The sequence below is a fragment of the Halichoerus grypus genome, chromosome 15 (genome assembly GCF_964656455.1).
Source record: "Halichoerus grypus chromosome 15, mHalGry1.hap1.1, whole genome shotgun sequence".
Classification (NCBI taxonomy): Eukaryota; Metazoa; Chordata; class Mammalia; order Carnivora; family Phocidae; genus Halichoerus; species Halichoerus grypus.
The window spans coordinates 12,282,016-12,525,828 of NC_135726.1; the positions used below are offsets into that span (position 1 = coordinate 12,282,016).

The 243,813-nt window shown below is 43.7% G+C and overlaps 4 protein-coding genes and 1 long non-coding RNA gene across 17 annotated transcripts; 3 read left to right on the forward strand and 2 right to left on the reverse strand.

Annotated features, from left to right (window-relative positions):
- The first annotated feature begins 11,286 nt into the window (after positions 1–11,286).
- Positions 11,287–164,360, forward strand: GLG1 (golgi glycoprotein 1). The gene is made up of 26 exons (XM_036088014.2): positions 11,287–11,761; positions 106,349–106,381; positions 115,854–115,940; positions 119,582–119,797; positions 125,874–126,077; positions 127,152–127,223; positions 128,146–128,329; positions 131,203–131,417; positions 135,485–135,606; positions 137,093–137,194; positions 138,950–139,103; positions 139,875–140,012; positions 142,249–142,335; positions 143,605–143,667; positions 144,398–144,511; positions 145,560–145,648; positions 146,988–147,105; positions 148,676–148,768; positions 150,610–150,747; positions 152,143–152,266; positions 152,958–153,100; positions 153,504–153,605; positions 154,696–154,803; positions 156,337–156,457; positions 157,056–157,162; positions 159,239–164,360. The coding sequence occupies exons 1-26, from the start codon at positions 11,321–11,323 to the stop codon at positions 159,404–159,406; spliced, it is 3,543 nt and encodes a 1,180-aa protein (XP_035943907.1). The 5' UTR covers positions 11,287–11,320; the 3' UTR covers positions 159,407–164,360.
- Positions 164,361–165,959: 1,599 nt separating this feature from the next.
- LOC118533033 (tyrosine-protein phosphatase non-receptor type substrate 1-like) lies at positions 165,960–175,276 on the reverse strand. Of its 3 annotated transcripts, XM_078062528.1 has the most exons (6): positions 175,189–175,276; positions 168,521–168,570; positions 168,211–168,436; positions 167,374–167,667; positions 166,987–167,055; positions 165,960–166,349 (listed from the first exon to the last, which is right to left on the reverse strand). In XM_078062528.1, exons 1-6 carry the CDS (start codon positions 175,274–175,276, stop codon positions 166,045–166,047), a joined length of 1,032 nt encoding a protein of 343 aa, XP_077918654.1. In that variant the 3' UTR covers positions 165,960–166,044. The 3 variants fall into 3 exon arrangements, with proteins under 3 accessions (XP_077918654.1, XP_035943908.1, XP_077918655.1); XM_036088015.2 differs by having other exon boundaries at positions 168,211–168,570; XM_078062529.1 differs by lacking the exon at positions 165,960–166,349 and adding an exon at positions 166,358–166,491 and having other exon boundaries at positions 168,211–168,570.
- A 118-nt stretch (positions 175,277–175,394) lies between these two features.
- On the forward strand, positions 175,395–180,214 carry LOC118533034 (uncharacterized). Of its 4 annotated transcripts, none has more exons than XR_013444117.1 (3): positions 175,395–178,167; positions 178,462–178,592; positions 179,856–180,214. It is a non-coding gene; the product is annotated as an uncharacterized LOC118533034 (long non-coding RNA). The 4 variants fall into 4 exon arrangements; XR_013444118.1 differs by having other exon boundaries at positions 175,395–176,967; XR_013444116.1 differs by having other exon boundaries at positions 175,395–178,592; positions 178,988–180,214.
- Positions 180,215–188,509: 8,295 nt separating this feature from the next.
- PDPR (pyruvate dehydrogenase phosphatase regulatory subunit) lies at positions 188,510–225,018 on the forward strand. 5 transcript variants are annotated; one of them, XR_013444119.1, is made up of 19 exons: positions 188,511–188,709; positions 195,980–196,268; positions 197,636–197,769; positions 201,978–202,059; positions 202,156–202,319; positions 203,002–203,123; positions 203,869–203,986; positions 204,698–204,847; positions 205,910–206,102; positions 207,209–207,333; positions 209,190–209,345; positions 209,541–209,674; positions 210,046–210,194; positions 210,633–210,745; positions 212,361–212,455; positions 213,796–213,885; positions 219,311–219,493; positions 220,495–221,737; positions 223,306–225,018. XR_013444119.1 is itself a non-coding variant. In XM_036088058.2 (18 exons), exons 2-18 carry the CDS (start codon positions 196,045–196,047, stop codon positions 220,897–220,899), a joined length of 2,637 nt encoding a protein of 878 aa, XP_035943951.1. In that variant the 5' UTR covers positions 188,511–188,709; positions 195,980–196,044; the 3' UTR covers positions 220,900–225,018. The 5 variants fall into 5 exon arrangements, 4 of the variants coding, with proteins under 4 accessions (XP_077918657.1, XP_035943953.1, XP_035943951.1 ...); XM_036088058.2 differs by having other exon boundaries at positions 220,495–225,018; XM_078062530.1 differs by lacking the exon at positions 188,511–188,709 and adding an exon at positions 188,796–189,305 and having other exon boundaries at positions 220,495–225,018.
- LOC118533060 (pyruvate dehydrogenase phosphatase regulatory subunit, mitochondrial-like) lies at positions 215,998–237,330 on the reverse strand. Of its 4 annotated transcripts, none has more exons than XR_013444121.1 (7): positions 237,122–237,330; positions 229,563–229,851; positions 228,062–228,195; positions 225,801–225,993; positions 223,548–223,629; positions 222,704–222,838; positions 215,998–218,862 (listed from the first exon to the last, which is right to left on the reverse strand). XR_013444121.1 is itself a non-coding variant. In XM_078062533.1 (6 exons), exons 2-5 carry the CDS (start codon positions 229,784–229,786, stop codon positions 223,578–223,580), a joined length of 603 nt encoding a protein of 200 aa, XP_077918659.1. In that variant the 5' UTR covers positions 229,787–229,851; positions 237,122–237,330; the 3' UTR covers positions 222,515–222,838; positions 223,548–223,577. The 4 variants fall into 4 exon arrangements, 2 of the variants coding, with proteins under 2 accessions (XP_077918659.1, XP_077918660.1); XR_013444120.1 differs by having other exon boundaries at positions 215,998–218,877; XM_078062533.1 differs by lacking the exon at positions 215,998–218,862 and having other exon boundaries at positions 222,515–222,838.
- Between the last annotated feature and the right edge of the window lie 6,483 nt (positions 237,331–243,813).

Consider the following 243,813-nt stretch of genomic DNA (forward strand, 5'->3'; position numbering starts at 1 on the left):
CAGAATGACTAGGTCAATTCACATTAGCTAGTCTTCAGCCCCTGCAGACTTGATAGGCTGGGCACATGAACAGAGTGGCCATGGTGACAGAGATAGAGGCAACATATGGACCCAAAGTCCATATGGAAGAATGGACTCCCACTTACCAAGGCTGCCTCTGAATGTCCACCCTGTCGGGAATAGAGACACTGGGTCTCTGATCGGCTCTATTCCTAGGGAAGATCAAGCAGCTATGTGCTGTTAAGTCAGCTACAATGTGCTCCCTCCCTCCGAAAAGGCCAGCAATTCATCCTTACAGGGCTAGATACCTATTCTGGGTATGGGTTTGCCTTTCTTGCTCTCAGAGCTTCAGCCAGCAGAATACCTGATTGAGGCACAGATTGCCACATGGCGTAACATCTCACCCAGGGGACCCACTTTACGGTGAAGGGATTGCAGAAGTGAGCCCATGACCATGGGATCTGCTGGTCGTATCATGCACTAGACCATCCAGAAGCAGCCAGCTAATGGAATGCTGGTAATGACCTTCTAAAGGCACAGCTGAAGCACTGGCTGAGAAGAAACACTCAAAGAATGGGATGCCATTCTTCAGGATGCAGTATTAAATAAGGGACCTCTATATGGTGCTGAACCCCAATAGAGGGAATACATGGCTCCAGGAACCAATATGGGGAAACAGGAGTGACCCCACTTACCATCACTCTCGATTCCCTGGGTAATTTTGCGTTTCCCAGCCTAGCAACTCTGGGCTCCACGTGAAGTTCCTGTGTCCCTACAGGGTGTACACCTTGCCAGAGGACACAGAACTACAAGTTATAACTGCTACTTCGGGACCTTGTGCCCAGGGACCATAGGTGAGAAGAGGAATCACCATACTGGCAGTGGAAAATAACCCTGGTCAACAGGAGGAAGTGGGGCTGCTTGTACATAATGGGGGTGGGAGGAAATACCCAGGTAGTCCACTTGGGTGCTTTCTCGTTCCCTGTTGCCTCTCTCTAACTATAAACAGACATGTGCAATAATACCACACCAGGCTGACAAGGGTATAATGACCAAGAGTTCAGACACCACCACCACCACCACCAACCCAGGAATGAAGGCTTGGGTCATGTTACCAGGTAATCCACCAAGACTTCTGAGATGCCAGCTGAGGGTAAAAGAAATTCAGAATGGAGGAAGGAGAGGGCAAATACTATTTGCAACCCTGAGATCATTTGCAATGATAGATGTTAGTTTATGCCACTCATCTCCCTCATCGCAGTTTTTCTCTCGGAGAGAGAGGCCTATTGAAACCATGGAGTAGCTGTTCACCAAACTAACATAGAGAAATAAATCTGTGGGCCCAAAGGGTAGAGTATGGTGGCCCTGAAAATTTGCTCCTCAGGTCTCCAAATGGGGGAGTGCAGTTGACCAGTCTTCCCAGCTGCTGTGCTCTGAAACCACATTCCCGAAGGGTTACTCCCAGCCAGTGACTGAGTGTGGCAGACATGCTAGAGCAGATTCATTCCTGGGAAGCTTTCATCCTAGTAAGTCTCGTCCATGGCTAATTCTGTCCAGAGAATTTTTTTTTTTAAGTTTTATTTATTTAAGCAATCTGTACGCCCAACGTGGGCCTCGAACTCACGATCCCAAGATCAAGAGTCACATGTTCTTCCAACCGAGCCAGCTGGGCATCCCTGGAGATTGCTTCTCCTAGAACCCAGAATAACCCAGCAGTAGGCAAATGGTAGAGTAGATAATGAAACCCAGACCGCCTAGTCCGGCTCTCCTACCTCACAGAGCTATCCCTAAGGCGTGAAATAGGAGGCATTCAGACTTAATTGCTGTATAAACGAATGAATATAAAAATGACATGTTGAGGGGCACCTGGGTGGCTCAGTCGTTAAGCGTCTGCCTTCGGCTCAGGTCATGATCTCAGGTTCCTGGGATCGAGCCCTGCATTGGGCTCCCTGCTTGGTGGGAGGCCTGCTTCTCCCTCTGCCACTCCCCCTGCTTGTGTTCCTTCTCTCACTGTGTCTCTCTCTGTCAAATAAATAAAATCTTAAAAAAAAAAAAAAAATGACATGTTGACAAGGGGTGAATTTTCCCAGGGAGGCCTTAAAAACATTGAGACTTTTGAGTCGAGCATTGAGGGATAAGAAAAAAAAGTTTTAGGATGAAAGTGTTAGAACTTCACGGGTCAATGTTACTTCTATTTGATCTTGAAACCTTGGATACCGGCAAAGGTCGGGAAGTTGCCTGGGGAAAGGGAGACCACCCATGCTGTCCTACACTACAGCAGCTGTTGCCAGAGACCCGCGGGGATCAGTGCTGGTTTAGTTGTTGGGAACAGCATATTCCTGGATACCATAATCAGAAACGTTTGAAAATTGCTCCAGGTGATTCAGCTTCACAGTGAAGTTTGGGAAAGTATTGCTGAACTCTGGAAGCTGCCATAGTACTTAAATCAGAGTAAGAAGGAGCGGGGACTGCTCTGCCCAATCACCTCCTTTCACCTTGCTTGCCCAAACAGCAGGTGAGAGAGCAACTGGAGGGCTTCCTGGAAGGAGGGACCTTTCAGCCGTTCAGCAGTGGGAGAAGCAGCTTGGCCATGTCAGTAAGTCTTCACTGACTGCCTTCTGTGTGCCTAGCATCATGCTGAGCACTGTAGAATCTTTATAACTCAATAATAACACAATCCAATTTTTAAGTGGGTTAAGACTTTTAAGGGGGTTTAGTAGCTCTTACTTGGCGATTAAATCATACCCCTGCTGAAAACCCTCCAAGAGCTTCCCATGGCACTTAAATTTAACTGGACTTAAACTTCACGCAATTGTTTCCTATTTACCCCATGTGTTGTTACTTTATTTCCACCCTTTAGGTCTTCTTTTGGATGAATCATGTGCTTTTTATTCCAGTGGGGTTTTTTTGTTCGTTTGTTTCTTCTATTAGCTTTACACACACATTCTTGTCGTGTTCTTTTAGTGTTTACCCTAGACTCTAGAGCCTAGAGAGTACCATCCGCGTCCTTGATTATATACAATGGGAGTCATAGAGTTCACCGTTACATCTGTTATAAATCCCTCATTACTGTTGCTTAAAGCAAGATTCATTGTCCACATATTTACTCTGTCAGCGCTCTGTATTCCTTCCTGCAGTCCTATGCTTCTGTCCGGTCATTTTCCCTCAGCTTAGAGTAGGGCAGGTCTGCTGGTGATGAGTTATCTATATCAGCTTCAGCTTGTCTGAAAATGTCATTAACCTTTTTTAAAATGGGTCCAGTTGTATTTAAAACATTTTTTATTGAGGTAAAATTCACATAACATAAAATTCACTACTTTAACCATTTTTTTTTTAAGATTTTATTTATTTATTTGAGACAGAGAGAATGAGAGACAGAGAGCATGAGAGGGAGGAGAGTCAGAGGGAGAAGCAGACTCCCCGCTGAGCAGGGAGCCCGATGTGGGACTCGATCCCAGGACTCCAGGATCATGACCTGAGCCGAAGGCAGTCGCTTAACCAACTGAGCCACCCAGGAGCCCCTACTTTAACCATTTTTTAAGTGTACCATTCAATGTTTTTTAGTATATCCACAATGTCGCGCAACCATCACCACTATTTGATTCCAGAATATTTCCATCACCCCCAAAAGAAACTCCGTACTTTTCAATTCTCCCCTTCCCTCATCTCCTGGAAACCATTAATCTACTTTTTGTCTCTATTGATTTGCCTATTCTGGATATTTCATATAAATGCAATCATACAGGTGCACCTGGCTTCCATAGTTTCTACTGAAAAGTCAGATATTAGTGTTATTGCTCCTTTGAAGATAATATGTCTTTGTCTGCTTTTAAGATTTTATCTTTCTTTTTGATTTTCAGCAGTTTCATGATGATGTGCCAAGATGTGGTATTTTTTGTTTATCTGCTTAGGGTTCCTGGAACTTCTTGAATCTATAGGTTGATATCTTTCATCAATTGGGGGAAATTCAAAGCATGTCTCTTCAACATCGAGCTGCACCATTGTCTTTCTCGTCTCCTTTTGGGATTCTAGTTACATATATGTTAGAACTTGTGACTATGGCCAGCATATCTCTTAATGCTCTGTTCTTTTTTAAAATCTTTTTTCCTTAAAATAAAACAAAACAAAACAAAATAAAGTCTTTTTTTCTTTCTGTGCTTCCTTTTGGATCTTTTTTCTAATTTTATTTTATTTTATTTATTTATTTTTAGAGATTTTATTTGGGATGCCTGGGTGGCTCAATTGGTTAAGCATCTGCCTTCGGCTCAGGTCATGATCTCAGGGCCCTGGGATTGAGTCCCACATCGGGCTCCTTGCTCAGCAGGGAGCCTGCTTCTCCTTCTCTCTCTGCCCTCCCCCTGCTGTGCTCTCTCTCTCTCTCTGACAAATAAATAAACAAAATCTTTAAAAAAATAAAGATTTTATTTATCTATTTAGAGAGATTGAGCAAGCAGGAGGAGGGGCAGAGGGACAGGGAGAGAAAAAGAATCCTGCCAAACCCCAAGAAGACTACCTGCCAAACCCCAAGAAGACTCCCTGCCAAACAGCCCCCCAATGCACAACTCCAAGATCACCACCTGAGCCCAAATCAAGAGCTGGGATGCCCAACTGACTGAGTCACCCAGGCGTCCCCCTTTTGGATATTTTCTATTGACCTGTTTCCCTTCAATAATTCTGTCTTCTGCCATATCCAGTGCCATGATTGCATGTTTGTGTCCCCCCCAAATTGATGTTGAAATTGTAACTCCATAGTTTCTATTGAAAAGTCAGATATTAGTGTTATTACTCCTTTGAAAATAGTATGTCTTTGTTTCTAAGATTTTTTTCTTTCTCTTTGATTTTCAGAGGGTGGAGCTCACATGAATGGGAATAGTGTCCTTCTAGAAGAGACCCCAGAGAGCTCCCTAGCGCCTTTATACCCTCTGAGGTTATAGCAAGAAGATGGGGCTGTCTATGAACCAGGAAGTGGGCTCTTACCAGATACGGAATCTGCCAGCATCTGGCAGTCTATTATGGACTTCCCACCCTCCAAAACTGTGAGAAATAAATTTCTCTTGTTTTAAGCCACCCAGTCGATGATATTCTGCTATAGTGGCCCAAACAGACTAAGACATCCAGTCTGCTGTTAAAATCATCTAATGAATTTTAGGGGTGCCTGGGTGGCTCAGTTGGTTAAGCGTTTGCCTTGGGCTCAGGTCATGATCCTTTAGTCCTGGGATCAAGCCCCAAGTTGGGCTCCCTGCTCAGCAGGGGAGTCTGCTTCTCCTTCTTCTTCTGCCCCTCCCCCACTTGTGCGTGCTTGCTCTCTCTCTCTGTCTCTCTCTCTCTCTCTCTCACTCTCTCACTCAAATAATAAAATTTTTTTTATAAAGAAGTTTTTTTTTTTTTTAAGATTTTATTTATTTATTTGACAGAGAGAGACAGCGAGAGAGGGAACACAAATGGGGAGTGGGAGAGGGAGAAGCAGGCTTCCTACAGAGCAGGGAGCCCGATGCAGGGCTCAATCCCAGGACCTCATGACCTGAGCCGAAGGCAGACACTTAACGACTGAGCCACCCAGGTGCCCCAATAAATAAAATCTTTAAAAAATCATCTGATGAATTTTAATTCAGTTCTAGAATGTCCATTTTGTTATTTGTGTAGAATCCAATTTTCTGTTGAAATGCTCTATTTTTCACCTCTTTTTTCTTTTCTTTTTTTTTAAGATTTTTTTTTTTTTTTAAAGATTTTATTTATTTATTTAAGACAGAGAGAATGAGAGAGAGAGAGTACATGAGAGGGGGGAGGGTCAGAGGGAGAAGCAGGCTCCCTGCCGAGCAGGGAGCCCGATGCGGGACTCGATCCAGGGACTCCAGGATCATGACCTGAGCCGAAGGCAGTCACTTAACCAACTGAGCCACCCAGGCGCCCAAGATTTTTTTTTTTTAAGTAATCTCTACACCCAGTGTGGGATTCAAACTTAAAATCCTGAGATCAAGAGTCACACATTCCACCGACTGAGCCCACCGGGTGCCCCTATTTTCTCTTTTATTTTCTATAACATATTAGTCACAGCGATTTTATATATATATTTTTAAGATTTTATTATTTATTTGACAGAGAGAAACACAGCGAGAGAGGGAGCACAAGCAGGGGGAGTGGGAGAGGGAGAAGCAGGCTTCCCGCAGAGCAGGGAGCCCGATGCGGGGCTTGATCCCAGGACCCTGGGATCATGACCCGAGCCGAAGGCAGACACTTAACGACTAAGCCACCCAGGCGCCCCTAGTCATAGCTATTTTAAAGTCCATATCTGATTAAGTCCAATATCTGAATCACAGGGAGTTTGGTTTTGTTCACTTTTTTTTTTTTTTTTTTTACCTTTTCTTTTACACGTAGGCTTCTCGCCCAGTGTGGGGCTTGAACTCACAACCCTGAGATCAAGAGTCGCATGCTCTACCAACTGAGCCAGCCAGGCACCCTGACTTTTTTGTTCTTTTTGGTTTGGGTTATTTAGTTCAGTTTTGTTTTGTTTTTAGCATGCCTCATAATTTTTGATCCAATGATGGGTCATGCAGATTAAAAATTGTAGAGGCTTTCGAAGATGTCATCTGTCTTCAGAAAGATGACGTTTTCTTCTTGTAGACAGAGTACCGGTGGGTCACGTTGACATTGACCCCATTGAGGTATGTTTTAGGCTTTATTAGGGTTGGACGATTGTAGTTTTGCTTTTTCTTCTAGTGCAGTACCCTCAGTCCTCAGGTGGTGTCCTTTCTCCTGGGGTGTGGTTTTTGTTCCCAAGGGGTAACCGTTCTGAGGCCTAAGTTTAAAGCCTAGGGCATTGACCAAGGCTTCTATACTTAAGCAGGGTTTAAGCTCTAACTTCTATTTCCCTAGCACACATGAGGCTGCTTTTGTTTTCTTCTGGGTTTGTGGAGTCTCCTCCGTGCTTGCACAGCTTAGGAGTCAGCCAGAGACTTGTGAGAAATGCATTCACAGATTTTTGGCTCTTTCTCTGTGATTCTCTTCTCTCCAGTCTTTTGACCCTTAAGTCCCAGCCATTTGGGGGGCTCTGAACTCCTACCTGTGTATTTTCGGCCCATTGAGATTGCTGCTTTCTGCATGGGCTCAATTCTTTTGAGCTACAAGTTAGATAGTATAACCCAGAAAAAAATCTGGGCTGTGTAAATCCCTTTTCTCAAAGATTGTCGCCCTTCATTTCCTAAATTGCATTGGTTACTTTCTAATTCCTTTCAAAGATATTTTATATATTTTGTCTAGCTTTTATGTCTTTCTTTCAATGGAAATACAAATTCTTTGTTTGGAGTCAGAATTCTCCCCCAGTTATATGGATATATAGGGCCTAAGGAGCCCTATATGATCTGTCCCCTAACCAGTTCTCTGATTCCTTCTTCCGTTTCCTTCTTTCTTCATTCTAATTCAGCCATATAGGCCTTTATTTTGAATGTTTATTCCCACATCAGGGTCTTGAACTTGTTAATCTCTGCTTTTGGAACATTTTTGCTATGGTCTAACTGTTTGTGTCCACCCCTAAGTTTATACGTTGAAATCCTCCTAGCCAATGTGAGTGTACGAGGAGATAGGGCCTTTTGGAGGTGCTTAGGTCATGAGAGGATGGGATGAGTGTTCCTATGAAGAACCCCACAGAGCTCTCTAGCCCCTTCCACTGTGCAAGAACACAGCAAGAAGTCAGAAGTCTGCAATCCAGAAGAGGCTTCACCAAAAGTCTGATCTTGGACTTCTAACCTCTAGAACTGTGAGGAACACATATCTTTTGTTTATAAGGACCCTAGTCTGTGGTATTTTGTTATAGCAGCCTGAACAGGCTAAGACAACTTCAGATCCAGATGTTTTTTCCATGGCTGGCATCTTTACGCTGATTGGCTCTTCGTTCAATTATCACTCAGAAAGCCTCTCCCCAGCTGCCTTTATATAAAAGCCCCTCCCTACTCGTCACCCCATATATCTTTTATTTTCTTTATAGCACTTATATGGTCTGAAATGATCTTGCTCTTTGTTTACTGTCTTATTGTTTATCACACATAAGCCGGTTTTTGAGCAATGCCTGGCATAAAAAAAAAAACTCAGCAGATACCTATTGAGTGAATCAAGGAAGTCAGGATCAAGAAACAAAAGGTACAATAAAGGGTAAAATGAATTCTTAGTTTGTGATAGAGATAGTCTATTTTTTTTTTTAAGATCTTATTTATTTTACTGGGGCGCCTGGGTGGCTCAGCTGGTTGGGCATCTGCCTTCGGCTCCGGTCATGGTCTCGGGGTCCTGGGATTGAGCCCTACATCAGGCTCTCTGCTCAGCGGGGAGCCTGCTTCTTCCTCTGCCCCTCACCCCACTCATTCTCTCTCTCTCTCTCAAATAAACACATAAATACAATCCTTTTTTTTAAGATTTTATTTATTTGAGAGAGTGTGAGCTGGGGGAGGAGCAGAGGGGGAGGGGGAGGGACACGCAGACCCTGCCGTGAGTGCAGAGCCCATCCAGGGCTCCATCCACCACCCCCCCACCACCACCCTGAGATCATGACCTGAGCCGAAACCAAGATTCAGTTGCTTAACTGACTGAGCCACCCAGGTGCCCCAGAGATAGTCTATTTTATATTGAAAAGTCATTGCGGTCGGGAGACCCAAGTTCGGTCAACCCTCCTCCCACTGGCTTAGGGGTTTGTTCCTTGTATAAAGTCTAGACTTGCCTGACACAGCCTGAGCTGGCGAGGTTCCCAGATTTCTCTGGGTTTCTTGCTTCTTGGTCATTGTGATTTTAAGATAGGCACATACACTCCTTCCTATCTCCAGAGGCAATCTGTGGCTGGGTCTAGTGTTTCCTCAATGCAGGATGAGAGATAGGCAACTGCTGCCTTCTCAACAGATTGTCAATTTCTAGCCTTAAACTAGTTTATTTTAAAATGTTTTTAAAACGTTTTATTTATTTATGTAATCTCTGCACACAATGTGGGGCTCAAACTCACGATCCCGAGATCAAGAGTTGCATGCTCTTCTCACTGAAACAGCCTGGCGCTCTTAGCCTTAAACTTGTTTTTTTTTTTTTTAAAGATTTTATTTATTTATCTTAGAGAGAGAGAGAGAGCTAGAGAGAGCAGGGGAGGAGCAGAGGGAGAGGGATAGGGAGATAATCTCTAGCACACTTCGCACTGAGCACAGAGCCCAATCCGAGGACCCTGAGAGCATGACCTGAGCCGAAACCAAAAGTCAGAGGCTCATCCAACTGTGCCACCCTGGCACCCCCTTAAACTAGTTTAAAATAATCTCCCACTTGTTGTCTGAGCACATGCAGACCCATTATTGAAAATTAATGGTCCCTAGTGACTTTTCAAGAACTTCTGGTGATGTCTCCAGCCTGCTAACTGACAACTTACCTATGCCGTTATCTGTTAATGAATATGTATGTTTATCTGGTCAATCCTGGGCTGCCTTAGTCAATGCTAAAGTTAGCATCAGCCTCAGGACCATTTTCTGGCGGCAGCGGGGTGGAGGGGGAGTGTTTGCGCAGATGCCAACATACCCTCATTCCCAAAGATAGAGACCTGCTGGCAGCCATAGTGGGGGGTTTGTACTCCCAGGATATTCTCGGTCTCCGGGATTCCTTATGGGGTCTCTGAATCCCCACCCAACTTCTTCTTTTTTTTTTTTAAGATTTATTTATTTCAGGGGTGCATGGGTGGCTCAGTCTTTAAGTGGCTGCCTTCTCAGGGTCCTGGGATCCAGCCCTGCCTCCAGCTCCCTCTCTCTCTGCCCCTCTCCCCGACTCGTGCTCTCTCACTCTCTCTCTCTCTTAAATAAATAAATAAAATCTTTAAAAAAAGAGACTGATTTTAGAGAGAGAGCCTGTGAGAGCGTGCAAGTGGGGGGAGGGGCAGGAGAGAATCTTCAAGCATACTCCCTGCTGAGCACGAACTTGAGGTGGGGCTTGATCTCACAACCCATGAGATCATGACCTGAGATGAAATCAAGAGTATGACACTTAACCTACTGAGCCACCCAGCCCCCCCCCCCCAACTTCTTAGACTCTAGTTATGTCTGATTTGATCTTCATTGCCCATTTGTGGGTCAGGACAGAAGAAGTTGCAGTTTTGAACATTTTGAACATCCCAGTTGGGATCCTATGCCCCTAGCTATCCTCATTCCTCAATATGCTGTACTGGTAGAATGGGATAAAAGTGCACCAGGGCAGTGAGAAGCCTCCCCGATCCTCTTCCCAGGCTGGCAGAGTTCATCCTGGGCAGGTGTTTCAACCCTGCTGTGGAGAACTTGTTACCATCTCTGTGCCATTCCTCAGTTGAATTAGAATCCAACCCAGGCCTGATACAAGGCTCAAATGACAATCGATGTGAAGACCTTTGAGAAGGTATCATCTCTCCTCTAAGGAAAGGGAGGGGATACGGTGTGAACTGAAACAACCAATCCCTGCCTAATATGAAGATGCTGCATGCAGGTCAGCAGAAACAGTTCCGCAAGGCACAGACTTAGAAACCTAAGACTTCAAAGACCTGTTTTATTTTCTTTTCCTCCTTTAAACACGAGGTTAAGTTCTGGTCTACCATCGGGACTCTGGCACAAAAGGCTTCCCAGTTTATTAATAATATTGGCTATAACTTTTTAAGTTCTATATTGTGGGCTAGGCACTTTCCTTATCATTTTTTTCTAATCTTCACAATTATATTTCACATTAGAGCTCCTCCTCTTCTTTATGGGACGAGAAGAATGAGGCTCAGAAAGGTAAAGGACTTGCCTAGTCTGCAGGGGAGCAAAGATTATAACCGCATCTCTTCTTACCCCGGAATCTGTGCTCCTAACCATTATTCAAGACTGCCTTCTTCCTGGGTAAGAAAGATTCTGAGGCAGGTAGAAAGCAGCAGGGAGAGATGCAAGAAGAGGCTCTTAGATTTCGGAATACACCTGATCGTGTAAAGTTCACCTCTACACACAAAGTTTTTTGTTTTAGTTTTTCCCCCCAATCACTGAACAGGCGACATACTCTACCGGCCATCTTGGTTGTGGCAATCCCAATTCCTCTTTATTTTTCTGTGACGACAACCAAGGGAATGAGGCAAAGCCGCCCAGCCCAGGCTTTTTAAGGCGCTCCAGCAATTCCCCAGGCAAAAAGCCTCCAGGGCCCAGGGCGTGGGCCGTTTCAAGCGCAGCCTCCTCCAAGGTTCCGCTCCCGGCTCGCCGATCGGCGGCGGCCGGGGCGGGGCTCGGACTGGCCCCACCGGGCCCCGCCCGCGGGCCCGCCCCCTCATTTAAATACGCGGCGCCGGCGGGTGCGTCGAGCTCGCCGCGGACCCAAGATGGCGGCGTGTGGACGTGTACGGAGGATGTTCCGCTTGTCGGCGGCGCTGCAGCTGCTGCTGCTCGCGGCGGCCGGGGCCCAGAAACTCCCGGTCCAGGGCGGCCACAGCCAGGGCCAGGCCCCGGGGGCCAACTTTCCGGCCTTTGTAGGGCAGACTGGAGGCGGCGGGCCGGCAGGTCAGCCGCTGCTCCAGCTGCCTCAGTCATCTCAGCTCCAGCACCAGCCGCAGCAGCCGCAGCAACCGCCTCAGCCGCCGCAGCCGCCTTTCCCGGCGGGTGGGCCTCCGGCCCGGCGGGGCGGAGCGGGGCCCGGCGGGGCTGGTGGGGGCTGGAAGCTGGCGGAGGAAGAGTCCTGCAGGGAGGACGTGACCCGTGTGTGTCCCAAGCACACCTGGAGCAACAACCTGGCGGTTCTCGAGTGCCTGCAGGACGTGAGGGAGGTGAGGAGGCGGGACGGGGCCGGGAGGGCCAGGCCTGGTGCGGGCCCGAGGGTGTTGCCGGCCTTGGACGCCGCTGACGCGGGTCCGCTGCTTCTCTCTCTTCCTCTGTGCTGCGCTCCTTCCCTCCCCGTCTCTAACTAGCTCCCCAGCGCATTCCGAGAAGAGGACCCCCCCCCCCCCCACCTCTCATTCCCTCCCTGGTACGGGGGTCTGGGACTCAGACCTGGCTCCTGGCCGCTGTCTGCGAAGGCCCAGAGCGTGTTTATGTTTGCTCCGGTCTTTTGTGTGATGCTCTAAGCACAGTGGCTCCTCGCGGAAGACCTGCTTAGAATTTGGCTATTTGTTTAGACTTGGACAGTTCGTAGCAGCCCTTTTAAACATGAAAAATGGTTGGCGGGCGTACCTAAGCTGTTAAGAAATGATCTGTTTATTGGCAGTAGATAACGTTTGTTTAGGTAACTCAGGTTCTGTTCTGATGTGTATTGTAGTCAATACCGAATTTACTGTCTTTACCCCATTCTTTTGTAATTTAGCAAATTCGTGTTATCCAATAGGGTGTTGAAACTAATGTATCTTTTTTTTTTTCTTAATTTCTTTTGGTCAATTTGTAGTGAATCTCAAGCTATTACTCCAAGTAAATTAGAGTCCCAAAGCTTGAAAAGTTTTGGTGGGGGGACAGCAGTCGAAGCTGTAATACCTATACAGTATTTGTGATTGGGTTGTGGGATCATGTCTTTCTGACGTCTGAATATGATTTTAGAGTACCTTTTAATGAAATCCAGATTTAATACTCTTTAATGTGAGTCAGTTAACTGACATGTCTTCTCTTGATTTAATGCTGCAGACATATTTGAAAATTCTCAAAAGTTTGGGAGCAACTCTGGTAGGGTTGTGGGGTTTTTGTTTGTTTGTTTGCTTGTTTTTTAAGATTTAGGTGTATAGAATTAGACCTAAAGGTTGACAAATAGAATGAAACTGCTGCTTGATACAGTTTTGTGTGGGAAGTTGTATCATTAGAATTCTGTAAGGTGTTCATGATCATGGGATCGCTGGTTTGTAGAAAATTGCTAGGCTTGGCAGTACTCCCCCCCCTCCCCCCGCCCCGTCCCACTGTGATACCTGCTCTAGTATTCTATACAGAGTAATTCATAAGAGGAAAAGACATACATAATCCGAAGACAGAGAGAAAGGAAATTTCCTGAGCCAACAGAAGTGTGGGGCGGCAAATGACTTCTCACAAATCTACAACTTGAAGACTAGAAGGATAATTCATTGTCATTCTTTATTCTTCAGCTACTTCTCTAGTAGATACAGCTGACATTCTTAACTGTCAGGTTTTTTGGAATTTTCTGTTTGGTCTTTGAGGATATAAAATCGATGTTGTTCCCTCAGAGTAGGACCCTAATATTGGTGACCAAACACTTTGTTTGTGGCTTATGGCAGAAATAGGATGTTAGTAGGCAAAGTGGCAAAAAATGGCCCATGCTTGGAGTACGTCTCTTTGTGTACATTAGGGACATTTGGAAACCTCCACTTACAAGAGCAGGCTTCCTTTGTCATGCAGTAGAAGTGTGTAGCAGCTTATATAATCCATAAATAACAGATTTGACCACTGTTGGAGTCTGCTTAATTTTGTAGGTACTGTCTTGCATTACTTAGTGCAGAGAACCTGGCTTGAAAATGGAGTCCCTGCTCCACATTTGACTGTAAGATTCTCAGCAAGGATACTCTTTCAGTAACTACGTTTTTCCTCCTTCATGGAGATGATGTATAAACTCTTTGAGGGTGGTTACTAGGTCCTTTATTTCCTTTGTAACTTTCCAGATTACTTAATTCGGTGATGCGGCTCAGTAAATATTGCCAACAGATTGAGGATGAATAAACCAATGAAGTCAGTTTTATGCTCCAGAGGAAGAAAAAGTGTCATGTAAATTGGAGTTGGGGGTATTTTGGGGAGCAGAGCTTTCCAAATTTATAATTTAGTTAATTTTCCTCTGATTTTATATACATAAAAGTTGAAAAAAGAGTACCATGAATGACCATGTATATTCTTTGAGAAGTGGAACTATTTTCTTTTTTTATTTTATTTTTAAGTAGGCTCCTTACCCAATGTGGGGTTCGAACTCACAACCCTGAGATCAAGAGTTGCATGCTCTAGGGACTGAGCCTGCCAAGCTTCTGGAGGTGGAGCTATTTTAAACTACTTTTTTTTTTTTCTTTAAAGACAGCAAAAGAACATTTAAATCCACTTAGTCTGAGAATTAGTTAGATCTGATTTATGTGTTTGAAAGCACATACACATACCTGAATTAAAGAAAGAAACTGCCTAGGCACATTTGAAGTGAAATTATGGAACATATTTTGTATTTGCTTTTTGCTAAGTAGTACTATTTGATAGGGAAGTTGATATAATGTGCTTCTTTATCCCTTTGGGTTTTCTTTGTTTTTTTTGTTTGTTTGTTTTGTTTCCTTCTTTATCCCTTTGGATACAAATTTGGAGAAGACTGTTCTCTGTGTACTTGCTATTAGAGTTATGGAAAGGCAAAGCATGTGAATATTTAAATGGTAGTAAACATTTGTATTTTGAAACAACATGGTATATAGTGTTAGGTTCAGTCTTGAGCTCAAATATTTTAAGATTCTCTCTACTGTAGTGTGCAAAGTTATGTAGTAATTTCCTTACAAACTTTATTTGAAGGTATTTATGGCTACCTTTAAATAATTTCAACCGATACTTTCAGTTTGTCTAATGTATGGTATATCAACAAATTAAAAATCTGTGTGTAAACTACAGTAAACCTGCATATGGACTATAGTTCACAGCTTTTCCTCAGTCACTTTGGCTGCTATTGTGAATGTTATGTGTTATGTGAGGGATTTTTTTTTTTTTGAACCCTTTCAGATGAGTCATGCTTTTTAAAAGGTCAAGTATACCCAGTGGGTCCACTATTAAATAGTAGATGTAATAGTACAAATAATGGGATAGTAGTCCTGGTTGTGTGTGTGTGTGTGTGTGTGTGTGTGTGTGTGTGTGTGTGGTGTTGGCATGTGTTAGTGTATATACATGTATACATATATATGTTAGGTTACATACATGTGTATATATATAGAACTAGTAGTAGTGCTAGTCATAAAAAATGTAACAATGTATAAAGGGGAAAAAGGAAAAATATACCCTGGGCTGTTCTACCGGGTGGAAGAATAATAATACCAAAGAAAGAGAAGGTACTGCTATGTAGTTAGTATTTAATGAAGAGATAAGACATGCTTTATGTTGAGAGTAATTTTAAAATACTTTATGTATTTTTGGCTGAAATGACCGGTGTTATCTTGTCTTTAGAAGTTTCAGATGGAGACATTGGTTTCTTGGGAGTTTATTAGTGATGTGCATAGTTTTTCTTAGGGTTTTTTTTTTTTTAATATCTGTTTGTTTTTGTTAGTTTTTTTTTTTTTTTTAAGATTATTTATTTATTTATTTGACAGAGAGATAGAGAACACAAGTAGGCAGAGCAGCAGGCAGAGGGATAGGGATAAGCAGGCTCTCCGCTGAGTAGGGAGCCCGATGCGGGGCTCGATCCCAGGACCCTGGGATCATGACCTGAGCTGAAGGCAGACGCTTAGCTGACTGAGCCACCCAGGCGCCCCTGTTTTTGTTAGGTTTTATTTTTTATTTATTTATTTTTTTTTAAAGGTTTTTATTTATTTGACAGAGAGAAAGACAGCCAGAGAGGGAACACAAGCAGGGGGAGTGGGAGAGGGAGAAGCAGGCTTCCCGCGGAGCAGGGAGCCCGATGCGGGACTCTGGGATCATGACCTGAGCCGAAGGCAGACGCTTAACGACTGAGCCACCCAGGCGCCCCTTTGTTAGGTTTTAAAAAAAAAACCTTTCTAATATGGAAAATTTCAAGTACGCACAGAAGTAGGATAGTATGGTGATTCTCCATGTATGCATCACCCAGCTTCAGCTGTCTCTACATTTTTTGTTCGTTTGGCACAGGAGTTGGGAGACTGGCATATTTTTTTTTTTTTAAAGATTTTATTTATTTGACAGAGTGAGACACAGCGAGAGAGGGAACACAAGCAGGGGGAGTGGGAGAGGGAGAAGCAGCTTCCCGCTGAGCAGGGAGCCTGATGCAGGGCTCGATCCCAGGACCCTGGGATCATGACCTGAGCCGAACGCAGACGCTTAACAACTGAGCCGCCCAGGAGACTGGCATATTTTAAAGCAAGTCCCAGATACATGTCATTTCACTTCCTTTTTTTTTTTTCCATTTCACTTTTTAACTACTTGAATGTGTATCTTTGATAAGGACTTAAAAAAATAAAACTGAATGTAAATATTTACTTAAGATGTACTCTTTTATGTATTGAACAGGAATTAACATTTAAACATTACAAACTGTAAACCCACTTTCAAACTCACAGATGAACATTTTTATTACTCTATTTTTTAAAAAGAATTTTTTATTTTTGAAGATTTTTATTTTTCAGTAATCTCTATACCCAGTGTGGGGCTCAAACTTACAACCCTGAGATCAAGAGTCTCGCACTTTGTCAGCTGAGCCAGCCAGGTGCTTCTACTCTATTCTTAACCTTTCATTTAACGGTATCCTAAGATCATGTTTTGCACTGTCTGTATTATCTCATTTAATATTCTTGATAGTCCTGAGAGGTGAATGTCTTATTATCTTAGTTGAGAAACAGGCTCAGAGAGATGAAGTAATTTGTCTGATGTTATGTCCTAAGTGATAGACCTGGTATTCAGCAAGTTCTCTTTGACTTCAAAGTCATACACTTTGCAATCTACCATGGATGGTTGCAGCTAGGGAAATTGGTATGTGACTTTTGAGAATGCCAGGGTTTCAGAAATGGACACAAAATGAGAGGAGTTGCCTGGAATTAGAATCCTCTTTTCTTTACTACTGAGAACAGTTTGGGTAGCAACAAGTCCCATGCACTTGAATATTGTAGATTTCTCAGAGAGACAGACCAGCATTATTAGACAAAGCTAATTTAATTTCTAATTTGAGCCCATCATGAGCAGCATTTCTGTTTAATGAAAAGATTTTCAAATTCCATCTTACCTGAAGCAGGATTTGTACTAGTATAATGGAAGAATTTAGACGTATTTCCCTACTGTTTGTATTGAATCCGTGGACCAGCACAGAGTGAATTAGGACTAGAGCTGGCACTGCCACTAGCTAACCATACGACTGTCGCAAGTCTTTTTACCACTTTGAGTTCTGGTTTCCTCGTGTATTAAATGAGAGGTTTGGGTAATAGTACAATTTCTAAGATCCCTGTTCCTTTTTTTTAAAGCTTTATTTATTAGAGAGAGAGCGAGTGAGCGTGTGCACGAGTGGGAGGGAGGAGCAAAGGGAGAAAGTCTTAAGCAGACTTTGCTCTGAGCGCAGAGCCCGACATGGGGCTCGATCTCACAACCCTGAGATTATGACCTGAGCCAAAACCAAGAGCTGGATGGGTGCTTAACCGACTGCACCACCCAGGCACCCAGTAAGATCCTTGTTATTTAACCTGTACAAGTTTCCTATATTCTATGTATATGTTGTGTAGTTTTTAGGATTTATAGGTATACCATCTCCTGATTCCTTATTCATTTATGGGAGGAAATAGTGATGTGAATAATGCAAATGGCAATTAATCCAAACAGTGTTTGGCTTTAGGATATGTTATGATTGTTTTGTTTGAGCCAATGTGGAATTTCCTCCAGTGCTAACTCTCAGTGGTTGGAAGCAATCTAACCACAAAATCAAGGCGTTATTGATCTTTTATTATGAAAGAACACTAGTGCTTTAAGATACCACCACTGCTTACAGTTGGTTTGATAAATGAGATTGTGATCAAGAAACAATTATGTAAGAGAGTGTTAATCTGTTGGTGCTGTACAGACAGTAAATTGTTTAGGGCAATGAAAAGAGCCTAAAAATCCTAAAAAATTAGGATTTAGGCTTGAGTGGAATCCAGCTCTTCTACTCTTAGCTTAAAAGTTTTTTCTCCCTAAGGGGCACCTGGGTGGCTCAGTCGTTAAGCGTCTGCCTTTGGCTCACGTCATGATCCCAGGGTCCGGGGATTGAGCCCCGCATCAGGCTCCCTGCTCCGTGGGAAGCCTGCTTCTCCCTCTCCCACTCCCCCTGCTTGTGTTCCCTCTCTCGCTGTCTCTCTCTCTCTCTGTCAAATAAATAAATAAATAAAAATCTTTTAAAAAAAAGTTTTCCTGCAGCCATCAAAAGGAATGAGATCTTGCCATTTGCAACGACGTGGATGGAACTGGAGGGTGTTATGCTGAGCGAAATAAGTCAAACAGAGAAAGACATGTATCATATGACCTCACTGATATGAGGAATTCTTAACCTCAGGAAACAAACTGAGGGTTGCTGGAGTGGGGGGTGGGGTGGGAGGGATGGGGTGACTGGGTGATGGACACTGGGGAGGGTATGTGCTCTGGTAAGCGCTGTTAATTGTGCAAGACTGTTGAATCTCAGATCTGTACCTCTGAAACAAATAATGCAATATATGTTAAGAAAGAAAAAAAGAAGAAGAAGAATGTAGCAGGAGGGGAAGAATGAAGGGGGGGAAATCGGAGGGGTAGATGAACCATGGGAGACGATGGACTCTGAAAAACAAACTGAGGGTTCTAGAGGGGAGGGGGGTGGGGGGATGGGTTAGCCTGGTGATGGATATTGAGGAGGGCACGTTCTGCATGGAGCACTGGGTGTTATGCACAAACAATGAATCATGGAACACTATATCTAAAACTAATAATGTAATGTATGGGGATTAACATAACAATAAAAAATGAATGCAAAAAAAAGTTTTTCCTCCCTTAAGTTGTGACTGTTGAACCATGTCATAAGTGAAGATACACATGAATTCTTAAGTTTGATGTGCTACTTATATTTTTCTAATATACATTAAACAAAATACATGGCTATTAAGTATACAGTACTAACACCTCTGAAATTATCTTTCTTACCTTCTATGGTACCTGCTTTGGAAAATACCAAGACTGGATTATCTCTTAAGATCCTTCTAGCTCTGATACTTTGTGATTCTGTGATCTGTAAGAATACAATTATGTGCGGGACACCTGGGTGGCTCAGACAATTAAGCGTCTGCCTTTGGCTCAGGTCGTGATCCCAGGGTCCTGGGATCGAGTCCTGCATTGGGCTCCTTGCTCAGCTGGGAGTCTGTTTCTCCCTCTGCCTGCAGCTCCCCCTGCTTGTACTCTCACTCTCTTTCTGGCAAATAAATAAAATCTTAAAAAAAAAAAAAAAAGATAACAATTATGTGCAAGAGAATGAAAAATTAAAAGCACAGGTGAAAGGGGGAGATACTTTAAGAAATTTAGGGGGTTGTACTGATGAAAATAGAGTTTGAGAATTTTTTCAGTCCAGATTATAAAGGGTCTTCGTTGTACCACTGGCTCGTTCTCCAAGTAAAGCCCAGAAATGGGATGTGTTTTTATTCCAACCTGAGATAAAAATATTCTTGCAGATAATTGAGAGTTACCTGTAAAATTCCACTGTCATTGATGAGAAATACTTTTCTAAGAAGTCTCTTAATAGAGTGCTTGCTTAATAGTGTATAGTTGCTTAATAATTCATTGTTCTTTGGAAGAAAATAAAAATACTTGAACAGTCCAAAAGATGAAATGGTACATTTCTCTTCTGTACACTTCTCTTAATGTGTTCAAAACCAGTTTAGTCAGCAAAAAACAAAACAAAAAAAAACTTCACCTGTTTATATATTTGAAAAATAAGCATTTAAATTGGCTTATAGGATGTCATGCAAATTAATTTTTCTTCCTTCAGCAAACATTTATTGAATACCTACTATGTGTAAGACACTGTGCTGAGTGTTAGAGAATATAAATACCTGATAATAGTTTGCATTTATTGAAGGCTTTCTGTGTCCCCTGTGCTAAGGGACCAGATGTTTTCTAGGCATTATATCTCATTTAATCCTATCAGAGGTGTATTGTTATTATTTAATGAGGAGACTGCCTTAGGGCCAATAAGTGGTGGAATTGATTTGAAAGCAAGTCTGTCCAACTACAAAATAGCTCATTCCTCTTCCATCCCTGTGGTAGTCCAGTGTGGTAGTCACCAGCTCTATGTAGCTGTTGAGCATTTGAAGCATGAATAGTCTGAATTGGGATGTACTCTAAGTGTAAAAGACACTTGATTTTAAAGGCTTAGTACAAAAAAACAAATGTAAGATAGCTCATTAATTTTTTATATTGATTATACATTTAAATGGCAATATTTTGGATTAAATACATTATTAAAGTCAGTTTTACTCTATTTTTTAATATGACACTAGAAATCATAAATAATAGATGTGGTTTACATTTGATTTCTAATGGACAGCACTGATCTGGAAGAAGAAAAAGATATCTTTACTAAAAATTATTACTAAATAATGGTTCAGTCGGTTAAGCGGCTGCCTTCAGCTTGGGTCGTGGTCCTGGAGTCCTGGGATCGAGCCCTGCATTGGGCTCCCTGCTCTGCGGGGAACCTGCTTCTCCCTCTCCTGCTCCCCTTGCTTGTGTGTGCGCTCTCTCTCTTTGTCAAATAAATAAATAAAATCCTAAAAAAATAATAAAAAATAAAAATTAATGTAAGTTATGAAATAATAAGTACCATAAAAGAAGGGTAAATTAAATGCTAGGGTATATGCTAGAGGAAGTGGTTGGGAGGATCAGAAAAAAGCTTGTCAGTACTTTTCATTCTTCTTAAGTTGATTGTTCATATCATGAAATTCTTTTTTTTTTAAGATTTTATTTTTCAGTAATCTCTGCACCCAACGTGGGGCTTGAACCTACCACACTGAGCATGCTCTACTGACTGAGCCAGCCAGGCTCCCCCATATCATGAAATTCTTAATGTAGCTACTTTAAAATGCCTCCTAATCTGGCATCATTTTCATGCCTAATTTATGAGTTGTAAGGGGTGCTCCTTCGAGTTGAGAAGAGCAATAATCATAAAACTGGAAGTCAGTAAGTGGTTCATCTTTATTTGGTTGAGTTATAGAAATTGGAAACTTACGAAGGAATCTCAGATGATGGCCCTTCAGAACTGTGCCAGTGCTAACTCTTGTATCTGCATTAAAATAGAGTGTGGAGGAACACGAAGTGTGGACTGGAATCTAAAAGCAATGAATTAAGAGAACCAGGCATCTATTTTCATTCAGCTTTAATAATTTTACTGAAATTAGAAAATTATATTAGATTGAATGCATAGTGTTTGTAGTACCTTCTAATGAAGATGTGAATATCATGTATAATTCTTTGTAGGGGGAGAGTCATAGTGAAATGGGGTGCTCACTTGAATTCCTGGATCTGTACATTTGTAAAATAGAACAAACTCTTAAATTGTTTTTGTGTTCCTTAAAAATAACAAATGTGATATATATTTAGAGTAAGTAAGATAAACAGTGAATTGAAATAATGTGGGAGAAAAATTATCCAGGAGAATGTGCATACAAGCTATAAATCAATTCAAATGCAAAGGAACAACAAAGAAGGAAAGAAAAAAAATAATGTTTAAAGAAAGTTACAGAAAGTATCTAGGAAGGTTTCTTTTGTAACTTAAATTTAAACTAGAAAGAGCCTGCATAGTCAACAGAATTCCCAAAGTTCCTGCACTGTCCATCAGCTACGTAATGTGATAAACAGTTGAAGTGGACAGAAACTTCAAGGAGGGAGAAGGGGATGTAACAGAGGGTTTTAATCATGAACAAATCTGCCTTCTGTTAATTAGTACCATCTACTGAGCACACCTATTTAACATAAGAAATAAAAATCAGAATCACAGTCCTGGATTCAAATCCCAGCTCATTTATCACTTACTCTGACCGTGGGCAAATTAATCTTTTCAGCCTTCAATTTTCTTATCTATAAAACTGAGATATGAAACCCACTCCCACAGGGTTATGGTGAGGTTAAAAATTTTTTAAATATGTAGACCGTGCATCAAATTGAATTTGCCCATAAATGGTCTTTCCCTTCCCTTTTTCTTCGTTGTTGCAGATGAAATCATTCAAGATTAGGTTTTGTGGGGGCGCCTGAGTGGCTCAGTCGTTAAGTGTCTGCCTTCGGCTCAGGTCATGATCCCAGGGTCCTGGGATCGAGCCCTATATCGGGCTCCCTGCTCAGCGGGAAGCCTGCTTCTCCCTCTCCCTCTCCCACTCCCCCTGCTTGTGTTACCTCTCTTGCTGTCTCTCTCTCTCTGTCAAATAAATAAATAAAATCTTAAAAAAAAAAGGATAAGGTTTTTTTTGTTTTTTTTTTAAAGATTTTATTTATTTATTTGACAGAGACACAGTGAGAGAGGGAACACAAGCAGGGGGAGAGGGAGAAGCAGGCCTCCTGCCCAGCAGGGAGCCCGATGTGGGGCTCGATCCCAGGACCCTGGGATCACGACCTGAGCCGAAGGCAGACGCTTAACGACTGAGCCACCCGGGTGCCCCAAAAAGGATAAGGTTTTATGTTCAGTGTGTGTTAAGAGAAATGTGAAGTGAATGTAATGTGCCACACCTTTTATATAATACTTCCTAGGCTCCTTAATGAAAACTTTAGTTGAACTTACTTAAAGAGTAAGGTCAGTAACATTTATAGTCTTTTTTTTGTTGTTGTTTTCTTTCAGAATTTTATTTTATTTTATTTTAAGTAATCTTTACACCCAGTGTGGGGCTTGAACTCACGACCCCTGAGATCAGTAGTCGGATTCTCTTCTGATTGACCCAGCCAGGCGCCCCGAGAACATTTATAGTCTTTACTGAGTATTTAAAATGTGTGCACTTTGAGATTATGGAGTGCAAAGGAGTGAATTCTCTGGGAAAAGGAATTCAGTTCTGCCCAATGTTCCTTAGTTCTCTTGGCCTAAATGATGCCTAAATTTGGAGTATACTGCCTGTCAGACAAAGGAAAGTCCCGTTCTTAAATAGAAGAGGAAAAGAATTAGTTCTTGTATTCTGAAGACAGCATTACTTAACGCAGATCCTCCCTCTGCAGAACGGAATGACTAAGAACATAGCTTTTTATTAGCTGAGAAAAAGAAGGCATTGATTCTTTTTGCCCTTTATAAAACCAGATAAATATAAAAATCACTGAAATTTTCCTGAAGATTGGCAACTTTTCAGAGGGAAAGTAATATGTCAGGACTTTGATATTGCTAAGGTTGGAACATTCTCTGGCCTGTGAAACAATCTATATTAAAGTATAAATACATAAATTAATCATGTTAAGGATAGTGCAAAATATTTTCAGTATGCAAGACTTCTTTCTGAGGTAATTAGGTAGCAGAGTTAGTTTTGAATAGTTTTGAAACAGTTTCCACAGTCATATTATTAAAACTGATTTGATTTATTAGGACCTCACTGTTTGCCATGTGTACAGATAAAAGTTTTTGGTGTGTCTGTTGGTTTTTGTTGTTTTATTATTATAAGAAGTTTGGAGAAATTATACTATTGTATATTGACTTCTACCTTGAAAGTGTATCTAAAATAGGAGAAATTAGAATAGTGAAAACAGAAATCAGAAGAGATTGGTGGGGTTTCCTTCTTCTTATGGAGACAAATTTACATTCTTTAGTGCCGTGATCTCTGCCTCCTTCTCCAGCTCTGCCTCCTGCTAGCTCATACAACATCCTGCCATCCTGTGTCCCCAGCCCTCCCCATACGTGGTGTAGTGGTGTAGGCTTCCTACACCGCCTTACAGCTTGTGAGTTTACAGAGTTTTTATGTAAATAATATTTGTTGGTAAAGATTTTATATTCAGTGATTTGGGAATTTTCTGCACCAGCATATTGTTCAGTATCTTTCCCTTTGCATAACCCAGTGGCCCTCTCGCACTCCAGCTCTTCTTTAGGCATGGTTTTCTGGCTACACTGTTTTTATTAGATTGAACTGAAGAGTTACCAATATTTGGTCATATTTGATTTATAAAAGGAGCAATTTCATATGGTTCAACCTAATAGTTCAGATTTTGAGTAAATAATATCTGCGTTTACAGCAATTCCATTGTTTACTTTTTTGTATCATCTTGAAATCTACAGTTAAGAGTGAGGAGATAGGATGAATTTGTCATTTTCGTGGAGAGTTTCACCTTGGGAGTCTTCCTGAAATTTTTTCCCCCTGACCTTTTTACTTGGTTTATCTGCCCCCAGGACCAAAAGAAGAGAATCAGAATCAGTCTAGATTATCTTACACTTTTGCTCATCGTTTGTAAAATATTTACTGAGCACTTACTCTATGGGTTAATTAATAAGGTTATTTGGCATAAAAAAGGTGACTTGAGAGTTTTGTTTCATATAAAATAATGTGTTCCGAAAAACTTTTCTTAACTCTTGCAGTAGTGGAAATGTGGAACCAGGTGCAAATATCAGAAAGGACCTTACCCAAATATACTTGCTTTTTAAAAAATGAGTATTAGCCTAATAGTCTTCTCTCTAAATATTTAATTAATCTGAGTCAAGTAAGTTGCTATCCAGTATGTGATTTATGGAACCCTTTTTTATGTCATTTGTAGCTCTTGATAAAGTATACAGTAGGTGGAATAAAAGCCTATTTTACAAATAAAAAAAAAAGGAATCGGATTGTGATTTGTTCAAGTCACGTAAGTATTAAGAAAAAGAGCTTAGACTCCAACCCATATCTTTTTAAATGTAAAGCCTCTGTCTTTCTGTGTTATCACATTGCTTTTCTGATAAATTTTACATTTACATACATATTTTTATTTTGTCTTTTATAGCCTTTCCCATTTTTATTTAAATCTGTCAACAAATATTTGAACATACACTGTGTGCCTGTTTCTTCAAATAGTTTTTCTGTCCCTACTCTCCTGGGCTCTAATTTTACATATGTTTAATTGCTTGCTATTGTCTCAAGTCTTGAGGAGATATTCTTCACCCCCTCCTCCCCACTGACGTTGTTTTCTTTACCCACTCTGTTTCATTTTGTTTTTATTTTTTATTTTTTTTTAAAAGATTTTATTTATTTATTAGAGAGAGACAGACAGCGAGAGAGGGAACACAAGCAGGGGGAGTGGGAGAGGGAGAAGCAGGCTTCTCGCGGAGCAGGGAGCCTGATGTGGGGCTCGATCCCAGGACCCTGGGATCATGACCTGAGCCAAAGGCAGATGCTTAACGACTGAGCCACCCACGCACCCCAACTCTGTTTCATTTTGGATAATTACTATTGCTGTGTCTTTAGGTTCATTGATCCTTTCTTCTCTGGCTTTCAGTCTGCTCTTAAAGCCATCTCGTATGTTTTTTATTTTCGGTATTTTATTTTTCATCTGTAGAAGTTTGATTTGGGTCTTTTGTGTGTGTATATATATATATATATATACGTTTATATATTCCATTTCTCTATTATGTTCATGTTTTCTTGTACAGTTTTTTTTTTTAAAGACTTTATTTTTAAGTAATTTCTACACTCAACGTGGGGCTTGAACTCACAACCCTGAGATCAAGAGTCATATGCTCCACCAACTGAGCCAGCCAGGTGCGACTTTCTTTCTTTCTTTCTTTCTTTTTTTTTTAAAGATTTATTTATTTATTTATTTGACAGAGAGAGACACAGCGAGAGAAGGAATACAAGCAGGGGGAGTGGGAGAGGGAGAAGCAGGCTTCCCGCTGAGCAGGGAGCCCGATGTGGGGCTTGATCCCATGACCCTGGGATCATGACGTGAGCCGGAGGCAGATGCTTAACGACTGAGCCACCCAGGTGCCCCCCAGGTGCCACTTTCTTTATAGTCTTTTCTTGCCCCCTTCCTTTACAGTCTTGAGTGTATTTATAATGGCTGTTTTAAGGTCCTCATCTGCTAATTTCATCAGTTGTCATTTCTTGGTCTTTTTCTACTGATTAATTTTTCTTCTTGTGGTCACATTCCTGTTTCTTTGCATGTGTGGTAATTTTTTTTTTTTAAAGATTTTATTTATTTATTTGACAGAGAGAGACAGAGTGAGAGAGGGAACACAAGCAGGGGGAGGGGAGAGGGAGAAGCAGGCTTCCCACAGAGCAGGGAGCCCGATGCGGGGCTCGATCCCAGGACACTGGGATCATGACCTGAGCCGAAGGCAGACGCTTAACGACTGAGCCACCCAGGCGCCCCAGCATGTGTGGTAATTTTTTTAAAGATTTATTTATCTTAGAGAAAGAAAGCATGTGCTAAAATGAGCAGAGAGAGGAAGAGACGCAGAGTCCCCACTGAGTGGGCCTCAAGTTCACGACCCCCAAGATCATAACCCCAGCCAAAACCAAGAGTCTGGTGCTCAACCAACTGAGCCACCCAGGCGCCCCTACATGTGTGGCAATTTTTTATTCGATATTGGCCACTGTGCATTTTACACCTTTGAGTGCTGAATTTTGTTGAACTCCTTTAAAGAATGTTGGATTTTGTCTGGCACAGAGGTTATATGCAGATTAGTTTGAGCCTTTTGAGGCTTGCTTTTAAGTTTTGTTATGGTAAGTCCAGAGCAGCCTGTAGTCTGTGCCTAATTTAATTCCGCTACTAAGATGTGACTCTTCTAGGATTCTACCCAATATCCTGAGTTGTATGACAGTAGCAAGCAATTAAACATGAGGTCTCTCAGGCTGGTGGGAATGAACTACTCCCTGCCTTGTGTGAGCATCAGGAATTATTTGGTCTATTTGCTTTTGTATTTTATTTGCCACCACACATGGATAGGATAAAACAACACTCAAGGGGATCCCTCTGCAGATATCCTGGGTTCTTTGTGTAGCTCTTTTTTCCAGTACACTATCTTGTAAGTTCTAGCCACCTTGATTCCATTGAAGTTTGATTTCTCTCCTCTACTCAGTGAGAATACTAGATTCTGTTTGGGCTCCCCTATCCTGTGCTGCAGCCTAGAAACCTCCTCCAGGCAGTAAGTTGGGGTAATCATAGGTTCACCTTGTTTCCCTTCTCTTAGGGATCATAAGCCTATGCTGCCTGTTGTCCAGTTACTGAAAATTATTTCATATATTTTGTCCAGTTGTTAATTACTATGGGGGCAATTCCTGTAATAATTAATCCTTCATAAGTAGTAGTAGAAATCATCATCGCTTGAATTTTAACTTCTGACATGCCAAATGGGATTGAATGGAGAGAATTTGTTAGAAAAGGAGATCATGAATTATTTATTAAAATTGTAAATATATGTATGTATCTTTTGACCCAACAGCCCTACTTCTGAAACTTTATGTATAACACTATGATCAATGTGTAGGAAGTATTTTATTGAGGCTTTTTTTTGGTAATAGCAAATAATTGGAAATAACCCAACACCCTTCAATAAGGGAGTGATTAAATGTATTATGTGTATTCATACAATGAGCTATTGTATTACTGTGGAAAAGAAGGTGTTTACGTCAGGTATGGAAAGAGCTCCAAGATCTATTGTTAAATTATTAAATTATTTGCTTGTATTTGCATTAGAATGCTCTGGAAGGAGAAGAAACTAGGTTAATAATGGAGGATAAAAAGGGGTGGGAAACTTTCCACTATATTCTTTATATTTTTTATTAAAAAAATTTTTGAGCCTGTAATATGTCTATTTGATATTTTTAAAAAGTTAAGATAACAAAAGATCTTTATTGCCCTATGTTGACAAAACTACTTTAGCACAAGAGTGCCACAGGTATAATTTCATTATGTGTCAAGGGGTCAGCTTCTCTGTAACTGGGTTGAGCCAAGCCTTTTTACTAACTTAGAAGATAAAAGATTTCATTTCAGTTAATGTATTATTTGGGGCAAAACTAACTCCCCATAGTAAACCCCAAAATATCAGTGGCTTAACACAAGAGAAGTTGTGGGAGACTATCAGCCATCTGGTGATCCAGAGACCCTGGTTCCTCCCATCTTGTGCTTTTGCTTCTTAGGGCTTCAGAGTCTTCTGCTTTCACGCTGGAAAGTCAGAACCCCTGCCTGCCTGCTGCTTTTATTTATTTATTTATTTATTTTTAATCATTTCCCTCCCTCTCTTTCTTCCTTCCATATAATTCACATACCATATAATTCACCCTTTCAACCACCTTCTGTTGAAAGCCCTTGTCCTGAAGTGATTGACTGTCTCGCTCACATTCCACTGGTGAGAACTCTTCACGTGCAGCACCTAGCTACACGGGGGACTGGGTAAGCACTTGCAGTGACAGTTTGGCATTGTGAAAAGGAAAGCACGCAATTCTAGCAGACAGCTAGCAAGCTCCATTGCAGTTTTCTGGGCAAGTCAGGTCAGGTTCATGTGCCAGCTTTTGATTTGTCACATTAAGAAGTTAATGTTCCTTCCCATTTTCTCTAGGAAGGTGAATGTTGTTGATAAATAATCAGGTTTTTCTTTTTTTTCTACTCTGTGTAGAAAGGGAGATACTTTCTTGTGATCAGTTTTCTCTGTACAGTCTCTTAGGTTTAAAGTATGGAAGCAGTCTCAGCAGTACATATTGATCTCAGTTCTAATTTTATAATACTTGCTGAGGGTCAGTATCTTGTGTCCTGTCCCTCATCATTAAGCCCCAAGCCCTAGGTTAATGAAACAATCTCCCTTCTTCCTCTCTTTCTTGGTGCCATGTGTTTTTTTTTAAGATTTTACTTACTTATTTAGAGAGAGAGCACGTGAGTGCGTGGGGGGTGGGCAGAGGGAGAGGGGAAGAGAAAGAATGCTCAAGCAGATTCCCCACTGAGTGGGGAGCCCAATGTGGGGCTTGATCCCATGACCCCGAGATCATGACCTGAGCCGAAACCAGGAGTTGGCCACTTAACCGACTGAGCCACCCAGGCGCCCCAGTGCCATGGTTTTTAGTCCATCCTTCCTCCCTCCTTTTCCTGGCAGCTAGGGGAGTCCCCTTTTCTTCTGCGTTTGCCTGTGCCTTTAAAAGGACTTTGTTTATACTGTTTATTGATGAAGACTTCAAGTTCTGTTCTTTGCTGAAGAACATAAATATTGCTAGAACCTGAAGTTGTTGACTTTTGAGATAACCTATTCTTTTGATGTTGTTCAAAAGGAACAAGGAGATTAACATTTACTGGGCAACTACTATGTGCTTGTGTACATTATCTTGTTTAAGCACCATTGTTTCTAAGAGATATATTTAGTTTTGGCCCCCATTTTATTATGAAAGTTTCAAGCATACAGAAAAGTCTTAAAAAATCATACATTGAAAAAAAATCATACATTGAACACTTATATACTCAATCACTGAAATTCTACAGTTAACATTTTACTATCTTTGCTTTATCAATAAAGACGTTAGTTTTAAACATGTAAGTTGTATGAAAAGTTGTATTCCATGTCAATTTTAACTCATAATTTTTATTGTGCTTACTAAAACAAAATATCCTCTTGCTGCCAGAACTTTAAAAATCTTGTATCTTAGTAGAAAAAAACTGCATCCCCCACCCCCCTCATCTTAAAGTGCCTTAAAGTGGTTAGGAAAACCAGTATCTTTTCTGAAGTGGGTCTGCTTCATTCTGCTCTGGTGAGCCAGTATTCTTAGACTTTCCTTTTTTCTTCAGGTGTATTTTTTTTTAAGATTTATTTATTTGAGAGAGAGAGGGGAAGGGAGGGGGAAGAGCAGAGGGAGAGAATCTTCAAGCAGACTCCCTGTTGAGTGCAGAGCCGGATGCAGGGCTCAGTCCCATGACCCGTGAGATCAAGACCTGAGCCAAATCCAAGAGCTGGTTGCTCCGCTGACCCAGTCACCCAGACACTCCCTTTTCTTCTCAGTTACTGAAGAATTTTTTTTCACAGTTGCCTGTTTCTGGATGTGTCCTTTCCCTTATTGTAAGTATCAGTTTATGTAAACTAAAAAGAATTCCAGATGCTTTGAGGTATATCAAATTTGGGAATTGAGCTTTCTCCTGAATGGCAGACCCTGCAGTAAGGCATGGCAAGCCAAATTGATACATGTTGGAACTTTTGCTATTATACATGAGAGTTTAACAATGCCATATGATGGTGATTTATAGATTGCATTGAGATAGTGATAGATTTATTCTTTAAGTTTATTAGAACATAGCAAGTAGGGGGGCACCTGTGTGGCTCAGTTGGTTGAGCGTCTGCCTTCAGCTCAGGTCATGATCCCAGGGTCCAGGGATCGAGCCCCACATCGGACTCCCTGCTCTGCTTCTCCCTCTCCCTCTTCCTCTCCCTCTGCCCCTGCTTGTGTACTCTCTTGCCCACTCTCTCAAATAAATAAATAAAATCTTTTTTTTTTTTTTTAAGATTTTATTTATTTATTTGACACAGAGAGAGACAGCAAGAGAGGGAACACAAGCAGGGGGAGTGGGAGAGGGAGAAGCAGGCTTCCCGCGGAGCAGGGAGCCTGATGTGGGGCTCGATCCCAGGACCCTGGGATCATGACCTGAGCCGAAGGCAGACGCTTAACGACTGAGCCACCCAGACACCCCTAAATAAATAAGATCTTTAAAAAAAAAAAAGAACATAGCAAAATATTCATAGTAGAATGTAGCAAAAATGGAGACTAATTGTTATTCTGAGCCAGTATCCTCCATCACCCAAAATAATTGTTTAATAATGTAGTTATAATAATAATAGTTTGTATAGGATGTTGTTAACCTTTTGAAATGTTGTTTCTTCATTGGATGATTGAGAGATCAGTCTTTTGTGATGATAAATTAATTCCATTGACATACTAAAGTCTAGACTAGGTTTATTCTTGCTGTACATTGCCTGTGTTTCTTGGATTCAGAAGTTGGCTGTTAGCTGGAGGTTTCTTTCTTTCTTTTCTTTTTTTTTAAGATTTTATTTATTTATTTGACAGACACAGCGAGAGAGGGAACACAAGCACGGGGAGTGGGAGAGGGAGAAGCAGGCTTCCTGCTGAGCAGGGAGCCTGCTGTGGGGCTCAATCCCAGAACCCTGGGATCATGACCTGAGCCGGAGGCAGATGCTTCAGGACTGAGCCACCCAGGCGCCTATTTAGCTGGAGGTTTCTAAGAGTCAGTTTAGTATGATTGGATATATGTTAAAATGCTGTTGGTATTGGTAATGACTCCTTTTTGCCAGAAGGACATTTAAAATGTAGGGTCCTGGTTTATTTTTTGTTTATTATGTGGTTAGGTTACAAACTAGAATACTTGTGAAATGATGCTACTTGTTGAGGCAAACAAATTCATTTATATAATGTATTTACATAACATTTATATAATATTTCCTCCAAAATAGTTAATTTCTTTCCTTGCAACACTTTAGAATTCATCAAATTTTCAGCAGAGAAAATGAAAGCAGATTCAACCATGGAGAATGTTTGCTATCAGCACAGAAACAAATCATTCAAGAAATAGTTGTGTGTATAGTTTTTGCAACAAAATTTGGTCTCTTTGCACATATTCACAGTGGTGATGCCCATGATTTAGTGTTTATTTGTATTTGTGTTTTAAATTTTTCCACCAGCAAACTGAATAATTGCTGAGCAAACACTTAAAGTTACTCATTGAAATGGACTCTTAATATCCAGTTTGGGATGTCTTGCAACCTAGTTTAGAAAGTGCTGATAATGCCTATTCTGGTGGTGATGCTTTATTTATTGATGAAGTAAAGGAATGTATTTTAACTAAATATGAACATCATATATAATATTTTTTAAAACTTTGAGTCAGAAAACCATAGATGCTAAATTATTTTATGCAGGTCAGTTTGGTGAGCTTCAGTTTCTTTATAAAAATGAGCAGTTCTGGGGCACCTGAGTGGCACAATCGTTAAGCATCTGCCTTTGGCTCAGGTCATGATCCCAGGGTCCTGGGATTGAGCCCTGCATCGGGCTCCCTGCTCAGCGGGAAGCCTGCTTCTCTCTCTCCCACTCCCCCTGCTTGTGTTCCCTCTCGCTGTCTCTCTCTCTTTGTCAAATAAATAAATAAAATCTTTTTAAAAAATTATTTTAAAAAATGAGCAGTTGTAAGGCGTAAACATTAAGTGAGATGTAATAGATCTGAAAGCATTTGGTGAACTGGAAAACTTTCTATGGGATATAAAGAATTCTACTACTGATCAGAATATTCTGTGGGAGTTGGCAGATTATTTTATGTCAATTTAGCATTACATGGAAGAATTATAGCTCTTTCATTCAAGGTTTGGAACAGTTTATGAGCACGTATTTAAAAATTATTTTTAGATTATTTAAAAGAAGTATTCCCATTAATGTGTGATTGATATTTGTGTGTAAACTTGGATTTGATTTAACACCTTGGATTAGACTTTATAGGCTGCTTTTTATGTTAATGATAAGAACTTACTGATAGAGACCTCTTACGGTGATGTGCCTTCACATTTGGTGTAGCTTGAGGTCCTAGACCTCTGTCTGTATTTGGTTGAAGCTTTTATCCAAGGTAATTACATTAAGTACCATTTTTAAAACACATTCTTTGTTTATGCTACTGTATCATTGTTATACCCTCTCTCCTTCATTTCAGTTTTGGGCAAATTATCTAATGTCTCTGGATTTAATTTAACACTGGTGATAAAACACAGAATAGCTGGGTTCCTTGTTTAGTTCTTTTTGAAAAGCCAAATTGGAATTCTTTTTAAAAATTTGTGGTAAAATTCCCACTGTCTTTTTTTTTTTTAATTTTTTTTTGTTTTTAAAGATTTTTTTAATTTATTTATTTGACAGAGAGAGAGATAGCGAGAGAGGGAACACAAGCCGGGGGAGTGGGAGAGGGAGAAGCAGGCTTCCCGCTGAGCAGGGAGCCCGATGCGGGCCTCGATCCCAGGACCCTGGGATCATGACCTGAGCCAAAGGCAGACGCTTAACGACTGAGCCACCCAGGCGCCCTCCCACTGTCTTTTTTTAATTTAGATATGGTGTGAGGACAGGTTTATTTTATGAAGTTCAAGGAGTGTGACTGTTAAGGTGTTTTTTGTTTTGTTTTTTTAGTAGTGTTTAATCATGAATTGAGGTCCATTTTGTTCTCCAAAAGCACTAAATTTAGCAAGCCTATTTGATAGTCTTCTCTTCCCTGCAAAATTTTGGGGTCATATTTGTGGTTTTCTAGTGGTGTGGTACCTTCCTGCCTAATGTCCACTTGCTTGTTGTTTTTCTAATCCAGAGGTATTCTAACTTTAATAATGCAGCTTTTTATTTCAGGAAGTTCTTTGTATTGAAACATGAATAAAATTATGCAGGCATAGAATTAAATCACTTAGAAGAAGTATAAGTGTTTTAACAATAAAGAATCTTTAAAAAATTTAGTAATATTTCTTTCTCTATAGATCTTAACTATATAATCTGAAAAATCCATCTGGGGAAAACATACTTGCCATTAGAGAACACAGTTTATTTATTTTTATTTTTAAAGATTTTATTTATTTGAGAGAGAGAGTGAGAGAGAGCATGAGAGCGGGTTGAGGGACAGAGGGAGAAGCCCAATGTGGGACTCGATCCCTGGACTCCAGGATCCCCGGACTCCAGGATCATGACCTGAGCTGAAGGCAGCCGCCTAACCGACTGAGCCACCGAGGCGCCCAGAAAACACAGTTTAAATTATTGGATTTAAATAACTAAGCCACTTGAATGTGTTACATACTATTATATTTCATAAAGATTTTACTGTCATAGCATAGTGATACATTATGGTCAAATTTTTTTCTTATTTTTAAGTATATGTTTTGTATATTTTATTTTGTTTAGAAACAACTTTTTGAAAAGGAAATGTGCAGTTTCTTAATGGTATATTAATAGATTTTTCTGATATTGAACTAGTCTTCATCTGTTGTTTTAGATAGCAGAATTTAATTTGTCATAATTTTACTTAGAATTTTTGAACCTGTGATCATTAGAATTTAAGGACAAATTTATAAAATGAAACTTTCTGCAACTATGATCAATAAGAATGTTATAAATAATAGTACTAATCATACCTTCTAAGAAATATATCCTTTTTTTTTAAAAGATTTTATTTATTCATTTGAGACACAGAGGTACAGAGAGAGAGAGCATGAGCAGGAAGAGGGGCAGAGGGAGAGGGAGAAGCAGGCTCTGCGCTGAGCCAGGAGCCCGATGTGGGGTTCGATCATAGGACCCTGGGATCATGACCTGAGCCAAAGGCAGACGCTTTAACCATCTGAGCCATCCAGGCACCCCTAAGAAATACATCCTAAGAAATGGTTTGTAAATCTATTGCCAACAAGACTTGCTTCATTAATGTTAGGCATTTGTGATGCAATTAATAGTAACATTTCCAAGGTAATATTACTGGTGGTGGTTTGCAAGGAAGAATAAAGGAGAGTCAAAGAGAAGAATCAGTGGTTTTCAAAGCCGTGACCAGTGGGAAGGGCTGCCCTGAGTAGCTGACATTAGTGTTCATGGCAGATTGAGCTCTTTAGGGAAAGGTCTGCATAAGTTTAGATTTGTTTTTGAGAGAAGTGGGAAGTAGTGAAGATTATTGGGTAGGAGAATGGCATGGTAAAATAGTTAAGGAAATTATTCTTGTGTGCAATGTGGATTGAAGTAAGGAAAATGTGAAGGAGCTCATTGAGCTGCTTTTGTCATTAAACTGTGAAGTAAAGACCTGGATGATGGTGGACTAGTAGGAGATGGAGATGGGATTGATGGGAGACTTATTACCTAGGAAAAATTTAGAGTGCTGTTGTTCATTCATATGACAAATTTTGGGTAAATATTATTTACTCTATGTCCAAAACTTAATGATAGATGCTGGGAATATGGTAGTTATCATACCCCTCACCTCCCACTCTGAAAAGACATGATCCCTGCTCTTACGGAGTTTACCATCTAGTGGAGGAGGTATCCATTAAAGAATCACACACAAATCACAGAATAAATGGAAAATTGTAGCTATGATAAGTGCTATGAAAAAGAGAGATGTGGACATTTTGCTAATCAGAGAGTCAGGGAATGTTTTCCTGAGAAAATGATTGAACTGAAGGAATAGTGGAGTTTAACCAGGTGACAAGAAGTCAAAGTTTAACTGTTAGGCTACCTCCAAAAATATGTAATTCTTAGCTTGTGTTGAATTTGAAATGACAGCCAGGTATTTCAAGCAATTTCCAGTAAAAGGATGTAAATTTGGAACTAAACCTTGAACTGAATCTAAATTTTAGTCATTCAGCTTAAAAGGCTATAGTTGGAGGTATGAAAGTGGTTGAGGCCTCTTAAAGAATGTGTAAGTAGAAGAGTATGATTGCAAGGACTGAGCCTGGGGAATGCTTACAATTGAGGGTTGGAAAAGAAGCTTGTGGAGGGAATTACAGGGAACAGAAGGAGTGGTTGAGAGTTAAAAGAAGATTTAGAAGAGTTTAATTGTAGAAGCCAAGGAGGGAATTTTTAGCTGTGGGAGCCAAGGAAAGGGAAATTTGAAAGGAGGTGGTAGTTATCACTAGGGTAAATAGCATAATAGTTAAGGTTAATGACTGAGAAAAGGGGGCATGGTGTTTGGTATAATTGAGATAGAACAGTTTCTATAGAACCCAAATTTGAATCTATTTCAGGAGTTTGATAGTGGTGACAAGATGAGAATAGCCAGAAGGGAGGATATTCCAGTTAAATAAAGATTTTTCAAGGTTAAAGAAATCTATTTTAGTTTAAAAGAAACCAATAGAAGGTGAAAGATTAGAAATGTTGAGAAGGAAGAAGATGAATATAAATGCTCATAAAGGAAGAAAGGAAGGGAGGAGATTCAAATCATTTGGGTGACAGAAAACATTATGTATAATTTTTTTGAAGAACTTAAAGGCTATAGCTCTTATGAATTTCACAAATCTTACCAGTTCCCAAGAGAGTTGCTATCTTAGGTTGCTATGATCCACAGAGTAAAGATTATTCTGCTTTTCTTCTTTTTTTCCTTCCTCGGAACTGTTTTATTCTGAAGTTAAATTTCAGCAAAAGTAAATAGAGGTGTTTAGCTCTGTTGTCCAAAATAATTGCGTAGCTGCTTTCTAAATTGTCACCATGTTGATTAATATTGCAGAGTAGTTTTGGGGTGAGGCCAAACACTTGGGACTTTGTGCCCCACAAATAATGTTTAGTAAGCCTGGATGACCTCTAGGAAAGTAGATCAGAAATGGCCTAAATGCCATTCTGTAGTAGATCCAGAACATTTGGAAAAAGCACCATAAGTAGCTACTGTAAAGAAGAATTGTAGCTGTAGGAAATGTCAGGATTACTAAGAGTGAACATTCTGAATCTAGCTAGAAGTTTTTCACACTTGATCTTAGCCAAAAGCCCAAGAAGCTGTAGCTAGAAGTTTTTCAATACATTGTATAATACCTGAATTTTATCAGTGTGTCATCTCATTTTTGTGTCTGTGTAGAAGGACCTGGCTTTTTGGGCTCTGAGTATATATGCTTGCTTGCAGCAGCACAATGTTGTATTCCCAGTTCCCAGCCCAGTGCCTCCTAGATGCTCAATAAATCCTTGATGGAAAAAGAAAGTAATTTTTTACTGGCTGTGAGTAACTAGAAAATTATTTTAAATTTTGCTGCCACTAATGCAAACAAGGAGTATCTTGTTTTGTATGGTTTATTTTCAAACTTCGCATCTATCCTACTGTTTTTTTAGAGAGAGTGTGTGTGTATGTGAGCAGGGGAGGGGCAGAGGGAGAGGGAGAGAGGGAGAGAGGGAGAGAGAGAGAGAATGAATTAAGCAGGCTCCACGCTTAGTGCATAGCCTGCCGCAGGGCTGGTCCCCACGACCCTGAGATCATGACCTGAGCCGAAATCAAGAGTCTGACGCTTAATGCACTGAGCCACCTAGGCTCTCCCCTGCGTACACGTTCAAGAACAACCTAAAACTATGCCATCCATTTTTTCCCATTCTTTTTTTTTATTGTGATAAAATATATACCAATAGAATTTAGCATTTTAACTATTTTAAGTGTTCAGAATGAATTAGGTACATTCACATTGTTGTTAAACCATCAATCACCACCATCCATCTTCAGAATTTAATCATCCCTAACTGAAAATCCTTACCCATTAAACACTAACTGTGCATTCTGCTTCCTTCTAGCCCCTGGCAATCACCATTCTTTCTGTTTCTGAATTTGACTTCTCTAGTACCTCAGATAAGTGGAATCATACCATATTTGTCCTTTTGTGTCTGGCCTGTTTCACTTAGTGTTAATGTATTTAAGGTTCATCCATGTTTTGGCATGTATCAGAATTTATTTTTTTAAGGCTGAATAATATTCCATTGTATGTGTAGACCATATTTTGTTCATCCGTTCATCTGTCAGTCATGTTGTCTTGCTTCTGCCTTTTGGCTATTGTGAATTATGTTGCTAGGAACATGTATGTATAAATATCTGTGACCTTGCTTTCAGTTCCTTGGGATATATACTCAGAAGTGGAATTGCTGGATCATATGGTAATTTTATTTTTAATTTTTTGATGAATGGGCATACTGTTTTCCACAGTAGTGGCCACCATTTTACATTACCACCAGTGGTGCACAGAGTTCCAGTTTCTCCACACCCTCTCCAACACTTGTTATTTTCTGTTTTCTTTTTTTCATTTTTAAAAATAGTAACCATTTTAATGGATGTGAAGTGATATCTTACTGTGGTTTTGATTTATATTTCCCTAATGATTAGTTTTGTCGAGCATGTTGATGTGTTTATTGGCCATTTGTATACCTTCTTTGGAGAATTGCCTTTTAAGTACTTTGCCCATTACTAATTGGGTTGTTTTGTTGTTGTTGTTGAGTTGTAGGAGTTTGTTATGTATTCTGGATATTAAGCTCTTATCACATAAATGATTTGCAAATATTTTCTCTCATCCAACAGGGTACCTTTCACCCCAATGATTGTGTACTTCAGTGCACAGAATTTTTTAATTCTGATGTAGTCCAGTTTATTTTTGTTGTTGTTGTCTATGCTTTTGGTGTCATAGCCAAGAAAGCATTGACAAATTCAATTATAAATTTTTTCCCCTGTCCTCTCTTCTAAGATTTTTATAGTTTTAGCTCTTACATTTAGGTCTTGGATCCATTTTGAGTTAAATTTTGTACTTGCTGTAGGGTAAGGGCCCAACTTCATTCTTTTGCATAAGGATATGCAGTTTTTCTAATACCATTTGTTGAAAAGACTGTCCTTTCCCCGTTGAATGGTCTTGGCATCTTTGTTGAAAATCATTTGATCATATATGATAACGTTTCTTTCTGGGCTCTTTATTCTGTTCCATTGGTCTGTGTGTCTTTATGCCAGCACCACAGTTTTAATTACTGTAGCTTTGTAATAATTTTTGAAATCAGTAAGTGTGTGAGAGCTCAAATTTTGTTCAAGATTGTTTTGGCTAGGGGTGCCTGGGTGGCTCAGTCGTTAAGCGTCTGCCTTCGGCTCGGGTCATGATCCCAGGGTCCTGGGATCGAGCCCCGCATCGGGTTCCCTGCTCCGCGGGAAGCTTGCTTCTCCCTCTCCACTCCCCCTGCTTGTGTTCCCTCTCTCACTGTGTCTCTCTCTGTCAAATAAATAAAAAATCTTAAAAAAAAAAAAAAAAGATTGTTTTGGCTATTCAGGGTCCCTTGAGATTCTATATGAATTTTAGGACAGATTTTTCAAAAACCATTATTGGGGGGGCACCTGGGTGGCTCAGTCGTTAAGCGTCTGCCTTCGGCTCAGGTCATGATCCCAGGGTCCTGGGATCGAGCCCCGCATCGGGCTCCCTGCTCTGCGGGAAGCCTGCTTCTCCCTCTCCCACTCCCCCTGCTTGTGTTCCCTCTCTCACTATGTCTCTCTCTGTCAAATAAATAAATAAAATCTTTAAAAAAAAACAAAACACCATTATTGGGACTTTGATAGGGATTGCACTTAATTGTAGATTTTTTTGGTAGTATTAACAATATTAAGTCTTCCAATCCATGGACATGGGATGTCTTTCCATTTATTTGTGTCTTTAATTTCTTTCCAGAATGTTTAGTGGTTTTCAGTGTGCAAGTCTTCTCTTTTAATTTATTCTTATGGGGGCGCCTGTGTGGCTCAGTCGGTTAAGTGGCTGCCTTCGGCTCAGGTCATGATCCCAGGGTCCTGGGATCGAACCCCGCATCGGGCTCCCTGCTCGGCGGAGAGCCTGCTTCTCCCTCTCCCTCTGTCTGCCACTCTGCTTACTTGTGCTCTCTCTCTCTGTTAAATTAAAAAAAAAAAAATTATTCCTCTGTATTTTTTTTTTCTTTTTGATGCTATTGTAAATGAAATCGTTTACTTAGTTCCCTTTTCAAATAATTCATTTCCCTGAGTTTTTGACTCTCAAGCTTGACCACACTGAGCCTGGAGCAATTGTCAGTTAAAATTCCTGTGTTCCCCTGGGTGCTGGCTCCAGCAGTGGTCTTCTGCTTCTGGGCTTCGGCTTCCAGTAAGCTGTGATTCTCTGTATTTGCCTGTCTCTCCAAATTTTGGCCAAGAGTTTGCCCTGTGACATAGTTCTCTTCTGGATCTAAGAAGAGCTGTTAATTTTTAGTTTGTTCATCTTTTTTCTTGTGAGGATAGGAGTGATGAGGGGTGCCTGGGTGGCTCAGTTGGTTAAGGTCTGCCTTTGGCTCAGGTCATGATCCCAGGGTCCTGGGAACGAGCCCTGCATCGGGCTCCCTGCTTAGAGGGGAGCCTGCTTCTCCCTTTCCCTCTGCCTGCCATTCCCCCTGCTTGTGCTCTCTCTGTCTCTCTCTCTCTCAGATAAATAAATAAAAATCTTTTTTTTTTTTAAGATTTTTATTTATTTATCTGAGAGAGAGAGAATGAGAGAGCATGAGAGAGAGGAGGGTCAGAGGGAGAAGCCGACTCCTGGCGGAGCAGGAAGCTGGATGTGGGACTCGATCCCGGGACTCCAGGATCATGACCTGAGCTGAAGGCAATCGCTTAACCAACTGAGCCACCCAGGTGCCCCTAAATAAAAATCTTAAAAAAAAGAAAGAAAGAAAATGAACCTAACTATTTCAAATGAGCATAACCATAAAGAGAGAAGTAAGGAGGAGGGAGAATAACTTGAGTGGCTCATAAACACACTATTTTGAGTATATATCCTCGGTCCAATGACAAAAAGAGCTGTAAACAAATACTGAACTCTAGTAGGTTTGTTTTTTCATAATGGCATAGCTTAGAATTCTAAATTTATTTTTACTCTAGTATAGGATTCAGCAAATAAATAATTTGAGGATGATAGGAACCATGTTTTCACTGTGATAGAAGGAAATTATAAACATGGATACGGAGAAAGCTAGAATGAACCCTGTGGTACTAGAGGCATCGGATATGAATAAAAATTACTTTGTAACATGTGCCTGTACATAGAGATATGAATAGATGTCTGTGTATATATATACACATATGGAGATGCATATGTACTTATGAATGTATTTATGTAAAAACATAGAAACACATACACTTTATACATTTTCTGGCTTTGCCTGCTGAAGCAATAACACTCCAGAAGCAATGAGCACATCTAGCACCTGGACCTTGGCTTCTAAATATCATTCTCCACTAAAAGGAAAGAGAGCTCCTTGGAGAAGTGAGTGACTTCAGGGCTAGGATTAGAAAAGTACAAGAGAGCCTAGGAGACTTCTGCTTTCTGGGCCGATATGTAAAGTGCTTTGAAATCATCACTCCTATCACAACCCTGAGATCACGGCCTAAGCCAAAATCAAGAGTGGGGCACTTAACAAACTGAGCCACCCAGGTGCTCCCATTTTTTTTCTTTTAATTGCATTTTTGCCTCCCCCCAGTCTTACTTTAAAAATGTTGAGTCGGTAAAAATAACACGGTTCTAGGGGCGCCTGGGTGGCTCAGTTGGTTAAGAGTCTGCCTTCGGCTTAGGTCGTGATCCCAGGGTCCTGGTATGGAGCCCCGCTTCAGGCGCCCTGCTCAGCAGGGAGTCTGCTGCTCCCTTTCTCTCTGCCCCTTCTCCTACTCATCCTCTCTATCCCTCTCTCTCAAATTAATAAAATCTTTAAAAAAAATAGCATGGTTCTAGAATTGCCTTCCTGCTACACCTTTTATCCCATTCCCATCCTTCCATTCTTTCCTGCACATTCCTAGGGTAGCCAGTCTCAGTTTTTAATTTATACTTTGTTTCCTTATGTACAAGTGAGCAGATACATGTGTAGTTTCTTATTTTCCCTTCTTTCTTACCCAAAAGGTAGTGTAGTTGATACTCTTTTGCATTTTGCATTTTTTCATTTAACGTTATATCTTGGAAATCACGTTAAATCAATTCATAGAGATCTTCCTTAGTTTATTCAGCCACTCTCCTATGCATGAGTATAAAAGTTATTTCCCATATTTCACACTTATGAACAGTCTTCCCTGAAAAGCCCTGTACTTACTTACTTTAATATTGTTGGAGTTAATGTTCCTAGAAGTGCAGTTTTGATTACTTTTGTTACTGCACCAGCAGAATGTAAGTTCCAAGGTAAATTAAAGATTTTTGAAGTTTTGTACAATTTATTGTTCACAAACAGTTGATTTTTGAAAAACCTGTTAATAGATGACTCCCCAGCTACTGCTACTGGGTGATGTAACCTGGCTGAAAAATTCCACCTATCTGAATTGCTTTAAAAGTTGAACATGAAAAAATTGAAAGAGGAAGCCTCTCCTTATCTCAGTAAGCTATGTTCAAGTTCATAAACTTACTTTTAAGTCACAAAACATTATATACTATTTCATAATTATTTTTCTTAATTAGTTCTTAGTTGTAAGTTTTGGGAAAAGACTGTCCTGTACAGCTCTGCGAGTAATATGAACTACAAGCCTGTCACTTGTTAGGAAAAAAAATCTAGACATATATTAACAACACTTACAGTTTTAAAAATTGGTTATTCATTTATTTATTTATATTAACATATAATGTATTATTTGTTTCAGGGGTACAGGTCTGTGATTCATCAGTCTTACACAAGGCCCTTGATTTAAAAAACAAAACCGTCATAGCATTTGTAGTTAGTGTGGCTTTGATTCTCAAGGAATTCCTGTAATGAACTGTTGCTTTTCTCCTACCCAACCTTTGGATCTCCTATTTTCCAGATAGGCCTAGAAAAGCCTCACTGGGATTTGTTCTTATCCGTACTAAGAGCAACATTTTCAGTTTAGTTCTTTGATTTAGCATCTTTAAAAGCCTTTAGGATTTAGATCTGTGTTTTTAAAAATGGTGCAGCGTGAGATTCAGCTGTTCTGGAAGTGTTATGCTAATACCTTTACATGAAGATCTCTTGAGTTTTTAAAATAGTTTACGCATTTAATTTCTCAAATCCTGGTATATTATTAGTACTCAACATTCCTGAGGCAGCCTTGAACCCTCTGATTCAGGATCCTAACCCATTTATGTGGATTATTAGAAGCTGGCTCTTTTTACAGAACTTTCAGGACCAGGACACATTTACCTATTTTTAACTAGTTAAAGATTACTTAAATACCTTGTAAGACCATGTCATCTTGGCAAAAAACATTGTTTCAAAGGTCTTTTCTTAAAACTTGTTTTAACTGGAGAACTCAAGATAACCTATGTAAAGGGAGAATTTGGGGAGAATTTAAGAAAACCAAACGAAACCATTATCTCCAGACTAGGTAACTTTTTGCGTACTGAACCACAGCAGAGCAGAATAGGAGTACAAGTTCAGAAAATGCTCCCATACTCACATAGACACCGTATGTCCTGGCAGACATATGGATTATTCGAGTAATACGTGCATAGTTTTAATACATGATTGTAGAAGTCAAGAGTGCTACCAGGTATATAATGGAAAACTGTAATCTCCTATTTTAGCTCTCCCCACTTTCAACTCCTTTAGCTCTTTATTCTTGCATTTACCTAATTTTTAAGTAGAATATTTATGCTGTTCTCTTGTTTTTTTTTTAATATTAGAGATTATTGATTTCTTACAAACGATTTACATTTAGTCCTCATAAAGCACACTTGACAGTATTTACTCTGAAATTGAACTTCATAGAGCAAGAAATCCTACAAAGCTACAGGATAAAATAGCCTCTGTTGCACCACAGGCAGTATTCAGACAAGTCTGTAGCTGTAGAATATGGCATTAATTGGCTGAGTTTTGCAGAAAGCTTTTACCTACTTTAATGAGATCAATTTTGGTCCATTTCCTTTTTGTCTCTCTCATTCTTATTCATCAATCATGAGTCATCAGCATACTCCTAGAAGTAAACAGTTTTTTTTTTTTTTAAAGATTTTATTTATTTGAGAGAGAATGAGAGAGACAGCACATGAGAGGGGGGAGGGTCAGAGGGAGAAGCAGACTCCCTGCCGAGCAGGGAGCCCGATGTGGGACTCGATCCAGGGACTCCAGGATCATGACCTGAGCCGAAGGCAGTCGCCCAACCAACTGAGCCACCCAGGCACCCGAAGTAAACAGTTTTTTATTTTTTTTTATTTTTTTATTTTTTTTTTTTTAAAGATTTTATTTATTTATTTGAGAGAGAGAGAATGAGAGACAGAGAGCATGAGAGGGAGGAGGGTCAGAGGGAGAAGCAGACTCCCCGCCGAGCAGGGAGCCCGATGCGGGACTCGATCCCTGGACTCCAGGATCATGACCTGAGCCGAAGGCAGTTGCTTAACCAACTGAGCCACCCAGGCGCCCCGTAAACAGTTTTTTAAAAGAGAGATCAAACTCATTGCCACTTAGGTCTGGTTGGTTAAAAAAACAAAAGCAAACAAAAAACCAACCTAAAGTTGTGTTTTATTCATTCTTTTCGTTTTAATAGAGAACAAATCTAAATTCTTGCTATAAGAATGTTTTAGTGTGAAGTCAGAATACCTAGAACAAGACATGTGATCCCCCTACATTGGTGTTTTATAATTTTCATTGTTATATTTGAGATTCTAGTTACAAATTACAATCCATTATCTATGTTTGTTTTGCATTGCTGGACCCATAGCCATGGCCCATTTTTTTTTTTTAAAGATTTTATTTGTTTATTTGAGAGAGAGAGAGAGAGAGAGAGAGAGAGCACATGAGAGGGGGAGGGCCAGAGGGAGAAGCAGACTCCCCGCTGAGCAGGGAGCCCGATGCGGGACTTGATCCTGGGACTCCAGGATCATGACCTGAGCCGAAGGCAGTCGCTTAACAAACTGAGCCACCCAGGCGCCCGCCATGGCCCATTTTAACATGGCCCAAAAGAGTTCTTTGTTAGAAAATATTTCTAGAGTCTACCTTTGGTGATTTCCTTTGTGATTCAATTTATCAGAATAGATTTACTTAAAATTGTGTGAATGTAGTTTTTAAATTGGGAAATGTTTTCTTCAACATAGGAACAGCTAAGGGTATATATGGTCAGTTTGACAGATTTTTCTGAACTGGCATTCAGTTAAGTTCTTTTTTTTAATTTTTATTTATTTAAAAGATTTTTTATTTATTTATTTGACAGAGAGAGACATAGCGAGAGCAGGAACACAAGCAGGGGGCGTGAGAGAGGGAGAAGCAGGCTTCCCGCAGAGCAGGGAGCCCGATGTGGGACTCGATCCCAGGACCCTGGGATCATGACCTGAGCCAAAGGCAGACGCTTAACGACTGAGCCACCCAGGCGCCCTTAAGTTTTTTTTTAGTGACTACTGAAAACACCATTTATATAAAACTCAGCAATGAATGGATTTTTCCTTTTATAAACAAGTACATATTGGGCAGCACTAATACAAAAGCTGTTGCTTTAGCCTTGGCATTTTACTGATCTTTAGAGATTCATTTCTCTTTCTTGATGTTTATCAGAATCTGTATAGGCTTTGCAGTTAGCAAAGTGAGTAGGATAATCCGCTGAAAGTTATTTTTTGTGTATTTTTGTTGAAGCCCAGGGTTGTGGAGGGTAGGGTCCCATGTATAGAGTATGATAGAAATCATTAGAAAAAATGAGTTGATCTCAATGTCGGTTTTCCTAAATTAGAATTAGTATATGATTTTCTCCAAGAAATAAAAATAAAAAATATTTCTTCAGCCACTCATTTAGGTTCCTATGCGTAAGTAAACAGAACTTTGTCAAAGATTATATTTTTATTTTTTAAAATTTTTTAAAAAGATTTTATTTATTTATTTGACAGAGACAACGAGAGAGGGAACACAAGCAGGGGGAGTGGGAGAGGGAGAAGCAGGCTTCCTGTGGAGCAGGGAGCCCGATGTGATGCGGGGCTCAATCCCAGGACCCTGGGATCATGACCTGAGGCGAAGGCAGAGGCTTAACAACTGAGCCACCCAGGCGCCCTCAAAGATTATATCGTAAATGAAAAGAATAAAAAATAAAGTTTTTCTTCACTAAGCTTCATTAGTTTTTTTGGCTTAGCAGTTCTTGTTAAAGCATTTTCCGGAACCTGTTAAATTAAAATCTGGAATAGATCTGTTCTCTAATTTCTTCAGCAACCTTGTTTTATGAAGCACCCATTTATGCCCATTTATATCTTAGACGAGAAATTAGCAATCTACAGCCCATGGACCAAACCCAGCCTACAGCCTGTTTTTTATGTCTCTGGATGTAAGAATGGTTTTTACAGTTTTAAAAGAAGATAACAAGATTGTAGAGATTGTATGTGGCCTGCAAAAACTAACAGTAATTATGAATGTCCCTTTATAGAATAAATTTAATATATAATATGTAATGTACATACAGCTTTTTAATGGTTTACAATTCATCTGAATTAGAAAAATGTTTTGCTATAATTTCTTTACATAATCCTACATTTATTGTAGGAATTCACTGAATTTGTCAGTTTTTATTTTGGTATGAACTTTTATTAATCAGGGCCAAATGTGTATGCATGACACCGCAGACTTTCATTAAATTAGCTTGGCTTTTTTAGAGACAGAATGTGCATGGTGCACACGTGAACCAGCACTTACGCTTGCTTTCTTATGCGGGTGTGTACATTTTTGTGATACTGCTTGAGGGGTGGTGATGAATTCGAATATTGCCATTTTTCTGTTGGTGTAGCATTTTCTCTTTGATACCTTTACTGCATAGAGGGTTATTTCCTTGAGGCTGTATTTTGATATTAAATTGGGTTGTGTATGGTTGGTTTGGATGAGAGTTTTAATACTGGTAGGTAGCTTCTGGCAAAAATTCCCTGGTTGCCTGGTTATTAATGCTTTGTCATTTATCTTATTTTATTGACTATAAAGCATACTTTTTATTTTTCACCTTAACATTTTTGAAATCAGGATGCTTCTTAAATTTTATGACATAATTATGATTGGCAGAGTTTTTTCCTGTAGTGATACATGAAATAATGGTGCATCTTAAAATCAATAAGGTATGGCTTATCTATTCTACTCATTTATAGTATCTGTTAGGTGCTTCGTTTTCTTATTCCTTATGTTAATTCCACCCTTTCTTATTTTGCTATTGCAGCCAGAATTTGTTATTTTGGAAATTTTTCATCATTTAAGGGTTTGCTTTGAGGGTTATTTAATTGAGATTGGTGTATTGATCATAAGCACCATAAACCATATCTAGTCAACATAACAATTTAGGAAAATGAACAGTTAACATAGAGTGTTTTGAGTAGTACAGTATCCTGATCTGTTACTGTTAGTTTAGTTAACAGATGGTCTGTAGGCTGGTCTTTAATATTAGTTACTATTTTGCTGAATAGACTGTAGAAGAACATTAACTAGAAAAATCTGTTCAGTTTTAGCCTTAGCTGAGATTTTCTTGAATTCTTGCACCTGGGAACACCCTGTGAATTTATAGTAATATCCTGTTGATGGAAAATAATTAGACATTACATAGTAATTGTTTTAAGACCTTTAGTGTCTCCCAAGGTGAGCCATTTTGTATTACAGAGACAGTAAGTTTTTAAAAGCCTATTTCAATGGAAAATCACAAGTCAGTATTTTCAAAAAAGGCAAGCCAAATAAAAGTAGAAAGAAGGTCAGGATTAATGCCAACTTTAAATATACAGGCATAAGTTTTTTATTTAAGTAGTGATTCCAAGCCCTTGTTGCACCTGGGGTGATTTTTAAACTATCAGGACCCAGATGTCTCCGGTAAATTAAATCAGAATGTCTGGGAGTGGTTGCTGGCATTGAATTTTTTTAGCTATTGTATTACAGAAGCAGCTGGCATTGAATTTTTTTCATTCTATTATTATTGTATTACAAAAGGAATATTTTTATAGATTACCTATGTATTTAGCCCTTTCTTTGCTCCTCATGCCTTCTTGCATCTCTGATCTTCCATCTGGGACCACTTTCCTTCTGCCTACGATACATTCTTTAGAATTTCCTTTAGTGAGGGTCTCCTCGTGGCCAGCTGTCAGGTTTTGTTTGTCTGGAAAAGTCTTTATTCTACTCTGTTCTTAAAAGATATTTTTGTTGGGTCTAGGTATCAATTATCTATTTCTGGGTAACAGACCATCCCAAACTCCGTGACTCAAAAACAACAACTGCTTCCCCATGTATCTGTAGGTTAGCAATTTGGGCCCCGCTCAATGGGATGGCTTGTCTCTGGTCTACATGGTATCAGCTCAGCTCATTCATGTATCTGTAGTCACTTGTCAGGTTACCTGGGGGCCAGACAGTCATGTGGTGGTCTGCTATAGAAATGGCAAGTTCCAATGCACAAGTACTTTTCAAGCCTTTGCTCTATTTGCTGATTTCTCATTGACCAGAGCAAGTCCGGTCGCCAAGCCCAGATTCCAAAGAGTGGAGGAATTAGACTCCATCTCTCGATGGGAGGAGTGACGGTGTCACATTTAAAGGGGTGTGGGGTGTGCATAAAGAAATGGGAGAGATTTATGGCCTTAAAAAAAATCTGTCACAGTATAGAATTTTAGGTTGGAATATTTTTTCTTTTAGCACATTTTCTTCTTTCCACTGTCTTTTGACTTTCACTGTTGCTATTGAGCAGTCAGTTCCTATGGCTTCTTTTCAAATATTCTTTGTGTTCTCTCATTCACTGTGATTTGTCTAGGTGTGAATTTCCTTTTATTTGTCTGGCTTTGGCTTTATTGAGTTTCTTTTGATTTAGTATCTTTTATCCATTCTGGAAAATTCTTAGCCATTATCTGCCTCTGCCCCACTCTTTCTCTTCTTCTTCTAGAACTTCAATTAAGTTAGATTTCTTGCTGTTTTCCCATGTTTATTTTTTTTATTTCTGTGAAGGTTTTATTATACACAGAGTGGGGAGAGGGCTCAGTCCCCGGCAGCTGCTTTCCTTTTGGCAACCAGGACTTTGCTCAGCTCCTGTTGCTTCCTCTTGGCATGGATGTGTATCCCCACTCTTTTCTTTCTTTTTTTAAAAAATATTTTAATTATTTATTTGAGAGAGAGAGCGCACACGCACAAGCGGGGAGGAGGGACAGAGGGAGAGGGAGAAGCAGGCTCCCCACTGAGCAGGGAGCCCGATGCTGGGCTCGATCCCAGGACCCTGAGATCATGACCTGAGCCGAAGGCAGAAGCTTAACCAACTGAGCCACCCAGGTGCCCCTTTTTTCTTGATGATCTTGAGGGCATACTTGCCCTTGAAGACTTTGAGCAGCTCCAAGGTGATCTGTTTGTATGAGGTGAAGCCACATAACTCACTGATCATGTCCCTTAGGAATTTGGTGTGCGTGGTGAAGCGTCCACAGTGATGGCTGTGCCTCAGCTTGCTCATGTGGCCCTTGTTGAGGCCCATGACCATGGGGTATCACAGAACCATGGCTGCTGTTGTATAAGGCTCCACATTTATTAACTTTTCTTCATGCTGCATTCTGAGTAATTTCTTTTGACTTACTTTCCAGTTTACTAATTTGCTCTTCCATTATGTCCTGCTGCTTAACTCTTTCTACCTTTTTTAAAAATAGATTTATTTATTTATTTATTTGACGAGAGAGAGAGAGAGAGAGAGAAAGAGAGAGAGAGAGAGCACGTGCGTGCGCACAAGCAGGCAGAGCGGCAGGCAGAGGGAGAAGAGAGAAACAGGCTCTCCACTGAGCAGGGAGCCTGATGCGGGGATCGATCCCAGGACCCTGGGATCATGACCTGAGCCAAGAGGCGGATGCTTAACCAACTGAGCCACCCAGGAGTCCCTACTTTTTTTTTTTTTTTTTATTTGAGAGAGAGAGAGCAGGAGCCATGGGGTGAGGGGCAGAGGGAGAGGGACAGGCAGACTCCCTGCTGAGCAGGGAGACTGTTGTGGGGACCCTGAGATTGTGACCTGAGCCTAAGGCAGACACTTAACTGACTGAGCCACCCAGACACCCCTCTTTCTACTTTTTAAAAAACTAAATTGTTATAGTTAATCATTTTTTCCTTTTTTAAATTAAGATATAATTTACATGCACTAAAATTCACTTTCGTGTGTGTGTGTACATGCAGTGGTTGTGTTTTAACGCACACATAGAGTCTTTTTTTTTTTTAGATTTTATTTATTTATTAGAGTGTGCGAGAGAGCTCAGGCGAGGGGAGTGGCAGAAGGAGAGGAAGAAGCAGGCTCACCACTGAGCAGGGAGCCTGATGCGGGGATCGATCCCAGGACCCTGGGATCATGACCTGAGCTGAAGGCAGAAGCTTAACCAACTGAGCCACACAGGCATCCCAACACATGCATAGATTCATTCCTTTTGTCTGTATATGTGTGCTTGTGCCAATACCATACTTTTTTTTAAAGATTTTATTTATTGAGAAAGAGAGAGAGCAAACAGGGGGAAGGGCAGAGGCAGAGGGAGAGAGAGAGAGAATCTCAAGCAGATTCCACACTGAGTGCAGAGCCTGGCTCGGGGCTCGATATCAAAACCCTGAGATCATGACCTGAGCCACCCAGGTGCCTCTATCACACTCTTAATTACTGTTGCTTTGTAGTAAGTCCTGAAATCTGGTACAGTGTCTTTTTACTTTCTTTTTCACAATTGTTAGGCTCTTCCAGTTCTAGATCTGCTAGATCACCTTTTATATTTTACTGTTCCGTAGAGATTTTGTCAAGTTTGTCTCATTTCTTTAACCCTTGTGCTATATAAGTTTCCACTGGACCCAGTTTTAGTTTTTGAGTTTCTTTTTTGAAAAATAGTATTTGTGAAGATTGATATCATGACCTTTATACTTTCAAAGAACAAAGAAAATTTACTTTCTATCTTGCAGTTACTATAGGATGCATTAGACCTTTTATAATTCTAAGATAACCATGTTTATAGTTTAGGCTTTCATTCAACACAGTTGAAAATTCAGAATTTTTCATTTTCTGCCTATAATGGCAAAGAGAAGAACATTGACAGAAGAAGATACTTCATAATGATATGAATTAGGAGAGAAATGTAAAGAGACAAATAGCAGCACTGTAGATTTATGTGTTTTGATATGGTAGCCACCATATCAAAGGCTATATGAGGCTATTGAGCACTTTAAAAAGTGGACTTGAGGGTGCCTGGGTGGCTCAGTCATTAAGCGTCTGCCTTCGGCTCAGGTCATGATCTCAGGGTCCTGGGATCGAGCCCCGCATCGGGCTCCCTGCTCCACGGGAAGCCTGCTTCTCCCTCTCCCCCCTGCTTGTGTTCCCTCTCTCGCTGTCTCTCTCTCTCGCTCTCAAATACATAAATAAAATCTTTAAAAAAAAAAAAAAAAGTGGACTTGAGATGTGCTGTAAGTGTAAAATGTACGTGGGATTTCAAAGACTGGAAGAGAAAAGAAATGTAAAATTTCTCAATTTTTTATATTGATTACATGTTGAAATAACATTTTGGATATATTAGGTTAAATCAAATGTATTAAAATTAATTTCACCTGTTTCTTTTCACTGTTTTAATGTGCCTACTAAGAAATGTAAAATTACATACGTTGCTCATATTACATTTCTGTTGGGCAGCACTGGCCCATACTCTAATAGTATAGAAGCAGCATTTTGGACTGAGTATTCAGATGACAGTATCCTGGGTAAATTTTCTGAAACTCAAAACCCAGTGGGTGAACAAATTATTTCTAAGGATAAAAATGAAATATATTCTTATCTAATTAGTTATTCAGCAAGGTCTTCATCAAGTAGTATTTTATGACAAGTATCTAGAACATCTTTTGCTGGAAGAATGTGCGGCAGCGTTTATATATCTTTTATGATGTTTTTGCACCAAAATTTACTAAACAAGTGGACAAATGCAGAAGTCAGGTGTGTATACAGAGGTTAATAGAAGGATAAAGGTGATGTAGAAATGAAAATATTCTGGGACGCCTGGGTGGCTCAGTCGTTAAGCGTCTGCCTTCAGCTCAGGTCATGATCCCTGGGTCCTGGGATCGAGCCCTGCATCTGGCTCCCTGCTCTGCGGGAAGCCTGCTTCTCCCTCTTGCACTCCCCCTGCTTGTGTTCCCTCTATCACTGTGTCTCTCTCTGTCAAATTAATAAGTAAAACCTTTAAAAAAAAAAAAAAAAGAAAAAGGAAAATATTCTTTGGGTTTATTATACTCATTGGTTTTTATTAATATATAAATGAAAATGTTTTGTAGTGATAGAGCAAAGAAGAAGCAGTCCTGTATTATGAGGTATCAAAATTTTAAAAACTATTGCATTTTGATGATGAAAGTACAAGAAGCAGCAGAAATAATGATAAGCTGGAATCTGTTAGAGATGTATTTGAAATCTGAGATCAGTATTTATAAGATGGTTGTGTTCTAGGTTTGTCATTGACAGCTGATAAACAGCTGAGTATGTATACCTTCAAACCCAGGAAAATATAGAATAACTATTTGGGTTTACTGTATTAAAAGGTATATTAAGATTTCTAATAAAGTTTTCTACTTTTACTTTATTCTACCCTAAATTATTCATAGAGTATTTAATATAAAAATGGTAAATAATGATTTACCTAGGATTTTTTCTAGTATTCTGATGATTCTGGTGATTACCTACATGATTTTTCTTAGTATTCTGAAGGTTAATTATGATTATTCTATTATCTCTGTCAAATAGTTCTGATAGTTCTGATAACTGAAATCTTTTAAGATCTGTTTCTTTGTCTTTCTCTTCTCATTCTAGGTGTCTTATTTCACAGTATGTTTAGTTATTTTTACTGTATGTCACTTATTGTCTTTTGGGAAATTATTTGTAGGAATGATTTGGGGCCTAAGATAAAAGTGCTCTTTTTCAGAATGGATTTTTATTTGCTTCTGTCAGGCACTTCTGACCACTACCAGTCCAGGACCACCTTTTTTTTTTTTTTAAGATTTATTTATTTGATAGAGAGACAGCGAGAGAGGGAATACAAGCACGGGGAGTGGGAGAGGGAGAAGCAGCTTCCCGCTAAGCAGGGAGCCTGATGCAGGACTCGATTCCAGGACCCTGGGATCACGACCTGAGCTGAACAGGCAGACGCTTAAGGACTGAGCCACCCAGGCATCCGCCAGTCCAGGACCACCTTAAATCAGTTTCATATTCTTGAGATTTTCCACATATTCTTGAGATTTTCTGAGATGGCCAGACAGTGCAAATCTGTGGAGGGGATGGTTTACTTGTAGTTTGCCCTTAAGAGTGTATGTAGCCGTCGCCTGGGTGGCTCAGTTGGTTATGCGACTGCCTTCGCCTCAGGTCATGATCCTGGAGTCCCGGGATCGAGTCCCACATCGGGCTCCCTGCTCAGCGGGGAGTTTGCTTCTCCCTCTGACCTTCCCCCCTCTCATGCTCTCTCTCTCTCTCTCTCTCTCTCTAATAAATAAATAAATAAATCTTAAAAAAAAAAAAAGAGTGGTATGTAGCCTTTTGAGATTCCAACTCAAAGGAGGAGCATCTCTTAGACTTTTTGCCTTGGGCAGTTCTTGGCTTTGTTTCTGCCCACATACCCTTCAAAAAGGAGGACCCATTTTGATAGGTTTAGCAAGTACCTTCAAGGCTAAAATAAGGTTTTGAGTTCTCCTGTGTTTTTGGGTATCCCCCTTTCAGCACTGGCTTGGCAGTATCTACAATATTGTTAGCTATTAGTTGCTTTTAAGATTTTTTAATCTTTGAACATTTTTAGTTGAATATGATTTGAGGATCATTCCAGATAATCTAACCCACAAGTGGATTACCACATCTGTTGTTTTTTTTCTTTAAGCCTCCTATTAGTTTACCTGTACACTAGGTTTAGGATACTCTTGATTAAGCAAATAGAAGATACACATAGAACTATAAGAATTAAATAGGTGGGGAGTCACATTTTAGGAGGGAGAGCCCAGGAGTCATTAAAATCATTGGGTGTAATGTTCATTTCAGTTTAATCAGACAAAAACTTGATTTTCTTCAGTTAATAAAAGGATGAAACAAAATATTTTTGTTATCTTTGGGGCTTTTGAGTTGGTCAAATATGTTTGTGGTTGTGCTTATCAATATGGAAAATTGAGGTTTGGTTTGAAAAGAAATGATTACCAAAACCCTTATTGATGGCTGCTTTAGTGCCTGGATGACAGAAGATCATCCATACTGATGAGTTGTGACATGCCTAGTGAAAATGTAAGGTTCAACTTTTTTTTTTTTTTTTTTTAAGATTTATATGTTTGGGAGAGAAAGAGTGCACATGTGGAGGTGCACACGGAGTGGGGAGGGGCAGAGGGAGAGGGAGAGAGAATCTTAAGCAGACTCCACACTGAGCATGAAGTCCACACAGGGCTCAGTCTCATGACCCTGAGATCATGCCCTGAGCCGAAACCAAGAGTCGGATGCTTAACCAGCTGTGCCACCCAAGCACCTCTAAGGTTCAACTCTTACATCAACCTTATTTTGAAGGAAGCTTAGTCTAGTAATTTATATTTATTTTAGTGTTCAGGTTTGCGTTTTTTGTTTTGTTTTGTTTTGTTTACAATGAGCCATTTTTCTAAGCTACCTTATATGCAGCAAAGCAATTGTAATTTGACATTCTCCAGTCTAAATCTACAGGTGAGATGTAAAAGGATGTCATCTCATTATTTTGTGTCGTACAGATTTTTTCTCTTGCACTAAAAACAAACAAATCTTTCATACCCAATTATTTTCTGTTACATTTACAGCTATGGTATAGCTAGGGAAAGGACTAGTTTTTTCTTAACACTTAACAAGTAGCTTTGCTTACTACTCCTCTTTAAGAATGTGGTTTATTATGTTGCTCTTGACTATACAAGCTAGGAATTAAGGTATTTAAGTAGGAAGATCAGATAGGAAGATCAGATATTTTAGTAACTTACAGTAGGTTGTTGCTATGATTCTTGGCCTTGGTGGTCTCAAATTAGATATGTCTTTTCTTGAGCAACAAAACAAATGGTTTAGAGCAGTGTGTCAGAGACATGGCAGAAGGTAAATCAGATGGGTGTGGTGGTGAATGGGAGCTTGAGAGCTGGTACTTATGTTCCCACTCACATTGAATCTTGCAGTTGACGAAGGCAAAAGAAGAAATTAATTAATTAATTAATTAATGTAATTGTGCCATAAGGAATGAAATTTTTGCCCCTTATGTGATTTGACAACTCTTTGTGCCTTGTAACATGCTTTGGTTTATTATGCATTAAAGTCAACACTGATGTTTACATTTTGCACAGTGAATTATGTCAAGGATCATTGTCAGCTGAGATAGTCACTATAAAGTCAAGCCGGAGTTATTCCAAGCATTGAATAATTCACAATGCTATGAATTGAAAAATTGAATGTGTTAATATTTATTAGGCTATAAACATTTAACCATATTATTACATCAGTGATCCAGTTCCACTGTTAGGAAAATATGAGCAAGTTCTGTTCCTGTACTTGTCTTTTTGTTTATTTTATTTTATTTTTAAAGATTTTATTTATTTATTTGAGAGAGAGAATGAGATAGAGCATGAGAGGGGGGAGGGTCAGAGGGAGAAGGAGACTGACTGCCGAGCAGGGAGAGCCCGATGCGGGACTCGATCCCGGGACTCCAGGATCATGACCTGAGCCGAAGGCAGTCGCTTAACCAACTGAGCCACTCAGGCACCCTTGTCTTTTTGTTTAATACACTTTTTTTTTGTTGTTTGTTTCTCTCTCAACTCTTGCATCCTTAAAGCAGTTGCAGCATCAACTGCTACCACCAGCAGCCACTAAACTGTTTTTCAGTTAGTTTCATTTCACAGACCTATCTCTGAGAAAAACAAACAGGATGACTTCTTTCCAGGATTACTTACATGTAATCAGCTTCTGGGTCTTCCAGAGAGGCAGGCATTTTATTTTTAATAGTTCTATAGAACTCATTTGATTTGTTCTTCTGTGAGACTATCATTGAAATACCTTGCAGGATTTCAGCATATGATAGCTGTAGCCAGAGATCTGTTAATAGAATTTGTGTAATTTTGAGATATAAACTTGTAGTTTGCCATCTGCCCATTAAAAAACAGATGAGACTTCAAATAAGCAGGTGAAAATTTAGTAACTCTTCCAGGCCTTATTGAAAAATATGATTTAGAGGGCTGAGAGATCCCATTGTGATTAGAAAGATAAGTGATATGAAAGTATGTCATGTTACTTTTGGAAGATACTAGACAGAAGTTGTTCTTCGGAACTAAACAGGCCCATTTGCCAGACTATAGAATAATAAGCTTTAATGTCTTAAATGTACTATGTTTCATTTTCCTGTATCCTCTTAAATTTGACGGGTGACTTCATTGCACTTAGTATTTAGTGTCTCTCTTTTCTTTTAAAGAAATCCAAATTTACTGTGTTGTCTTTACAACTTTAGATAAACATGGGCTAGATCAAAGATAATAAAATTATTCTAATGTTTCCTTCACCTTTGTTTTATCTGAGTGAGATTTAAGTAAGAAGTACATGTTCATCGGGGTGCCTGGGTGGCTCAGTCGGTTAAGCGTGTCACTTCGGCTCAGGTCACAATCCCAGGATCCTGGAATCAAGTCCCACGTCGGGCTCCCTGCTCAGCGGGGAGCCTGCTTCTCCTTCTGCCTGCCGCTCCCCCTGCTTGTGCTCAATCTGTCTCTCTGTCAAGTAAATAAATAAAATCTTTAAAAAAAAAAAAAGTACATGTTCATCACTAAATTAGTTAGGGGTTATGACTCTTTTGTGGTAACAGGAAGCCCTATCCAAACTAGGTTAAGCTAAAAAGAGAATTTGCTTCATATAACTGTAGTAAGGAATAACACTGGCTTCAGGCTTAGCTGGATACTGGAGCTCAACCTCTTAGCTGGACTCATTTTTCTCTTCCCTCTGCTTCTGGGTTGGCTTCCTTCATAGCCTCTTAACTGGTGGCAGGGTGGCCAAAGTAGCTCTTATTCCTACTCCATCTATACCAGCATTGTTTGCAAATGTTTTATTGTTTGTCATTGTCTGAGTCCCTGAAACACTTAGGAATGTTGCATGTATAGTCTGATATTGGAATCATTTGATTTCTCTTCCCAGGAATGAAGTCCCACCTGAAGTGCTGGAACAGAGTAGGATTAAAAGTGGGAGAGACAAACAGGAGCTCAGTGTATATAATAGAGTTTGAATATTGGAAGCAGTGACTTTTGTCTTTGGGAGTTTTATTTTCTGAGGTGACCCAAAACAAGATCAGTTCTATGTCTTAGGAAACTCTAAATGTTTTTACTTCACTTCTTTCATTAGAATAAAGAGATACCTGCCATTTTGCTCATTTCACATCCTAAAGAGCTGGCGTCAAACATCTCTGAACCACTGTGAGCTAGGCTAGAGCTGAGGGAGATGTTCGCAACACAGATGACTTAGAATATAGTGTTCTTTTTTTTTTTTTTTAAAGATTTTATTTATTTATTTGACAGAGAGAGAGAGAGACAGCGAGAGAAGGAACACAAGCAGGGGGAGTGGGAAAGGGAAAAGCAGGCTTCCCGCCTAGCGGAGAGCCCGATGCGGGGCTCGATCCCAGGATCCTGGGATCACGACCTGAGCCGAAGGCAGATGCTTAATGACTGAGCCACCCAGGCGCCCCTGTGTTCTTTCCACTGAAAAACAAAACACAGGAGACAAAAAATTCTCTATCTGAAAGGCAAGTCCAGGAGGCCAGTGCTCATGTTTCATACCATGAATTATAAAACTCAGCTGTTAATCAGTCCTCAGTTCTCAATAAATTTGAGAACTTTATAATAACGAAGTTTTAGTGTTTTGCTGATTTAAACAGTTTTTAACGTCTATGCAGTCATATCTCTTTATATTAAAAATAAGAATTTAAAAAGCTTTCTAGTCAGAAATGTTATTAGCATTTTATAAAAGCAAGGAGAAGTAAATGACATTCAGGGAACTCACACTTCATTTCCTCAACAAAAATAAGCTTTGTCCCGCCCTGCCTGCCCCCCCCCCATTTTTGCCACTGTCCTACCATCCTTTATTTCTTGTGTTAAATAGTTGACAAAGCTATACTACATTATCTCCTGCTTATAGACCAAGAGACAGGATTGGATCCCTGTGGTATAGGATATGTCATTTTAGTCAAGATTTTCTCCTATAGAAAGTTCAGAACACTAGGTTTTGGAAGACTATTGAAGAATCTGGATTCGTAGACTACCTACATTATTTTTCCAGGCAAAGACATTTTTCTTTCCTAGCTTCCTAAATATTTTCTTAACTGACATTTACATTCTACCTGTGATTATATATATTTTTCATTTACACTTTAGTAATATGTATTAGGTTTAAAATAATTAACATTTAAATATTTCTGTTACTTAATTTTTTGTAGGCTGTTTTTATTTCCTAGCATGGAGACTAAAACTGGTGAAGAAAATTTTTGTGTATTTTCTGCTTCCCAGCATTTATTTATTATGCACTTTCTATATTCTAGGTACAAATTTAGAGTCAGGAATACTCTTTCTGCCTTTGCAGACATTTCTGTCTCATACAGTGTGACTGTGTGATACAAAAGGCAGCTTGGAGTAGAAAAACACATGGAGGAAAAAAAAATAAGACCTGCTCAGAGCTTATTTAAATCATCTAGAAAATGAGTACGGCCTGGATTAAAGCAATGACAGAAGAAAGAGAGATTGACTTAGTCTGAACAACAGTGAAAAAAGATGACTTGGGAGAGCTTGTTAACAGGACTAAGATATGAGACATGCAGGAGAAAAAGGAATCAAAGGTAAACCCAAGGTCCCATTGCATACGTGGGGGTTGCTCACCAAAAGAATGCTGATGCCATTCGTGGTAGAAAGGAGAATTGACTTGGGGACAGAAATTAATTCTATTAAATAAATAAATGGGAGAGAAGAGACAAATCTGTATGGAATAGCAGGTAATTTACATAGATACATCTATGAGCTTAACTCAGCATTCCCCCTTCAGTATGGGTTGAACTTAGTTAATTGCTTCCAAAGAGTAGGCTATGGGAAAGTAGATGGGAGTCATTTTACAGTGGAGAAATCTGGCAGACCGTCCCTTGACCAGGTGATCAAAGTTGGCATCATCAGTGATGTCATGTTTATGCCATGTATGCCTTTCTTATGATGTGTTGAGAATGGCTCTTCCTGGGCACCTGGGTGGCTCACTTGGTTAAGTGACTGCCTTTGGCTCAGGTCATGATCTCAAGGTCCTGGGATCGAGTCCTGCATCAGGCTTGCTGCTCAGCGGGGAGTCTGCTTATCCCTCTGCCCCTCCCTCCCCAGTTGTGCCCCCCACCTTGCAAAAATAAATAAATAAAATCTTAAAAAAAAAAAAGAATGGCACTTACTCTCCAAAACCTATAACCTATGAGAAAAATATCACATAAACCTAAATTGAGGGATAGTCTACAAAATACTTGACCCCAGGCTTCCTTAAAACTCTGAAAGTCATTAGAGACGCAAAGGCTAATGATATAGAATGACTAAATCCTGGATGGGAATAATGTTTGACCAAATATCTGGGCACCCTTTGTCCCAGTCAAGTTTATACATAATCTTGTGTCACTGTCCAAAACTAAGAGAGGATAGAGGGTTAAAGAGGATAAAGTATTGGGGCACCTGGGTGGCTCAGTCATTAAGCGTCTGCCTTCAGCTCAGGTCATGATCCCAGGGTCCTGGGATTGAGCCCTGCATCGGGCTCCCTGCTCCGCAGGAAGCCTGCTTCTCCCTCTCCCACTCCCCCTGCTTGTGTTCCCTCTCTCGCTGTGTCTCTCTCTGTCAAATAAATAAATAAAATCTTAAAAAAAAAAAAAAGAGGATAAAGTATTAAGGAGGAGAGAGTTGTGTCTTAAACAGCAAAAACAGCAGAAAGCCTCAAGATGGTATAGAGATTATTTTTAATGATAAAAGTCACATAAAGTAGGAAATAAGGAACTGTAGACAGCCTCTTCATTTATTTTTTTATTTTTATTTTTTTAAAGATTTTATTTATTTATTCATGAGAGAGAGAGAGGCAGAGACAGAGGGAGAAGCAGGCTCCCCGTGGAGCAGGGAGCCTGATGTGGGACTCGATCCCAGGACACTGGGATCATGACCTGAGTCGAAGGCAGACGCTTAACTGTCTGAGCCACCCAGGTGCCCCGACAGCCTCTTCATTTAAAAAGTGAAAGGAAGATGCACAGTGACAGAATGGATAATAGAATTAACTTAAAATTTCATTTTATTTTAAGATGAGATTAATTTTTTAAAGATGGATTTAAACATTTTTATCTGCCCCTCTCTTAGGATATCCTTTTCTTCTGACTACTTCAGTCCCCAATACTTGTAGGGCCAACATAACTAATTAATAAATAAAATTTTCCTTTAAACAAGTTTAACAGCCCCTCCTCTCAAAAAAGCAGATGCTTCACATCCTCTAAAAATGTCTTGAGATTCTCACGTTTTCAAATTTATAGAAATTTATAGAAACATGGATGGAAGCCACAGAGGTTAAATCAGATTTACATGTTATAAAGCAGGTGCTCAGTGAGTTAACAAATATTATAAAATCCCAAATTGCTCTTACCCTTTTAGTTATAGTCTTCAGTAATATAGTTCAAATATTTGTGCACATTCTTTCATTTTATTATCCACCCTCCATAATTGAGTAATGGAAGACTGGCTTAAGAAGAGAAAACTGTTAAATTGGAGATGCTTCTTTTTGCTAATATTAGCACTTGCACTGTCTTCCTTCCCCCCCAGTACCAACTAGGGATTCTAATAATTTCACAAAGATGCACCTTAAGTAGTGATAGTGCCAAAGATGAAATATTGGTGGGCAAGTAGTAGTACCTCCACTCAGTAGTTCAAAAGTTTGTCAGTTGGAAAAGTCGCCAAGCACACAGTCTACAAAGGGGACAGACCATACATACACAAGACCATTCCTTCAACTTTAGGAAAAGTAGCTGTTCCACCTAATCCATAGAAACAAATACAGAAAGTCAAGTAAAATGGAGGGACAGAGGAATATGCTTCAAAAGAAAGAATAACAAAGGACCTCAGGAAAAGAACTAAATGAAAGAGAGATAAGCAATATGCCTGATTAAAGAATTTAAGTAATGATCATAAAGATACTCACTGGGCTGGAGAGAAGAGTGGGAGAACTCAATGAGACCTTCACTAAAGAGATAGAAAATATAAAAAAGAACCAGAGTTGAAGACCACAATAACTGTAATTAAAAAACACACTAGAGGGAATCAACAGTAGATGAGTGATGCAGAAGAATGTATACATGATCTGGAACACAGGGTAATGGAAAGCACACAAGCTGAACAGCAAAAAGAGAAAAGAATCTGAAAAATGAGGATAGGTTAAGTGATCTCTTGGACAACATCAAGCAAACAAATGTTTACATTATAGGGGTCCCAGAAGTAGAAAGAAAGGAGTAGAAACTGATTGAAGAAATAGTAGCTGAAAACATCCCTAACCTTGGGAAGGAAATAGACATCTAAGTCCAAAAAGCATAGTGTTACAAACAAGATGAACCCAAGGAGGTTCACCCCAACACATAATAATTAAAATGTCAAAGAGAGAATTTTAAAAGCAGCCAGAGAGAAAAAAAAAATTACCTACAAGGGAAAACCTATAAGGCTATCAGCTGATTTTTCAGCAGAAATTTTTCAGGCCAGAAGAGACTGGCATGATATATTTAAAGCACTGAAAGGAAAAAGCCTACAACCAAGAATACTCTACCTGGTAAGGTTGTCATTCAGATTTGAAGGAGAGATAAAGAGTTTCCTGGACAAAAGATAAAGGAGTTTATCACCACTAAACAAGCCTTATGAGAAATGTTAAAGAGACTTCTTTAGGTGGAAAAGGACTGGCCATAATTATGCCTAAGAAAATTATGAATAAAAAGATGTAAAATATGGCAGTATATACATAAAACATGAGGGAGGGAGAAAAAAAGGGAAGTGAAAAAGAAAAGTTTTTTTTTCTTTTTTTAGAATGTGTTTGAACTTAAATAACCATCAAATTAACATAGACTGCTGTTTACTTAGGATGTTATATATGAACCTCATGGTAACCACAGACCCAAAACCTATAATAGATATACAAAAAATAAAGAGAAAGAAAGCTAACAACACTACAGAAACCAATCAGTCACAAAGAAAAAAAGCAAGAGAAGAAGAAAGGAACAGAGAACTACAAAAAGAACCAGAAAACAAATAAAATGGCAATAAATACATAACTGTCAATGATAAGTTTAAATGTAAATGGCCTAAATCCTCTCTTCAAAAGATATAGGGTGGTGGAATGGTTAAAAAAACAAGACCCATCTATATGTTGCCTACAAGAGGCCCATCTCAGACCTAAAGGCACATACCAACTGAAAGTGAAGGACTGGAAAAACATTTACTGTACAGGTAGAAGCAAGAGAAAAGCCAAGGTAGCAATACTTAGACAAAATAGACTTTAAAACAAAGGCTGTAACAAGAGACAAAGAAGGGGATTACGTAATGATAACGGGATCAGTCCAATAAAAGATATGTAACAGTTATAAATATCTACATACTCAACACTGGAGCATCTAAGTACATAGAGCAAATTAAAGACACAAAGAGAGAAATTGATGGTAATACAATAATAGTAAGGGACTTTAACAGCCCACTTACATCAGTGGATGGATCATCCAGGCAGAAAATCAGCAAGGAGAGACAGTGTCTTTGAATGACACATTGGACCTGATGGACCTAACAGATACATACAGAACATTCCATCCAAAAATAACAGAATACACATTCTTCTCAAGTGCACATGGAGCATTCTCCAGAATAGATCACGTTAGGCCACAAAACAAACCTCAACAAATTTAAGAAGATTGAATCAAACCATGCATCTTTTCTGATCGTAATGGTATGAAACTAGAAATAAATCACAGGAAAAAACTAGGAAAAAGCACAAATACATGAAAACTAAACATATGATACTAAACAACAAATAGGTCAATGAAACAAAGAAGAAAGTAAAAAATACATGGAGACAAATGAAAATGGAAACATGATTGTCCAAATCTTTGGGACACAGCCAAAGTAATTTGAAGAAGGAAATATATAGCAATATAGGCCTACCTCAGGAAACAAGAAAAAGTTCAAATAGTCTAAACTTACACCTAAAGAAGCTAAAGAAAGAAGAACAAAGAAAGCTCAAGGTGCGTAGAAGGAAGGAAATAATAAAGATCAAAGCAGAAATAAATGACATAGAGAAAAAAAAGAAAAAAAATCAATGAAACCAAGAGCTGGTTCTTTGAAAAGGTAAATAAAATTGATAAACCTTTAGGAAGGCTCATCAAGAAAAAGAGAGAAAGGACCCAAATAAAATCAGAAATGAGAAGTAACAGCTGACACCACAGAAATACAAAGGATTATAAGAGAAGAGTATGAAAAATTATATGCCAACAAATTGGACAACCTTGAAGAAATAATTTCATAGAAGCATAAGATCTTCCAAAACTGAACGAGGGAGAAATAGAAAATCCAAACAGACCAATTACAAGTAACGAAATTGAATAAGTAATCAAAAAACAGTAAGATAAAAAGTCCAGGTCCAGATGGATGGATTCACAGGTGAATTCTACCAAACGTTTGAAGAAGAATTAATACTTATTCTTTTCAAACTATTCCAAAAAATAGAAGAGGAGGGAAAGCTTCCAAATACATTCTACAAGGTCAGCAATACCATGATACCAAAACCAAAGATGCCACAAAAAAAAGAAACTACAGGCCAATATCTCTGATGAACATAGATGCAAAAATCCTCAACAAAATATTAGCCAGCTGCACAGAAATGCATTAAATGATCATTCACCATGATCATATGGGATTTATTCCAGAGATGCAAGGATGGTTCATTATTCACAAATCAATCAACATGATATACCACATCAACAAAATGAAGGATAAAAATCATATGATCATCTCAGTAGATGTAGAAAAAGCATTTGACAAAATTCAATATCCATTCATGATAAAAACTCTCAACAGAGTGGGTTTAGAGGGAACATACCTCAACATGATAATGGCTATATATGAAAAACCCACAGCTACCAGCATCCCCAGTGGGGAAAAACAGAGTTTTTCCTCTAAGACCAGGCAGAAGAGAAGGATGTCCACTCTCACCACTTTAATTCAACACAGTATTAGCAGTCCTAGCCACAGCAGTCAGACAAGAAAAGAAACAAGAGGCATTCATATTTGTAAAGAGGAAGTTAAACTCACTATTTGCAGATGACGTGATACTCTACATAGAAAATCCTAAAGACTTCACTAAAAAAACTACTAGAAGTAATAAATGAATTCAGTAAGTTGCAGGATATAAAATTAATACCCAGAAATCGGTAGCATTTGTATATACTAGTAATAAAAGTAGCAAAAAAATTAAGAAAACAGCATCATTTGTAATTGCACCAAAAAGAAGAGGGGGGAGGGTTGGAGAGAGAAGCAGACTCCCTGCTGAGCAGGGAGCCCATTGCAGGACTCGACCCTGGGACTCCAGGATGATGACCTGAGCGGAAGGCAGTCGTTTAACCAACTGAGCCACCCAGGCGCCCCAAGAATTAATATTATTTAAAAGTCCATATTACCCAAAGCAGTCTACAGATTCAGTGCAGTCCCTATCAAAATACCAACAGTATTTTTCACAAAACTAGAACAAATAATATTAAAATTTGTATGGAACCACAAAAGACCCTGAATAGCCAAATAGTCAAAGAAAGAAAAACAAAGCTGGAAGTTTGACAATTCCAGATTTTAATATATACTACAAAGCTGTAGTAATCAAAACATTATGGTACTAGCACAAAAATAGACATGTAGATTAATGGAACAAAATAGAGAGCCCAGAAATACACCTGTGATTTTGTGGTCAATTAATCTATTACAAAGGAGGCAAGAATACACAGTGAGGAAGAGGCGGTAACTTCACTAAATGGTGGTGGAAAACTGGACAGCGACATGTAAAAGAACAAAACTGGATCACTTTTTGACACCGTACACAAAAATAAACTCAAAATGGATTAAAGACCTTAATGTGAGATCTGAAACCATAAAAATCCTAGAAGAGAACGGAAGCAGTAATTTGTCTGACATAGGCTATAGCAGCATTTTTCTAGATAGGTCTCCTAATGCAAGGGGAAAAAACAAAGTAAACTATCGGAACCACATCAAAATAAAAAGCTTTTGTATAGTGAGGGAAGCCCTCAACAAAATTAAAAGGCAAACCTACTGAATGGGACAAGATGTTTACAAATTATATATCTGATAAGGGATTAATATTCAAAACATAAAGAACTTATATAACTCAACACCAAAAAACCCCATTAAAGAAGGAGGAGGTGCACCTTGGTGGCTCAGTCAGTTAAGCGGCCAACTCTTGGTTTTGGCTCAGGTCATGATCTCAGGGTCCTGGGATCAAGGCGCTCATTGGGCTCTGTGCTCAGTGGGGAGTCTGCTTGAGATTCTCTCTCCCTCTGCCCCTCCCCCTGCTCGTTTATCCTCTCTGTCTTTAAAATAAATCTTTTTTTTTTTTTTTTTTCTTAAGGGGCTCCTGGGTGCTCAGTCATTTAAGCCTCCCTCTTGATTTTGGCTCAGGTCATGATCTCAGGGTTGTGAGATCGAGCCCCATGTCAGTCAACTCCTGGTTGAACGTGGAGCCTGCTTAGGATTCTCTTTCTCCCTTTCTCCCGCTCTCACACACTTGCTTTCTTGCTAAAAATAATAATTTAAAAAAATGTAAAAATAAAAAAAAAGCAGAGGACCTGAATAGGTATTTTTCCAAAGAAGAAATACAAATGGCCAACAGTCACATGAAAAGATGCTCAACATCACTAATCGTCAGGGGAATGCAAATCAAAACCAGAACAAGACATCCCTTTACACCTGTTAGAATGGCTAAAATAAAAAATACTTAGGGGCACTCGGGTGGCTCAGTCGTTAAGCGTCTGCCTTTGGCTCAGGTCATGATCCCAGAGTCCTGGGATCGAGCCCCGCATCAGGCTCCCTGCTCAGCGGGAAGCCAGCTTCTCCCTCTCCCACTCCCCCTGCTTGTCTCTCGCTATGTCTCTGTCAAATGAATAAATACAATCTTAAAAAAAAAAAAAAGACAAGAAATAACAAATGTTGGCAAGGATGTGGGGAAAAGGGAACCCTTATGCGTTATTGGTGAGAACGTAAATTGGTGCAGTTACTATGGATAACAGTATGGAGTTTCCTCCAAAAATTAAAAATAGAAATAACATAAGACCTAATAATTCCACTATTGGGTGTTTACCCAAAGAAAATGAAACACTAATTAGAAAAGATATATACACTCTTGTGTTTATTGCAGCATTATTTGCAATAGCTAAGATAGAGAAGCAACCTAAGTGTTCATTGATAGACAAATGGATATGGAAGGTGTTTTATATATACACAATGGAATATTATGCAACCATAGGAAAGGATGAGATCATGCTCTTTAAGACAACATGTGTGGATCTAGAGTATATTATGCTAAGTGAATTAAGTCAGACTGAAAAAGACAAATACCATTTGATTTCACTGTTACAGAATCTTTAAAAAAAAAAAAACCTAAATGAATAAACAAACAAAAGCAGAATCACACCTATAAATACAGAGAACAAACTGATGGTTGCCAGAGAGGAGGAGAGTGAGGGGATGGGCAAAATGGGTAAAGGGGAGAGGGAGATACAGTCTTCCAGTATGGAGTCGTGGGGTTAAAGGGAACAGCACAAGGAATGTAGTTATGATATTGTAATAGTGATGTATGGTGATGGGTGGTAGGTACACTTGTGGTGAGTATAGCACAATGTATAAACTTGTTGAATCACTGTGTTATACACCTGAAAATAACACTGTGTCAACTGTACTGAAAAATAAAAATTTAATTTAAATTCCTTGCATTAAAAAAAAAGTTTGTGAGGTGGTGAACACAAAATAGGAAACATTTAAAAGTCTCTTTGTTGGAGCGCCTGGGTGGCTCAGTTTGTTGATTCAGCTTAGGTCTTGATCTCAGGCTCTGAGTTCAAGCCCCATGTTGGGCTCCATGCTGGGCGTGGAGCCTACTTAATATTCTCTTTGGTATATAAATATATAACATATGAAAATCAGACTGAAAGTTGAAGATCATCTGTAAATCAAAATGCAAGTCTTTTAAATTCTTAACTACCCAGGATTTTATTGTTTTACTGCTTTATTTAAGTTAGTATGTATCCACCATTTTAGAATGTTCTTCATTCAGCATATGTTCTTTCCAAATAACTAGTCTATCTTCTAAAAAGGAGTCATTTTACTTCCCCTTTAGTATAGGGGAAACTGATTAAAAGCCCGGGCTCAAGACAGTACAGTTTCTACCAAAGAACCAAGGTGACTGCTTCTGGATGGCTGCACTAAACTTCTTTTCGGATGCTTCTGGGATACAGTCTACTGACCAGGATCTTCAGCCTTCTTGGCTTCCTGTTATCTGTTAGGTTTTAAAACTCTTCACTCAAGCGTTTGATCTGTTTTCCTATAGTGTTCAAACCAGGAATAGTGTCTTAATTAACTATACCCGGAGTTTTGGCCTATCAGTATCTGCAAATTGTATCCACCAACCAGTCACTCCGTCTTAGATCAGCATATACTCTCATTGCTTTCTAGACCCAAGCAGAACGTCCTGCCTATGTTAGTACGTAAAGAACCTCTATGATTAAAAATTGCCTTAGTTGGGAGTCTTACTGCTTTACTTCAGTTCACTTATTATGTAGTAAAATGGATAACAATCCAGTAAATAAAGATGCATAAAAGTAAAATGAAACTCACAACCTAATAGTATGTATTTACAGATAAGTTTTGTAATCTTTCTGGATCAAAGGCCCTTCTAGTTTTGCTAACTACATGAATTTGGAGCGGGAATGGAATTGCTCGGTGGGAAAAGTAGATTCACCCTTCTCATTAAGTATGAAGGGTAAATCTTCCTCTTATCAATTTAATAAAGTTCTTCACTGTTCCTGAACAGTGAAAATCTGAATACATTTTCTTTATGAGAATCCAATTAAGTTAATTGAAGTCATATTACTAGAATTGTTCTTATGAATTGTTCTTGTCTGTCCATATAATATAAGCAGCCTACATACTGTTAGACTGTTAGTTTCAGCTAGACTTTACTCCTTGGCTCCAGACTTCAGGTTATTTTGTATATAACCTGCATACTAAGATGGTCCATACAAAAGTTGGTAAATTGAAGTGATTGAGTTATCCTCAAACTAAAACAAAAAGTTTGTGGAGAGAATTCTGTGTCTGGTTTTAGTAAAAGAATTAGTATTTAAAGTCAAATTTTATAAAATGATGAAATCAATAAGCTTTTGTTGTTTGTTTCATCTCTTCTCCTTTCGGACTATTTTTGCTTTTTGTAGTAAAAACAAAAGGGATTTTCAGTGATTTAGGAATTTGGAATTGACTCTTTTTTTTTTTTTTTTTTTAAAGATTTTATTTATTTATTTGAGACAGAATGAGAGAGAGAGAGAGCACATGAGAGGGGGGAGGGTCAGAGGGAGAAGCAGGCTCCCCGCCGATCAGGGAGCCCGATGCGGGACTCGATCCAGGGACTCCAGGATCATGACCTGAGCCGAAGGCAGTCGCTTAACCAACTGAGCCACCCAGGCGCCCCTGGAATTGACTCTTAACTGTAATACAAAGTAGATGACTTATCACTAGTTTATAATTGTCCCTGAATGAACTAGTGACTGAATTTTTTCCCCAGAAATCTTCTAAATCCTGGGCTAATTGTTTGTGAGCCGTTGCTCAACCTGTATTCAGGAATGGGGACATATTTTAGTATTTAGCTCAAGGAAAACATAACTAATAAAGTTAATCTATTGCTAAGTGAAACCATATGATGTTCCACAGCAAAATACAAATATGGGTTCATCTATTCCAAACCAATTTCTTTAGTTAGCATTTTTTTTTAAGATTTTATTTATTTGACAGAGACATAGCGAGAGAGGCAACACAAGCAGGGGGAGTGGGAGAGGGAGAAGAAGCAGGCCTCCTGCTGAGCAGGGAGCCCAATGCGGGGCTCGATGTGGGGCTTGATCCCAAGACCTTGGGATCATGACCTGAGCCAAAGGCAGACGCTTAATGACTGAGCCACCCAAGCACCCCTTTAGTTAGCATTAATTAGTGAGAGAAAGCCTAGAAATGATCCTAGTTCTTGCCATAGAAGGAGAAGCTAGCTAGCAAGACTTTGTTTTCTGCCATCCTCGGCAGTATGTGAGAAGTTTGCCACTGCTGCATGATATTACAGAAACTGATTAACACACATTAACAGTTATCTTGATGTTATGCATGATTATTTTATACAGAAGCATAAAAACAGTTGTAAATCATTTGGAGAATGGGATCACATTTTAAATGTACTGATGGAATTGATTTAAAGGAAACTTGTGCTAAGTTTACATTTTTAATGTTCTGTATACTGGATCCTTTCACAACATGAATAACCGACCTATTTTATGATTTGTCAGTCTGGAACAAAGCCACTAAACAAAGAAGATTACAGTTTGGGGGGGGTTTGGTGACCCAATCCAGTTTCAAAGAAGGAAAAGTTGAAATTTGTGAACATGTTTTTAAAGCCACTACAGTGATTATTTGATCAGTATGTGACAATAGTCCATCTAGTTAGTATCACCCAAGCACAGCTATAACTGATTAAACTTTCTTTTTATTGATAGGTTTTTTACATTTCACCACAAAATCCTATAAAATAAATGGAAGGAAATTACATCTTCTTATATTAGCATCTCATCTTTGGCTATCAGTTGGTCCACTGTTGAGCAGAAAGTGAGTAAAAGTGATAGACAATGATATCATTGAATTTACAAGTTAAGGAAATGAATATTAATAAGATACATCCATCAAAAGATGATTTTATTCATGCATTTTACAAAGTTTCTGTCTATAACAGTTCTTTTCCTGACTGTTCATTTTCATCATCGTTTAATGAAGTCCCATCTGACTTTAAGTGACCAACTGATATTTAACAGCAATATATTGAGAAAAGTATAGGAGTCCAGCCCATTTATTGAACAAATCCTGTCTTTTTTTTTTTTTTTTTTAAGATTTTATTTATTTATTTGACAGAGAGAGACACAGCGAGAGAGGGAACACAAGCAGGGGGAGTGGGAGAGGGAGAAGCAGGCTTCTCGCGGAGCAGGAAGCCCGATGCGGGGCTTGATCCCAGCACCCTGGGATCATGACCTGAGCCAAAGGCAGACGCCCAACAACTGAGCCACCCAGGTGCCCCGAAGAAATCCTGTCTTAAATCATTTTGGAACAAAGTAGGGTTTAAATATGTAATGCTGAGGAATTGAACAACAAAAAAATTTTTTTCAAGACTGATTTTGTGCGAACAGTAATTCTCAAGTATCTCCTAGGGATGACTATTCTGTGTCATACCACCTGGTTTCTAAATACTCCTGCTGCTGAGGTTTACCATAGTTGTAATCCACATTGCCATGGTTAAGAATGTTGGATGGATATGCTTTGGCTGAGAATTTTTAATAATGCCATAATAAATCTAGATTGATAATTTGTATCTTTGTATATGTGAGTCCTGCTGTTACCACATGGCTCCTTCTTTAAAAGAGCTGTTTGCCATTATGGAATTTGGATATACAGTGAAAACTCAGGTTTTAGCAGCCACAAGAAGACCAAAATCATGGCAAAGTGTAAGAACTGGAGTTGAAACTGTTGTGGAGTCTATCCCTATTTTAATTAATTAATTAATTAATTTTTATTTATTTTTATTTTATTTTTTTAAGATTTTATTTATTTATTTGACAGAGAGAGATACAGTGAGAGAGGGAACACAAGCAGGGGGAGTGGGAGAGGGAGAAGCAGGCTTCCCACGGAGCAGGGAGCCTGATGCGGGGCTTGATCTCAGGACCCCGGGATCATGACCTGAGCGGAAGGCAGACGCTTAAGGACTGAGCCACCCAGGCGCCCCTTATTTATTTATTTTTAAAAAGATTTTATTTATTTGAGTGAGAGAGGGAGAATGAGGGGAGGGAGAGGGAAAGGGGGGGAGCGGGAGGGGCAGAGGGAGAAGCAGGAGACCAACACGGGGCTCCATCCCAGGACCCTGAGATCATGACCTGAGCTGAATCCAAGAGTTGCCTTCTTAATCGACTGCGCCACCCAGGCACCCCCAGAATAGTCAGATTTTGAAGAAAGATAATACAGGGTTTCAGACTCAACCATGAACTTAAATACAGGTTACCAGAGGGAGTTTCTCTCTCCTAGAAGAGGAAGTAAAAGCAGGATTTAGTGAGCTCTGTGGGAGAATGGAGAATGATCCCTGAATCATAGCCCCCGCTGTACTGAGGGTATGACTGAGGTATGGCTGCGGAGACACTGTAAAGGCAACTCCGTGGAAACCACTGGTGTTCCTCGGGTCCCTGTTGTGCTTGAAATGACCCAAGCTGATTTTGAGTTTTAAAGAAAGGTAGTTGTAGAGCAGACCGAGTGATCCTCATACATACCACTTTCACACTGGTGAATTTGTGGCTTATTTATAAGGAAACAAGCTTCCCTCATTTTTTTTAAGAGTATGGTATGATAAAAAATATATTTGGTCTTCATCCCTGGTTCCAGGCACCAAGCTCCTAAAGCCCTTGGAATTTCCTGAATGATAGGAATTCTTTTGTTATTTCTAACAAGCCTCCTTCCATTACACCTGAGTTTATGTGAATGTGGTGACTTAAGGTAGGGCCCCTAGATGGGGTTGGTCATCTGAAAGACCAAGAGTTTAGAGGGTTGGAACTTTCTGTCCCACCTACCCACCTCTAAGAAGGTGGTGAGGGTGGGTGGCTGGAGGCTGAGCTTCATAAAAGCTCTTGAACTAGACGACCTGGGGAGATTCTGGGTTGTTGAACATATCAGGGTGTTGGGAAGGTGCTTGGAAGCCCTGTGGCTCCTCTTCCCACTCTGCCCTAAGATCTTTTCCATTTGGTTATTTCTCAGTTGTATCCTTTATAATAAACTGGTTAATGTAAATGTTTTCCTGAGTTCTGTGAGTCAGTCTAGAGAGTTATACAACTTGTTGAGGGAGTCTTAGGACCCTCAAATGTGTAGCCAAGTTGGACAGAAGTACAGGTGTCCTTGGGACTTGGGACTCGTGACTGGCATCTGAAGTGAGGGCAGTCTTGTGACTGACCCTTCAACTTGTGGAGTCTGTACTAATTCCAGGTAGTATAGAATTAAATTTTTTGACACCCAGTTAGTGTAGGAGAATCTGATAGTTGGTGTCACAAAAAGTAAGCTCTGCTTTGCTTTTATATATCTTTAGTAGATATTAAAATTTGCATTAAAAAAATTACATGAGAATAAATCTAGTAAAAGAAAAAGATCTAACTAAATAGAGATAATCTTCCTGGGCTTGGAAGACTTGGAGATTCAATTCAATGCAATCCCGGTCCAAATCCCAGCAGGCTTTTTTGGGGGGAGGAGTAAAGGTAGGGAGTAGAAAACTGACAAGCTGAGTCTAAAATTTATATGGAAATGCAGGTGAACTAGAAATAGTTTCAGTAACTGAAAAAGAAGAATAAAAATAGATGTTTTGCCTTACTTGTATTTCAAGATGGTTTATAAAGACTTACTATAAAGCAATTAGGACAGTATGGTGTTATCAGGAAGATAAATTTATAAATCAGAGGTCCATGGAATGGCTTTGTGTTTTGTAAGGAAAGTTATATTGAAATAAGGCAAAACCTGTTAGCTTACATATTCCTTAAGGCTGCTTTTGACCTGCAGTTACCAAGTTGAGTATAACAGAGACCGTATATGGCCCCCAAGCCTAAAATACTGGCTGTCCCTTTAAGGTCAGCAGTTCAGAATAGAAAGTCCATGACTAGGTCTGTATATTATGGTGTCTCTACTAATCGGATGGGAGACCCCAAATGTGGGGTGACCTGATTGGGTAGAAGCTGGAGGCGCAGGCAGGTGGTGAGTTCACTTGAGCTAGAACAAAGGAGATAGAAGTTTATTGAATATACAAGGGAATGGTGGGCAGGACAGCAAAGCAGAGATTGTCTGCAGTGAGGCAGTGGTTGGGGGCTGTATTTAAAGGGGAAGGTGTAGAGGTATGGGAACACAGGGAATTTTCCTTTTTTCGTCTGGTGCCTTGTTGTAAGTAGCCCATTGCTTCATTAGGGCTTCTGGATATTTTGAGATGGGTCACCCTATGGGCCTGTCTGTATTCAGCCAGGGGCTTACAGTGGGCCCTTTTGCCTTGATCAGGCTTCCACTGCTCAAGTCTGTTGCCTAAAAGCAGCCTCTACACATATATATGGCCAAATAATTTTTGGCAAAGATGCCAAAGGGAAAGGTTAGTTGTGCTAGCACAGTTTGTTGAAGAATCTGTTATATTTATTTGAAAAAAAAATTAATTTCAGCCCTCCCTCACAACCTTCACAAAAATTAACTTGAAATTGATCATAGACCTAAACTAAAATTATAAGAATTCTAGAAGAAAATACAGAATATTCTCATCAACTGGGAATAGACAAAGATTTTTTAAGACACAAAAACATCATAAAAAAAAAATGGATGTTTGATTTCATAAAAGTTAAAATTTCTGCTTTTTTTTTTTTTTTTTAAAGATTTTATTTATTTGACACAGAGAGAGAGAGCACAAGCAGGGTGAGTGGCAGGCAGAGGCAGAAGGAGAAGCAGGCTCCCCACAGAGCAGGGGGAGCCTGATGTGGGACTCAATCCCAGGACCCTGGGATCATGACCTGAGCCGAAGGCAGTCGCTTAACCAGCTGAGCCACCCAGGCGCCCCAAATTTCTGCTCTTTAAAAGTCACCATCGGGGGTGCCCGGGTGGCTCAGTCAGTGGAACATGTGACTCTTGATCTTGGGGTTGTAAGTTTGAGCCCCACATTGAGTGTAGAGATTACTTTAAAAATATAAGTACATACATACAAATACATAAATATCACCATCAGGAAAATAAAATGGCAAATCACAGACTAGGAGAAGATATTTGTGTCTAGAATAAATGAAGACGTCTTTAATAATAAAACAATTCTAGGAGCACCTGAGTGGCTCTGTCAGTTAAGCATCCGACTCTTGATTTTGGCTCAGGTCATGATTTCAGGGTCATGAGATGAGTCCCACTTAGGCTCCACGCTGAGTATGAAGCCTACTTAAGATTCTGTCTCTCCCTCTCTGCCCCTGCCCACCTCTCCCCTCCTACCTATGCGTGCTCTCTCTTAAAAAAAAAAAACTCCATTTTCAAAAATAGGAAAAAAGGTTTGAACAGTGCTTTACAAAAAATATTAAAATGGTCACTTATCACATGTATAAATTCTGTATATCATTGGTCATCAAGGAAATTCATATTTAAACCATGAGATACCACTTACCATCCACTAGAATGGCTAAAATTAAAAACACAAGGAAGTGAAGCAGCTAGAGCTCTCATACATTGCTGGTGGTGGTGGTGGTGTCTAAATTGGTATAACCACTTTTGAAAACTGTTGTAATTATCTTATATTTCAATATTTACTTAACATATGACCCAGAAATTATAACCTTCAAATGAAAAACATACTCACATGTAAGCAGGTTTTTTCATAAGAGCCCAAACCAGAAACACCCCAATTGCCTATGGGTGAATGGATAAACAAATTATGGTATGCTTATACCACAGAGTACCACTCAGCAGCAAAAGGGAATAAATTACTGATACACACAATGGCATGGATGACCTTCACAGACATTTTGTAATTGAAAGTGAATAGACATAGAAACTATTCCATTCATATGAAATGTTGAATGGGCAGACATTTATCTACTGTGATAGAAAACAGACCATGAGTTACCTAAGGCAGGGGTGAGGACAGAAGAGACTGTAGAGGGGCACAAGTGAATTTTGGGGGATGGAAATGTTCTGTATCTTGATTGTGGTGGTGATTACGCAAACACATTTGTCAAAAGTTACCAGCCTGTACACTTAAAATGTGTGAATTTTATTATTGTAAAGTATATCTCAGAGTTGTTTTTTTTTAAATAAATTTTTATTTATTTATTTGAGAGAGAGGGAGAGAGAGAGCACAAGCAGGGGGAGCAGCAGGCAGAGGGAGAGGGAGAAGCAAGTCACCACCTGAGCCAAAGGCAGCTGCTTAACCAACTGAGCCATCCAGGCACCCCTCTCAAAGTTTATTTTAAAAAAAATTGTATTGAAATTTGATGGATAAACAGTATCTCTTTTACAAAAGTAATTTCCTCATGTCTATCCCCTAATTGAAGTCCTTTAACACTTTCTCATTGCATTTCTTTCTTTTTTTTTTTTTTTAATATTTTATTTATTTATTTATTTGAGAGAGAGAATGAGAGAGAGAGCACGAGAGGGCGGGGGGTCAGAGGGAGAAGCAGACTCACCGCTGAGCAGGGAGCCCAATGTGGGACTCGATCCCGGGACTCCAGGATCATGACCTGAGCCAAAGGCAGTTGCCTAACCAACTGAGCCACCCAGGCACCCCTGCATTTCTTTTTTTTTTTTTAAAAAGATATTTATTTGAGAGAGAGAGCATGCACGTGGTGGGGAGGGGCAGATGGAGAGGGAAAAAAAGACTCTCCACTGAGCAGGGAGCCTGATGCGGGGCTCCATCCCAGGACCCTCAGATCATGACCTAAGCTGAAGGCAGCTGCCCAGCTGGCTGAGCCACCCAGGCGCCCCTCTCATTGCATTTCTAATAAAATCGAAACTCCTTCCCGACTTTCTTTTTGAATGCATTTTCTGCCACTTTACTTGCCATGGGGCTCTGTCCACAACTGTCTTTAGCTGCTAAAACTTGGCCAGACTCTTTCCAATATGATGTTTCCTCTGCCTAGAATGCTCTTGCTACACCTCCACCTCCCCCACCCACTTTTGCATAGTTGCATCCTCTCCCTTTAGAACTCAGCTTAAATGACAGAGCTTTTCCTGCCCTCCCCATCTAAAATAAACTTCCCACTGTTACTCGTTATTCACTGGTTTGTTTCTTTCACAACAAAATTTGCTGTAGTTTTAGTCATCTGCTTGTATTTTCTTTACCTCCGTACTCTCAAATGTCAGCTCCATGAGGGAGTGCCCATGACTATCTCATCCAGCACGCATCTCCAGCACCTACACCAGAGGAAATGCAGAAGTGAACATTGTTCCCTAAGCCTGAAATCTCTCTTCCTTCTCCTATTGAAATTCCCCCTCATCTTTCAAGGCCTAGCTCAAATTACGGCTATTCTTCAAAGTCTTCTTCCAGTACCCTATTTAATTCCCCTAGGAATTATTTTCCTTCATGTACAGGCTAGTGTTGATCACGTGTTTTCAAAACTGGTGAAGGAACTTAGAACCAAAGCACAGATTGAACACTGGTTTAAGCAGAAGGACCTATAACTTAACAGAGTTCATACCTTCCAAGTCAAGACACTCGAAGGAAAAGATGGTAATTCATCCCATGGAAGACAATACTGAGTCTCAGGCAAATGTTGGATACGCTTTTGATTGCTCAGGGAAATTTTTATATAGCCTATTTTCCACATTCCCAAATTACTCATAGCAGTGGCCTAAACAATGTACTCTTCACACTTCTTTGGATAAAACTTAATTCTTCAGGAGGAAAGGTGAAGGACTGTAGGAAAAGAAAAATTGGGGGGCGCCTGGGTGGCTCAGTTGGTTAAGCGACTGCCTTCGGCTCAGGTCATGATCCTGGAGTCCCTGGATCGAGTCCCGCATCGGGCTCCCTGCTCGGCAGGGAGTCTGCTTCTCCCTCTGACCCTCCCCCCTCTCATGTGCTTGCTCTCTCTCATTCTCTCTCTCTCAAATAAATAAATAAAAAATCTTTAAAAAAAAAAAAAAAAAAAAGAAAAATTGGGAAGGTGTTTTCCATTTTCTTCTAGTTGTAATTACCTTCTTGTTTTAGACTAGCTTCTGTTGTGTCTACTTGGACTAGAGTAAGATCTTTAATAGTTGGCAGATGGAAAAAAGTATTTTATTTATTTTTAAATGTTTTATTTTAAGTAGGCTCCATACCCAATGTGGGGCTTGAACTCACAACTCTGAGATCAAGAGTCACATGCTCTACCGACTGAACCAGCCACGTGCCCTGAAAACAAAAATTTTTTTTTTTTTAAGATTTTATTTATTTATTTGACAGAGAGAGCAGGACCGCGAAAGAGGGAACACAAGCAGGGGGAATGGGAGAGGGAGAAGCAGGCTCCCCGCTGAGCAGGGAGCCCAATGCGGGGCTCTATCCCTGGACCCTGGGATCATGACCTGAGCTGAAGGCAGATGCTTAACGACTGAGCCACCCAGGCGCCCCGAAAACACGTATTTTAAAGGAGATGTCTTCTCTTTCCTCCTCTTCCTCCCCAGTAATTCTGCTGGTACATGATTTACCTCATACATTTGAAATCAGCCACATAACATCATTATAGTCTTTAGCATAACACTTAAAGTAACCATCTGTCCATCAACACACATACTTGCACACAACTTGACCAACTCCACTTTAAAGTTGGTCTTTTCTTTTTATTAAAAAAAGGGGGGGGCACCTGGCTGGTTGAGTAGGTGGAGCAAGTGGTTCTTGATCTCAGGGTTGTGAGTTCGAGCCCCACGTTGGGTGTAGAGATTACTTTAAAAAAAAAAAGATATAGCACTTGAAGGAATTTCTTATTTCTTCCTGTCATCGGCCTCTGATTAATATATAACTTCTAGGCATTAATATTCTTAGGAAATTATAACAGGAAGTTTAACAGAGCAAGTGAAAGTTGTTAAATTGCTTTTCAGCAATAATCTGTATTTGGCATACTTTGTCTTTTTTTTTTTTTTTAAGATTTATTTATTTGAGAGAGAGAGAAAGAGGGAGAGGGAAAGAGAGAATCTCAAGCATACTCCCCAGTGAGTGCAGAGCCTGACATGGGCCTCGATCTCATGACCCTGAGATCACTACTTGAGCTGAAACCAAGAGTCAGACACTTAACTGAGTAAGCCACCGAGATACCCGTGCATACTTTGTCTTTCTTATATCAAAAGTCCTCAGTGGTTCTTAAACTCAAGCGTCCATTGAATCACCTGGAAGCCTTGTTAGAACACAGATTTAGTAGATCTAGGGGTGGAGGCCTAAGAACTTGCAGATGCTGATATTGATGCACTTTGAGAACCTGAATAGCTTGTATGAAAGTTTCTACATATTTGGGTTGGCTGGACCAAAGCTCTCTTTAGGTGAATGTTATTAGCATTTACAATTCATCTTACTCTAGATAATTTGTGTTTATTGTTGTGCAGTGTATTGGGTGGGCAGGAAAATGGAGTTTTCACTTGTAATTTTAGATTCATTCTAGTCCTTATCTTAAAATTTTCTTGCCTATGTAAAGCAGTTCATAAAACCCATTTTACTTCAGGGCAAACTAAACGCTATTTTTATTACCTATAATTAACCTAATTCAGGAAAAAGGAGCAGGCTTGGGGAAAAGGCTAGCATTGACAAAAGTGTGGAAGCTGAAAAATTGCTTTTCTGAAATTAATATTACCAGCCTCAATATAGCATTCGAAGTTGTTTTTAGAATCCTGGACCTAGTTATTCCAATCTAGGGGTGCACTTGTAAGGGTTAAATAGTTTGTTGGATTCAACATGAATATTTCCAGGCCTGCTCTGAGTTCAAACATTGTATCATCTTATTTTAGTAGTTGGAAGTGTGTTACTGTGCTAAAACTTAGAGAAGTGGCAAGAGAGAAATACAGAATCCATCCTCTTGATGAACCGTCTTTAACCTTCTCACATCTACTGCACTCGCTTAATGTTTTCAAAACGTAGTATTTCAAAAACCGTTTCTACACATTGTACCCTTACGTTTATAGTACAACTACAGAGTTTCTGTTTAAATCCTTAAAAAATATTATTTTCAGAGAATAGCTGCCAAGCTTATTCCCCAACTCTTGACTTTTGTTTGTGTCTTTGTCTTATTTCAAAGACTGAGAGCTGTTACCCAGTTGAGCGTTGAATTACAAAAGTCCAATATTTAAAATCTTAAAAAAGATCTTTTTTGGTTTAAAAATTCTTAATGTTTTAAATTTGGGAATTATCACATTTCATGGCCCAAAATAGCACACTGAATTTTTGGCAGCTTCTGTCCTGCCCATGCCAATAAAAGCAGCACCGTATGGTGTGACTACACTAGGAAACCCACACCCTGTGGAGACACTGCCTGGCATGAAGCAGAGCCGCTGCTCCCCGCGTACTTATCTTTTTAAGTCAGCATACTGGCCAAGATACATTAAGATTCCAGGATATCATGGTATCCTATCACTTGAGTCTTGTAGCTCTTTTTCCCACCAGCTTTAACGTTTGGCCACATTATAAAAACCTGTACTCAAAACTTGATGGAATCTCTCACCCATCTTCAGAAAAAAGCTTTTGAATGACTATTTTAAGAAAGGAAATTATATACTTTTTAGGACACAATTAGTACAATCAATTTAGTACTCCTTGCAGTGCTAGTACTCCTCCACAATTGTGTCTTCTCTGAATAATAATCTCTTCCTCTCCTACTAACCCTCCTCCCCTGACCAAATATCCAGAAGGAAAATAATTTGCAAATATTCATCCTAGGTGTGGGTTAAACGTTGGAAGATGGGCTAAAATTTGTAGTTCTGTGTGATGGAAAGTGTTCAGAACTTAACAAATAGAAGGGACCAGTTGCTGTCCTTTCTCTTCTGTGAATTTTGTCCTTTGTTGACTAGGTGTATTATGTTTTCCAAATAAGTGCCCTCTTCCTGTTCTTTGTCTATCCTATATTAGAGCAGTCATTTAATTCATTGTGACCTTCATCCAAATGTTTCTTAATCATATGAAATTACTATTAAGGCTTTTCAATATAAAATTGTCTAGTTCTCCTGAACATAAAGGCACAGAGGTAGGTTTTCTTTATCATATAGTTTATTACTTTTCAGTAACCTTGTTCATTTATTCTTGAAACAAATATAAGCACCTACTATGTGTACTAGCTGTACTAGGCACTGTGTATAAAAAAATGGAGTAGACAAATTTTCACCCTCCAAGAACACAGGAGCACTTTATAATACAGTTTAAAGATTTTTAAAAATTTATTCATTTATTTTAGAGAGAGAGGGCATATGTGCAAGCAAGGTGGGGGGGTGGGGGGGGGCAGAGGTGGAGGGAGAGAGAAAGAGAACCTGCAACAGACTCTGAGCACAGAGCCTGATGCAGGGCTTGATCCCACGACCTTGAGACCACAGCCTGAGCTGAAATCAAGAGTCGGACGCTTAACCGACCGAGCCACCCAGGCACCCTATAATACAGTTTAATGCTTTACTAAAGAGATACACTATGCTTGTATCTTGAGGCAGCTGATGAAATTATACGTTCTAAAGATTCAAAGGAAAATACTACATTTCAGCATTACAGAGAAGTGCTTATAAATGTTATTGCCTGGTTTGTCAAAACAAAAATGCTTAAAGCTCAGAGGGAATTACAACCCTGGTTCAAACTAAGTGACAAATAACTGAAAAATTAAATATCTCTTTAAATATTTTATGTTATTTCTAAAATTTGAATATCTAATGGTCATGTGTGATTTTTCAAAAAAATTTTGGGGAAATTATTTTTAATTTGCATATAGTGGAATATTTTGTTGGTAAGGCAGATGCCTTATATTTAAATATTTTAGGATAAGAATCTCTAGGTACTTAACCTTTTGAGGTGCTAATGTGAACATGGTTTAAGTCAGTGTTTTTCACTAGGAATGCTTTTGGTGGTTAGGAGGGACCATTCTTCATTATGCAGTACTATCCTGTGCATTGAAGGTCATTTAGCATACTTAGCCCCTTTTTATGATTTTTGTATTCATATAAAAAGCTAAATACCTGCTTACAACTGTTTGGCCCAGTAATATCAACGCAGCTTTTATTAAGTGTAAGTGAATACCAGTATGTATTCCTGATTTATTATTATTTTTTAAGGTTTTATTTATTTATTTGAGAGAGAGAAAAAAAACACAAGCAGGGGGAGGGGCAGAGAGATAAGCAGGCTCCCCACTGAGCAGGAAGCCAGACCTGGGGCTCGATCCCAGGACCCCAAGATCATGACCTGAACTGAAGGCAGATGCTTAACTGACCGAGCTACCTAGGCGCCCCAGTAGATTGTAATTTAAACATTGCCCTCCAAATATAAGTGTTACCCCCAAGTCTGTGATGAGCAAAAATGCCCCTTCATATTTTCAGATGTACCTGATTGGGAATTGGTCACTGCCTTTCTGTCTCTCATGAATAAATAAATAAAATCTTAAAGAAGGGGGCACCTGGGTAGCTCAATTGTTAATCGTCTGCCATTGGCTCAGGTCATGATCCCAGGGTCCTGGGATCAAGCCCTGCATCAGGCCCCCTGCTCAACGGGAAGCCTGCTTCTCCCCCTCCCACTCCCCCTGCTTGTGTTCCCTCTCTCGCTGCCTCTCTCTCTGTCAAATAAATAAATAAAATCTTAAAAAAAAAAACGAACAACTCTTTTCTTTAAAAAAAAAATGGGTAAGTCTTTTGCTCAACATCACAGAATCATCTGTTGGCTGAATGGAAGTCTTAAGGCTCCATATGAATGCTATTAAGTACAGAAGAATATTAAAATCTGTGTGAAAACTGAACTGGGAAAACCTAGCATACCTGAGCAGTGTTTTGAGATTTGAAAACACAGCTATAAAACAAAATTAATCCTTCACATATCAAAAACAAAACCAGCACCCAACACAAAAACCCAAACTCAAAAGAAAACTCCACCTTTTCCTTTATCTTCTTATAACTCCCTTCTAAAACCCCAAATCTAAAACCTTCTGTCATGTCACACCTAGGAAACAACACTTAATGACTATTTTCAGGAGCTAGTCTAGCCAGACTGTGACATGAAAAAGATGGTGTGTGTTTAATACCTGTTTCATGTTTATAGGCTTTTTACTTATATAAGTAAATCTTCTGATTCCCTATCAGATCTAACCCTTTATCTACTTGATAATGTCTCCACTTAATATTCTCCTACCTGGCATCTATCTTCTTTTGAATAACAACAAAACTACACATTAAAATTTAGCAATATAGGAGTATTCTGGTCAAGAACTGGTCATTGGGTAGTCCCTAATGACTGGTACTGATGTGTGATAAAAAGTCTGTTGGTTACTACTAGCAAACTGGACAAGTACTTGTTAGCTTGGTAAACTGATGCTGAGTCAAGGGTCCATCCTGGTCCTCTGGTCCCCTTCTTCCTCCAAAAAAATGAAACTGGTAACTTCTCTCCAGAAAGAGAAAATGTGGGCCTCGGTGCTGAATTGTACACTTTAAAATGGTAAATTTTGTAAATTGTATGTTATGTTATGAGTATTTATCATAAAATACCAATGAAAGAAAGAAGTGGACTTCAACTTGAGATCTGAAGCCTTAACTACTCAGTAGGAATTGTGGACGGTTTCCTTCTATCCTCATTCCTCTTCAAACACACTTTATAAGTAGAGCAGAAAGTTGGGGAACTCTTACATGCTATGGTTCACAAATTGAAATAGGAACTAGACAATCAAAGAAATCATGAAATTAAGTAATTTGGCTGATAGTCCCATACATAGATCTATAGGCACTGTGGACTATGGATGAGACTTGTTCTCGTTTTAATTTGGGCACTAGGCTCCTGGCTTAGAAATGAACTGCAAACTCTGATCATGATTTCTCTCCTGTTGGAGCTGCAGTGTACAAATACATAATCTCCCGAATCTTAAATGATGGATCAGATGATCCAACAAACAAATGCTCATCCCACAATAAGAACAAGAAAAGTTGATATATATAGTAGATGAAATGACTACTACCAGAAACTAGATATGCAACCATGATTCTTTAAAACAGTGGTCTACATCCGGATTGATCATGTCCCTAGATGATAATGTTCCACTCTCCAGTCTGGGCTGAAGAAGGACCATAAGAGAGGACTGATAACTAAGAACGACTCTGTCTGTAATGTAAGACCGCAGACCGCCTATGCTAAACATGACATAGTTGTTATTTCAGGGCATCTTTGCCCAAGAAAGACAGACTATAAATCAATAAATAACTTCACCATTTGATTCAGGGAATTCCTAAGAGATCAATTTATCAGAGTCAAGAGTCTTCTCATCTGAGCAAATAACTTCCTTATCTAACATGTTTATGTGTCAAGAAATGCTTTGGGACTCCTGGTGGCTCAGTCAGTTAAGCGTCTGCTTTGGGCTCAGGTCATGTTCTCAGGGTCCTAGGATCGAATTCTGCTTCGGGCTTCTTGCTCAGCAGGGAGTCTGCTTCTCCCTCTGTCTGCTGCTCCCCCTGCTTGTGCTGTGCTCTCTCTCTCTCTGACAAATAAATAAATAAATAAAATCTTAAAAAAAAAATTGCTTTAAGACCTTTACCTCAAAGTGTCCACCAATCCTAAATTATTGTATCACAAATCTGGCCAATCACAATCAATTCCCTTCTTCTTTTTTTTTTTTTTTTTTTTTAAGATTTTATTTATTTATTTGACAGAGGGAACACAAGCAGGGAGAGTGGGAGAGGGAGAAGCAGGCTTCCCGCTGAGCAGGGAGCCTGATGCGGGGCTCAATCCCAGGACCCCGGGACCGTGACCTGAGCCAAAGGCAGACGCTTAACGACTGAGCCACCCAGGCGCCCCTCGATTCCCTTCTTTAAAAGGCCATTTGAAACCACTTGATCTCAGACCCTAAAGCCACTGAAATATCCCAGTTTTGACTTCTTCCTGTAAAGTGGTGTTCTCCTTTCTCTATTAAGTTCTAATAAATTCAGCTTTGCTTTATTAACAGATAGTCTGGTGAAATTTAGGAGAGTATATTGGGGTCCATGCCAATTGATTCTTCAATATATAGCTCAAAGAAGGGAGTCTATAGCTAAACTGGGAAAAACTCAATTGATATATTTTAAGACTGAATCTTCTGGGGGGTACAGATATCATTAATGTGCATAATATAATCTAATAAAATCTTTGAAAGTGTCCCACATTTTTTCTTGCTTGGATAATATCAACTTACAGTTGACAGAACAAGGTACTACTAAGTATATGTCAATAATCACCACTACATCAAACTATAAATGCTGAAATGATATTAATTAAACACTTACTTTGGGAAATATTGACAGATTAAAGTAAACCTTAATAAAGATGCAATATTTTACAAGAATTATCCATAATCTCCACATCATATCTTTGCCTTTTTAAAGTCATAATTTTCTATTATAAAACGGTTTGATTTTGCAACCAAAGTGCAAAGAACAAAAGACCAAGAGGATCCTTTTAATGGTACTCCAACTGAGGTAATGATCACTATGTGACCTGAATAAGTCACAACTCTCAGCGCTTCAGTTGGAATAGGTGGAAAACTAAATAAAAAGCAAGACATTTTGACTCCAGTTGGTTACGTATCTAATATGATTCCATAAAAACAATACTTCCTTTCTGAGGAAGGGGAAATAATGTTTTAGAAAGGGAGTAGTGAAAGTAAATAAAGGGAGTAGTTCACTGGGAGAAGTGAAAGGAGATAAGTGGAACAGTTGCAGATCCTTTTAGAATCACTGTTTTAAAACACTTCATAAAGTACATCAGTGGTTTAAATATGCTTCACTTCTCAGGTAAAGAACGTTCACCTACAGTGATTGAAACAAAGGACACTCCCAGCTATTTCTAAGCACTCATTACTATATAGTCTGTAGGACTGGTTATGCAGCATAGACTTTGGAAAGAAGTGGGATCAGATTTAGGTTCTTCAAGGTACTAGCTGGGCTAATTACTTAACTCTTTAAGCCTTAATTTCCTTATTTATAAATGAGGAGGATGAGTATGTATTATATATGTAGGAATAAGTAAGGCAAAACATACAAAGCATCTATGAGTGCTCACTGTAAGCATATAATAAATATTATCTATAATAATATTAGTATATTCTAGAAGAGTGTTAACTTTGTATTGCCCTAACTCCAAAATAAATCAATCTCAAAAATAAGGAAAATAAATAAATAAAAAGAGGTTTTCTTTTTAAACCTCAACTTTAGGAGTAAGTTTGTAGATACAGAGATTCTTAGCTACTGGAAGGCAACTTCAGTTTAAATAGTTCAATTACATTAGGATAAACTGAAGTAAAGGCATAAATTAATTTAGGAGATTATGGTAGAAAAATCTTATCCCGATGGAAAGAATAGTCTTTAAATGACTTCATCAAGTTTGCTTAGCACAAATAAGTGTGTGTGGAATTTCTGCCTGCCCCTCACCCTTATCTCTCAATCTAATATCCATATACAAATCCAGATGTGGTATCTATTTTGAATTTCATTTAGGTTGTTTCTAAGTAAACACAGGATTAAATACTTTTGGTTTTGTTCACTCATGTTTTAAGGCTCCAAAGAGCCTTTATATTTAAATCCAACTGCTCAGATGCAGTTATTTTTAAATATGCAAACAAACCAAGGCTATTAATCGTCTAAAATCACTTTTCTCAATCACTTGGGAAATGTTTCTAGCCCACCAGTGGCAGTCAAATGAGCACTTTTCTCATCACATCAAACTCAAGTTGATTAATTCTGTGAAAATAAATGTTACTTGTGGCCAACTGGCCAACTTAATAATAAGCAGGATCAATGACTGACAATTCAATTTAGATGTCCTGCATTCATCTGGCTTTATTATTTCAGATCACCTGACAGCCACCTGTAAACAGGTAGTATAATGCAGTGCAAAATGGCGCCTGGAGGGCTCAGTCGGTGAAGCCTCTGCCTTGGGCTCAGGTCATGATCCCAGGGTCCTGGGATTGAGTCCCTCATCAGGCTCCCTGCTCAGTGGGGAGTCTGCTTCTCCCTCTCCCTCTGCCCCTCCCCCCTGCTTATGCTCATGTGCTCTCTCTCTCTCAAATAAATAAAATCTTAAAAATAAATAAATAAAGTGGCGCAGAAGAGGTCCAGGACTACACCTAATTCTTCCAAATACACACAGATCTTACAACACTATCTTTAAAATTTTGATCATCACAATTATTATTCTTCAGAAGAAGATTAGGAAATCTAATGTCTAAAATACAGGGCTTTGACTAAAGGTCTTTGAATCTTTAGTCTACACACCAGAAATAGAGAAGATAAGGACTGGAGGAAAGTTTGCTATTTCAAAGATAATATATTATCTGCGTTGGTGGTATAGTGGTGAGCATAGCTGCCCTCCAAAGATAATATATTAAATTCCAACATGTGATACAAATGAAATACCTCACATGGACCACAGAAAGAGGACAGACCAAATAATGTAAGTGAGCCACAAAAAGCATACAAGCATTTTCCAAGAGAAATCTTAACTAAATAACCCACATCACAGAACTTGACTGGGAAAACACTCTCTGCATTAGGTAGAACATACCCAATTCATACACCTATTCAGAAACAAGAGATGGTATCTAATAACGGAAACATATTTTTGTTTCAATTTCAAAATGAAAAAAGAGACGGGGTGGGGTGGATAGTAGAAAGTCAATTTGGGATTGCTCTCTCTCTCTAAAAATCTTGCTTCTGGTGCCAGGAATTTTTTTCTTTTTAACCATCTACCTAGATTCTCTATGTTCCTTATTTTTACCTCAGTATGCAAGGAAAAAAGTTTCAGGCATTTAAATGAGACTTACCCTTTCTGTAATATGTACTAAATAAAATCCACGAAATGAAACTTTCTATGATTTATTTAAAATACACATATCAGGGGCACCTGGTGGCTCAGTCAGCTAACTGGCTGCCTTTGGCTCAGGTCATGATCCCAGGGTCGTGGGATCGAGCTCCGCATCGGGCTCCCTGCTCCGCGGGAAGCCTGCTTCTCCCTCTCCCACTCCCCCTGCTTGTGTTCCCTCTCTCGCTGTGTCTCTCTCTGTCAAATAAATAAATAAAATCTTTAAAAAAATAAAAATAAAAAAATAAAATACACACTTCAGTTGTAAACAGTACTGTACACTTGTATATGTCTACTCTGAGCCATTTGTCTGGTTAAGAATCTTACAACGCTATGATGTTGATAGCTAATTATGGCATTAACATAGGAATTCAGTGCATGTACACAAACCAATTTAGGTGATCCACGATAGATTTTAAAATAAAAATAAAATTTTAGGACATACTGAGATGTCTTAGATTATTTTATCTAATTAAGTAACTTACTAAAAACCTTTAGCTATAACTTTAATTTTTAAACTTTATCTCAAAATTAACAAATACTCAAGGAGGGGCACCTGGCTGACTCAGCCAGTGAGGTGTATGACTTTTGATCTCGGGGTTGTGAGTCTGAGCCCCAAGTTGAATGTTGAGATTGCTTAAAAATAAAATCTTAAAAAAAACTTAGCAAATACTCATTTTAAAATATAAATATGGAGTAATTTTGGCCTAAGAGCAAGTTAATGAAGTTTCAGAAAAGAAGTGAATGCATTAATACCTCCTTTCCAAAAAGTTTGCCACTGAATAAATGATCTCACTATCCATGACTTATCAAAATAATTTATTCAGTTGGTTACTAAAATTGTCCCTGCTTCCAGACAAAGAAACAGTGTATAAGAATGGGAAGCCGACTTCCTGGTTTAAAACAATCTCTTGGGGCACCTCAGTGGCTCTGTTGGTTTAGCATCCAACTCTTGATTTTGGCTCAGGTCAAGACCTCAGGGTCGTGAGATTGAGCCCCTTACCAGGCTCTGTGCTAAATGTGGAGCCTGCTTAAGATTCCCTCTCCCTCTGTCCCCCCCCAACCCCGGCTCATGCAGGCCCTCTTGAAAAATACATACATACATACATACATACATACATAACAGTCTCTTATTAGTTCACTTTGGGGCCATTAAAAATTCCTAAGTTTTTCTGGTTTTATTTTGTTCCTCTGCCCTTTTGCAGGTAGTGCCTCAGTTAAAAATAAACACAAGAAAATTCCTGTAAATCTAAGTTATCTTTTCAACCTTTTCCCTGTTTCACCAGTACCTTAATTAATAGAATTACACATCCTCTCTAAGTCTCAGAAACACAAAACAGAAAAAATAAACAGATTCTTTTTCCAGAGGTGACTGATCACCCCTGCCTTAGAATTTAAGATTAAGTAGATCTAGTTTACATCATTAATTGCCACCAAAATAGATCAGACAAAAGTATCTTGCATCTGTGTATTGACTTAAGGCTATAGTTTCCACTTATGACAAAATTCATTTTTTTTTTCATATTCAGCTTTCTTTTTGCATAGTGAGGAAACCAGCTGACCTGGTAAGACCATGAAATTGTTAAGTTCAATTCCTATTCTACCAGTTAATTTATACTATGATTTGGGAGAAGCCAATCATTAATCTTATCCTTTGCCATTAGAATTTTTTGAATCTGAACTATGGTAAAAAGAGAAAAACACATTTTTTCAAACCTTTCCCCTGTAAAAAATAGACCCATCCTTTCTGAAGCCCTCTGATGATTTTGATAGTATAACTACCAACTCACAACAGCTTACATCTGTGAAAAATACCCACTTTCAAATAGAGGGATTGTTTAAATCATCTCTGATGCCAAAAGTTGCTTTCTTGTGATATAGATACATATACACACATATCAATGTATGTGGTGTTGATTTAATCTGACGACAGCTTAAACTTGCATTTTCAGAACAGAAGAATAACTAATTTAGGATGAAAGATTTCAACTCTTAAAGTCAATATTCAGGATCAGTCTGAATGAGAACCTGACTCACAGCAAGCCCTGGAGCTGCTCCTCCGTTCTAAAAGTATCTGCCACAAGGCACCTTATTTATTCCAAACTGAGTAAGAATTTCAGATCTATGTTCTAATTCTTACTTGGTGCAACCATGACATCACAGAGCAGGCAAGTGCACAAGAAATTTTGCTATGAGTTTTACCTATCTTGAAATTCTTCCTTTAAAAATTAAAATCCTAATGATGGGCGCCTGGGTGGCTCAGTTGGTTAAGCAACTGCCTTTGGCTCAGGTCATGATCCCAGGGTCCTGGAATCGAGTCCCGCATCGGGCTCCCTGCTCTGCGGGGAGCCTGCTTCTCCCTCTCCCACTCCCCCTGCTTCTGTTCCCTCTCTCGCTATGTCTCTCTCTGTCAAATAAATAAATAAAATCTTTAAAAAATAAATAAATAAATAAAAATTAAAATTAAAATTAAAATCCTAATGAAATAAATTCTTGGCTGATCACAAAACCCCACACTCTCTGGCAGTATTTTTCTTTTCAGATAACTGAGGGCAGTGGAGCGCCTGGGTGGCTCAGTTGGTTGGTCATCCAACTTGGTTTCTGGCTCCAGTCGGGATTTCAGGTTGTGGGATCGAGCCCCCTAATGGGCTCCACGCTCAGCGCAGAATCTGCTTAGGATTCTCTCCCTCTCCCTCTGCCCCCCACCCAAATAAAATAAATAATCTTTAAAAAAAAAAGATACCTGAGGGCAGTTCCAGGAAGGCAGTGATCACAGTTTGGGCCATCACAGCACTAGGCATAGCCTGGCATTCTGTATACGTTTTTATTTGGTTGACAGAAATTCTGTCTGATCTCTAGGCTTCCAAAGGCAAGCTGTCAGTCACTGGGGTCACAATGAAATAAACAGCTTCTCCCTAACTTCTTCCTTTTGGGTCTATTTTTCAGGCTTTTTAATTTTAACATCAATTCACTAATCTAGCCCCAAATTAAAACCAAAACTATGCAATGACTTCACGCTGGACGGGACAAGAAATTACTAAATAAAGAGATCAAAGAGCACTACTCTCAGAAAATTAAGCCCACTATTTTTTTTTTTTTTAAGATTTTATTTATTTATTTGACAGAGAGAGACAGCGAGAGAGGGAACACAAGCAGGGGGGAGTGGGAGAGGGAGAAGCAGGTTTCCCGACGAGCAGGGAGCCCGATGCGGGGCTCGATCCCAGGACCCTGGGATCATGATCTGAGCTGAAGGCAGACGCTTAACGACTGAGCCACCCAGGCGCCCCTATTTTGGTTTCTTGATGAAAAAGCATTAGGACAGAGAAGGAAAAGTATCAAGAATTACATTTCTGGAGTTCCTCTGCACACATCTGAAGGAATTCATCACCATTATTTATTTAAATCCAATTCTCCAGGCAGAAACTACTCATGCTTCAAATGAGGCTTTTAGAAATGACCAAGAAAAAAAATCCCATATGAATAAACACCAATGTATTAGATCCGAAGGGGAAAAAAAGACAACTTCTGATAAGCCGACTTATCTCATGAGGACAACATTATCTCTTTAAACTCCCCCCCCCGTTTTTTATTTATTTATTTATTTATTTATTTATTTATAAAAAGATTTTATTTATTTACTTGACAGACACAGCGAGAGAGGGAACACAAGCGGGGAGTGGGAGAGGGAGAAGCAGGCTTCCCGCAGAGCAGGAAGCCCTATGTGGGGCTCGATCCCAGGACCCTGAGATCATGACGTGAGCCGAAGGCAGATGCTTAACGACTGAGCCACCCAGGCGCCCCTATACCTCCTTTTAAAAACTTCTAAAAATTAGGCAGACATAAACTGGTTACAACTTATGTATAACGTGGCTTTCTGCCTCAGAAATCAACCACTCTCATATGAAATCTCTCAGTAAATTCTGCTTCATTTCCTTCTTGTAAGCACTATTGGGGGCAGTTACAAGACTGACTGACTCTGGGAAGTGGATGTGAGGCACATAGCGATGAGTGTGGATGAGCACCTGTCAGCCTCATGTTAGGGGTAGAAAGGACCTGCATTTTCTTAGGCCTGTGGGGAGGGAAGAAATGTTGACAGGGAGAGGGCCTGAGCAGTAAAAGAAGAAAAGAAAATAGAACTAAAGAGCAAAACGTGATTATGTCCCCAAGATAACAAATGGAAGAATAAAAGAGGAAATCATAAGAAAGCCATCTCCTAGACAGAAAAGCCCCTCTCCTTAGTTTCTCAACAGCTGCTTAAGAAAAGGCATCCTTACTAGCTTCTATGGACTCTAACAAATCTGTTCCTCTGTTCTTCACCAATTCCACTCAGACCATGATCTGAGTGCCCTGGAAGTCTAAGTCAACAAAGATTCTGCATTAAATTTTAAATGCTCTTTATCCCACTAAAATTTGCTGCTAAATGAAAGAATAAAAAGGAACTTTACTCTTTTGTAAAGGGGAAATACAAACAGTAGCATTTACCTGCTAAACCGGAAACTGCTTCCATCTAATTGTCTCAGACCACTGTATACAGGCATTCAGTTTGTTATGTGAGTAGCAATTTTGTTGTGAGAAATGAAACTGTAAATTATACTTCTGTTCTATAGAAAGTAGAAAACTTTTCTTACAATATAGGGAGAAGGGAGGTAAAAGCCAGAAGAATCTATGTTTAGCCTTAATTTTTAAAAAGTATAAGGGGAAATACAGATTGCTATGTCTTAACAAACTTTGTTGAATCCACTGTTGTTTTTTTTTAAAGATTTTATATATTTATTTGACAGAGGGATAGAGATCACAAGTAGGCAGACAGGCAGGCAGAGGGAGACGGGGGAGAAGCAGGCTCCCCACTGAGCAGGGAGCCCGATGTGGGGCTTGATCCCAGGACCCTGGGATCATGACCTGAGCTTCACTGACTGAGCCACCCAGGCGCCCAAACCTAAATTACGTGCAACTTTTATTAAAAAAAAGAAAATTAAAACTAAATTATAATAAAATAAAGCTGATAAAAAGAATTTTGAAACTTGTTAAAGATGTTACTAAAACTGTGCTGAGTTATTCTGATCAATTTCGAAACCCAGAACTACTGGTAAGGATGAGAATTTACTACGCTTCCCGCTAGGGCCTGATCTTGACTTAGAATCTCTACATATTTTTTAAAAAAGAATCTCTACATATTTGACTCAAACTACATGGCATACTTATACCATTTAAATTTAGGTTAATATATTCAGTGTATGTGGTATTTAGGAGGTGATTTCAGAGTTGGAAATTTACTGGACAATGAAGTGAGGGAAAGAAGAATAAAGGATGATGGTGCCCTAGTTTCTGGGTTGGGGGACAAAGTGGATGGTGGCAGATTCACTGAGAAGTGAAATCCAGGCCCAGTAGGCTTGGAGTGGCAGGTACTCAGCTCAGTTCCAGAGCTGTTGAGATTGAAGTGCCCATGGACGTCCCCCACAGACATAGTTGGCAGTATGGGTCTGGAGCTTAGGAAAAAGGTTTAGGCCTATGATAGAGATACAGGAATTATCACATTTACCTGGGAATGAAATCATCTCGGCCAAGTGAGAACAGAACCATAATATTTAAGTACCTGATTAAGGGGGTGACTGAGAAAGAAGAGTCTGATAGAAAAGCCACAGAAAAATGTTTTTAAGTTTTTATTTTAATTGCTTAGTTAACATACAGTCTTATAGTAGTTTCAGGTGTACAATATAGGGATTCAATAATTCCATACATCACCTGGTGCTCATCGTGACTCCTTTATCGCCATCACCTATTTCACGCATTCCCCCACCCATCTCCCCTCAGGTAACCATCAGTTTGTTCTATCTTAATTTGTCTCTTTTTTTTACCCCCTTTGCTCATTTGTTTTGTTTCTTAAATTCCACATATGAGTGAAATCATATGGTATTTTTCTTTCTCTGACTTATTTTGCTTATTAGCATTATACTCTCTAGAGCTTCATCCACGTCATTGCAAATGTAAAATTTCATTCTTTTTATGGCTGAGTAATATTCCATTATATATGTATAATATATATATATATCACCCCTTCTTTATCCATTCATCAATCAGTGGACACTTGGGCTGCTTCCATAATTTGGCTATTGTAAATAATGCTGGTATAGGGGCACCTGGGTGGCTCAGTCAGTTAAGCGGCTGCCTTCGGCTCAGGTCATGATCCCAGGGTCCTGGGATTGAGCCCCACGTCGGGCTCCCTGCTCAGTGGAGAGTCTGCTTCTCCCTCTCTCTCTGCCTACTTGTGCAGAGATATCTCTCTGTCAAATAAATAAATAAAATCTTTAAAAAAAAAATAATGCTGGTATAAACATTGGGGTGCATGTATCCCTTCAAATTAGTGTTTTTGTATTCTTTGGGTAAATATCCAGTAGTGCCACCGCTGGATCATAGGGCATATCTACTTTTAACGTTTTGAGGAACTTCCACACTATTTTACACAGTGGCCTGCACTGGTTTGCATTCCCACCAAACGAACAAGAAGATTCCTTTTTCTCCATATCCTCACCAACACCCATTATTTCTTGTGTTGTTGATTTTAGCCATTCTGACAGTTATGAGGTGATATCTCAGTGAAGTTTTGATTTGCATTTCCCTGATGATGAGTGATGTTGAGCATCTTTTCATGTGTCTGTTGGCCATCTGGATATCTTCTTTGGAGAAATCTCTGTTCATATCTTCTGCCCATTTTTAAATTGGATTATTTGTCTTTTTGGGTGTTGAGTTATATAAGTTCTTTATATATTTTGGAAACCAGCCCTTTATCAGAAATGTTACTTGCAAATATCTTTTCCCATTCTGTAGGCTGACTTTTAGTTTTGTTGACTGTTTCTTTCCCTATGCAGAAGCTTTTTATTTCAATGTAGTCTTGATAGTTTATTTTTTGCTTTTGTTTCACTTGCCTCAGAAGACATATTGAGAAAAAAAGTTGCTACAGCCAATGTCAAAGAGGTTACTGCCTCCTCAGAAAAATGTTTTAAGAAGGTAGTGGTCACATATTCATGATAGCATTTATATAAAATGTCCCAAAACGGAAATTTAGAGACAGAAAGTAGATCAGTAGAGTCTAGGCGTGGGAATTAATGGGGATTAAATATAAATGGGCATGAGAGACCTTTGGGTGGGGGAATAAAAATATTCTAATACTGATTTATGGTGGTAGTTACATTATTCAGTAAAGTTACTAAAAATCACTGTAAACTTGAAATGAGTGACTATGTTAAATATCCTTCAATAAAGCTGTTATTTAAAAAGGATAAGTTTGAGTATTGCATCTTCCACACTGTGATGTGGATACTACTTCTAGTGCGAGAAAATGTTTGGTGAGATTTATAATAACCAAAATTATAGGCTCCCACACCAAGCAAGCTGGAAACCCCTCCCACAGATCTAAGCATGTATTCTAATTTTTTAAAAAGAGAGAGGTGTTTTAGTTGTTAAAGTTTATGGCAGCCCTCAAAGTTCAGAAAGTAAAACTTAGTACATATATACAGAGAGCAAAGGGATTATGTAATAAATAGATGAAAATAGAGTCGCTTGTGCCAACCCAAGACTTAATATCTAACTTAACCACAGTTTCAGTCTCTCTCAGGAATGTAATCTTAAACCACTCAACCTGGAATTTCCTAATAAGCGCTAGTGAGGTAATCTGCCTGGCAGACCCTCTCTGGTCCCCAAAGAAAGAGCCACCTAGGCGCCCTCATCATCACTTTCTTGGGAAGCTTTTGTTTCTGAGCATAAATACTCATTTTCCAAAACCCTAACCAAACTTGACCAAACCCTTACTGCTCCATCCACAATAAAGGTCACAGGAGCATTCTTCCTGGGATTGGCAGAAGAGTGGCAGTCCACACTTTGCATATTTCTTTCTGTATTGTTGTTCAGTGCCTTCAGTCCTCTGAAGATACACAGTCTCCTCATCTTCTGTGTCACAAAATTTGTGGGCATGTTTGGCAGTATCCATCACATGGAACCAATCTCAGGGCCTCATGGATAATTTCTCTGACAGTCCAGCACCAGGATTATCTGGCTGTACAAACAGTGGTAGACATAGAAGGGCTCCTTGCCATCGTCCTGGTCCCAGGTGTTGGTGCAGACTACTGACTGGGACACTACTTTAGGCATAGTCAGAGGAGCAAGCCCAAAAACTCAACATCAAGAATAATATATACTAGTTACTTCTGTAAGAACATGTTGAGTTTTAAAAGGGGTAAAAAATAGATATGACCCCCACAGAAGTGGGTGCCTGGGTGGCTCAGTTGGTTAAACGTCTGACTCTTGATATCGGCTCACGTCATGATCTCAGGGTCATATCAAAGCCCGGTGTTGTCAGGCTCCAAGCTGAGTAGGGAGTCTGCTTGAGATTCTCTCTCTCCCTCTGTCCCAACCCCTACCCCCACCCCCCTGCCGCTCACACACACTCTCTCTCTTAAATAAATTAAATAAATAAATAAAATCTTAAAAAAAAAAAAAAAAGACACCACAGACAAATTAGGGCCTTGGTTCTAGGATAGTCTCACGTAAGTGCAGAGCAGTAAGGGGTCTGTGTTGAGGTTAAGACCGATTTGTACCTTTAAAATGAAAAATACCTTTAGTGCCCTTTAATTCTAATAAAGTAAAAGGACACACACATACACACTACAGTGGGGATTAGCAAATAGTTCTGCTTTGTTTCAGATAGCATACTTGACCGATGCAAATAAATACTGGCAAGACTTTCAGCTCTGTCAGGTACTAATCCACTCATCTTCAGTGAGGTTATACCCCTGTCCTGAAGGTATGAAAACACATAACAGTCTAGCTAATTACTGAACTTAATGGCTGACAAAAAACAAACAACAACAAATTGAGCAACTCTTGACTCAGTGATGGAATAATTCATATCCATGAAGATGCCATGCCCCAGAATTTACTTTGAGATGTCAAATTAACATATAATTATAAGAAAACTTTAGAACTAGTTAAACTGACTGAATGGAAACACTCAAAATTAGTATAATTTATCATCTACTCTGCCCAGAGCAGGAAATGGCAAATACCAAATAAGGATACAGGGATCTAGTTATTGAACAAAAACTGCATAATCACATTATGGTGTAATCACATAGGATTATGGTTTTGCAAATATTAAAATTTATTTTAAAAATGTAAATTACAAAAACATGTACTTTCTCTACCGTAAGAAATACCGTGAACTCTTTCCTCATTTTCCCCCTTTTTTACTATTACGAATTAGAAATAGAGATACCTATAAACTGTAGGAGACAGTCATCCTCAAAAGAATGTTTGGAGATACTTCTTTTCACGTAAGAGCTCAACCTTTTCATCAACTTCCTATTGGGTACTGCCCAATATTCAAGAAATGTAGGGCTTGTTTTATAATGACAAGCATTTAAAATCCAATTATGGCCTTACAAAGATTCTGCCTCATTTCCCCATTGTGAATGAATGAGCTTCTCTGGAACTAAACCTTCTTCATGAGAGCCTAGAATCAGCAGGGAGGGAAAAGTTAACCTCCCATTACTCATTTTTTTCTCCCTAGCAGATGACTTAGAAATCTAGAATCCAGTTTAGTGCTGCTGGGAACATTTTAACCTAATTGTTGGGTGAAGGAAACAGATTCAGGCATTCTATGGAATGCTTAACCAGATTCCCATCTAGCCTCAAGGGAAAGAATCTTCAACAGGTGGGTCTGTCAGCTTGGCTCCTAGCCATGGCAGGCACATAGCTGTAAAGGGACAAAAGGCCTTGTTTTCCATTGCCCAGTTGCCTGGATGAAGTCAGTTTGGAGCCTATGTTACCAGAGTGACACCTGGAACATTATCATTCAGTCTAAAGTGCCTTGCATTGATAAAATATTTTGTAGAAATTCATCACAAAGGCTATACTTCCTCTGAACCATGAAGCTGTAAATACTACTATTGTAGTGCTACTATAAAAATATGGTATCAAAATTCTCCTAAAATAGCTACTCATAGTATTTTTCATACCTTATAAAAGCAGTGTATTAGATCCCCTTACATCATAGTGTTTCAGAGGCAACGTGGTAGTAAGAACTCTGAACTAGGAGCCAAAAGACTCGAGTTATGGTTCTACTTCCATTGCATATTCATTGTGTAATACCCTTCATCAAGTCACATAATTCTTTAGGCTTTAAATTTCATGTCTATAACATAGATAAATCCTGCTTTACCTACCTCACGGGGTTGCTCTAAGTAAAATGAAGTCTTTGAAAATTAGAGGGCCTTGCAAATATAAGATAGTACTGGCCTTTCATTCTCTGTAAATAATCCAATCATTTAAGCATCAAAAGCAACATTACCGCTTTCTGGTAAGCCATAATTCATGCAAAGAATATGAATTCAAAATACATGAAATACATACTTAACTGTTATGTGTATATACTGTCCCTGAAAGAATACATAAAAAATGTATTTTCAGTATATACCCTTTTGCACCTTTTGAATTTTGTGCCAAATGGAAAAAAAAATCAAAGATAATTCCGGTTTATGCTTAAACAGAGACACTTTTGAAAATATTTGGAATACATCTTCATGGTTGAGGCAATAGAAGGAGTTTGATGATACACTCTTCCCAGTCCGTATTTTTCTATTTTCTTTCTCTTCCGCTGTCTATTTCAAAGGGATGGTGAGGGCGGGGTGGGGGGGCGTGTATGGGAAGTCCACTCTCTCTGGGACATGGCGAGTAGCAATCTGGCCCTCTTAAGAGTCCTAGATTGGTAGTTCTGTTCTAAGAAAAGCACATTAACCATTCTATGGTTTAGTTTTCCCAGTATGGTCAACTTTAATGTGGGAGTTTTAGAGTGAGAGGTGAAAACAAAATTCTTTGAAAGACATGGTATGAGTAAGAAACAGAGTATCAATTTTTGTATGGTATCCTTTATATTCTTTATTTATTTGCCATTTCAATTGATATGGAACAGCTAAATACAGGTCCAAATTTGTCAAAGCAGTAGCCACTATAGCCAAATGCAAAGTGAGAACCTAAAATAGAAAATTCCCAGACATCTGACAATACTATTAATATTTATACTAAGTAAATCTGGAATGATTCTGTCAATGTAGCTCAGTACCTCTAATCCGACTATGTTACTTCTTTAGTTTTGAAAAGATAGAACCAAAAAATGCATATAAAATTACCAGATGCAAAAAAAGTCCCAAAATGAAATATAATTTCTAATGCACCATACCCAAGTATCTAAAAATATCACATTTCTTCCATACCGACCAGTTCTTAGTGTGCTGTTTACTTTAATTGGCCTAAAGAGAAGCAAATAGCGCTGAGCTGCCAGAATGTGCAGAACGCTTTCTGTATAACCCAGTGCAGATGACTAGTGCTTCTGAAGAGAAGAGCTGTGATTCGGGGACTGGCCTTTCATCTGAGTAAGAGAGCAACTGCATAATTCTGAAAGATGTGTAAGTTTTGAAGCAGGAGGCGGCAGGAAGACAAAAATGAGGTTAGGTGAGAGAGATAAAGACCATTTGAATACTGGGAAATGCTGTGTTGAAATGGGGGAAAAATAGTACCTCATTCTTTATCAGTGGACTTGAAAAGTATCAGAGAAGCAGCAAATATTTTTACACAGATAGTCTCTTCTTGAAAGAGAGTCACGTCAAGAAACTGAATGGGCAAAAGTAATCACTGTTGAACAATATAGCAGCTATGGAGAAAGATAAATATAAAATAACAGACAAATATAAAAAAGAAAACCTGAATACAGTTAAAGATAATGACAAATGCAGCTATTAGAACCTGTAGAAACTCCTATAAGTAGTCCTGACCAAAAGCTATGAAGGGTATTATGTCCTAAAGTTCACAGAATTGTCAGAAGGTCAAGGAATTAAAAGCATAATTTAGAGATACTTTATCCAAGAGATTTTCAAATTTAGGGGACCTCCTCCCTACTCCTCATGACCGTCTGAGGCACGGCCGAGGTAATCCAAAACCACTTCCCCAACCACGCTGTACCACTCTACCTTTCTACTTAAGTCAAAAATGAGGAATTCGAGGGTGCTTGGGTGGCTCAGTCAGTTAAGAGTCTGCCTTCGGCTCATGTCATGATCCCAGGGTCCTGGGATCGAGCCCCACATCAGGCTCCCTGCTCAGTGGGGAGTCTGCTTCTCCCTGTCCCTCTGCTGCTCCCCCTGCTTGTGTTCTCTATTTCTGTCAAATAAATAAATAAAATCTTAAAAAAAAAAAAAGTGATGATGACCAAATGGACTAAAGACATGGGCAAGTTCAGCTCTGTCACTGTCTACTGTCGTTGTAGAGGAGGAGGAGATTGAGGCTAGGGAAGTTGCTGACTCATATGCACACAATGCCAAAAGGACTGAAAAACAGCTGGAGCACAGAGTCCCGAGTCTTCGAGAGCTGGCTGCACTGGAAGCCAAGAAAGTGAAAATGAGGGGGACTTTGATTGACAACCAGTTCAAATGATCAGGACCTTTCTCCAAACCTGTACTGGAGGCAAACGTTTAGATCAGGAGGAGAAAGAACTTTTTCGGGACTACACCGTCTGCCTCCTACCTTTATGCCTCAGCCCCATTGATTTTCCTACATTCAGCAGGGTCTTTGCGTTCATATGATCTGCTTTCTAGAGATGGATTTTTCTAAATCTTTCTGTATATGGATCTTCTGTACTATTTTTTTGTCTATTTGATGTAAGCTTCTTCAGCTGTGTAGAAACTATGAATAGATCAGTGCTTGAGTGTCTCCAGTTTCTAAAGTAGCTGTTCTTATTCCTTCTTCAAAACAAAAATGTTTAAAGATTAAAAAAAAAAATAAGTAGTAGTAACAATACAGTATTTACCAGCTATTACCCCACCCACCTACTGGGGATGCACACAGGTAAATAACAGTAAATTACATTACCACTCTCTGCACTGTGTTTAGCATAACATAACTAATTTGGATTATGGGAAACCATTATTGGATCAGCACTGAGATTTTATTAAAATTTGTAGTTACCCCACCATGTATTAGGAAACATCAAATATGTAAGCCTAAGAATGGTCACTATAGGGTTCCTCATTTTCTCACTCAGGTCTCTGCCCTCTGCACAGAATGTGCCTTTCCGATTCTTCCCACACCCTAGCATTCTTCTGCCTTGCACAGCCCCATCTCATCTGCCTCAGCATACACAGAGCATCACATCACCAAATCACAACCTCTTTTTAAGGCTCAACTCAAATGTGCCCTCCTCCATTAAGACCCCCTCTGACTTCCTTTCTATCATCCTACTCATGGTGGTGGGTGGGGTTGGGGGGAGACTTTTTTCATTCTTTAAAGTATTAGGCTCTCCCTCCACCCAAACTCCACTCTTTGTATGATGGTTACATAAAGACTCATGTTTTATCTACCACACTAATTTACTTGAGAGCCAACATCTATAATCTGTGTCTCATACCCTTTCTTAAAACTCTCCCACTGGACCTTTACTGTAAATCCTTTTTGAAAAGATGGTTGAATGTTAAAGAATCACACAAAAGCACAACTCTTTAGTAAATCAGACAGAGCATTGTTGGAGGGCACAAAGCTTATGTTGATCACTGTCCTTTTGGAGAAACATTACTTAGCACCAGTCCCTGGATACAAGTAAGAAAAGTTAATTCTGATTGAGCCAGAATAATGCACTAAGAGGTTATGAATCTGACTGAGGGTTAAGATTCAGTTGACACTTGCTCAGGGAAAGTTTACCAAGACTAAAAGACTGACTTTTTCTGTTCATTACCAGCCATATTATGTTCAGTTTCCTTTTGCGGGGCGGGGGGAGGGGGTGGTGCGCAGGAGGGGTGTGATTTGGGTCAAGTTAATAAATGAATTGCTCATATGATTGGCACTTTACTAGGTTCTTAATGAGTAAACTCCCAGAAGAAGAATCTCTTTACTACTACTACTACAGGAGAATGTTTCTAATTACAGGGAGACATCACGTTGTTGCCCAGCCTTCAGATTTTTGCAAGGCCATAAAAGCACTGATACTGTTGACATTTTTTGTTTGTTTTCTCCTAGGTGATTAATAAACAGAATCTGTTGTCACTTAATTTAGTACCAGGTGTGATCGTGTAGGTAGTTCAACTTTAGTTGATCTAACTGTAGAATGTTCGAATTTTTTGCATGAATGTTCGAATTTTAGACGCAATCCAACTCCCAAGCATTTCTGTTTCAGAAACTGGGACAACTTCCAAGTTAGTTTTGTGAATCCTTTAATTTCTCCTGCCAGACTCATTAACTCAGCCTATTCACCTTGGGGAAATCATAGCTCAGACTTGTACTTTCTGTAAAAACCAGCCTCTTAAGTGAATGTGATAGTTGATTTAATTGAGAACATTCAGACTCAGGCTTTTCAATAGTTTATTCTGAAACCTGTTTGTTGTGCTTTGATCAGGAGAGAATGATTAAGATGAAGCACTAGGAAACCATAATCATAATATGCAAATTAACTACATTAAAAGACATGGAAATCAATAAATACCTCTATTTCTGTATTCCACATCTCAGATCTTACAGTCTCCTAAAGCTGCAGAGAATCTCAACCATCTTAGACCACTGTTTCTTAATTTTGGGGTGTCTTACGGATCTTTCTGAGATTATGATGACAGCTGTGAATTCTCAGAAAAATATACTTACACACAAAAGTTTGTATTCACTTTCAAGACAGTTTCACTCCTAAAGTCAGTTCATGATCATAGGTGAAGAAATCCCTGTTCTGTCTTCAGGGGTCTGGAGAACTGACACACCCAAAGTCACATAGCTTCTGTAGCTGAATATTTCTGTGAGTCTGTTGTCCTTTTTTCTACCATTGTATCCTTTAGTTAAAACCCATTTTGTGGGGCGCCTGGGTGGCTCAGTTGGTTAAGTGTCCGCCTTCGGCTCAGTCACGATCCTGGGGTCCTGGGATCAAGCCCCGTGTTGGGCTCCCTGCTCAGCAGGGAGCCGGCTTCTCCCTCTCCCACTCCTCCTGCTTGTGTGCGCTCTCTCTCTCTCTCTCTCTCTCTGTCTGCCAAATAGATAAAATAAAATCTTTTTTAAAAATACTTAGGGGCGCCTGGGTGGCCCAGTCGTTAAGCATCTGCCTTCGGTTCAGGTCATGATCCCTGGGTCCTGGGATCCAGCCCTGCATCAGGCTCCCTGCTCAGCGAGAGGCCTGCTTCTCCCTCTCCCACTCCTCCTGCTTGTGTTCCCTCTCTCGCTGTCTCTCTGTCAAATAAATAAATAAAATCTTTTTAAAAAATACTTTAAAAAACCCCATTTTGAATTACAGAGCTTAGAGGAAGGAATACTGGTTTTAAGCCTTAAAGTCAACTATTTCATCTTTTGCTTACCCAACATGGAGATTAAAGTACAGTCATACCCAAAACATTTATTCTTAATCTTTTAAAAAAATATTTATTTATTTGAGAGAGAGCACAAGTGGGGGAAAGGGAGAGGGTCTGAGGGAGAGGGAGAAGCAGACTCCCCTCTGAGCAGGGAGTCTGATGTGGGGCTGACCCCAGGACCCTGGGATCATGACCTGAGCTGAAGGCAGACACTTAACCAACTGAGCCACCCAGGCATCCCTATCCAAAATATTTAAATGATGGATTTTAAAAGGCCAAGTGAACTAAGCAAAGTTTTTTTATAACTTGCTGTGGTTATCATAGGGCTAATGTGGATTCGTAGTTGATCTAATTACTCCAGCAGTTTCTTCCCTGGGCCACCTGCATCTAAATTCATCATGTAGCTGTCAGATCATTCTAGAGCACTTGTTCTGTTTATTCATCTTGTCTTTTTCTTGCACCTCCTGAAGATAACACCCTCCCCCCATCATTGTGCTCAACTTGAGCTACTGAGCCTTTTTTGGAAGTATCAAGCTGAAATCGTTACAGTGAGCATTAGTCACCATTTATTATCATTATTTAAACTCCAGTTTTGTTGTGTCCTAGAAGTGTACTTTGATTACTTAGTTTCTCCGTATTTCAATATCCTCATCTGTAAAATTGGACATAATACCATTTATCTTTTTTTTTTTTTAAGAGTTTTATTTATTTATTTGACAGAGAGAGACACAGCGAGAGAGGGAACATAAGCAGGGGGAGTGGGAGAGGGAGAAGCCAGCTTCCCGCTGAGCAGGGAGCCCAACGCGGGGCTTGATCCCAGGACCCTGGGATCATGACCTGAGCCGAAGGCAGACGCTTAACGACTGGGCCACCCAGGCGCCCCAATACCATTTATCTTGCAGTCCATCATGTAAGAAATTAAGGTAGCACCTAGCTCAGTTAGTTTAGTAACAACTTTTACCTTTTCCTGCTACCCATGACATTCCTTATAGGAGTCAGGCACGTGTGATCAAGCATTCAGTGCTTATCCCCTCTACAGTGTTATTGCCACATTGCTCATTCAGCATTATCTGAGCTCCTTTTCTAGTTTTAGTCCCTGCTGTGTTGGGTTGGGTTGTATCACATTCTTGTGTTTTTCTTTTTCCTTTATTCATAAGTTTCTTTATTGATACTAATGTATGCAACTTCAGGAGTTTCTTCTACAAAGTTTGGTCATTAAATTAACAGAAAGCTATTTATTTATGAGGCTTTTCATAAATTTTTCTCCTCCCAGTTCCATTGCCAAGAGGACAATTATTTATTTTCCATGAGGAAACACTTGATGTAAGAGACCCTTCTTTTTGAAGTCCAGAGTTCTGTCTCCAAAGTGATGGAGAACAGCTAATAATGTAGCAAAGCTCAGCTTCAAATCTGATGCTCCACAGGCTTGGAGCCAGCTCTTTGCCTCTGATTTGAAGCGGTGGGAGTGAGGGGAGGAGTCCTAAACTGGTTGCAAGGAAGGTTTCAGCTCTTAATCCTCTGTTTTGATCATGTTCTTCTTTATCACTTGAAAAAAAAATTACTACATATACCCCTAGTATTATATAGTTATTTTTAAGTATTAATTATTCTAGGGATGCCTCGGTGGCTCAGTCGGTTAAGCATCTGCCTTTGGCTTAGGTCATGATCCCAGGGTCCTGGGATCGAGTCCTGCATCAGGCTCCTTGCTTGGCGGGAAGCCTGCTTCTCTCTCTGCCTGCTGCTTCCCCTGCTTGTGCGCTCTCTGACAAATAAATAAAATCTTAAATATTAATTATTCTAACATATACATTATAAAAGCATTAAAATATAAATTAAAAGATGAGCTTTTTAAAAAAAGAGATTCTTTTATTTTTTTCTTGAGCCTTAGGGGTCATCTAACCTGCATCTTCTTTGGAAATCATTCATTTGGAGCATCAATCATTTGTCTAATCCTTCAGGCCTATCTCAAGTCCCTATTCTTGCTTAATTGCATGACTTCACCATTTTATCTCTCCAACTGGATTGTAAACTACCTGAGGTTAGAGACTATCTTATCTTTCTTCTGTATCCCACAGCAATGCCTTGCACAGTTTGGGGTACATCATGATTATGCAGGATTTACTTGTTGATTCATTTCTTGGGATCATTTCAGATATTCTTTCATTGATAGTTAACAAAAGTAAAAAAAAAAATCCTCAGTCTTATTCTACCTTAGTAATTGTGGGTTTTATTCCCCATGCTATTCATCTTCTAAGATTAAAGATAAGCAAGCCTATCTGCATTTATTGTTTTGCAGAAGTAGATATACTATGTCTGATGAAGTGATTTGATTGGGACATCACAGGAATGACGCAGTCTGAGAATGAACCTGTGTCAGCACCCACATCTGTTTTTGGTCCTTGAGATTGAGTACTAAACCATAGCATTTTCTCTTTATACTTCTCTGGAGTTACTTGGTGCTGGCATTATTCATGTTCCTACCGTTTGGGCATACTACTTCATCTTTTATATTTTGCAGATAGGTCTCTGTTCAGTTCCTCTGAACATCACCATGTCCTTTGATTCTAAAGACCCTTTTAAATTTCTGAAATTAATTATTTGCAATTACACGTAGACATTCTTCATAGCTATTCAGTTCTATGAGTCTCAATGGCTTAATACCGTAACCTTGTTCTTATGGCATTCCTACCTTGTCTCTTTCTGTTTTTTTTTTTTAGATTTTATTTATTTATTCATGAAAGAGAGAGAGGCAGAGGCAGAGGGAAAAGCAGGCTCCCCGTGGAGCAGGGAGCCTGATGCGGAACTCGATCCCAGGACCCTGGGATCATGACCTGAGTCGAAGGCAGACGCTTAACCAACTGAGCCACCCAGGCACCCCACATTGTCTCTTTCTGGAAAGAGACATTAAATCTAAAAAGAAAAAAATAAGACCAGTTTATTGTCAATTACAAATTAAGTTGACAAAGAGACAAAAACTAAACACTGGTTTCCAAATGTGCAGTTCATTTGTGTCCATGGCTCATGTCATTCCTTCATAAAGGCTGTAATACTCTGTACTTACTAACATAACCCACTAAATTAGATGGTAGCTGTTATCAATTGCAGCTTTAAGGTTTTAGAATTTTTATTATTTCATTTGCTTGATAGGTATATTGCTCATTTTTTTTCTTCATAACAAACTCTTCAACATTTCAAGTGCTTATAATGACAAATATTTGTTTTTCTTGCCCGTGGCTCTGCAGGGCGGTTGGGATGGCTCTGCTCGGGGCTCCAGGTTAGGTTTAGGTCTGCTTCATGTCTTTCCTTCTCCTTGGACTAGCAGCTACCTGAACATGTTCTTCTCTTAGAGAATGACAGGAGTGTGAGAGTAAAAAGCTAAACGGCCCAAGCACATTTAAAAATACTTCCGTTATGTCTGTGTAAAATCACGTTGGCCCAAGCACGTCAGGAGCCCGGCCTCCTGTCAGTGGGGCCGGCTGTATGCTCACTGCACAGCAGGAGGCTGTGCGGGGTGACAGGGCAAAGGGTGTGGGTATCAGATGCTGTTAAAGAGGAGAGAAAAACCGGGGGAAATAACCCGGACTACCACTGTAGGGAAGCAAACCGCTAAAACAGTCATTAATTTAGTAATACAGGGCCTGTGAATATAGGTCCATTGTAAACATGACAACACTTGCATATTATTTAACTACCTTCTTTTGAAAATGCTCTACCAGTGCTCTGAATTTCTTTCCAGAATGCTCTCTCTCTCTTTTTTTTTTTTTTTTTTTTTTTTTTTTACCCTTAAGTAGCCTCCACACCCAAGGTACACAGAATTCACTTCCTTTGAACAGGTTGGAATGCTATGGAAACTCAAAAAAAATGTGTCTGTTCATACAGTTGTATCTTTTTTAAAGGTATGAACAAGAACACTAAAGGAGATGTGTATTGCAGTTATGTAATATTAAACATAACCTAGTCTATTTTTTAAATTATGGAATAGAAATTTCATTTTAGGGCGCCTGGGTGGCTCAGTTGGTTAAGCGACTGCCTTCGGCTCAGGTCATGATCCTGGAGTCCCGGGATCGAGTCCCGCATCGGGCTCCCTGCTCAGCAGGGAGTCTGCTTCTCCCTCTGACCCTCCCCCCTCTCATGTGCTCTCTCTCTCTCATTCTCTCTCTCTCAAATAAATAAATAAAATCTTAAAAAAAAAAAAAAAAGATTTCATTTTATCTCTGGTTCATGGACCTGGCTTTGCAGAGTATATGTAGTCATGGGAATATGTATATAATTTCTGTTTTTAAAAAAACTTTTTTGTTTTTTTAAGATTTTATTTATCATTCGAGACACGGAGATACAGAGAGAGGGCATGAGCAGGAGGAGAGGCAGAGGGAGAGGGAGAGGGAAAAGCAGGCTCCCCGCTGAGCCAGGAGCTGGACGTGGGGCTCCATCCCAGGACCCTGGGATCATGACCTGAGCCGAAGGCAGATGTTTAACCATCTGAGCCACCCAGGCGCCCCTAAAAAAACTTTCTATTTTAAATTATATACTTGAAAGATTATAGACTCCTAAGAAGTTAAATTGAGGTCCTGTGTACCCATCACCTAGCTTTGCCTAGTGGTGACATGAGATTAGTATGTATGTATGTATTATTTGAGAGAGAGAGAGCATAAGCAGGAGGGGCAGAGCGAAAAGGAGAGAGAATCTCAAGCAAAGTCTGTGCTCAGCACTGAGCCCTGTGGGGTTCGATCTCAAAACACTGAGATCAGCACCTGAGCTGAAATTAAGAGTTGGTCACTTGACCGACTGCGCCACCCAGGCGCCCCGAGATTAGTTTTGAAATCGTTGATAAACCTTCTTTGCCCTCTTTAAAAGCCTGGGGTTTTTTGTTTTTTTGGGTGTTTTTGTTTTTGTTTTAGATATCTAACTTTCTTTAAAGAAAGGACACACCTATCATATGCCTGATCCTCTTTAGCTTTCAGAATTATGAAGTGTCCTGTAAGGATTCTGATGTCACTATTGCTTTGTTTCTTTAGTACTTTCTTCTCCATTTTCCTCATTTTCAGATTGTACCATTGATTGGGAAGTGATTATGTCTCATCTGCTTTTCTGGTATATTTCTCCCTGGCAATTTAAAATATATATAAGCCCCATTTTATTTCTTAAATTGAAGAAACATACTCAGTTAAATATTCAGATTTCTTGTTTGGAGTTTATTTTGGTAGTATTTGAAAACTTGAGGGTTTTTAACATCATCTCTTTTTTTTTTCCTTTTAGCCTGAAAATGAGATTTCTTCAGACTGCAATCATGTAAGTATGGATTTTCCATAACTCACCATATGTGCTTTATATATATGGCAGATTCAGGATGCTTTTTCTGTTGTTTTGGGAAACATTATGTCTTCTTAGATTCTCTTAATCTTAACAAGGATGTTAAACCTTATTTAAGGACCATGGTAAATCTGCAAATACCCCTCCATTCTAGAAACAAGCAGATTTTGTCAAATATTTATGTACTTAAGCTTAAGTTTTACTTCAGTTATAGCTACCATATGAAAATAATTTTCTCTGCTTATCATGCTTACAACTTTATTTTTATTTTTTTAAAGATTTTATTTATTTGCAAGAGATAGCAGGCACAAGAGAGAGCATGTGGGTGGGCAGAGGGAGAGGGAAAAGCAGACTCCTGCTGAACGGGGAGCCCCACGCAGGGCTCCATCCCAGGACCCTGGCATCATGACCTGAGCCAAAGGCAGACACTTAGCTGACTGAGCCACCCAGGCGCCCTGTGTTAAAGGTTATACACACACACAGACACACTCTCTCTCTCTCTCTCTCTCTCTCTCTCTCGATAACTATAATGAATACATTAAAAATCATTTATATAGGGGCAACCTGAGATCCTGACCTCAGCTGAATCCAAGAGTCAGATGCTTAACTGACTGAGCCACTCAGGCACCCCAAAGGACTATATTCTTTAATAGAAAGTGCTGTTAATAGACATAGGCAACAGGGGCTCCTGGGTGGCTCAGTTGGTTAAGCATCTGCCTTCGGCTCAGGTCATGATCCTGGAGTCCTGGGATCGAGCCCCACGTCGGGCTCCCTGCTCCATGGGGAGCCTGCTTCTCCCTCTCCCTCTCCATCTGCTTGCCGCTCCCTGCTGCTTGTGCTTGCTTTCTCTCTCTCTGTCAAATAAATAAATAAAATCTTTTAAAAAAATAAAAATTAAAAAATAAACATAGGCAACAGGTATAAATAGACTCTTCACAGGTAAAGAAAAAGATGTCCAATAAACAAGAAAATTTTATTCTCTCATAATTAAAACTGTGAAAATTAAAAGACAAATGAGTGCATTATTTTCATCCATCTGATTAGCAAATATAAAAAATTTGATAAATACACAGTATTGATGGGAATATGGGGATTTAAGCATTCTCTAGCCTGCTAATCAGCAACCTGCTACCCATTAGCCAGATCCAGGCCGCTGCCTGTTTTTATGCATAAAGTTTTATTGGAACACACCCACACCTATTCAGTTACATACTGTCTTTGGTTGCTTTCCATGCTATAATAGAAAGGTTGAGTAGTTTCTTTTTCTTTTTCCTTTTTTTTTTTTAGGTGTTATTTATTTATTTGGCAGAGAGAGAGCACAAGTAGGCAGAGTGGCAGACAAAGGGAGAGGGAGAAGCAGGCTCTCTCCACTGAGTAGGGAGCCCGACGTGGGGCTCGATCCCAGGACCCTGGGATCATGACCTGAGCCGAAGGCAGCCACTTAACTGACTGAGCCACCCAGGTGCCCCGGTTGAGTAGTTTCAACAGTGACTGTAGGTCCTAGAAGTATAAAAGATTTTACTTTCTGGCCTTTTGCAGAAAAAGCTGTTAAACTCTGCTCTAGCCTATAAATAAGAATATAAATATGAAAAACTTCTTTGTAAAGCAGAGAACTTAAAATGTGTATATACTTTGGCCTAGCGTTTTTACTTCTAAGAATTTATGTATAGTTATACTTAATGGATTCAAATATGTCTATAAGAGGATATTTGGCATTATTTATGAAGCAAAAAATTAGGGAAAAAACTCAGAATCCATCAGTAGAGTGACTCTGGCATGGGGGAATCCCAGAAAGCAGCTAATCTGTGCCCTAGAGCTCCTAAAAGGCTAGAGAATAAGAAGGATTTGACACTGCTGAAAATGGGGACAAATAGTATACAGAAAACAGGAGAATTGATGTCCTTATAAAAAGAGATTAGGACACAGAGACAGAGGGGATGGATAACCATGTGAAGATACAAGGAGAGAGGTCTCAGAAGAAATCAGTACTGCCGACACATTAATCTCAGACTTCTAGACTCCAGAATTGTGAGAAAATAAATCGCTTGTTTAAGACACCCAGTCAATAGTATTTTGTTATGGCAGCCCAGCAAACTTAATACACTTTTGGGTTGGGATGGGTTGCATGATAATTTTTCCCATTAAAATTATTGGAATAAATCAAACAGCTTTCCACATAGTAGGGAGTTCTGGAATGAGTTAGTGTTGTTAAGCAAGAGATAAAATTGGTTATGAACAATTGTTAGGCCTGTAAATACATTTGAAAATGTTTACACAATGGACAAATTCCTAGAAAGACAAATTTACCAAAACCAACACAAGAAGTAGAAAATCTGAGTAACCTATATTTATTTTAAAAAATGAATCTGTAAATAAAATCTTTATTGGCTGGCTGGCTCAGTCATTGGAGCATGTGATTCTTGATCTCGGTGTTGTAAGTTCAAGCCCCACGTGGGGTGTAGAAATTACATAAAGAAATAAAACTTTAAAAATATATATATATATTTTTTAAGTTTTATTTATTTATTTGAGAGAGCGAGAGCCAGAGAGCATAAGTGGGGTGAGAGAGCACGAGCAGGGTGAAGGACAGAGGGAGAAGCAGACTCCCCGCTGAGCAGGGAGCCTGATGCGGGGCTTGATCCTAGAACTCCAGAATCATGACCTGGAGCCAAAGGCAGCCGTTCAACCGACTGAACCACCCAGGTGCCCCTTAAAAAATAATTTTAAAAAATGAATCTGTAAATAAAAATGCCATAAAGAAAACTTCAGGACCAGGTGGATTTATTGGTGTAAGGAAAAAACACCACCAGTCTTTTATTTACTTATTTATTAAAGATTTTATTTATTTGAGAGAGAGTGAGAACATGCAAAGGGGGAGGGGCAGAGGGAGAGGGACAAGCAGACTCCCAGCTCAGTGGGGAGCACGATGCCAGATTCCAGAACCCTGAGATCATGACCCCGAGCTGAAGTCAGACGCCCAACCACTGAGCCACCCAGGCATCCCGTCACCAGTCTTTTATTTTATTTATTTATTATTTTTAAGGATTTTATTTATTTATTAGAGACAGCTTGTGCACAAGCGGGGGGGGCAGCAGAGGGAGAAGCAGGCTCCCCACTGAGCAGGGAGCCCAGTGTGGGGCTCGATCCAGGACTCCGGGATCATGACCTGAGCTGAAGATAGACACTTAACCAACTGAGCCACCCAGGAGCCCCTGTATCAGTCTTTAAAGATGTTATTTATTTATTTATTTGAGAGAGAGAGAGAAACAGCATGAGAGGGGAGAGGGTCAGAGGGAGAAGCAGGTTCCCCACTGAGCCGGGAGCCCAATGCGGGACTTGATCCCAGGACTCCAGGATCATGACCTGAGTCAAAGGCAGTTGCTTAACCGGCTGAGCCACCCAGGCGCCCCCAGTCTTTTAAAGAATAAAAAAAAAAAGTGGAAATATTTTTCTGTTCATTATGAGGCTAACATAACCTTACTGTCACCTAAAAAGGATATAACAAGAAAGAAAACATAGGCCAGTGTCACTTAGGAATCATAGATGAGAAAATGTTAACCAAGTTAGTAACAAACTGAATCCACTAAAATACAAGTAGGGAAATACATCAGGACTGCATTGGATTTAGTGCAGAATTGTGAGATTAATTTAACATTTGAAAAGTTAATCACAATAAAGGAGAAAAAGTTATGTCATCATCTCAGTAGGTACATTAAAAATCATTTGACTAAATTCAATACTAGTTTTTTAAGTTTTTATTATGGGAAATTTTCTAACATTAGTAATTAGACTGAAGACTGCAGGATATAAGATTAGTAGATTAAAAAATCAGTTGTAGGGGCGCCTGGGTGGCTCAGTCGTTAAGCGTCTGCCTTCGGCTCAGGTCATGATCCTGGGGTCCTGGGATCGAGCCCAGCATCGGGCTCCCTGCTCCGCAGGAAGCTTGCTTCTCCCTCTCCCACTCCCCCTGCTTGTGTTCCCTCTCTCGCTGTGTCTCTCTCTGTCAAATAAATAAATAAAAAATCTTAAAAAAAAAAAAAATCAGTTGTATTCCTACTGACCAGCAGTGAATGATCTGAAAATGAAATTAAAACAACTTGATTTACAATAGCATCAAGAAGAATCAAATACTTAGGAATAAATTTAACAAAAGAAGTATAAGACTTATAAACCGAACTCTGTGGAAAACATCTTTGAACAAAATTAAAGATGACTTAAATAAAGGAAAAGACATCCTGTTTCATGGATTCATGGATTGGAAAACTTAATTTTGTTAAGATGGTAATACTCTCCAAATTGATCTAGATTCAGTGCAATTCCTATCAAAATTTCTGCTGACAACTTTGCAGAAATTGACATGCTGACCCTAAAATTCATACGGAAATACAGGGGATCCAGAATAGCCAAAACAGTCTTAAAAAAAGAACAGAGTTGGAGCATTCATAATGCCTGATTTCAAAATTTACTATATAGCCACAGTAATCAAGACTGTTGGTACTTGCATAAGGATAGACATATAGATCAGGGGAGTAGATTGAGAGTTCAGAAAGAGACACATTCATTTATGGTGAACTGATTTTCAGCAAGGATGACAAGATAATTCACTGGGGGGAAACAATAGGCTTTTCAACAGATGGTTCTGGGACAACCTGATACCCACATACCTAAAGATTAATTTGGACCCCTATTTCATACCGTATATAAAAATGGATTAAAGACCTAAATATAAGAGCTAGGGCGCCTGGGTGGCTCAGTGGGTTAAGCGACTGCCTTCGGCTCAGGTCATGATCCTGGAGTCCCGGGATTGAGTCCCACATCGGGCTCCCTGCTCAGCAGGGAGTCTGCTTCTCCCTCTCTCCTTGCGCACGTTCATGTGCGCACTCTCTCTTTCTCTTTCTCTCAAATAAATAAAATCCTTAAAAAAAAAAGTGTAGAGTTAATTACCCTAAGAAAAAGCTAAAAGAATTTAAAGTATTTGTCTCTGGGGGAGTTAGTAGGACTTCAGAAAGTGACTTGTCAGGGAACTGCTTTGATTTTTTACCTACCTTTATAGAATTATTTGATTGAACAGCTTTGATTTAAAAATTTTAAGATGGGGGGTGCCTGGGTGGCTCAGTCAGTTAAGCGTCTGCCTTTGGCTCAGGTCATGACCTCAGGGTCCTGCGATCGAGCCCCACTTTGGGCTCCCTGCTCCGCGGGAAGCCTGCTTCTCCCTCTCCCACTCCTCCTGCTTGTGTTTCCGCTCTCGCTGTCTCTCTGTCAAATAAATAAAATCTTTTTTTTTTATTATTATGTTAGGTTAATCACCATACATTACATCATTAGTTTTTGAGGTAGTGTTCCATGATTCATTGTTTGAGTATAACACCCAGTGCTCCATGCAGAACGTGCCCTCCTTTAATACCCACCACCAGGCCAACCCATCCCCCCACCCCCCTCCCCTCTAGAACCCCCAGTTTGTTTTTCAGAGTCCATAGTCTCTTATGGTTTCTCTCCCCCTCTGATTTTCCCCCCTTCATTCTTCCCCTCCTGCTATCTTCTTTTTTTTTTTTTTAAACATATAATGTATTATTTGTTTCAGAGGTACAGGTCTGTGATTCAACAGTCTTACACATCTTAAAAAAATTTTTTTTAAAGATGAATGGAAGAGTAAGTGGATAAAATGAGCTATAGGGACTTTCAAGGAGCTTGACTATGAAGGAAGATTTTTCCTTCACCCTCCACACCCAAAACTTGTCACTATCCTGATTTTTTCAAATACATCCCATCTTCTCCCACTGTGCCTTTAACTGGTCTGCTAACCTCCCTTAGTCTAGCCCTTCTCTGCACTGTGACCAAAGTTGACCTTTTGAGTTCTCTGGTTAAAATTGTTCATTAGCTATAAGATAAAATACACATTCTTTAATGTGAGCTCTGATACTCGATGTGATCTGATCCCTGCCTGCAACCCCTCAGCCCCATCTTTCATACCTCAACCCAGCCATCCTGAGCTATGGGTGTCCCTAGAAGTTATAATTACTCTTTCTGTCCTTTTTAGCTTTGTATTCCTAGACCCCCAATCTCCCTCAGTTCACCTGACAGAAATCCTTCTTATTCCTGGGAATTGAGCCCAGTATAACTTGACCACTACCACCCCCACCTATCCCTCCTCCACATTCACTAAGCTGTGTTCTTCCTTTGTATTCCCATAACATGTATGCATCTGTATCATATTTATGACACTATATTTTCATTGCTTATGTGCTTCCCAGTCTGACTCTTTCCGTCTTTTGCCTCCTGTGGTTGAGCTCCTTGAATGCTGAGACAGTGGCTTTTTTTTTTCTTCACCCTTAATTTTGTCATCTAGCAGGATTGATTCCAGGTTATAGTAGTTACTCAGTATGTGTCTAGGAGAGGGAGATGGGTAGGTGGATGGATTCATAAGTGAACATCTTATGTTTAAGAAAATTGAAGCTGGACTACATCCTGCTAACTGACAGCACTTAGTGTCCAATTGCAGTATTTTTCTTAGTTGATTGTAACCACTCAGGAGGGGACAAGTATCAAATATGATGCAAGTAATCAACTCTCAAAAATCAGGTGTAATGTGTGTTTATGTTTTCTAGAGGAAAAGGTACTGGTGGCAACCTATGCTGAATTCCCTTTTTAATTCTATTCCTGAAAGAATAATAATGCATAACTAGGTCATATTAAAAATAAAAGACCAGGAAGTAGATTAATGGTTGCCAAAGGATGGGTGGAGGAAGGATGAGGAGTGATACAATGGCTATGGGGTTTCTGTTTGGGGCGATGAGCATGTCCTCAAATTAGACAGTGGTGATGGTTTGCACAATCGTGTGAATATACTGAAAACCACTGAATTAGACACTTTAAAATGGTGACTTTTATGGGATATGAATTATATCTCAAAAAAAAAGAAAAAGGAGATGTTCCAAATTAAAAGTTAAAGACATTTCAGAAGCTCTAAGTGATTATCTAAATGCCTTTGACAGAAAATCAATTTCTAGCCCATCACAGGATATCTGAGTTTGTGTTAGATAAATTAAGGAAGCACTCTGTGATTTGTAATTTTTCTGTCATTTGTTGCTGTTTACTCTAAATCCTTGAGCTACCAGACAAAATAAAACACTATCATTCAGGCATACTTTTTTCTTTTTTCACTTAAGGACAATTTTTTTGTCCTTTCTTGTTTCTCTCTTTCTCTCGCTTTCTTTCTTTGAAAGAAATGGCACTGAGTCAGCTACAGTCACCCAGTAAGGAGGAAATATTTTAATCTTGTACACACAGAATTAGAATGTTCTTAATTTTAAAAGAAGAATGTTGCTTTAATTTTAAAATATAAAATTTAGGGGCACCTGGGTGTCTCAGTTGGTTAAACGGCTGCCTTTGGCTCAGGTCATGATCCCAAGATCCTGGGATTGAGCCCACCCTGTGTTGGGCTCCCTGCTCAACAGGGAGTCTGCTTCTCCCTCTTCCTCTGCCTTCCCCCTCCCCGCCATGCTCTCTCTCTCTCAAATAAATAAATAAAATCTTTTAAAAAATAAAATATAAAATGTAATGACCACAAGTAGTACTACTTAATTCATAGATAATTGTAAAATGTGTTTGTCTAAATTCTAACCTTGTCTTTTGAGTCACTGGATTCATCTTTGCTTGTGAGGAACCAGGAGACCCAAGATTCCTTCAGTTAGAACTAAGCTTCTCCTATACCCCCATTCTCAGTTTGGCCTCATATGTCCTGTTGGTTGAACTTGTCACTCATCATGGTATAAGTTTGTTTTTTTGTTCATCTATTTAACAAATATTTGTTGGTGCCTATGTGTTCCATCACTCACTCTTGTAGGCACTGGGCATACACTGTACTGAACAAGGCAGAAGTCCATCCTTGTAGAGCTTTTGTTATAGATGGTGGACAGATTCTACTCCTTTTTTCTAAAAACTCACTTATTAATCATAGTTGAGGGATTAGAGCTTTTTGCTGGCTTTTTTTTTTAAGGGAGGAGGAGAAGAAATACAACTCATCCTTCACAAAATTTTATTTATTCACAAAAGCTTCCTCCTGTACAGAATTAAGTGCTTATTTCTGTGTTGTTCCTAAAACACATTATATAAGCCTCTGTTCTACTTCTAAAAAGCAGATCTGGTCATGTCACTCTCTTATTTTCCCTTCAGTGACTCCCCATTACTCTCAGGTTGAAGTTCAGACATAGCTTACAAGGGTTTTCAGAGTCAGTCTTCCATTGGACTTTCAGTTCCTCTAACATGCCGTTTCCCTTTCAGTGAGCTTCCACACATGCTATTTCATTTACCTAAAATAGTCCTCTCCCTACCCCTTTACTGTGGCTAACTGCTAATCTTTCAGGTTTCATCTTAGATAGCACTTTCTATGTTACACTTTACTTGACCAAACCCCCCAACACAGTCCAGGGGTACCTTGTATTGCCGTTAACCAAATACACTACTTGCCATTGACCAGAGCCACCACTGGATAATATAGTCTTTGTCTTTCTCCTTTTGTTTTATTCCCCAGTTCCTAGTACAGTGCATATTCAAACATGTTTTTCTGTTTCCTCTAATAGCCTATGAAGACCTTGAGTTCAGACTGTGTGTGGTATATCGTAAGTGCTAAGCAGATGTTTCAGTGAATCAGTGAGTGATTGATTGTATTGTTTGTCTTGGAGTATAGCAGAAAGGCTTGTGAACTGCGTCTCCCTCCCCCAGTCTCTTCATGTTCAGCATCGTACAAAGTCCCTGCTCTGTCTCTCCATCTGAGCTGAGTATAAGGGCTCGTTTGTGCTACTTTTCAGAAATTGAATCATACACTGAAAATTGTTAAGTAAAGCTGCAAAAGGTACGGCAATATTCAGCGCTCATCCATAAATAGTAATGGCTTTAGATAGTTTGGAGTTTAAAACATGTTAAAAACAATTGTGTAAAGTAGACCTTATGGTGTATGTGTCAAGGCAAAGAAGGGTTTTAAAGGAATGAAGATAGATATGCCTGCAAACTAGGCCCTCGGCATCTCTCCTTCATAAAACTGATCTGTGGAAGCACTGTGGATTGTGAAATCTGCAACTAAACCCACCAAATCTGACCTACTGGGTTAAACTTTTTGATTTAATAGAATTTAGCTTGGACAACCTTATTAATGTTTTCTCTGAAAACCTTATCAGGGATTTTAATTGTAATTTTTTTCTTGAGTTAAAAAAAAAATTTTCCTTAAGTGTAAAAAGAAAAAAGTATGCCTGAATGGTAGTGTTTTATTTTGTCTGTTCTTTTTTTTTCCTTTTATCTGTAAACACAATGACATTTTTATCTTACTTTTCTTTTCATTACCTGAATATGTTTTATCTGACTCTGTATAATGGACTTTTATCACTTACAGGAACCATCGATGAAAAATTCCGTATTCTAACTGGAGTTTTTGTTTGTATTTTTCTCTTGTATGTAGTTGTTGTGGAATTACAAGCTGAATCTAACTACAGACCCCAAATTTGAATCTGTGGCCAGAGAGGTTTGCAAATCTACCATATCAGAGGTAGGTTGTGAAAGAATTTTGTGGGTATTTAATGGCTTAGAAGAGAAAATTACAGCTGTTCACCAGGCCAGTCATTAAGGGAGGAATGACTGACTCAGTTACTTTACTTTTCTTGGAATTCACATCTGTATTGGCTGAGAGAGAGGCCGAGGCAGCGGGGAGTGTAACCAGCCTCCTTTTTTGTAAACATTCACCTACATTTATCGTAGGATGCTGTTGATTCAGACACATTGGAAATCAGGCTCTGTTGGTCCCCAAACAGAGGACACAACTGCTTCTGTCATCAGTGCTGTGCTCATACTTTTTGCAATCTGCTGATGTCTGAAGCTTATCAGAATGGTCTTCCCAGGAGGCCTATAAATGTTTCTGAGTTACGCAGTTGGTTCAATGGAACCACAGAGGCATATGCTTCAAATAATAGGAGTTAGCATTAAAAAGATTTGTGACAGGATTGTGTATGTTGTTATAGATAGATGTTGAGTATAAAAACAAAAATAATTAATGATAATGTATAGCATCGCGTGGATGTTAATTGGGGAAAATTTTCAATTATCTTGGTTCAATGTGAATAACAAAAAACACTAGTGAAAATTGTGGTTTTGAAATTTTTATTTTATTTTATTTTTGAGAATCAGAGATAGAAATTCCAAAAGGAGGCGCCTGGGTGACTCATTCGGTTAAGCGGCTGCTGTCAGCTCAGATCATGATCCCGGGGTCCTGGGATCGATCCCCACGTCAGGCTCCCTGCTCAGCGGGGAGCCTGCTTCTCCCTCTCCTCCTCGCTCATGCTCTGTCTCGCTACCTCTGTCTCCCTCTCCCAAATAAATAAATAAAATCTTTAAAAAAAAAAAATTCCAAAAGGCCAGAGATTTCTGCATACCAAAGTATAAAAATCACAAAGAACAGTTGCTGTTTTTCTACCTCAAAGTTAATAATTCTACATCTTATAACACATAGATCTGTCCTCAAACTACCCTACTGATGACTTAATTCAGGACAACGTTCTTAGCTCTTAAGGAGGACACTATCCCAACCAGATAAGCCCTCGGCTGTTGTTCCTCACTTACGTCATTATGGGACCTTGTAGAATATGTTTTCTTCCTCAGACCTTCTAGTACTGGATCTGATATGTTTTATTCTTTTAAAGCAGTGACCCTTCTTCGTATTTACTTTGGGGCTCCAGAATAGAATAGCTATCTTTGAAAACATTGGCTTCAGCTTTAATATTCTGCACCTCATACTCCCTTCAGCTATATGGTTAACTGTATATACCAGTTTGATCGCCATATGGAAATTTAGCTCAGGGTCTATGCAGATTCATCAGAATAATTTCCCTCTTTACTGGCTTATAAAAGATATAGATAGATATAGATATATATGTATGTATGTATGTGTGTATAACTAGCTTTCTTATAATGTTCATGTAATGGTGGTCCTCTTGTAACCTTTTGGGGTGTTGTGGTTTTGTAAATGATTTCAAGTAAAAATGGGAATTTACCCCTCCCTAGAGGGAGATTATACTGGAGTCAGGGAAATTAAATATCAGGAAGAACATAGTTGCCAACAAAATGTTTTATTCTACATCTTCTTCCAGTCCTCTCTCTTGCAATCCTACTTGCAGGGAGAAAAACAGCATCACAAGAATACCTGCAAACTGCAAACCAAACTTTTATTTACTCTCTGTTGTTGAGCCAAATACTGGTGGCTTTCCTACTGCTTCATGTCAAAAATAGAGTGACGACAGCACTTTTCCAATGGCATCTTATGAATCTGCTCCCCAGCCACTTCAGACTTTACTCCCATTCATGGACATATTGATGACTTAATGGTGTTTTTTGCTGTTAATCATAGAAATTTTCCTTCTGTTGTATTAAGCTTCTAGCCAATAGAATGGTTGGAGGAAAGCATAAACTTTTAATTCAGACACTATACCCTATCCTAATTGGTGGTAAACTAAAATACAAATAGGTTCTACCTCTCTGTGTTTCAGTAAAATCTCAAGTGATTAAAGCTAAATACACATTTATTTTCTTATTGGGGCTCCAATTCAGAATGTGCTCCTGGTTTTTCTTCAGATTTGTAAACTATTGATTGCCCAGTGTAAGAGCTGTATGAATACTTGCACTTCACTAAGGTTTAAAACCCAGGCGTCTGCCGCTAGTTCTGTGTTCTTATACGGGGTTTTCTCAGTGGTTGAATTACAAAAATTGAGAATTTTCAAGCAGCTATTCCTCCTTTCACTTTTGAAACTTAACTCTGTTTTGCTCAAAAACAAAACAAAAGCCTTTTCCTGGAAATAAATTCATGACCCTCTTTTTGGGCATCTCAAAAAAAAAAACAAAACTCAAGGTTAAGTTGAAAGAGTTGCATTCATCTTGATTGTAGAAGATCTCTGCTGCCTCTTGAAGCCAGAGCGAGACTATTTGCTTAAATTCTCAAGTTTGCTTTCTTGAAAAGTAAACACCATTTTCTGTCTTGAACTGAGTGTTTGACATGTTTGAATTTGATAGAAGAGTTAGACTTGAAGAGACCCAGTGGGCTAGAAGATAATGAGTGTGTAGTATATCTTCACCTAGCACCTTTTGGAAAGGGAGAATATATTTGTTTTGCCCTCTGTACGTATTTAGGATAGGTAGTGTGATAGTAGAAAATGGTCACTCTTGGTTTCAAAAAGCCAATAAAACATTTCTTCTTGTTTATATTAAAAGTAAACATTTACATTTGGGCCCCTTACTCTTGTCAAAACTACCATTTTTGTTTGTTTTTAATTTCTTCAAATGCAGTAGGATTTTTCTAAACAACCTCCCCTGTTTTATAATTCAAGCTTACAACCCAGTAAGTAGATTTTACTTTTTTATGTCTGAATTTCAGCATTTTTTGGCTTACTTGCTTCATTAGCACGTGTGGTTTGGGATGCACTTTGCAGGAACACAAACCATGTGGAATAGCTCTGTGCTTGATCCACTAGAACATGTGTCTAAAGCACCAATTAGATTTGCAGGGGCCTTCCCCTTCTCAGACTTCTTGCCAGACTGCACTGAGCATCGTTTTAAACATGTTTCTGTTCCAGACCACAGTGGTGAAGCTGGGGATTCTACTAAGTTCAAAAACACATGTCCAAATCCACAGTTAATTCAGAACATATTAATGTCATGTCAAGAAGTAATATTATGCCTTCCCGCCTCCCTTCTTTTGGCCATTAGGTTTACCTAACAGTAATAATTTGTTGTGTAGCTTGGCTTGGGACATGCCACTAGACTTCAGTTCTGCACCTGTTTTCCAGAACTATTTCCTAGATTAATCTCCTCACTGTCCATTGCATTCTTTGCGTGGATAAAGGGACTTTTCAGTAGAACCATTCTAAAGCTGTAGATGTTAAAAGCTTTTTAAAATTATATTTCAATAAAGCTGAAATTTTTAAAAATTGTTGCCAAACACATTAATCAGATATATCCTAGACACCACAATCTGAGTAGGCATGACACTATTTTCTTTATAACAAGTGTATTTCTAAGTGTTCCTCTTTTTCTTCTAAATATAGATGGGAAATCAATAAGAAAATACCAGACATTCTCTTTTGTAAAAGTTGTTTGATATGAGAATAAAATACTTGTGTAAAACAGCCACTTTCTTTGGAGCAGATTAAAGAATGTGCTGATGAACCAGTTGGGAAAGGTTACTTGGTTTCCTGCTTGGTGGATCACCGAGGCAACATCACTGAGTACCAGTGTCACCAGTATATCACCAAGATGACGGCCATCATTTTCAGTGATTACCGTCTAATCTGTGGCTTCATGGATGACTGCAAAAATGACATCAACATTCTGAAATGTGGCAGCATTCGGCTTGGAGAAAAGGTATCTATTATATTTATACCGGCTTCACCAAAGGGGTCCTATGAACTTGATGAAAGAAAAGTTTTGTATAACTGGCATGGGAAAAATTTAGGGCTGGAGATGGCCTTAAAGTGGAGGTCCAGACAGCCCCAAGATGTAAGGCTGGTTGACCCGTGAATACATTTCATCTGTTTGTAGTGTTTCAGTACTGTATGGGAAAGCAGAAGAATTAATATCAGCCAAGAGAAGTGTCATCTTCAAAATACTAAACCAGTTGCTTGTTACCTACAGCGTTCCCTGGCAAAGCATTTTGTTGTCTCGTGGGCGAAGTAGTTGGAGTAGGAGAGCCTTAACTTGTCTAACCTTTCTCTGCATATACCTCATTGCTGCTATAAAAAAATTACTTAGTAAACACACTGGTATAAAAGAAGATATTTAAATATTAGAAAAGTTTAAGATATGTGAAGGTACTTCTGGCTTGTGAGAAGAAAGGTACTCTATAAATGTGATCTATTGCTATATCTTTATCTCGGAAGAACTAGTTTTAGTAAAGACAAGAAGGAAAATAACTACTTAGCTGACGACTTCTTTCTTAATTATGTGTGGTCTTATTTTTGTTCTTATGAGTCTGTTGTCCAGAAGCTCACAATGGAGGTTTGGCCAGGTTTATTCTGAATTTGTTGGCTCAGCAAAATGAAATAAACTCCTGAGAAGTAACAGGTGCTGGGGGAGAGGTGGTCTGAGGCGTATGTCTGGCATCAGCTGTTAGTTGCCGCTGCTCATTAATCTGCTCTTTAGGAAATGTGATGGGAAATAAAACCTTTTTGTCCCTTTGTCCTCTATTTGTTCATTGCCCCATGGTTTGCCCGCTTCTGTCACTGACATAGGGTGGGGGGCATGATGTTGGAATGCTGGAACTGCACACACCAGTTCAGATGACGATTTTAGGGCTGGTTATTGTCTGCCTGTCACCAAATACCCTTTCCTTCATACCAGCACAGGGCTCTGGCCCTTTCACAGGGCACCTCTGAGTCAGTCTTGGGAGCACTGTGAACTTGGCATAGAGCTTTTGGCAGCTAAAGAAAGGCCAGTTTTAATAAAGAAGGCAGATTTCTTCCTTCCCTGCAGACTCTAAAAATGGCACAAAAGCTTAAGCTACCCTAATAATTCAGGAAGCTCTTCTGACTTTATTTAGGGTGTTAGAGATCATGTCCAATTCCATATCTCACTCTTCTTAAAAGCTTCACATAAGTGTTCCAGACACATTTTTTTAGGAATCAGTGATGACACTTTTCCATATTTGTGATTAGTGGTCTACACTGTAGAGTAGACCATTACAATTCACCTCTTTTTATAGTAGTTTTTCCCTGTTGACACCAAGATAATTGCTGGTTAGCTTCCCACTAGCAATCTGAATTGTCAGTATAAAACCTGCTTTCAGCTGCATGTTTGAGTCATTAAGTCTTAGTGCCTGAAACAATCACAGAAAACAGTAGCACTAGAGCCCGAGAACCAGACGATGAGGATTGTTTGCCCAGCTTTGTAAAATAACAACAACAAAAAAGTTTCTATGGACCATCAAAATGCACATTTTTGTCATGTTTATCTTTTGCTCTACCTCCTGGTTAGGTGAACTTCTGTTTATACCAGGCACCTATCCTGGGGCTTTCTGTATTTTGGGTACAATAAGATAGATTCATGCTTGCACTCTTCAAAAAGCATGTTCCTTCCTATATAATCCACTCTGGTGCTACAGCCAAGTTTAAAAATGAGGGAGGCATGTCCTCAGCCCTTCTTGGCTTTTCTAACTATAGTTCATTTCTCTGGGGCCAGTTATTTAGATATGCAAATTATCCTAAAAATTAATGAATCAGCTTCTGGCTTGTCGATTTCAAATCTGCCACTGAAGCTTGCAAACTCTCTCTGTGACCGCCTTTGAACTGACTTCCTCCAAAGGTCAGAGGATCAGGGTAATGGTTCATCTGTTTGTACCCTGCCTCTGTATGAATGTAGAAGAGTCATGTGTCAAAACTGATTTTCTTTCAAAATGTTAATATATGTAAATTTGAGAACAAAGACTATATTAATAAAAATTTTTCTTTCTTTTTTTTTAAAGATTTTATTTTTTTGAGAGAGAGAGAGCACATGAGAGGGGGGAGGGTCAGAGGGAGAAGCAAACTCCCCACTGAGCAGGGAGCCCGATGCGGGACTTGGTCCCGGGACTCCAGGATCCCGACCTGAGTCGAAGGCCGCTTAACCGACTGAGCCACCCAGGCGCCCCTAATAAAAATTTTTCTAAATAAGTATAGTTAAAATGAAAGGACAGATCTTCAAACGTAAAAGTGTAAATTATTTACATCATCTGAAGAAAAAGTACAATGTGCGATCCAATACAGGAACTTAATTGTGGATGTGTGCCACATTATTACTACTTTTAGACTTTTCACTTGGTAGTTAATATAATTTTACCATTCCCTGCTTTTAACCACCTACTTTGAATAATTTGGTCAGTCTTTTTCTCTGTGTAGTGAGGAAGATCACAGAAGACACAAAAAACATTGAATTAGAGAGTGGTTTATAGCAGAGATGAAAACTGAGTTCTTCCTTTTTGAGATTAGTGTCATTTTTCTCTGTTCTTAAAAAGAAAAAAGGACAAGGTTTATGGGGAAGAAAAGATACTACCTATCAAATTGCTAAAAACTGATCAGGACTGTTAGTAGTTTTAAGACGACATTTATCTCGCCACGGTAGAAATCCATTTTAAGTTCATTTACAGGATCATTTGTTATTCCTATGTCAAGCCTATGTATTAGTAACTTACCCTTTTTTTTTTTTTAAGATTTTATTTATTTGACAGAGAGAGAGAGGGAGCCCAAGTAGGCAGAGAGGCAGGCAGTGGGAGAGGGAGAAGCAGGCTCTCCACTGAGCAGGGAGCCCGACGTGGGGCTCGATCCCAGGACTCTGGGATCATGACCTGAGCCGAAGGCAGCTGCTTAACCGACTGAGCCACCCAGGCGCCCCTAACTTACCCTTTTTTAACCTAAGTAATTTTATTTTCCTGTAGATGGTGTGCTAGTGTGTAGTTTACCTCCCTTGATTTCATTCTTATTCAGTAATTAGCATACAGTGTTCTTTGTGAAATATTTGCATACATTTCAGTTATATAACTAAAATGGGCTGAACTGAAAATGCTCAGACTCGAGGAAACTGAGAAGATTACCTCAAATACAGTTATTTGAAAAAATTATCTAAAGTTGGGATGAATGAAAACATCTAATGGAGATGATGATATGGCCCAGCACCAATATGTGGTGCTACAATTGCTGTAATTATAATTAAATCTCAGATTCCTGAGGGGATCTCAAGCCACGATGATGCTGCCTTTATTTAAATCCAAGAAGAAGCAAATGGAACCGTTAAGAAATATAATAGCCCTAAGTAGATAATCTTACTGGTGGTACATTTAAAACAGTCAAAGACCCTAAGTATACAGGGAAACACTTAGACTCATTACATGGAAATCATTTCTTTACCCTGTGATGCCAGGACTAAAGGCTAAATCTAAATCAGGAATTGACTATCAGATTATTATTTTCAACCCCTTTTATATTATTGCTAACAGCCATATAAGTAAGTTATCATGGGCTACTAAACTTTGGTATAGGATGTTGTTTTATAAACTAGGATCATGTTTATAATAATCTCTTGTATACTGTAAATAATAAGTGTCTGATATGTTTCTATTGAAATGTTTGTTATCATAGGTTTGTTTTTCCTTTGGGAAATGGAAATGGGTAGGCCTCGCCTAAGTGGGCCATGGTCAGACAAACTTGAGTGTCACTCATTAAATTAGGAAGAAAAAATAAGCCTTATTCTGGAATTCTAAGGTTTATGTCGACTCTTCTCTCTGTCCTTATCTTTTTGTCACTTGTCTCTCAGAGTCTGTGTATCTTTTTTTTTTTTTTTTAAGATTTTATTTATTTGTCAGAGAGAGAGCGCAAGCAGGGGGGAGCGGCAGGCAGAGCAGGCAGAGGGAGAAGCAGGCTCCCTCCTGAGCAAGGATCCCGATGTGGGGCTCCATCCCAGGACCCTGGCATCATGACCTGAGCCAAAGGCAGCCGCTTAACTGAGGGAGCCACCCAGGCGTCCCAGAGTTTGTTTATCTTATTCAGAATTGCCCTCCAAAAAACCTTTATGGTCCTCTCAGGTTTTTATGCATTTAGAATCATACAACTAGTGCTCAAGGTTCAGGTACAGATAGAGAAGAGGAGGTATGAGAATCTGCTAGGGGAGTGTTCTTCCTAACCTTTTTTGGGTCAGCAAAATTTTGAAAATTTAATGAAAGCTGTGAACCCTTCTCAGGAGAATAAATAACACCCACATACAAATTTTAGGAGTGTCCTAGAACCCCAAGATCTAGAAAAATAAATGATGGACTGTTAGCTGGGCACCTTACTCTCTGCAACCCAAGACGAGTTGATAAACTCCTCTAGGCCTGTGTTTACTCTTCTGCACAAGAGATGCCACAGCTTTTATCTCCTCTCCACAGGTATCATAGGAGAGAACATGGACGTTTTCATGGAAATACTTAGAAATGAATGTGCTATTAAACAAATTGCATTACAACAAAGTTTAGAAAAAAAACTATATACAATTTTTGTTATTGTTGAAATTTTGCTTAAGGTAGATGTTTCCCGGGACTCCTGTGTGGCTCAGCCGGTTAAGCGTCTGCCTTCAGCTCGGGTCATGATCCCAGGGTCCCGGGATCGAGTCCCGCATCGGGCTCCTTGCTCAGCGGAGAGCCTGCTTCTCCCTCTGCCTGCCACTCTCCCTGCTTGTGCTCGCTCGCTCTCTCTCTGACAAATAAATAAAATCTTAAAAAAAAAAAAAATCAGATGTTTCCCTTCCTGGTTTCAGGAATCTTTTTATTACATACAGATGATTTCATAGGCACCGTATTTTACTATAACAAGATTGTGTGTGTGTGTGTGTGTGTGTGTGTGTGTGTGTGTGTAAATAAGAGATAGCGTGTACTTCTGCTGCTTTGGTTTGCTGTATTTATAGTTATACCTCTCAAGTTTTTGAAGCATGTCTTCTGGGTATAGCAGATTGGGACTCTTGAATAGAAATATTTAGGGGAAATTTCTCATATTTTGAGTGAATGAATGCTTGTGGTTGCTACGGGGATGATGCAATGTACAATTAAAGATCATTGGATGGGGCGCCTGGGTGGCTCAGTTGGTTAAGCGACTGCCTTCGGCTCAGGTCATGATCCTGGAGTCCCGGGATCGAGTCCCACATCAGGCTCCCTCCCTGCTCGGCAGGGAGTCTGCTTCTCCCTCTGACCCTCCTCCCTCTCATGCTCTCTGTCTCTCATTCTCTCTCTCTCAAATAAATAAATAAATAAATCTTTAAAAAAAAAAATAAAGATAATTGGATGGTTTTAGGAAAGCTCTCAAACTCAGTTTGTATAAAGGGTGGTAATCTCATTAAATCGTATTAAGATAAATCCAAAACATCAAAGTGAGTATTACACTACAAATTGTACATATTGGGGTTTTTGTGGACAGTATGGAGTAGAAAAATGAAGAAAGAGGGTCTCTGTAACGTCTTTTCTCAATGGATTTTGTGGTTTTTTTTTTAACGTGACTAAAAGCGTTATTATTGGGGAAATACCTCTCACCCTTTGAGGTCAATAAACAGATTTCTGCAGTGTTAATTCAGTATTGATATGAACCATGATCAGAGCATTGGGCTGATGTAAATTCTTAAAATTTTTCTGACATTTAAACAAAGAATTCAGGTTTCTATTTCTAGTGCTAACTAAACTATATTTAAATCTCCCAGGATCTCTCTTTCCATTTGTAGCATGCAAGTATTCTGTTCTAACAGAAGATCGTTGAGGACATTTTCTGTAACTTCCACAGTGTGGTTGGTTCCCACCTAATTTCTCAGCAGAATATCAATAAGCCAACTATATATTGAATTGAGGGGGTTTTTTTGTTTTTTTTTTGTTGTTTTTTTTTTAAGCAAATGATGTTTATTTAAAACTCATTGTGGTGAGAGTTTTACAATATTAGTACCCTTGCTATTTTAGGATGCACATTCACAAGGTGAGGTGGTATCATGTTTGGAAAAGGGCCTGGTGAAGGAAGCAGAAGAGAGAGATCCCAAGATTCAAGTCTCTGAACTCTGCAAGAAAGCCATTCTGCGGGTGGCTGAGCTGTCCTCAGATGACTTTCATCTAGACCGGCATTTATATTTTGCTTGCCGAGATGATCGGGAGCGTTTTTGTGAAAACGTAAGTCAGCTCAGAAGCTGTTCTTCTCCTTTAAAGTATTTTCTAATACTCTAGTCCGAAATAAAATAAACCAGCACACTCTCCCATGTAGATAAGGCAGTGAAATGGAAGGCGGAGTTGTTCCCAGGAAAACAGAGAATGATGTTAGATGTTCAGCCTTGATGATTTAACATCTAGTTAACAGTTGGCTTCTGACAGTCTCCACACATTATTTTTTCTACTTTATCTCACTTTTCAATTTTAGTTCTTGGAAGTCTATGTTATTTATATACAGGAATCCTGTCTTACCAGGGAATCCTATTCACACCTATTCCATGTCTAAAACTGCCATATTACATGTTGTATGTTTTTGGCTAAGACGAATAAAACAGCAGGTGGCTAACTTTTAACACTAAATCCTTGGTTACTATCTGCAGACCTTACGGAAGACTTGCTAGCACTTTAAATAGAATTATCTCCATCCTTACAACAAAGAACTGAGAGTAACTTGGGGCGCCTGGGTGGCTCAGATGGTTAAGCGTCTGCCTTCGGCTCAGGTCATGATCCCAGGGTCCTGGGATCGAGTCCCGCATCGGGCTCCCTGCTCAGCGGGGAGCCTGCTTCTCCCTCTGACCCTCCTCCCTCTCATGCTCTCTGTCTCTCATGAATAAATAAATAAAATCAAATCTTAAAAAAAAAAAAGAACTGAGAGTAACTTGTGTATACTCCCACCCTCTGCTGTTTTGAATTTGCAGCTTTAACCATCAGAGCCACTGATTATGAGTTTTGTTGACTCCAACATAAAGTCGTAAGAAAAGACTCACAGACACTTCTCTTGGTTCCCTGAGTAACAGTGTATCTGGGAACAAATGACAATAGCCAAGCATCATGGGAAGATTTTTTTCATCTTTCCTGCAATCACTGTTTTCTTCCAAAGGCTACTAAATGTTATAAATGGCTGAGCCATTTGTTCAAAGGTGCTCACATTTATAATAATTTAAAGAAAGTTCTGTGTAGAATTGTGAATAGTGCCCAGCATAACTACTTAGCTAATTGTCATCATCCTCATCATCATGTGTATGTTCCATCTTACAGACGCAAGCTGGGGAAGGCAGAGTGTATAAATGCCTCTTTAACCATAAGTTTGAAGAATCCATGAGTGAGAAGGTAAGTATTACTTTGAAACAAACCAATATTTTATTCATTTCTTTAAAGTTTTCTTAAATCCTCTCAAACAATATTCTTATAAATTCATATCAGAATATAAATGACTGATAAAGCTTACCCTTTTCAGAGGCAAGACACTTGGCTTTTAGTTAGAGAACCAAAGCATATTTTGCTTAAGCCAAGAAAATGAAGCTTTGTGATATCTAGACATTGGGAAGCCAATTGGGAATCAATTTGGGGAGTAAAATTGGAGAATTGTGTATCATAGTCACACTGAAGCCAGCCCTGCATACTCAGGAAGCTTAGGCCAACCAAACCAGTGTGCTTTGCAGGTAATGACCTATTTAATTTTTCAGCAGCTGTCTCATTAAGCATTCTCAGTACTATTAGTCCTCTGTCCCTGGATGAATGCAAGCATCTTTTATGACTTTTAAAAAGAAAATTACTCTCGGTTGTGCTCTCCTGCCATTTACTTTCCTGTGCAGCTGAAGAAATGTTTCATTTCAGTTGCTTCTATCATTTACTACTGAATAATCCTATAGGCTGTAACACAGCATAACACAGAGTGTTATGTCAGCTGAACCTGGCTTGAGGGACATTGTGGAGGAGGACTTGGTCAGGCCGCTGTACCAGAGCCCACCAAGGACTCGTGCGCGTAGGACGGCAGCTCTGCTATCGCAGCAGCCGTCAGCAGCTCAGGGTAGGACCCCAGGCCTTCGCCAGCCCTTCAGCCCTACCTCTTCCCACACTAGTTTCGCACACCTGTGTTCGAGTCTAAATGAATTTCATGGTAGGCGTTTTGGTGACGGCTGGAGTTGTTGGCATATACTTGGCCACGAGCCTCTGCTGGTCTTAGAGGCCCCTGTGAACAGCAGAACCACCTGAGTGGTCTTACAACTCTGTTGTTGCACTCCTTATTCAGTGTCGAGAAGCACTGACGACCCGCCAAAAGCTGATTGCCCAGGATTATAAAGTCAGTTATTCGTTGGCGAAATCCTGTAAGAGTGACCTGAAGAAATACCGGTGTAATGTGGAAAACCTTCCGCGGTCCCGGGAAGCCAGGCTCTCCTACCTTCTCATGTGTCTGGAGTCAGCTGTGCATAGAGGTAAGAGTTCCTTTCTTTTTACCCTTTTCAGTCCTTTTCGGATTCATATTCTAAAGCCTGTTGTACCTGTAAATGTTCTTCTCCTCCTGCATTTGCTCTTTAGAGCGCACCTGTGCCTTGGACTTGGGAACCTGTCTTTGTAAGCGTAGCTCCAGGAGCTGAAGGCTTGGTGTCCCGGAGCCTTGTTAAAGGCTCTTCTCTTAGCTCAACAATCTCCAGTTTTGTTTTGTTTTTTTATTTCTTTATTTGAGAGAGAGAGAGTGAGCGTGCGAGAGAGAGGAGGAGCAGGGGGAGAAGCAGAGGGAGAAGCAGACTCCCTGCTGAGCAGGAAACCCAAGGTGGTGCTCGATCCTGGGACTCCGGGATCATAACCTGAGCCGGAGGCAGACACTTAACTGACTGAGCCACTCAGGTGCCCCATTTTTTTTTTTTTAAGTAAGGTATATTTCTCAAATCCACTCATTTTAATTTTTTAAAATGCATAGTCAACATTTTTAGCAGAGTCAGGGTAGCATAATGAGTTAACGTATGAGCTTTGGGTCAGAGAGATAGGGCTTTAAATTAATGGCTGTATCATCAAATTAACTGGCTGGGTGGCCATTGTTTACATTTCTTAATCTCTCCCCAAACTCATTTTTCTTATCTATAAAACAAAAATAATACTTATAGTGAGGAGTTCTTATGAGGATTGAATGAGGTTATTTGGAATAGCACTTAGCATTCAATAAGTGATAGGTACTGTTATTCTTAATAACACTGATGATATTAGGAAACTAAATAGAAACTTTTGAGTCCAAAAGTCAACCCCTGACAAAAGAACCAAGATCAGCTGTATAGAAGATCAGGGTTGTCTTTCTTAATATTGGCTATAAGCTGTAAAAATGAAATGCCCAGAGACAATTGGCTAGTGATTAAAAAGTTAACTGGAAAAAAATCAATCATTAAATAAAACTCTGAAATTTTGATGAATTTTTTTTTTCATATCTGGATAGTGGGAAAAACTCCTAAGCTTGAAAGCAATGGAATAGCACCCAGGGACAGTGCATGGTCTTAAATACCAAACAAAGGACATTTTGGAGACAATGGGAGAATGTTGATTATGGTCTGGATATTAGATAAAATTGTCCAAAAATGGAAAGGTAGAGATTATTGACTTGTAAAAGAATATTGTAAAATGGTATGCATAATATCATCTAATTTGGGTATTTAAAAAAAAGAGTTAATGTTCTTAAACTGCAAATTAACAAGAAAAGAAGACTGTAAATACACGGCCAAAGGCTATGTGCAGATAATTTAGAAAAGTTACACAGATTGCTAATGTTAAAAAGACTGACCGTATTAAGTGTTGATAAGGATGTGGAAGAACTGGACCATTGAACACTGCTGATGGCAAGTTAAAATAGTACAACCATTTTGGAAAATAGTTTGCCAGTTTCTTGAAAGTTAAATATACATCTACCATATGACCCAGCCATATTTACCTAAGAGATATGAAAGCATATACGCATATAAACTCTTTTTTTTTTTTTTTTTTTTTTTTTTTTTTAAGATTTTTATTTATTTATTTGAGAGAGAGAATGAGAGAGAGCACATGAGAGGGGTTAGGGTCAGAGGGAGAAGCAGACTCCCTGCCGAGCAGGGAGCCCGATGTGGGACTTGATCCAGGGACTCCAGGATCATGACCTGAGCCGAAGGCAGTCGCTTAACCAACTGAGCCACCCAGGCGCCCGCATATAAACTCTTATACATGAATGTTCATAACAGCTTTATTTGTAATAGCCCAAAACTGGAAATGACCCAAATGTCCATCAACAGTTGAAGGGATAAGCACATTATAGTATATCCACATAATGGAATCATATTACTTGACAATAAAAAGGAATGAATTGTTGATACATGGATGAATTTAAAAATAGTTACACTGGGTGAAAGAAGTTAGACCGAAAAAGTGCATACTGTATGACTGTTTATGTCAACTTCTAAAAAGTGGAAACTGGTAAACTAATCTGTAGTCACAGAAAGCAGATCATAGGTTGATGTGGGAGGGGTCTGGGTGGAAAGGGAGGGAGAGATTCTCAAGGACCATGAGAAACTCTTGGAGTTAATGGAAATCTTCACTATCTTGATTGTGGTGATGGTTTCAACAACGTACACATATGTCAAACTTCCCCAGTTGTATGCTTTAAAAATATAGTCTATTTTATGTTAATTACACCTCGGTAAAGCTGTTTTTTAAAAAAATTTCTTGGGGCACCTGGGTGGCTCATTTGTTGAGCGTCTGCCTTCGGCTCAGGTCATGATACCAGGGTCCTGGGACCGAGCCCCGCATCAGGCTCCCTGCTCCGCGGGAAGCCTTCTTCTCCCTCTCCCATTCCCCCTGGTTGTGTTCCCTCTCTCGCTGTGTCTCTCTCTGTCAAATAAATAAATAAAATCTTTAAAAAAAAAAATTTATTGGGTTTTCCCAGTTGGCGTTTTTAGCTCGAGGAAGGAGGCTAGGGAGGCGATCGTGAATATTTGAAATGTGGTCTTTTTCACAGGCTTTAACTCTGTAGGCCAGTAGGGATTGTTCTTGGCTTTCATTGTTACCCCATAATTATCTTATTGATAAGACTTCCATTGGCACAGCATTTGCATTACTGGTTTAGTAGTATAAAATCTATATAATGCAGAACACTGTCCAGATAAACCCTAGTCTCTGAAGTCTTAAACTCGTTTTATGCCGATAAAGCTCTTTCTGTATTCTAAGCTTTTCAGTCTAGATAATAGCATGACTGGTGTATTATATTCTAGAGGAAAACATGTACTTTTATATGTGGTGATATCTGATTGTAATGCTCACCGTCCATAATGTTGTGACTTAAATCCTAACTTAGGACGCCAAGTAAGCAGTGAGTGCCAGGGGGAGATGTTAGATTACCGGCGCATGTTGATGGAAGACTTTTCTTTGAGCCCTGAGATCATCCTGAGCTGTCGGGGGGAGATTGAACACCACTGTTCTGGATTACATCGAAAAGGGCGAACTCTGCATTGTCTAATGAAAGTAGTTCGTGGGGAAAAAGGGAACCTCGGAATGAACTGCCAGCAGGCGGTAAGGAAAAATTTTCTACTGCCATTTTGAATGTTACATTCTATCAGCTGAGGAGCCTCTTCCTGACACTGTCCCAGCTTCCTTTATCATCTGGATCATTTGTGACATCACATGAACATTGGGTACTAAGAACCAGACACAGAATATTGTTCAAGCATATCTTAATAAGAACGTGGAATTTATTACAGAGCAGAAGTTTGAATTCATAAACAATAAATGGAGCTTTGTACTTAAAGAAATAGATAAAATGCATTGTCTGCCAGAGTTTTTAAAGGAAAGATAACTTGCTAGATGGAATTTCTAAACTCAGAACCAAGGTGAACCAGGTCATGGTAAAACAGAAAACGTCCTCTACCAAAAGAGGATTTGCCTATCTCTATAGATTTGATTGAGTTGAGGCTGAAAGAGAGCTGTAACGAATTGAAATTTTCTAAGAGTGTCTTTTTATTACTGATGTGCAGCATACCATGAATTCCTGGCCTGAAGGATCAAGAGAGCATGTCATTTTCAAAATCACACCATCTTTCTTGTTACAGTAGGGCAACTATGCATGGAAGGGCCTTTCTTTCTCTGTCCCCAAACTCTACCGTCAGTTCTATAAAGATATTTGGAAAAAATTAGTGTACTTCTTGGGAAGATAAAGTTACTTTTTTTCTTTTTTCTTTTTTTTTTAAAGATAAAGTTATTCTTGCTCCAGGGTTCATGAACAGTTTGAATAACTACAGATCAGGGACATAATATACAGTTAACAAAATACTATAGATGCAGTGCATCTGTTTCATTACCATTTATTGCTTTTTACTGAATAAGAGTCCTTGAACAATTCTCAGTACCAAATGCAACATTGGTACCCTGTACAGTGTACTCCATACATCCCTTAGAATGCACAAAAGATATCATTTGGTTTTGTATCCTAAATTAGGAAGTTGAGGCTCTTTTCTCAGTGAAAGTTTAGAAAACCACAATTCAGTTGGTCTTTTATTTTGTTGGCATTTTTGTTAAAAATTGAGTATTTCAGAAAATCACAATTTTACAGTCTGAAACAAAATTCCCATTGAATTTTGATATGGAGTAAAATTTCATCTTAGCTCCTATTACTCACCCTGACCCAGAGTAGACAGTAAATTTTACATCCTGTGGTGGAGGAAGTGGAGAAATAAATAGGCTCTTCTCCAAAATCCCAAACCCAGCTAGAAGGAAGGCTTCTGGAATCTGCTGTGGCTTTAGTTGGCACAGTGTAGTTCCTCAGGAGCAGTCCTTGCTGGTGATTACCCTAGGAAACCTCTCTGACAATATGTATGGGCCTCAGGCCAAGAATGAATCAAGACAGCCATATTTGCATCTCATCCTTTAATGCAGCATGTAAAGGAGAGGGAGGTGGTCATGAATAAAACTGTCTTTTTACTGAGGCTACACTTTTACCAAGGTGTACAGAAAAAAGAGGAGAAATTGGTTTAACTATTTGACGGCATCTACCTCCAGGGCTTTTTAAAATTTAGCTTGTTAAAAAGAACTAGTGAGTCAACTTGAAAGATAAATAAGGACCACCCATCTCATCCTTTGTGCCTAGAAGAAAAGTGGGTTCTAAACCTAGAGATTAGTCTCAAATAATGAAGTACGTGGTTTTGCCCACATTAATTAAGTTTAGCCAACTGGGAAATAAACACTTTATTTTTTTTAGTCTTTACTCACAAATATTGAAGGAGTAAATGATCCAAAGGGAGAATATTTTCCTTAGTCTTCTTCCACTACATTATCCATCCTCAATCAAGTGGAAGAATGTTTTGAAATAATTTATTTTGAGTAGGTTTCTTTCTTTCTTTTTCAAAGTTCGCTTCCCTGATAGAGTAAGCTTCCATGCCTTTCTGTGGTTGGCCTCTGATTTTCCCCATTCTCTGCTTGGTGATGCTTTGACTCCGTGATCTCTCAACAAATAGTAAACTGTGAAACATGTGGATAATTTTTATCTTAATGAGTACATACTTTTCCAGTTGTACCACAATCATGAATTTATTAAATTCTTTTCAGTTATGACTGAGCGCCTCTGGGCCCAGTCTCTCTCTGGCCAAAGATGACTGTGCAGTGTATTCTCTAGACTGATTGTTTGTCAGAAGCATTTCCCCAGGTTTTTCCTGAGCAGTCAGGGGCTGGAATGAATATACAATCATGTGGAAATTCATGTTCTTAGTGTTTATTTCCTACACTGCTGTCCCTGGATTCCAGAGTGGCAATGATCCCTTGAGCTGTTAGCCCACAGGAGTCTGTAGGGCATTCATTGTCTCCTTTTAGGAGCTGCAGTCTGGTGCATTCATTGTGAATTCTCAAAGTTTGCCTGTCACTTGTAGATATTTAACAAATACATTTCTTGCAGAGAGTTCCAGATTCCCATGATACTTACAACTTCCCTCAGAAGAAGGTGTAAATATTTTGGTCTTTGTCAGCAAGCGTCATTACTAAAACTGGTAGTGATCTATCAACTAACCACAGCATTTTGTAGCTTCTCCAAATTGCCATCAAGAATTGGTATAAATAACTTCCATCCCAGAATATTGGAAATCTTTTCTGTTTCTCTCATCTTGATTGTTGATTTTCGGATAGACAGAATTGGGATTTTCTTTCTTCATTTCCTTTTGATGTGTGTTCTCTGATCAATGTGTGATGGGGTCATTGCTTTCATATGAGCCCCTGTGGGATTGTAGGTCACGTGTATGAGGATCAGAGAAGGCTCTCCTCCAGAGGCTAAATCTGTGACACAACAAGGGCTCCAGTTCTTTAACTTGGAAAAAAGGGAACCCAAACCAGAAAGATTATAGTTTCCAAATTTGCTTTCTGTTATTTAAGATTCCGACCCCAAAACACCATCTGCTATCCATCTGTACTAATAATGATCTTTTAATACATAGAATGCTTTGCTATTTATACAACCTTCTCCTGTATATTACTCTTTCTTGTAATCCTATTCAGTTCAAGAAACTGCAGCTAGAGGTTAATCATGCCCATGTTCTCAGAGCTAATATCTGGCAGAGCCAGAACTATTAATAGAACTCAGGTCTTCTGATCCTTAATTTAGAGCTTTTTCTTCTGTGCCCCAGCTGCTTTCTCCTCAAAGACAGGAGAAAAGAGGCACGTCTTCTCATGCTTTGACTTTGTTCCATGGACAGAGGATGGACCAAGCAGAAATAAATGTTAAAGAAAATACCCTCATTTTCAACTGCATGATCACAAGTATTTTTGTGGATATATATAACGAGCAAGCTGTGGTTTACCTCTTGGTTGTATAAAAGATAATTGAGGAAAAATGGGAGTTATAAGTATTGTATTCTTGGTTTTTGTAATTGATATTTCTTTCAAGTTAAATGAAATCTCTCTTCTGTTTTTAATAACTTGGAGCATGCTTGTTTTAATGCCAATGTATTGGCATCAAAATTCAAATTCTAGATTCTTAATGACCCAAATAGGTTTCTTTCTTTTTTTTTTTTTAATATTTTATTTATTTATCTGACAGAGACACAGCGAGAGAGGGAACACAAGCAGGGTGAGTGGGAGAGGGAGAAGCAGGCTTCCCGCTGAGCAGGGAGCCTGATGCGGGGGCTCGATCCCAGGACCCCGGGATCATGACCTGAGCCGAAGGTAGACGCTTAACGACTGAGCCACCCAGGTGCCCCCCAAATAGGTTTCTAACTGGAAATGTCTTCTATTTACCCTTCTCCACTCAATTCTGACTTGGCCGTGTCAGATTTAGCAATCTGATTAACAATCAGGCAGACATGAAGGAAAAGGCAGCCTTTATATTGTAAAGACCTTTTGCTTTGCAAATGTCCAGGGATGGTCCAGACAGGTAGGCAAGCAATCCCCCACCATGGCTAAAACAGAAGAACTTGCACTCAAGACAGAGAAACCATTTGGAAAGTATTTGGCAGGAGCTCTTGGGCTTGGCCAGTGACAATTGTAGTACCTTGTTAGAAGTCCACTGTATGTACCAGACTGAGTAATTATTTGAAGAGATGACATTGCTCTTCCCTGATGTGTAAGTGACTTTCTCCTTTCTTAATTTTTTTTAAATCCAGCTGCAAACACTGATTCAGGAGACTGACCCTGGTGCAGATTACCGCATTGATAGAGCTCTGAATGAAGCTTGTGAATCTGTAATACAGACAGCCTGCAAACACATAAGATCGGGAGACCCAATGTAGGTTATCTTATTTGGGGTATTGATTCATATTGTATTTTATTTGGCAGTGTAGCATCGGGAACATTCCTTGAAATGACTTTTGGATGGTTTTAACATCTTAACTAAAATTGTGATAAACAGAACATAGCAACTTTTGTTAAAACTAATATTGGAATTGAGACCTCGGCTCTGCCTCATCCATGATGTAGATACCTAGACCCAGCTTTGTGATGACTGTGACTAAGCATGTATGGGCCTGTACATTAGGTCACTGATTAATTCCATTTAATGGTCAAATAAAAAACAAGAGAGAGAAACACTCAGGATAAAGTGACACATACTTTGTCTCTATACTTTCATCCTATTTGTGTATTGACTCATTAGCCACATTGGCTACTTGATCATTATTAAAAATTCATTAATTATGTTGAAATAAAAAACAAATGTTGTGGTTGGAGGATGTAATCATGGACAAAATGAACTCTGAAGTTGCACCCAAGATTTAGGAAAGCTATAAAATGCTATAATAAAGTATTTGAATCTCATGCAGTAGTTTTATTCCATATGATGCACAAACAGCTCTTAAAACCAGGTTGCAAGTAAAGAACAGGTTTCCCATTCTGCAGAAATCTTTATAGCCCGCAGCCGGCAGTACCCAACAATAAAATGAATGCAGTTGATGTTTGTCATCATGCTGCTATGCATATACTCCTGCTGTTCATGCTGTGGCAGGGGGTTAAAAAAAGGTATTCTTCTTTAAAGCTTTTTGTGCAGTTGGAGAAGATAGACAAACACAGTGAAGACTAATTAAGAATATTTACCAATATAAAAATAACTGCATCAAGCATGAGGGGTCAGGGGTGAGGGAGGGAAGGGGAGAACTGCTACAGCTGAAAATCATTAGAAGATACTATCAATCAAATGCAGTGTGTGGACCTTTTCTGGGTCCTGGTTTGAACGAACATATAAAAAGGCGTAAGATAATTGCAAAAAAAATTTGAAAACTAATAGGATATCACATGACATTAAGGATTTTTAAAATTAATTTCTTTTGGTGGATTATGGTATTATGTCTTCGTAGAGAAACATGCTCAAGAATTTATGAAGAAAATGATATGGTATCTGGGATTTGCTTCAAAATATCAACAAGGGGGGGTGTAGAATTAAAACAAACTTGGCCATAGGTTGATAAAGCTATGGGAAGGGAAGGTGGCTATTAGGATTCTGTACTTTTGTATGTGTTGGAAAATTTTTCTAATAAACAGTTAAAAATAAAGCAACTGCACACAGATCTTAGGCAAGCCAAGTCCCAAGTGCCGTGTGGCCCTGAAGTTGAAAGAAGGCATAGTCACTACCGGACTGTTAATTTGAATTATTCTCAGAGAATTAAATCCCCGACTGCCCTCAAAAATAGCTCAAGGGCTTTTTCTACAGACCAAGGAAATACTACTGATGTGAGAGTTCCAAACCCGTTGTTAGAATTTCATCCCTGTTTTATGCCCAGGATCCTCTCATGCTTGATGGAACACTTATACACAGAGAAAATGGTGGAAGATTGTGAGCACCGTCTATTAGAACTGCAGTATTTCATCTCTCGAGATTGGAAGTGAGTATTTTGAAGCCAGAGTCAAGTGTAAGCCTCAGCCTGTTCTCCTGTTTAGTCAGGATCTCCTCTATGGTTTGAAATAATCAGTAAGAACATGTTTTTCTTAAGTTCTGGGATGGCTGACATGCTCCAATCCCCTGAAGAACCTTTCTTGCTTTCAGAATTGTATCTAAAAGCCGAGGCAGCCCTTGCAGGTCTGCCCCATGTGTCCCCATTCACTACAGCTTTGGAAGTGAGAGTCACATGTTTCTGATACCACAGACATCCATCCTCAAAGAACTTGGACACCTGTGGGGCAGCAGAAGCATCTTCAGATAGGTCTCTAAGAGATAATAGTGTGTTTTTATTTTTACTGATTTGCACTGGATATGGGAATTTGTTTTTATTTCTTTAACTATTCAAAGTTATTGAATTTTCTATCTTAAGAGGCTCTTATCAATAAATGACAACTTGATTCTCTAATTCTCTTCTCATACTGTTAGCCAAAAACGGGTGGGGGTGGGGATGAAATAGGAGAAGGATCTGTGTTATAGTCAGAATCACTATAACTTATTGGCTTCACTGCCCTCCTCTTTCCATGTTTTAGTTTGCCTTCCACCCGCAGAGCAGCCGGTACCCGGCCACTTGGGAAGCTGGCTGTTCCTCCTGCTCCCATGGAAGCTCAGCTGCTTCCTAACCACTGGAGTTTTCTGGTGATTGAATATATTACTCACATACTTTACTAGAAAGGGATGATTCAGAAGATTCAGTGTATTTTTTTTTAAGATTTTATTTATTTTTATTTTGAGAGAGAGAGAGCACACAAGCAGGGGGAGCGGCAGAGGGAGAGGGAGAAAATCTCAGGCAGATTCCACACTGAGTGCAGAGCCCACTGTGGGGCTCGATCTCATGACACTGAGATCATGACCTGAGCCTAAACCAAGAGTCGGACACTCAACCGACTGAGCCTCCCAGGCACCCCAGATTCAATGTATTTTTATTTCTGTTCCCTCAAATTAGCTCTGGAAAGGACTAAAGAAAACTGTGTGGGAATTTCTCTGTACTTTCTCAGGCCATCTAAACCAAAATAACAGGGTTTATTGAGTTTATTGCTGTAATCAAAATCATCTTATTTCCTCTTCTGTAACTCCTTCACCCATGATCAAAAAATGCTTCACAGGCTTAAAAGCTACTCATTAAGTGTTAGCCTTTCTCCTTCCATTCAGTAGCTCTCCCCCAAAGTTGACATTATGATGTGGATAGAATTAAGCATCCATTGGTCTGATCTGGAGAAGCAGCAGGCTCATTGCTTTAATCCATTGTCTCCAGAGTTCAAAGTTAAATGTCAAGTTTTTTTAAGTTAATAAGCATATTCAAGCAAACTAAAAATATGACTGCCTTACCTGGCATGGGCAAAAGAAGAAGAACAGTTTGACTAGAAGGCAAGTCGAGTGGGAGATTCTGTTTATCTTGCCATTTCCTGATCTTATTGAATCTCGTATAACAGAATTGAATTTCATTCACTCTTAGAGAAACAGTATTGAGTGAAGAGTTGTGAGCTGCCTGGTGATAGCTACAGGCCTCATTGTCTCATTTCAGCCAGGGCATGTTAGTGCTCAGTCTGCTGTCATGTTGTGCATCTTACGTAGCCACCATGGCCTCCCTGAAGTGGAACTTAAAGCTTCTACACCAAGGTCACCAGACTTCTACCGATTGACCACTGTGTGTTCCTGAAGAACAAAGTTCAGGAATATCTTTTAACTCTTAACCTTATAGGCTGGACCCTGTCTTATACCGCAAGTGCCAGGGAGATGCATCTCGTCTTTGCCACACCCATGGTTGGAATGAAACCAGTGAACTTATGCCTCCTGGAGCTGTGTTCTCTTGCTTGTATAGACACGCCTACCGCACTGAGGAACAGGGCAGGAGGGTATGCACTCAATATTGACTTCATTTCTTCTTGTCAACCATTTGTTTTTGAATTAGTTTGCTGTGTATTGTTCTGATTTCTGCCATCGTAGGAAACTTTATCAGTATATCTGGCGGGGAAGGGTTGCTGTACTTCTGGGAACTTCATTCAGTGAGTGTCCATAGAGTTGCTTCACCAGCTTTCCATCTGATTTTACGTTTTCAACAAAGTATTTCAACAGAATGTTAGGGGACATTTCCAGGTTTTCTTTAAATTACTAAAATCTAAATGACAAATAGACAACTAAATATTGCTGCCCTAACTTCATTTAGCTTTAAAGATCCATTAGAAACTCTTAACCAGGATACAGATGGCTTTTGGGCTTGTTCAGAGTTTAGGTAAATTTGAATTCAGTGTTCCTGACACAAGTGCACGTTCTCTCCTGAACAGGAGCTGGTATTCTACTCTACATTCATGGAGTAGTAGCAGATTAGTTATGCTAAACAAAAAATATAAATCCAGTTCACTTTTTATCCACATACTCTGAGAAAAGGATGTTGTTTCATTCAGTATATTAGAAAATGTTGAATGTACGATCTCCTTCCTAGAGGTATGGGTTTGTAGAAGCCTCCTAGAAGATTTAATCCTCACTTTGGACGAGATTGGGGGTATAAAGTTTGTACAAATAACTGTAACATTATTAGTTTCCTGACAACAGATTTCCTTTATGTAGTGTCTTTTTGTCTTGGTTCTGGTACTTTTAAAGTATTTTGCTTATTCTCTCTTATGTAGCTGTCTCGGGAGTGCCGAGCTGAAGTTCAAAGAATCCTACACCAACGTGCCATGGATGTTAAGCTAGATCCCGCCCTCCAGGATAAGTGCCTGATTGATTTGGGAAAGTGGTGCAGTGAAAAAACAGAGACTGGACAGGTAGCTGACATAGCTATACCTGTTCCCCTTATAGTAGTAGTAGTAGTAATAATAATAATAATATTCATGATGAACATTTTACATAGAGTACAAACACCATAAAATGCATCTCTATTTTTGTTACATTATTCAATGTCTTCTTCATAAGAAATCCTAAGGAAAATTTTCTATTTGGTCTCTATGTCAGGAATAATTATACTTTTCCAAAGCATTTGGTTTGTTTATATATTATGGTTACTATATTTTGCAAATGATTATTTTCCCTCTTTGTGTTGCCTCTTAAAAAACTAGATCCAAAGGTATGGCCTTCCTGTAGCAGGTGTGTAAGATCGTGTGGTAGGCATTTGTGCACCAAGCGTACTGCTAGCCCCGTCCCACTTTCTTTACCATATTTTCTTTTCCTATTTTTTAACTTGTTTTAAATTTATTTTATATTGCCTTTTTTTTTCTTTTCTCACCTTAATAAGGTACATTAAAGCCCTTTTGAGAGAAGGCAAGGTATCAACATAAACGTATATAACTACTAGCATGCGTGAATAGTGTGCATGCCCTACAGTAGTCCTACAAGATATGTAGGAATGGGAATTATTTTTTCCGTTTAGTAATTGACGAAATTGAGGCCCATGGGAGTGAAGTGTATTGACTTCCTTACCTAATAATCAGGTCTAATCCTAGCTAGACATCCAGTCCATTGTCTTAGAACCTCTCCATACAGGAAAGTGTAGAGAAGAAGGAGCCCCCAAGACTTACATGCATTCTATGAATGGTTTCTAAAGACTTTGTGCCTGGTTTAAAACATAGAAAAGCTATATTAGTGCATTCTAGCGAATTGAGTTAGGAGGGAGCTTGTCTTCTGTCTTAAGGCAGGGAAACCAAGCATCGAGGAATAACTACTTGTTTAAAGCTCCAGTAATACTAGAACAAGGTGTGAACTCACGTTTCCAAGTTCCGCTCTTACTACTACAAAACACCCTCTGGGATTAAACTACCAACAACTCACCACGAGCAGGATTTGGGCATTTTTAAGAAGCAGCATGGCTTACTACTCAGATCTGTTAGCCCTGCCAATACCATTTTCAGTAGTCTGTTTCCTGGGCCTGCTGCAGTTCTGTCAAGTTTATTGTGAGAAAATGCCTGCAGTTGAGCTTTCTGCTGCCTTTGTCTAATGAAACAAAGGATATGGTCATATGGAATCCCAGAAAACGGTTTCCTTTCACACCCCTTCAAAGTAACATTGAGAAGCCTGCACTGTATTGCAGCCCATCACTGTGAAGCTCCACTTAGGAAAGGATTCTGTGAATGGGATTTTTCCCTTAGCCATTTCTCTTACTCCAAAGGTTTTATGCATTTTCCTTCAGGGGTTCCCCCCCCCCTTCTGGCCATTGTATAACTCCTACAACCCTGCTTGTCTGTTGCTCTTCTAATTCTAAAACAGAGATTCTTGCAGAATACTAAGTTAAACTTGATCCTTTAATAGAGTCCTTTGCCGAGAAATAGCTGTTGATATGCTTTGGGAAAGTGAGCTTCTGTTCTACTTAAAGCCTCTAAGTTTCTAAAAGGAATAGTAATGGATTGCTGCTACAGGGTCACTCCAGGTCAGGTTCCAAAGCCCAGACAAGATAGCTTTTAGATGTCCAAACCCTAGTGTGTTCACTTGCTTTGCAGTTTACCTCAGAATCCTTCTGTGTGGGCCAGGGTTAGAATCCCAGGTTTGACTTGCAGGAGCTCTCAGCTCTATGCTGGGTTTTGGACCTTGGTCCGGACCTACTTTGCTCATGAAGAGTCTTAAAATATTCCATGTCTTTCTACTGTGAATTTGTTGTTCACTGATTATTATCGACATGCAGATTTAAAATGGGAGCAAATATATCAAAACACAGATTTAAAAAAATGGTATGACAGGTTGTTGATGGCATAGAGTAAAGGCCTGATAAAATTTTTAGGTGCTGAGGACATCTGAACATTGATTCTTGTTGGACTTACCGATTTGGCCTTCTGGAGGATTTGTATGGCTGTTGTACCCCCTTGACCCTCTTAACCACCCTGTTACATCAAGTACTTATCTTCTCAACAATCCCGGTTTGGGGACTCAAATAAAGCTTTAGTGTTCTGTTCAGTGAAATAGTTTTAAAAAGAAAAGGAGGACCACTGAAAAGGAGGTAGACACTGTTCTCTTGGCTTCCCTTGTTCATTTATATAATTGAAAAATGCCAAGGGATTGCTTTCTTATTTGCAGGAGCTTGAGTGCCTCCAGGACCACCTTGACGACCTGGCTGTAGAGTGCAGAGATATAGTCGGCAATCTCACCGAGTTAGAATCTGAGGTAAGCGGCTTGCGGCTCACAGACCGCGTGCATCCTGTCAGCGGCCCATCCTCCTTTCTCAGTCCTGCCCTTTCTTGGCCCCCGAGAGTGCCCATTCCCTCTGTTGACTTTACAAAGAAGTATATTATGTTGCTTCCTGAACCCCTTTCCTTATCTCTCCAGAGAAATATTCTATATACTTAGCCCTTTGGTTTTCTTCATAAATTAGAATTATCACAGTGATTAGACCAATCTTTTTCCTCCCCTTTAAGAAAAAATAGCAGCTGTGCTTCAGATCTCTTAATCGCATGCAAGACTAGTCCAAGTATTCCTGTTCCTGTTCTCTTATCTTAGCTCTTTCTATTAGGTTATCTGGTAATGTTTGTGTCATCAATAATAAAATAAAAGCCTGGGACTTCCACTTAAACGTGGAAGACCGAATACGTGTGTTTATCCCTGTTTCATCCAGAAACCCACGGAAATATTAAAAAAGAAATTAGAAAGTCTCATAAGCATAGACATATTATTTAGAAATACAGAGAGCATTACTGGGGAGGGAGCAGCTAAAAATGTTAAAATTGTCCTTTGGGGGCAGAAATTAGGGAAATGGGGGATTGCTCTTTTTTTTTTTATCTTAAGCCTTTTAGGAACCATTTGAATTGTCAAAATTGGCATTATGTAAAATTACATTTCCCAACTAGTCTTTTTTTTTTCTTTCTTTCTATTTTTCAGAAGTTTATTGCTTCTTTCATCTTCTGTCATCTGCCTTCTCCCATTCTCATTGTCCTTGTGAGCTTATGAGGACATTCTGGGCTGTGTCACTTTTTAAAGGAAGATGTTATTTCAGCAGCTAGTGCTGCACAGAGGTTACTGTCTGCTTAAAGACATTTGTGTATATTCCCCAGAGGCAGTGGTTTGTCATCTGTTTTATGAGCTTATAAACTAAAGACAGATGTCATTTACCCATATTTTCATTTTGAACTGCTTAGCCATTTGGAAAAACTCCAAAGGCTGAACTCTAGTATTACTGTTAAATGTTTTTTCTCTGCACTGTTCTTAATTCTGCCTTCTCTTTTTTGCTCAGGCTCAAGGGGTATCTGCCTCTAGATAAACTTGCCTTTCAGAATGTAATGGAGGAGCAATTCTGTCTGTGCCGGGCTATCTAACCTAAAGACTACATCTAGAATTATTTGCCCATCAGTTGCTACTGATTCAGAAACACAAACTGCCACTCTTGCCACAACTAGCTCTTTCTGAAGCAGAATTATTAATATGTTTAATCTTCTACAGGACATTCAAATAGAAGCCTTGCTGATGAGAGCCTGTGAGCCCATAATTCAGAACTTTTGCCATGTAAGTAATGTTTGGAGAAACGGATGAGGAACAGAACCAAATTCACTAGGACTTTGACCCTCAAGTGTATTGCACTTAACCTCTGCAGCATACATGACTCCTAAGCGATAGATTGACAAGTTAAAGTTGAAAATGTAAACAGATTAAGAGGGGGTGCCACCATCCTGGGAAACCTTACCTGATTATGCTTGGTGGATGCCCTGGTATGTACTTAGCAGCAGTTGTAGAGATGCCCTTCATAGGGGTGGGGCAGGCCCTTCTGAGCACGGCTGAGCTGCTTCCAGTACCTCAGCCAGGGTTTGTTAGCAGTGATAATAGCTTCTCCTTGTCAACTGAATGAATTCTGTTACTCTGTTACTTGATTCAGTTATTGAACTAGCTAAATTGTGGGGGTGAAACCATGCAGGAACCATAAGGGTCTGACCATCAGGAGGCAGTGTTGGGTGTGATCCTGAAAGCCAGCTGCTGGCGTCATGGGGGGAAAGGAGCAAAAGCCCTGCACAGTATATGTTCTTGTTGGAGCTTTGTGTGGGGCAACTTGCTCTGCAACTTTTAGTCCACTGAATGTTTATCCCTTATAATTTCTCAGACTGATTTTGATATAATTTATGATGTATCATGTTGGGGAAGGCTCTAGAATCAGTCTACTTTTCATTTTTTATGAACTGGGGTGCAAGATTTGTTCATTAATTATTAGAAATGAAGTGTAAGTGTGCACTGCCTTCCCCAGGATGTGGCAGATAACCAGATCGACTCCGGGGACCTGATGGAGTGTCTCATTCAGAACAAACACCAGAAGGATATGAATGAGAAGTGTGCCATTGGAGTCACCCACTTCCAGCTGGTCAGTAACGCCAGGCAAACCCTGTCTCGGCTGCTTGGGTGGTTCTGAATTCCTTTCTCTTCCAGAGCATCAGAGCACCTGTTCTGTGAGAAATCATTTGTTCCAAATATGCCCTTCTGCAGTTCTCAAAAAATGTGGTCTTTATCCACTATGGCCAGGAACAATGGTAGGCTCTGGGACTGCAGTGCTAAGTAAGATGGAGTCTGTACCCTTAGGGAATGGGCAGCTCAGTGGGAATAGAGATGAGTCACATTGCTTGCTTTTGTAAGGTATGTTAGCTTTTGCTTACACAGCTAGTATCAGTGGGATCTGCTGTTTTGTGTCTCTGTTCAGTGCAGCAGTCCAAATGTCTATCAGTACACTAGACCCTAAGCCTTATTCTCTTTTAAATCATACTACCATACCAGGTCTGACATCCAAATAAGGTTAAACTGTACTCTTCAAAGTTGGCACAGATCTAAAGGAAGTGATTCTGGTAAAGCAAGCACTTCCTTCCCAGGAGGATGAAATCAGTCATCTGTGTAAAATTGACCTCTTCTTGGGGCCTTTGGCCTATCGTTTGCCTTTACCAAATGATATTGAGGGCCTCTGAGGGCACTGGAGACAGTGGGCTCCTTGGGCAGACAAACCCTGCCCTTGTCAATTCTATGTTCTAGTAAGAGAAAGACACAAAAACACGTTTACACATAAATACAGTCTCAGGTGGGCCTATGAAGAAAAATAAAGCCACCTACGGGCTGGAGGGTGAAGGAGAAAGGGGGCTTCAGAAGGAGGTCTTTGAATAGAAGTGCCTAGGAGGTGACGGAGCAGACCATGGGAGATCTGGGAGAAGAGCCCTTTTGGCAGAGGGAGCAGCGTGATTGGAATGGTAGGGAAGCCAGAGGGGCCATAGCAGAGGGAGGATTGGGGAGGTGGGCAGGTCCTGAGGCCTGAGACGGAAGGTGAGTTGCACAGGGCCTGGAAGGTGGGCTTCTGCAGTCTCTGTGCGCACTGCTGATGTGGAACTTGCTAGAGAGCTGCTGATTTTCTTTCTCATCGTCTTTCTCAGGTGCAGATGAAGGATTTTCGTTTCTCTTACAAGTTTAAAATGGCCTGCAAGGAGGATGTGTTGAAACTTTGCCCCAACATAAAAAAGAAGTATGTAACTTTTACTTGATTCGATCTGCTTCCCTAAAGTCTGGACAAATATCCTGTGTTCTGGTAGGATTAGCCTCGGAGGCCGGCACACTCCGCTGGTGGTGTGGCCAAGTACTTGGATTGTGTGGCCAGATCATCTTTATAGTTGCCTGGAGCCACGGGGCACAGGTGCTTCTGACATGGAGAGGCCTGGAAGCTAAAGGGCCGATCTTAATGTTCCCAGGTCCAGGCTGTCTGACTGAGGAAGCAGATTCAGATTGCACACTTAGAGGAGCAAGTTGCAGTGTGAATGAGAGGTTAACTCACTTCCTCCCGACATCATTCCATGATGTCAGCTCTTCCGGAGAGCAGCAGGGGCTTGTACTGAGTTAAGAGGTCTAGTGAACAAACAAAAACTTGATTGATTTAAGAATTAGGTCTCAATGAGGAAAGTGATGAGCTTTCACAGCATGGCTGCCCCAATTCTTCGATCTCACTCTTTTGCAAAGGTACATTTCTTTTTTCTTTTTTTTTTAAAGATTTTATTTATTTAGGGGCGTCTGGGTGGCTCAGTTGGTTAAGCATCTGCCTTTGGCTCAGGTCGTGACCCCAGTGTCCTGGGATCAAGCCCCGCATCGGGCTCCCTGCTGAGCAGGGAGCCTGCTTCTCCCTCTCCCTCTGCCTGCCGCTCCCCCTGCTTGTGCTCTGCCTCTCTCTGTCAAATAAATAAATAAATAAAATCAATTTTATTTATTTATTTGACAGAGAGAGACACAGCGAGAGAGGGAACCAAGCAGAGGGAGTGGGAGAGGGAGAAGCAGGCTTCCTGCTGAGCAGGGGGTCCGATGGCGGGGCTCGATCTCAGGACCCTGGGACCATGACCTGAGCCAAAGGCAGACGCTTAACTACTGAGCCACCAAGGCGCCCCTGCAAAGGCACATTTCTAGAACACATTTCCCTCGTATAAACCAAGTTCCCATTTTGCTTAGGTTTCTGTACCTTTCAGAAATGAATTTTACTTTTCATCAGAAACACAGTCCAGAGTTAAGAGCAGCATTCCCCCCTGGTCACATGTTTGTAACAAAACAAGCATTGAACTGTCCTTGCATACATGTCCCCTCTCTGGCCTCCCTGCCAGTCAGGAATGTAGTCCGCCTTCCGACGTTTGTAATATACACAGTCAGATTACTGCTTTCAGCACTCTGTAAACACAGTGGGACTTCTAGAAAGGGCATTCAGAAGCATGGTAAAGGGGGTCATGCACTCTGGGGTGGTGATCCAGCCCCTGCCCCAGCCTCGCTCTGGGCTCTCTGCCCTCGTGTGGCTCCAGCCAGTCTCAGCCTTCTCCTTTCCTTGGCAGGGTGGACGTGGTGATCTGCCTGAGCACGACCGTGCGCAATGACACTCTCCAGGAGGCCAAGGAGCACAGGGTGTCCCTGAAGTGCCGCAAGCAGCTGCGGGTGGAGGAGCTAGAGATGGTAACGCCTCGTAGCATGGCCTCTGGGGCCCAGAAACACAGGGGCAGGCTCTAGAAAGTTGGGTGAAGGGTGAGGGCAAATTGGAAGATTTTAGCCACTACTGTGATTGTTAAGACTTGGAGCCTTGTGCTAAAATTTGCCATGGACAGCTTCGTGCTTCACTTTTCCTAACCGATAAAATATTTTGACCACGTGTCACTGGAAGTTCAGCTGTAAGAATGTGATACAATCGTTGCATCAGTAATGCCCTCAAGGATCAAGGGTCTTTCCCTATTGTTTCTGCTGTTTGTGGCACCAGCTTCATTGCAAGGCTGGTTTCCCTCACATTGACTGCCTGCAGTAGCGGAGCCACCTGCTCCAACATTCCGTCTCCAGCAGCAAAGTAGAACAGGAGAAACCTCCTCCTTCCCGACAGCCTGTAGCAAGATCCTTCCCTCAGAGAGAGAGAGAGAGAGAGAGTGTGTGTGTGTGTGTGTTTGGTTTCTTTGTTTTTTTTTTTTTTTTAAAGATTTTATTTATTTATTTGAGAGAGAGAGAGAATGAGAGCGAGCGAGTACATGAGAGGGGGGAGGGTCAGAGGGAGAAGCAGACTCCCTGCCGAGCAGGGAGCCCGATGCGGGACTCGATCCAGGGACTCCAGGATCATGACCTGAGCCGAAGGCAGTCGCTTAACCAACTGAGCCACCCAGGCGCCCTGGTTTCTTTGTTTTTGTTTTTGTTTTTTGAGTGAGAGCATGAGCCGGGCCGAGGCGCTGAGCAGGGAGCCTGACATGGGGCTTGATCCCAAGTCAGACGCTTAACTGACTGAGCCACCCAAGCACCCCTCCCTCAATTTTCATCTTTCAGTTTGAGATCTGTGCCCACTCCCTGACCAGCAGCAGTCTCCAGGGGAGTGCCGTGCACTGATGAGCTTACAGATCCTGAGGTGAGACAGCTGTTGGCAAGTCAGCTGCAGTGTGCACTGTAAAAGGAAACTTCTTACTTTACTTTTGAGGTTAAACCATGTTAAGAAAACAGCTAAAAGTATTGTGAATCATATTTCACCTCAGTCTAAGCAAAATCTAGTAATGAATACCGACCACCAATAATACCGCAAAAGGTGCATTACCAGATTTTCCCATAGGGCGGGAGTGATTCAATGCTAATTATGTTTAAGTGGAGCTGGCCTTGATGTCCAGTTACAATTGAGACTTTGGGTCCCTAGCTTTGAACCTTGCCCTTTCGATAAAATAATAAAAGTAGAACCCTACATTTATATGATGGTTTTGACTTTCTGAAGTGGTTTCCACATCATATGATCTAATTTCATTTCACAGCAGTCCTATGAAGGGGCCGGGCAGGTGACAGCATTTTGTTTTGCAAAGAAAGTCCAAGGCCATCTAGTTAGTCAGTGGCAGGATTGAAACTAAATCCAAGCTTTCCTTGTGCTGTGGTGGCCACACTGCTGCTGCTTTGCTGGGTAAGAGTTGTGGTCACTAGACAAGATCCGGTCAACACATGAGTATGTAGAACATTTGACATCCCAGTTTAGAATAAGCTCCTTTTTCCATGCTGGCTCCCTCCCGTGCAGACCGAGGACATCCGTCTGGAACCAGATCTGTATGAAGCTTGCAAGACTGATATCAAGAACTACTGTTCCACTGTGCAGTATGGCAATGCTCAGGTGACTGTCTGTTTTTCTTTTCTTTTTTTTTTTTTTTTTTTAAAGATTTTATTTATTATCTATCTGAGAGAGAGAATGGGAGACAGAGAGCATGAGAGGGGGAGGATCAGAGGGAGAAGCAGACTTCCCGCTGAGCGGGGAGCCCGATGCGGGACTCGATCCCGGGACTCCAGGATCATGACCTGAGCCGAAGGCAGTTGCTTAACCAACTGAGCCACCCAGGCGCCCATGTCTGTTTTTATTTTCTAATTGTGAAAATGGGAAGGTAACATTTTAATAATTAATTCTTTGCTGGTGGGATGAGCCTCCTCACATTCTCTCCAGCCTAATCACCCCCTCCTAAGCTATATCAGCCTTCTCCCAAAGGAAGTTCCTTACCTGCATTCGTCTTGATGTACTGTTCATTGTCTTCCCTCTTTCAGGTTACCTTGTCCTTCCCCACCATGTCTTCCTGAGAAGCTCTTCCTGATCCTTCAAATGCTTCCTCCTCTCCATAGCTTTCCTAACACCGTGCACCTCCAAAATTGATTAGTCCCTTATTCTGTGCCCATTACACAGAAGTTCTTAACTAGTTCTTACTCTGTTAACATAAGAGTCACCTGGGAAACTTTGTTTCCTTAATGCACAGAACAGGGCCCTACCCAGAATTGTCAGGAATGAAGTGCAAACGAGTGATTTTTTTCTTTCAATGTTCTTCCAGTGATTCAGCTACCTTTTCTGTGTAGTTCAGGGCATTGCCATAGTGCTTTAGCCTCAGTTATTGTTTTTTCAAACACTGCCCTTTCCTTCCTTCTGGAACATCTGAATCTGTCCTCCATGTCTCTTTTTCTTTCATACTTTCCATTTCTTTGTTGTTTGTACTGCATTGAGGTAATTCCTCAGTTCCACTTCGCAGAGAAAACATGTATTCTTTAGTTCTGTCCGTTCTGCTCTTTAGAGAGACCACCTGTTGGGTTTTATTTTTTGTTTCCAAGATCCATAATTGGTTCTTTTCACAACCATCTGTTCTTGATTCTGGTTTACCATTTCTTTCTGTATTATTCTAAGGATATTAAATGCATTTTTTAAATTGATCTGTTACTTTTCCCTCTCAGTTATTTGGCGATTTTTGGTTGTGCCTTAGAGATTTCCTAGAAGTCTCCTGACCTATGTACAGCCCTAGTTACTACAGCTTCCCGTCTGTTTCCCTTCTTTATCATTTGTTTATAATATCTAAAAGGTTGGTGTAGGGAACGGCAGATTTCAGGATACACTTAATTCACTATCTTAAAATCCATCGTGTGGCACTTTATGCTTTTATGTTAACCCACTCCTCTTTTTTTTTTTTTTTTTGGTAGTTATCTGTTTATAAAAGTTTGCCCTGTGAGACTATATTTATCAGGGGTAAGGACTGGGTCTCTTTCATGTCTGGCATCTAATGCTCTATTCTCATGTGGTAAATGGTGAGTTAAACTGATCCTCCTAGCTCGTGCCTACTGTCTAGTCAGGGCTTTTGCTCCAGAGAAAGGCAGAGAGCCTAATGTGGGCTCCAGAAGGAATCTGGACAAGGAAGAGCTGGAAGGCAGAAGAAACCAGGAATCTGAGTGGGTTTCCTTCCTTTTAGACTCCAGTGCAGTCTGCTCAACTCATCCATTATTTTTATACAGTTTGGTTCACTCTTAGCCCTGAAGCTGTAAATTGATTAATTCTCCTTGGTGAGCAAATTCTGATTCCTATTGCCTAGGAATTCGGAATGGAACAAAAGATGGGGGATGCACTAAGAACTGAAGGCTGTAGTCAGAACTCTTGGATTATCAAGCCAGGATACACCCCTTAACACGACCATAATTCTTGTGCCCTAGATTATTGAATGTCTGAAAGAAAACAAGAAGCAGCTAAGTACCCGTTGCCACCAGAAAGTTTTTAAGCTACAGGAGACAGAGATGATGGACCCAGAACTAGACTATACACTCATGAGAGTTTGCAAGCAGATGATAAAGGTAAGGGATCCAAAACCAGGGGGTAAGCACAGGGTAAGTAAAAATAACAACATAAGCTTCTTTAAATATAAATTTGTATAATCTTTTCATTCAACCTCTTTTATACAGATGAGACAATGGTTCTCATAGTATGGTCCCTCAGCATCACCTGGGAACTGATCAGTGCTTGGGCCCACCCCATATCTACTGAATCAGAAACTCTGGGAGCAGAGTTGTCCGTTTTAACAAGGCTTCCAGGTGATTCTGATGCAGGCTCAAGTTTAAGAACCACTGAGCTAAGCTAACTGAGCTCACCTTGACCTAAGGCACAAGTGAATAGATACCCAGGAAATACATGATTAGTCTTTGAGAGCGGGTAGTGGTAGGTATACTGAAAAAGCCACCACCAAGTGTCCTGATCATCGTCCTTCCGCAATCGAAAGACTTTTCTGTTCTACAAGTTCTTTTGTTTCATACACTTTTCCAGTGAGCGTTCTCTACAGCAGGGCTGACTTGAGAACCTAGATGCCAGTTCCTCAATCTTTCCACATATGTGAAGAGATTAAACTTAAAGTTCTGATGCCTTATTTAAAATAAAATAAAACAAAATGCTTTATTATAATTTACTTAAATAAAATACTACTTTAAAATAAAATGGTATTTTTCACTCTATCAGATACCAAAGAGAATTGTGAAAGTTAGAAGTGTCTTTAGCTGGGCCTGGTAGATTTGAGTCCTATGTAAAAGTGGAAATGTCAGACTCTGATTTGGGGTAGTTTTGTAAGATTTTGATGACTTTTATAAAAGCCAGTCAGCAACCCACGTCACCAACCTATATTAAGATATCAGTAGACTGTGATTAGCACATAGAGATGGAATTTATTATTAGTCCAAAACGGATCTGTCTGGCTTCAAGGACAGTAACACGTGTACAGGGGCTAGCTGCACAGACTGGTAGGATTATAGCCCCCGTAGTTAAAAGATGAACTAGACTGCTCCTTTCCCCACATTCTTGTTCCCATTGATTGGTGTGTAATTTTTAAGTTCCCTGTTCGGATTGGGTAGATACGGCTTGAGGGCTACCTGGCCACCTGGTATGGCATCACATTCATCCTTAAACAATGTGTAAGCTCAGGAGATGTCGTATAATGTAATATAGCCATGTAGGTACAGAGTCAGTCCTATGCAAAATAGGAAACGGTGAGAGTAGTAGAACTATGAGCGATATAGTAGAGAATAGATGAAGAAAGGGGAAGTTGAGGCTGGGTGTGTATTCAGACTTAGCTGTTTCTCTTGCACCGAGTGGTATCTTCAAGCCGATTTTGTCGTTAGCACTCCAATAGATGAAAGAATGGTATGGATGGTGTTAATTGCCGTATTTGGATAACTACTTTTGTAAAACTTTATTTCTTGCAGAGGTTCTGTCCAGAAGCAGATTCCAAAACCATGTTGCAGTGCTTGAAACAAAATAAAAACAGTGAACTGATGGATCCCAAATGCAAACAGATGATAACCAAGCGCCAGATCACCCAGAACACAGGTAACATCATGGCCTGGCTTTCCCCGTCCCTTTGAGTGGGGCTTCAGTGGAACTGAGTTGGCATATACCTGCCTTATTAAACTACGGGTGTTTTGTTGTCTGTGGGTTTTAAGGGAATGGTCTGGATGCAATAAGCAAAACGACTTATTCTTTCTTCAAAGAGTATCTGGGAGAACAGAATGGAAGTCGTAGGAAAGAGGAGACAGGAGTCAGGGCTGGAGTTCTTTGAAAACTCTAGAGCTTTAACAAAACTTCCTGCATGTGGTAGGAGAATATATGGGTAATGTCTTTTAGAAGAGAGAAATTTCGGCTCTGAGTTGCAAGACCTTGTAACATAGTTGGTAAGATGAGTCAGGTAATCTCAGTGTTTTCCAAAACCTCTGTTATGGGGAACATTGGTGATGGCTGCTTGGTCTTCATGACAACTACTAAGAATACTGGTACCAGCAGAACCCGTGGAGCTGCTGCAAAGTAGAATTCCTGGGGCTCCATCTCCACCTCTACTCTTTCATTAAATTCTGTTGCTGGTTAAAAATAGCATAGTGAGAGCTCGGTAAACATTTAGCGAATAAACAAATCAGTGGTTTGTTTGTGGTCAGTGACATAATATGCCCCCTTTTGAAAGGTAGATCTCTAATGTTTGTGAATCAGGTGGAATATTTTATCATGTTCTTATAACTTTCCACTCCAGATTACCGCCTAAACCCTGTGTTAAGGAAAGCCTGTAAAGCTGACATTCCTAAATTCTGCCATGGTATCCTGACTAAGGCCAAGGATGATTCAGAGCTGGAAGGTCAAGTCATCTCTTGCCTCAAGCTGAGATATGCTGATCAGGTATAAACTGGCTTGGACTCTTCACAGAGGTGTGCTTGTAGAGGCCCCTCGACTCCTGGTCATTTTTTCTTGGGAAGTCCCTAGCTTGCTCCTACTTTCCCAAGACCTTTTTCATACCTTCCCAAATTGGGCCAAATAAAAAGCTGCAATTGTGGGGCACCTGGGTGGCTCAGTCTTTAAGCATCTGCCTTCGGCTCAGGTCATGATCCCAGGGTCCTGGGATAGAGCCCCACATCGAGCTCCCTGCTCTGCGGGAAGTCTGCTTCTCCCTCTCCCACTCCCCCTGCTTGTGTTCCCTCTCTCGCTGTGTCTCTTTCTGTCAAATAAATATAAAATCTTTAAATAAATAAATAAAGCTGAAATTGTCTGATAGGCTGATGAAGTCTCCCTTTGTCACATGTAGCGGCTTTCTTCAGACTGCGAAGACCAGATACGGATTATTATCCAGGAGTCTGCTCTGGATTACCGACTAGATCCTCAGCTCCAGCTACACTGCTCAGATGAGGTAGGATTTGGGTACGAAACTGATTATGAACAGAGCTGGTCAGAGAAATCTTATTGGAGAAGAGTCCTGTTTTCTCTTGCCCTTCAGCCTTGAATCCAGGATAGTTGAAGGCCCATCTTCTGGATTCTCCATTGTTTGAGTTTCTGGTTCCCTGTGACACTGAATTAGACTTGGCACTGGTCCTATCACTATACAGTGTTGGTTCCGTGTTTCTCTGTTGTACTAGAGTATTCTTTTTATTTTATTTTATTTTATTATTTTTTATTTTTGGTATTTTTTTTTATTATGTTATGTTAATCACCATGCATCATTAGTTTTTGATGTAGTGTCCCACAGTTCATTGTTTGCGTGTACTAGAGTATTCTTTTTTTATATATGTCTCCATATAGTTTGTTCTTCCCTTCTCCTTATTCTGATGGTCAACCTAGAATACCCTGAGACTTGCCAGAAAGATAAAGTGCTCCTCTAATAGCACTAAAGAAATGCCTGTCCTTGGAAATTATTTGACTTCCTAGCTAGAAAAGGCCATGTGGAGAACTTTGTTCAACATATGTCAATTTTAGGAGATCATAGCTAAAGATTTTTAAAAGAAGCTTACTCATACAGCTGTCCAAAGAAAGCTAAGTTTTTAATCTTTGGTGTGGACTGTGTTTTAGAACCCCTGTGTGTGTGTGTGTGTGTGTGTGTGTGTGCGTGCGTGCATACCACGTGCGTACACGTGCTGCCAAGTTGTGAGTCTGAGTTGACCCTGAACCTTTTAAAGCATTTGCTTTTAGTATTTCACTTGGTTATATCACCTTCCTCCTGTGTCATCAAGGATAGCCTTCTTTGTGACCAATCCTGGGACAGTCTGACTCAAATCTCAGGGTTGACAGCATAAAGATGGGTACGCTGACTCTGTGTGCCAGTCCTTGTGAAGGAGAATGGGGCCTGGCGGCTCGTACAGGAGGCAGGGGAGTGACGTCCATCGGGAAGCTGTTTGAGAGGACCTGTGGCTCCGTGTGGGAGGACCACCAGATCTACAGGCTGCAGAGACAAGGTTTCTGGTGACAGTAGAGATGGCCTTGTGTTTCATGTGTCTCTTGAACAGATCTCTAATCTGTGTGCTGAAGAGGCAGCAGCCCAAGAGCAGACGGGTCAAGTGGAGGAATGCCTCAAAGTTAACCTGCTCAAAATCAAGACGGACACTTGTAAGAAGGTAACCACCACCATCAGTGGCCCTTTTCCTGCCTGCTTTCACTCCTTTTTCTTTTTCCTTCCAATGCTGTCCTCTGACGTCTCAGTGATAGCATCTAAACCTTCCTCCCCAGAATTCTACACACTGTTCCCTCTTAGAAAACCTTAATTGGGTTCTTAACAATTAATCACCTATACCTTAAGTATTCTTTCACATGTACTAATTATTTGTGAATATGTCTCATCCCCACAACCAGGCCGTTGTTGAGGGGCTGTGAGTACACTGCCGAGAGCAAGATGTCACGTCCAACATATCAGTACATACACTGCATCCATAAAAGTCATTTCAGAAATAGCACATAAAAACAAAGTTAACAAAATGTGACTGCTAAGCATACATTATCTTGTAAAACTGCAACTGAGATGATCTATCTGATCTTTTTTAAAAAACTTTTTCTTTTTTTGAGAAGTGTTTCAGTGATGTCATTGTTGAGTCACTGTGACTACTGTACACAGATCTTTTCATCTGCTGAAATGCTTCCGATTGCACACGGTCTGAGGAATGGAGGGAGTTGGCGGAAAGCTAAATCCAGATATTTTCCTTGGACTGCTTTGTCATCAAATGATCCCATTTAACTTTGAAGAGGACTTTTTGAACAATATTTGAGTTTCGGTTTTGTTTTCTTGTTTTTATTATTGTTGTTTTATTGGGACTATAGTCTTTCCATTGAAAGCAAACTATTTTTATTTAAGAAAGCATTTCTAGGGGCACCTAGGTTGCACGGTTTAGCGTCTGACTCTTGGTTTCAGCTCAGGTCATGATCTCAGGATCGTGGGATTGAGCCCCACGTCAGGCTCAGCATGGATTCTCTTTCTCTCTCTAAAGTAAATAAATAAATTTAATTAAAAGAACAAAAAAGCATTTCTGGCTTGTCTTTACCTCCTATTCTTTCATCGTGTATAAATGGAGAGACTGCAGAGCTGATTTCAGTTCCATCATTTTTATATTCCTCTTGTTCGGAACATCTTTAAACTCAGTAAGAATTGTTCTTGCAGTAAAATTTATGCTCTCTCAGTCTTTTTTTTTTTTTTCTTTTGAGGATAATGGAGGTAAAGTGAAACATTTTGCAAATGTTGACCGTTGTTTGGGAATTTTAAGATAGCATATTACTGATTTTCAGATTTCACATTTTTCAGTCTTCTTAAAGTAAGAAAATAGCTATGTTATACCAGTATAAATACTAACACTTAGTATTTAATAATATGGCATGCCAGACTGCCAAAACCCAAATCTGATTTTATAACCCCACACTTTACTGAGCATACAGCTTTGCTTACACTAGGTCTCCCAAGTGTATTTATGGAATTAAATCATTTGCTGAAAATCTACATTCTTTTCATCATCACCACATTGCCACCTATCTCGACAAGTTCTGTTGCTAACCCTCAGCCTTCCCTCCTTGACTATTTTGTTTGTATATAAAGTATTTGCAGATAACAGATCTGATGCATTTCCTCTATAAAAGCTCTCTCTGCGATGATTTTCCCTTCCTAGGAAGTGTTAAACATGCTGAAGGAAAGCAAAGCAGACATCTTTGTGGACCCAGTCCTTCATACAGCGTGTGCCCTGGACATTAAACACCACTGTGCAGCCATTACACCTGGCCGAGGGCGTCGTAAGTCACTGTTGACTCTGACAGTCTCTGAACTCTCTCTCAGACTCCCTCTGAGAGCACTTGCAGCCACTCTCTTCTGTAGCTGCAGCTCAGACACAGACAGCATCCTCTGGGGGCCTGGTTGGTGCTGGAACTAGGCTTTTGTGGCAGAATGAATTTAAGAATAGTCCTTTGGGTTTGAACTGACCTAGCCATGCCCAGATGTACAGATCTGATGAAAAGGGAAGGTTGAGTACTTATCAGGGAAGCAAAACTTAGTCATCATCATGGCCCTCTTCCCCCTTGTCCAAACTAGACCAGCTTCATCAACTTTCCCAGTAGCCACACTGGGCGGATCCTGGGCAGGTAGAAAGTTGTTTCCGAGCCAGACGTGCCCAGTAAAAATGAGAGCGGTTTTAAAAGTCTCTGGGCAGCTGGCCTTGGAAGTTCAATATCATTCTTCTTCATGTGAAATCTTGGTTCGAGTTTCCTAGAATGGATTTAACTTTGTGTAGCCTATAAATCTGAATTCTCTGGTGGTGAGGTCCCCTTCTCCCAACCTTACAGAAATTTCTGTTCTGGACAGTTTCAGACTCTTCTTATCCCTTTTCTTCCACAGAAATGTCCTGCCTCATGGAGGCCCTGGAGGATAAGCGGGTGAGGTTACAACCCGAGTGCAAAAAACGCCTCAATGACCGGATTGAAATGTGGAGTTACGCTGCAAAGGTAAGGACCGAGAGAATCTCCTGAAACGGCCATCTCTCTGTCATTTCCCCAGCTTCTCCACTGGTCTTGTCCTTGCTGCGAGACCAGCAGGGAGGGTATACGAAAAGCCACCCCAGCTTCCCTGAGCCTGCAGCCCCCAACTGCTTTTGCACGGGGCTGTGTCCGCAGGCTGTGCCAGGGCCAGCGCTTTCTCTTCATTGCCCATAGTCCGCCACGGAAAAGCAAGTCACCCAAAGGATGGGACTGAAGCCAGCCATGCGCAGAGAACCCAGACGTCATGCCCATGGGAAAGCAAGCGGGCTGGCCACTGCTGTCTGAAAGCTTGGTTTTCTGACTTGACCCAGTGTTTGGGAGGAGCATATGTTTATGAGACTAGCCCTGGCCCTCAGCTAGGCTGAAGCAGGGAAATAATTGGGCAGAGAGACATCAGGACACTGGTGAATGTGTGTGGTACCTGGGCAGACTGGGGCCGGGGGAGATTTCTCCTACAAAAATTGAGCCTCAGCGAGAAGAATAACAGTTCTTCTCATGTGTACATTGCGTTGTGGTGTATAAGACACACTGATGGCCATATTACCTCGCTTGAACCTTGAAACCCAGCGGGGTAAGTGGGGTGATTATTTCCTCACTTTACGGTCATGGAAGCTGTGACTTGGCCTCAGTGAGAAAGTCAGGTTTCTAGATCCACACTCTTGGTGTCACCCACATCGGGATGGACATTCCCAGTTGCCTTAGATTAAGAGAGTGATCACAAGAACTGCGCCCACTTTCTTGACCAGTTCCTCCTGTCGCCCACTTGAAAGGTCAAGGTAACAGGCAAACAGGAAGGACCACGAAAAGTCTTCACACCTAGATGTAAGGGAAATGAAGGGACGGGATCACAGCTGTCCAAGTAGCAAGCACGTCCCTCACCCCTTCTTCCAAGGGACCCGAGTTGGCTTGGAAGCCATCAGTTAAGTGAGGCAGTGGAGAGGCGCCAGGTCAGTCTCTCCCTTGCTCAGCCTCTCCGCCAGTCAGTTGCGAAGCGTTGCTGCCATGACCCCACTGCTGGCTTGGTGCCGGCAAATGTCAGCGCGCAGATCACGTTCGTCTGAAACCTCCCCGCTCTGTGGGATGCGCAGAGAAGCAGATAGACATAGCCAGATGTCTCTGGGAAGATGCTCTCGGGCACCCAGGCTAAGGTGAGACCCAGAAGAGCAGGTCCCTGTCCCTGTGCGCCTGGGGAGCCTTTGGGCCCTGATTCTGCTCTCGGGGGCTGCATAGAGGTCCATCCGAGAAAGCAGAGAGAGGAGCACAGTATGGAAACTGGCTAGACTGCAAGTCCATGACTGTGGGAGTGGTGCAGTGTGTTCAGTCGGCCTGAGTCATGTTTGCACAGTGTTTCTGCTGGGGGGCAGTGCTCACGATTTAATGGTGAGTGAAAAGAAGTCAAGATACAGAACCAGCATCCAACACAATCTCAACTGTTCTCTGTGTTTTTAAAAATAAATCCGAATACATAAGAACCTGTGACATTGTGCAAGTAACCGCCTCCCACCCCTTGGGCCTCTGGGTCTTCAGCTGTAATGTGGGAGTAATAAAATCTACTTTCAAGGATTGGTATGAGGACTAAATGATTGAAAACATGTCAGTGGGGCACCTAGGTGGCTCAGTTGGTTGAGCGTCTGACTCTTGATCTCAGCTCGGGTCTTAATCTCAGGGTGGTGAGTTCAAACCCCACCATGGGCTCCACGCCAGGTGTGAGCCCCGTTGGGAAAAAAGCAAAGCCATGTGGAGCACTCTGCCAGGTCTTCAGTGTAAGGGCTGCTGCGAGGTTGGTGGTGACGGTCACCATGATGGATGGTATGAGACCCCATCTCTTTGTATTTGTCTGTATTTTCTGATTTTGTGCAGTAGATATGCCTGTATTATCAGGAAAAGGAATTGTAGCTCTGTGTTTGATTTTCTTGTCCCTTGTCCTCTCTCCCCAAAAGAAATGGCATAAGCTAAACTAAGAATTGAGGGGGGCGACATAGAGCTGGCGCCGCCCTAGCCCACTTCTCTCTCAGAGGCCGATGCTGCGGTGTGTCGTTGCAGGTGGCCCCAGCAGATGGCTTCTCTGACCTCGCCATGCAAGTGATGACATCTCCATCAAAGAACTACATTCTGTCTGTGATCAGTGGGAGCATCTGTATATTGTTCCTGATTGGCCTGATGTGTGGACGTATCACCAAGCGGGTAACACGAGAGCTCAAGGACAGGTAGAGCCACCTTGACCGCCAGAGGAACTACCTGTCCGGTGCCCAGTTTGTACAGCCCTCCTGTATAGTGTGCCCACTCACCTGGTTCTTCTCACAGGTGGCACCAACACCCATGTTAGAGCAGCAGCAGGTGTCCTCTGCATTGTCCCGTCTCCGACTTCGCCCGTGTCCATGGTGCCCTCCTCCTCCTCCTCCTCCTCCTCCTCCTCGACCGTTTGTGCAGCAGCTGCAGCTGGTGGCCGCTCTGGTTATTGCCTGTGTTGGCAAATTTGGGTTTACCTGCCCGTAGACAAGTCTCTCTCATACCAATGGAACTACCAATACTTCCAGAACCAACTTACCTGACCTGCAACTCAAATGATTTTTAAAAAAAAACAAAACAAAACAAAACCAAAAAAAAAAAAGAAAAAGAAAGAAATTTTTAAAGAAAGAAAAAAATGTATATAGTAACACATCTCCTCCAGGCTTGATTGGGCAATGGGGTTATTTCTTCTCTGTGACTGTAAAATGAAGGCAGGACTTTAGGGGGAAAACACACCACCCAATATGCTATTACTGGGATGTCTTGCTCATTTCTCAAAAGCACCTTTGGACTATGTGGGGGCCATGGACTTCACCGAGGAGTGGGAAACCACTAACCAGCCTGCTTTGGGTCTTGTTTTCTTCTGGGCTGAAACAGTGATGCCTTCCAGTTCCCACCTTAACAGAGCGACTGCTGGTCACGACCCCAAGGCCATGAGTATTTCTATGATCTCCTCACTTCAGTGAAGTAAAGCAAGCATGAGCTTCCCTGGGCCAAGGGCAAACGGGTTGGGGAGGAGATCAGAAGAGTGTGAAGCTGGTCAGCCACTTGATCTGCACCGAGAGGCTGGACTCTGAGTCCCAAGGCACAGGATCCCCAGGCATCATCCTCCTCCAGGCTAGCACAGGACTCAGTCACATTTGGATTGACCCTGCTGGGGGATAGCAGTTACTCTAGAAGGCCTGCTGGGAGACAGTGACTACAGCGGGGGAGGGAGCTCAGGGCAGGAAGGAGGGGCAGGGTTTGATTCACTTTGCTTTATGTTTCAGGCAACAATGCAGGTCAGAGACAGTGGCTTATAAAGATTTAGGCGTGGTCTCAGGGTGTGACTGGCCGTCCAATGTGACCCTTCTGCAGGCTCAATGCCACCTTCCCAGACAAGTTCCCTTATGCCTCTTTGTGGAGAGGACTTGGAAATTACCATGTTAAAAGATGGAGCCTATTCTCCGTGTTTTGTTTTGTTTTTTTCCCCTTTCTGTCCATTTGCTGCATAACCCACTGTAGTAGGCATTGGCTAAACGTTGTACTTTGATGATTCATCAGTCTTTCCAGAATCTGAGCTTTATGGAAGCAGTCTTCCTGGCCGTCCTCCCTCGTCCTTCCAGTGTGGGATAACAGGTTTGGAGTGTAAAAGGGAGGGGTGCAAGCATCAGGGTCCAACCTGGCACACCTTGGTTTGAGTTTGGGGCATGGAGTTACAGTGGCTGCACAAGAGGGTGGCGTGTACAGTAGGAGATATATTTATATAATATATATTTTATTAACCTGTTAGACGTCCACAGAGTATTATAAATCACGTGCCTAAAACTGTCCACATAGACCATGGCGCCCTTCCTTGCCCTGCCCCTCCTTTGCCACCGTCCACATGGGCTGCAGGACCTACGCAACATTTGTCTCCCCTGAAATGTGTTCGATACAAAGTGGGTCAGTGTGTGGATCAGTTGATTCAAATTACTCCTTGTCTAATCTGACTGGCATATATTTGAATACTGTGGTTTTCTTCTTTTTCTTGTTGCTACCCTTCCTGGAGGCAGTGGGGTCCAGAAGCCAGCTCTGTCCCCCTGCCTAGGGTACTTCAAGTCACCAAGGGGAGCTGCTAAGCTGCTTGGTCCCCTCAGTCCTGCTCTTAGGGTCTTCCTGATTCTCAGCACCTGTCCTGGGATTCTTTAGCCTCATAAAACTTGAAACTCTTGGAGTCCAGGCAACAGCCCCCTGCTACCACCATGGTGGGACTGAATTGGGCTGGTCCAGATGTTCCACCTCCAGGAGTTCCCACCTGGGCTGCAGGAGCTTGGGAATGAGAACTGGGGATGTCATCTAAACGCAGGCCCCCACCGACGTGTCTGGCGTGGTTTACAGGATAGGACAAACATTCGTCATTTGGTGAGTGTGCGCGTACCACTCTCCGTCTGTGCATTCTCCCTCCCAGTGTACGTAAAACATCTCCGTAGTTTAATGTGTCTTGACGTTTTGGGTTTGTCTTAGTTGTCTGCAACAAATCGGGAAGCTTGAAAAGGAGTTTGATTCTTGAAACATTTGTCATCTTTAGAAATAGTCAGAATAAAAGGGATAATTCTGCCAGTATCTTCAGTTGCTTGTTGCTAGAAAGCATTTCATCATCCTGCGTGGAGTAGTTTCAGGTGACCGGTTCTTGAGAGTCCCAGGTAGTGTCCTGAGCAGTTTTCTACCTCCAGGGGGCCCAGCACCATCTGAACCTGCAGCTCAACTGTATCCATTGGTCCCTCATTTGGTGGAACAACACAGGTTCTGGGCCTCATGGATTACTAGCCTTATGGGTCAGTCGTGGATAAATCAGCTAGTCGAGAGTTAATGAAGAAGAGGAAACCATGGCCCTAGTGGAGGAGCCGATGATGGACCTTTTCCTCTTCTCTTCTGGTGTCTAGCCCGTGGACAATAACAAGCAGCCAGTGATGGGGTTGGGGGGCAGGGGGGTGGGTGGTTCCAAGGTCAAGACTTCAGGCACTTGCTGAAAATTACAGTAGCCAGGGAACTCATCTGGCCTTGTCAGCTCCCTCCAGTACCTCAGGGAGTCATACTCAGTGTGCTCCACAACGCTCGAGAGGCACCAGGAGGTTACTCTCCCGGGCTGGAGGCCCTGCGGTACAGGAAATCAGAAATGCAGGCAGGCTGTCAAGAACAGGACTGTTCCCTCTAACTGAGTTTCTCTCACAGAAGGGTAGCTCTGGAAGTGAGACCTTTACCCTGGTGCATGCCTCGCCTCCCTCTGCTCTTGCTTCTGTCCCAAGAAAAGTCTCTTAGCAAGATGTGCTGAGGTGGGAGCAGAGCAGAGGCTCAGGTTCACTCCAGCAGTAAAGCCTTCCTCCTCTGCATTCCCTGGAGAACCCTCAGTTCTGTGGGTCCGGTCGGCTTGTTCGGAGCCAGCCCGTCCCTGGAAGCCAGGGGATTCTGGTGCTCGGCAGGCATTGGCCTGAATTCCCTGCAGGCCTTCCGGGCCTTCCGCTGTCTCGTATCCTGTACTTCCTTTTCTGGGGGACAGAGAGCAGCTCTGCGGGGTGGGGGGGGAGGGGGAGGAGAGTCTGCTTTCCCAGAAGAGGTGACAGAATGATCAGGTTTCACTTCCTCCCATTTCCCGAAGTCATGTAATAAAAGAATCCAATAGTAAAGAGGTCTGTATTATCCGTTTACATATCATCAAAGTGGAAAGGGACTTATGTGCTGACTTCCCTCTATTTTCCCAAGAGAAGATTCACTCTCATGTGTGAGAATGACTTCTGGAAATGTCTCCCATCCTCCCCACCTCCGGGCTTCTATCCCAAAGACCCCCACTATAGTGAGTCATCCAGGGAGAGGTGGATTGCTTCATGTAGCTGGTCTCAAATTCTTTTGAGAAAAGGCTCTCATTTCCTGTTTTTTCTCCTCCCCCACCAAAAACTACCCACACTCCGAGTATAGCTTATGTTAAATGAACAGATACGGAGAGCCACAACGCCAGCCAACCCAGCCTGACACATTCAACCTAAATTTTGCCATAGAACAAAAAGAAGAGGGCTTTTTGAGTTGTGTGCATTTAGGTATATAGTATCTGTATTTCAGATTCTTACAAATTTGAGAAACCTGAAAGATCCCTTTTACTTCTCACGATTTGGGTGGCACCTGCATCGCTTTATCCAAATGCAGCGCTCCAGTTCCTTGAGTTTCTCCCGGGCCTTTAGGGACTCCTCTCTCTTCACCTCTTCTCCTCTGGTCTCCGATTCCCAAGGGCCATGGGGCCAGAGCTGATGTTCTGGCCTGCCTTTGTCTTTCTTACTGTCTCCCTCTCTCCTCTGCTTTCGGTCGGCCATCTCTCTAGTACTCTCCTCTTGGTCCTCCTCTCCATTAGGACCAGGGTCACATGTTAGGTCAGTCTAGTTCGAAGGCGAAGCCCCTTTCCTACCCCGGCCTCAGACGGCAGACAAGTCATACAAACCCAGACTGACTCTTCAGAGTGACCAGCTTCCCCGAACCATCTAGGGAGGTCACTATGGAGACCCAGGGACTGTTTGTCATCCGGAGCACAAGGTGGGACTATCTCCTTGGGCTGGTGGTGACAGGATCCTGACGGTTTCCTCTCCGTGCCTCCTCCTAAGATCTGTCACCACACCCCGGTAGGGATGTTGGGATTCGGGCAGTAGAGAAACCTCCCTATGCAAGGAGAAAGTTCAGATAGTGCCTCTATATTCTGTTTTTGCCTTCCCCCATCATGGAATCGACACCTGGACCCCAGAGCCCAGCAGGCCCGTGCCAGAGCCGGGGAGGCAGGAGCAGGCCCCCGGGGCAGGCTGCAGCACACGGGCTGGAGGGGCCGCGGCAGAGCCGAGCTGGCCGTAGGCTTCCTGACGGCTCCCCCCGGCTCAGCGTGCCCAGGTCAGTCCAAGCAGGAAAACAGACTGAACAGCAGGTGCTGTGTGAGATCTTAGGCCTTGAACTTTTTTTTTTTTAAGAAAGAGAAAAAGTGAAATTAACAAGCCTCTTTTGTAAATGATTTTTCTTTCTATGTATAAAATCCTGGCAGTTCCTTGTTTTTACATGTTCATGCTGTGTAATTTTGAGATGTTACTGAGATCCTGAACATAATGTGCATTTTTTTCTGTACAGATGAAATGGGAGAATTTAATAAAGAGTTTGCAGGTTTTTACTGGTGAAATCTTCTCTGGTGACTGGGAGGACCCCCGCCTGCTCTGCCAGGAGCTGCCGTGGAGCTGTGCGCACTGACTGAACCTGCCGCCGACTTGCCGCACTCGCTGGCGTCCTTTGTCTCCTCGGCTGGGGAGGTCAAGCAGAGTAGGACATAGGACCTTTAGAGGAGAGCCAGAGGTCAGATCCAAGGTTTTCTGACTTTCAGGCTGAGGTGTTGGGAATGATTCACTTGACGGACGTGTTTAAGGCACGGCCTAAGGCTCCTTCCTGGGGAGAGCTCCTAGCCGGGACCTATCCTTACAGATACAACACGTGGATGGCACCAGTGACTAGTGGCCACCTTCCCACTGGGGCCAGAACTAGGCCGTATTTCTTCTCTGTGCCCCACCAGGTCCCTGTTGGTCAGCCCTCGCCTCCCCATCCCAACAGCCCAGTCCCAGGGCCAGTGACCTCTGGGACACCCTGAGCCTTCCGCCTCCTCCACTGTCAGCAAAGCTAATTTGCGCTGGGGTATTACAAAGTCCACACTAAGGAGTTGGCACGATAGCAAGGATTTCTCGCAGTAGACATGTGCGTACCGGGATTCAAGTGCTGGGACGCCCGGTGAGAGAGGACTAAGGGGTCCTAGGACCAGGGTTTCTTCTCAGAACTCCTCAGATCCATTTTCGGCAGGTGCCACATCAGTGTAGCGCAGAGGCTGGGAGAAGGTGAAGTGTAGAAGAAAGGAGGAAGACGGCTTGGGGGCCTTTGAGCCCCAACTACAAACACTATAGGGAGCTCTGGGCAGCCATCACCCTGAATGGGAGGAGTGTGGGGCCAGATGCTCTAGAGAGTCCCCGAGAGGCGGCCCCCTGCACAGGTGTGAGCATGGGAGATGAGGTTCCGGGCTCAGGCTCCTCGTCACTGGTATCCCCACAAAGGAGAGGTGGGTTACCTTGCCCTGCTGCACGTGGCTCCTCACGGAGACACTACAGCAGCCATGGGGACCATGCTGCCTTAGCGGTCTCTGAATGACCCCCTACCGTAAAATTCTGTGTGCTCTCTCTAGTAAGAGATCCTTGACCAACTTCAATCCTCAGAGGTATTTGGCATTTGTTCTCAACAGGGGGTAAGAGGGGCGCCTGGGTGGCTCAGTCTGTTAAGCATCTGCCTTTGGCTCAGGTCATGATCCCGGAGTCCTGGGATCGAGTCCCATATTGGTCTCTCTGCTTAGCAGGGAGCCTGCTTCTCCGTCTCTCTCAAATAAATAAATAAAATCTTTAAAGGGGGGGTGGGGTAAGAAGAAAAGGATTTTAACCAAAAAGGGGAGGACCTTAGATACCCAACTCTCAACTAGATGAAGAAGTGAGAGAGGGTGGGTGTGACCTGGCTTTCTCCGTTCATGAGCAGCAAAACATGATTGTCTGCCTCTGCCATATGTGTTTCCCTCTGACTAGCCAGACTGGCTTCGGGACCTGTTTGACCATCAGGCTCCAGGCTGGGGTGGCTGGCCTGTCTCCAGAGTCTGCCGACCCTGGATAGGCCTCCCCTGGGAGCTGTTGGCCTTGGTCCTGGGATCCCACCTCCCTTGCCCAGAACAACCAACAGCACAGCAGTATCTTCTCAAATTCCCTGTATTTGTGGAGAAATTTGAACAGTCTGGGAGAAAAAGGGGGCCCCACGGGGTAACAAAAGGCAGCAGACTAGGAGGAAGCTGGCTGGAACAAGGAGGGAGGGTCCGGTGCACGGGCAGCCCCTCGGAGGACGTGGAATCCGCTGGGGCTCAGCCCCTTGCGTTCCGGGGCCCTGGCAGGGGGGCACCTTCTGCCCACCTGCACCCTGGAACCGAGGGCTGCTCCTTGACCCTGTCGGGTGAGTGGCTCCATAGGGTGGGCCCGACAGCAGCGATCCCTCTGGAGGGCAGCCACGATGAAGCCATAGGCCAGAGCTGCAGCAAGCAGGCCCAGGTAGCAGCAGGCGGCAGCGGTGAGGGTCTGTTCCAGCTCCGCTTCAAGGGAGACAGGCACAGCATGAGTCGGCCCCGCCGGCCCTCTGACGCTGCCTCCTGAAGAGCTCTCTCTGGCTCACTTGATCCTCCAGGAGGTTCTATTACTCCCCATTTTTACAGATGAAAAAGTTAGACTTAAGATCTGTAAGGGCAAAGACAGTTTGGACTGGGAGTGGTAGATGGGTGGGTGGATCTGAGGCCGAGGGAAGGTAAAAGACTCCCCCAAGGGGCCACAGAGAGTTGAGGGCAGAACCAGGACTAGACCCAGGTGCTCTTGACTGGGCCTACACCCTTTCCAGCCAGAATCTGAGGGCTCAGCTCTGACTCTGCTTCGTCCACGGGAGCTTCCCAGGCCCTCCTGCAGGAGGACCCCCCCCCCCCAGCTCTCTGAGCTCCTGAATATCCCGTGTTCCTGCCCTAAAACCCTTAGGGCAGTTCTCCTTGCATTTTAAACATTGGTTCAGTGTCTGACCTAGCCTTCTAGACTTACTAATGTTCACACTGTTCCAGTCATCTCTCTGCCCTGGGAAATACGTAGTACTCCTAAATGCTTGTCAAATGGGTGGTTGATGGTGAAAAGTCATGGCTGTGCTACCTAGGGGGTCCAGGTCCCAGCTCAGTGTCTGGGGGTCCTTACCTAGACGAGTGTGTCCAATCTTGTCATGAGTCTCATTCCTATTCTCCAGTTCCAGCCTTCTCCCGCACCCTGGAACAGAGCAGATGCCCTTCAGATAGCTTCCCTCTGCTGTATCCCCCAAAGGAAATAAAGAAGCATTCGCCACTAGAGAACGCAGAAGCCAGGAGTGACAGAGTGGATATTAGGGCTTTGGGGAAAGCTGGTCCCACAACGTCATTGCATAGGCTCCAAAGCCAAGTCCAGGCTTCACCCAGAAGCTGGGGCAGAGTCAAGGGTTCTTTGCCACACACAGCAGTGCCTTGAATTTGCCAGGGGGGAACTGATGTCAGTGTTCCAGGTGGTTGCATCAGGAAGCCTGGAGCACACCCCTAGGTCCTCTTTTCTCACCTTGGCCGCAGGGGAGGGGCAGCACGACTTCTGAGACTCCAGTCTGGTGCAAGCCTCGGCAAGTCACAGACATCCCTGCCACCTCCTGAGGCAGCTGCAGCCAGCTGACCACGGGCTCCCCGGCTCCCCCAGTGGAGTCCTCTTCCTCCTGATACTGGCCTTTCAGGACCCAGGAGACCCTCAGAGGGTCAGGGTTGTGTCCTAGGGCCACACAAAGTACATGGGAGGGAGGGCCAGAGTCTGGGACAAACAGGCTCAGCTCAGGTGGCTGGAAAGCCGGGGACTGCATCTTAGCTGCGGGGAATGAAGGGAAGAAGGATGTTACCCAATACCACCAGCCTCTTCCAAACTCATAGTCCTATTGCATCTCCTTCCTTCTGGAGACACTTCTCCCCTTCCTCTATGGCCTTCCCTTGCCTTTCTTGGAATCTATTTCCCCCCACAGCTAGCCTTCTGGCCAGAATATGAGCTCTGAGTTTGTCTCTGCCACGTACTTTTCATCCTCTGGGCCTCCAGTATCCTTCCTACAGAGCAAGGGAAGGGAGTGGATGTAATGTTCTTGATTAGGCTTCCCCTCCCAGGCCTAAAAGTCTGGGCCTAAGGTGTCTGTGTCCATCCTTAGATACTCCCAGTCGAATCCACCATCCAGAAGCTTGAGCCTTTTCTCTGCCGGCCGTCTAGTCTTCTGGGCCTTCCTTCTCTTCCCCTCATCCCTACTGAGCAAGGCTTCCTCCAAGGGGGCTCCACCATCTATACCTTTCTGCTCACTGCCACCCCCGCCATTACAGTCTTAACACACTAGAGCCACCAGATCCCTACACTCTTAGACTCACTCACCCTGATAGAGCAGACGGGTACCTTCTCCAAAGACATACTGGCCTGAAAACCACATGGCACAGTAATAGATGCCCTCGTCAGCAGGGCTGGCATTGCCCACGGTAAGGAGGGCGGCATTCTTGGCTGGGTCCATCTCTACGAGGAAGCGAGGATTCACACCCAAACCATAGGTTGGGGGCATCCCTTCTCGCTGACTCAGCAGGAAGGTGGGGCCACTCCCCCTCAGCTGCTGGTACCAAGACAAGACGTGAGCGCTGGCAGGGCTGCCCTGCACCACACACCAGATCTGTGGATTGCCTTGCCCACTCACCACAGAAGACTGAGGCTGGAACAGAGAGGGCTGGGAGACCTTTGAGGCACCTGAAGAGGCAGAGAAGATAGTGACCCACTTGAAACAACTCAATGGTCATTTATTAGACACTGTCAGCTCAGCTGAGTGCATGGTCTTCCTAGAGGGCTGGTTGACAATACCTGTCAAAATTGCAAATCATCATATTCTGTGATCTGGCCATTTTATTTCCATAAATTTATCTTACGAAAATAACTGAACTCATGTATGTCGGTATACCTATAAGGATGATTATTGCAGTACTCATTATAATAAAGAGAAAATATAATTAGAAGAGAGGTTAAATTTTTAAACGAGACACTCATATGATGTAATACTCCACAGCCCCCAAAAAGGAAAATGTAGAACTCTCACTTCTGGATAGGATGGAGTAGTTGGCAGCCAAATAATGTTCCCAGTGAAAATAAACAGGTGATATTTCAAGTTTAAGAGAGTTACAACAGCTATTGGAAGGGTTAAGGTTGTGGAGAGGGGAGAACCGTGGGGATTTTCAGCCACTTGCATTTGCTGACTCTGGCAGGAGGCTAAGGATCCAGGCTTTCCCCAGGCAGAAGGGTTTTTATAGTGAGACAAGAGAAATTAGCAGAGGTTTTTATAGTCTCTTAGGCTGGAGTGATGAAATTGAAGGTTTGAGAAGCCTCAAATATAAGTTCAGGTTTCATGCCATTTACTGAAGTCTGAAGTTTTACAAGATGGGAACCTTAGAAGCTAAGCCCAGACCTCTGTAAAGCAGAGCAGAATTTTGCAGAGTCACAGTGCTGAGAGGAGATCAGGATTCAGCCTCTCTCAAAAGGAAAGACCCTGCTGTATACACCAGGATTTCAGTTGAAAACCCCAAAGGGGTAGGCCCTTAGGAACAAAGCAAATGAGAAGTAGATGGAACTCTTATTAAAAATGCATTCTGTAGACTTTCAACTAATTGTAGAAGGAATTCTGGAATTAGAAAGCCACCGTTTGACAACCACCATAGTAGTAATTGCTCAGGCAAGAAGCATCAATAGATGATGAAAAGTTTTGGGCTTTTGGTTTGGTTTGTGTGTGTGTGTGTGTGTGTGTGTGTGTGTGTGTGTGTGTTTTGAGATCAGTATCTTCATAGATTCTCAAAATTCCTCCCCCAAATTACTTGTTAACTACAGGGAGAAAAAAATAGTAATTTATAGTGGAGAAACCTGGCAGACACAGCTTAACCACATGATCAAAATTAATATCAGCAGGAATGGGGCAAACAGACTTCATGTGCCCCCTGATATAATGCATTGAGAACACTACCTCCTTTCTGAGGTATTCCTATCAAAAATGCATAGCCTGAATCTAATCATGAGGAAATATCAGACAAACCCAAGCTGAGGGATGTTACAGAATAACTGGCCTGCACTCTATCATGAAAGGTGAAGACTAAGGAACTGTTCCACATTAAAGGAGACTAAATAAAGAGATATGATAACTAAATACAGTGTGAGCCTACATTGGATCCTAGACCATATTTTTTGTTGTTGTTCTAAAGAATACTGGAGAGAGAACTGGTGAAATCTGAGTAAGATTGGTAGGTTAAATCTCATATTAATGTTGACTTCTTGATTTTTTTTTAATTTGATGAGACTTTTTTTTATTAACATATAATGTATTATTTGTTTCAGGGTTACAGGGCTTCTTGATTTTGATTAATGTACTAACTATGTTACACTAAGACTGATGGCTGACTTCTCATCAGATATGATGAAAGCCAGAAAACAATGAAAAGACATATTTAAAGTTCTGGGGTGAAAGAAAACTGCCAACATAGTTTGTTTTTGTTTTTTCCTAATGAAAACAGTCTTTAAAATAAAGGTGTTCTCAGATAAAAGCTGAGAAAATTTGTCACCATGAGGCTTTCACAAAAGGAATCCTAAAGGGAAATCTTCAGGCAAAAGAAGAGTGATCCTAGGGGCAGGCCTGGGTGGCTCAGTTGTTAAGCGTCTGCTTTCAGCTCAGGTCATGATATCCCAGGGTCCTGGGATCGAGCCCCGCATCAGGCTCCCTGCTGTGCCAGAAGCCTGCTTCTCCCTCTCCCACTCCCCCTGCTTGTGTTCCCTCTCTCGCTGTGTCTGTCTCTGTCAAATAAATACATAAAATCTTTAAAAAAAAAAAAGTAGGCAAAGATTTCCTAGATGGAAATAGGGAAATGCATGAAGGAATGAAGAGCCTTAGGGTAAATATGTAGTTAAATATAAATAAACATTGTCTGCACAAAGCAATACAAATGTCTTTAAAATATATATTGACTTGGGCGCCTGGGTGGCTCAGTTGGTTAAGCGACTGCCTTCGGCTCAGGTCATGATCCTGGAGTCCCGGGATCGAGTCCCACATCGGGCTCCCTGCTCGGCGGGGAGTCTGCTTCTCCCTCTGACCCTCCTCCCTCTCATGCTCTCTGTCTCTCATTCTCTCTCTCGCAAATAAATAAAAAATATTAAAAAAAAAATTTAAAAAAAAAAAAAATAAAATATATATTGACTTAAAATGCCTTACCAGAACAACACAAAAGTTGGGAGGAGGCAAGTGAAGTTAAAGTACTCTAATATCCTAGCCTTATTTGAGAAGTGATCAATGTAATATTATATTATACCATAAAGTCAGAAATGCATATTTTAATCTGTCAGAGTAGCCACTAAAAGAATAATAAAAGAATGTTTAATTAGCAAATTTTTAGAGGAGGGAATTTTTTTTTTTTTAAGATTTTTTAATTTATTTTTTTGACAGAGAGCGAGAGAGGGAATACAAGCAGGGGGAGTGGGAGAGGGAGAAGCAGGCCTCCGGTGGAGCCGGGAGCCCGATGTGGGGCTTGATGCGGGGCTTGATCCCAGGACCCTGGGATCATGAGCTGAGCTGAAGGCAGACGTTTAATGACTGAGCCACCCAGGCGCCCCAGGTATGATATTTTTTAAAAGAATCCAAAAGAAGACAACAAATAGAGAAAAAGGAAGAAGAAACAAACAATAGAGTAGATATAAACCCAAATATATTAGTAATTATGCTAAATATAAGTGTACTAAATTCTATGATTAAAAGACTAAGATAGAATGGATCAAAATCTAACAACTATAACCTGCTAACCAAAGACACACTCTAAATATTAGGACATCAAAACATTGAAAGTAAAAATATGAATATAACTGGTATAGCTATACTAATATCAGACCAAGTAGACTTTAAGGCAAGAAACAGTGTGAGAGATAAAGATGTCCACTTAATGATGTAAAGGGGTCATTCTACCATAAACCCAGCCATATCGATAATCATATTAAATGCAAGTGGTCTAAACACCTCAACTGAAAGTCTGATTGGATAAGAAAATAAGCCCAACTATATTCCATCACAAGAAACCCACTTAAAGACAAAAATAGTTTAAAAGAAGAAAGATGGAAATGAGATACTATACTACTATGATTAAAAAAAAAAAAAAACAACTGAAGGGGCAGTATCAAAATCAGATAAAGTTGATTTCAGGGCAAAGAATATTACTGATGGTAAAAAGTTTTATTTCATAAAGAGCTTAATTCATCAAGAGAATTTAACGATCTTAAACATTTATGCACATAATGGAGTTTTAAAATAAAAGAAGCAAAAGCAATAGAACTGCATAGAAAGATCCACAATAACAGCCAGAGATTTCAACACCCATCTTTTAGTATTTGAAAGAAGTACAAAGAAAATCACTGAGGATAAAGATGACTTGAATAATACCATCAAACAACTTTTTTTTTTTTACCATCAACCAATTTAATAAGTGCTACTTATAGAACAACCCACCCAACAACTGCCAAATATACTTTTTTTTCAAAAGTCCATGGAACTTTTATCAACATAGATCACATTCTGAGCCATAAAACAAGTCTTAACTACATTTAAAAGGATTCAAGTGACACAAATAATGTTCTTTGACTACAATGGAATTAAATTAGAAATCTAACAAAGATATTTGAAAAGTTCCCAAATGTTTGGAAAATAACATACTTCTAAATAACCCTTCTAAAAAAAAAATGCTTTAAAACTGGATTGTACACTTAAAATGGGTGAATTGTATGACATGTATACTTCACAGAAGTTGTTTCTAAAAATACATAAGGACTGGAAAGGAAGAAATAAAATTTTATTTGTAGACAACCTAGTGGTATTCATAATAAGTTTTTAAGTGTATAAACTATATTAGAATTAATGAATGAGTTTAGCAAGGTCACTGGATATAAGGTGAAGATAGAAAAATAGACAATGAAATTAATAAAATCTATGATAGCATCAAAAACATCAGATACCTAGAAATTAATAAAAATATGCAAGTCCTCTACACAAATCTATACAACATTACTGAAAGAAATTGTAAAAATGTAAATAAGTGGATGGATATACTATGTGCATGTATTGGAATATTCAATATTATAGAGTTATCAGTTCTTCCCAGACTGGTACACAGTGTCAAAACAGTTCCAATCAAGCCCCAGCGGGTCTTTTTGTGGAAAATGATAAGCTGATTCTAAAATTTTTATGGAAATAAAAAGTTCCTAGAATATCTAGGGCCATCTTGAAAAACAGCAAAGCTGGAGGACTTACACTACCAGGGAACCAAACCATTAAAGGACTGGTGTAATGTGAACAGTGTGGGGTTGGTGCAAGAATAGACAAGGGGTCAGTGGAACACAGGACAGAATCCAAAACATGGATACAGTTTTATGACAACGGGATACTGCAAGTCTATGGAGAAGGGACAGTCCTTTCCATCAATGGTGCTGGGTCAACTTGATATGCACAAGAAGTGAATTCTAACCTCCATTCTTCGTAGATTACAACCAAAAATTAGTTTCAGCTGGATTATATATCTAAATCTGGAACGTAAACCAATAAAGCTTAGAGGAAAACATAAGAGAATATCAGCATAAATCCTAGAAAGAAATCTCAGAAGGCAAAGATTTCTTAAATACAACACCAAAAAAAGTCAATTATAATGGAAAAACTTTTATTTGAACAACATTAAAATTGGGAGCCTTTGTTTATCAGAAGATACCATTAACAACAGTGAGAAAATCCATGGAGTGGAAGATACAACACATATGACCAACAGAGGATTCTATTTAGATTATATAAAGACCTGCAAATCAGTAACAAGAAGTCAAACGAACCAATAGAAAAACAAACAAAAATCTCAACAGGCCCTTCACAGAACAAGATATCCTAAAGTTCAATACACATGAAAATGTGCTCGATCCCATTATTCATCAGGGAAACAGAAATTAAGACTACAGTGAGATCAGGTGCACACACACCTGAATGGCTAAAATGAAAGGTAACATTTCATTTTGGCAAAGATGTGGAGCAATGGGAATTCTCTTACGTAGGTATGTGTCTGTTTTGGTCTGTATCCCCAAATCTGAAGGAGATTTTAAAACCATTAATAGCAGTAGTGTGTGGGTTTAGAACATGGGAGGTCCTAACACCTTTTAATATTTCTACCCCTGTTTAATTGTATTTTTCAGGCTTTACTATTACAGTCAGAAATTAAAAGTTTCACATTTGGAAAAGAACAAGCCCCTCTCTCCCACCACACTCGACCACCACAACCAGTGGGTACTAGGATCTCCTGGTCTTCATCTCTCCTGAACTTTCTGCAGCACTGACTTTGACCCTCCTGTGTCAAAGCCCGGTCTGCTCTCACCACCCCCCACCCCCGCTAGCCACGCCCCCACCTCCCCTCCTGCCTGTCCCATCAGCCCTTCCAGTGCCTCCATCTTAGTCCCTGCTATCTCTCCCTCCCCGTTTCTCCTGGCTCCTGTAGGAGCGCATCTGGGGTAGCTCTTCCCTGAGGACTCCTCAGTTCCTCTCTGGTCTCCTTTCCACACAATTAGAGGGAGGAAGATTCCCCACCCCCTCCATTCCCCATCCTCGGAGCTTCACCAGCCTGCAGACAAAGTCTGGGTCTCCAGGTCCTGCAAATCCTGTCACCCAGCTGTCCTCCCCTCCACCGAAGCCTCCCCAGCCTGGGTCACCTCCTGCCTCCTGGATGACCCCCAGCCTCCCGCTGCTCCTGCTGATGCCTCTGTCCTGCTCCAGCCCATCCTCCCGCCAGGAACTCCACCGCTTCCACCAGACCCCCAGCGGCCCCCAGGTCAGCCCCCGTCTGCTAGCTGTGTGACTGTGGACACCTTACGTGAGCCTCAATGTCACTGTAAAGTGAGGGTTGTAGAACCCACCTCACAGAATCGTCATAAGGATTAAATGAGATAAAGTCTAGCACACAGTGACTGCTTGATCAGTGTCACGAATTTCTACTATCTCTGTTTAGCTCCATTGGACAGCATCACACAAGGGATCTGTCCCCCTTCCCCAAGTACCGGTGCCGACCCTCCCATCCCTCAACTGCCCTTCCCAAGGCTCAGCCCCCTCATCCCTCCACCTTCTTGGCGCCCTGTTGTCACTCAGGCCTGGGTTCACCACAGGGGCTGGGAGTGAGGGGTCCGCGGGGCTGTGCACCAGCCTCTCTCCAGTCCACACCCACTCCTTCTAGGTTCCTAAACCAGAGTCTGTTGGGCAGCCCTCCACCCCTATAAAAAGGAGAGAGAGGCCTAATTAGGCTCTGGGACAGGGAGAAGGGAGGACCTCACCGGAGACAGACAGCAGTAGCCAGACGCACAGGACCCAGCCACGCCAGGATACCGGGACCCCGCTCGGAAGCTCTGGTTGGGTTGCCATCTCGTAACCGCCCCGAGACTGGATAGAGCATGCAGCACTTCTCAAACTGAGCCCTCCCTGGGGCCCCAGAACCAGGACCTGGGTGTCTGCTTCCTCCCTAGGTCTGGAGTGTGGGGGACAGACAGGCACAGTGCAATTGCGGGCCAACCCCAATATCCGGGTCTCTCGGAAAGCCCCTGTAGGAGTGGGGGTGGGGCATCTGAGTGCTGGGTCGAAGCACAGACGACTGCTCGGTTTGCAAAAAACAGAAACCCAAGTGCAACTGGTTTAAGCAAAGGAGGTGGTTTATTGCCCCCCAAACCGAGTCCTGAAGAGGTCCCAGCTTCATGGATGGCTGGACAGGCCTGAACTATGATGTCCAGAAACACATCCCTTTCCTTCTCTCTGTCCTGCATCCATCTTTCGGTTTGGTTCTCAGGCAGGCTCTCCAGGTGTGGTGGAGAGATGCCCAGCAGCATCCAGGGCTCCCATTGGCCAGCATAGCCACCCCGGGGAAAAGGGAAATTCTCCTTCCTGTTGCTTAGAGCACATGTCCAAGGCTGATGTTGGTTGACCTAGCCTGGCTCATGCGTTTGCCCAAGCCAATCACTGAGATCAGTGAGCTGGCCGGGCCCTCTGGAAGCTGTGGTGGGAGCAGGGGGCAATTTCAGCTGACCTTTGAGGACTTCAAGTCATAACATGGTGGTTCCCAGAGGAAAGCTGGATACAATTACCAGAGGGTCCTGGGCGGACATCTACCTGTCCAAAGGGATAATGTAGCAGAAGAAGGGGGGACACTCCTGCCCAAGAGAGGCCCCTCTGCAAGCCCCTTCCTGCTTCTCAGTTCAGCAGCCATGTCCCGACACTCGCCCACAAAGCCTCCACCTCATTGTGTTGCTCTCTAAAGGGCGCCTCTGCTTCCTGATGTGTCCCAAGAAGTGGGGAGCAGCTTCTCCTGCGGCTCAGGGAGAAAAGCCCTGATGTCCTGCTCACCAGAGCCCTGAGATGCCCTTCCCTCCCAGAGACCAAGACCTCATGGCTCTCTGATCACAATCAAGATAATAATAACAATAAAGAGTTGGCCACTTCCTCATCTTCACTTTGGGTTGGGTTGCTGGGTGGGTGGACTTAGTACCAGCGCTGTAAAGTACTTAGCACACACCTGGTTGAAACACCTGCTGAATGAGGTAGGTTGTATTTTCCAAGATGGCGGCCATAATGTATCTCACCCCCACACCCTTCCTTTTTCCACCATAGTATTCATTTTGGAAGTTGAAATATAATTGACACACATCAAGATATTGAACATATCCATCAACCTTAAAAGTTTCCTCATGCCCCTCTGCCATCCTTCCCTCCACCCCACCCCTAGCATCTCCAGGCAACCTTTGATGTGCTTTCTGTCATCACAGGTTAGTTTGTATTTTCTAGGCTTTTATATAAATTGAATAATACCGTACCTGCACTGTTTTGTCTGGCTTCTTTAACTCAGCCTAATAACTTGGAGAGCTGTCCACGTTGTTGCATGTATCAACAGTTAATTTTTATTGATGAATTGTATTTCACTGTATACCATAAATTACTTATCTGTTCACCTGTTGATGGACGTTTGGGTTGTTTCTCATATTTGGCTAGTTCAAATAAAGCTGCTACGAACATAGGCTTTCCTTTCCCTCAGGTGGTTACGTCGGAGTTGCAGGCGGGATCATATGGTAAGTGGATTTTCACTTCCAAAGAAACTGCCCAGCCCTTTTCCAAAATGGTTGTATGAGAGCATCCTCTACAACACTGGGTATATTCCCAGTCTTTTGCGTTTAGACATTCTAGTAGGGGTATAGTGGTGTCTCAGTGTGGTTTTAATTTGCATCGTCTAATACGAATGATGCAGCTGGCCTGCCACGCTGGGGGGCAGCCGGGCAGCAGCAGGCAGAGCCCACGTGTAGGGGTTCAGCTGATGACCAGCCGCCACTGCTGGACATGTAAGGAACTGTCACATGATTCCAGCCCCCAGCCTTCAGGCCACCCCTACGGATGCCACATGGAGCAGAAACAAGCTGACCCCACCAAGCCTGGCCCAAACGACAGATTCATGAGCAAAACAGATGATTGGTGTTTTAAATCCCTGTTGGGGAGGGGGGTGTGCAGCGGTAGATAAACCAGAACAGTGAGTCGGCTAGCTGTGATGTTGTTATTACCACTGACCTAGTTCTGTTCCTCCACCGGTGGTTTATATTCGTCTTCTCAACAAACCCACAGCTCCTACAAGACAGACATCAACTCTTCGTTTCTGGAATCCTAGCCCCAGAACCTGGCTCCTTTTCTTATCCCTTCAGGTCTTTGCCTTCAACCCTCAGACCCTTCACCTTCTCTTAGCCACCTCTCGGGGGGCCCCGGGTAGAGGTGTGGAAGAGCTTAGGCTCTCCTGTGGGGCTGCCTGGATTTGAATCCTGTCTCTGAGACTTCTTTTCTAAGCTGTAAGAAGTTAACCAAATTCTTTAACCTCTCTGAGCCTGAATTTCATCTTCCACAAAATGGGAACAGCAACACCTACCTCAGAGAGTAGTTAGTCTAAAACGATCCATGTAAAGAACTTAGCAGGCTTAGCCTGGTCCCTGCTATTGTTTTTACTAGTGTTGTCTGATGGCTGTCTGCATATAAACACACCCTCTCTCATTCCCTCCCAGGGAGCTTGCCTGCCCAGCTCCTGGCATAACGGCATCAGGTATATGGGTAGGAGGAGTTAATATCGATTGTTCTAGGTGATTTAAAAACATGAAATCCCTTGGGTTTTTTTAAAATCTGGATTCTCTCTTTATAGGTCCTTGTATTGCCAGGCAAAATGTTCTGCCCCTCTGAACCTGCTTCCTGTCCCCCAAAACGGGGGTAATGCTGTCTCCCAAACAGGGGTGAATGTAGGGATATGTTATAAGGCACCATCCCGACACAGGTCCCTGATAAATAGTAGCTATTAACACTAGTAACATTTATCCTGCGATATGTCAGGTAACTAATTATTTTGGAAGGAAAACAATGGTGGGGGCTGACTTGCTAATGTCTATTTTTTGGAGCGTTTCAAGTTTGGTATTATCTATATTGTTTTAAAAATTAAACTTAAATTTTAATAATGTTAATAAATTCAAATTATTAATAAAAATTTAAATCTGATATCCTGGGTGCCACATAAATATTTTTATCCCGATTTATAGGTGAAGAAACTGAGTCACAAATAACTGGCCCACGTTCAAGCAGCCAGCCGAAGCCGGAGCAGGATGAGAACCCATGTCTGCCTGATTCCAGAACCCGTGGCCTTTCCTTGCACTTACCGTCTCGTTTCTGGGTAAGTAGCACTTTGGTGGTCAGGCAGCATAATGGATGAGAGTAGCTTCGTAGTGAGAAGCTGGCCCATGCCTGGTCCCCCTTAGGCTTCTGAGGATGGGGCATCTCCTCAGGCCATCTCCCAGCTAGGAGTCCTGGCCTCCTTGCTTTCCCACGTTTGCCCTTTGGGGTCCCCATCCCTTGGACAGCAGCCACGTCTAGGCCTGAGCTGATGTTTCAGAGGGGCCAACAACTACCCACCACCCTCTCCTCCCCGTTCCCGTAACTCAGGGTCTCACATGGGCAGCAGTCCCATCTCCAGAACCCAAGTGGACACCCATGGGGTTGGGGAGGTTTGGGAGGGCTTTAGCACCCCGATAATCTCCATCCACTCCCTCCCCCCAAATAATGAAACAGCTTCATGACAAGTCCTCAAATCCCCACTTCCTGACGCTCTTCACTCATCTCTATCTCATCTGTGACCCGTGGCCGCTGGTCAGAGCTGTTTCCTGACGTGTCTGTGCTATAGCCTGCCTCCTGTTGGCCCTACAGAAATGCAACCCGGGTATTCCAGAAACAACTACATTCTAAAAAAATTGCATCGCTGTGGGGCGGGGGTGGGCCTGCATCGTGGGGCCTGGTCCCATCATTTTGCACTTGGGGAACCTGGATGGGGACAGGCAAAGACGTGCCTCTGGACAGCAGTGGCCCAGGCTCTCCCGACCCCCAATCACCCACCAATGCCCTTCTCCCTGAAGACCCCCTCCCCTTGCAGGGAACCCGAAACCAAACAACAACAATGACAAAAACAACACCCTGCCTCCAGGGCTTATGAATGTCCCTGCTAGAGAGGAGACGATGGAGTGAGGGGGATTCATGTCAAAAAACGAGGGAAGCCATGGTTATCCCATAACAAAGTCCTCAAGCTCACAGATGAGACCAACATGCAGACCTCCATGGGACTTGGGGAGTGCGTAAGTGAGTGTGTGGAGTGAGGGCAGGGAGAATATTATGGCTGTAATTTGAGTCTTTCTGAAATGGTTAGGTCTAGCCACTTAGCTGTGCCTGGAAAGAGACTCAGTCAGGAAACAATGAAAGAAAGAGTCGCCCTAACTCTGACATAGGAGCTTCTCAATGTGGGGCATCGGGTTGTCTGGTGAGAGCAGGTGTCCTCAAAGGGAAGACAAAACAGATTTTGCTCAATTCCACCCCACGGACATAACTGTCAAAGTGTCTCAGAGTGCTCCCGGGAGCACCAGTGACACAGATACAATTACCTTTAAAGGGAAAAGGAGATTCGGAGACAGGACCAGTGTCAGGTACGAAACAGGAAACCCACAGCCCAGTAGAGCTGTTCTAGCTGATCCTTCCGCAGATAAAACCGAGTGGCTTAACACCCTGATCGGAAGCTGCCATTAGACCTTCAACCCAAACCCCACGAGGAAGAAGAGGAAGAAGAGCAAGAGTTTTCATTTTTTAAGCAGAGAAACTTCAAAATATTGCTGTAACAAAGAAAGCACACATACACTATGTCCCAAAACATTGTATAAAAAAAGAAATGGCACACATATGTTTTTCATTGTAAGTAAATTTACCCCACCCCCCACCCCCAACACACCAACTTTAAATAAACATTGAACTCTAGTTAATGATATGAAAGCTGAACTGTTTTGGAGGTGGCATGTCAAGCTTCCATAAAGGAGGAGAAAGCGGGCGCCTGGGTGGCTCAGTTGGTTAAGCGACTGCCTTCGGCTCAGGTCATGATCCTGGAGTCCCTGGATCGAGTCCCGCATCGGGCTCCCTGCTCAGCAGGGAGCCTGCTTCTCCCTATGACCCTCACCCCTCTCATGTGCTCTCTCTCTCTCTCTCATTCTCTCTGTCTCAAATAAATAAATAAAATCTTTAAAAAAAAAAAAAAAAAGGAGGAGAAAGCTCCTCACAAACAGATCTTCCAACGAATAACAATTATACACTTTGGACAAAATACAGAACACAGTGCCCTGAGAAATTTGAAGATGGAACAAAAGCAGGTGGTTTTTAGAGGGGAGTCAAAACTTGGAGCAGCAGCCTGAACCACCTGATGCTAAAACTCCAGGACTAAAACCCACCAAGTTCTGGCGCCTCGGAAGACCCCCGGCTGCTAGAGAGTGAGGAGGAGCCTCAGAAAGGACCAGTCAGAGAAGGAGGACGCCTAATTCCAGTGAAAACTCACCCAAGTCTGGCTGACCCCAGAAATGTGCATGGGGGATGCAAATGATTCCAGACGTGTCAGCCCCCATCGTCCCCGGAGCCAAGATACGGGCACTCCCAAGTTTTAGTGAGATGCCGTGACATTGGAACCTACATATATTGCTGGTGGCAAATTAAAAAAAAGAAAAAAAGTACATTTTGGAAAAGAGTTTGGCAGTCTCTTAAAAAGTTAAATATGTACTTGCCATGAACCCCAGAAATTTTACTCCTAGTTCTCTGCTCAGAGAGTCAGACACAAGACAAAGTCCATACAAAGACTTGGTCACAAGTGACTGCAGCACCATTCATAACAGCCTGAAGCTGGAAACAACCCACACGTCCCTTGAAATGTTGAACAGATAAACTGTGTATGGCCATAAAATAGAATACCATTCAGCATTAAAAAGGACCAAACTTTTGTCCCTGAGCTTTATTGAGATATCATGAACAGTCATGGAACAAACTTCTGAGTCGTGCTGCAATACGGATGAACTTCAAATGCATGCAGCAGAGAGAGGGAAGTCACACAAAATGCCATATGTTGTATGATTTCATTGATAGGAAATGTCTACAAAAACAAATCTCTAGAGGCAGAAGGCAGACCAATGAGTGTCTGGGGATGGCAGTGGGGCCTGACTAACTATAAAAATTCATGACAGAAGGTTTTGCATGATAAAAACGTTCTGAACCTGGATTGTGGTGATAGTTGCAGAAACGTATAAATTGATTGGAAATCATCCCACGGTACATATACGATGGATGAAATTCCTGGCATGTAAAATATATCCCCATAAAGCTAAAATGAACAGACGGAGGAAACACCAACTCGTTTTGTGAGTCCAGCATTACACGGACACCAAAACCAGACAGAGATATCACAAGAAAAATATTTAGGGTGAAGAGTCCCTATGTCTACCATTTACTTTGAAATGTACCAAAACCAAGACAGATTAATGAATGGATGAAAGGATGACCAGATGAATAAAGACGTGACAAAGGATGTTTAGTACAATGGTAGGATCTAGCATTAGGTATTTGGGTGTTCACTGTAAAATTCTTTCAACTTTGCAGTACCTTTGAAATCTTGAATAATAAAACAGAGAAGGAGAATGAAATCATAGCACAGGACACGGCTCAGCTGCGAATATTTTTTATGAAGTCAAACAATGTAAATAATATTGAGTTCATCCAAAAGGGAAAAGAAAAAGTTTAAAAACTAGGTGGCAGGGTGCCTGGGTGGATTGTCTGTTGGGCATCCGACTCTCGATTTCAGCTCAGGTCATGGTCTCGGGATCATGAGAGCAAGCCCTGCGTCAGGCTCCACATTCAGTGGGGAGTGAGCTTGAGATTCTCTATCCCTCTCTCCCTGCCCTTCCCGTTCATGCTTTCTCTCTCTCTCTCTAAAATAAGAAAGAAATCTTAAAAATAAAAAAAGGTAGCTTATTGAGCTCATACAATTTTGCTGAGCTCCAGGGACATCCTGGAATAAATTTACATGAAGCCCAGGTCCTTAGTAAACAGGTCATGATAAGCTCAGTTAAAAATCATTAGCCCTAGTGGCACTTGGGGACTCGAGCCCAGCTTTTGTCATAAGCATCTGCTGAACAGACCCTTTGCTCCTCGAGCTTCATGACTCTCGTTCCCTTTGGATCACTCAGTGTTGCTCATCCCGCCACAGTCTCCCACCCCCTTGGTGCCAGGCCATGCAGCGCACCTTGCAAGAGTAAGAAAAGCAGGAGTGCCTGGGTGGCCCAGTCGTTAAGCATCTGCCTTCAGCTCAGGTCATGATCCCAGCGTCCTGGGATCGAGCCCTGCATCGGGCTCCCTGCTCAGCGGGAAGCCTGCTTCTCCCTCTCCCACTCCCCCTGCTTGTGTTCCCTCTCTCGCTGTATCTCTCTCTGTCAGATAAATAGATAAAATCTTTAAAGAAAGAAAAAGAGAGAAAAAAGAAAGAAAGAAGAAAGAAGGAAAGAAAGAGAAAGAAGAAAGAAAGAAAGAAAGAAAGAAAGAAAGAAAGAAAGAAAGAAAGAAAGAAAGAAAAGAAAGAAAGAAAAGGTGTCATTGCCCATTTTACAAGCAAGTAGATAGAGGCTACGATGAATAATTTTATGTGTCAACATGGCTAGGGCAGGGTGCCCAGAAGTTTGGTCAAGCACGAGTCTGGCTATTCTTGTGAAAGTATTCTCTAGATGTGATTAACATTGAAACCAGTAGACTGATTAAAGCAGATCACCCTCTATAACGTGGGTGGGGCTCATGCATTCACTTCAAGGTCTTAAGAAAAGGACTAAGGTCTCCAGAGGAAAAAGGAATTATGCCCCCTCGACATCATGAGACCTCGACATCAATGATTCCTGGGGTTCCCACCCTGCCTGCCTGCCCTGCAATTTCAGACTTGCCAGGCACCAAATCCTTAAGATAAATCTCTCTGTATATACACACATCCTATATGGCCCTCTCTCTCGTTCTCTGTAGTCTCTCTGGGTGACAACTACAGCGGGGGCTCGGGAAAGGTAACGTGTCGGTGTCATACTCCAAGGGGGAGGCAGTGCGGGCATTCGGACCCAGGCCAGGTCAGCTCCAAAGTCATGTTCTTAACCAAACAGGACAACAGCCCTTCCACCCTGGACTCTGGGGGACTGAGTCAGATGATGCCCCAGATCCAAGTGTCTGAGGTGCCTAACTCCACAGACCCCTCCAGGTGAGGACAGCGGGAGGGAAAGGGCACATCCCTTTTATCAAGGCTGCCCAAAGGAGCCTCTCCTCAGCCCCTCCTGAGTCACGGGGGCCACATGGGGTGTCACCTCTCAGGGGGAGATTTGATTAGTCTGATTTGGGTTTCTAGTTCATCCTGACAACCCACACTCCAGATGCAGGGCTGGGAGGCCCCAGGAAACTTCATTGGTATGTCACAGCGCCACCTACTGGTCCGTTGGAGGGCCAGCTGCAGTAACCAAATGCCCCCTGCCCTCTGAGGCCAGGACCTTATCCCCATTTTACAGATTGGCAAACAGAGCTTTTGCTCGCCACTTTCCCCCATTCGCTCCATCATGTGATAGATGCCAGGCATGATGCCAGATGCTGGGGGTTCAGAGAAGCCAGTCCTCCTCAGAGGGATTGACAGACGAGTAGGGGAAAAAACCAGTAAAGACAGAGGTGGGAAAGAGTATAGTGGGCACACCAAAGGGAGGCCAGTTGTCGTGGGAAGGAAAGGCTTCACCGAGGAGATGCTGGTGATGGTGCGCTGAGGTTTTGCAATTCTGGAGGCATCTGCCAGGCTGATGGGAGGGGCCGCGGGGGATCATTTGACTCTCAAGTCAGGACTCTTCCCCAAGCACAGAAGGACAGGGGCCGGAAAGGACATCTTAGCGAGCAAAAGATGTGTTTGGCGGAGTGGGACTTGAGAGCAGGGTGTGCGATGGGATCAGTCGCACACGGGGGGCAAATGGGTCAGGATTCGGGCCCCAGCCTCGCACACAGTTGGCCCCAGAGCCACCTGGGGCACCTCTGCCAGTCCCACCATGGAGACCGTGCTCCGCCACGCTGAGGAGTCTGAACACGTCTCCCCAACAACGGGGAGTCCCGAGGAGCTGTTAGGTTAAGCCAGTGAGTAAAATGATCTGACGTGCTTGGGAAAGACAACCCTGCAGAGTGAGGAGGGGGTGACACCAGAAGCAGGGATCATCCTTTTAGGGATGATCATCGCAGCAAGGGATGCCAACTCTCTGACCTCCAGCAGCGGGGGTGGGGAACGAGAGGCCAGGAGAGACGAGAGATCTGGGGACACAGACTCGGTTGAGCTGGGTGATGAACTAGAGGTACAGAGAGAAGCCAGTGGGGTGACCAGACGACTCCCCGGTTTGGGGCTCGGTTGACGGTTCGTGGATGTGAAATAAAAGGAGACTTGGAAGACAGGATGATGAGGTTGTTCCTGACGTGTTAGCCTGGGGGATTCCCACCTGGAGCTGCTGGAACATTGCTTGGATGAGCAGAATAAAGACCAGTGACTCCAAGCTGGCAGGGAGTGGAGAATTCCTCAAGGGGATGAGGCCGTGATGGCATCATTCTTACATGGCTACACCGTCGGAGACCCCCTACTTAAGCTGCACAAGGCGGCATACAAACCAGCCCAAGACCTGGTGCCTTCCACCGGCATTTTGTCTCGTGCTTCTGGGCCTGCGGTGACCGCGGTTTGGCTGGGCAGCCGATTTAGGCTGCGGGTCAGTGGGCTTTGCTTCAGGTCGGGGTCCCATCTGTTTCCCGTGTCTGTCGCTCATGCCGCGTGATCCTCCGAGATACGGTGGCTACTCAGGGCACCATCTAATGATGACAGCAGCACCCAGGAGGGCTGATGACCACGCACGGTTCGCCTGAAGGCCTCGGTCGCTCCACCTGCACACGGTGGCGGTTGCCTGGCTTTTAAAGCAAGGTCTCAGCATGGCTGACGCCAACCAACATGACCGGACGAGAGCTATGCTCCAAGCCGGTCATGCGCTGCAAGCTCACGGGGCAGACGAACGAGGAACTGAAAATGTCCAGTGTACACAGCCAGGGAGCACCTCCCTGTTCCCCTGTGCGCTCTTTTCTCGCTCCCTGTCCCCAGCCTCAAATGGCCTCCTGGCCACCTGCCCGGTGCTATAACGCAGCACCTTTGGGTTCATTTCCAGATCTTCCCCCAAGCTGTGTGATCTTGGAAACGTCATGTTCCTTCTGAGTCTACATCATCTGCTAAAACCTCACCTCCTGAGACTGTCATAAAGATTACATGGGATGATGTGTAAGAAACACCTTGTCCTGCTCAGGGACCAGCGAAAGTCCTCCCTAACCCACAGATCTCTCAACAACTACCATGTGTCCTGCGGACTCTTAAACAGGTGGTATCCAGTGGTTTCGAGGCACAAGAGAAGTTGCTGGAAGTCTCTGGAGAAGTACTGATCAGATCTCCAGTCCTGTTGATTCCAATTCACGTGGAGGGGATTGCTTTAGGTGCCCCAGATGATTCTAAGGCACCCCCACTGGCGTCTAGCACATGCTCAGCACCTACTTGACTAGTTCACCGGTTTCGTGGGTTAAAGACTCAGGTGTGAGTCCTCGTAACCTTCGGAAGGAGGAAGGGAGGCCCTCCGTCCCCAGCCAGGCCACCGCCGCATGGACGGTGCTGTAGTGCCTGCCCGTGTCTGCTGTCCCTGGGTGTCCAGAGTCTGTTTCACAGTCTGCTAACACAGACGCGAACGGTTTTATGTACCACGTTTAGCCTCTGTGATGGCAAATACGACACACAGCCACCAGAGATGAAGAACGTGTCACAAGTAGCCACGGCCAGAGTAATGAACATGTCTGTTTATTCACTTACAAACCTAGTAGCATGAAAAGAACATCTTAATTAAAATCCGGTTTGATAGAAATACAGGGCACGATGTTACTACCGCCTTCATGGACTCAGAAATGCTGGTCGCTCTGGGTGCCTAAGATCAGCAGGGCTCCTGAGAAAGATCCCATCCCCTAAAGTGCCCCGAAGGTCCTCAGGACCTCGTGCTGTCGCCACGCAGGGACAGGAAGGGGCTGAGGGAACTGCACACTTACAAAGGTAAATAAGGAGTTACGTCCTTGTACAATCATTACAATGGCATTTCCCAGATCCCAAGAGTAGACCCGAGAGTGAAGGGTGAACTGTTCTGCTAGAAACCCTTTGATTGAAACGAGCTGCAGAAAGGCGTTTGATCTGGGGACAGGAGGCTCTGGGGGGAGGATGGGCACCCATCCCCCATGGAGAATGAGTGAAGTTACTTTCTTTTTCTCTTTCCTGTCTACACCCACCATTGGGTGTAGAGACATTCTGGGGTAAGGCACGAGAACCCGGCTTGGAGAAGAGAGGTGCTCCCAGCTGCAGTTCTTGGTGTGCAAAGGATCAAAAGATCCTGGCACAGATCTTTTGAAAGAGATGCCGGAAATACCTTCCCCACCCCTTGTAATTTCTGTCCTTGAGAGACAGAAAACCAACAAGGCAGAAGGTTTGCAAAGGTGAATCCAAACATCAAGCGAATAAAGTCCTACCAGGACATGTGTAATTGTGCATGGGATGCTCTGTTCTGTGAAGTATCTATAGTACAGGAAACCACTGTGACCTTTCTCAGACAAGGAGTAGCCAAAAAAGATTAAAATATTCCATCCTCTTGAAGAATAGTGCAGTTGGTGGGTATGAGAGCCTGCAAAGTACAAGAATCAACGTTGACAATAAAAGGAGGCTTAGGACTTTGCAGAGAAGAACAGCAGTGGTGGTTGAGGGCAGCAGGGAGAAATCTGCACGGCTTGTTCGGCACTCACTGCTTGTCCACAGAGTGGGATGAACGCCTTAATGATCACTTTACTTCACCCACCGTTTCCTACAGACAGTGAGGTTTCTCCCAAATTCATAAGCCTGCAAATGGCATAGGTCAAGCTGCTCATCAGGAAAGCCTGTGGAGGTTTTCTCCCCAAATTGCCACGTCTGGGCATCAGGAAAAGACTTCCCCAGGAATACACCTCAGATGAGTTCGTCTATCTCCTCTTCTTTATGGGCAGTCAGGTGACACCAAGCTCTCGGCCATTAGCCAAAACATGAAAGTATTTCTCTAGCACAGAAGCCCGGAACGTCTTAAACTTTCACGTATCAGACTAGCCAGAGACGGACTTTCTGTCCTCAGGCAGCCAGAACTCATCTGCCGTGTATCGTGTGAGTTAACTGGCGCTCGCGTCTGGGGTAGAAAGTATGCAGCTCGGGGGCTGGCGTGGTGCCACAGGGGTCCCCGGAGCTTTCTTGCCACTCGCGAATGGAAGAAGCCCTCTCTTTGTGCACTGCCGAATCCCATCGCCCAGCACGGTGCCTGGCCAAAAGAGGCCATAAGGAAACAAGATGGGCTTGTGTGGCGAGGGGGGCCTGAATTCAACGAACGGGAAACGGGAGTGTGGCGCAAACTGCAGGGGCCGCTGTACCCTCCGAACGCTCTCCATTCCAAGAGCTAGTGACTGGACGACGCGCCAAGCAGGGCTGCACGTGCTGGGAACGCAGCCGTGCCCAAGACCGAGGTTCTGTCGAGAGAGGGCAGGGCTTGCAACTGGCGGGAAAGGCAGTCCACCAACACAGACTGAACAGGGGGACGAGTTCCACAAGGGAAAGAAAACAGGGCCCCTGACAGTAAGGGAGGGCGGGGCGGGGGCCTTCTCAGAAGATGGACTGAATGAGTCCATTTCCTCGGCGCACACAAGGCAGGAAGGTGCAGAGTGACGACCGGCCCAGTGCTCAGGGCCTCTAAATCCCGCCTCCCAGGTCGGGCCAGGCCGGCGGGGCGGATTTCAGTCGCGCTCCGCTACAGCCTCGCCCAGGAGGAGCCGAGCGCCTGCGGGTCCAAGACGCCCTTTGGCGCCCTGGACCAGAGTGGCTTTGAGCCGCGACCCACTCGGGGACGGAAGTGGGAACGCGCCTGGAGGGCAGAGCGAAGCCCCGCGCTCCCCACAGCACGGCAGGGCGAGCGGCCCACCGCGGACGTCCCGGCTCCACCTGCAGAGGTCAACCGGGTCGGCGGCCCGAGCTCCGAGACCGCCCCGGACCACCGCAGCTGCCGCCCAGAGGCCCGGGGCGGGGCCTGGCGAGACCCAAACAAGCCCCACGTGGCAGGGGCGGGGCCGCCGCGGGGACGTCACGGCGCGCGCGTGCGCCGGAGCGATCTCGCGCCGGCGTACCCTTGTGGGGGCCGTAAAGCGCGGAAGGTCGCGGGCCCCGGCTTTCCCCGGAACTTTTTGCTCCCTCCGCCCCGCCCCTTTCCCTTCCCCATTCCCCGTGTTCTGGCGCCGGGACCCCCCGCAACTGTTGTGGCTGCTGCCCCGCTGCCGCCCGGGTGCTGCTGACCGCGGAGCGCGCGGGGGCCCGTGAGGTAAGGAAGACAGCTGCGGGGCTGCTCTGGCCTCCCCTCCGCGCGCGTCTCCGCGTCCCCCTTTCCGCTCTGGTCTCCCTCGGGGGTGGTCCCGTCCGCCCCTCGTTTCGCGTCGCTTGCGCCGAGTCGCCTGGGGACTCCGGCGGCCCGGGCCGAGAAGGGTCCGCCTCATCTCTCTCAGCCTGTCCGCGGCTGCGCTCCGTCCGGCCGAGGTGGTCCGGGCCTCGGAGACCCGTGCCCGGCTGGCCCGGGGCCTGCGCACCGGCTCCTCGGGGGGCGTCCGCCGGCTCAGCCCGACGTCCAGAGCGGCCGGGGTGACCTCGCTTCGGGCTCCCGGCCTCGGGCAAGCCCCTAGCGCGCATGAGGCCGGTCTCGCCCGGTCTTCCTCCACTGCGGGTGCAGTTGCTTTCCCGCCTGGAGACGTGCGGTCCGCCTGTGCTTCCCTCACGTGTAAGACTGCTGCAGAGTGCGGCGGCCGAGTTCCCGGGAAGAGTGTAGGCCCAGGGCAGTGAGCCGACTTCGTGATGTGTGACCACTCGGGACCGATGTGAAGGACACTGAGATTAGATTCGGGCGTCTTCAAGTGCATTTTGCCGGTGTGTGTAAGCGTGACGTGCGGGGCCGCGGAGGGAAGGAGGAGGGGAGCCGGGCCACGGGGCACACTTGGCCAGCGCTAGCGATTTGTCTTAATTTCTTCAACTTGTCTGATCACCTGGTGGCACTTGTTGAGAATTACACACCCGGGACCAGCAGGATCCACTCTCCAGAGACGGAGCCTGGGCTAGAAATGTGCTGGCTGGCTGTTGTGCTGAGGCAGGTGTGGGAGATGTTGTTAATCGCTCTCCGCTCACCTGGCTTCCTAGTCCGCAGCGGCCCATTTGTACACGCGCTGTGACCATACAGAGGAACAACTCAGAGGGACTTGGAGCTGCCCTCTTGTTCTTCTTGGTGTAAGCAGGTGTGAGCATACCTAGTCCCGATATCGCGGTTGCTTGGCAGATATTTTTCTTCTTAGCAGAAAATATTGTAGGGTCATCTTAGTTTTTAAAACATGTAATTTATTTTGGGGGCCCCTGGCTTGTTTAGTTGGAAGAGCATGTGACTCTTGATCATGAGTTCCAGCCCCAATGGGGTGTAGAGATTACTTAAATAAAACTTAACATATATATTTATGTGTGTGTTTATATTAAATCTGGTTACGACTTTTCTTTCTTTGTTTTTGACATCTTCAGTTTCTTGTCTACCGACTTTCCCTTCTCTGCCATCAAACTTTGCCTTGGTTTTGCTGCCAAACCTACTTGGGTACTCTGGTGCCTTCCTTTCTTTGTTTGCATTCACTTTAAATCCTTTTTTGTTCTTGTTTGCCCTCACCACTTCAGTGACTCTTTGAAGGTCATGATGCACACAGGGTCACAAATCCTTTTCTTGGTTCTTACCACCCTAGGCTTTTTTTTTTTTTTTTTAATCACCCTAAGTTTTTAACCTTGTTTATCCCATCTTGAACCTCAATTGTTGTTATGTGTCTTCTGTTACATTTGCAGTTCCTTTTATCCTGCCAGGGGATGTGCCTTCTGGTTCTGTCCTCACAGCTACCCTTTCTTTACTCACCTGAGGTTGTTTGAAAGGTAGCAGGGAGGAAAGATTCCAGGGCAGACTCCGGTGCCAGCCCGGCAGGGTTTGACTCCTGGCTCTGCCCCTCACCGGCATTAGAGAAGCTCGGATGAGTTACTTCTCTGTGCCTCAGCTTCTTCAAGCGTAGAAAAGAAACTTTAGTATCTACCTCGTAGGGTTGTGAGGCTTAAGTCCGTTGTACACGCCTGAAGCAGCATCTGGCCGGCTGTAACTGCCTATGAAGATACTACCATTTTCTGTTTTAAAAATTCTGTCACGTGATTTAGATATCCCCTCCAATCTGAGGGCCTAGCCTTGAGATCCCAGAGTCCTCATTGAACTTTTCCCCCTCTCGTGTGTTCTCTCCTCTCAGCCATTCGGCAATGTGTATTTCCTAGGTGCCTCCCCTGAATGCTGGGAAAACCATGATCAAGTTATATAATTGGTCTCAGCTCCCAGAGAGCTCCATCGTAATAGGAGACTAAAAAGGACCACTTACTGAGTGCTGCTTAGGTGCTCGTTGCCATGTTTTTCCTTCCTGTCTGATTGAGTGTTTGTAGCAGCCGTGTGAGGTGGGTAGTCCTAGCTCACCTTATGGATGAGGAGCCCAAGGCACAGAGATGTGGCATAAGTTGCCGAAAGTCAGAGCTAATGAGAGGTGGGGGGAGGTTTTCCAGCCCACAGCTGTCTGCCTCTCTCTCAAGCCTACATTCTCAGCTGGGTGGTTGTGCTGTTTCCCTGATTGGCGACCAGACCGTGACACAGTCCGGGAGGCTCTGTGCTGGGAGAAGTGCAGGGTGTGATGGGAGAACATAGGAGAGTCACCCGACCCAGTGTTGGGGGAGAGGAGGTCTGGTAAGATGTCAGATAGGCTGAGAGCTGAGGCAGTTACCTTTGTCTGCGGGGGGAGAGTGGCAGGAACTATATACTATTTGGTTTAGAGGAACAGCGTGCCCAGATCCCGGAGGTTTCAGAATCCTGTCCTGTTTGAGGAGTTAATTACAGGTGGTTGCGTGTGGCTCCAGAGAAAGAGAGCAGAGATAAGAAATGAGCCAGAGAGTGAAGGATCTTGCCCTTCCTGTGAAGGACATTGCCTTTTCCTGAGGACATCAGAAAGTCATTGAAGGGTTTTAAGCAGGGGCGTGAAACAAGACTTGCATTTGAGAAGACTGGCTCCGAGTCCTGTGTAAGGACTGTGGGGTGTTGGGGAGAACGGTGTACAGAAGCCCCGTCAGGAAGCTTCTGCAGTAATCTGAGCAAGGGTGGCGGCCTGTACTCAGGTAGCTGCAGTGGGAATGGGGAGAAGTGGGAATGAGGGAAACGTGGCTGTGGAATCGTTAGTCCATGCTGGTTGGCTGCATAGAGGAGAGGAGAAAGGAGGAGCCCAGGGTAACACCCAGGGTTCTCGAATATGGTGTCACTGGGGGACACAGAAGTGGAGCAGATTTGGAGATTGAGGAGGATGGGTTTCCCTGTTGGAGGTGCCCGGTTTGACGTACGGGAGCCCAAGTGGACATGCCATTGTTCTGCTTAGAGGTACAGGCGCAAAGGTCGGGGCTGCTGTGGGTTGGGCTCTCGGTCACGGTAGGCAGTGAAATCCCCCTGGAGAGTAGTGGCCCGAGGGGAGAAGCTGGTCCCAGAGCACCGTGAGGGACGTGGACTCGGAAGGACGGGCCGGGGAGAGAAGCCAGCGAAGACGTGACCAGGGTAGTGGGAGTCAGGATAAAAACCGGGAAAGGGGGTGTGAGTAGCGGGAGCGATGGGCGATATGCGGTATTGTGGAGAGGATGTGAGGTGGGGCCGGTGTCCCCGGAAGTTGGCGACGTGAGCCTTCTTGGTGAGAGCAGCGTTCCTGGCTTGGCGGGCAGAAGCCCAACCGCTTTAGGTTCAGGACAGACTGGAAACGGGGAAAAGGGGACAGATCATATAGGAAGCCCTTTCCTGAAGGTATTTGTCAAGTGAAAAGACAGGCTGTGAGATCACATTAAGAGTCAGTTCTGGGGGTGCCTGGGTGGCTCAGTTGGTTAAGAGGCTGCCTTTGGCTCTGGTCATGATCCTGGGGTCCTGGGATCGAGTCCCACATCGGGCTCCCGGCTCAGCAGGGAGCCTGCTTCTCCCTCTCACCCTCTCCCCTTCTCATGCTGTTTCTCACTCTCTCTCTCTCTCAAATAAATGAATAAATAAGCAAAATCTTAAAAAAAAAAAAAAAAAAAAAAAGAGTCCGTTCTGGCTTGACGGCCGGCAGACTCTGCAGTCACTAAGGAGTAAGGAAAGAAGGACACGGGACAGGCGGCAGCACTCAGGTGGGCAGCAGGGCAGCACATTGGGACTGCTAATTTTGTATGATGGGAAATCATGGTTTTAAATTTTATTTATTTATTTGAGAGAAAGAGCGCAGGCATGTGCGTGCGTGCCTGTGAGTGGGGGAAGGGGCAGAGGGAGAGAGAATCCCGACGTGGGGCTCGATCCCCCGACACCGAGACCACAGACCTGCGCCAAAGCCAGGAGTCGGATACTCAGGCGCCCTGATGGGAAGTCCTAACTGCCTCCTATGTTTGTGCTTTTTGCCAAGACCATATTTTTTACCATTTAGAATTTTTAAAATGACGCTACTCGAAGACAGTTATGGAGCTTTTGTTCCATTTCTTTGGTGGGTTGGGAGGACTTGAGCATATGAAAACGCTGAGGGTCAGAGCGGAGCACCGAAGGTACGTGGAAGAGGAGCTGGGTTCATGGAGCTGAGTCCCAGGGAAGGAGGGAGAGGGATCCGGGGCTCTTGTGGGGCGACGAACTTTTGACCCTCTGAGGGAAGGAGAGATGGTTGTAGATGCAAGTGGGATTATTGGTGGAGTTTCAGGGGATGCGATGAGACAGGTTATCTGCTTTGAAGGGAGGAAGAGAGGAGGTGGGGTCCGAGGTTGGGAGAGGAGTGTTGTGGGTTCAGAACCCGAATGTAGACAGACATCTGCCTGTGGCTGAACCCGCGGTGGCCCCGGGGCTAGGCAGGGGGTGCCTGCTAGCCTGAGCCGCAAAGGAACTGGGCCTTTTCGAGTGTGACCAAGCAGTAATAGTTCTGAAGGGAGGAGGAGGCAGATACTCACCCCCCAGCCCCCCGCGTGGCGAGCTCAGTAGAGTGGGGCTGGCCGTGTGGCGGTGGCCGCTCCCTCAGAAGAGCTGCGTCCCCGTGGAGACAGGTGAGACGGTACTGGCGAAGGGCCGGGTGCTTAGCTCTGGAAAGGATGTTCTGGAGGGCACGGTGGAGAGGTCTGGAGGGGAGGACAGCAGAGAGACACGGAGGGAGGGACAGAAATTGGTCACGTGGAGACGAGGTTGCAGGAAGAAGCTTCTGTCTTGAGACCCTTGGACAGGGACCGAGGGTGTGAGGCCTGGTGACTACCGCCAGGTGGCCGAGTCATCAGCCCTGGTTGGATGGGATTTATCCTGGGACGCGGTAGAGGCCTAGCTCGGTCTCCGTCCTGAGGTGCTGTGTGGTGATGGACGGGCACCCACACCTGGGCCTTGGACGAGTTGGGCTGTTTGGGGCCCTCCGTGGGTAGTGGCATGCTGCTGGGCGCACTGTCTGCCGGGGCTGTCCTCTGAAGTCCCCCCTCTCCCCACGCTCGGTGACCCTGCCGTCTCCCGGCAGGTCTGTCTGCAGTTTCCTGAACAGGCCTCTGCTTTGCCGGGAGAGTAATTCTCTCTGGTGGCCCGATCCCGTACCCTTTCCCTTCTCTGCCTTATGATGCTAGTTGTCTCGTAGACACGTGTGCTTGGTCACAGCGTGTGACACCCGAGTTTGCGGGATAAGCCCACCTGGACTAACCTTCCCCTGCTTCTGGGAAGAGGCCTGCTGGTCCTTGAGTCTCCCTCCAGCCCGTGGCCTGGGCAGACCCGGGGCACGCCGTCCCTCACTGCGGCTTTGGGTCCTCTCTCTCTGTCCTCTTCCAGGACCTCGTTCTTTGTCACCACCTCTCCTTCCAGACCCACCTCTTTCCCCTTTACTGGCCCTTCCTGCCAGCAGTGAAACAGTCCCCACGGCCCACGCCTTTATAGACCAAGAATCCTGCTCTGCTCCCATTCTTTTCTTGCTGCTGGCTGGTTTTTCTGCTCTCTTTGCAGCAGAAAGTCAAGGAGTGGTCTGCACTCCCTCATCTCCTCGCTCTGGAGCTTGCTCTGGTCCGGATTTCATCCCAAGCACTCTCCTGGGAATGTTCTTTTTGGGGCCACCAAGGACCTCCGTTGTCAAGTCCCAGCGGACGGACCCTTGGCCGTCCTGCTGCAGCCCCGGGCACCCTCCGTAGCGAACCGCTTCTTAAAACCCTTTCCTCTCTCTCGGCTTCTGTGACACCGCAGCCCAGTTCTCTTTTCTGCCTCGCCGAGGCTCCTTCTCGGTCTGTTGCACCACTTCTGTTTGTCCGGATGCTCTGTGCGTCTGCCCGGCGCTCTGTCCTCTGTCCGGGACTTTCTTTCTCTTCCCAAGCTGTACCTGCTGGGGAGCCTCAGGGTTCTTCTTGTTCCTCAGCATGCCGGGTCTCGGATACCCCACGTGTTCCCCTGGCTGCCGGCCTGGATGTCCAGCTGCTGCCTGACCTTTTCCCGTGCGTGCCCGCCCGGCGTCTTGCACTTGACCCCTCAGAGGGGAACGTTGGCTTGTCTGCGCACCCGCGCCTGCACCCTTTCACAGCCTCCCTCTCGCTCCCTCTCCTTCCCCGCCTCCCTCCCCATCCCTAGCCCTTCACACTGTAGTAAGTGGCACCAGTTGATTAACCCAGAAACTCTGCCATCATCCTTATTTCTCCCCTTGCCCCATTTTAACATCCCGTTTGTTGGTAGGTCATTTCTGTCATTTCACCTCCAGAACAATCCAGCCGTGGCTTTGACTCCACTGCCACCGTCCGGGTCTCAGCCCCCAGGCCCTCCCTCTAGGACTGCCACAGCAGCTGCCCGGCCCTGCCTTTCCTCTCATTCTCCAGCCCACTTCCCGCCGCCGCGGAGCCTGACTGATCTTGGAAAAGCATATCTGATCGTTTCATTCCGTGCTTTAGTATTTTCCTTTGCGCCCGGAGCAGAATCCCAGCTCGTCACGATGGCATCCCAAGCGCTGTGTGTCCTTGCTTTCTGCCTCCCTCTCCAGCCTTGTCTTGGGTCCTCTCCGCCTCGCTCCTCGTGCTCTGGGCACACTGGCCTCCCTTCTGTGCTCGGACTCCGCAGGGTCGGCCTCCCCTCAGGGCCTTTGTACGTGCCTGCGCTTCTGTCCGGAAGACGCATCCAGCTGATTCCCGGTCACCATCAGGTGTCTCCTCCGACGTCCCCTTCTTCCCGACCGTCCTAGTTTACATATGCCTTCGGGTATTGCAGCACACCGGCCTTGTTCCTTGTTTTATCTGTGTCTGGGCCGCCCCTGCCACAGGCACCCTCACACACACTCACACACCCACTCACTCTCTGTGTCTCTAATGAAAGGTGCATAAAGGCAAGACCGTCCTCCTCGTTGTCCCCTGCTGTCTCTGCAGCTGGCAGGGCGTCTGGAACTGCGCAGGGCCTCAGACACTGGCCGAGGGCATGATTAGCGTTCTTTGGCGCCTCCTCTCCCTTTCTCAGTAACCCTGTGCCCCGAGTACAGTACGTGGAATGAAATCTGGTTGCTTTCTCCGTCTAGTGTGCATGTCGGGGGTCTCTGCCGTAGCCGAGTGAGAGCACCGCGCCGAGCTGCTGGCAGACGTGATGTTTTACCGGCTGCTGTCGGCGGTCCGAAGACAAAGGACCGGCCGAGGATGGCAGAACTGGTCGTCGGGGAGGAGCGGCGCGTCAGCTGCCGAGGCGCATTCTGTCGCCCTGCCTGCCCAGGCGCAGGTGGTCATCTGTGGTGGTGGGATCATGGGCACATCCGTGGCCTACCACCTCTCCAAGATGGGGTGGAAGGATATTGTCCTTCTGGAGCAGGGCAGGTAAGGACCAGACTGCGCGGGCTCCCCTCAGCCCCTCCCCTCCCGGTAATGCTGTCCCGCCAGTAGCTAAGCTGACTGGCGCTAAGTCGCAGGACAAGAACCACAGACAGGCAACATCACCTGGATGCGGTTTTGCGATGCAAACCGCCCGTGTTTTCCGGCTTGGACAGAGGTGGCCGATTCCAGCACACCCAGGTCTCTAGAGAGGGTGCGTTTCATTTCAGGGTGACGGCACACCTCACCGTCTTGTCCTCTCCGTTGTAGTCACACAGCGACATCAACCCCGTGGCTCAGGAGCTTCCTCTGTGAGCCGAGATGAAACTGGCTACCTCCTGCCTGATCTCTGTTCCTTTTCCCCGTCGAACTCACTCACTCGAGAGCAGTGGTAGATTTACAGAACAGACGTGAAGGTAGTGCAGCGGTCCGTATGCCGGGGTCCCGTGCGCACCTCGGAGGAACATCTTAGGGTGGGATCGCCGTGAAATGCAGTGAATCTGTGTGGATACCTTAGTATTAACTGAAGTTCATGCTCTGTTCACGTTGCTTCACTTTTCCCCTAATGTCCCTTTTCTGTTCTATTGCCTACCAGAAATTGGATGACCTTTAACACGTCCTTTGTATTTATTTCTGAATAGGCAATACATGTACATGAGTCAGATTGAAAATTGTAAAAGAGTGTACAGGGAACATTCTGCCTCCCACCCCTGACTTCTAGCTGGAAGGTTCCCTCGCTGGAGGCAAGTTAAGTTCCTTGTGTATCGTTCCAGATACTCCCCGAGTCATTATATTAGAGCAAATCTGTATCGGTCAGTTTGTATATGTGTACCCGGGTATTCGTTTATTATTTTTTTCTCTTTTTTATACAAGTTAGTAGCGAACCTTAAACAATGTCCCTCCCCTTGCTTTTTTCTTTTTTCTTTTTTTTTTTTTTTTTAAAGATTTTATTTATTTTATTTCAGAGAGAGAGAGATAGAGCACAAGACGGGGGAGTGGGAGAGGGAGAAGCAGGCTTCCCGCCAAGCAGAGAGCCCGATGTGGGGCTCGATCCCAGGACCCTGGGATCATGACCTGAGCCGAAGGCAGACGCTTAACGACTGAGCCACCCAGGCGTCCCTCCCCTTGCTTTTTTCATTAGGGTTGTTCCGTATTGTTGCATAAAAGCTTTCTCTCGTTCCTTTCTTTATGGCCGTGTAGAGTATCCCATCGTAGAGGGGTCCTCCAGCCTGTTCAGTCCCGCTCGTGTCGGTGGATACGTAGGTTGCTTCCATCTTTTGATATGACACACGATGCCGTAGTGAGGATCTTTGAACTAGTTGCATTCACAGCTGTGGGAGTGTACCTGATAGCATTTTGGATGCATCCTGCAGGCTGGCTGCCGGCTCTACGAGGTTCTGTGCTGGTATCCTGAGCACCGCCAGGCACTTGACCATCGAGCAGAAGATGGCAGACTATTCCAACAAACTCTACCACCAGTTAGAGCAAGAGACCGGGATCCAGACAGGTAAGCAGGTAATCCGCCATTTACTGGTCCGCCTGTGCCCCAGACTCTGGTGCTCCGTGCCGTGTGTGGCCCGACGCCGCGTCAGCCTGCCAACCTGGTGGTCAGGGCTTGAGTCTTAGTCCGGGCTCTGCCAGTCGCCAGGGTCTTTCCTGGGGCAAGTCTGTTGGCGTGCTGGGCTGTCTCCAGTTTCCCTACCCGCCGAGGGGATTCCGTCCTTGTCCCAGATCCTTTCCAGAGCCTATCATTCTCAGGATAGGAAAGGCTTCCCGGGCCATTTCCTATTATTTCACTCACTGAAGTCTAGCAAGTGGCCACGCTTGGCTCCTGAACGAAGAAGCCAAGGACATACTTCCGTTTCGGTGCTTGATGGTGAAATCGTGGTCTGACCCGCTGCATTTCACCAGTTGCTCCGAAGGCCTCTTCTGACTGAAAAGCTTAAACGGAGGTTACCCCTTATGCGTGTCAGCAAGGGAAAAGAACCCAGGGAATCGTGAGCTAAGTACGACCGGAGCAAGGAGAAGGGGAAGGCTGAGCCATGGGGAGGTCCCGCACGATCACAAGTTAGAAGCGTGTCTGTGAGCGTGTCGTCAGGTGATGCATCGGCCAGGAGCCCAGGGGCGAGCCTCGCGTCGTGGCTGATGAAACCGTTTGGTGGCCACGGGAAATGTCCCGGGGGAGTAGCGGGGCCTAGTGATGAAATTCAGGACGCCCCCGTCCGTCAGGGTTGCTCTTTTGAAGACCCGCATAATTCAGATCACAGGTAATTCCAGGCTAATCCTGACAAGGATGGTAGCCTGATCTGTTCGCCCGCTGAGGCGGCCCTGCCGGGGGTCACAGCGTAAACACAGTGGATGGTCGCCTTTGCTGGCCGGCTCAGACCTTATGTGACCCGTGACACGGTTCTCGTTGGGAAGGTGAGATTTGAAGTATTGGAAATTTTGATGACAGGCTGAGGTTTTATAGCATTTCCCCTTCATAGGATTCCTGCTCTGGCGAAGTGTCCTTGTGTGTAAGTCCTCGATTAAGACTGAACGTCTGGGAACTGGGATTGGGTAGCTGTGTTCGTGGGGAGAGGAGATGCCAGGAGAGGAGCTAGAGGAGGGGAAGGAAGGGGCTGTAGCCCTCGAGCACATAAGCAGGGCTCCCAGGCTGGCCCTGCCCCGGCTCGGTGCCGAGAGCGGGCGTCTCACTTGCCTCGCCCTGGTCCCCGCCCAGCAGATGAGCCTGACTCCCCCACGGTCACCTGTCACGTGGCCAGGCTTCCTTCAGAGAGGCGAGGACTCTGAGTGAAGATAGTAGAAGGCGTTCCTGCTGCCTCACCACCTCTGGCTTTTGTCAGGGAGGATGCCTGCTACATGCAGGACAGGCGGGAGCGAGTCCCTTTTGGTTGGATTTAATTTGGTGGCGACGGGTGCTTGAATCGGGTGGTGAGCAGAGTTTGAGTCAGAAGAGGGCCCACCTAAGGGGCCCCGAGCTGGAACTGCTGACTTCCTTGCGGTCCCCTGGTTCGGCTAGTGCTTTGCCGAGCCCTGCATTGCTCACCTGCTTGGATGCTGGAGGAACCCGAGTCGTAGGCCTCTTGTCTGTAAGCTAAGTTTGTCTCACTTGAGTTCTGGGTCACCATCTGGAACGCCTTTTTGGGCCTGGTATCTCCTTGATGCTTGCCGGGCAGCGAGGAAGTCAGGCAAGGGAGAGTCCGGGGATCACCCTCAGTCTGTCACCCCCATTGCAGTTCAGCCGTGGTGCAGTGAAAAGGGGACGTGGGGTCCCCCGATGGAGGATTCTGTTATCCGGCAGGACGCGCAGGGGCCGGTCAGTGGACTGCTTTTGAGACTTAAAGACACGTGACATATGTACAACCTGGATTTCCCGATATGACAGCGCTCATCCTCAGAAGACAGTGCATTTATGTGAGGTGTATGTTCGCTCCTTTAATATTCTGACACATCACTACTTCATCCGGAAGTCCACACGGATTTTGTCTCTCCAAAGTTTGCATTACCTTTTGTTGGTGCTTTTTGCTTAACACTTTATCATATACTTTTTGTACCATCTTTTGTTTTGGTAATTGCTTCTCTGCTACATGTTTATTTCTTATTTCCTTTAATACAAAAACATTTAATAATCATTAAATATAAGTGTGTTATGGAGGGCTCTCTAAATTAGCTCATATAAATAAGTCTGCTTTGGGGCGCCTGGGTGGCTCAGTTGGTCAAGCGTCTGCCTTTGGCTCAGGTCATGATCCTGGTGTCCTGGGTTCGAGTCCCGCATCGGGCTCCCTACTCAGCGGGGAGCCTGCTTCTCTCACTCTCTCCCTCTGCCCCTCCCACTCATGCTTGCCCTCCCTCTCTCTCAAATAAATGAATAAAATCTTTAAAAAATTCTGCTTTTTATAACTGCAGAGGAAGTTGCCATAGTATGTGCAGTTTTTTTATCCATTTCCCATTACCTGATGTTTATAGTTCCTTTTTTGTTGTTATAATGATGCAGTACAGATCCTTGTCAGTATATATTTGTTTTCTATTGCTAGTTCTAAAGGATAGATTTCTAGAACGTTGATAATTTGAGCAAAAAGTGTTCATATTTTCAACTCTGATAGGTATTGCCAGATCATCCTCCAAAAGAGATGCCCCTTCCTACCACCAGTATATGGGAGTGCTTATTTCTTTAGAGTCTTCTCAACATTGCATATTGTTTTATTTCTCATTCTACTTTTTTTGTTAAGTAATCTCTACGCCCAACACGAGGCTCAAACTCATGGCCCCGAGATCAAGAGTCACATGCTCTACCGACTGAGCCAGCCAGGTGCCCCAGCATTGGGTATTATTTTCATTATTACTAATCTGAGAGATGGAAAAAGTTAGCAGATTCTAATTTGCATCTTTTTCAGTTAAACTTTATTTCATAGGTCTATTGGCCATTCATATTTCTTTTCTGACTTGTTTTTTAGTATCAGATGTCTACCTTCTTTTCTTACTGAACTTAAGAGTTCTATTTTATTGCTTTGAACCTGTAATAAAGCAAATTTTATGTCAGAAAGCTCTAGACCAAACTTTACAAGGCCTCTGTGGGAAAACAGTAGACTGTTATTCTTGTGAACTGGCGATAGGCTTTTGTTACGGCAGGTGGTTCTGTTTGGAAGAGCATGATTTGACCTCGTGTGTGCCGTGATATGTTACGTTGCTTCGTGCATAGTGGCCCTGTCCTCCCAGGGGGACTGTTTGGTAGTGAGTGGGAAGTGACTGCTCAAGCCTTTGTCTGCAGGTGAGACTCAGAGTGTGATAAGCCCCCACATCACTGGCCACGATCACTGCACTGGCCTGGTCTGTCTACAGTTTTTAAAAACCAGTCTCTGAAATTTCAGTTCTCCAAACGGAGACATTCTTGTCATGTCAGCGAAGGGCATATTTACCTGATGATTTCAAAAGAGATGAGAAAAACATCTAAGTGACCGTCCTGTGCTGCCTTTTAAAAAAAATACCCTGATTGATTAAGCTTTTTCATTATCAGAACTGAGAGTCACTGCATGTTAGGAAGATTGTCATTGACCCAAGCGTAATCAAGGTTGTGTCAGGTATGTTGATTGCAAAGAGCAGGAGTCGACTCCGGCCAGCTGGGGCAAAAAGGAGTTTGTTGGAAGGCTTTCGGAGCCAGTCGAGTTGGCAGGAGGCTGCAAGCTGGAGGAGGCAGCGTGGAGGCCGGACTGGGGGGACCCACGGCAGGCAGCCCCTCGGGAAACGGCCCATCTGGCCAGGACGCCGCTGCTCCTGAGATGATGAGCCTCCAGCCATTCACCTGCTTGCTCCAGACCCAGTATCCCGGGAGGGTTTGATTGGCTGAGCTTCGGCCACATGCCCCCTGGCTCTGCCGGGGAGGTGTGGGGGGGTCCAGCCCCGCACCGATGTTGTGAGTGGCCTGCATCGGGGGTCACACTCCCACCAAAACCATGGGGAGGAAGATGGGTTTTGGGGTACATTCCCTTCCAAAAGGCTTTGTAGCAACAGTAGCTCTCGTGTTTATTTTAAGAGTGATTATTTAAGATGTACATGAAAATCCCACTCAATCCTCCCCAAATCCTAGCTGAGGATGTCTGGATGGTGGCAGTGCCAGGACTCCTCACCGCTCTTCGAACTTGTAGTCTAGTGGGCTCGCCCGCCTGGCCCCGCAGGAGGCCTGGGCTGCTCAGTCTGGGCTGGTTTTCCTTACAGGTTACATAAGGACAGGCTCGGTCTTTCTGGCCCAAACTCAGGACCGGCTGATCTCCCTGAAGCGCATCAACTCAAGGCTGAAGTACGTATGAGGCCAGAAGCCTGTCCCGATGCTCCTGTCAGACTGACGTCTGCCAGAGGGCCATGCATGTCATTGTCCCCTTGTGTTCTGCGGCAGCGTCATAGGTATCCCTTCTGAGATCATCTCCCCCAAGAAAGTCGCCGAACTTCACCCTCTGCTCAACGTGCACGACCTGGTGGGGGCCATGCATGTTCCCGAGGATGCCGTAGTGTCCTCTGCTGACGTGGCTCTTGCCCTGGCAAGTGCTGCCTCCCAAAATGGTAAGCAGGTTTCTGGGTGAAGAAGGAAGAGGTTACGGAAGAAGGTGTCACAGCCGGCAGTGACGCAAGCTCGGCTTCCGTTGTTGAACGCTGGCTCTTAGAGTGTTTGTTTGAATATACCCTCTGTTAATAAATGGGTTTCCTCAGGGCCACATTTCCCTTATTAAAGTTCTAAGGAACTGCTTTTAGTACTGACCAGTGCACTTCAAGCTTATGGGAATCCCCCCCGTCCCCCCCGTCCCCCCCCCCCCCGCCCAACATGAGAAGCTCCAAGGTCAGAAGACACAGCGTGGACTGAATCCACAGCTGGTCATGTCCTGGGGTTGGAATGAATGAGGGGAAGACTAACCAGTGTCCAAGGTGCTCTGTACTTTGGATGAACTGATTCCCGGTGTGGGTGGTTTAGGGTTTAAGATGCCTTATTTGAACTTTTTCTCCCCTGCCCGTTTTATGATTCCTGGAATTGAGTTGTGTACTAAAGTCGTCTGCTGTTTTCAGTCTTGGAATAGGCCCATTGACACAGTCTTAGGATGTGGTTCCTGGGAGTTTTTGTTTTTTTTTTTAAATAAAACACTGACTTGGCTTTTTCAGCATTTCTCGGGGGTTGAGAATCTGCTGCAGAGGCCTTAATTCTGGGCCATCAGAGGATGGATTCACCAACTCTTTCTTTACCTTGGAACAGGTGTTCAGATCTATGACCGGACCAGCATTCTTCATGTAATGGTCAAGAAAGGTCAAGTTACTGGTGTGGAGACAGATAAAGGACAGATCGAGTGCCAGTATTTTGTCAACTGTGCTGGTCAGGTAGGTTAGCAACAGTACTGGGTCACTGATTTTATCACTTCACTTTTACCTCTGGGATTTTAGGTATGGAGATGTAAGGTTAATACTGTGATGAATTAAGCAGACGTCAGGGACCACCTGTTCCTTCTTTGGACTAAAAACTCAGAATTCTTGTATTCTAAATCAGAGGCCTGTAGCTAGTCCTCAGAGAGGAGCACCAGTGATGACCTTTTCCTTCCTCCACCCTGGGTTAAAGGGTGCCAGGAAGTCTGTGAAATGGTCGGGCATTGACAGAAATCCTTGGCGTTGGGTCTCCTCTGGTGTTTCATTTCATCCTGCAGCCTAGCAAATAAAGCATGGGGCTATTTTTTTGTGTCAGGAGTGTGGATTCAGTTAGGAACACTAAGCTGCTTCTCCTGACCTAGGGGTACTTTTTGCCTTGCAGACGTCACATATGACGGGATCTGGGGTTTGTAGTCGAGGCCAGGCGTTTTGTTAACAGGGCATCACTTGCCCCCCAGTGAGCTCCTTTTATTGGTTGCTGAATCTCTTGTTCTTTGGTCTAAGAATAATTGTTATGGTTTAAAAAGGACCTGTTGCTCCCCATCCACATAACTAAAGCAGTCTGCACCTTGGCTTCCCATGCCTCACGTTGGGGCAAGAGCACACACAGGCCGCTTGCAGTTAAACTCCTGCAAGCGGCTGAATATGCTCATTTGTCTTTCTGTTCCTCTTCGCACCCACGGATCAATCTCTCTGTTTGTAGTGGGCATACGAGCTGGGTCTGTCCAACGAGGAGCCGGTTAGTATCCCGTTACATGCCTGCGAACACTTCTACCTTCTGACTCGCCCCTTGGAGACCCCTCTGCGGAGCAATACACCGAGTGAGGACTTACACTTTGTTTTTAATCGTGTTTCCTTGCCACTGTCCTGTCCTCTGAAAAGGAAGACTTTCTGCTCAGGATAGACTGTGTTCCAGAGAGTCTCGTCTCTTCTGGAGCGTGTTACGGGGAGGCTGACCCAGTTCTACCTTTTCTCTAAGAACTCTTTATGAAAGGATGGACAAAACAGACATTCCACTGAAGCAATTTTTTGGTTTGTTTTGTAAGCTAATTGCAGTCCCACACAGAGGTCCACATTGAGAATTTGGAATGTAACCTGGAGTTTTTGACTTGAATGGCATACGTTGCAGACAGGTTCTAGGTAAGCTACAGTCAGGTTGCTCCACGACCCTGAGTGCCACAGGAGAGGGCTTGACATCTCCTGGAAGGTCTCAACCCCGAGAATGGGCTCGCGGTCCCCCGGTTCTGCTAGGCTTTCGTGTGGCACTGCGGCAGTTCCGTAGTTTGGTTGCGAGCACCAGTCAGAGCTTCTAGGTAGCTGATCAGGGAAACAGGGTCCCCTCTAAATCTGAGGGGGCAGATCCCCCACCCCCACGACCTCGAAAGGTCTGCGTTCACTGGATGCTTTTTCGCTAATAAAGCCAATAACGGGTGTCTTTGTTCTGCTTTTTCTGTCCATTTAGAAAGCTGGCCTACCTCTAAACCTTGCTTTTCTCTTCTGTCCCCCACTCCCTTGTTGTTTCTCTTCCTTAGCTATTGTGGATGCTGATGGAAGAATTTATATCCGGAACTGGCAGGGTGGCATCTTGTCTGGGGGCTTTGAGAAGAACCCGAAGCCAATCTTCACTGAGGGCAAGAACCAGCTGGAGATTCAGAATCTGCAGGAAGACTGGGATCACTTTGGTGTGCGAGCTAGAGGATAACTATAACGCCCTGTGTTTGTCTAAGATGCTATCTTTTTTGAAGCATTTTCAAGGAGTTCCTTCTTTGATCTTTTTAACAGCCCCATGAGGTGCTTACAGAGGGCAGCCTGCAGTTTGCCTAAGGCTGCAGTTATGGGTAGCAGATTCTGGGGACGAAGATCTTGGTTAAGGGACTTCTGGCGTATTATCTAAAACCACTGCTGAAATTCTAGGCTAGGAGGAAACCTTTTTGTAGGACAGCATGTAAGACTGAAGAAATTTTTAGAAAGCAGAATTGTTTTGTTAATACGGTCTTTTAGTTGGTTTTTGTTTTTATTGAACAATTGACCTATGATACTGTATTAGTTTTAGGTGTACATCATAGTGATTAGGTATTTATATGCTACTTGATTTTGTAATTTATTTTTATTTCCTGGATAGTTAATACAGTCCCAGGGTCCAGATTCCAAAGATATGAAGGGGTCTATAATGAAGAGTTTCCCCTCCCACCCTTAATGGGCGTTTTTTAAAAGTAAACTTTTTATTGTGGGAGATTTCAGACACTTAAAAGGAGAGAGAAGAGTATACAGAACCCTCTGTGTACCCACCAGCCAGCTTCAGTCTGGTTTCATCTGTTGCCAGTGTCCCCGTGGAATAATTCCCAGATGACGGGCTGACTTTCAAACAGGCTGGGGACCTGTCTTTCGCAGCTGTTCCAACTTAGGAAATCCTTGCTTTGATTACATGTCTCCTCGGGTACCGCGGAAGAGCTTTTCCCCAAGTACCGATCCCTTGGAAATCTTACCTGTCCTCCCGTGTGTTGTGTGCCCTTCCACAGCTCCTGGTCTTTCTAAAGAGTGTCTTTTTTCTCTGTATGCCAAGCACTTTGTAGGTTTGTCCCTTAATTCCAGCACGGTTTCTGCTCAGGGCCCGTTTGGCTCATCTGAGAAAGCCTCTTCCAGGAGATTTTCTAAGAGGAGCGGGAGTCGGGAAACACAAGGAACGGATGAGTTTGAATTCCCTAAAGCTGAGGCCTGTGTTTGACTTTGTTTTTATGGCTCAGAGCCCCTGCTGAGTTCCCTCCTGCGTCGCGTGCCAGACCTGGAGACTCTGGAGATCCTGAAGTTGGTGAACTGCCCCGAGACCTTCACCCCAGACATGAGGTGCATCATGGGCGAGTCTCCTTCAGTTCAGGGCTACTTTGTGCTGGCGGGAATGAACTCTGCTGGCCTTTCGTTTGGTGGAGGGGCTGGAAGGTAAGTCTTCCTTGCTCAGACCCTGCTTGCTGGGTGCTTCCTTCCTAGAGTTCCCTGTTGCTAATGTGGCGTGTAATGGATGTATGTAATCTGGTATGTTAATAATGAGGAGGTACACATAATTTGAGAGTTGTCCCCTTCAAAGTAGTCACCGTGGGATATTCCAGAAGTGTCTTTGTGCACAATGTTTTGGGAACTCTTCTTTGGAATTAGTCTCGGAGCCCCTGAGATGTAGTTTTTGGCTTTTGCATGGTTACAAATGTTAATCCTTTGAGTACATTTGAGTTTGGAAACAGTAAGTACTGTGAGTGAGACCTACGATCATGCTGAGTAATACAAGTCTTTTTTAAAAATTACATACTAATTAAAATCAGCCAGTCAGAAAGGACAAGTACTGTGTAGTTGCACTTCTCTGAGCTACTTGGAGTGCCGGGGTGGCTGCCAGGGCTGGGGCAGCGGAGTGGAGAAGGACTGCTGGCCTCACGGAGGGAGTTTCAGTTGGGGAAGATGGAGAGTTCTGGAGATGATGGTGGTGACAGTCACACAGCAGTGTTGAAGTACTTAATGCCCCCTGAACCTCACACATGAAAATGATTAAGATGGTCAATTTTATGTTCTCTTTTGTTCTGTTTTATTCTATGTTCTGTTATGTTCTGTGTATTTTATCACAATTAAATTTTTAAATTTTTATTCATGAGGCCATTTTTCTTGAGTGACTTGTAGAATGGCTCTGAAAACTCTTATGGAAGAGGAGTTACCAAAAGTGTTTGGAGCTGAGATGTGGTCAGATAGTTGTATAACCTCTGAGAGTTTTCCAGAAAAAAACCACTGGATGGATAAATTAGAGTACATTTGTATATTTTAGTCTTTTTTCATAGATGTGGCTTGTTTTATAGCACTTTCTGGGAATCTTATTAGAGCTAAAATCATCAGTGGTTTTGAGAACAATAGATGGATCCATGATTGTTCAGAAAAGTTAAGGAAATTGCCCAGAATTTCTCAGCCAGTCTGTGACAAGATGGGATGTTTCTGTTGGTTCTTGATTCCTCGTACAGTTAGGAGAGTGTCCCATCCGAGGTCTAGCAACTTCCCCCACATCTAAACAGGTACCTCGCTGAATGGATGGTGCACGGTTACCCATCCGAAAACATCTGGGAGCTGGACCTGAAGCGTTTTGGAGCCCTCCAGAGCAGCCGCACCTTTCTGCGCCACCGGGTCATGGAAGTCATGCGTGAGTGGAGCTCAGTCCCAGTTGCGCCTCGTTGAAGGTGTCTTCCCTGGGGCCTCTTTGATCAATCTGAGGGGCAGTTGTTTAAAAATTGCTCCGAGTCAAGCTTCTGATGTTTGGTTGAGGCATTAGGCCCCGTGTGGTATTTATGGAACCTTCTCTTTAGTATATCGTCTTTTATTTACCTCTGGGGCTAGGAAGAATAGGCCTTCTGGGTGGTAGTTGCTGTCCACCTCCCCTCGGCAGCTCCTTGTGGATGCCTAGGGTTGTCTGCTTTCCACTGTGCCTGCAAAAGTCCCCGTGCCAGGTGAATGCTCTCACTCCCTACTTGATCTCTGAGATCATGATTTGCTTTCCAGGGCAGAGAATTTGCCATGTTATTCTCAGAGCTTCAAGCTTCTCTTAGTGATTTTTGTCATTAACTGTTACGTGCTAACAAGATAGGAAACCACTTCTCGTGTAAATACAAAACATACGTTTTCATTCTCCTTGTTCTTCCGTCCAGCTTTGAAGGCCTCTTCATTTTAACTTGGTACTCTACCTTGTCTCTGATTTACTTTCTAGTAAATCCTTAGGGTCAGCTTTTGTATCAGGAATTGAACCAAATCAGACTGTCATTTCACTGCCCTGTACTGAGGAACAATTGTTCTGAGACTTTGCCAAAATATTCCTAAATATTTGGGGCATATTTATGCTCACAGCCAAGTCTCTACATTGGCTGTGAGCACCATTCTTGATTAACAGTGAACTGTTGGTTTAGTAGCAGGGGGTTCCATTCACGATGAGGCTTTTGGATAACGGATAACCTTCAGCACCTGTGTGCTCACTTCTAGCCTGGGGCAGAGAACCGTCTGTGGGAGACAGAGGGCCTGGCAGCAGTGTGGGTGGCCACTAAGGTTCTTTAATTTTAACAATTATTTTGGTTAAAATGTTGAACTGCTATAAGTCCTGACTTCTCCAGCCATAGTTACTTTAGAACCTGTGCAAATCATAATGGAGCTTAAGTTTCTCCTTGATGACATGACACTTATGGTGGCCGCCTCTGATTCTCACATAACAGGAATCGCAGGCACGACAGAAAGTAGGGAAAGGGTAAGTAGGACCTTAAGTGTGAGAGGAGACTGAAGAATCATCACAAGATAAGGCAAGCAGCGTGGCTTCCTTCTCTTGAATCTCTCAGCCTCCTCCCCACCCCGCCGTCCCTCTTGTGTGGAATGCCGTGAGGTCAGGTTTTCTCTGTGCAAGGGACTCGAGCTCACACTCTGGCTATTTTTACATCTTGCTGTTGCAGATTAGACCCTAGGAGAAATAAATTCTGACCCTAGCTTTGTTATGTGAATATGTCACTGGGCCAGGACTATGCAACCTGTCCGATTTCAGAGCCACCAAATCAGGGTATGCTGTGTGCCCTTTCACTTGGGAAGCAGGTTAGATGCCAGAGAGAGAGGTCTGTAACAGTTCTGAGGTCTCAGCGACTCGGGTCCTGTAAGGAAGCACGCACCATGTTTTCACACGTTGTCGCTCCCCGGGTGCTCTGGCCATGCAGCCTTCCTCTCTGCTGTGGAAGTCTGAGCGTCCTCCCGTTGTTTCTGCCTACTGATTCGAAACGATGATTGTGAACAGAGACCTGGAGCTGTTCTGTGACTCACAGCTGTGTAAGCATGGAGGGATGATAGCAGCTCTTGCAGCATGAGTCTTTCTTTTGGAGCCGGCTTGTTACACGGGGTACTGTTTCCGGATTAGGCCCTGTTAGCCTGGAGAGCGTGCTCTTGTGAATAGGAGCAAGTCCCGAATCTCGTGGATGCTGTGTTCTCTGCCCTGTGGTATGGGCTAGAAGAGACTGTCCTTATCTGTTCCAGCTCTCCTGTATGATCTGAAGGTTCCCCGTTGGGACTTCCAGACCGGGAGGCAGTTACGCACCTCTCCTCTCTATGACCGGCTGGATGCACAAGGAGCCAGGTGGATGGAGAAACATGGATTTGAGAGGCCGAAGTACTTTGTGCCACCAGACAAGGGTAAAAAGGGCCATTCTCATTTTTTTCCTTTATGCTTTAAGAACCAATAAAACCCATTTAAAATGTATTATAGCTAGAATGTGTTCCTAGAAGAATAAGTAAGAAAAACCTGTCACACTCTACTAAGCTATACATGGAGGGTCCGCAATATAAATCTCCTTTTCTCTCTTCCTTTTGTTGTTTTCTGGTCCACAGACCTCCTGGCATTGGAGCAGAGCAAGACGTTCTACAAGCCAGACTGGTTTGACATTGTGGAGTCTGAAGTCAAGTGCTGCAAAGAAGCTGTGTGTGTCATTGACATGTCTTCTTTCACAAAGTTTGAAATAACAGTAAGTGCTTGGGAACCAAAAGAAGAGATTAGGAACCTTTGCATATTCATTGAATGCCCCGTTTTTCATCTGTTACTTTAAAACTGCTTTTGTAAGGACTGTGGTATATTTTAGTGTTTTATCTGTATTATAGCATTTTTCTAAATTTTTAGCTGTTTCTGGGTTGTAATCTGCTTGCAGAGGCCCACTTACCATTCAGCTCAAGAGCTAGCTTTCTCTAGAGCTTCTTGTGGTGGAGTAAATCCGCAGGCAGGGTTGCACGGGGACTGACGAAGGGAGTCTCATCAGCAAGTCATGCCGCCCGTCAAACGGTGTCACCCGGCCACGTGCTCTGGTGCTCACGCTGTCTGCTTTGTCCCCTAACCCTGCAGTCCACCGGGGACCAGGCGCTGGAAGTCCTACAGTACCTCTTCTCCAACGACCTGGATGTGCCCGTGGGCCACATCGTGCACACCGGCATGCTCAACCAGGGCGGGGGCTACGAGAACGACTGCAGCATCGCGCGCCTGGGCAAGCGCAGGTGAGGCCCGCGGCCGCCCTCCCACGCCACTCAGCAGAGCCGAGCGCCGGGAAACCCAGTTACACCGAGGACAGAGAGGTTTCTGTCACTCATGGCCTGTTGATTGGCAGTGCAGTACAAACGGAAATCACAAGGAAAGGCAAGGAGAAGAAACCAGCCCAGATGATATAAAACTCCATGTGACAGAGCAGTCACCTTAGGGGCGGAGACATTCGCTTACAGTAGTAGGTCTGTATGCCCTCTTGGCACCAACAGGAAGCCCAAATCTGTTTTGTCCTTACGTGGTAGAGCCTGGAATGCGGCGCTGCTGGCCCCCTGACAGCTAGGAGTCCACTTGCTGGTCTGCTGCTCATTGGTTGCTTTGAAATGAGTTAACCTGCCTGCTTCCTGACCCTTTCTCTGCTGCCTGGCTTTGATTACTGTCTGTCTCCCTTTCAGTTTCTTCATGATTTCCCCCACCGACCAGCAGGTCCACTGTTGGGCCTGGCTTAAGAAACACATGCCGGAAGACAGCAACCTGCTTCTGGAGGACGTCACCTGGAAATACACCGGTAAGTGGGCCCTCTGGGGTCAGCTGCACAGGAAAAGGCCAGCCTGTCCAGGTCTGTCTTCTCCATTTGCCTTCTATTTGACATTCAGAAATGGGGGTCAGAGTGAGAGGCGTGCAAGAGGTTTTCTGGTCGCACAACATTGATCTCTAATACCCACGTTTTTGTCAGGTGTGGAGTGAGTTGTGCTTTAGTTTTGGTTTGTTTTGTTCACTGCTATATCCCCTGTAGCCAGCATGGAGGAGTGCAAATATTGGTTGAATGAATGGGAAAGTTGTTTTTTTTTTTTTTTTTAAGATTTTATGTGTCTATCTGACAAGGCACCTGGGTGGCACAGTTGGTTGGGCCTCCGACTCTTGATCTCGTCTTAGGTCATGATCTCAGGGTTGGAAGATCAAGCCCTGCGTCGGGCTCATCGTGGAGTCTGCTTGAGATTCTCTCTCTCCCTCCCTCTGCCCCTCCTTCCTCTGGCGTGCATGCACTCTCTCTCTCTTTAAAAAAGATTTATCGGGGCGCCTGGGTGGCTCAGTCGTTAAGTGTCTGCCTTCATCTCAGGTCATGATCCCAGGGTCCTGGGATCGAGCTCTGCATCGGGTTCCCTGCTCGGCGGGAAACCTGCTTCTCCCTCTCTCACTCCCCCTGCTTGTGTTCCCTCTCTCGCTGTGTCTCTCTTTGTCAAATAAATAATATCTTAAAAAAAAAAAAAAGGATGTATCAGCAGACTCCATGCTGAGCACTGAGCCCAACATGGGCCCTGATCTCACGACCCTGAGATTGTGACCTGAGATGAAATCAAGAGTCGGATGCCCAACCAACTGCACCACTCAGGTGCCCAGAAAAGTATTTTTTAATTTATTGCTTAAGTATTATTTTCTTCAAAATTTCCCCTTAGCTTTTTTTAAGTGAGTGAATAATTTTTGGGGATGACTTAATTTCCTGATCATCTCCTCCTCAGCAGTCCTGTGGGGGAGCAGGCCCCCCCCACGTCCACATTCTCGGTTTAAGGCCTGCCCCTCCCACTTCACTAACACCTGCCCTTGTCCCCAACAGGCCCTCACTGCCAATTCATCATGGCACCAACCACGTTTTCCTTTTTGCCACCAGACTGGCAGACTGTGGGAGCAAAGCTGTCTAGCCCGTGAGGATGGCTGACGTGCGGTTACCACCAGCTGCCGTCACATGATGGACTCCAGGGTGGTTGGGCGGCTCTCCTCAGGGCTCTCCTCCGGGTGCAGATTTGGGAGTGGGCTCTTCCCGTCCCGTGGCAGCACTGGGAAGAGGGAGGCAGTGGGAACTGTGCAGGGAGTTCATGGCCAGGCCTGGAAGCAGGCTCCTGTCATGGGCCAGGACGTGGTCGCACGACCCCAGTGTCGTGGCCGAGGAGGCTGTGGGGCGCTGTCCGCTCACCAGCAGGCAGGAGCTGCACTTAGCAGGCCTGTCGAGGGGTGTGTTTGCCAGAATGGAGGTGCTCTCTGTCCGCCCTTGGGTTGCCTGAGCAAAGGGTTGCTGTCATGGTCTCAACACCCAGGCCTGGCAGTAAGGGAGCAAGTCCAAAACAGACTTTGCTCTTGGGCTCACCTGTCACCTGGACTGGCATCTCTTGTTCTTTTCTGTTTAGCCCTCAATCTGATCGGTCCCCGAGCTGTGGATGTGCTGTCTGAGCTGTCCTACGCCCCTATGACTCCAGACCACTTCCCAAGTCTGTTTTGCAAGGTGGGTGCTAATAAAGTTTTAGTTTTTTAAATGAGTAGGGATTATTTCTTTTACAGGGCTGGCAATTACATGTTCTTACTACAGCATCAGTGCCCACAAAGGGTGTTGTGGTTTTCATTAAGCAAACAAAATGAGTAAATTGATTTATTTTTCACCCTTCCAGGTCTCCCTATTCAGTAAGCATTAGGATATCTTTCAAATGGATTTAACTTCTCTGATTATCAGCCCTATATATTTATTGCTTTGTGTAGCAGTGGATTAAATTTTGTAAGTTAAAGGATTATGACACGGATGCCAAAACATTCAGGTGCCCTCTCTCCATGCAGTGCTTCCCCCTTTCCCTTCCCAGGGTACCTTCTGTGTCCTGGCATCTCTAGGGAGCCGCAGTCTAGGTGAATCCCTGAAGAGCTTATGGAAGTTTCTTATATTTGGCAACAGTAGCAACTTGTAACTGAGTAAAAGAAATGGCAACTGAATACTGCTGAGAGAGGTCCAGACAGACCCGTGGTTTGGTAACCTGTCACAAACAGCTGGGGGACGGGTACTGACGGAGGCTCTGGGGAGTTCAGACCCAGGCTGGGATCCGCCTACTGACTGTACAGTGTTTTTTCTTCATGGCGGAGGGAAAGCAACAGAAAGCTGACCGGTAGGCATCAGCAGACCCTCGCCTGCACGGTTTGCTTCCTGCACGAGGGACCCACGTGCGTGAGCCTACAGAGTAGCGTGTCGGGCTCCCCGTGGGAGTAGTTTGCTACGGTGCCATCTGGGACCTGCCACTTCCAGGATGAGAACAGCGATTGTGTCAGAGGCCCGTTAGGTAACTGAGCCGCCGTAAACACATGTTGAGCATCAGAAGGCCAGCCTCTGACCCCAGAGAAGCAGGTGCACTGTGTTCTGTGGCCATCAGGTGTCCTCTTTTGTTGGACAGGTGCCCAGGACTTGCCAGATCCCCCGGAGAAGACATTTACCTGGTCTTCGTTGCTCCTCATGCCCCTGACTAAACTTAACAAACCGTTAGCAGGATTTTGTGAAAAGAAATGTTTCATGCTTGTAAAGACTTTGCCTCCACTTCCCACCAGCAGCTTGGCTGGCCCTCCTGAAATGGTGGTATTCATCAGAAGAGAGACTGCGAGACAGTACTCCATCCCTGGTGACCCCAGTACTTGGAAACAGACCACTTTGAGGATGCGTTTCTTTCATTGACATGTCCTTTAGGCTCAAACAGAGGGTGCAGAGCTAATGAGAGGGGTTTACGTCAGGTGGTCATCACTTTAACAAACGCGGAGTGCTCACTTCCTCTGTAGAGTCTCCATACTCAACTTCTCCCTTTGCTTCCACAGGAGATGAGTGTGGGCTACGCGAATGGCATCCGGGTGATGAGCATGACTCACACAGGAGAGCCGGGATTCATGCTTTATATCCCCATAGAGGTGAGCCTCCCGGAGGAAGGCGGCTGGCTTTCCCATGCCTGCTGGGCCCTGGCAGGGTTAGAGAGCCGGATCGGACCGGGCCTTGGGTATTGAGATAGGCTGCAGTAGAGGGACTTCAACATTTTGAACTAAGTTATTTCCTTTTTGAATAGGAAATACATTTACACGGTTTAAAAATCAAAATCTGTAGGAAGGATTTAGTGCCACCTGACCAGTTCCCACCAACCACCACTAATGATACAACTATTAGTTTTTGTAGGTCATGTCGGAGATTCTGTGCATACACAAGCAAGTTCAAAGACACTCTTAACCCTTTTTTAGAAACACAGTTGGAAGCATACTGATGTTCTTCTTGATCTCTTAATAATTTATTGTAGAGCTCCTTCCCAGTCAGTACCTAAAGAGGAGAGCTTCCTCCTCATTTTTTATCAGTGGTTAATCCTTCACCTCGCCGAATCATCATTTATGCCATCAGTCTGGTACTAATAGACATCTGTGCTTGTAGCGCTTTGTAGTTCTTTGCTGGTACAAGCAGCTGTGTGTACGAGTCTTCCCGTGGCGCGTGCGTGCGCGTGTGTGTGCCCGTGCCGCTTTCACCTCGGCCGGTAGGTGCGGCGCTGGCAGTGCCCTCTGCTGGGTGTGAGATGAAGCCGTGTTTCCGAACCCATTTCCGAGTAAAAGCTCATCAGTAGCACTGACGCACTCCTGCCTGCCTGTGCCCCATCCCGTTCTTCTGACCTTATCCTGCCTCCTCTGCCTCTTGAACACGCTGCTGCTCCAGCCTCGGGGGCTTCGCACTCGCTCGCCCCTTCCCTGGCCTGGCCTTCCCCCCGAGAGGCTCTCACGGCCGCACCTGCTTCAGGGCTTGTTCACATGGCATCTTCCGGAGGCGGCCGTACAGGCGCAGCCTCCACCCCACGCCCGGCTCTCCCGCTCCGCTTTCCCTGTGTGGTTTTGCTCCGCGGGCTTATCACTGTCTGATAAAATGTATTTTATTTCATTCATCAGATTACCCTTATTTAAATGTAAGTTCTCTGGGGCAGGAATATTTAACTTTTATATCCCCAGCACCTAGAGAAGTATTTGGCACATAGTAAATGCTTAATAAATGTTGCACGGATGAATGTTCTGGGCATACCCTCCGTGCATTTTTGTATTGAATGATTGGGCTTTTTACCAATTTCTAGGCATTGTCTGAATCAGTCCTTGCTGTTGAGGTGTATCCCAGTTTGTCATTTGTCTTCTTTTTTTGAAGATTTTATTTTAGAGTGTGTGCACAAGCAGGGGACGGGCAGAGGGGGAGAGAGTCTCAGGCCGACTTGGCACTGAGCATAGAGACCAATGTGGGACTTGATCTCGAAACCCTGAGTTCGTGATCTGAGCTGAAACCAAGAATTGGAGGCTTTAACCACTGAGCCACCCAGGTGCCCCCCCCCCCCCGTTTGTCGTTTGTCTTTTTTTTGCCACATAGGTTTTTTTTTAATTATGAGAAATGTTTCATATGTTGCAGAAATTTTTTCAATTTTTATGTAATTGAGTTGATCTTTTGTGCCTTCTAGAGTTTGATGCATAGAGGGGACTTCTCTACTCCAGGATTATAAAATTTTTTCAGTTTTCTTCTAGTGCTTTTATAGTTGTGTTGTTCTGTTGTATGGGTTTGTGTTTTGTTTTTTTTATTAATATTTCTTTTTTTTTTTTTTTTTTTAAAGATTTTATTTATTCATTTGAGACACAGAGATACAGAGAGGGAGAGAGAAAGCATGAGCAGGGAGAGAGGCAGAGGGAGAGGGAGAAGCAGGTTCCTCGCCGAGCCAGGAGCCCGATGCGGGGCTCGATCCCAGGACCCTGGGATCATGACCTGAGCTGAAGGCAGACACTTAACCATCTGAGCCACCCAGGCGCCCCTGTTTTTTTTATTAATATTTCAATGCTCCATCCTTTTGCAGTGTCTCTTGCTGTACTTCATGAGATAGGATCAGACTTTTTTTTCCCATATGGATAAACAGATTTGGCATTCTACCCTTACCAGATCCTAAATTCCTCTATGTATTTGGGTTTATTTCTGGACTTCCATTCTGTTCCCTTGGTCTATCCATAATCAAGATCACACTGTTTTAATTACTGAGTCTTTATTATGTATTTTAATATTTGGTTTGCTCTTATCTCCCCTTCATAGCTTGGAAAACTCTGGAAGGAAACCATTCATGTTTTCTTATTTCCCCTTGGAAACTATAATTATCTAGTTAAAAACACTGACTGCATTTTTTTGGATTATGTTACCATTTATACATTAGAAGAACTGACATGTATTGAATCTTACAAAGAATGCCTTTTAAGTTAGTTCTTTTTTTAAAGATTTTTATTTATTTATTTGACAGAGAGACAGTGAGAGAGGGAACACAGGGGGAGTTTGAGAGGAGAAGCAGGCTTCCTGCTGAGCAGGGAGCCCGATGCGGGGCTGGATCCCAGGACCCTGGGATCATGACCTGAGCCGAAGGTAGACACTTAACGACTGAGCTACCCAGGCGCTCCGCCTTTTAGTTTTTATTTAAGTTTTTTTGGTGACCTTTCAGAGGTATTTTTAAGTTTTCTTCATATAGATGTTATAATATTTTGTTGTTGCTGTTGTGAATGAGAAGGGTGTCTTTGTTCCATTATCTTCTAAGTGATTATGATTTTTTTTGAAGATTTTATTTATTAGAGTAAGAGCACAAGGAGGGGGAGGGGGGCGGGGGCGGGGGCGGTGAAGCTGAGCCGGGAGCCAGATGCAGGGCTCAATCCCAGGACCCTGAGGTGAAGGCAGACATTTAACCAACTGAGCCACCCAAGCACCCAAAAGTGATTGTGATTTTTGAAAGCTATTTTTTCTATTGTAGTCTTTATTTCTTACTAATTATCTTATAGTTGTTTTTAGTTGAGTCCCTGGAATTTTCAGGGTCCAATCTTAAATACATACAGTAATAGTTTTTTCTTAACTTTTATTCCTACAATTTCTCTTGTCCAGTTGTGACAAGGCATAGGGATCCTAGGCATCATTGTCTTGTTCTTGATTTTAGTCACATTACTTACAGCCTTAGGCTTTGTTTTAGTTACTAGCTGAAGCATGCATTTACCATCTCATGGAACTGTATGTGCTTGTCCAGACAAATATAACAGTATTAAGATGAAGGGAATACTCACGGTTTGGGAAGAGTTGGTACAGAGGTAGTTGACTTGTGCCTGTACAGGTAGGGATCGAGTCTGAATTTGCCACTTGGGTGCCTGTGTCATAAATTGGCCAAACCCGATGAAGAGGGGGAGGCTCTGTGGCTCCAGCAGCTTCATTACTTGAGGCCTTGGTTTCTACTTCTGATTATCCTGGGCTGGTCCCGTTTTTATGATTTTCCATGAGTCCAAGAGGTGATTTGTGCCGTGCCTGGGTTCTTTTCAAGCTGGCTTTTGTCCTCAAGAAGGTTATACAGTTGATCCTTGAATAACGTGGGGGTCAGGGGCACCCACCCACTCAAAGCTCCACATAGAACTTTTGACTCCTCAAAAACCTGAACTAATAGCTTGCTTTTGACTGGAAGCCTTACTGATCATGTAAGGAGTTGATTGATACATATTTTGTGTGCTCTATGTATTGTGTACTGTCGTCTTATAATCTAGGAAGCTAGAGAAAGTGTTAGTAAAATCCTAAGGAAAATACATTTACGGCCCTGTACCGTATGGAAAAATCCATGTAGAAGTGAGACCCACGCAGTTCAAACCCATGGGAACTATACTTGTCAACTATACTTGTCTCTCTGAGGGAAATGTCTCCGAAAACATGGTGGCAAACGGCAGATTCTTGTTCTGTTCACACTAAATCCCCAGCACTTAGAAAATGAGGACATGCTGGGGAGTTGTTTTTCTCACCTAACCGAGACTAGTTACCTGCTTTAAATCTCTCTTCCCTGGCCTTCCTCTTAACTCCAGTATCCAGCTTGAGACTGGAAAGCACTGAGCGGAAGGCACCAGGGACGCGGGCCCTTTATTAATGTCGTTTCCCTGTCAGCGTCCCCCCCCCGCCCCCCTTCGGGCCTGGCTCGCTCCTACAGGCGCCACAGCTGTGTGTGGATTCGGTAGCACGGGGGCCCTTCTAGGGGCTCTTCCCGCGGGCACGTTGTCCTGACCACCGTGGCCCGTTCAGTAGATGCCAACTCAGCCCAAGGAGTGCGACTGGCAGGGCAGCGGACCCCCCCACCCCCGGGGGAAGAACTGCAACGCCAGGGAAGCCGGGTGTTTTTCTGGTTTTCCACTTTTATTGAGCTGTCGTGGGCACACATCACTGGTCAGGTTTCAGCGCGCAGCCTGGTGGACGGACAGGTCCCGTGAAAGAACTTCTGTGTTCAGTTTCACGAGCGTCCCTCGACTCAGAGATGCTCTAAGAAGCACTAAAGGGGTTTTCCTTGTGATGAAGACACTTAGGATTCACTCTCTTAACTTCCGCATCTGTCACACAGCAGGGTCCCTGCCAGGGCCATCAGGTGGTTCGCTCCCTCCCTCCCTTCCTCGTTCTCATTTGTCTCCTACCTGGAAGTCTGTGCCTTCTGCCCCCTTCCTCCACTTCCCCTCCTTGCACTTCCCAACTCTCGAACCACAACTCTGGTCTCTTTTTCCGTGAGTTTGCGTTTCATTGTGGTTTTAGATTCCGCTTAGATGTGCAATCGTATGATATTTCTCTGATTTCTCGTCGTTTTGTCCGTGTTACAGTTTTTAAAGCAAATAATGTCGTCTGTTCTGGGCTTTAGCTTCCACATAGCGTGTTTAGGTATGGATTGAACATTTGCTTTCCGTTTGGAAAACTTTGTTTACTTAAGCTATCTGATACTTACGGTTTCTGGAACCAAGAAGAGAATGCCATGAGAGGCTGGCTGTTGTGGGACACGGGTCGGGGCGCGCTGCCTTCCTGGCTCCTCTGGGACTCCTGATCTGGGTCTCCTGATGTGCCATCATCTGTGAAAAGTCAGACTGTACACAGAGTTGTGTGTGACCCACATTTCATAGCACAGGCCGTGCATGAGGGGTCACGGGGGTGGCAAGTGGGGCAAGAGAGCAAGGGGCAGAGGAGCGGGCTGTTGGAGAGGCAGTTAGGGGCCTGGCCACGGATGGGGTGGTCGGAGTGTGTCTGGGATTCGCACTTGAGGACGGCTCCCTGTCCTAGGCTCCATAGAGAAGGGATATGGGTACTGCTTTCATGGAGCTTAAACTGGGGTTAGGGGTGACCCTGGCTCATGACCCCTGGGCTGTAGTGCTTTGTTGTGTCAAGGATGAGGCATCTTGAGAATTTCGTACACCCTTCTGCCTTGTCAAGGTGCAGGCGGCCCGCCATCAGCGCTGCAGACCCAGCCCGTGTTGAATGGTGCAGGTGGGCGGGTCACTGACCTCTGGTCTCCCCCTCTAGTATGCCCTGCACGTGTACAACGAGGTGATGAGTGTTGGGCAGAAATACGGAATCCGGAATGCTGGGTACTATGCTCTTCGTAGTCTTCGAATTGAGAAGTTTTTTGCCTTCTGGGGTCAGGATTTAAATACCCTCACCACCCCCCTGGAATGTGGACGAGAATCTCGGGTGAAACTGGAAAAGGTACTGTATCTGCACAGCCCACTGCCCCCCCCCCCGGAGCCGACTCTACCTCAGAAAGGAAGGGCTGAGGGGAAGGCCCAGGGGTGGCCGTGGGTCAGCAAGGACGAGGAGGATGTCCTTAGAATGAAAAATACGTCTGTCCTAATAAGGAAACGTTGTGAGCACTTGGCTCCCGCCAACCCCCCCAACCCTGAGCTCAGGAGCCGCACGCCCCACTGTCTGAAGCAGCCAGGCGCCCTACTTGGCGCTCCCGCAGACTCTGGGCTTCCAGGGAAGTTTCTCCAGTAACGTGCCACAGATGTGTGTACACAGTACTCCTCTTATATTCAAATGTCTCATTTTTTGTTTCTTTTCAAAGTAAATATGAACATTTTTTTTTTAAAAAGTCCTAGGTCAAGAGGATGTTAGTGATGAGTCTCTTTCCCACCTCTGCCCCCCACCGACCCGCCCTCCCCACCTGCCCCCAGCCGGCCCTCCTCATGCTTGCTCGCTGCAGCTCAACAAAATCTCTTAGTCCTTCCCTCGCAGTGCAGTAGGTCTCTAGTCTTCTCGGTGAGCAATTACAGATAACGATTTTTCTGTGCTATGAAAGTAATGAATACTAATTTTGGAAAATAGGGAAAAGAATGAAGAAAATTAAAGAACATCTGTTTTATCTGTTCATAATCTCAGTTTCTATCCTGCTGAGGTTTCTTGTACAAACCTGTATGCACTGAATATAGATGTATATGCATGGGCTTTTGGTCGAGATTATATAAAAACATAAGTTTTTCTAAAATAATTCTAGCAAGAACGTTTGGAGGATTTTTCTTCCTAAATATTTTTTTCTATGTGGTCTTGTTGGTGAACTCTGAAAAATGTATGCCCGTGTTACAGAAGTTCTCTGAGGAGGTCTTTTAATATGGTGAAAGCAGGTTTTCATGTGGTGGGAAGGCCACGCGGCGGGGTGAGTGCGGCCTCCAGCGCGGCCGCCCCGGCTCAGCCTTGCCCTTCTTCCCCAGGGGATGGACTTCATCGGCCGCGATGCCCTGCTGCAGCAGAAGCAGAATGGGGTGTACAAACGCCTCACCATGTTCATCCTGGACGATCACGACACTGACCTGGACCTCTGGCCGTGGTGGGGAGAGCCCATTTACCGCAACGGGCAGTACGCGGGCAAGACCACCAGCAGTGCCTACAGCTACACCCTGGAGCGCCACGTCTGCCTGGGCTTCGTGCACAATTTTTCTGAGGACACTGGGGAAGAGCAGGTGGTGACAACAGATTTCATCAACCGGGGGGAGTATGAGATTGACATCGCGGGACACCGGTTCCAGGCCAAGGCGAAGCTCTACCCGGTCACCTCGCTGTTCACCCACAAGCGCCGGAAGGATGACGTGGAGCTCAGTGACTTGCACGGGAAGTAATGGCCACTAGCCTCGCTTCCCCACCTGCCCACCCCCGCCCCCTGCCTCCCAGCTCCTTGATGGGATTTTAAACTTCACCCGCTTTTAAACCTTTTGCTTTGCAGCCTCTCTTCTCCTTCCACCTTCCCTCCTCCCTTTTGCACTTTCCCATCTACTCCTCATTCTGGGCTGTTCTTCCCACCCACCCCTTCACCCCTCAGATTCCCGTGGCGACATGAAGCATGGCTGAGGGGCAGCACAGGTGCAAACTCCACTTGTGGAAGTAGGTAACCGTGACAGTCTGATTTCTAATGTTGTCTCTCGAAGCAAGGGAAGTGGGTGCTGTGCAGGCCTCCGGGGGCTAACTTCTCTCGGAGCGACCCGTTCATTTTGGTGGGTTGTTGTGTGTCTGAATCAGCCCTGTGCGCGAGCCCGCCCATGCTGCTGCGCCAGGCAGATCATTCTCCTTTTCCATTGGGCTGCGGGTGGGCACCCTGACACCTCTAGCAAGAGGATGACCATCTACCTCACTCATGAGCGGCATCACGTGGACGTTACCTGGTCTCTAGCAAACAGCTGACCTGGCTCTGGCCTAAAATCTTCCTCCTGTCTCAGCGCTCTCAGAGGGTTTGTTGGCCTGAGTAAACAAGCCGGTGTTTGAAAGGGAAAAACCACATTGCCTTTTGTGTTGCTTTTCCCAGCTGAAAGGGTCTGCTCTCCGGAGGTGCTCAGCACCGAGGTGGTTTCCCGCCCTTAGAAGGCTGCTGCTGCTTCCCGCCACTCCGGGCTCGGTGACCCGACCCAGCATCTCCCTCACCTGTCCCTCGTGTGGCAGGCGCTGCTGTCCCTTCGGCACAGGGTGGGTGTGCTGTCCTGGTGAGGAACCAAACCTTGCTGGCTGTTCTGAGCGCGCTGCTGGCCTCCCACGTTTGGCTTCCTCTGGCCCAGAACAGGCAGATTTCCCCCCCCCCCCAAGTGACCCCACGGGTCTGTGGAGAGGGTACATTCTGTGGGTCTGCCCGCCAGCCAGCCGGCGCTCCGGGTCTCTGGAATGGAAAAGGACCTGGGGCGCCGGGAAGGCCCTCCACACTGTGCCCATCCTGTGCTGTTCCAGATTTTAAACCTTTGTCGTGGTAACTTGGAAGCGGTAGCTCTGATAGGTATCTGTACTAAAGAGTCTTTTTAGAGCAGCTTAAAATTCTCAGGTGGGTCTGTCTGTTGTGGCATTTCTTGGGGTGTTTACTTAATCAGACGGATTCCTTCCAGACACTGCTTGCCATTTCCCCAGCCAGACAACTCCTACTTGATTACTGACTGCTCAAGGAGGTCTCGATTGACTAAGGGAGTAGGTCGTTAGAACTCTGTTCCCTGAGAGCTGCTGCCCCTGGGTAGGGAGGAGAAAGGGGGTCGCCCCGCTGCAAAGCAGAGTGCAGCAGCTGAGATGCGCATAGGAGAGCGGGCGCCGGGCCGACGCGGCAGGGGCCCAACTGACCAAGGAACGCGGCGCTAAAAGTATGCCGTGCTCTGTGCCACGCTCGTCTTTGTAAATGAAAGATTATTTAGGGTTGAATCTAAAAGACATTCTAGATTTATGTGTTAAGGGTCACACTTTTAAGACTCTGGCGAGATGTTAATATCCTGGGGTATCACTTGTTTATTGAGGGCCCTGACATACACTTCACTTCTGCCACTTTGACACCCTTGAAATCTCTTAATTTAGACATCATCAGTGTGAGTCGGGTAGTTTCTCTCTTTGGTCCTAACTGAAGGGGGTGACTCACTCCTGCCTCCTTGCACACCGGGCAGTCAGGCCATGTGCATTTACCTTGTGTGATCACTCGTCTCTCCCTAGTCTGGACTCCCAGACTGTACGATGGCTGGTCCTTTTTCTCTCTGAAATGATCCGCCGTCACCTCTTGTGCTCTCTTGAGGGAGGGGCTCTACTCTCTTCTTTTTGAACCTGGAAACACAAAGTGTACCGGCCTCAAGCAGATGAAAACTCAGGGCTGCCAGTCTCCTGTGGCCCCTCCCCTCCCTTGGAACACCTGCTAAGCCCCTGCTTACTCGTGCCACATGTAAATCCTGGTTCCCAGCCCTGCCGTGGTCACTCGTCTTATATGGAAGCTTGCAGCAGAGACACTGCCTGTCCGTAACAAGGGCAAAGTCAGGAAAGCTCTAATTTGGAAAATTTAAGAGCGAGGGACAAGAACGACCTGCTGACCTGTAACCTGTGTTGGAGCCACAGAGCACCACACGGGCAGGACCTGCTCCAGGAGAGAGAACCCAACAATTCCCACTACATTTCTAGTGCTCTGCTGGGGGCGGGGGTCTCTCCCTGTACCCCCAAATACAAGAGCTGCCGTTCAGGCCAGGGGCCCAGAGACCATTTAAGCTCAGTGATTAACCTCAGTTACCCCATTTCTGCAGGAGAAACCCGGTCACTTGGCTTCTCACCAGGAGACATGTCCATGGACTCTACCTTCTTGTACAGACCAACAGTTTTACCTCTTTCCAAGAAAGTCACTAAAGTAACTCCACTTCCTCCATTACCCTGCCTCTGAGTGCATTTGAAATGTTGACACCCCCACCCACCCCCCGCCACGGATGGAGCAGGAATGACAGCAGCTTTCTGAAAGTGGTTTAGCTTCCCTGAAGAGCCGACCCCTCACCTTGCTTTGTGGCTTGGTTTATCCTCTGCCTCACGGACACGTGTGCTGGCATCGGAGTGAGTCTTTACCCTCCTCTGAGAACCTAAGGGACATAAAAGGGAAGCTTCTATAACCTGTTGTCTTGGTTCTGACCCTAGAAGGCTGTGTCCCGGCTGACTTTCAGGGGTAGCTACCGGGTTCAGTCTTCTCTTTGTAGCTGCCTGACCAGTATAAGCAACAAGGCTCCCCTTCAGTGTCCCAGGTAGAGGTGTGGTCACTAGTGCTTAATACTGAAGAACTTTCTACTGTTTCCATTTCCTTTTGCACAGCCCCCGCACCCACATCCCGCCCCAAATTGATAAAAGCAGCTTTTATCAGCACGATAAAGGGAACATTTTCACGACTCAAGAATAGTCATTTGCAGGCACATGGATTCAGGAGCAGCACAGCAGAGGGGCAGAAATGGTAGCTGACAGAAGGGTCGTGCTAACTGTGTCCCGCTATGAGCGAGCCCCGGCTCTGCCTGGCAGCCCCCACCTCGGCCTCCTCCACTGCAAGGTGCTGAGTTGTAAGGCTCCCTCCCCACCCGCAAAGGGATTGCATTTGCAGTCCCTCATCACTACAAATGCACTATTTTTCCAGAGAACTAAATATTTTTGTATGTCTTTGCCTTCTCTGTCCATTAAACACCAGAGTTATTCATTGTATAATATGATTCTTGACTTCTCTGAGCAGAGAATCTGCATCCCTTGAAGAATTACACATTTCTTCATGGGCTTTCTCTTATTTAGATGTACCTATTTTTACCCTTCGCAAACCTTTTCTGCCTTCTCGGTTTTCTGTCTCTCAAGGATAGAAATTACAAGAGGGTGGAGAGGATATTTTTAGCATCTGTTTCAAAAGATCTATGCCAGGATTTCCTTTGCACACCAAGAACTGGAGCTGGGAGCACCTCTCTTTAAGCCCGGTTCTCGTGCCTTACCCCCGAATGTCCCATGGTGGGTGTAGACAGGAAGGATGAAAAGAAACTTCATTTCAGTCTGAGGGTTTCCATCCACCCCACCATAGCCTCCCTTCCCCAGATCAAGCAGGTGAGGGGTAGAAAGTTTCTGCAGCTTGTTTCAATCGGGGTTTCTAGCAGCATAGTTAATACTCTCGGGTCTACTCTTAGGATCCAGGAAATGCCACTGTAATGATTGTACAAGGCTGTAACTCCTTATTTACGTTTATAAATGTGCAGTTCGCTCAGCCCCTTTCTGTCCCTGTGTAGCGTCAGCTTGTGGTGCTGAAGACATCTGAGGCACTTTAGGGGATGGGATTTTTCTCAAGAGCTCTGGTGACTTCAGGTACCTAGGGGGACTGAGCATTTCTGCCTCCATGAATGCGGTATTAACATTGTGCACTGTGTTTCTATCAAGCCAGATTCCAATTAAGATTTTCTTTTCGTATTACTAAGTTTGTAAATGAATAAACAGACATTTTAATTACTCTGGCCATGTCCACTTGTGAAATGTTCTTCAACTCTAGTAACTCGATAAATATATTTGCCATCACAAGGGGTAAACACTTTCCATAAAACCATTTATACTGTTACCAAAGAAGAGAACCATGTGGAAACCAAGGGTAAGCTATTAACCTCCACAGCGTGGTGGCAGCCTGGAGAGAGCGCCTCGGACTATCGTCCTGAGGTTACTCTCTGTTGATGGATCTGACCTCCCCTCCTGCGGGACAGTTGATTACATAGTAAGAACCTGGCGCTTGACATATCACCCATCTACCTGAGGACCCACACTGGTGTGTGAAACAAACTCTATATTCTTAGTCACACAGTAGGAAGAGAAGAAAACAGAAGCACCCAGGATTCTCACTATACTAACCTAAAAGTCAGTCACTGGACTTTATTACCCAGCTATTTTATGAGCTACTACATCTGTGAATCACTAGATAGGCTAATATGTCTATAACAATCTCATTAACTGGTCTTCCAAACCTACTTGTTAACTTTCCAGATTACTGAATGGCGAGCATTCAATAAAAAAGTACATCCCACAGGCTTCGAGACTAATTCCAAAGAAGAGTTCCCAAAACATTGTGCACAAAGACACTTCTGGAATATCCCACGGTGACTACTTTGAAGGGGACAACTCTCAAATTATGTGTACCTCCTCATTATTAACATACCAGATTACATACATCCATTACACGCCACATTAGCAACAGGGAACTCTAGGAAGGAAGCACCCAGCAAGCAGGGTCTGAGCAAGGAAGACTTACCTTCCAGCCCCTCCACCAAACGAAAGGCCAGCAGAGTTCATTCCCGCCAGCACAAAGTAGCCCTGAACTGAAGGAGACTCGCCCATGATGCACCTCATGTCTGGGGTGAAGGTCTCGGGGCAGTTCACCAACTTCAGGATCTCCAGAGTCTCCAGGTCTGGCACGCGACGCAGGAGGGAACTCAGCAGGGGCTCTGAGCCATAAAAACAAAGTCAAACACAGGCCTCAGCTTTAGGGAATTCAAACTCATCCGTTCCTTGTGTTTCCCGACTCCCGCTCCTCTTAGAAAATCTCCTGGAAGAGGCTTTCTGAGGTGAGCCAAACGGGCCCTGGTCAGAAAGCACATACCACATAAATGCACTGTCTTCTGAGGATGAGCGCTGTCATATCGGGAAATCCAGGTTGTACATATGTCACGTGTCTTTAAGTCTCAAAAGCAGTCCACTGACCGGCCCCTGCGCGTCCTGCCGGATAACAGAATCCTCCATCGGGGGACCCCACGTCCCCTTTTCACTGCACCACGGCTGAACTGCAATGGGGGTGACAGACTGAGGGTGATCCCCGGACTCTCCCTTGCCTGACTTCCTCGCTGCCCGGCAAGCATCAAGGAGATACCAGGCCCAAAAAGGCGTTCCAGATGGTGACCCAGAACTCAAGTGAGACAAACTTAGCTTACAGACAAGAGGCCTACGACTCGGGTTCCTCCAGCATCCAAGCAGGTGAGCAATGCAGGGCTCGGCAAAGCACTAGCCGAACCAGGGGACCGCAAGGAAGTCAGCAGTTCCAGCTCGGGGCCCCTTAGGTGGGCCCTCTTCTGACTCAAACTCTGCTCACCACCCGATTCAAGCACCCGTCGCCACCAAATTAAATCCAACCAAAAGGGACTCGCTCCCGCCTGTCCTGCATGTAGCAGGCATCCTCCCTGACAAAAGCCAGAGGTGGTGAGGCAGCAGGAACGCCTTCTACTATCTTCACTCAGAGTCCTCGCCTCTCTGAAGGAAGCCTGGCCACGTGACAGGTGACCGTGGGGGAGTCAGGCTCATCTGCTGGGCGGGGACCAGGGCGAGGCAAGTGAGACGCCCGCTCTCGGCACCGAGCCGGGGCAGGGCCAGCCTGGGAGCCCTGCTTATGTGCTCGAGGGCTACAGCCCCTTCCTTCCCCTCCTCTAGCTCCTCTCCTGGCATCTCCTCTCCCCACGAACACAGCTACCCAATCCCAGTTCCCAGACGTTCAGTCTTAATCGAGGACTTACACACAAGGACACTTCGCCAGAGCAGGAATCCTATGAAGGGGAAATGCTATAAAACCTCAGCCTGTCATCAAAATTTCCAATACTTCAAATCTCACCTTCCCAACGAGAACCGTGTCACGGGTCACATAAGGTCTGAGCCGGCCAGCAAAGGCGACCATCCACTGTGTTTACGCTGTGACCCCCGGCAGGGCCGCCTCAGCGGGCGAACAGATCAGGCTACCATCCTTGTCAGGATTAGCCTGGAATTACCTGTGATCTGAATTATGCGGGTCTTCAAAAGAGCAACCCTGACGGACGGGGGCGTCCTGAATTTCATCACTAGGCCCCGCTACTCCCCCGGGACATTTCCCGTGGCCACCAAACGGTTTCATCAGCCACGACGCGAGGCTCGCCCCTGGGCTCCTGGCCGATGCATCACCTGACGACACGCTCACAGACACGCTTCTAACTTGTGATCGTGCGGGACCTCCCCATGGCTCAGCCTTCCCCTTCTCCTTGCTCCGGTCGTACTTAGCTCACGATTCCCTGGGTTCTTTTCCCTTGCTGACACGCATAAGGGGTAACCTCCGTTTAAGCTTTTCAGTCAGAAGAGGCCTTCGGAGCAACTGGTGAAATGCAGCGGGTCAGACCACGATTTCACCATCAAGCACCGAAACGGAAGTATGTCCTTGGCTTCTTCGTTCAGGAGCCAAGCGTGGCCACTTGCTAGACTTCAGTGAGTGAAATAATAGGAAATGGCCCGGGAAGCCTTTCCTATCCTGAGAATGATAGGCTCTGGAAAGGATCTGGGACAAGGACGGAATCCCCTCGGCGGGTAGGGAAACTGGAGACAGCCCAGCACGCCAACAGACTTGCCCCAGGAAAGACCCTGGCGACTGGCAGAGCCCGGACTAAGACTCAAGCCCTGACCACCAGGTTGGCAGGCTGACGCGGCGTCGGGCCACACACGGCACGGAGCACCAGAGTCTGGGGCACAGGCGGACCAGTAAATGGCGGATTACCTGCTTACCTGTCTGGATCCCGGTCTCTTGCTCTAACTGGTGGTAGAGTTTGTTGGAATAGTCTGCCATCTTCTGCTCGATGGTCAAGTGCCTGGCGGTGCTCAGGATACCAGCACAGAACCTCGTAGAGCCGGCAGCCAGCCTGCAGGATGCATCCAAAATGCTATCAGGTACACTCCCACAGCTGTGAATGCAACTAGTTCAAAGATCCTCACTACGGCATCGTGTGTCATATCAAAAGATGGAAGCAACCTACGTATCCACCGACACGAGCGGGACTGAACAGGCTGGAGGACCCCTCTACGATGGGATACTCTACACGGCCATAAAGAAAGGAACGAGAGAAAGCTTTTATGCAACAATACGGAACAACCCTAATGAAAAAAGCAAGGGGAGGGACGCCTGGGTGGCTCAGTCGTTAAGCGTCTGCCTTCGGCTCAGGTCATGATCCCAGGGTCCTGGGATCGAGCCCCACATCGGGCTCTCTGCTTGGCGGGAAGCCTGCTTCTCCCTCTCCCACTCCCCCGTCTTGTGCTCTATCTCTCTCTCTCTGAAATAAAATAAATAAAATCTTTAAAAAAAAAAAAAAAAAGAAAAAAGAAAAAAGCAAGGGGAGGGACATTGTTTAAGGTTCGCTACTAACTTGTATAAAAAAGAGAAAAAAATAATAAACGAATACCCGGGTACACATATACAAACTGACCGATACAGATTTGCTCTAATATAATGACTCGGGGAGTATCTGGAACGATACACAAGGAACTTAACTTGCCTCCAGCGAGGGAACCTTCCAGCTAGAAGTCAGGGGTGGGAGGCAGAATGTTCCCTGTACACTCTTTTACAATTTTCAATCTGACTCATGTACATGTATTGCCTATTCAGAAATAAATACAAAGGACGTGTTAAAGGTCATCCAATTTCTGGTAGGCAATAGAACAGAAAAGGGACATTAGGGGAAAAGTGAAGCAACGTGAACAGAGCATGAACTTCAGTTAATACTAAGGTATCCACACAGATTCACTGCATTTCACGGCGATCCCACCCTAAGATGTTCCTCCGAGGTGCGCACGGGACCCCGGCATACGGACCGCTGCACTACCTTCACGTCTGTTCTGTAAATCTACCACTGCTCTCGAGTGAGTGAGTTCGACGGGGAAAAGGAACAGAGATCAGGCAGGAGGTAGCCAGTTTCATCTCGGCTCACAGAGGAAGCTCCTGAGCCACGGGGTTGATGTCGCTGTGTGACTACAACGGAGAGGACAAGACGGTGAGGTGTGCCGTCACCCTGAAATGAAACGCACCCTCTCTAGAGACCTGGGTGTGCTGGAATCGGCCACCTCTGTCCAAGCCGGAAAACACGGGCGGTTTGCATCGCAAAACCGCATCCAGGTGATGTTGCCTGTCTGTGGTTCTTGTCCTGCGACTTAGCGCCAGTCAGCTTAGCTACTGGCGGGACAGCATTACCGGGAGGGGAGGGGCTGAGGGGAGCCCGCGCAGTCTGGTCCTTACCTGCCCTGCTCCAGAAGGACAATATCCTTCCACCCCATCTTGGAGAGGTGGTAGGCCACGGATGTGCCCATGATCCCACCACCACAGATGACCACCTGCGCCTGGGCAGGCAGGGCGACAGAATGCGCCTCGGCAGCTGACGCGCCGCTCCTCCCCGACGACCAGTTCTGCCATCCTCGGCCGGTCCTTTGTCTTCGGACCGCCGACAGCAGCCGGTAAAACATCACGTCTGCCAGCAGCTCGGCGCGGTGCTCTCACTCGGCTACGGCAGAGACCCCCGACATGCACACTAGACGGAGAAAGCAACCAGATTTCATTCCACGTACTGTACTCGGGGCACAGGGTTACTGAGAAAGGGAGAGGAGGCGCCAAAGAACGCTAATCATGCCCTCGGCCAGTGTCTGAGGCCCTGCGCAGTTCCAGACGCCCTGCCAGCTGCAGAGACAGCAGGGGACAACGAGGAGGACGGTCTTGCCTTTATGCACCTTTCATTAGAGACACAGAGAGTGAGTGGGTGTGTGAGTGTGTGTGAGGGTGCCTGTGGCAGGGGCGGCCCAGACACAGATAAAACAAGGAACAAGGCCGGTGTGCTGCAATACCCGAAGGCATATGTAAACTAGGACGGTCGGGAAGAAGGGGACGTCGGAGGAGACACCTGATGGTGACCGGGAATCAGCTGGATGCGTCTTCCGGACAGAAGCGCAGGCACGTACAAAGGCCCTGAGGGGAGGCCGACCCTGCGGAGTCCGAGCACAGAAGGGAGGCCAGTGTGCCCAGAGCACGAGGAGCGAGGCGGAGAGGACCCAAGACAAGGCTGGAGAGGGAGGCAGAAAGCAAGGACACACAGCGCTTGGGATGCCATCGTGACGAGCTGGGATTCTGCTCCGGGCGCAAAGGAAAATACTAAAGCACGGAATGAAACGATCAGATATGCTTTTCCAAGATCAGTCAGGCTCCGCGGCGGCGGGAAGTGGGCTGGAGAATGAGAGGAAAGGCAGGGCCGGGCAGCTGCTGTGGCAGTCCTAGAGGGAGGGCCTGGGGGCTGAGACCCGGACGGTGGCAGTGGAGTCAAAGCCACGGCTGGATTGTTCTGGAGGTGAAATGACAGAAATGACCTACCAACAAACGGGATGTTAAAATGGGGCAAGGGGAGAAATAAGGATGATGGCAGAGTTTCTGGGTTAATCAACTGGTGCCACTTACTACAGTGTGAAGGGCTAGGGATGGGGAGGGAGGCGGGGAAGGAGAGGGAGCGAGAGGGAGGCTGTGAAAGGGTGCAGGCGCGGGTGCGCAGACAAGCCAACGTTCCCCTCTGAGGGGTCAAGTGCAAGACGCCGGGCGGGCACGCACGGGAAAAGGTCAGGCAGCAGCTGGACATCCAGGCCGGCAGCCAGGGGAACACGTGGGGTATCCGAGACCCGGCATGCTGAGGAACAAGAAGAACCCTGAGGCTCCCCAGCAGGTACAGCTTGGGAAGAGAAAGAAAGTCCCGGACAGAGGACAGAGCGCCGGGCAGACGCACAGAGCATCCGGACAAACAGAAGTGGTGCAACAGACCGAGAAGGAGCCTCGGCGAGGCAGAAAAGAGAACTGGGCTGCGGTGTCACAGAAGCCGAGAGAGAGGAAAGGGTTTTAAGAAGCGGTTCGCTACGGAGGGTGCCCGGGGCTGCAGCAGGACGGCCAAGGGTCCGTCCGCTGGGACTTGACAACGGAGGTCCTTGGTGGCCCCAAAAAGAACATTCCCAGGAGAGTGCTTGGGATGAAATCCGGACCAGAGCAAGCTCCAGAGCGAGGAGATGAGGGAGTGCAGACCACTCCTTGACTTTCTGCTGCAAAGAGAGCAGAAAAACCAGCCAGCAGCAAGAAAAGAATGGGAGCAGAGCAGGATTCTTGGTCTATAAAGGCGTGGGCCGTGGGGACTGTTTCACTGCTGGCAGGAAGGGCCAGTAAAGGGGAAAGAGGTGGGTCTGGAAGGAGAGGTGGTGACAAAGAACGAGGTCCTGGAAGAGGACAGAGAGAGAGGACCCAAAGCCGCAGTGAGGGACGGCGTGCCCCGGGTCTGCCCAGGCCACGGGCTGGAGGGAGACTCAAGGACCAGCAGGCCTCTTCCCAGAAGCAGGGGAAGGTTAGTCCAGGTGGGCTTATCCCGCAAACTCGGGTGTCACACGCTGTGACCAAGCACACGTGTCTACGAGACAACTAGCATCATAAGGCAGAGAAGGGAAAGGGTACGGGATCGGGCCACCAGAGAGAATTACTCTCCCGGCAAAGCAGAGGCCTGTTCAGGAAACTGCAGACAGACCTGCCGGGAGACGGCAGGGTCACCGAGCGTGGGGAGAGGGGGGACTTCAGAGGACAGCCCCGGCAGACAGTGCGCCCAGCAGCATGCCACTACCCACGGAGGGCCCCAAACAGCCCAACTCGTCCAAGGCCCAGGTGTGGGTGCCCGTCCATCACCACACAGCACCTCAGGACGGAGACCGAGCTAGGCCTCTACCGCGTCCCAGGATAAATCCCATCCAACCAGGGCTGATGACTCGGCCACCTGGCGGTAGTCACCAGGCCTCACACCCTCGGTCCCTGTCCAAGGGTCTCAAGACAGAAGCTTCTTCCTGCAACCTCGTCTCCACGTGACCAATTTCTGTCCCTCCCTCCGTGTCTCTCTGCTGTCCTCCCCTCCAGACCTCTCCACCGTGCCCTCCAGAACATCCTTTCCAGAGCTAAGCACCCGGCCCTTCGCCAGTACCGTCTCACCTGTCTCCACGGGGACGCAGCTCTTCTGAGGGAGCGGCCACCGCCACACGGCCAGCCCCACTCTACTGAGCTCGCCACGCGGGGGGCTGGGGGGTGAGTATCTGCCTCCTCCTCCCTTCAGAACTATTACTGCTTGGTCACACTCGAAAAGGCCCAGTTCCTTTGCGGCTCAGGCTAGCAGGCACCCCCTGCCTAGCCCCGGGGCCACCGCGGGTTCAGCCACAGGCAGATGTCTGTCTACATTCGGGTTCTGAACCCACAACACTCCTCTCCCAACCTCGGACCCCACCTCCTCTCTTCCTCCCTTCAAAGCAGATAACCTGTCTCATCGCATCCCCTGAAACTCCACCAATAATCCCACTTGCATCTACAACCATCTCTCCTTCCCTCAGAGGGTCAAAAGTTCGTCGCCCCACAAGAGCCCCGGATCCCTCTCCCTCCTTCCCTGGGACTCAGCTCCATGAACCCAGCTCCTCTTCCACGTACCTTCGGTGCTCCGCTCTGACCCTCAGCGTTTTCATATGCTCAAGTCCTCCCAACCCACCAAAGAAATGGAACAAAAGCTCCATAACTGTCTTCGAGTAGCGTCATTTTAAAAATTCTAAATGGTAAAAAATATGGTCTTGGCAAAAAGCACAAACATAGGAGGCAGTTAGGACTTCCCATCAGGGCGCCTGAGTATCCGACTCCTGGCTTTGGCGCAGGTCTGTGGTCTCGGTGTCGGGGGATCGAGCCCCACGTCGGGATTCTCTCTCCCTCTGCCCCTTCCCCCACTCACAGGCACGCACGCACATGCCTGCGCTCTTTCTCTCAAATAAATAAATAAAATTTAAAACCATGATTTCCCATCATACAAAATTAGCAGTCCCAATGTGCTGCCCTGCTGCCCACCTGAGTGCTGCCGCCTGTCCCGTGTCCTTCTTTCCTTACTCCTTAGTGACTGCAGAGTCTGCCGGCCGTCAAGCCAGAACGGACTCTTTTTTTTTTTTTTTTTTTTTTTAAGATTTTGCTTATTTATTCATTTATTTGAGAGAGAGAGAGAGTGAGAAACAGCATGAGAAGGGGAGAGGGTGAGAGGGAGAAGCAGGCTCCCTGCTGAGCCGGGAGCCCGATGTGGGACTCGATCCCAGGACCCCAGGATCATGACCAGAGCCAAAGGCAGCCTCTTAACCAACTGAGCCACCCAGGCACCCCCAGAACTGACTCTTAATGTGATCTCACAGCCTGTCTTTTCACTTGACAAATACCTTCAGGAAAGGGCTTCCTATATGATCTGTCCCCTTTTCCCCGTTTCCAGTCTGTCCTGAACCTAAAGCGGTTGGGCTTCTGCCCGCCAAGCCAGGAACGCTGCTCTCACCAAGAAGGCTCACGTCGCCAACTTCCGGGGACACCGGCCCCACCTCACATCCTCTCCACAATACCGCATATCGCCCATCGCTCCCGCTACTCACACCCCCTTTCCCGGTTTTTATCCTGACTCCCACTACCCTGGTCACGTCTTCGCTGGCTTCTCTCCCCGGCCCGTCCTTCCGAGTCCACGTCCCTCACGGTGCTCTGGGACCAGCTTCTCCCCTCGGGCCACTACTCTCCAGGGGGATTTCACTGCCTACCGTGACCGAGAGCCCAACCCACAGCAGCCCCGACCTTTGCGCCTGTACCTCTAAGCAGAACAATGGCATGTCCACTTGGGCTCCCGTACGTCAAACCGGGCACCTCCAACAGGGAAACCCATCCTCCTCAATCTCCAAATCTGCTCCACTTCTGTGTCCCCCAGTGACACCATATTCGAGAACCCTGGGTGTTACCCTGGGCTCCTCCTTTCTCCTCTCCTCTATGCAGCCAACCAGCATGGACTAACGATTCCACAGCCACGTTTCCCTCATTCCCACTTCTCCCCATTCCCACTGCAGCTACCTGAGTACAGGCCGCCACCCTTGCTCAGATTACTGCAGAAGCTTCCTGACGGGGCTTCTGTACACCGTTCTCCCCAACACCCCACAGTCCTTACACAGGACTCGGAGCCAGTCTTCTCAAATGCAAGTCTTGTTTCACGCCCCTGCTTAAAACCCTTCAATGACTTTCTGATGTCCTCAGGAAAAGGCAATGTCCTTCACAGGAAGGGCAAGATCCTTCACTCTCTGGCTCATTTCTTATCTCTGCTCTCTTTCTCTGGAGCCACACGCAACCACCTGTAATTAACTCCTCAAACAGGACAGGATTCTGAAACCTCCGGGATCTGGGCACGCTGTTCCTCTAAACCAAATAGTATATAGTTCCTGCCACTCTCCCCCCGCAGACAAAGGTAACTGCCTCAGCTCTCAGCCTATCTGACATCTTACCAGACCTCCTCTCCCCCAACACTGGGTCGGGTGACTCTCCTATGTTCTCCCATCACACCCTGCACTTCTCCCAGCACAGAGCCTCCCGGACTGTGTCACGGTCTGGTCGCCAATCAGGGAAACAGCACAACCACCCAGCTGAGAATGTAGGCTTGAGAGAGAGGCAGACAGCTGTGGGCTGGAAAACCTCCCCCCACCTCTCATTAGCTCTGACTTTCGGCAACTTATGCCACATCTCTGTGCCTTGGGCTCCTCATCCATAAGGTGAGCTAGGACTACCCACCTCACACGGCTGCTACAAACACTCAATCAGACAGGAAGGAAAAACATGGCAACGAGCACCTAAGCAGCACTCAGTAAGTGGTCCTTTTTAGTCTCCTATTACGATGGAGCTCTCTGGGAGCTGAGACCAATTATATAACTTGATCATGGTTTTCCCAGCATTCAGGGGAGGCACCTAGGAAATACACATTGCCGAATGGCTGAGAGGAGAGAACACACGAGAGGGGGAAAAGTTCAATGAGGACTCTGGGATCTCAAGGCTAGGCCCTCAGATTGGAGGGGATATCTAAATCACGTGACAGAATTTTTAAAACAGAAAATGGTAGTATCTTCATAGGCAGTTACAGCCGGCCAGATGCTGCTTCAGGCGTGTACAACGGACTTAAGCCTCACAACCCTACGAGGTAGATACTAAAGTTTCTTTTCTACGCTTGAAGAAGCTGAGGCACAGAGAAGTAACTCATCCGAGCTTCTCTAATGCCGGTGAGGGGCAGAGCCAGGAGTCAAACCCTGCCGGGCTGGCACCGGAGTCTGCCCTGGAATCTTTCCTCCCTGCTACCTTTCAAACAACCTCAGGTGAGTAAAGAAAGGGTAGCTGTGAGGACAGAACCAGAAGGCACATCCCCTGGCAGGATAAAAGGAACTGCAAATGTAACAGAAGACACATAACAACAATTGAGGTTCAAGATGGGATAAACAAGGTTAAAAACTTAGGGTGATTAAAAAAAAAAAAAAAAAGCCTAGGGTGGTAAGAACCAAGAAAAGGATTTGTGACCCTGTGTGCATCATGACCTTCAAAGAGTCACTGAAGTGGTGAGGGCAAACAAGAACAAAAAAGGATTTAAAGTGAATGCAAACAAAGAAAGGAAGGCACCAGAGTACCCAAGTAGGTTTGGCAGCAAAACCAAGGCAAAGTTTGATGGCAGAGAAGGGAAAGTCGGTAGACAAGAAACTGAAGATGTCAAAAACAAAGAAAGAAAAGTCGTAACCAGATTTAATATAAACACACACATAAATATATATGTTAAGTTTTATTTAAGTAATCTCTACACCCCATTGGGGCTGGAACTCATGATCAAGAGTCACATGCTCTTCCAACTAAACAAGCCAGGGGCCCCCAAAATAAATTACATGTTTTAAAAACTAAGATGACCCTACAATATTTTCTGCTAAGAAGAAAAATATCTGCCAAGCAACCGCGATATCGGGACTAGGTATGCTCACACCTGCTTACACCAAGAAGAACAAGAGGGCAGCTCCAAGTCCCTCTGAGTTGTTCCTCTGTATGGTCACAGCGCGTGTACAAATGGGCCGCTGCGGACTAGGAAGCCAGGTGAGCGGAGAGCGATTAACAACATCTCCCACACCTGCCTCAGCACAACAGCCAGCCAGCACATTTCTAGCCCAGGCTCCGTCTCTGGAGAGTGGATCCTGCTGGTCCCGGGTGTGTAATTCTCAACAAGTGCCACCAGGTGATCAGACAAGTTGAAGAAATTAAGACAAATCGCTAGCGCTGGCCAAGTGTGCCCCGTGGCCCGGCTCCCCTCCTCCTTCCCTCCGCGGCCCCGCACGTCACGCTTACACACACCGGCAAAATGCACTTGAAGACGCCCGAATCTAATCTCAGTGTCCTTCACATCGGTCCCGAGTGGTCACACATCACGAAGTCGGCTCACTGCCCTGGGCCTACACTCTTCCCGGGAACTCGGCCGCCGCACTCTGCAGCAGTCTTACACGTGAGGGAAGCACAGGCGGACCGCACGTCTCCAGGCGGGAAAGCAACTGCACCCGCAGTGGAGGAAGACCGGGCGAGACCGGCCTCATGCGCGCTAGGGGCTTGCCCGAGGCCGGGAGCCCGAAGCGAGGTCACCCCGGCCGCTCTGGACGTCGGGCTGAGCCGGCGGACGCCCCCCGAGGAGCCGGTGCGCAGGCCCCGGGCCAGCCGGGCACGGGTCTCCGAGGCCCGGACCACCTCGGCCGGACGGAGCGCAGCCGCGGACAGGCTGAGAGAGATGAGGCGGACCCTTCTCGGCCCGGGCCGCCGGAGTCCCCAGGCGACTCGGCGCAAGCGACGCGAAACGAGGGGCGGACGGGACCACCCCCGAGGGAGACCAGAGCGGAAAGGGGGACGCGGAGACGCGCGCGGAGGGGAGGCCAGAGCAGCCCCGCAGCTGTCTTCCTTACCTCACGGGCCCCCGCGCGCTCCGCGGTCAGCAGCACCCGGGCGGCAGCGGGGCAGCAGCCACAACAGTTGCGGGGGGTCCCGGCGCCAGAACACGGGGAATGGGGAAGGGAAAGGGGCGGGGCGGAGGGAGCAAAAAGTTCCGGGGAAAGCCGGGGCCCGCGACCTTCCGCGCTTTACGGCCCCCACAAGGGTACGCCGGCGCGAGATCGCTCCGGCGCACGCGCGCGCCGTGACGTCCCCGCGGCGGCCCCGCCCCTGCCACGTGGGGCTTGTTTGGGTCTCGCCAGGCCCCGCCCCGGGCCTCTGGGCGGCAGCTGCGGTGGTCCGGGGCGGTCTCGGAGCTCGGGCCGCCGACCCGGTTGACCTCTGCAGGTGGAGCCGGGACGTCCGCGGTGGGCCGCTCGCCCTGCCGTGCTGTGGGGAGCGCGGGGCTTCGCTCTGCCCTCCAGGCGCGTTCCCACTTCCGTCCCCGAGTGGGTCGCGGCTCAAAGCCACTCTGGTCCAGGGCGCCAAAGGGCGTCTTGGACCCGCAGGCGCTCGGCTCCTCCTGGGCGAGGCTGTAGCGGAGCGCGACTGAAATCCGCCCCGCCGGCCTGGCCCGACCTGGGAGGCGGGATTTAGAGGCCCTGAGCACTGGGCCGGTCGTCACTCTGCACCTTCCTGCCTTGTGTGCGCCGAGGAAATGGACTCATTCAGTCCATCTTCTGAGAAGGCCCCCGCCCCGCCCTCCCTTACTGTCAGGGGCCCTGTTTTCTTTCCCTTGTGGAACTCGTCCCCCTGTTCAGTCTGTGTTGGTGGACTGCCTTTCCCGCCAGTTGCAAGCCCTGCCCTCTCTCGACAGAACCTCGGTCTTGGGCACGGCTGCGTTCCCAGCACGTGCAGCCCTGCTTGGCGCGTCGTCCAGTCACTAGCTCTTGGAATGGAGAGCGTTCGGAGGGTACAGCGGCCCCTGCAGTTTGCGCCACACTCCCGTTTCCCGTTCGTTGAATTCAGGCCCCCCTCGCCACACAAGCCCATCTTGTTTCCTTATGGCCTCTTTTGGCCAGGCACCGTGCTGGGCGATGGGATTCGGCAGTGCACAAAGAGAGGGCTTCTTCCATTCGCGAGTGGCAAGAAAGCTCCGGGGACCCCTGTGGCACCACGCCAGCCCCCGAGCTGCATACTTTCTACCCCAGACGCGAGCGCCAGTTAACTCACACGATACACGGCAGATGAGTTCTGGCTGCCTGAGGACAGAAAGTCCGTCTCTGGCTAGTCTGATACGTGAAAGTTTAAGACGTTCCGGGCTTCTGTGCTAGAGAAATACTTTCATGTTTTGGCTAATGGCCGAGAGCTTGGTGTCACCTGACTGCCCATAAAGAAGAGGAGATAGACGAACTCATCTGAGGTGTATTCCTGGGGAAGTCTTTTCCTGATGCCCAGACGTGGCAATTTGGGGAGAAAACCTCCACAGGCTTTCCTGATGAGCAGCTTGACCTATGCCATTTGCAGGCTTATGAATTTGGGAGAAACCTCACTGTCTGTAGGAAACGGTGGGTGAAGTAAAGTGATCATTAAGGCGTTCATCCCACTCTGTGGACAAGCAGTGAGTGCCGAACAAGCCGTGCAGATTTCTCCCTGCTGCCCTCAACCACCACTGCTGTTCTTCTCTGCAAAGTCCTAAGCCTCCTTTTATTGTCAACGTTGATTCTTGTACTTTGCAGGCTCTCATACCCACCAACTGCACTATTCTTCAAGAGGATGGAATATTTTAATCTTTTTTGGCTACTCCTTGTCTGAGAAAGGTCACAGTGGTTTCCTGTACTATAGATACTTCACAGAACAGAGCATCCCATGCACAATTACACATGTCCTGGTAGGACTTTATTCGCTTGATGTTTGGATTCACCTTTGCAAACCTTCTGCCTTGTTGGTTTTCTGTCTCTCAAGGACAGAAATTACAAGGGGTGGGGAAGGTATTTCCGGCATCTCTTTCAAAAGATCTGTGCCAGGATCTTTTGATCCTTTGCACACCAAGAACTGCAGCTGGGAGCACCTCTCTTCTCCAAGCCGGGTTCTCGTGCCTTACCCCAGAATGTCTCTACACCCAATGGTGGGTGTAGACAGGAAAGAGAAAAAGAAAGTAACTTCACTCATTCTCCATGGGGGATGGGTGCCCATCCTCCCCCCAGAGCCTCCTGTCCCCAGATCAAACGCCTTTCTGCAGCTCGTTTCAATCAAAGGGTTTCTAGCAGAACAGTTCACCCTTCACTCTCGGGTCTACTCTTGGGATCTGGGAAATGCCATTGTAATGATTGTACAAGGACGTAACTCCTTATTTACCTTTGTAAGTGTGCAGTTCCCTCAGCCCCTTCCTGTCCCTGCGTGGCGACAGCACGAGGTCCTGAGGACCTTCGGGGCACTTTAGGGGATGGGATCTTTCTCAGGAGCCCTGCTGATCTTAGGCACCCAGAGCGACCAGCATTTCTGAGTCCATGAAGGCGGTAGTAACATCGTGCCCTGTATTTCTATCAAACCGGATTTTAATTAAGATGTTCTTTTCATGCTACTAGGTTTGTAAGTGAATAAACAGACATGTTCATTACTCTGGCCGTGGCTACTTGTGACACGTTCTTCATCTCTGGTGGCTGTGTGTCGTATTTGCCATCACAGAGGCTAAACGTGGTACATAAAACCGTTCGCGTCTGTGTTAGCAGACTGTGAAACAGACTCTGGACACCCAGGGACAGCAGACACGGGCAGGCACTACAGCACCGTCCATGCGGCGGTGGCCTGGCTGGGGACGGAGGGCCTCCCTTCCTCCTTCCGAAGGTTACGAGGACTCACACCTGAGTCTTTAACCCACGAAACCGGTGAACTAGTCAAGTAGGTGCTGAGCATGTGCTAGACGCCAGTGGGGGTGCCTTAGAATCATCTGGGGCACCTAAAGCAATCCCCTCCACGTGAATTGGAATCAACAGGACTGGAGATCTGATCAGTACTTCTCCAGAGACTTCCAGCAACTTCTCTTGTGCCTCGAAACCACTGGATACCACCTGTTTAAGAGTCCGCAGGACACATGGTAGTTGTTGAGAGATCTGTGGGTTAGGGAGGACTTTCGCTGGTCCCTGAGCAGGACAAGGTGTTTCTTACACATCATCCCATGTAATCTTTATGACAGTCTCAGGAGGTGAGGTTTTAGCAGATGATGTAGACTCAGAAGGAACATGACGTTTCCAAGATCACACAGCTTGGGGGAAGATCTGGAAATGAACCCAAAGGTGCTGCGTTATAGCACCGGGCAGGTGGCCAGGAGGCCATTTGAGGCTGGGGACAGGGAGCGAGAAAAGAGCGCACAGGGGAACAGGGAGGTGCTCCCTGGCTGTGTACACTGGACATTTTCAGTTCCTCGTTCGTCTGCCCCGTGAGCTTGCAGCGCATGACCGGCTTGGAGCATAGCTCTCGTCCGGTCATGTTGGTTGGCGTCAGCCATGCTGAGACCTTGCTTTAAAAGCCAGGCAACCGCCACCGTGTGCAGGTGGAGCGACCGAGGCCTTCAGGCGAACCGTGCGTGGTCATCAGCCCTCCTGGGTGCTGCTGTCATCATTAGATGGTGCCCTGAGTAGCCACCGTATCTCGGAGGATCACGCGGCATGAGCGACAGACACGGGAAACAGATGGGACCCCGACCTGAAGCAAAGCCCACTGACCCGCAGCCTAAATCGGCTGCCCAGCCAAACCGCGGTCACCGCAGGCCCAGAAGCACGAGACAAAATGCCGGTGGAAGGCACCAGGTCTTGGGCTGGTTTGTATGCCGCCTTGTGCAGCTTAAGTAGGGGGTCTCCGACGGTGTAGCCATGTAAGAATGATGCCATCACGGCCTCATCCCCTTGAGGAATTCTCCACTCCCTGCCAGCTTGGAGTCACTGGTCTTTATTCTGCTCATCCAAGCAATGTTCCAGCAGCTCCAGGTGGGAATCCCCCAGGCTAACACGTCAGGAACAACCTCATCATCCTGTCTTCCAAGTCTCCTTTTATTTCACATCCACGAACCGTCAACCGAGCCCCAAACCGGGGAGTCGTCTGGTCACCCCACTGGCTTCTCTCTGTACCTCTAGTTCATCACCCAGCTCAACCGAGTCTGTGTCCCCAGATCTCTCGTCTCTCCTGGCCTCTCGTTCCCCACCCCCGCTGCTGGAGGTCAGAGAGTTGGCATCCCTTGCTGCGATGATCATCCCTAAAAGGATGATCCCTGCTTCTGGTGTCACCCCCTCCTCACTCTGCAGGGTTGTCTTTCCCAAGCACGTCAGATCATTTTACTCACTGGCTTAACCTAACAGCTCCTCGGGACTCCCCGTTGTTGGGGAGACGTGTTCAGACTCCTCAGCGTGGCGGAGCACGGTCTCCATGGTGGGACCGGCAGAGGTGCCCCAGGTGGCTCTGGGGCCAACTGTGTGCGAGGCTGGGGCCCGAATCCTGACCCATTTGCCCCCCGTGTGCGACTGATCCCATCGCACACCCTGCTCTCAAGTCCCACTCCGCCAAACACATCTTTTGCTCGCTAAGATGTCCTTTCCGGCCCCTGTCCTTCTGTGCTTGGGGAAGAGTCCTGACTTGAGAGTCAAATGATCCCCCGCGGCCCCTCCCATCAGCCTGGCAGACGCCTCCAGAATTGCAAAACCTCAGCGCACCATCACCAGCATCTCCTCGGTGAAGCCTTTCCTTCCCACGACAACTGGCCTCCCTTTGGTGTGCCCACTATACTCTTTCCCACCTCTGTCTTTACTGGTTTTTTCCCCTACTCGTCTGTCAATCCCTCTGAGGAGGACTGGCTTCTCTGAACCCCCAGCATCTGGCATCATGCCTGGCATCTATCACATGATGGAGCGAATGGGGGAAAGTGGCGAGCAAAAGCTCTGTTTGCCAATCTGTAAAATGGGGATAAGGTCCTGGCCTCAGAGGGCAGGGGGCATTTGGTTACTGCAGCTGGCCCTCCAACGGACCAGTAGGTGGCGCTGTGACATACCAATGAAGTTTCCTGGGGCCTCCCAGCCCTGCATCTGGAGTGTGGGTTGTCAGGATGAACTAGAAACCCAAATCAGACTAATCAAATCTCCCCCTGAGAGGTGACACCCCATGTGGCCCCCGTGACTCAGGAGGGGCTGAGGAGAGGCTCCTTTGGGCAGCCTTGATAAAAGGGATGTGCCCTTTCCCTCCCGCTGTCCTCACCTGGAGGGGTCTGTGGAGTTAGGCACCTCAGACACTTGGATCTGGGGCATCATCTGACTCAGTCCCCCAGAGTCCAGGGTGGAAGGGCTGTTGTCCTGTTTGGTTAAGAACATGACTTTGGAGCTGACCTGGCCTGGGTCCGAATGCCCGCACTGCCTCCCCCTTGGAGTATGACACCGACACGTTACCTTTCCCGAGCCCCCGCTGTAGTTGTCACCCAGAGAGACTACAGAGAACGAGAGAGAGGGCCATATAGGATGTGTGTATATACAGAGAGATTTATCTTAAGGATTTGGTGCCTGGCAAGTCTGAAATTGCAGGGCAGGCAGGCAGGGTGGGAACCCCAGGAATCATTGATGTCGAGGTCTCATGATGTCGAGGGGGCATAATTCCTTTTTCCTCTGGAGACCTTAGTCCTTTTCTTAAGACCTTGAAGTGAATGCATGAGCCCCACCCACGTTATAGAGGGTGATCTGCTTTAATCAGTCTACTGGTTTCAATGTTAATCACATCTAGAGAATACTTTCACAAGAATAGCCAGACTCGTGCTTGACCAAACTTCTGGGCACCCTGCCCTAGCCATGTTGACACATAAAATTATTCATCGTAGCCTCTATCTACTTGCTTGTAAAATGGGCAATGACACCTTTTCTTTCTTTCTTTCTTTCTTTCTCTCTTTCTTTTTTGGCAAGACTCAAATAATGTGGATAAAACACTTGGCTCAGAGCACAATTTTCAGAGCACAACAGCTGCTTTTCTTACTCTTGCAAGGTGCGCTGCATGGCCTGGCACCAAGGGGGTGGGAGACTGTGGCGGGATGAGCAACACTGAGTGATCCAAAAGGAATGAGAGTCATGAAGCTCGAGGAGCAAAGGGTCTGTTCAGCAGATGCTTATGACAAAAGCTGGGCTCGAGTCCCCAAGTGCCACTAGGGCTAATGCTTTTTAACTGAGCTTATCATGACCTGTTTACTAAGGACCTGGGCTTGATGTAAATTTATTCCAGGTTGTGCCCGGGAGCTCAGCAAAGTTGTATGAGCTCAGTGAGCTACCTTTTTTATTTTTTTTAAGATTTCTTTCTTCCTTCTTATTTTAGAGAGAGGGCATGAACGGGAAGGGCAGAGAGAGAGGGATAGAGAACTCCTAGGGCCACGACGTACGTGAAAGCAGATTTGCACCAGTGTCTAGGAATGTGAAGACAGAAAGCCTGAATTAGCTGGGACACACCCTGTGTTCGCCTGGCGACCTGAGGCAAGTCCCTTAGACACAGCGAGCCCAGCTTCCTCATCTACAAAATGGGCACAGCATCTCTGCTATGCCCAGGGTCGTTGCGACAATTTGGTGAAGCCACGTGCGTGCTTTGTGAACTCTGCAGAGAAAGGTCACTGTTATTAAGCATTGCTAGGACCCAGGCAGGATGAATCTGAAATTGGCCATCCGTTGGAGGGAGAAGAAACTCCCAAGGCCCTGGGGTATTGTGTGGG

Coding starts and splice junctions, on each gene's coding strand:
- GLG1 (XM_036088014.2), top strand. CDS start 11,321: ATGGCGGCGTGTGGACGTGTACGGAGGATGTTCCGCTTGTCGGCGGCG. Junction 153,101..153,503: donor AGCTGAGATATGCTGATCAG/GTATAAACTGGC, acceptor TGTCACATGTAG/CGGCTTTCTTCAGACTGCGA. Junction 157,163..159,238: donor TGTGGAGTTACGCTGCAAAG/GTAAGGACCGAG, acceptor GTGTCGTTGCAG/GTGGCCCCAGCAGATGGCTT.
- LOC118533033 (XM_036088015.2), bottom strand. CDS start 175,276: ATGGCAACCCAACCAGAGCTTCCGAGCGGGGTCCCGGTATCCTGGCGT. Junction 168,571..175,188: donor GCTACTGCTGTCTGTCTCCG/GTGAGGTCCTCC, acceptor CTGCCTCTTCAG/GTGCCTCAAAGGTCTCCCAG. Junction 167,056..167,373: donor GCCCCTCCCCTGCGGCCAAG/GTGAGAAAAGAG, acceptor GCTCTGTTCCAG/GGTGCGGGAGAAGGCTGGAA.
- PDPR (XM_036088058.2), top strand. CDS start 196,045: ATGTTTTACCGGCTGCTGTCGGCGGTCCGAAGACAAAGGACCGGCCGA. Junction 209,346..209,540: donor CTTTGTGCCACCAGACAAGG/GTAAAAAGGGCC, acceptor TCTGGTCCACAG/ACCTCCTGGCATTGGAGCAG. Junction 213,886..219,310: donor TGCTTTATATCCCCATAGAG/GTGAGCCTCCCG, acceptor CTCCCCCTCTAG/TATGCCCTGCACGTGTACAA.
- LOC118533060 (XM_078062533.1), bottom strand. CDS start 229,786: ATGTTTTACCGGCTGCTGTCGGCGGTCCGAAGACAAAGGACCGGCCGA. Junction 225,994..228,061: donor AGAGACCGGGATCCAGACAG/GTAAGCAGGTAA, acceptor TTTATGGCTCAG/AGCCCCTGCTGAGTTCCCTC. Junction 223,630..225,800: donor TTTGGTGGAGGGGCTGGAAG/GTAAGTCTTCCT, acceptor TATGTCCCTTAG/GTTCTCAGAGGAGGGTAAAG.